Source organism: Dermochelys coriacea, chromosome 15 (genome assembly GCF_009764565.3).
Source record: "Dermochelys coriacea isolate rDerCor1 chromosome 15, rDerCor1.pri.v4, whole genome shotgun sequence".
Classification (NCBI taxonomy): domain Eukaryota; kingdom Metazoa; phylum Chordata; order Testudines; family Dermochelyidae; genus Dermochelys; species Dermochelys coriacea.
Genome location: NC_050082.1, coordinates 14,874,686 through 15,103,809, shown reverse-complemented (window position 1 = coordinate 15,103,809; position 229,124 = coordinate 14,874,686). Strand labels below are relative to the sequence as shown.

General features: G+C 41.9%; 2 protein-coding genes and 1 long non-coding RNA gene across 11 annotated transcripts; 1 reads left to right on the top strand and 2 right to left on the bottom strand.

The window, feature by feature from the left end:
• Positions 1-2,574: 2,574 nt before the first annotated feature.
• PPIL2 (peptidylprolyl isomerase like 2) lies at positions 2,575-120,637 on the top strand. 2 transcript variants are annotated; one of them, XM_043498467.1, is made up of 21 exons: positions 2,575-3,666; positions 5,664-5,713; positions 7,569-7,614; positions 8,240-8,302; positions 9,276-9,327; positions 31,351-31,402; positions 36,106-36,197; positions 38,486-38,575; positions 54,520-54,595; positions 55,633-55,793; positions 58,339-58,414; positions 63,096-63,202; positions 66,897-67,016; positions 77,407-77,496; positions 80,339-80,372; positions 95,225-95,342; positions 97,615-97,671; positions 116,423-116,495; positions 116,666-116,728; positions 117,249-117,388; positions 118,970-120,637. In XM_043498467.1, the coding sequence occupies exons 1-21, from the start codon at positions 3,635-3,637 to the stop codon at positions 119,061-119,063; spliced, it is 1,686 nt and encodes a 561-aa protein (XP_043354402.1). In that variant the 5' UTR covers positions 2,575-3,634; the 3' UTR covers positions 119,064-120,637. The 2 variants fall into 2 exon arrangements, with proteins under 2 accessions (XP_043354402.1, XP_038229017.1); XM_038373089.2 differs by lacking the exon at positions 66,897-67,016.
• A 15,220-nt stretch (positions 120,638-135,857) lies between these two features.
• On the bottom strand, positions 135,858-155,948 carry LOC119843837. Its single transcript, XR_006275903.1, has 3 exons — positions 155,510-155,948; positions 139,122-139,221; positions 135,858-137,731 (listed from the first exon to the last, which is right to left on the bottom strand). It is a non-coding gene; the product is annotated as an uncharacterized LOC119843837 (long non-coding RNA).
• A 19,244-nt stretch (positions 155,949-175,192) lies between these two features.
• Positions 175,193-224,147, bottom strand: YPEL1 (yippee like 1). Of its 8 annotated transcripts, none has more exons than XM_043498212.1 (6): positions 224,136-224,147; positions 210,146-210,415; positions 203,509-203,791; positions 180,737-180,780; positions 179,093-179,201; positions 175,193-177,608 (listed from the first exon to the last, which is right to left on the bottom strand). In XM_043498212.1, exons 3-6 carry the CDS (start codon positions 203,623-203,625, stop codon positions 177,519-177,521), a joined length of 360 nt encoding a protein of 119 aa, XP_043354147.1. In that variant the 5' UTR covers positions 203,626-203,791; positions 210,146-210,415; positions 224,136-224,147; the 3' UTR covers positions 175,193-177,518. The 8 variants fall into 8 exon arrangements, with proteins under 8 accessions (XP_043354147.1, XP_043354145.1, XP_043354146.1 ...); XM_043498210.1 differs by lacking the exons at positions 210,146-210,415; positions 224,136-224,147 and adding exons at positions 194,674-194,756; positions 210,896-211,364 and having other exon boundaries at positions 203,297-203,791; XM_043498211.1 differs by lacking the exon at positions 224,136-224,147 and adding an exon at positions 194,674-194,756 and having other exon boundaries at positions 203,297-203,791; positions 208,978-210,912.
• Positions 224,148-229,124: the final 4,977 nt, after the last annotated feature.

The following is a 229,124-nucleotide window of genomic DNA, read 5'->3' as shown; positions in this document are numbered from 1 at the left end:
TACACACTAGGGCGACAGCCATGTTAGAAATGCAAATACCTCACATAACTGCAAATTCAAAACGGAAAGCAGTTTATAGGCTAACTTTTGGGAGTGGGAGGAGGGGCGTCTGCTTAATTCTGAAGAGAAATTAATACTGAAAGCTGAATTCTAATTTACATTACTTTGAGTCAGGCTGGGCTTGGAATAGCTGTTATGGATTCTATAATTAGCATATTTTAAAAGTATCCCTTACTTTTGAAGTAATGATTTCTGTGGAATAGTGAAAAACCTGAACAGAGTTTGAGAGCTGCAATGTGAAAGCTTTGCTACAATGAAGGCTAACAAAGAAAACAGGAGTTCAGGGGTTATGATATGAGTGAGCTGGCTGTGGCCTTTGGACGTTTAAAAGCTCACTGGTGCTGTTTGCTGACTAGGTCAGACCTCAGCACAACCAACATTCCCATTGTTATTGCTGCTTGCTGTGTGCTCCATCATATCTCAGAGGCAAATCGCCTGGCGTCCAATTTTAAGCAGCCAGACACCAGGGCAATTAGAAGAGCACAGCTAGGTGTGCTGCACATCAGAGAGGCTTTGAAAACCAGTTTCATGACTGGCTGGACTACAGTGTGACAGTTGTGTGTGTTTCTCCTTGATGCAAACCCGCCCCCTTTATTGATTTTTAATTCCTTGTAAGCCAACCACCCTCCCCCCTTTGAAATAAAGTAACTATTGTTTTGAAACCATGCATTTTCTTTCTTAATTTAAAAAAAAAAAACAGACAAGGTAGCGCGGGTGGGATGGGGGAGGAGGGAAGGACAAGGCCTTCTGTTGCTTGGGCCATCCTCTGGAGTGGAGTGGCTTGGTGCCCAGAGCTTCCCCCCCTGCGTTCTTGGGCATCTAGGTGAAGCGGATATGGAACTTAGGGAGGAGGAAATGCGGTTATACAGTGGATACAGCGGGGGTCTGTGCTCTTGTTGGCTTTCCTGCAGCTCCAACGGATGCTTCATCATGCCCATTTGCTCCCCCAACAGATGCTTCATCATGTCCATTTGTTCCCCCATTAGCCTCAGCATCACGTCCTGCCTCTGCACTTCACGCTCACTTAACTTTTTCCTGGCCTCTGCCACTGAATGACTCCATGCATTAAAGTGTGCCCTATCGGTGTGGGAGGACTGCATGAGCTCGGCAAACATGTCAGCTTGAGTGCAATTTTTTCGCTTTCTAATCTGCGATAACCTCAGGGATGGAGATTATAGGGGGACCATAGAAACATTTGCACCTGGGGGGAGATAAAAAGGGAGAGTAAAATTTAAGATGATACATCTCTGAGAACAAAAGGGAGACTCTTTCACAGTGAATCAAGCAATTCACAGCAGACAGCACATGTGCTTTAGGTACAAGGTCACATTTAGCCTTTTATATTGAGCGCCTCCCGGTATGGTGACGCATCACAAACACATACCCACAGCTGTGCAACAGAATTCGGTTTCCAGGCAGCCATGGTAAGTCTTTTGGTACGCGGGGTTGGCTTCTTACGCCTTCCTAACATGTGGGAATGTTTTCAAATTGTGGCGCCTTCCTTTCCCAGAGCAAGAAATGGGTTGGGTTTCACATTTAAAGGGAGGGGCTGCAGTTTTCGGGTGGATGTGCAGCACATACCTCCTCCCACCCCTCCGCGTGGGTATTCTCTGGGATGATCCCTTTTAGCTAAGCACAAACAGCCCAGCATGACCAGGTCCTTTTACTGTTCCCTTTCAAAAATTCTCCTATTTCAACTAGGTGATGATGAATGATATCACTCTACTGAGGCTAACACAGAAAGATATAGACCGAATGTTGCTTGAATGTGACCAAAACCCAGGACCATTCGCTGCCATGCTTTGTGCTGCAATGATTCCAGAATACTTGCTACTGGCTTGGCATGGTAAAGTGTCCTACCGTAGAGGATGAAATAAGGCAGCTCTCTTCCGAAACACTCTGCAAAGGCTTTCAGAGTACCTCCAGGAGAGCTTCATGGAGATGTCCCTGGAGAATTCCCGCTCCATCCCCAGATGTGTGAACAGACTTTTCCAGTAGCTGTGCTGACTGTCAATGCATCCCAATTCTTCAGGGCAAATCAAACATTAAACACTATTGCTTTTAAACCCTGTACTTTAGTTACAAATGTGCACTCAACAGAGGTGCCTTCTCCAGCTTTAGGGTTGGGGATCCCGCCTTGGGAGGGTATTGGCTCCAGAGTGATGAAAAGGCCCTGGCTGCTAGGGAGAACGGATTCACCGGTTGCCTGCTGCGCATTCTTCTCTTCTTCTACAAAATCCTCCTCCCTGTTGCATGAGACTCCCCCCTTGCAGGTGTCCACAGACAGTGGTGAGGTAGCGGTAGGGTCCCCCCTAGAATGCCACGCAGCTGATCATGGAAGCAGCATGTCTGGGGCTCTGACCCGGAGCGACCGTTTGCCTCCTTTGTCTCTTGGTAGGCTTGCCTGAGCTCCTTAACTTTCACTTGGCACTGCTGTGTGTCCCTGTTGTAGCCTCTCTCCAACATGCCCTGTGAGATTTTGGCATACATATTTGCATTTCTTCTTTTTGATCAGAGTTCAGCCTGCACAGATGCTTCTCCCTGTACAAAGATCAGATCCAGTGTCTCAGTCCATGCTGGAGCTCGTTTGCGATTCTGGAGGGACTGCATGGTCACCTGTGCTGCTGAGTACTGCTGTGTTCGCCAGGCTTAGCAAACAGGAAATGAAATTCAAAAGTTCCCAGGGCTTTTCCTGTGTACCTGGCTAGTGCATCAGAGTTCAAAGTGCTGTCCAGAGCGGTCACATTGGAGCACTCTGGGATAGCTCCCAGAGGCCAATGCCGTGATTTGCGTCCATACTACCCCAGATTCGACCCAGTAAGGTCAATTTCAGCACTACTCCCCTCCTTGGGCAGGAGTACAGAAGTCGATTTTAAGAGCCCTTTAGGTCGACGGAAGGGGGTTGGTTGTGTGGACGCGATCATTTTTAAATCGACCTAACGCGGCTAAATTCGACCTAAGCCCGTGGCGTGGACCAGGGCTACCAGCTGTCATATTAATGGGATCGACAGCTGGGCAAAAGAGGCTTGCTGTTTTCACTCCGTTCCCCAGGGGTGTGGAGGCGACGCCTGTCTCGCTCTTCTCCGGGTTACGGCCTGTGCGGCGGGGCAGCCGCTCCGGGCTGAAGGAGAAAGATTTCCGAACTAAGTCCCAGCGCGGGAGGCTGGGCTGTGCGCACCTGCACTGCCTGCATCCTAGCTCCGGTCCCGTGCGCGCTGCGGCCCGGCCGCCCCTTCTCCCAGCACGGCAGACTCCCGCTAGGCCCGGCCCCACGCCCCTCCCGAGCAGCCCGGCCCCACGCCTCTCCCGAGCAGCCCGGCGACGCCGGGGCAGGGGCTAGAAGGAGCGGCCGGAACGGTAGTTGGGGCGCCCTGGTTCGGCGGGGGGGACCAGTTCAGCGGCGCACGCCGAGCTACCGGCAGTCGCTGTGGTGCTCGGGAGAGCCGGCTTGGCCCCTGAGGAGCCCGCCGGCCGGAGCTGGGCGGTCCCATCCCCCCCCCAGCTTGGGGTCCGTCCCCGCTGTGGGTAGGGGCCGCGTCTCCTGCGCCGGGGACGAGCGGGAGCCGCCGCCGCCATGGGGAAGAGGCAGCACCAGAAGGATAAGATGTGAGTGTGTGTGGGGGGGGGGGCCCTGCCGGGGGGTCCCGGCGGGGCTGGGCCCGCGGGCCGCCTGCTACGGCCGCCCCCGTGGAAGCCGCTCGGGGAGCGTGGCCGGGCCTGGTTTCCCCAACATCCCCCCCCCGCGAGCCCAGCCTGCTGCATCCCGGCGCTTCCCGCCCTGCGTTACAGGCGCTGGGTGCCCGCGCCGGCGCCCCTCGGCCCGGAAGAGCCTAAAGCCCTTCGCAAAGCCTGTGCGTGCAGCGCGGCCGCCTCTGGGGCCTGCGGAGCGGCGTCCTCTGAGCCAGTGGCCGACAGAGCCGCCGCCTTCCGCTCCCACCTCGGGGCTGCACGGGCAGAGCAGGCAGGGCCAGGGTCTAGGCCGGTGGTTTTCAACGCGTACAGTACTGGTGACCCTTTCCCATAGCACGCCCCAGAGCGTGACACCCCCCCTCTTATAAACTACAAACACTTTTTAAAATATATTTAACACCGTTATAAATGCTGGAGGCAAAGCGGGGTTTGGGGTGGAGGCTGACAGCTCATGACCCCCCACCTAATAAGCTCATGACCCCGTTCCCCGACTCCCAGTTTGAGAATCTCTGGCGTAGGCACAATCCAGTGAATGGGAGTGGCTCGGTGAAATAAGCTTCAGGTTTTAAGACACTTAGGCTTTGTCTACACTGGTGAGTGAAAGACAAAACTGTTGTTGCTCAGAGGTGTTAAAAAAACACACACCCTCCACAGAGAGGCAAAAGTTTTGTCGATGTTGGCAGGAGCGCTCTCCTGCCGACAGCGCTAACGCCGCTCGTTGTGGGTGGAAGTTTTTTGTCAGCAGGAGATCTCTCTCTTGCTGACAAACAGCCGCTACGCTGCGTGCCTTTTAGTGGCACAGCTGTAGTGGCACAGTCATGTTGCTAAAAGCTCTGTAGTGTGGAAATAGCCTTAGAGCTTGTCTACATGGGGACATTTGGGAAAGTTAATACAAATTAACTAAAGGTGTGAATTTGAAGTTACACCACTTAAATCCGCAAGTCAAAAGAACACCTTCATTTAGTCAGAATTAAAGTGGCCTTAATTTGGTTTAGTTTAGTTCACTTACAAAGTGAATAAAAATAAACTGAATTAAGGCCGCTTTAATTCTCGATAGCAGTCTCCACACAGGTATTTAAATGATTTAACTCAGTGGTTCTCAAACTTTTGTACTGGTGACCCCTTTCATATAGCAAGCCTCTGAATGCAATCCTCCTTATAAATTAAAAACTTTTTTATATATTTAACACCATTATAAATACTGGAGGCAAAGCAGGGTTTGGGGTGGAGGCTGAGCGACCCCCCCATGTAATAATAACTTGACCTCCAGTTTGAGAACCCTGGTTTAACTAATCCACTTCAAATTCACACCTTTTAGTTATTTTGGATTTTTTTGCTGTATCCCCCATATAGACAATCCTTTGCTCTCCCAGGTTCAGAAGCGGCTAGATAGGACAAAGAGCTTGTCTACTTTACAAGTACTGTGTGTAAGATCACAGCTTGGTTATGGGTTGGGATATCTGTATTACACAATTTAAAAAAAAATGAAGCAGCTGTATTAGGGAGCTGTGGGTCAGCCTTGGTCCTTTAGCTCCCAGGCTTAAAGCACAGTTCCCTGATGTGATTGTGGAATTATGTTTTCCCATCCATGGTGACAATAAAAAAATACCGTGTTTATAACATGGATGTCACTACCTCTGACAGGATATGGTGACAGCACACTATTGTTTTCTTATTATTGGGGTATTGCCCAAAGGCCCTCTTCTGCATATTAGGAAGACCAAGGTGTGACACCTAATATCAGAGTAGGTTAATATTGGGTGAAGGTGTGAAAAAGTCAGGTAACTAAGAATGTTTAACATCGCTTATTAATAGAACTTTTTAAGTTTGAAAAGTAATCAATTTCTGCCAAATATAGTTAGTGTTGTAGTGCGATATATTAAGCATTAACACGTCCCCTCTTTACTCTTTAGGTACATAACATGTGCAGAATACACACACTTTTATGGAGGAAAGAAATCAGGTAAACGGTTTAAAGTTGCTGTGTTTTCTTTCTACATTAATTCTTTTGACTGTTTCTATATTTTATGCATATGTTCACACTTCAGTGCTGATGTCTCCTTCCCCATACTTCCTTATTCTGCTCTCCTCAAAGTTGTGAATGACCTTCTCTTGGCTAACTCTCAAGGCCTACTTGCCGTGCTCTCCCCTTCTCCTTTCTGCTGCCTTTGATCTTGATGGCTGCTCTCTCCTTCATCATCTATCTTCTTTGCCTTTCTTGGTTGTATCCTCTCTTGGCTCTTGATTTACTTTTCCAACCATGCATTCAGTGCCTCTTTTTCTCTGTTTACTCTCTTCTTTTGTTGGAGTCTTTCAAGGTGCCATTCTAGCCCTCTTTCTTCTCCCTCTACGTCCTTTCCCCTGATTACCCCTTGTGTTTACTGTACATGAGTTTACTTATCACTTCTACATCAATGACTTTCAGATATCCTTCTCCACTCTGGGCTTGTATCCTTTTCCTCAGGCTTGCATTTCCCACTGTCGCTGTGAGGTGCCATCCTGGATAGTTCATTGCCATCTCAATCTCAGCATGGCCACTTCGGAGCTCCTCCAAAACCCGCTCCAGTTCCTGCCTTCTCAGTTGGGGTTAGCAACTCCATCATCCTTATAGTCCAGTGGTTCTCAAACTTTTGTACTGGTGACCCCTTTCACGTAGCAAGCCTCTGTGTGAGACCCCCATTTTAAATTAAAAACACTTCTTTACATATTTAACACCATTATAAATGCTGGAGGCAAAGTGGGGTTTGGGGTGAGGCTGACAGCTTGCGACCCCCCCATGTAATAACTTCATGGCCCCCTGAGGGGTCCCGACCCACAGTTTGAGAACCCCTGTTGTAGTCGCAGTGGGGTCCTGATACCTGTAGCCTGGGTGTTATATTTGACTCCATCCTCTTTCTCCCCTCACAGTCAGGCTTTGGCCAAATGCTGTCACCTTTTCTTCCACAGAATTTGAAAACCTCACCCTTTTCTCTCCCTATAACTAAATCGCTCATCCACATCCTGAGCATCTTCCACCTATACTTGTCATCTCCTTTCAGGTTTCTAATGCTAACCTTGTCCACAAATCCAAAATGATGTCGTTTCAACTATGTCATCCCCAGTTTCTCGTTTGAGTGTCTTTAGTAATATCACATTATGTTGTCCATCAAACGTAAACTCCCTGTCTTTGCCTTCAGGGCTGTGCGTTACATTTCTTACCTGGTCTCACCCATTCTTTCCCCCACCCTTTCCAAGCATCCAAGCCTCTGATGTCAGTATAGACCCCATTTGTTTTTTCCATAGGCATCTCTACCCCTTCTTTCAGACTTCCCTTCGTGCTTGGAGTGCCCTCCCCTAACTTATTTACATGGTACATTTGACAGCTCTTTGTGTATTGTCAGTTTCACTTTTCCCCTTTATAGTTGGTCAAATTCCCTTGTTGTCAGTGTGGTTTTAAAAAGAGAGAAGGAAGATATTTAAAAAAAAAAAAAAAAGGATAATGTGGTTGTAAAACCACAAAAATTGGGGGAGGGGGGCAACAGGCCAAGGAGTATCTCAACTACTTTAAAAGCTTACCTTTTCCTAAGTCTTCCAGTTTCATTTGTGGAGCAGACTTGAGGTTTGCACTGCACTGGTTTGTGAAGTTTTGATTTTTGTTACTGTTTCACAAGATTTAGACTATTTGTCTTTGTCAGGAGCAAATTACTACTTGACATATCAAAACCAGTAATTTCCAAATATATATCGCGTAGGATTAATCATAAGTATCAGAAATACTTTTACTGCCCAAAATACTCTGGATTTATTAAAGTTATTTTGCTTTTTGTTTTTGTAAATAGATATTCCACAAGCAAATTTTAGACGTTTATCTTTTGATCACTGCAGGTAAGATATAAAAAAAATATTTTTTGTCTTGAGTCCTTAACCAGATCATGTTTCTTGTAGTGGTAGATAGAGCCGACAGACATCAGAGAAAGTAACCATCATTCCTTAATGTAACACCAACAAAATTTCAGCAAGCATTGAAATGTATGTTTTGACTCCAAGAAGCCCAGTGTCTTACAGGTTATATGTAATAACTGCAAAGTTCAAAAGGAATATATAAACTGTAAAATTTGCAAAGAATTAACATGCAAAGTTCAAATAAGCTAATACTTATAAAATTCTAGACTTGATGCTCAAATTGTTCCCCTTCACTGTGTTTTATATCCTTGATCTGTCCTGCATCACGTAGAGCCAGCGATTAAGTTTCAAGGACCTTTCACATCTTAGTTCTTTGTGCTTAGAATTTATTTCTTGCTGATGAAACACAGATGCTAGAATGAAAGAAATCAAGATGCAGTATCAGTAAGTTCCACATAGTCAGATGTAAGTTGCAAGGCTCACTTTATCTTCACTGATGTAGACCTGCGCTTAGGGCTCAGATAGAAGCTAATGTTGTTTCTTAGTTCAGTATTGTGCCTTTCTAGGTGACTTTGATAAATCTGAAATAATGTGTACTTTTTCCTAGTTTATCTCTGCAACCATTCGAATATCCAGTTTGCACACCAGATGGAACAGTCTTTGATTTGCTGTAAGTCATTCACTTCCATTTTTATTTTGTTTGTTTTAGTTTTTGTATAGGCTAAGTGACTTGCTTAAGGTCGTGATTGGAATCTGTGTCAGAATTGGGATTAGAACTCACAAGTTCTTGTCTCTCCCTCTGTTGCTTAGATTTCCAGTCCAAGCCTGTCTTGCTTATCAAATGGTTCTGTTTCTCAAAATCATAGCTATATGTAGAAGGCTACAGCTGTAGCTGTAAATGCACAGTGTTTCTGTACTGGACCAGCGTGCTTTTAACTGTGCTTTTTGGCAGAGGTTATTGCATGATGGTCCATAGCCTTTTGTGTTCCTACCACTTTGATAGCATGGCAGGGGAACTTAGGTGCGGAGGAACTCAGAGATTTATAGTACATGAAAAATTGATCATGAAGCAGTACTTGGGGTAACTGTGCCTACTATGTGCATTGGGAAGAGAAGTCATATAAACACTAAAAATGCCTTCGTTTCCCTCTCAGCTCACTTACATTGGGTTTAATTTCTTCCTCTCTGGAGATGTACTCACCACTGTTAAACTGCAGCAAGCAGTCAGCGAAAACCAAGACCTGCAGATTAAAAAATGCCTTTGTCTTTCATTTTTAAAAGTCAGAAGGGGACATTGTTTGTTTTGTTTATCTAATAAGATGAACCATCCATAAATACAATGGGGGAAAATTCTGCTGTGGAGTTGCATCAGCTTTGCCCACTCATTTAGGGCAAATAACATTTTTGTAGGGTATGTAAAATATCACTTTTTGTCCTGGGAGGAGTGGGTGTGCTCATACTGTACTGCAGCTTTGCAAAAGGTTATCAGTGATAAAAGGCCAGTTGGTGCTGCTTGCCTCTTTTCAAATACTTCTGTAGTGGGCTTTCATAACCAGTTGGAGGATGATAAAACAGGTCCTTTAACAATGAATGTGGGTTCCTAATTCTGGTACAACTTCCTGTCTTATCTCCTTTCTTTTCAGGAGTATTGTTCCTTGGATAAAGAAGTTTGGGACCAACCCAATCACAGGGGAGGTAGGTAGTAATGGTTTTAGTAATAAAATACATGTTTTACTTGCTTGTAGCTCTTTCTTGATTTGTGAAGAGACACTTTTGTCTCTTAGTTCCATCAATGGGTTCTGTGGGCTTTTAAATTGCTATTTATAGGGCAAGTGTTGAAACTAAAATAAAGATTTACCAGGACATGTTTGTTTTAACCAAAAAATGGGAAATCTTTCTGACTGAATGCTAATATCCACATGCTCTCATGGTCCTAATGCTTTCCCTGTGGAATGTAGTCTGTGCCTGATCCATGCTTGGAGGGTAGGAGGGGGAGAGGCAAGCATGAAAAATTTGTAGTGTAGGAGGCTGACACTGGGATGTTTAGTTCTCTGGAACTTAAACCCTTGGTCTGAATCCTGCTTGTCTTATTCCTGCATTGCATCTCGAACTTTCAGTGAAACTATGTGCATGAGTAAATTGCCTTATTTCCACTATCACTAATGCCCTCAAGCCTGATTAGTCAAAGCAATAATTAGGCTTCTAGAAAAGGCTCTGATTGAATTAGAAGGTCTGCTTGTGAGAGGGAAGCAGAATGGAACTTTGGTTAATGGCTCTTTTCAGTCAAAAATGAGTGATCTTATCCTGTGCTAATAACTCCAAAGGTTTTGCTGCTCATAACGCCGTTAAATGTTATGGTAACAATATCCTTTTTAAATATCTTCTGTAAATTTTCAAATCTTTTCTTCCATCTCACTGTTTATAATAACCCCTTGGAAGATTAAAGCTTAAACTGCAATCTGCTTTGGTATTCTTTCCTTCATTCTAAATGTATGCTAGTCTGTTGTTGTAGGATTGCATATGAATGGTTTGTACAGCACTTTGAACACGTGAAGTACCATATGCTTGTGAAGCATTATTGTCAGTGTTATGCTGCTGCCATTGATTTTTTTTTTGTGTTCTTTTTAAAAAAACAACAACATTAAAATATTTATTTTGGGGAATAAAAGACAAATAGTTAAAGACGTTTTCAAACAGATATAAGCAAAACACAAACAGATCAGATTTCAGGCCTACTGATCACAACTGTTCCTTTAATTATGGTCTGTGAAGGAGTCTTTCCTTGCAATATGCTCTCTAGAGTAATTGCAGTTTGTTCTTTAAAAAGAAAAGGAGTACTTGTGGCACCTTAGAGACTAACAAATTTTCCTTTTCTTTTTGCGAATACAGACTAACACGGCTGCTACTCTGAAGTTTGTTCTTTGAGCACAAGATGGCAGTCATTATACAGAATTGTCACTAGACGGCTTTGATTTCAGTGTGCTGTGGGAAGAGATTGCTTTTTGAAATGTCTCCTGTGTCCTCTTTGATTACAGACTTCCCCAGCAGGCAGATGAGAAGAGATGCTTAAGTTGGATACAACATTCCAAACTCTAAACATGAGCAGGCTCTTCTAGAGTGAATATTCTCTTCAGTATTATGCAGGCTGGTAGCAATCCTGCAAGGGTGTTAGTGTTTTGGAGAAATGATCAAAGCTCTTCTTTTGGTCAGTAGGGAAAGAGGGAACGATGGCCTTTTCATCCACTTTGCCCAGCCTGTAAGCACTTACTACTCCATGGATCAGCTAAAGGCTTTTGGAACGTTGTTCAAAGCCGGATAGATCTATTGTTCCCAGATAGTCAGATTACCTTTAAGACACCTATACGTATTTAAAACCACGCAGAGCATTGTATTTAAAAGTGCTTTGTGCAAACACAAAACAAGAGGGAATAATAGAGACTACTAGCACTTAAGTATGGTCATATTGTCTCAGAAAAGCCCGTTTTCTTTTGATGCGTGGTGTGCAAGCCAGACCCAGGGAAGTTTCCCTGCCTTTCAGTAGAACATGAAGTGGTCTTGTAGCAAGGTTGTTCCATCTTACTATGTTAATTCAATAAGTCCTGTTCCATGGTGGACCATGGCCATCACTGGCCATAATGAACATGGTGTTCTGACATGCTGACTCTTGTCTCAGGAACAGGCCTGTGTTGTAATTTCAGCTGATGAAGACTGTACTTTAAAGAACTAATGAGGCCTGTGCAAAATGTTCTTGGTGATCTCTGAGAGCACTCAGTCTGTCTGTGAGCCGTGACTCAGGTTTCCAAACTTCTGAGGCTCAGATATGCCAACCTGACTGCCCTCCTACCTCTCCTTGGTAGTAATCCCCTTCCTCCCATAATCCCTCTCTATGGAGAACCCAACCTCTGAAGGTTGGCGGGGAAGAGAGAAATCCTGTCTGGAGGGCAGTATCCTCTGAAGGAAGAAGTTACATACACCACTGCAGGAAAAAAATGAAGACATTCCTGTTCCCTGATTGCTGAATCCATAGACAGGAGAAAGAAAGAAAAATGTCATTCCTTGTCATTGCACCTGTGGTGAGCCCAGCCTAGTATCAATGGGGTGAAGATTGGGACTGAAGAGAATTGGGAGACATTGAGTTTGGGTTTCCTGGAAGGGCATATCCTGTACTACGTGGAGGTGGATAGTTTTGGGAGGCAGGAGGAGGAAATCTGTGCTGGGGAGAGGATTTAAAGCCTCAAGTTTGTGCAGCCAGATCATAATTTTAGCGCTGCCTTCTTAATCCATCATTGTTTTGCCATGTTCTGTTCCTCATGCTATTTGCTTGGAGCTGAAGGCAGAAAGAAATTCTTCTGTGATGAGTTGGTGATTTATGCAGATATTTGCATCTCCAGGCTTATTTAAAGAAATAAATTAAGCAAGGTTAACTGCAACAGTGGTTTCATAATCCAGACAACAAAGTTATCTTGTGTGGACTTGCTGGAAGAAAATCTGGTCCAATGAGAAGGTGGTGACATGGCTCTGAATAAATCATTTTCCCTTTTTCTGTAGTGAAGTTTAAAAACAGTGCTGGAATCTTGTATAGTTTACTGTCCAGTTGTTATGGCTCACTACTAGCTAGGCATTTTAGAGGTGCTGGACAGCCACTTTTCATAGTGTTAGCTATAGGCACTAACTTTTTTTCTAGCTATCAAACTCTTAGGTACTTATATGACACCCTCCCCCCCCCCATCAACGTAGTATCTGAGCGCCTCACAGTCTTGATTGTATTTATCCCCACCACAGCCCTGTAAGGCAAGGCAGCGCAGGGCTGCTATTCCCATTTTACACATGGGTACTGAGGCAGAGGGAGACTAAGTGACATTCTAAAAGTCATGCAGGGAATATGTGGACAGTAGAGAATTGAACCTGGGTCTCCCAAGTCCCAGGCCAGCACACCAACCACTTCCTTCCTCTTCTGAAGGAACTTACAAATGTGCCATGGTCACAGTTATTTTTACATATGGTCTATAAAAGTATTTTTCTTTATACCCACCTCCCTTCCTCTGCTTCCTCATACTTTAATTCCTCCTTGTTTTTGAACATCCGTGGGAGGTACAGTGTGGATGCCAGTGTCCACACAGAAGAAACAAATCTGTATTGACCTTTCTGACTTCCTCTTTGGTTGCCCATGAGCTGCTCCAAAAGGTAATCTTATATTTCCTTACTTGGTATGTTGTGATCTAAAACACTGATGTTACTATGGTTATAATTTTGGAACCAGACTAAGCATCTCCTGCAGCTGAGCCACAACCTGTCGGGTGTTTCTGGTTGTCTTGCCTCCTGGCCTGCCTTCCCAGGACGCTTCCCCAAGCAATGTCTCTGCTGAAGTCCCAACTAACACAGAATAAGTAGAAAAACTATAGTAATCTCATTCCTTGTACTGAGATCAGCACTTTGACATCTTGGGCTCACAAAGAGTTGTGTGCTTGACAGGATGTTTTACGTAAATGGCATATGATCACACTGCCCAGCGTGCCCACTCAAGTCAGCCAGCTGGGATCTGATGTATCTATTTCTAAGGAATGAAGTTGTTCAGATTATATCTGGTCTGATGGAATGTCAAATATGAACAGATAATGGAGCTGGATTCAGCTAGAAATGTGTATATTGTGGCAAAGGAGTTTCAGGGGAGACAATTCTGAGTTGAGGAATATCTTAAAAATGGGATGAATTCATTTAACACAATTAAATAGTGCAAAGAAGAAAATGGGGGCACTTTTTCAATACTCCAGTTCACTAATATTCTGCCTTTTGTGAGGAGAGTGCACTACTGTGACCTGGGAGTTGGGTTCCTGCATCTCTACTAGAGACTTGCTCTGTGACTTTGGGCAAGTCACTTGCCTCTCCCATCTCACAAGTTTCTGAGATCTCTGTGCTTCATTATCTCCACTTTAGTTATGGGAAAACTAATACTTACCAATGTGGTGGTGGTGGTAAGTTTTAGAACACTTCACAGAAATGAATTAAGAGGTGATCTGCTGGGCACAGTAAAGCATCTAATTTATTTTTAAACAATGAAAATATTTTAATCTCTGGTATCTGTTTCCTGGGGCTGATCTAAGCACAAGTTTTTTGGTACTCCTTTATCTGTCCGCTTCTAAACTAGGGGGTCTCAGACTGGGGGTTGGGACCCCTCAGGGGGTCATGAAGTTATTACGTGGGGGGGTTGCGAGCTGTCAACCTCCACCCCAAATCCCGCTTTGCCTCCAGCATTTATAATGGTGTTAAATATATAAAAAAGTGTTTTTAATTTATAAGGGGGGGTCGCACTGAGAAGCTTGCTATGTGAAAGGTGTCACCAGTAAAAAAAAAAAAAAAAAAAAAAAAAATTGAGAGCCGTTGTTCTAAACCAATATAGATATGTGAATACAAAAATTGCATGGAGGCATTCCTTTGTCCGAGGAAGCCAAAATTCAAATCAACAATTACTAAGGATGATTACAAAAAAATAGCACAAGCATGTAAAGACAAAAATCGGAACAGCTAAAGCACAAGGGACATTAAGGCAATAAGAAGAGGTTCTATAAATACATTAGGAGGAAGAGAAAGATGAAGGGAAGTGTAGGGCCTCTACTTTGTGGGGAAGGAGAGCTGCCAAAACAGAGAGAGAACAGGTTAAAGAATATTAGATAACTTAGAAGTATTCATGTCATCAGGGCCTGATGAGATGCACTATAGAGTACTTATTTAACTGGAGCAATCTTGGAACATTAGCAATTATCTTTAAGAACTCATGGATGATGAGTGAAGTCCCAGGGGACTGAAAAAAGGTGAACATAATACCTATCAGTAAAAAGGGGAACAAAGAGGACTCTGGGAATTAGACCTGTCAGCCTAACTTTGACACCCAGAAAGAATCTGGAAAAATTATTAATCAGTTTGCAAGTACCTAAAGCAGTGGTTTTCAACCTCTCTATATTTATGGACCTCTAAAAAATTTCAAAAGGAGGTGCGGACCCCATTGGAAATCTTAGACATAATTTGTGGATCCTCAGAGGTCCATGGACTACAGGTTGAAAACCACTGTTATATGGCTATAACGGATCCTTTAGACAATGTCTCTGGACCCCCAGAAGTCTGCGGATCACAGGTTGAAAACCACTGACTAGAGGATAATAGTATCAGAGGGGTAGCCGTGTTAGTCTGGATCTGTAAAAGCGGCAGAGTCCTGTGGCACCTTATAGAGACTCATATTGAAGCATAAGCTTTCGTGGGTGAATACCCACTTCATCGGATGCATGTCACCCACGAAAGCTTATGCTTCAATATGTCTGTAGTCATAAGGTGCCACAGGACTCTTTACCACTTTTAGAGGATAATAGGGTTCTAAAAAATAGCCACGTGGATTTAAGAACAAATCATGCCAAACCAACCTAATTTCCTTTGAGAGTGTTACTGGTCTAGTTGGGGAGGGAGGGGGAGCAGTGAACATAAGAACAGTCATACTGGGTCAGACCAGAGGTCCATCTACCCAGTATTTTGGCTTCTGACAGTGGCTAATGCCAGGTGCCCCAGAGGGAATGAACAGAACAGGTAGAACATCAGTGATCCATTCCTGTTGCCCATTCCAGCTTCTAGCAAACAGAGGCTAGGGACACCATCCATGCCTATCCTGGCTAATAGCCATTGATGGATTTATCCTCCATGAATTTATCTAATTCTTTTTTTAACCCTGTTGTAGTCTTGGACTTCACAACATCCTCTGGCAAAGAGTTCCACAGGTGACTGTGTTTGTGTGAAGAAATACTTCCTTTGTTGTGTTAAACCTGCTGCATATTAATTCGTTTGGTGACCTCTAGTTCTTGTGTTATGAAAAGGAGTAAATAATACTTTCTATTTACTTTCTCCACACAGTCATGATTTTATAGACCTCTATCATAAACCCCTTGTCGTCTCTTTTCCAAGCCTGAAAAGTCCCAATCTTATAATCTCTCTCCTCAAAGGGAAGCTGTTCCATACCCCTAATCATTTTGTTGCTTTTTTCTGAACCTTTTATTCCAATATATCTTTTTGTGAGATGGGGCGACTACATCTGCACGCAGTATTCAACATGTTGGTGTGCCATGGGTTTATATAGTGACAATATGATATTTTCTGTTTTATCACTCCCTTTCTTAATGATAATGCCACTGCACATTGAGTGGATGTTTTCAGACACTAATCTACGATGACTCCAGATCTCTCTCTTGAGTGGTAACAGCTAATTTAGACTCCATCATTTTATATGTATAGCTGCGATTATGTTTTCCAGGGTGCATTACTTTGCATTTATCAACATTGAATTTCATCTGCCATTTAATTGCCCAGTCACTCAGTTTTGTGAGATCCCATTGTAGTTCTTCGCAGTCTGCTTTGGACTTAACTATCTTGAGTAGTTCAGTATCATCTGCAAATTTTGCCACCTCACTATTTAACCCTTTTTCCAGATCATTTATGAATATGTTGAATAGTACTGGTCCCAGTACAGACTCCCGGGGAACACTACTATTTAGCTCTCTCCATTCTGAAAGTGTGATATATCTTGATTATAGCAAGACTTTTGACACAGTACCATATGACAGTCCCACATTATTCTGGGATATATTAGCAGGAGTGTTGCAAGCAAGACACAAGAAGTAATTCTTCCGTTCTACTCTGCGCTGATTAGGCTTCAACTGGAGTATTGTGTCTAGTTCTGGGCGGCACATTTCAGGAAAGATGGCTTGTTAAGATATAGGCAAGCACATTTGAAGGCAAGTTAGCTGGCTGGGTTGTGCTCCGATCAGAGTGCCTATAGCCAAACTGTAACTCGACTTGCTAAAATGCAGCTAAAGATGTTAAACTGTGTAGGCATTCAGTCAGTGGTCCCCAAAATTTTCATATCGTGCTGCCCCTCCGCCTTTCTGCACGCTCCAGAAGCCGTGGTTGGGAGCAGGGCTGTGGCTCCCGGGGGATGTAGATAGGTGTAAGAGGGCTGAGGCTGGAGCCATGGCTGGGCTGGGAGCCTGGGGCCCATGGCTGGAGGTGGGGCCAGGAACCAGGGTTGCAGCCAGGTGCAGAGCAATAGCCAGGCTGGGAGCCTGCGGGCGGGGCTGGAGCAGGGCGGGGCCTGGCCTGGGACCCTGCTCTCCGCTCTCCCGAGGGTTGGCCCAGACCCTGCTGCAACCCTCAAATGTTCCTCTGCGGACCCCAGTTTGGGGACCACTGCATTAAGTGGAGGTTTTAGTCAAGTTAAGCTAGTTTGATTGAGCTAACTCAATTGAAATACCACCCTTGTTTCCCTACTTTAGACAAATCCTGATTCCTCAATTATTGCCCTGCCTCTTAAGAGCTCCATGAAGCAACACAAAGGATTCTGGGGCATACAGCTAAAGAGGAACAGTTGCAGGAGTTGAGTCACTGGAAGGGAAAAGGGTGGTTGACTGTGGGGTTGCCGAGGGGTAAAGGCTGAGAATGTGCCCCCCCCTCCCCCCCCCCCGCTTTGTAGGAAAATGACCTTTCTCATTCAAAATAAACTTCTTAGTTCTGTCTGCCCAAAGTCTCACGTAGCTTAAAAGGCTGGATGTTTTTAAGTCTCTCACTCTCTTGAGAGTATTTTACTTAAAATAAATAAGTGGGTTGAGGGATTGAAATGTCTCCAGTACATGGCTAATATTAACCTGAGAGACTCAGCATCCATACAAAAAATCCTGGGTATAGGGGTTCTCTAGGAAGACAGACGCTTACTTCCTCCCAGTGTGCCTGTCAGCTCTGCTCTCATAAAAGTGTATCGAGAAGGTGATTGTGGTAGGCTTCAATGCCCCATCTTAGAAGAGTGAGACTGCAGAGAGAGTGCAATTAGTGCCTCCTCAATCATAACACTGCTGGTGGGTCCAATTTTAAGTCTGTGAGTCTTGACAATGTACCTTTTAATCCATTGTTTTAAAGAAAAGCTGAACAATTTGCACATAGTAATGTGATGCCTGGCTGAGCAGGTGGTGTGCAGTCTTGGAGTTGGTGGGGGATGCCGTGGCTTTGTTACTTTCAGCACTTCAATTTCTTTGAAAATTGTACCATGGGCATGAATGAGATAAAAATTGTTCCCAGCAGAACCATCTCTGTTCATTTCCTGATGATGATCAATTGTTTTCAAAGCAGCATGAATTTCTGGTGAAACTAACACAAAAGTACTTTCCAAAGTACCTTTTAGCCTCTAATTAAAAAGTGAGTGTTGCAGCTGATTTAATTCATTTATATATTTAAAAAAACCCTCAGTCATATTTACTTCTTACAATGGCGGATTAGGTACTGGGTCCATGGGGCCCATGCCTGGGTCCCTGGCCAACTGGGGAGCCCTGAAAAATGGGCACCTCTGCACCCTGACGTGCTGCGCATGACGGCGCTCAGTCGGGGAGCAGGGGCTTGCCAGGCTCCACCTGCCCCGCCTGGCACTCCAGCCAGGCCGTGGGGCTTGCCCTGCTCCACCTGCCTGGTGGTAGATGGAGTGGGGCAAGCCCCCTTGCCCCAACCCCATTTCCCTTGCAGGAGCATCGGGGTGGGGGGACACACTGCAGGCGGAAGGGGTGGGTAAGGGTCCACACTTGCTCTGGCCCAGGGGCCTCACAAAACCCTAATCCGCCCCCGACTTCTTATACCCTCTACAAATTAGATCTTTGCCCATTATCAAGGGCTTAATAGTTCTTCCAATGCTAATGGATATTGTTTGTGTCTTGTTAGGTTATGTCTACACTACAGACCTTCCAGCGGCACCGCTGTGCCACGTATAAGGTTTCCTGTGTAGCTGGTCTTTGCTGACGGGAGAGAGCTCTCCTATCGGCATAATTAAACCACCTCCAACGAGCGGCAGTAGCATGTCTCCCACCAACATAGCACTGTCCACACTGGTACTTTTGTGAGTGAAACTTATGTCAGTCATGGGTGGGGTTTTTTTCCACCCCTCTCACCGACAAAGTAGACAAAGCCTTAGTTCTGGCTATTATGGAAACATATTTTGGGTTTTTTTGCTCAAGTAATTAAAATACAGTCCATCCCAGAGAAATAACTGTTGCACTAAATGTGAGAGGCTGGTTTGTCAGGTTAATTGAAACAATATGAAAAGGTTGACTTCATTGTCTGCAGATGTATTCATTGCACTCTGTTTAAAAAAAAAAAAAAACAACTTACTGTTTTAAAAAAAATAATATTTTTTGGCTGTTGAATAGGGGAAATCCTGCAGGAAAAAGATGCAAAGTTAGAACGAAGGTGAAACTTCCTTAAACAGCTCAATGTTTTTTAAAATCTGTTATTTGAGAACAGAAATTAGATCATAAATGATTTAGGCATTGACTCATATCATAGGGCTCTTGGTGCCTTCTTGTTTTACAGTATTATGATAAAAGAAACCACATGGTGTAAAAACTGTGAGGAGGGTGTATTGATGTATTGAAGGAATGCCTGCCAGATTTTCAGCAAATCTGTGACAGTTTTTACAACTCACTAGAAGCTAGATTCCACATTTGCCTTTCAAATCAACATTGGACCAAATCTTTCAGAAATGAGCTATGATAAATAAGCTGCATGGACCACATTAATATCTCTTTGAACTCGGTGTTGGACAATAATACAAGGATAATAACCAAAATTAAAGGGACATTCAACCTTTTTTAATAGGTTGGATGGTATGGATGTCTTGCCTGGGTCTGTGAAGATGACAAGTACCCTTGCTGGTTAAATGAAAGATGATTTTGCTTTTTCATCTTAGTCCGTGTGAGTGGTGTAATAAGGAAAATATTATCAGATGGAGAGCCTTTGAAACCTCTTGCACGAAGACTATCTCCAGATTAGTTTTCTGTTTCTGCAGTGCCAGGATCCCCTAATCATTAGGGAATATAATCACACTGATCAGATACTGTTCTTTAGCAAGATAAATTCAGCAGTGCTGCCCATTCCTCCCAGTATGGATCTTTTTTTGCTCAAAACCTGGAGCATAGGGCTTGAAATCCAAATGATCAAAAACGTCCCCTGACAGCCTGTGGGAGAGCAGGAACTTGCACTCGCAATGGAATACTTTCTCTATGGATACCTGAAAATGGATGATGATGATTTCTCAATAGTATAGTAGCTTCAGGTTTCATCTGTCTGAAGCCCAGCCAAAGGTATAATCCGAAATTCAGGTCTCCTCTGGAGGACGCTTTTCAAGGATCCATGCTGGTGAAGAGGATGGGGCATTTGTGGCCCTAGAATCCAAAATGAGTGGCTTTGTTTGTGACTTGTGCAACTTTCGATTGAGTCTTCAAATATTTTGCAGTTGTAAGTGTCACACTGTGTGTACCTTTTTACTTGTTTGGTAAACTTGCCAAGGAGGGTCTTTAGAAACTTGGCACAAGGGAGTTTCTTTGACTGTTTTAGTTCTAATACAAGATTCAGTGAAGAAAAATACACAGGTTCTCTGTGTGTAGAATAGCTTATTACAAAGTAGAGAACAATTACCTTTCATGAGGAAGCTGCGTTAGTGGAAGCTAGCCTAAAGAGACTTGGTTTGGGTATTATGTGGCCACACTGTGGCTTTCACATACTTCAGAAAAGTGAGAAAAGGAGAATGATCATAAGCATATCTGTTTGGCTACATGGTCTGTGTAGGATAGGAAAGAAGGTTCAAAATTATGTACTGGGACTGCTTAAAGATACTACCCAGTTCCTGTTGGGACACGATTGCCAAACTCTCTGATTTCTCTCAGTAACTCGCCTTTGGGTGTTTCCAGAAGCAGAGATGCTTTTGTAGATAAGAATAAGCCAGGGAGAATGCCTTCTGGTAACGCTGGTGACTGTATTCCCATGGCCTGTGTTTGCAGCAGTGTTTCAGGCGAGAGTGGTTGTTTTTTCTGTACTGAGCTGTGAATAGATCTCTCCAGATATGTTACAATTGAGAGGGTAAGAGGCCTCTGGCTCAAATATCTTGAGGATGAACCTGCAGGAACTTGTGCCTATTCTGTGTGCCAAGTTTCATATGAAGCCCTTTTCAGCAAGATAAACTATTTAATATGTAGTGCTTGGACCACATTTTCCTTATTGCCTCATTTGCTTCAGAAATTGTTGACTGAGATCTACTAATCTAAATGTTAATCTAAACATTAATTTTGTGGCAAAAGGCCCAGCTTTTGTTTTGCTAGCATGTCCATGCACATCTTTTTGGAAGAGTGTTGGGACCCTGCTATGTTCATTGAAACCACAGGTGGTCCCCACCAAAGCATGCTATCCCATTTTATTCTTAGTCCTTTTGTAATGCACACCATGTAGCACAGCTTCAGGGGAAACGAGAACTGAGCTGAAATGTGGCGCTGGAAAAGCATCAACAAGGATCATCATATACAAGGAAATCTTCAACTGTTAAGGAATTATTTTGGATGAATTAATCCTGCCTCTGGTTATCTTGATCCCTGAATATCTGATGTTTGTGGCATATAAAATACCAGGAAGAGACTAAACTGCCACAAAATGCCTTGAGACTTGAGTGTTAAAACAGAGCTAATAGAAATTGCTTAAAAATTTATACCAAATTTGAACATCTGTTTTTTAAAAAAAAAAAAAAAAATCCCAAAGGGTAAGGTACTGCAAGATTGACTGTTAAATATTTGTTATTTGTATTGTGTTAGTGTCTGGGGGACCCACATTGCTCTAGGTGCTGTACAAACACAAAATAAGACAGTTCCAGCTGTAGATGAGAAGATGGAGAAGTAATATCTTTTATTGGACCAACTTCTTTTGGTGAAAGAGCAAGCTTTTGAGCTACACAGAACTGCTCTTCAGGTTTGGGAAAGATAGTATGTTTATCACTATTTGTGATAGTATTAGAAATAGTGATTTGCAACTTCTCCTGGTTGAGCAAAGGTATTAAAAACTATAACAACTTTTTTGCACTGAATCCCTGTTAATCTTTCCTCATATATCATTCTCTTTACTTTTAAATAAACAAAAAAGATGTGACCTGCACACTTTGAATGGATGTGTTGAATACTGTGTCAGCCCCTTACCTTGGCTTCTGGGGAATTCACTGCTGCAGTTGAAGGCATAGTTTAAAAGATTTGTAGGTATTAACATGAAAGGGTTTGACTATTCCTTTCAGCATCCCGTTATTTACTCTTCTTAAAGTTGTGTCAAAAGATCACCTTTTTGTGTACAGTAAAACTATTATTTTATTTGGCTACTGCTCATATGTTTGCCAGGTACCCCACAGAAACATGTTCAGACATAGATCCTGCCCAGAGAACAATCTAAATTTGGCATGCCATAACGAGTTATGGTCATAAAGAAAATTAATGTAAGGAGCAGGAGGATAGAGGGAATGAAGGTGACAGTGATAAGATCACTTGGTTACCAGGGTTAGTGGGCTGTATCCTTATCTGGAAAATTGTCTTTATATATTTTAAAAAAAAAAATAGTTTTTTCTCTCCCTGCCCTGCTTCCTCCCCACTCTCACTTCTTGTAATGGACATGGATCAGTTACCTGTAGGTTGTTTTTCCTTTCTCTAGGTGTGTATATATTACAGGTGATGACACACCTGTAGCTTGCCTGAGTGTATCTATTTTAAAGAGTCATATTTGGTTCCTTGTGACGCAGCCAAAAGGTAAAACTCTGAAAAACACTTTATTATTTAAATTTACAATGAACAGGAGGCTAATTAAAAAAGCACATCGAGGTGCTGATTAAGCTGCTGTACCTTCCTGGTCCTCTGGATCTGGGGAATGACAGGTAGTTTTGCTATTCAGTAGACTAGCTCTGGACACGCACTCATAAATGTATCCTGTTATTCCTAATGCATTATTTCTCCTAGAGCAAATAAATATTTGCATTTAGATTTTACAGACTGAACAGATGGTCTTCCCACCCACCCCCACTTCTTGTTTTGGTGGAAGATGGGGTACATTAGATGCATTTTTGTGATTGTGACACTTGGAAGTCATGAAACGTTGTAGCCTTAGATAAGATTCAGTATGAGGCTCCCTACAGATCTTCTCTTGTCCAGACTTTACTAAAATTTGAGACTTATGGCTTTTCAGTACTGCTGTTTCTGTATTTTCCTTAAACTGTGTTGGATTTGGCTATGGTTACTTTGTGTCTGGGTTGATAGAAGATCTCTGACTGCATTAAAATTGCAGGTTTAATATTTTATATTGTACAGTAGAACCTCAGAGTTACAAACACCACAGTTGCGAACTGACCCAGTCCCACCTCATTTGGAACCTGAAGTATGCAATCCGGCAGCAGCAGAGACCAAAAAAAAAAGCAAATGCAGTACATTACTGTGTTAAATGTAAATTACTATAAATAAATAAAGGGAAAGCAGCATTTTTCTTCTGCGTAGTAAAGTTAGTGTCAGTTGTAAACTTTTGAAAGAAGAACCATAAAGTTTTGTTCAGAGTTACGAACATTTCAGAGTTACGAACAACCTCAATTCCCAAGGTGTTCGCAAGTCTGAAGTTCTACTGTACTGTTCATTCTCTTTCCATACATCTTTTATTAACATTCCCTTTGTTATGGCTGTGCTGTTGCCAGATTCTGCGAGTCAAGCTTATATCATCAAGCAAATCTCTGCAATCCTAAAGGCAGGACTCTGACTAATGTGGAGTGTCAGTTTTAATTAAATATTACTGTTGAGACTTGATGGCCTGAAGTGGCTAATGAAGATCCCCTTTTCACTTCCAAGCTACCAGCCCAAATCTGTATCTACTTTGTAGTGAATGAAAGTCATTATCAACTAAAAGCTGTTGTTTGACCTGTGGAATGAATTGATGGTATTGATATAGCTCTGAATGGACAATTGTCCATGTGATAAAATACTATCACGACTGGCAGTCATGCTAGGAGTCTCAGCAGAGTAGCTGTAGCTTGAATGGATCTGGAGACTGAACTATCTTCTCATCCTTAGACCAGGTACCTCCAAGGTAGCATTGAGGCATACTGGTCAATCTTAACTGGGGTTAGGCTTGCACCTCTATTTCCCACAGCGTATCTGTTGCGTGTACTCACTAAAGACTTTGTCTCCAAGGCTGTCAGTGTGGCACCTTTCACCAGTATTAAATTCACTTTAAAATGTTTAGTACTCAATATGCTTGCTGCTCTGCAATTAAAACTGAAACAGCCAAGCAACATCATCTGCATTTTTCTTGAATGTCCAGTGATTGGAAAAGTGGTGCGTTTGGTTCTCGAAGTTCAAAGATGGGAAACTAAGAACAATAGGTTTGTGATTTCTAAAAGAACATGAAGTGTAAGTATAGATGCAGGCAGAAATTCAGCAATGGGTACGTAAGGCACACATCCATTTTTATCTTTCGAACCTGCTTTTTTCCCCTATCTCTAGTATCCCATTTTGGTGGTTCTCAGCATACAGTAGGGCCAAAGTCTCTTCACTACTGCACCTTGTCCATTATGCTACAGGATTTGTCTGTGGCTGGTCAGTTCAGGGTCTGATGCTTCTGACTCTTCATTGACCTTGCCATCATAGTTGAATTTGCAGAGATTTTTATCCATGATGGCATCACTCCCTGTTCTTTTCCCTTCCTGCCATAGGCTATTAGGTAGAGCTTCTGATTACTAGGTGACTAACAATTTTTAACATTAACTCAGTTAAGGAATCTGGAAAGCTCTGTATTTAGTAAGTAAAACTCTTGCTGCTCCATGAGAGGTTGAAGAACAAAATGAGTCTGTTTTGATTGTTTTTCAGACTGGTATGTATCCAACAGAGTCAAAATCTGATTAGCAACAGGTCTTTAACAGGGGAATGAAGAACATGTTGACATGGACCAAAGGGATTCATAGTGTGTAACTAATTGATGTGCAGGGATTATAGGTTATATCTTCATGATTCACAAGCATCAGTGACAAAGGGTGATTTAATTTTAAACAATCAGCATGCTTCATCCAAAAGCTGCCCTTCCACATGGAAGGAATGGGTTGTGTCAGCTGACAGACTAGAGAAAACTCTGTGATGGGGCTTGTAAATGCTTGCTAGAAAGTAGGTCATGGCCAAAAGTAGCCTGACTGGCTTTGCTGGAAGCATGTCTCAAAAAGGGAGGGAATCTGCTGAGGGGAAAGCTCAAATAGTTTTTTCCAATCCTCATTTAACAACTGATATTGTATCTTAACCCTGCTTTCCAGTACTAGTACATAAAAGTATCCTTAAAAGAATACTAGCTTTTATTTCTGCCTGGGAAAATATTTATTGCATAAATTTAATCTTGGATGCGAGATTTGGTGATAAATTTAAAATTTCAAACAGATTGTGCCTTTTTATTAAAGTTTGCTTTTTCTTTCCTGAATTCTATTTTCATTGAAGAGTTACTGAGACTTGACAGTAATCTTTGAAGAATATTAGTTTTAGAAACATTTTTGCTTCTCCACCATATATTTTGCACTTCAGTTCTCTCTTGTGCTTTATTCCTGATAATATATGCATGAAAAACAAGTATTTTTCCCCCTTTTAAGAACTCATCTCCTCTTGTTACGGCTTCTCCATCTGAAGTCTAAGTCCTCTGCCTGTGGCATAATGATGATTTCCACAGCAACAAATAGTGCTATCGAAAATAGGAGGCTTTGACTTCTGGTGCTGAATAAGTATAACAGGAGCACATTTAACCCTTAGGACAGACTATACTGTTTTCAAATAAAATAAAGATTATGAGAATTAAAAATGCAGAAAATATGGTATGGGATCCAAATTATGTCTAAAAAGAATTTCCTTTCATAATTTTCAGTGTGACACATGCAGATCTTTAAAAAGCCAACATACTAGAAATACTGCCTTTCTGGCTGGACTTCCCCTACATAACTTTTCTTTGCTCAGAGTTGATAAACAGAGGACCTGATCCTGCAAACGCTTTCTCAGGCAAGAAACCCCATTTTAGGCAATGGGGACTATGCCTGCATTGGGCCCTTGTCCAGCAACCCGTAGAGCTTTCAGGCTTTGAGGTTTGAAAAGCCTGCTTTGTGTAACGAGCCTGGCCTTTGCTACATACAGAGGGAAAAGGAGATGATTAGTTAATAGACTTTTGAAAACAAAAAAAAACTGGTGTTTTGCCCACAACATAACCCCAGCCCTCCTATATATGTCTGTTTACAGCCTTGTCTCCTCCCCACCTTTTAAATCTAAACAGTACAAATGCCTCCTGTGGATAACAGGAAGCTGCCTCATGGCTCAGACAGCAGGAAACACTTGAGTGCAAAGTCATTGTCACCTGAGCCTGTGTGTGACGCCTCTTAGGGTACATCTACATTGCAATACAAACCCCTGGTACCAAGTTTCAGAGTCTGGGGCAATTAACTCAAAGCTCGCAGAGCTTGTGCTACGGGGTTGAGAATTGCAGTGTAGGTGCTCAGGCTGCACCCCGCAGTTCTGAGACCCTCACGGGAGGTTCAGGGCTTGGGCTCCAGCCCTAGCCTGCACATCTACACTGCTATGTTTTGCCCTGCAGCCCAAGCCCTGCGAGTCTGAGTCAGCTGACGTGGGCCAGCTGCCACTGTGCAGCTGGTCTTTTATTCCAGTGTAGGTCTACCCTTAAGGTACGTCTACACAGCATTTTGGAGTGAGCCTCTGAGCTTGGGTTGACAGACTTGGGCTAGTGGGGCTTGCACTAGCACTCTAACAATAGCTGTGTAGTCAGCACTTTGAAGTTGTAGTTTTGGACTGGAGCTTGGGTTCTGAAGCCTAAGGATGCGGATGGACTTCAGAGCCCGAGCTCCAGCCCAAGCAGCAACTTCAAAGTACTCTCTATTCAGCTATTTTTAGAGCATTAGCACAAGCCCTGCTAGGCTGAATTTGTCAACTGGGCTGGGAGGCTTGCTCCTGCTCAGTCCAGAATGCTGTGTAGACATAACCTCTGAAATGCCTGAGCTCCACTAGACCGGTCAGTGAAATGCCAAGCACACAGCTTTGTTCTGAAAAAAGAAAAGGAGGACTTTTGGCACCTTAGAGACTAACAAATGTATTTGAGCATAAGCTTTCGTGAGCTACAGCTCACTTGTTCTGAGTTTCTCATATTGCTGCATTGCACTGGTCCCACATTTTAAGGGATCATACACCACTTGTACATAGAGTACTTGGGGTGAAGGAGAGGCCAAGCACTATGTACACTTTAGACATAAAAAAAAAAGCTGATTTCTGTACTTTTGAGAAAGGTTAAACACTCTCTGTGCTAACAATGATTAACAGACCCTAAATGTTAATCCCAGTTGGTTCCTATATACTCAGACGCACCTGTCTGAACTCTTGTATTGCATTAGTTGAAAGAGAGTGAGAATTGTGCTTGTGAGTGGTGGGAAAGAGTTCTTTCACTGGTGCTAGAGCAGTGGTTCTCAACCTACTTATCATTGGGGGCTGCCTATGCGGCCCAGAATGTGTTACCTGGGCCACAGGTTGAGAACCACAGCACCCGCCCACAGACCCCTATGCCCAGCGCCTCCCACCCAGAGACCCCCACACAGAGTGGGGCCATTAGTGGAGCCCTGGGTCAGGGGTCGGACGGCAGCCCTGACCCTGGACTTGGGTGGGCAGCTTGGTGGCAACCCGGATCCTGATCCCATGGGGCTGGGTGGCAGCCTGGACCCCAGACCCTGACCCCGCAGGGCGGCCCCATGCTGGATCCATGTTGCAGACTCCATTTGCAGGGAGTGCGCAAATCCACTGGGTGTCTTGGCAAGCTAAGAGCACCTCTGGTCAACGGCCACTGGATGGGCAGACTCCTTCAGTATGCTATGAATAATGTCCTAGAGCATTTATGGCTAGCAAGGTGCTAAGAACCCTGGGATACTCCCCCAGAACCAACTATGCCTGATTCGTATCTGTAGTGCACTAAGGACTCGTCAGCACAGGTATGAGAATCCGATGAAGTGAGCTGTAGCTCACGAAAGCTTATGCTCTAATAAATTTGTTAGTCTCTAAGGTGCCACAAGTACTCCTTACTCCTTTTCTTTTTGCGAATACAGACTAACACGGCTGCTACTCTGAAAACAATGCGTTGTGGACACTCAAGCTTGGAAAGAGCAGGTTTGCAGGCATGGGTCGCTCACTCCCAGGTTTACTGTGTAATGTAAACATACCCTGTGTGTCCTTACACATACACACAAGTATAGGCGAGGTGGTAGCACTGCCTATTAAGGTTGCCCAAGACTTCCCATTACAAGACCCTTTTTTACAGTTGTTTATAACTTTCCCAAACTTTAATAATTTGGGTTGAAATGTTGCCTGCCTTGTATTTGCCTCAGGCTGAATTTTATTTTATAGGAGCTTCAGCCAAAATGGGCTCAGATGTATCCAAGAAATTAGGAGAAAATGTTGTTTTTGCCCCTATTTTAAAAAAAAAAATCTGGTTACTTTTTCTTTGGACAGCTGTACTGCCCCTAGGCTTTGGAGCAGGGACTTGACATTTGCCAGAGGGTGGCCTTTGTGTCAAGGATGTGCCTTTTGCCTTCCCAATGAAAAGCCACCCAAATCTGGCCAAGTTTTAAGCCTTTGCAAAATTGCAGTTTGAACATGCTCTGTAGAGACTCCATAGATTTTAGGGGCTGAATTTCCTGAAGATTCTGTCTGTGCTGCACATGCTCCAGCCCAGAATTGAGCCAGACTTCCTCTGAAATTTCTGGTCTGGGTTGCTGTAGGCTACATCGGGTGCTAGCATCTCAACTGGGAGCGGAGGCACTCTCTTCTATGCTCTGAGTGCCTCCCCTGCTGGGCCCAGGCAATGTGGAGGAGGAAGCTACCTGATTTGAATGCACAAGTGGTTAGAGCAGATTGGGGCAAGGAGTATGGGGGGCAGTCACTGCAACTGAAGGGTTGTGGGGGCCGGTAGGGGAAACCGAGACTGGGTGTTGGCATATGTGGAGACTGGGAATGATTGGGCAAGGAAACTAGGAGTAGGAGGGAGATGGGGGGAAGACTAGAAGCCATTAGATGGAGTGGGGAACTGAAATCAGATAAGGAATCTTGTAGGGAGGAGACTGGAACCGAGAACCAGTGAATAAGCAAACTTAATTCTGGCATTTTCTAACTTCTTCGAGAGCTTGACTTGCCCACTGTAACAATATTCTTTTAATGTAGTTTTTGTGTGTATGTATAACATGAGTGTGAATTAGCCTCTTCCTGATTCTGAGATTTCTTTGTAATGTAGCACATACTGATCAGCTGGCTATGTTCAGTCAGTCACATCTTTTTGTCTTTATATTACATTCACGTTACCTATGAATGCTATCTGTTGTGAGGTGTTGGCCCATATTATTTTTGGATGCTGACATTAGGCCTTGCAACTTGAGCCACCTTTATCAAGAAATAAATTGTTTACTGGCTGTCACCCAAAAGATGTGACCTGTGGCACAGTACTGTCTCCTGGGATACTGGATAGGAGCCTGAGACCATGATAGTGCTTCTAAGGACATAATACATCTTGACTAATAAAATAATGTGCTAAAACTTTTGCTAGTGCTGATCGACTCTAGCTGGAAGCAGAAAATGCAGTCGAGTACAACAGTTTGGATCCTAAATCATGGCTCGGGTCTCTGACTGAGACTGCCTCTGTTTGAGCTGCAGCTTCTTGCTTTGTTCACAGATGGTCTGCTCTCCTCTTTTGAGAGCTGAGGGAGACTGCATCTCTTTCTAGGTCTTCTTTAAACTGATCTTAATTGAGATTTTTCAATATTTCAAGAGGTGGTGTCTCTATAAAGGAGTGCATCCTTAGATTTAACATTTGGGCTATTTTGTTGAGAATGCATTTGTGGATATGTTTTGTGTTAATAAATATCGCTAGGCAGGACAAAGCCATCCAAACACATCAGTTTACATTGTCAGCTCTGCAGAACCCCCTCCATTTCCTCAATAATTTTTCTTTCCTAGTAAGAAATCCTACTTTAGATTGGACATGCAATGCTTTGCCATTACCATTACTATGCCTTCCTGCAGACGGTGTCTGTCTCGCCTGAGAACCACAACATAAGAACCACCATATTGGACTTGCATCCTCCAATTACTGGGCTGGAGACAATGCTAACAAACTAGCATGTTCATTCTATTTCTCCCACCTTTTTCCCCTTGTTCCTCTTCCTAGTAAACTAGGCAGATGGTTACCTTTGTGGTAGCTAATTAATGCTGCGACTTGACAAAACAATTTGAGAGGCAGCCTCGTATTTAAAAAAAGCCCAGCTGTCATAGAAGAATGAGCCAGCTGTCATATCTTATAGTGTTCTGATCAAGGAACATAAGTCTTGATTAGACACACAAAATGTGGTCATGTGACTTTTTATGTAACCACTATGTGCCATCAAAATTGAGCCAACAAGTCTTTGCACAAAGCTTATGCATATCTACAAACAGTAACGAGTAGAGACCTGTCTAGGGATACAAAGAGGAATATAGCTCTCTGCCTCCTTTATTTGTTGATTAATTGATTGTCTGAAAGCAGGACTAGTTGTCTTTTAAAAGGCCTTTGTTGTAGGAGCTCCTCGCAGGAAATCTGGCAGTGACTAAATTTTTCTGGCAGCCTGTAAGTTCCTCAGACTAGGCTTTTTTATTGTTGTTGTTTCTGAGGTCCTGACTCGGCTTACAAACCTGTGGTCCATCATGATACATTGTATTGGTAGGCTTGATACTGCGAGTTTCAGGAGGTGGCCATTTTAGTTTTACTTTCATTACCAATAGCCATTCTTACCTAAATTCTTAGGGTTGTAAGGGCCTGATCCTACGAGGTGCCCTCAGGCCATTGAAGTCAATGGTAGTTGAGGGTGCGCTGCACCTGAAAGAGGAAGGCACTCAGCTACAGGGTTGGGCGCTAAGGTCTGATGATCAAACACTTACTTCTGTCCTGTTGAAATAAATGGGGGTCTGTGCTGGAGGATCTCTATGCCCATGCAGAGCCCTGTTGATTTCAATAGGAATTTGCTGTTTCCTGCCTGCACAGATCAAATTGCAGGATCAGGGCCTGAGAGACTCCCTGTCAAAGCACTCTCTATTCAGGTGATAAAAAAGTAAACTTAATTTAATCAGTTCTAGTAGGCCAACTTAATCTTCCCCTTAACTCTAATTCTCAGTCGTAAAATCCATGGAACCCTTGCTACAGTATAAGCTGTATTAAAAATTCGTAACGATTAAAAGTATACATTTCCCAAGAGTTCACATCACCATTCTTCATTACTTCTGATGTTTTGCTAGTTAGAATGTGCGCTGACGTATAGTCTGTTAAAGCAAAAGATAAACGATAGTTACTTTAGTCAAATAATAATAAATGTAATTGCAAACATAGTTTGCTTGCTTTACGTCCTCCAGCAGAAATGCCTCTGAGTTGTCACTTTTAATCAACAAGAATAGCTTTCAATATAATGTATTTGCTGCAAGTTATTGCCTCTCATCTTTTCATGCTGACCCCCTTTTTAATGTGTGCTGAAGCAAAGTATAAATTGAATTATTTCCTCTCAGGTCTATTACATTTGTATTAGGACAATACTGTATCAAGCTACAAGTAATGTGTTTCCCTGTTCTCAAGTTCCCTAAATATGATTTCTGGGGATTGGCTCTATCCTCTTTCATTTCTAGAGTTACTGTGATGATATATCAGGTTGTTTATTATTGATGATGATGCAATCAGTGTAATAATAACAAGCTTCATTAATGCCATGGTATTATTTTATTTCTGAGGTCAGTGTTAGCAGTGATTAATTTTTCCATATTTTATTGTATCCCTTAGAAACTAGATGCCAAATCTCTTGTCAAACTAAACTTCGCTAAAAACAATGAAGGTGAGTTGGTGCATTCTTTATTTTTTCTGAACACTTTTACAAACCAGGATTATCTTACAGCTATAGGTTCATGTACTAAAATAACTTGTGTTACTTTCCATGTAGGATCATAATTTTATTTTTGAGCATGTCACTTATTGTTGGAATCAACATATTCTTCATTAAGGCCCCATTTCTGTCATCCTTACATTGAGTAGTTTCTATTTCTGAAAGTAATCCCATTTCGTTTTGTGACTGCTTGCCGAGTAAGGTACTACATGATGAGAGTAAATGTTTCTGGAAGGATGAAATTACATGGTGTGTTATCTTTAACCAATATCCATAACTACTGTAGCAAATTTACTACAGGAATCTGAGCCTGTGTCGTAACCCTTCACTCTGGCTTACTTTAGTATTCTGAGATAATGTGGAGTATAGAATAAAGTCTTCATTAATGTTGCAGTGTTATGTCACAGCAGAATTAGAAGCACATTAGCCTGGAAAAGATGTTAATTTTCCCATGCTACTTATTCTCCAGCTTCCCAATCAATTAAGTGGAATTGTCTCGGTTTTTTAAAAGACCAAGGGAAAGGGAGATGCTACCTTCGCTAAGGATATAGTAACATTGTGGGAAAGGGAGACCCTCATGTAGAAGTTGATGGAGCTCATTGCAAGTCCAGGGGGTGTTGTGACTCAGCAGACTTCTCTGATCGTCCATATCAGTCTTCCATGATTTGAACTCCATTTTGAAGACACTGGTAAAATTGGGGGCAAAATGCTCAATAAATCATTTGACAACTCAGGATAATTGTTTTCCGAGAAACTTGTTCATGGCGTCTTCTGAATAACAACCTGTTAGAGAAGAGCCTGTGGTTATGCTTCTGCTGGTTTAGAGACCAGTAAAATCAAGGATCAATCCAGGACCACCAATAATCTAAGGGATAAAATTATAGATTGATTAATAATACTTTGCATGTTATATGTTCTAATAACTTTGCAACCATTAATTTATGAAACCTCTGAAGCAGATGATCATAATCTCTTTCCTGAGGGGAAAATGTAGGTAAGAAGGGCTTTAGGCATTAGAGATGGGATTAGAATTTAGAAGTTTCTATCTCCTAAATCCTTAGCTAAATCCACTAGACCACACTGTCTGTCATAAGAGTTCTATGATTGGTAACACATTCCTTTAGTGTTCTGCATTCAAATGACAAATCTTAATGCCTTTACAACATTGTCATAATCGGTAAGACATCAACGAATTTATAAAGGTTTTAAAAAACGAATAGCAATTTTTCGGTGCACAACTTACTATAGCTCCAGCTCAGTACTTTCTGAAAATCAGGCGGCTTTTGGGGATCTCAAGTTGGACACGCCAAAATGGAGATCACGTTTGGAAATCCTGGCCATTATATGTTCAGCTCACGATTCAGGGCATTTAGTTATACAGCTACCGTTAACTCGAGTGGGATTAGCTCAACTAAAATTACATGCTTAGAGTATTAAGGAGTCATAATAGAGACCCTTAAGTATAAAGGAGCCATTTCATCATGAACTCTGATTTTTCTCCACTTACAACTTTTTGCAAAACAGTATCCTTTGGGCTGCAATATTTTATACTTAATCTCAACCCAAAGGTGAATTTTTAATTTAAATATTACAATAATTGCAGGCCAAAGAGTAAAGTGTGGGAGAAAAAAGGTGTGTTTTTAAAGGCGTTCTCACCATTTTTTGCTCTCCCACAGTTCAGTAAGATTGCTTTCAAAAAGCCATCCTTGAAATGAATACATTCCTCCAGGGGCAAAGTACATGAGACATGTTGGAACATAGTTTGTGTCTAAACCTAGTTATGAATATTGTAATTCTTTAACCTTTTTCAGATGAATTGGCTTGTACAGGCAAAGATTAGAACATTCTCAGAGGTCCAGGGTATATAATAATGTGCATCATACATCAGGAGTAGGGGTATAACTAAAAAGGCATAGGATTTAGGGTTAGGCTCTTCATCCTAGAATAATGAAGAAGAGCTCCCCTTCTAGTAGGTGTGTGTGTGTCTCTGTCTCTGGCTATCTGAGGTGGTCCATCATTGTCACTCAGCCTGATTGTAAGAAGTCAAGCATGCTGGAATGGGTCGGATATTGGAACCTGGTTAGCTCCACCCTCTGATTTTCCCCAGAAAAGGTTGGAGACAGGGACCCAGATTTTCAAAAAAGGACTGGTGATTTTGGGTGCTTCAGTGTTTGGGTGCCCAACCTCAGAGACCCTAAAGGGGCCTGATTTTCAGAGAGTGCACTTTGTGCCAACCAGGTCCCTTTATATGGTGTCTCAGGTAAATCACTAGTATCTCTTGAAAATTTTGTTTGGTGTGACTGTTGATAACTAAATCTTTTGGGGTAGGGGATGGTTGTTGGAGGGGGCGGGCAGTTTGGGGAGTGTTTCATTCTGAATGAGAGAGTGGTAAGAGCAAAGGGAAGTCTCTGATCTGTGTGTGGAAGGGGGAACATGAGGTTATGGGGCATGAAAGCTGGAGTTGGAACAGTATAGTAGAATTTCCTCACTTTTTAGAGTGTAAATTTGTAACTAAAGTAATGCCACTTCTTTTGGAGGAGGAATAAATTCTCGGCTTTAACAGTGTATTGGCTTTGGGGAATACTGCTAAGAGTTTACATGTGGCTTGGAGGTTCAGTAACCAGTTCTTAGAGCATGGGCCCTATTGCTGTGGACTGATTGCAATTTCACTCCTGACATTGCTGGTCAGGATGGAGAATTTGCTTATGGTAGCAGGAACTGAAACTAATAAATATGATGGGGTTGCTTCTCAGAACCAGTTATACTCAGAGGAAAAGAATCTTATCTACTGTGAAATGCTCTCTCGGCAGAGCAACTCATTGTACATGAACCACATCGTGAGCTGCCATGGGTGAGAGAGCCCTTGCCATCTGCAAGGGAAAGACTAGTCGCTTTCAGTTAACCCTTCTCTCCTGAGGTTGTGGGTGAACTGGCAAATGTATACTGAAGTGCAGGCCGCTAGCCAGACTGGTGCAATGGGTGGGTGGGGAGAAGCACCTGGCACTATTGTGGGATATATGTAGCTAGCTGTATCATTGCTGCAAAAGTGCCAGTGTCCGTGCTAGCAGGCTGAAGCACTTTGGGGCAGGGATCATGTTCTTGTTCTGTGTTAGCACAGTGCTAACATAGTGGGGTCCTGCTCCACAGCTGGGGTGCACAGGCACTAATACGTACAAATAATAACACAGGCGCGTTTATGGTAGCAGTGAACTTTCCAAACAGTCTTTTTTTTTTAAGAAGAGCCCATCGGGTGGTGCTAGATGAAGTAAAAGGCTACAATATAAAAGGAAGAGAATTGATCTTTATTTCTGTCTAACAGCAGGCATTTCTTAAAACATGGCTCATGGAATTTTAACACATGCCCAGGTGTCTGTTCTCTTTCGTATAGAAAGTCGGGTGAGGAGTGATTAAGGGAAAAGCCATGTAATGCTCTGTCTTTATCTGAGCATCTTCCATTCAGATCAAGATGGAGCACTATCTTCCTGGAGTGCTCCTCTGTATTAAAGATAAAGCAGCTGCAGTTTCCTTTATTTTAGGCAACGGGGGGCAGGCTTCAGGCTCTAGGTAGCTTGCTTGTGTGTCCCGCAGTGGGACAAAGTACTGCCGCCCCTGCCATAACACATCTTCTAAATTTGCCTCTGAAGCTTACACGTTCTCATAAAGTGGATAACTTTCCTTCAGTTTTGGGTAGATTAATAAATTGAAAAATCCCCAAAAATTCTTATCCTTGCTTTTACAAGTCTGAGATTGGAGCACTATCTCTGGGTGACTCTATTGGGTGAATATCTATAGGAGCTTCCCTGTCCTGTCTTGGTAGCGCTTTGAGCAATCTTTATTCAATTCTCCATGCTGTTTTTGATTGATCAGATTGTAATTAGTAGGAAAAGAATCAAATGAGCCAAAGCTGTTTCCGAATTCCCAATCTAGCAAACTGGTCAAGAATTAATAATAATCTTCTAATTGCTTTCTGCCAAATTTATCCATACATTTTCTTGATCCGTTGGCTTTCGTCACTATCTTTATGTAAGATGTGTTTAATATTTATGCTGACCCTCTTAGGAAAATTTACAGCTCAATTTGAGCTGAAGCCAGATTCTTTATTGAAAAGCGTGTGCTTAGGTTTAATGGAATTCTGTTTACTGAGATTGACTACGAAGTGCTTCCTTTTCTTACCAGCAGCACCTGCAAAGGACACCATCTCATCGGCACCTCTGCTGGATATAAACCAAGATATGTTCCTGAGAAGGATGCTGAAAACAGGGTGGTGGGGTTGAGTACAATTTCTCACTACCAAGAGTGTCTTGGTTATTACGATATTTATATTGTGATACTGAGTTGACACCAACCCCGTTATGTGACGTGCTATATTGCTGGCTACTGGATGGTAGACTTCAAAGACCCATTTTTTTCCTCTTGATTTGTAATACTTTTAGGTGTCATTCTACCTCACCCACCCCCAAGTACTACAAATAGAGAAACAAAGCATGAATTAAGAAGACCATAAATTGTACACTGAACATGAAAAACGCATTTGTTTTATAAAAAGAATGTAAATATTTGTCACAAAGACAACTAAAGCAACATTTCCATTTGTCTAAACAACCATAAGAAACTCATGCAGAATTTTTTTGTTTTTCTCCCCTCCTCCCCCACAGGTAAATACCACTGTCCAGTGCTCTTCACTGTCTTCACCAATAACTCCCATATAGTGGCTATCAAGACAACTGGAAATGTATTTGCTTATGAGGTAGGCTCGCCATTGCATTTCAGTGTTAATGGTTTACACTTGTAGCATCTTTCATTCAAGGCTCTCAAAGAGCTTTACAGAGGTGGGTAGGTGTTGTTGTCCCCATGTTGCAGACAGGGAAGCTGAGGCACATGGAAGTGAAGAGGCTTCCCTAAGGTCATGCAGCAAACTAGGAGCAGCATGGGGAATAGAATCCAGGTAATCCTAGTTCCCTGCTCTATGCCACGCTATCTCCATTAGGGTGGAATCGACCCCTGTGCCTAGGGCCAGCAAGAGGCCTATACACTACTGAAGTTCCACTTAAGTCTTCAAAATAGGTCTGAAATGGAGCTGAGTCCCTTGGCCTTTTCACAAGGATGAATTTCACCCCTTATGGACATTCCAAATTATTTAAGATGCATATTACTCAAATGACAGGCTTTAAAAGTAAGCTGCATATAGCTCAGCCCGAGAGAGAGTTGTAGGCCAGAATGTTTAACTCCTGATTCACTATCACATTCCTGATTCATTTTCAGTTGAATGAACAAACAACTCTTCTGTGAAGCCAACAACATTTCTTTCTAGTACATATCCATGCACAAAGGGCAGATTGCCTGCTTCTAATCTTTAGTAAGCAAGAATATTTTAACTGGAGTTGGAGAAAAATAGATAACTTATTAGTGGATATTTGAGAGCTTCACTTAAACTGCATTTCTCAACTTTGTATTCACGTTTTGTGAACGTTTGTGTGAACAAAGGTTTCTTCATACAAACCTCGCAATACAATCAGTTTCAAACCTTTGGGTGAGCGTATACACAGCTTGACTATCCAGTACTGTAATACCGTGGGTCTCAGCATTTCCAGACTACTGTACCCCTTTCAGGAGTCTGATATGTCTTGCGTACCCTGACTTTCACCTAACTTAAAAACTACTTGCTTACAAAATCAGACACAAAAAGTACAAGTGTCACAGCACACTAGTACTGAAAAATTCCTTACTTTCTCATTTTATCTGTATTAAATTTTAGTTTGTACTGACTTTGCTAGGCTTTTTATGTAGCCTGTTGTAAAACTAGGCAAATATCTAGATGAGTTCATGTATCCTCTAGAAGACCTCTGTGTACCCCCAGGGGTACATGTATCCCTGATTGAGAACCACTGTTGTAAGAAATACATGCAGTGAACATTTGTGAACAGTCCGCAGGCTGGAATTTGTTCACACAAAACAGACATCAAACTGTTTGAAATACTGAAATTTCAAATAAAAAAAAATCAGTTTGGACAATTGCAAACAAGAAAAGGGGCTAAATTCACAAAAAAAAACCCCACCCCAATATGTTCTCCCAATTCTAAATGGCATTGCACATTTTAAAGTCTCCAGTTAGGGGAACAGATGAGACTAGGTTCGAATACTTGCTATTCTCTTCTGGAAACGTGGATACTAGTTTGCTTTGATTACAAGTAAAAATGATTTAGCAGCCTAGTCCTTAGTAGATGCTTGCCAATATAGTAGAACTGCTACCCATTTTGCCACAATTTGCATATCCTGTTAAAGAGAAGCTCAGCTGAGCAGATGTGTAGGGAAAACTTGCACAGATTTGCTCACATTAGACATCACTCTGGCCAATGTAATTTATTCCTAGGTTATATAAACCGTAAATTAATTTCTAGACTTTTAAAGTAGCAGAAAAAATGTTACCTATTTTGGTTCTGGGTAGGAGGAGGCACTTGAGTGTGAGTACATCTGTTTCTTTCCTTGTAAGTAAAGCTGTGTCTTCCATGCTGTGATGTAGTGGTGAATCTGGTTTGATTATTTTATTTGTTCAGGAGTACAATGCATTTCTTTGATGTTGATTCCTACCATTCTGTAAACTGCTGACCATTTTATAAATCACTTTAATTGCACCTGTTAAATTAGAGATTAATATTGCTCCACACATAAAAATGTGATTCTGTGCATTTTAACTATAATCTAGAAAACAGATGACAGGATTTTCTTTTTGTGCTTTTCTTTAAATTCTTATGTGGAATTTGGTTTAAAAACATGTAGCAACAATGTATGTAGCTAGAGAGTCCTAAATAAAATATTTTTTAATTAGAGATTGTTGAGTCAAATGGTTAGGAAAGAAATACATATGTTCTCCAAAATTAATAAGGAGCCCAATGAAACAATGTGATCACCTATTGGAGGTGAATGTCTCTAATTTGTTTATGTCATCCTGTGTATTTTTAAAGGGTGCAAGATGTCTTGCATTTGCCTGGCAGATAATGTCAAATTTTAATTTCTTGTTTTCCACCTGGCTGTTAGGCAGTTGAGCAGCTGAACATAAAAACAAAAAGCTACAAGGATCTCCTGACAGATGAACCCTTTACTAGGCAGGACATCCTGACACTGCAGGTAAACCTATTCTATTCTATTCTATTCTATTCTATTTGTTTCTTGCCTCCTAATACACCCTCTTTTGGAATGGGTTGGGGAGTATTAGGCAGACTGGCCACTCCCTGTTGCATTGCTAATATAAAATGACAACTGATTACAGAAACAGTATTTTGTAGTGGGTAACAATCGCATCACTTTCATTTGTTCTCCAGATGGCAAGCCTAGATATTCCATATAATTTCACCAGAGCTGAAGTGGAACTCTAATCAGATTATTTTTCATTTCATATAGGGTTTGTCTTCACTACGGTGCTAAATCGGCACTTCTGCAATCGATCGGCTCAGTGGTGTCGATTTAGCGGGTCTGGTGAAGCCTCAATAAGTAGATGGGAGAGCGCTCTCCTGTCTACGTAATTAATCCACCTCAATGAGAGGCGGAAGGTATGTCTATGGGAGAGCGTCTCCTGCCAACATAACGCATTGTAGACACCACGTTAAGTCGATGTAAATTACTTCGCTCAGAAGGGGGCTTCACCCCTGAGCAATGTAACTTAGATTGACTTAAGCTGTACTGTAGACAAGGTGATAGTAGATTGTGATTAATTAATTAATTTAGCAGGGAAGCCCATTGTGGGTTGCTGAATTTTGTGGATTAATAATTTTGTGGAGTAAGCATACACATTGGGTAAAAAGAAAACCAATGAATCTGCATCGGAAACATACACTGTTCTTGTATTTTGACAAGTATACTTGTAATTATGTAACACATTACACTATACAAGTAAATGTATTGTACTGTGATGTAACCATAATTAAATGTTAGTTATGAGACCTGGCTATTAAATCTTTGCTTAAAAGTGGCATGAAACCGTTGGGTAATTATAAGAATTATCAGTTTTGCAGTTTAGCCAAGGGGGAATTAGCCAGCATCTCCTGTAATTGTTTATAATGTTAACTAGAAGGAGACACAGATGGCCAGAGACTTCTTTATGTCTAGCTAGCCAGTCAGATGGCCAATAATACATGAACCATGTTGTCATAAGAAATTAAAATAATCCACATATAAATTTTCAGCTATTTAAAAGACGAAAAACTGATTAAATTGATACTGTTTTATTTTAGGGGTGATTTTTAAAAATGAAAATCTGAGCAAAGTAGGTTTTTCAAAATGTCTGCATCTAGAAGAAAACTGGTTTCAGAGTAGCAGCCGTATTAGTCTGTATTCGCAAAAAAGAAAAGGAGCACTTGTGGCACCTAACAAATTTATTTGAGCATAAATTACTTTCGTGAGCTACAGCTTATGCTCAAATAAATTTGTTCGTCTCTAAAGTGCCACAAGTACTTCTTTTCTTTTTTTAGAAGAAAACTGGCAGCAATACAGAATTCTTCACCTGAACATGTTTTGCTTATGTCTTACTGTGTAAAATCTGTTTGTTTAAAAAAAAAAAAAAAAGTTGTAGTTATGTTCTAGGTAGAAATAAAATGTAAAACTTCAAAGATAATTAGTACATTTACAAAGGAAGTTAGAGGTCTTTATTTTCTCTGAATGTGAAATGCTACTAAGGTTGTTCGGTTTTTTTTAGTGAGTTTATTAGTACTGGAACCCATAATAAGAGACTGTAAAACTATAGTCCACTGTAATATAATCCGCTGTAATAGACACTTAGCTTACAAAGAAATTTACTGTAAAATGAGTTTAAATATTAGACCTTAAAATGATTTTATTGTTAAGCTTGCATTACAGCAAGATAGAAATTTGTTTTATACTGGTGGATCATGCCACAGGAGTCACCGACTAGTGCATATCTCTTATGAATGAGAGTATTGTCACCAATGGTAAGCTGATAAATGCAAATTTAAGCTGCAAATGTTCCTCAAATAAAGGTTTGTTCATGGGAAGAAGTGTGCTGTTTCCTCTTGTATTGCTGTGCTGAAAAGCATGTGTACAGTTGTCACCTCTCTACCCCCAGCCCCACCCTTCTGGCTCTATGACTGTTCAGGCTACTACAAAATTAAACATTTCAGCCCAGTGAATGCAAGGCCCACAACTTTCCTCAGATTCAAGTTTCAAAGTTTCTGAATCTAACTGCCAAGATGCTAATGGTTTTGCTTCAGTGATGAGACTCTAAGTGACTATTGTATTTGCACCCTCATTATGGAAAACCAAACAGTTTTGAATGAGTGATTAAAATCTGCAGTCATTTAAATAACTGTTAGGATTTTAACATGTTCCATAGGTACATATCTTAAATATATTAATAAAAACAACTGTAACTCAACTAAATTTACTGTATTTAAATGTTCCTTTCTAAATTCTCTTAGATGCATAAATCTTCCAAAAACTAGAATGACTGCTTGCAGGGGGTTATATGAAATTATTTGCATCTTACTTCTGCCTCTTCTGAGAAGTTGTATTTCTCTCTCAATCTGCAGCAGTCTATATATTAACACAAATGACTTAGGCTGTGTACCAATGACCAGTCAGTCGTATTTAGACCCCCCACCACCACCTATGTGGAGATAGTACCCATGTTGTTAAATTGCACTTTTGACACCACCCATGCATTCATCTAGGATGACTTGCATAGTATGTGTGTGGAATTGCTACTCTTAAGAAGTGCACTCATCCCAAACTCATGCTGACTAAACCTTTCTACTATACTATTGGGTGATGTAATCTATTTTATTTTCTCAAATCTATCTGGAAACCACTGAAATGCAGAGGAGAAATTTGGGTCAGTGGAATGCGGAATACATTTTGAGAAACCAGCACACAATCATTTTAAACACATTTTGCTTTTCTAACTCAACGTTTGTTCTGTTTTAAAAACTAAATTGTGTAGGCCATTACTCCCAAATTGTTCCTATTTTGTGGGGCGGGGGGGAATTGTCATTGGGATGAAAGTCAGTTTATGTATAGCAGCTTTCAGTGGCTGAAGGAGTTCGTTTTTAACATAAAATCAGTGCACATGCCAGCCCTATTTTAGTGAATGCAGTAAATTCTCATCTGCCTGGTTGGACTATGCAGCATGAACTACGTCTATCTGCTCAGGCATGCAGCAGACCACTGACTAAATTTATCTCTGTCTCACCACATTTGGTTCTGCAGCCTCAAAGTATAAGAGGTATTTTAAAAGTGAACAAAGACAAGGAATTAAAGGCTGTGGGAGAAAACAAGGAAAGCTAAGAGATTCACATTAAATGAGGAAATGAACCATTTGTGTCCTCCAACATACCAGCATAATGGGGTGCACTGAGGAAATAGCGTAGGGACACTTGTTGTGTGCAAGTGTTAGAGGATACAGAAGTGTGTCAAAGGGGTCAATTATCAAAGTAGTGCACAGAGACTTAGCTGTATAACTCTCATTCAGGTCAATGGGAGTAATGCAACTGAATCCCCATATGCTATACCTTGAAACTATACATTGCGTTACTTTTCATTCTTAGGCAGGAATTTCCAGGGGTTCTTGTCATGATCCTCATGTTTTTGCTTTTTAATGTGTGAATTCATTATTATTTCTTATGTACTGTTTCCTTTTGGTAAATAATTTAGAAGAAAGACCAAGGTCTTTGGCTTTCTTCCTTATAAATTCTGTGTCAAGATAACTCTGGGCAGTGAGTGACTTGACCCTTGCAAGCCCTGTCACTAGTTGGCTTTGTTTCTTAGCCAAAGACCATCACTGGGTTGCGTTTGCAGCTGGGACTCTGGCTTATGTACGTTGTCTCTTTGGAAAGCTTTCAACTATATATTTAAATCTTTAATTGTCACAGGTTTCTTTGCTTTCCTGACATGAATTGAATGTCCTTGTGTCTGAGAGAGCAAGAACTGAGAGCTGGATTGGTAGTTCTGACCCTGCTTGCTGGCAAAGCATCAGGCGTGGAGGAGGGGTTTCTATAAAAAGCATTCTTTACTTTGCAAATAGAATGGAACTGTATTTTTAGTAGCTCAGTTTATTGACAGAAAACAGACTATGGAAATGCTTCATCTAAATGTCCTAGGAAGCAGATGGGGGGACATGTATCACTGTAACTGATTTTGTAGTGAAATATAAATAGAGTTCAAGTGGAAAGCTAGATTAATGTGTGTTTATCAGGTATTTTCCAGATGTATGACCACATTTTTCCTTCCTGTTACATACAGCAGAATCCTACAGCTGCTGAGGAATTTTGTTAAAATAGCAAATGACTCCCAAATTAACCTGCCTTTAAAGTGTTTACCTCTTTTGAAGAAGGTGGAGGTGTGGTGTTTTTAATACTTGTTCTTTCTAGAATAGAATTACTTAGAGGTATAACAGAAAAATTGTAATTAGTCCCAATTACCAACACTAATAATGAGTTGTACAAATACTGATCAGACTTTTTTGTACAGCTTTGCTGATGAGCATCCGTTCAACTGACTGGATATGTTTATTGCTTTATACAGTCATACCTGGATTGCTTTTAGTAAAAAAGTGCAAAACTACACTTCTGATCTGGAACAGAAAGCAAACTCAAAATTTGAATTGTTAACAATGACAGTATCTTACATTTATATTGTACTTTTCTGTGTAAAGAACTTTATGCACTTGCATATACAAAAATTGCTTTAGCCACCACCATTTGGCTAGGACACTAGGTCTGATGTCTCCATTTCTGCAAAAGGTGTCATGGGTTCTTTTCTCTCTGTAAGTGATCAGGGCCCTGAGTTTTACATACCATCACAGAAGGCAGCATTTTTAAGTGTATTACTTGCCATAATGCCATTTTCAGGCAATGGTTCAGTACTGGTTCAGATGAAGGAGTGCCCTACTGGATCTCTCAGCACCACTTTCTAAACCACAAAAGACTTTCCTTGGGAGTGGGTCTTCCATTCAAATACCTGGCCCGATCCTGGATAGCCTGTGAGATCTCATGAGATCATAGTAGGAGAATGGTATTGGCTGCAAACAGCTACCATAGGATAATAGCAGCTAGATGGAATGCTCATCTTATGTCATCTAGTTGTATGATTGATCCTTTTTAACATTTCCCAATGGTTTGTTCAGTAGAATTTTAAAAGTCCACCCCTGCCGTTGAGAGACCATTCTTGAAAGCAAAGTATATTAGGCTGGGGAAACTTCTCCTGATATTCAGCCTAAATGTTTCTTTCCAAAATGTTGATCTCTTGTTTCTCCATAAATAATTAACTATTTCCACTTAACTGTTGGGGGTTTACACTCTGTTCAGATATTTGGTACTCTGTCATCTCTTAGCTGAACATCTCTCTCTTGCTCTCTCCCCTTTAATCTCTCCTCATCAGTCAGTAACCCAGATCATCATTGTAGCTCTTGTGTGAACTCCTTCCACTTTGTTAGTATCTTTCTGATACGTGGTGCTCAGAAATATACACAGTATTCCAGGTATAGTCGCACCAGAACCACAGAAAGAGTGACTGTTAGGTCCTTGCTCTAAATACACCTGACCTCAGTCTTTATACCCCCAAAATTACATTGTCCTTTTCCTGGCTGCCATATATCACTTCAAACACACGTATAATTTGCTGTCCTCTATCACCTGAGGACTACTTCATTCAAGTTTATCTCTCCTATAGATTACAGTTCAGATTGTTTTCCCCCAGCTGTATTAGTTTGTATCTCTTACAAACTGAATTTTGTTATTTTGCACATTTCTAATCTTTCTAGGTCTCTGCATTTTATCTGTCTTGATTGGAAGTCAACTTTCCCAATTTAACATTGTCTCCAGATTTCACTAACATGTTTCCCGTGTGACTGGGCAAGGCCAGATGGCTATAGAAAAGTAGTGGGAGATAGATATATTAGCTTCAGCTAAACAAATCCCTGGTACCAGGTTAAGTGAAATGGAAGCTGCTCCAGGTCAATTAAGACACCTGGGACCAATTAAGAACTTTCCAGAAGGCAGGGAAAATGCTATGTTGATTGGGACACCTGAAGCCAATCAGGGGCTGGCTGAAACTAGTTAAAAGCTTCCCAGTCAGTCAGGTGGGTGTGCATGTCAGGAGCTGTGGCAAGAAGTTGTGCTGTTGGAGAGGCTGAGTAGTACACACCACATCAGGCACAAGGAAAGAGGCCCTGAGGTAAGGGTGAAGTGGAGCTTGAGGAAGTGAGGGCTGCTGTGGGGAAGTAGCCCAGGGAATTGTACATGTCATGTTTCTAAAAGGTCAGCTATCATAGCTGATACTATTAAGGTCCCTGGGCTGGAGCCCGTAGTAGAGGGTGGGCCTGGACCTCCCCCCCCCCCCCGCCTTTGCCCCCTGTTTAATTACTGAGACTGGGAGACAACAGAGACTGTGCAAGGAAGGATAACTTCTCCTCACCTCCCTTGCTGGCTTATGATGAAAATGGCTCAGTAGACTGTGACCTTTGTCTCTAGAGAAAGAAGGGTTACGTGGAGGGTCACAGTGTGCCTCTGAGGCTAGTGAAATCTGCCAGGAAGCGTGGGACCCACGGAGGCAAGGACAGAGCTTTGTCACACCAGGTAACTAACAAAGATCTTAAATATTCCAGGACTTAATACTGATCCCTGATACTAATGATACAGACTTTCTTTGTAAATTGCGTCGATATCTTTGGATGAAACATAAGAGCTAGGTATTGGTGATATTTTTGATATCCCATAGGAGATCTCACCCACCCCTCATTGGATAAACTGCCGATGTTACACTTTTAGCTAATTTTCAATGTGTATGTCCCTTCCACAAAGCAATTTGAATTAATTTTTCAAGTAAGATTTTATGAGTGGATATTAAATCCCAACATATGCCCTGTACTGCATTCCCTTCAGACTTTAATTTTCAGATTCTGTCAAAGCAATCAAGTTTGGCTGGCAACATTGATTCTTTATGAACCCATGCTGGTTATTGTATATTAATTATAGGTTAAACCCAAATGTAACATTTTGCCTCTTTCTCTTTGAGTAGTTGTGAAGATCTGTGATAGAAAGCAGTGTACATGTTTCTACCAGCATGTGTTATATGGGACTGGGAAATCTGAGGCTCCTACCACAGCTCAGGGGCAGATGACCAGAAATCCAAAGAGTCAGATTTTTTTTGCCTTGAGAGGATAGGCTTACATTAACTCTGTGAAAAGTGCTGAGCTCTGTGGGCCTCCTGAAGGGGCTATATGAGGTACAGTGTATGTTAAGAGCTTCCTAGTGTGCAGCAGCAATGTACTTGCTGCAACAACCCCACACCCCCTTTAAGGTGGATGGTGTATCGTGTATTCAGGGGTGGTAAGCAAAGAGGAGGAGTCTGCATATTAGTGCTCAGGGACTCTCAAACCTTCACCACCCCTGTGCATCCATGCACACCCGAGCCCTAAAGTTTGCTGAGATACAGAAAAAATATTGCTGCTATGCACTGTAAAACCATATACAAGTTACTGTTGGCGTCCCAGCCTGCAGGGGATGGGTGTCCTGTGAGAGGAACTGTGCTGCCTCTCTAGGTTTTATTCAACAGCAATCCTTGTGGGTGATGAAGAAGCTGAGTTGACAATCTTGTCTCTTTCTTCTGGGCCAGGAGGGTGCTGCTTGTCACATGGGGCTGCCAAAAAAATTATTATAAAATGTGGTTGTGCAAGTCAAATGGTTCCAGAGCTGTAACTGGCTTAGTCCCCATAAATAACAGAGTGTTAGAAAGATGAATGGATTTAATCTCCAGTGCTTTGAACCACAAAAAATGATGGAATGATGTTTTCTCAGGAGAAATGACTAGAGAAGAAAAATCAGGGCATAAAACAGACAGTGGCAGATACATTTGCAGCCATTTAAAAATAAAGTATGTATGTATTGCTGTGTGTTTTTTTTTTAAAGTGTTGCTGTACAGCCTAATCAGCTGTAGACAAGATGTGCATCCTGACAAGCTGTTGAACACCATTGGTGTTTGTGAGAAGAAGCATAACTAATGAACAAAGTTGGAGGTAGCTGAGCTGTGTGCTAATTGATATTGTACTCTTGAGCTATTTCCCATTTGCTATTCTATTTGTCTAAAGGGCAAAGCAAACACTTTCTATAGACAGAGGCTCCTTGGCAATGAACGGGGTGCACAGTCATTGCGTACAATCGGAAGGGGCTGGATGCAGAGATGACGTGGTAGGGACACACCCTTCTATCTGAGCTTCCTGTGGTATGGGGTAGGGCATGGTTGGATAGGGCATGGCTGGATCCAAATGATCTACCTCTGTGTGAATCCTCTCACCATTAACCAGCATTGTGGAAGGCAGTGTAAGTGCCCATGGAGGTTAGTCCAGCTGCTATGCAGGAGGGTTCCTAACCAGGTTGGGTGCATTCACCCCAAAGGCAGTTTTCAAAGTGTACGTAACAAGTGAGAATTCTTGGGAGACTGATCTTATCCCATTAAAGTCATTAGCAAAACTCCCCATTAACTCTATGTCTTGAATTAGTATGTTTTTTTGTATGTTAGTATGTTTTTTTAATCTCTAAATTGCGTGATTCTATCTCTACCTAAAAGGACATATATAGTATTGCCAGCACCAAGTAGTCAAAAATCATGACTCAGGCCCCCAATTCATATCTTTTAAAATGGGTTGGGTTTTTTTGCCTTCTGGTTTTGACTCTCTAGGATGTACTTGGGTCACGTTTTTAAGCTTGTATTTCACAATCATGAGGGCTAGAAACTTTTAAAACAAAAAAACGATTCTCACTTAATGAAAGGTCTTCAAGAAATGCTTTAAGAAAAACATTAAATATCATGAGATTTGTGGCAAAATTGTGACAGCTGGCAACACTGTGAAATTCTTACCTGTTAGTAATTTGTTAAAGTTTAAATCAGAAAGAACCTCAGAATTTTAATTTACTATTTTTTAACATTTCACCTTGAATAATGAAGAGGCTAGTTAGTTTTGTTTTGTTTTTTATCCTTAGTTTCACTTCCAGGCTCTCCTGCATTAACACAAAGGGTATTTATGGTCACAACAGTTGAGAGGAATGTTTAAATAGAAAAGAAAAAAAGTTAATTGAAAATGATAAAATTAAATACTCCATTCAGATTGGGGTTTAAAAATAAAAAATATCATGCTAAAACTATTTAATGAACCATAAGTTCCAATTTCATTAGACTTGCTGTAGTTCAAAAAAGTGAACAGAAACAGGTTAGGCCTCTTTCTCTTAACCCAGCATTGCTAGCTACGAAAAAAGCAATTCCACATTTTTGTAGCTAGTAACAAAAGGCAAGTTTGTACAAAGAGGCAGGTATGTACAGCAATTACCCAGGAATCTTTAGCTCTTGGTCCTTCACCTTAATTGGAACGGGGCATCCCTATTGACTCCAGTCATTTTCTACAAAGGAGAGTCCATTCGTACAACTCTGGTGCCTTGAAACAAATGTCTTAATCTCTACATCTCAGTCTTCTCAACACTCATGTCTTGATTTGACTCCCTCTCATCTGATTCTCTGCACAATAACAGTTATTGGTGTAATGAGATGAACCTGACATGTTAAATATTTTATTAATAGTTGGACAGTTTCTTCCTGAAAGGGATATGTCCAAAGAATGTGTATTAATGTTTTTATTAGGATTTAAATAAGCACACATCAAAAAATGTCTATCTTGTGTTCTGGGCACCTTTTTCCTTTAGTATTTAAAAAAAAAAAAAAAGTTGTCCACATTATCTGCAGCACAAGTTAGGATTGGTCAGACCTATTTTGCCAAGTTTTTGGGGAGAGGTGTGCTCAGTAGAACCCTGCAGTATTCTGTACGTAAGTTAACATCTGTTGTTGTGCTCTTGCAGTCAATGTATGTCTCGTTCTAAATTGAACTCTTCCTAGTGAATCACAATGCTTAATTTTAGAGGGAGGAATCAGTTGACTTATTGCCCTAGATAACCTCACTGAGATGCCACTCTCAGATTTCAAGTTAAAGAACATTTCTTCAGTGACAGAAGGAAAATACATTTGTAATATGTATGCTGCTTAATTGGCCTGCCTATTCAATGTAAAGTGAAATTCCTGAGTTGCAGAAATGAGAATAGAAGGGTAATAGTATAAATCAAATCTTTAAAGGTTTTCTACTTGAATAAAATAGCCCACCTGAGTATAATGAAGAATAGCTCACAAGGCCTTGGGGTTTCTCATTTGTGTCATTCATGCTTAGAACTCCAAAGGACAGAGAGACAGAACAGCTGTGATCTCTAAGGAGATGAGGTTGCAGTTTGCTGTTTACCATATTCCATACTGTGATTCTTGATTCAGAGTAGCAGCCGTGTTAGTCTGTATTCGCAAAAAGAAAAGGAGTACTTGTGGCACCTTAGAGACTAACAAATTTATTAGAGCATAAGCTTTTGTGAGCTACAGCTCACTTCATCGGATGCATTTGGTGGAAAAAACAGAGGAGAGATTTATATACACACACACACAGAGAACATGAAACAATGGGTTTATCATACACACTGTAAGGAGAGTGATCACTTAAGATAAGCCATCACCAACAGCAGGGGGGGGGAAGGAGGAAAACCTTTCATGGTGACAAGCAGGTAGGCTAATTCCAGCAGTTAACAAGAATATCAGAGGAACAGTGGGGGGTGGGGTGGGAGGGAGAAATACCATGGGGAAATAAGAAAAGGAATACCCGTGGCACCTTAGAGACTAACTTTTTGCGAATACAGACTAACATGGCTGCTACTCTGAAACATGGGGAAATAGTTTTACTTTGTGTAATGACTCATCCATTCCCAGTCTCTATTCAAGCCTAAGTTAATTGTATCCAGTTTGCAAATTAATTCCAATTCAGCAGTCTCTCGTTGGAGTCTGTTTTTGAAGCTTTTTTGTTGAAGTATAGCCACTCTTAGGTCTGTGATCGAGTGACCAGAGAGATTGAAGTGTTCTCCAACTGGTTTTTGAATGTTATAATTCTTGACGTCTGATTTGTGTCCATTCATTCTTTTACGTAGAGACTGTCCAGTTTGGCCAATGTACATGGCAGAGGGGCATTGCTGGCACATGATGGCATATATCACATTGGTAGATGCGCAGGTGAACGAGCCTCTGATAGTGTGGCTGATGTGATTAGGCCCTATGATGGTATCCCCTGAATAGATATGTGGACAGAGTTGGCAACGGGCTTTGTTGCAAGGATAGGTTCCTGGGTTAGTGGTTCTGTTGTGTGGTGTGTGGTTGCTGGTGAGTATTTGCTTCAGATTGGGGGGCTGTCTGTAAGCAAGGACTGGTCTGTCTCCCAAGATCTGAGAGAGCGATGGCTCGTCCTTCAGGATAGGTTGTAGATCCTTGATGATGCGTTGGAGGGGTTTTAGTTGGGGGCTGAAGGTGATGGCTAGTGGCGTTCTGTTGTTTTCTTTGTTGGGCCTGTCCTGTAGTAGGTGACTTCTGGGTACTCTTCTGGCTCTGTCAATCTGTTTCTTCACTTCAGCAGGTGGGTACTGTAGTTGTAGGAATGCATGATAGAGATCTTGTAGGTGTTTGTCTCTGTCTGAGGGGTTGGAGCAAATGCGGTTATATCGTAGCGCTTGGCTGTAGACAATAGATCGAGTGGTATGATCTGGATGAAAGCTAGAGGCATGTAGGTAGGAATAGCGGTCAGTAGGTTTCCGATACAGGGTGGTGTTTATGTGACCATCGCTTATTAGCACCGTAGTGTCCAGGAAGTGGATCTCTTGTGTGGACTGGTCCAGTTGTTTCTGAGGCTACAGCCAAGCGCTACGATATAACCGCATTTGCTCCAACCCCTCAGACAGAGACAAACACCTACAAGATCTCTATCATGCATCCGATGAAGTGAGCTGTAGCTCACGAAAGCTTATGCTCTAATAAATTTGTTAGTCTCTAAGGTGCCACAAGTACTCCTTTTCTTTCTGATATTCTTGTTAACTGCTGGAATTAGCCTACCTGCTTGTCACCATGAAAGGTTTTCCTCCTTCCCCCCCCCTGCTGTTGGTGATGGCTTATCTTAAGTGATCACTCTCCTTACAGTGTGTATGATAAACCCATTGTTTCATGTTCTCTGTGTGTGTGTATATAAATCTCTCCTCTGTTTTTTCCACCAAATGCATCCGATGAAGTGAGCTGTAGCTCACGAAAGCTTATGCTCTAATAAATTTGTTAGTCTCTAAGGTGCCACAAGTACTCCTTTTCTTTTTGTGATTCTTGAGTTTACTATGAAGAGGTAGTTAAATGAGGTTTTGGAGAGCCAGGGGAAGTATATTGAGGGGTGGGTGGCTATAAAGGCTTCTTCCTTAGTTGCTCAGTGTCAGCGGTCACACTGTTTAAGCCAATAAGCAACTAAAAGTATTATGGCTGTGAAATGCTACCTTTTAAAGTTAGCTACCTGGAGGAGTCTGTGATATCCTGAATGCTTAAGACTTCGCTTTATGGAGGCCCTTAAGTAACTAGATATATAAATTTATTTAAATTATGTATAAAATATAAATAAATTTAATCATGAGGCTTTGTAAAGGAGAATATAATACATGTTACCAGATTAATCTTTATTGCAGGCCACTTTTTCTCCCTCCATCTCCCTGCTACAAAGAGAGCCTGTTCCGGGAGTATCTCTTACCCCTAAGCTTGAGCAGGAGTGGCAGAAATGTGACTTTCTGTAAAATCCTTATGTTCTCTATTAATATGATGATATATCTTCAGATCCCTGGAATGGGTAAATTGTCTTATTCTCTTCACCTGTAGAGCCCTGGCATGCTTATAGCTTTCTGTAAGTAAACGTTGTAGCCTGTGAGTAGCTAGAGGAATGCTTGAAAACAGGCAATCTGCATTTTCTGTTGGCAGTTGAAAGTTGTGCCTTTGCCACAGGCCTTTGCCTGGGCTTTTTTTTGTTTTGTTTTTCATTTATGCCTCACTTCCCTCTATGATGTGAATTTAGAGATCAGAAATTACCCCTGGATTTTTTTTTGAGCATGTTATACTTATTTTTTGTGCTGGAACAGTTTGTATATATACAAAAGTGAAGCAGCAAACCAGGATGGTTAAGAAATGCGCCGAGATTTCCTATTCCTGGAAATCAAAAGCTACATTCTCTTACACAAAAGCTCAAAGAAGAGAAACAATATCTAGCTTTTCAAAATCAAATACCTTGGTGAGGCTGCATCCTAGTTGCTGTTGTGGAACTGAAAAATCATGGGAAATGATTTGGCGGGGGGAAGGAGGGGAGAAGCAAGCAGGCGAGCCAGTGGGTTGTCATTAGGGTGCAGACTCATGCAGGCTGATTTCATAAATGTCTTTTGGTTTTACTGCCAGCAGTAAAATTAAAGATTTATTCACCAATGGAGGCATACAATTTCAGGGATGAATGAAAGGCATAATAGTATCATTTAATGAGAGATGAAGCCACAGCTCTGCTGTGTTAACCATTGACTTAGAAGAGATGGAATCTTGAGAACTTTCTAATTGAAAGTAACAATTTGAGTAGTTTTGTTATGTTTTTTTGAATAATTATACTATTCAAATTCATGCCAGTGTATTAGTCACTAACCTAGTATTCTGCAATATTATTTTTTTGAACGTTTGACTATTGTATTTTTATTAAGGTATTTTAGATTTTGTTTCCTCAAACAACCTTTACCACTTTACAACTCTCTGTATTTTCTGTAAGATGTAATTCCCTGGAATAATTAGATATCCTGATGTGATGTTGTGACCTCTTTGCTCGAAAGATGAGTTTACAAGGGCCAAGCCTTAGGGGGGAAATAATGATTATGAGGAAAGATTAAGGATTATTGAATGATACTAGTGTGAAATCTGCCTCTCCAGTAGGCATCCCCATGTCTTAACCACTTTAACTAAAGGTCAAACAAAATTGTACAGGAAGCCACATGGGCACACAGTTTAAAGATCCACATCTAGTAGGTCATTAGTTTTTTTGCTGGTTCTTTGAGTGGGTCACTTAATATAGTTTTCAGTGTGATACTTATTTGTTGTTTATTTAACATCATCTTGTAAATGAGGATTGCACCATACGAAACATCGGCTAAGAAACTGTCCCTGCCCACAAAAGCTTACAGTCTAATAGAGCATACTTGGTCTGAGGATATTTAGGTTTTGAAATGCTCTACAAACGTTGATTAAAGCTCACAGTCTTTGTGTGTGAGGTGTGTTTTTATTGGTACGGAAAGAGCTGAAGGGATTTGCCGCCGATCTTGCAGCAAGTGGCAGAAATAAGGCTAGCCCTCATGACTCCTGGTTCCCTTTTCTATCCACTAGTGTGACTACCCTTCTCTTGGATCGGCTACTTGCTGATGTGCTGGCAAAAACATGTGCAAGGTGACTTTTCGGATCAAATCCCAAAGGAAGACTGCAATCCTGCAATTCACTGCATCTTCTGCCAGAGTGCAGCAAATTACAGGCTTGTGACCCAATACATCTATGAAGTCAGTGGGAGTTTTGACAGAGTAAGGACCTCAGATTCAGCTCCTCATGTCCCTCAGAGTGAGCATTTTCTCCCTACTAGTATTAAATGGCTTAAAAATGAGTGTAGTGCTTCAGGGTTTTTTGTTTAGCTATACAGTTTATATCACTAAACTGACATACCCCTGAGAAATAACTTTATAATTTGTTTTTAAAATGTTATTAGTATGGAAATTAGACTTAATTGTTTTAAACATTAATGTCATTTTAATCATTTACCACCTTTCCATGCTTAGGAAGCTGTTTAAAAAATAGTGTCTGTGTGAAAGTGGTGACTCTCCCGCTCCCCTCCCCCCAACCATTCATTTAATACCTTGGCTACCTTTGAACCAGAGTATTCCATGATAAAAGATCTCTGTTCTTTCAGTTCCCTTATCTTTTATTTCTATTACTACCCTCAGTACTGAACTACCTTCATAGCTAAGTTGGTAGTACTCTTAAGTCACGAGTTCAAGTCCTAGAGGAAGATTTGATATTAAGAGATTTTGGACTATTAGACATATTCTTCTTCAAATGAGGCATTACATGGAGGGAGTCTCCTCCAATGTTTGGTGGTAGTTGTCCTGATGAAAATAAAAGGTCAGACGGCACTTTCCAAAAATGGGCAGGGATACTAATAATACTCTCTAGAAGTGGCCTCCTGCTCCCAGTCATGGATTTGCTGAATAACCGCAATCCTATTGTATGCTCTCAATAGACAGCTTCTGATATCTGACGCTATATGTATTGTAGAGCAAATAGCTCCTGTTTCTTGGTCTACATAATCACTGTGCTGCTATGATCAGACTCCCTGCTATTTTAAAAGAAGTCTGTGTTACATTGGGTATAAAAAGTGTTGTATTAAAGTGAATTTTTTCGAAGACTGTAGAAAAAATGTGTTGCGTGATCAATAGGATTCATGTGGATCTGAAGGCCTGCTGTATTAGCTCACGTTAAATGAACCTCAGTGCAAATGAATAGCACGTATTGCACCATATGGGCATTCAGTTATATTTCCTGTTTAAAATGTTAAATTTCTCATTTAAAAATGAAGGAATCATTTTTATTGTATTGTATTTATTTGCAGCGTTATCCTCCTTGGGTCAAATTTTTTAAAGGTATTTAGTTGCCTAAAGAAGTAAATAGGTGCCTGGGTATTTTTGAAAATACAGATACTTATCTGTATCTATAGGTGTCTAGATAACTTCAATAATCTGGTCCCTTGGTGCTGGACATTTTATTTGGCTAATACTCTGGAAAGCTAATCCCAGTTTAGAATCAGAATCTCAGAGGGTTTGCAAGCTGTGACCAGTTATCTGAACCCAGTCCATTCTTGAGCAACACTATGCTAGTAACTGGTTCTGTACTTACTAATTAACACAACACTAAATTTCAATCATATAACAAATATAACCAGGAATTTTTACTCTTTCAGATATTGCTATTTTAATAGCTGTTTTCTATATATATAGTTTACCTGAAATTTTGTCTGTATCTTGTTTAGTTCAGTCTTTTCCAGCCCATCATTTAATACACTCTTGCTGTTACCTGCTGTTTCGTTTCCATTGGGAAGATTTATACTTTTTTGTTTTTATTTTCAGGATCCAACTAATCTGGACAAATTTAATGTCTCCGACTTTTTCCATGTTAAAAACAACTTAAAGGTGACAGACCCAGGTAAGGATGAACTAAAGCTTGGCCGAAGAAACTCTAATCCTAATATACAAACCCGGAGAATAACTTGTGGAATGTCAAGTGATTTTTAAAAGAAAATGCTGGATGGTGGGATTATGAAATGTTATGCAATGGTGCCTAGAGGCCGCAGCTGAGATTGGGACCAGTAGTTCTAGACATTGTATAAACACACAGTAAGAGACAGTCCCCACCGTGCTTGTCATTAAATAGATCAGAGGTCCCCAAATTGTGGGGCACGCTCCCCGGGGGTGTGTGGCTGAGGCCTGGGCCAGCCCCACTGGGGGTGGGGAGGGAGCGCCACCCAGCTCCTCTCCCGACCCCGGCTACTGACCCCACACTTGAGACCTCTGCCTCTGCTCCCACGCCCAGCTTCGGCCTCCTTACCCCTGTTGTCCCCCTCCCCTCCCCTCACCAGCCAAATTCAGCTCTAAATATTTGTCAGAAAAATTAGGCATGCGAGGGCAGAACTCGGGTGTGACTTATATCACTTCAAAAAAAAAATGCTTCTGTACTGTAACACCATGTATCTTGGGAATTATGAGCCATAGATCTGTTTCATTCACTGAGGGGACAAAGGGCAGATTTTTTTGCATTATGTATCCAAAAATAGTGTCTGTCTTTAGTATTCCGTACAAATGGCTTAAATTGATTGATAAGAGTTTAGGTAGCTTCCAGTTGTTCTGAAGAGGGAAAGGATATAAAGTCAAGCCCTTTTCTAGTAGATGGTCAGTAAAGTATTTGTCTCACCATACTTGGATGTCACTTTTTTCACATTGTGTCTTAATGCTGACTCATTCATCATAATCACTTCTACAAAAGCAAAAATATGTGTCAGTTTCCATGAAAAAGATTTCTTCTTCTATAGAGAAACAAGGTGGGTGAGGTAATATCTTTCATTGGAGCAACTTCTGTTGGCTAGAGAGATACGTGTAGCCCTGTTAAGTTGAAGGGGAACAAAATGATTTTGAGATACAGAGCTTGCTTTTTAACTGAAACTGTGGTACAATACTATCTTATAGATGAAGAAAAAGCAAAATTGGATCCATCTTACTATCTGAAAAATACAAATTTAGAGACCCGAGAGACTTTACTGGAGCTGTATAAAGAATTCAAAGGAGATGATATTCTAGCAGCTACAATGAAGGCCCCGGAAAAGAGAAAAGTGGATAAGCTGAATGCAGTAAGTTGATTTATAGGTCGACACTGAGTACATTTCTGAAGAATGGTAAAAGGCATTTTTCAGTATAGTAGCCATATCGCCACCTGAACAGACACAGCTGTTTTCTGATGCATGGGACCTTACCATACATCAGAGGCAATGAGAGTGGTGTAGCTAAATTATACTGCAATTCTTTAGAAATGCAGTGATGTGTGTATGTCAATGCATTTCTTTTTGTAAAATATTTGTAAATGAGCCTAAAATATTTTTTAAATCAGGTGCGATAAGAGGTAGAGCTCTTTAAATTTAGGATGTGATTACTGTGGTGTGAGTTAGGTGATAAAGATTTTTCCTTCCAGCTTGTAATTTCTTGCTTTGAATTAATTTATCATTGGCAGAAGGAACACAGCTTAAGGGCAATGCAAGTGAATCATTCCTGGTGTGGGCATATATATAAATCACCAGAAGCAGCTTCAACATTTCTTCTTCACAGTATTTTTAATGGATTATTGTAAAAGGTTCCCTTATCAGGGGCATATTACTGTGTGTTCATGGTTGTCAAGAAATAATCTGTCTGCATATTGAATCCAAGATTGCTGAGTGTTATCCTCTCCCTAAAACAGTTCTCTGGGACATGTCACTGTGCTTAGATTACCCTTGTATGAACATTAGTTAGTAGGAGTGTGCCACGTGATTTAAAAACAAAACACAGGCAATTTAGACTGTTTATGAGCCTAGATATATATGAGAAGCTGCAAGGCTTAGATTTGGCTTGGTTTGTTTGTTCCTATTCAGGCAATTATACAGTTTTAAAAAACAAAATGTATTTACGGAAAAAGATAAAATGATATGGATGGTGAACTGTCCACATGTCACAGGATCAGATCGTCAGCTGGTATAATTGGCAAAGCTCCATTGGCTTCTGTGGGAGACAGTATAGCCTAAGGGGCAGAGCACACAGGAAACCTGGATTCAATACCGAGCACTGCCACTGATTTCACTGGGTGATCTTGGGCACGTTGCTTCATTTCCCTGCCTCTGTTTTTCTCTTTGTAAAATGAGGACATTATTATTTACCTCAATAAAATGCTTTGAGATCTACAGATGTGTGTATAAATATTTAAACAAGTTATATATTATTACTTATTTGGTCTTGTATTTGTGTTTTTAACTCAACTTAAGATCCATGAGTGGGGTTCCAATTTCTTTCAGAAAAGAAAACTGTGAACAAGGCTATAGATGTTAGGAGTCATATGACAATGTCTGCTCAAGTGTCACTCTGAGTGTTCCCAAAGCCCCTCCATATGTTTAGTAGGCTTTAATTTCACTTACCCAGGATGTTTTACAGAAGTCTTGCCAGCAATGCTCCCTTCATATCTCCAGCTGTGAATATAAAAATAATTTGTAATAAGAAAACCCTTGCCTGATGATGTGGAAGCAATAAGACCCTTGAGCTCAGTGTCTGGACAGCCTCAAGTAGAAATTCATCAGAGCAAATGTTATAGGTGACAGATGGAGAAATACCACCGCGTAGTGCTCCTCTTTCTGCTCCAGTTCTTATTTAAAAAAAAAAAAAAAGTCTGCTTTAAATAGGAAACATAGAAGACATTTGTGTACTTCTAGTAATTAAGTGGTAATATTTTAAGTAAGGAATTATAGAATCTAACCTTTTTTCCTTTTTATCATGATCAATATTACATAACCTAAAAATAAAAGTCAATATGAAATTTTATTGCAACAGTATCAGACACGCTTAAAACTGCAGCACTTGTGCATCTGCAGAAGAGGAACCAAGAAAGCCAATGTATGTTTTCCAAAGCGTTATTAAACCCTGCTGTCCCTTTTGGGGGTGGAGAATGTAGGCTGTGCCACGTAGTATAGCAACCTGCCAGATCTTATTATTTAGTTTAGCAACTGTTAGTTAAGAAAAGGAAAGCAATATATGTATTGTTCAACCGGATAGTTTCTTTTTCAAGATCTTTAGAGCCCAGCTTTGTAATACTACAAAGACACTGGAAATGTGGCAAATACTTTAGGAAACATTGCTCTGGTAACATTTAAAAAAACACAAATGTATCTAATTACTGTTTATAAGACAGTCTTCACCACAGTCTATCTGAATGCCTGGTGGGAATAAGAAGCTAAAACTGACAATTCATTCTAGTAGGGCACTTGGAAAAGTACTGGTATTTAAATCCATTGGAGAGCTTATGGGTAAAATATTGGCTCCACTGAAGACAATGAAAAAAAAATCCATTTTATCCATGAGGCCAGGAATTTACCCTATGTGTAGATGGACTTCTGATCTCCTTTTAACAATTAGTAGAACTGGAGTTGCTTTGACAGTAGCTGACTAATTGCTTCCATTATTCCCTACAGCTGTATTATTATTATTATTTATTAATTACTACTACTACTACTGCTATTATATAGATAGCTTGTTATTTGACTGTGTGTGTACGTACATCAAAATTAATTAGATGGATTTGAGGGCAGAGTGCAGGTGCATCTCTTTCCTTCCATTTTTGTAATGTTAACTCTGCTGAATTTTTAATCTTTTGTACAGGCTCACTATTCTACAGGGACAGTAAGTGCTTCCTTCACATCCACTGCCATGGCCCCAGAAACAACACATGAAGCAGGTACTGTAGATAACTATCATTAACAAAGTGTATTTTAATCAAATATACTGGTATAAAGCATGCTGACCTGTATACATACTTTTGAGAGGACTGCAAGAATGCATTGTTAACTAGTCAGTATATGATGTCTTAGAATAGTATTGTACATGTAACTATAGCCCTGGTTCCTTCCTTGAGTGCTTGCTCATGTCGATTCCATTCTAGGTGTGTGCGTGCCCACGCGCGCAGTCATCAGAGATTTTTGTCTTAGCGGTATCCATAGGGTCAGCCCTCTTGAGTGCTGCGCTTATGCGCTGATATATCAGGCGCCACTGGCCCTATGCCTTCTCAGCTCCTCCTTACTGCTCATGATGGTTGGTTGGAGCACCTCGTCTTGCATTGCAAGAGCCTTCGCTGTTCTTAACAGCTGTTATCTCCTTTGTATATATAGTTCCTAGGTACTTAGTTAGCCATTAGTTTAAATGTTAGTCTTAGTTAGTAGTTAGAATTCCAGCTGGGACTTCTCCCTGGAGCAGGGCATACCCCTTTCCCCAGGCTTCAAACCATGCTTGTCATGCAAGAGGCCGATACCTATTAGTGACCCCTGTGATAGCTGTTTGAAGTGCTTTGTGGAGTCCCATATAAAGGACAAGGGCAGGATCTGTAAGAACTTGCGCCCTAGAACCCAGAAGGAGCGGGGTATCCACTTGAGGGCCCTCCTCGTGGAGGCTGTGCTTCATCCTGCATCGGAGCCCTCCCATTTGGAATCCATTCCTGGCACATTGGCGCCGGTGCCTAAGAAGCGGCATAAGAAGAAGGGCTCCCCAGCACCAGAGAGGAAGGGGGCTTTGGGCAAAGGACCTGTGTCAGGCCACATGCTTGCCCCAGAGCTTCACGGCAGTACTGCTGCGCTCAGACCCCCTAGCCCAGCCAGGGATCCGCCTCTGACTCCTGGGAGCAGCAGGACATCCCAGCTCCTCCTAGGGCCTTCATTGCTTGAAGTGGCCACAGCGGCTAAAGACCCATTAAGCCAGCTGCCTCTGCGCCAAGTGCTGGACTTGGCTAAGGCCCCACCATCCAACGGCAAGCCAGTCATAAGACCACCCCATAGGGCAGTGGAGCATCCTCGGACCGCAGGCATAAGTCCCCATCACCATGGCTGAAGACCCCGTTCCCACAACCTCCGTTTCTGGCCAGAAGACCCAGGTCCCCAATGCTATGCTCTCCCCCCGTGAGGTATGAGACACCAGAGTCAAGGCACCGGTCTCCGTACCCTTGGTACCGGCAAGACCCCACCAGAGATCGCCATGGCGCAGGTCGCTATCGCCTGGACGATCTCCCAGGCGTCAAACCACCACCAGTGCGGGATTGCTCCCTATTGTGGCACTGGTCTCCATCTCCCTGGTACTGCTCGTAGGGCAGGAACTGATCCTCGCCCTCTTCTCACCAGTCACCAGTGAGGGTTAGTTGGCAAATTCAGGCTTCCACTGCTCCAGCCTGGTCACCAGAGGGGCAAGAGTCCAAGTCGGAGCAGGAGTTCAGTCCCTCGTCAAGAAAAGGTGAATCACTGCCGACCCCCAAGACCGACATGGCATATGCGGCAGCAGCGTGGCAGCATGGACAGTGGCCTGCTCAATGGCCATACTGGAATCTTTGGGGCCTGCCAATGATGCCGGTCCCGTACTCCACCATTCCTTCCTGGCTGCCTGGGACAAACCACCACCGGCACCGGAGTCGGAGCAGGGTGTGGAATCTGATGTGGGGGGGTAGCACAGCAGGCTCCTACGCCTAAGGAGCCATCCCTAGAGAGGGAAGGGGAACCTGCCCCTCCTGCTGCAGTGCAGTTGTCATCGTCGTCTCCACAGGAAGCAGTGGCAGGCCCCTCCCAAACTGGCAGTCCCACCCTCGACTTTAAGGAGCACCAGGCCCTCCTTAAAAGGGTGGCTACTGATTTAAACCTGGAGATTGAGGAGTTGGTGGAGGAGTCAGATGACCTTTTTAATGTCATATCCTCCACTACCCCTGCCCAGATTGCACTGCCTGTCCACCCAGGGGTTCTTATGATCGCAAAATTGCTGTGGCAGACCCCCTCTGCCATTCTGCCCACTTCTAAGAAGGCGGAAAAGTAGTATTATGTCCCTGCAAAGGGATTTGAATAGCTAAATACACACCCTCCAGCTGGGTCATTGGTTGTGTCCGCTGTTAATGAAAGGGACAGGCAGGGACAGGTGAGTGGCATGCCGAAAAACAAAGATGCCAAGAGACTGGACTTATTTGGCAGAAAGATTATTCTACAGCCTCCTGCAGTTTTGGGTGTCTAACCACCAGGTCCTGTTAGTCAGGTACAGTTTTAATCTGTGGGACTCCCTTAGTAAATTAAAGGAGGCTCTTCCACAGGACCGAGCCCAGGAGTTTGCCTATTCAGAGGAGAAAGGCAAAGGGATGGCAAAAGGTGCCCTCCAGATGGCCTGGAAGGCTACCGACTGGGCGGCCAGGGTTGTCACCTCTGCGGTGGTAATGAGGCGCAGCTCTTGGTTACAGTCCTCTGGGTTATCCCAGGAGATGCAGACCACACTACAGGACCTCCATTTGAAGGAGCAGGGCTCTTCTCCGAGCTTATGGATGCAAGGCTGCACGGCCTTAAAGACTCCTGTGCCACCCTCCACTCCCTGGGCCTTCATATTCTTCAGCATGCTAGGAAGCTGTTCCCTCCTCGTCCTCCGCCTCCTCCGTCCAGGTCCTGGAGGACTCCCCGGCTAAGCACTTATAGGAAAAAGGACAGAGACAAGGGTTTTAAACGACGATACCCTTTGTCTTCCCATTTGTCTGCTCAGCCCAACCATTCCAGGAACCAAGGAAGCCAGAAACAGGCATTTTGAGAATGCACTCGAGGATGGTGCCCCAGTCACAACCCAAGAACCACCTTCCTACTCTCTCCTCAATCACCTGCGCCCCTTCCAGTTGACCTGTTCACAGCTGACTTCAGACCATTGCGTGCTTGACATGTCTTCGGGCTACACCCTGCAGTTCTTGGCTGACCCACCCTCCCACCCCCCTTTCCCCATTCCTCTTCAGGGACCCTTCTCACAAGCAACTCCTCGCCCAGGAGGTAGACAACCTCAGAACGCAGGCAGTAGAGGAGGTCCCTCGAGAGATGAGGGTGAAAGGATTCTATTATTTCCTAATCCCGAAAGCGAAATGGGGCCTCAGACCCAACTTGGACCTGCGACGCCTCAACAAGCACCTCAAAAAGTTGAAGTTCTGCATGGTTTCCCTGCCCTCCATCATCTCCTCCCTGGATCCAGGAGACTAGTATGCTGTCCTTGACTTGAAGGATGCATATTTCCATGTCTCCATTTTCCCTGGACACAGACAATTCCTCCATTTTGTGTTCCTCCATTTCCAATTCATGGCACTGCCCTTCGGACTCTCATAACCCCCAAGAGTATTCACAAAGTGCATAGCACTCAGGAGGGTGCCACAGCCGACCCTATGGGTACACTAAGGCAAAAATCTCCGGTGACTGTGCACATGGGCACGCACACACCTAGAACGGAATGGACATGAGCAACACATTTTGAAGAACAATAGTTATGAAAAGGTAGGCAACTGTTTTTTTCCAGTGAGTTCATTCCAAAATAATGTAGCAATTGTGACTTTAGTTTTAGCTCTGAATGGTAAGTATGTAGATATTGAACTAAAATTAATGAGGTATTTCATATGCCTGTGGACCACAAAATGGGATGCACATGTATGCAAGTTAGCAATGAAACTTGATCTCCTCTCATGTAAAATGTTTACTGTCCTTTGGCTTAAAAACCTCTCGGTATTGGTTAATATTATATCTTGAAAAACTGCATGTTGTCTGGCAGCTTTTGGCTTATTGCTATTCAAGGTTATATTTCTTGCCAAAGATGCATTTTAAACAGTAATTCTTTCCTTTCGTTCTCTAGCTTAAACAAAAATGCACTGAATGTTTTAATTTCAGTGTTGATTAAGTGACTTGGCAATTAGTGTTTAAAATGCAAGATAGAGCTCTTACTCTTGGGACTAAAGATTTTAGACTATCAAGTACACTTAGTTAAAGCCTGAAGCCAGTACTCTAACTGCATATTTACCAAAGTAATTTTCTTTAGTTAGCGTGAATTCCTGAATCTTTCCCTGGTTTTATTTTTCTATGCTTTGGAGACAGATTTGAATATCTAGAAATATTGATAAAAATGGAGTTTCTTTGACACAAAGGAAATAAGTCTCTTGGAGTGAGCCTTTGGTTTGACTTTCCAGTAGTGACATGGCTCCATCAGTTCAGGTCCTCATATGTCAACAATTTGTGGTTGGCTGATGACTACCTGAATGGTTTCTAAGTTTGGCAAAAAGCGATTTGATTTCAAAATAATACCCATAATTAGTAGATATTACTGGAAAATTACAGTGTGTAATATTCAGAGTTACCTGACGCTTAACATACAGACCACATTGTTGGCTCTAGACAAGTTGTGGCTTTCTAGAATGAAAATAGTGTGGCGTAGGATGATTAATGTGAGAGTGCCATCTGATGATTTGTACATTACCATATGTGAGGGCCCTAAATCCATGGGGAGGATATTATCTAATAGGGATCTAGTGATTTGTTTGCAGATAGCTTCTAAAGGTTAATGAAGAAATTTCAAAAGTACTAATTTTTACCTTTGCTTTGAGGCAGCTGCCATTGAGGAGGACATTGTGCGATACCAGTATGTGAAAAAAAAAGGTTATGTACGACTGCACACTAATAAAGGAGACCTGAACTTGGAGTTGCACTGTGATATGGTACAGTATGCTACCTAGATTCAGTCTTGTAATGTAACTCTAGATTATGAATAGAACAGGGGTTGGAGCTCAGAATAGTGAAACAATGCAAGCAGTATATACTCAGTGATCTTTTAAAATGCGAAAGTCTAAGAGAATCTGAGACTCAAGAGGGTGAGAGTGGAAAGGAAAAGCAGTTCCTGATGGCATGAGCTGTGGAGGAGAAGGCTCTTGCATCGTTAGTGGCCCTGCAGAGTAACATGGGAGTAGAGATAGTCAGGGTCTTCAAAGTCAGCTAATGCAAGTCTAGGGAGAAAATAGAAAATAATTTAAAGTAAAATTAAAAACCAAACAGTAGAACAGAGGTTCTCAAACTCTTTCATAGCATGGACTGCATCTTAATAGAGAAATTATCTTACGGATATCTTCCTTCCTATTTGCAGTTGAACATGCCATCTCAACTTTAAGAAGGGAGGGGAGTCAAGAGACCTTGCTTATATTCTTGAGTCTGCTGACTTTGTCTGTGTGCTTTGGGCAAGACACTTAACCTCTTTGTGCCTTAACACTACCTGTTTGAAAAATGGTCATAATAATTATTGCCCATTTTTGTAAAGCACTTTGAGATCATCACATTAAAATGCCACATTAGTCCAAAGTATTGTTTCTATTATTAAATGTGATAAGCTGCACTAACGTAACATTGAAGTTGCATGGCTGAAATGATAAACCAAGAAATACAAAAGCGAAGGTTCCAATAGCCCTGGTAACTCAGCTGTGTTATACATCCTGTCTTTATAGAGAATAGAGTTTTATAGAAATGGTAAGATATTACGCTATACATTTAATCAGATAACTAGTAAGTATGTGCAAAATGGACTAGGTAACATTGCCGTGCATTTCCAAACTGTGATTTTAATTGTGCAATCTCTGCTTTGTGTGAATAGCTTTTCTAAAAGTTCTTCTTTTTAAAAGAAAAAAGGAGAGAGAAGCAAAAGGAAAAATTCTAGAGCTGTTCAGAGTGTGAATTTTATAAGCTAATAGCTGCATATCTTCTCTCCAGCTTCACCAGCTGTGCTTGCAGACTTCTTGCTAAGCAGCTGTTTGGCTTGTGGAGCTTTCAAGTTTCACCAGCAGAGCTCAAGTTCTTGGAGCCAATGAGAAGAGTGAACTTGGGCCAAAATTTGCCAGGCTTCTGTTGAGTATTATCTTACATCACAAATAGTGCCATTGGAATCAATAGATCTACACTCGATATAGGGCTTGACTCCACATGAATGAGTTGGCAAAATCTAGCCCATAGCTAGTTATGAATACATAGTGTATATATGTGTAAGTGTGAACCAGGAACATTAAGGAAGTGTCCTGCATTACATGGTCAGTGCATAACTTCCTAATGCTTTAATGTCAATCTTAAATTAATATTTGTGTATTACGGTAGTCCTTATAGGCCCTAACTGAGAGTTGGCACCATGTGCTAGGCATTGTACAAATATATGAGCCCCAGTTATGCAAAGACTTGCACACATGTTTAACTTTATACACTGTGGGAGTACCATTAGCTTCAATGGGACTACCGAGGCGTAGAGTTACGCACATTGTAGGACCATGACCATAATATGAGAGAGACTCTGCTCCAAAGAGCTTATATAATCTAAACAGACAGGATAGACAAAGCGGGGATGGGAAAGAGAGGTGCAGAGAGGAGAGCATGACTTGCTCAGGGTTACCCAGCAGATCAGTGGCAGAACTAGGAAGAGAACCCAGGTCTCCTAGACGAATGCCTGATTCAGTGGACTGTGCTACCATCTTCCTTTATACCAAGTGGAAGCACTTATCCTCAATAGAGACAATGCAGCTTTGCCAACCCCAGGCATTCAAAAATTTTGAGTCAGATTCCAAAATGTCATGTGATTTTATAAAATAACTTTGGGGATTTATTTACCTTTTGGTGTCTTAGTCTTTACAGTTCACATTTTCAGGCTTTTTTTTTAACCTATAACCAAGAGGGTAGAAATTCACTGTTTTAAAAAAATGAAAGTTGAGACAACCCTATATTTATCCTGATTCCAGGACCCAGGGTTATCAGAATCACAAATATAGCAAGACTCGTAGTAAAATTGGCAGAGTGTGACATCACTGAATATTTTCTGTACCAAGTTGCAAAACGTAGCTTTCTCCCCAACCCCAATCTTTCCTTAGCTCTGTTTTTTAAAACAAACAATATTGTCTCAACTGAAGGGATTACACTCAAACTTTTTTTTAAAAAATGTTAATTTTTAGGAAGACACCAAACTTTGAAAATTTCAGCCCAAATGGCATTTTGGAAAGTTCTGAGCCTGTGAATTAGGAGATTATAATGGGAAATATTTTTCAGGCTTACTCTAGAGGTTGCTTCTGGTAACCACTATAACTGTAGAATAGTGATATTTAGCCAGTGACTCAGAAGCTTCAGGCAGCTATTGTGGAGTCCAAAAATATGATCAGAGCTTCCATTTCATTGCCTAGCAGGCAGTGTGCAGGGCTGGAGGCGTGGAAGATGAGAATGGAACAAATACACCAAGCTCCGTTTATCCTCCTTTCTGCCGAACAGTAGTGGTGAGGAGTGAGAGATGCGTCACCATGATGTGGGGAAGCATCACAGCAGCATGTCACACCATGATTAATCTATGGGTCTGTCACCCTGTTCAATGACAAAGGTGACTTTCTTGCTCTTAAACATTGAATAGCAGTATGTAGTGACGAAAAGCAGATGATGTCCATACAGCAGTGTTTAGGGGAAGCAACAGAGTGAGCAGACTGTGTTGAATCATTTATTTTGTCATGTGTTATGAAACTGATTCCTATCTAATGCATGCTGAGTGAAGCCATTCCCATGTTGATCAATATGGTTCCTTAGAGCACTTGAGCAACCACTATGTCTCAGTCCTCAATAGTCTGTGTCTAGTTCCCTTTATAGCATTCCCCATATGGTGTCTATCATGTTTCTTTATTTTTCCATACATGTCCTTATGTATGTCCCTTTCAAGTCAGTGTGTTCTTATATGCATATTGCAAATGTGTACTGTTATGCACAGCCAAGCCTGATCAAACACTGGCCTCTGACCATCTGTTTCTTTTATTTCTTTGCGTTGATTAAATATGTGCAGATTAAGCAACCTTTTGGCAGCAGAGAGACACTAAGTAAAGCTATGCATGTATTAGTAAAATAGTAGTGAGCTGAATAGGAGACTGACTACTGCTCTGAGTACATAAAATATGTATGTATTACACACTAAAATACAAGGTAGAAACTATTTAAGGTTGCAAAGTCAAGCATTCAGAAGTTGGGAAATACCAAAATGAAGGTTTCTTGTGCTGCCTTAATTCATATGCATCATGATAGTCTTTAATTCTTCTTTGAGTGCTGGTCCCTGTGCATATTCCACATGTGGGGTACTCATGCACACCAGGCACCCGAGTCCAGAAATTCTTCAAAACAGTGTCTGTTGGCCACACTATGCACAGTAGCTTTCCTTGTGCTCCCAACTCAGGGTATAAGGGGTGGTACGGGTTGACGCCTCTCCCGTTCCTTCTTATCGTTGCTTGGCCTGAGTTGGAATCATGTCCACCTTCACTCCGTTGTATAACCTGCAAAAGAAAATATTTGTAAATAGTTATATATCTTAGCTTAGTAGTTAAAGCTTATAGTTACCATAGAGCATTTCTTTCCCCACAGCTGGGGAGCCCCTCACTGGCTCTGGGGCTATGTCTAGAGTCCTGGGATTCACGGATTGCATCTCCTACACTTGCTTCTTCTCTAGCTGTGATGAACATCAGCAGTGCCTGTACTGTTTGGGTGAGGGGCATATCTCTGCAAAGTGCAATATCTGTTGCTCTTTCCCACCCAGAACTTGAGACGCCTGTGAGCTTCACCGAAAGCACCTGGTGGAGAAGACTATGAGGCCGCTCTCTGATCTGGACCAGAGAGACGCCCCTGTACCTGGACCACAATTCATTAGCAGTGTCCCTGCAAGCATATGCCTTTGAGTGGAGCCTGCAACATCTAAACCCAAGGATTCTTTTTCTAGGGCTCCCCCAGAGAGTAGAGTGGACTCTCATGAAAGCAAGGACAGAACTCCCTTCAAGGACTGTCCATAGGAAACGCATTTCCTCCCTGAGCCTGTCCAGATCAGGTGAGGGACCCTAAGGGACCAGCTTTTCTGAAGACCAGGGGTCTGGGGCCCCCGGGGGGGCCGCGAGTAGGTTTCAGGGGGTCCACCAAGCAGGGCCAGTGTTAGATTCGCTGGAGCCCAGGACAGAAAGCCAAAGCCCCGTTGTGCAGAGCTGAAGCCCGGGGCCCTGAGCTCGGCCACCTGGGGCTGAAGTTAAAGCCAGAGCAACTTAGCTTTGAGGGTCCTGCTGTGACATGGGGCCCCAGGCAGTTGCCCTACTTGCTACCCCTAATGCCAGCCCTGGCTTTTATATGCAGAAAGCCAGTTGTGGCATAGGTGGGCCATGAAGTTTTTATAGCATATAGGGGAGCCTCAGAAAGAAAAAGGTTGAGAACCCCTGCCCTACACCTAGATCAGTGTCCTCCTTCAGTGAGCGTCCCACTTAGCACAGAGGATCAAAGTTGCTATAAAATACGTATTTATTATCTCTCTGTAGGTAATACTGCAACATTGAAATTTCATTTTAAAATAATCCAGTAGGCTAGAGTTGAACATTTCAAGGTAAAGGACTCTTGCTGAAACAGCACATCTGCTGTTCTCTTATCTCTGAGATCATAAGATTAGCTGGTGTTGGGGTTCTTCTGACAGACATGAAGTTTTTTAATTTAATTATTTTTGTGTCTTAAAACAATACAGTAATCCCATATACCAAAGTAGTGTGCAAGCTGCTAATCAGTAAGATTGATAGTGATGAGATTCTGCCTGGCAGCATAAAGCTAACCAAGAAATGTTTTTTGTATTGATCCAAGTGAGGGAAATCAATATTGCATTGTGATTGAAATAGTCACTTATGCTGTGATGGGCTACAGAAACAGAGCGTGCAATAGGATTCGAATCCAAAATTTCCTGTGTGCATCTGAGATCGCTTGTCAAGATCTCTGTAAACTTTACGTGGGTTCTAGAATGGCAAAGATGTTGTTTGACATATAACTTACTGAACTGAAGAAAAACAGTAAAAAAGATTTCTGGAGATAAGATGACTTTTCTGTTGATTTTAAATGCCTTAAATGAGCAGAGATGCAATACTGTTCTCTTTACAACATAAGAAGAAAAGGAGTACTTGTGGCACCTTAGAGACTAACAAATTTATTTGAGCATAAGCTTTCGTGAGCTACAGCTCATCGATCCGATGAAGTGAGCTGTAGCTCACGAAAGCTTATGTTCAAATAAATTTGTTAGTCTCTAAGGTGCCACAAGTACTCCTTTTCTTTTTGCGAATACAGACTAACACAGCTGCTACTCTGAAACCTTTACAACATAAGGGCATTCCTGTTGCTTATTCTGTCACTATTTTCCTCCCTGTCTTTTTCATTCAGATACAGCATGTTCCACTTTGTGGAGACATACTTAATCAGATGGCCACTTTTTTTGGGACATGTGCCAGGGAGCTGAATTAGTCTAGGGATACTGTATTTCCAATAAATGCTGCTTGACTGGAACATTAATTCTACTTAATGGAGATGCATTTGGCTACTGCACAGGATTTGCTAGTGTTTAACCAGGTGTTAAATTCTTAGCTTTGGTCTTACAATGTAAAAAATTGCTAAACAAAGATAATATGAATAAATAAAGATTAAATGCAGTGGATTTCAGTTTTATTCTTCTGTTTTTATTTAGTATAGGGTTTTTTCTTGTGGTTGCTTCTTTAGTCAAGACAATAGACCAACAACCAGGGTGTCCCATTTAAAATGGGTTCTATTGTATTGGTAATTATATCAATGCATGCATAATGTCTAGATTGTGGAATAGTCTTCCAAGGGAAGTAATAGAAGCCTCATCCCTGGAAATGTTTCAAATTAAATTGGAAAAAGAACTAGAAAAGCAGAATGGTGCAATGGATTGAGTCTGGGACTGAAAGCCAGGAGGCCCTGAGTGCTTGGTTCTGACATTGACTTGCTGCGTGACTTTGGCAAAGTCGCTTGGATCCAGATTTTTAAACAGTGATGTACTTTTTATCACTTCAGTTTGCAGCTGCACATAAATGTGTGTATAATTTTGAGCCTCAAATTATTTGTAATTTAGCTCTTTTTCTTTTAAATCTTCTATCCACTAGAGATGGACCATTTCGAAGATTAGATGCTCAGACACTTCTCATCCATTTCCAGTAGAAAAGAAGAGATTTGTTTTAAAATTTCTTTGACCTTGTTGCATGATCATGCTCTCCAATTCCTCTGGAATCTAATTTTTATTCTAGCTGATTTCAGTAACCATGATACCCATTTTCTGTGTCTCAGCTTCATCACTTTGTGCTTTCTGGTAAATGTCTTGTTGATGTCAGAGTATCCTGCCTAGCTTGTAATATTATTGCAATGGCTAAATAAAATGCTGCCCAAGGGGGCTATAAATGACTTATTTCTCATTTCTATACCTGTGTTGTTGTTAACCGATAAAACATCTTAGGGTAAAAGCAACTATAGCTTGCAGTTTTTAAGCTTTTTTAAAAAAAAAAAAAAAACCTGTCAGCCCTTAGGTATAAAAGCAATTAGAGGAAACGTTTGCTAGTAGGCTGTGTTGATTTCAGAAGTGGAATGTTCCCTCCAGAGTGCTATGTTGGCAGATAAATCAACCTGCCCTTCTTCGTGATGAGGGAATCTTGTAACTTTCCATAGTTCTTTGATAAACTGTATTTCCCAAATGGTTTCTTCCTCCTTTTGAAGTAAATTGGATGCTAATGTGTAAAATGCTTTGAACTTTGTTTATGAATATAGTATCCATGATTGGGGTTGGAGGAGGAGAATGATCTTCTCAACAAATATTAATGGAAAACTGTTCATTTAGCTACTTTCACTTGTTCTGTGCGTCACAATAGGGTTGCTGTTGCATGTTTGTGTTGCTTTGTTTTGCTCCTCCTAAATCTGGGACTGACAGGAATAGTGGAGGGGCTCTTCCCATCTCTGGGGGCCATAGCTGATCTCCCATTACTTCAAAGGGATTGTCCTTCTCTCCCTTTTTTAAAGGGAGGTATTTAATTCTATGCTGGGGCAAAGAGAGGCACTCAGTCCAATCCTTTTTTCCTCATGTACACATCCTGGTGGGATGATCTATTTGAGCTCTGGATTTCTGTTTCGGGTCTCCTAGTGTGCTTTGGTTTTCAGTGGTCACCTGTTGGAATTGTGAAAGAACTTTCCCATCCTGCAGATATGCATGTGCAGTCAGGATTTTTTGCCTTCCCGAAAGCACCTGGCAGGTTTCTGTTGGCTTAATCACTGTTTATATTTGTGTATGTTCTGTGCTTCAGTTTTGTGGGGCAAGTGTGCTAAGGTAGAAGGGGTCACCCAGTCTGGAGAACAGGGCTGAGACCTGCAATGGTGAGCATGTCAAAACTGTTCCCCTTCAATGTTGTGTTCTGCTTGAGGCATCCCTTGCTTGGGTCTTGAGTCCTCTGATGAGGACACAGTGATTTGGGGTAACTGGCTATTACCAGAGCCTTATGGCTTCAATTGGAAGTGAAGGCTAAGGTAGCTTCCCCTTCTAAGGTGGAGTCTGTATGGCCAGGTTTCAGAGTAGCAGCTGTGTTAGTCTGTATTCGCAAAAATAAATTTGTTAGTCTCTAAGGTGCCACAAGTACTCCTTTTCTTTCTGTATGGCCAGTGATTGGATTGCAGTATCGCCAGGAAACTACCTGAAGAGCTATTATGTTCTAAATCTTTTCACTTACTGACACTTGCTCAAATAGTTGAAGAAAGTTGTGGCTGACATTTAAACCATACCAAATGTGTGCTGTCTGATTTGCTGTCTCTGTCAGTATCAGTAACATTTTACAGAGCACACAGCACAGTGGAGTAGTATCTTAGAACTACTCAAGCTCCTAATGATCAAATGACTTGTGCATTTGTTTCTTTAACACAGCAAATAAAAGTTAGAACAGAAGGAAACACTGACTGTAATAGGAACAAATTCTCTGCTTCTGGAGAGCTAGTGAGTAAAACCGACAAACTAGGTTTGCGAATTAGATGCCCTGTTCACCTTAAATTGTGTTTACCTAAACTGATCAATCGCTGTTATACTCTCAAGTGACAAGCAAAACTGGGCTATGAATTGTTCTACAGATGCCTACCGTAAACTGTGCTTGATACTTAGTCATTTTAGATCATGTTCCTTAATGGTAGCACTTTGAAGAAATGTTTTTGAAAAGTGAAATTTAGCTGTCAACTGAAATTCTGATTTATTTAAAAAAAATGCTTTTAGCAAGTACTAAATAGCAAAGTAAAATAACAGGTTTTTTGTGTGATGAGAGAATGTTAGTTCTTCTGCTGTTGTTTTTAAAGAGCTACTGTAGCTGTAAGTAGCCAGATTAGGTAACTGCTTGATATAGTTTCATTACCTAAGGTGCTTTTTGTTTGTTTGAATCTCCATGTATCACTGTGAGCCTCGTGAAATGCTCTACTTCGGATGCCCTGTCTGATGTTTTCCCCTTGCATATGTCATCTCACCTCATTGGAACGTCACTGTTTTCATCATTTTAGCCAGTATGTTGACCTCAAGACATCTACCCACTGCGTGATTGGATTGATAAGATTTTGGTGAGATCACCATGTAATTTACGTGAACCGTAAGCCCTGCCTCATTCCTATTTAAAAAACAAAACATGGAGCTGTCATTCTTCTCGGTCGCCATAGCCCATCTGTTTATCAAGCACTAAATAGGATGAGAAGGCTTGCAGGCTGTGGTGAATAGATGTATTTAAAAACCCACCTATCCTGTAGGACATCCCATGGTGAGTTCCACGGAGTAACGCTGAGTTCCTGTCAGAGACAGTACTCCCTGCAACAGAGAGAGAGCATTAAGATTCAAGGGCTACACAGAGGAGCAGCTACAGTAAACATGTCTGATCTTCAGAGAGTGGTGGGGACAGTGGGAGGGAGAGCCCAGTTTAGACATTCCCAGTCACCCCATTATATTTCTTGTAAAGAAGTGATGCAGGAGAATGACCTTGGAGAAATACTGCACGGGCAGAAATGCCTTAACTAAATAAAACCTTCAAAAGCAAAACAAAATCTGCTTTGTATTTTAAAAAAAAAAAAACTATAAAAAAAATTGCAAGCTTAGTTTGAAGTCTGAAAAAATTATTTCACCAATTCATGCTTCTTAGTAGAGGGATTCTGGCATTGCAGCTTTCATCTTATCATTCCAATGTAAAGAATAGCATTTAATTCACAGAACCAACTTCTCATTATTTCAAATTGGACACAAATCATTAATGAGCACGTTTTGTGGCTGTGCAGTTCAATGCAGCCGCTACACTACAGCCAGAGCTTTAAGAAGACAAAAACAAATAACTGAAGTGGTGGAATTAGCAGTAAAAGAAATTTTACAGTTGTGTGAATGATGGCTTGTGACTGCTTAGTGTGGAATTTCTCTTTCAGATGCATGCAGATCCTGAAGAGATGGAACGTTTTGAAATTATTAGCTCTTCTCATAGTAAAGCCTTTTTGCTTGCAGTCATAGCAACAACTTAGAAGCCGCAGTTCTTTTCCCTTCTGCTTTATCTTGGCAACAGGGGCACAGCATGTTTCTAATCTATTTCTAATTGGCTACTTAACTGTCCAATAAGAATGACTTTTAAAAAGATAGCAACCCATTTTTGCTGATGAGAAAGGAAAGCTGCAAACTGAGAAAGTAACTTGGCTTGGTTAGTCTTATCCCTTAAGTTTCTGGGTCCAGTAAGACAGATGGGTTTTGCCTGGTTTACATCTATGCTTTTGCCAATGAGAAAAGTAAAATATGATCAGTCAGTATTTATAAGGTATTATGTTATTCAACTTTCTCTTTTAGTAGGACTTAAGATTTAAAAAAAAAAATTTCTTTTTTCTTCTTTTCTAGTATTTTCCCCTTGCTTGTAGTGTCACTGTCCATCTTTTGTCAGTGTTACATTTTTACATGCTCTTTCTTAGGAACAACCAGTTTTTCTCATGCTGAAATCCAGCCAGACCCTGTAGGTGGTGCAGTGACAGCAGTCAGTATGTGCTACTACAGCATCTAGTTTGCAGACACATAGGTAAGCTGAGACTAAACATGTTTTGAAAGAAATGAAATCTCCATTTCCACATCAGACACACGTGTTCCCTGCCAGCTAGCAAGGGAAGCAATCAGGTCAGTTTCTAGGGCAGTCAGCCTTCAAATCCTTTGGGATGGGAATCTAGATAAGAGATCAATGCTTGTTTTGGGAGGGAATTTTCAACACACTGGCAAATGCAAGCATCTCACAAAGTACCTATAAAATATACAGAGAGAGAGGTTAGTCTCTAGGGATGAGACTCATTTTACTGTAAGCAGGAAAGTTGCTAAAGATGCTGGTCAGAGTTTGGAAAAGAAGAGTATACCCTTCCCGAGGGTCAGGGAGAGCATGCAGATGGGCCACATGTTGACTCATTTTTGAGGTCTTAACACAATCTGAGTTGTTAGCCCTAGGAAATCCAGAGCGGGAAGAGCAGGGGCTTGGAGGAAGGGGTCGAATGGGGGCAGGGTGGGGGATGGGGATGGTTGCTGGAGCCAGCGCTGCATATGCAGAATGCAGCTGCCTAGGGCACTAGGAAATGTCGTGCCCCAAATTACGTGGTGGTCTATGCAGCTGCGTATTCTGCGTATGCCTAAGGACGGCCCTGGCTGGAGCTCTTGTTGCTGTTTAAAGTCTGATCCTGTTTCATCACAGGTGGGACTCGGGATTCAGCTGGAATCAGCAGAGGTGGCAATGTCTTTTGGTCACTCTCTCTGGCCTGGCCTGGTTAGGAAAGGATCAGGATGATGAAGGGCTTATGTGGTAGCCTGATGGTAAAGCTTGCTGTACTAACCAATTTGCCCCCGTCCCCAAAGACACTTTAAGGGTACCAAGACGGAGTGATGTGGGGAGTAGATCATCCGCTCATTATTTTTGCCCGCCAGTTAAGCCTAGTGTCTGACACGTCAATTTGGGTACACTGAGTTCTGGTTCTATATTTTTCTTATTTACCAAACATGATCTTAACACAGTCCTTGAGTTATATCAGTAAAACTTTTTTTTTTTTTTTTTTTTTGGACTAATTCAGGCTTTCCATCTCCCTTTTGTATCTTTTCCCATCAGTGTTTGTTGTTATAAAACAGTTATTAGTGACACTTTATGAACTTTCACTCACTTCTTACAATTAAATTCACAACTCGGGTACGTTTGTGGCCCAATTATCACCACAGGCTTCAAGCTGTGATTATCAGTAATTTTTGAAGAAACAAGTTAAGCAGTAGGGTCCGCCACATGATTGAAAGTAGTGTCTGCTAATGAAAACCTTTTATTGGTTCCTGTACAAAAAAGCCCACCATAAATGGTAACAGTAGTGTTGCTAAGATACTGTTTACCTGCGGAAGTGTATGTCTGTTGTATGATGCATGAAGTGCCATGGGAACCAGTTTGATAGTAATTATTTAAAGAAAACCTTGCAGTAAATGGTTCTTATATACTTGCTAGACTGCTTTTCAACAGCTGCACACACACACCTAGTTTCTGAGAACAGATATAATAACTGGAAACCCATTTAGAGAGATGGGTCACCACAGGTCCTGCTGTGAATAAAAAATTCATTAGCAGAAAAAGTATTTTTCATCTATATTTTATAGAGCATGTTTTTCAAAGTAAATACCTAATTTATGTAGCAAGTGTCTTAACATTCTGTGCATTGATTATTGGTTTAAAACAGTTTGGCACTAAATTCCATATTCCCTGTGGGGCTTCAACTTTCAGCTAATTTTATTTTCTTAAAAATTTAATTACAGGTAGCCTTATTCCCCCCAAGAGAACTAATTAACCGTCTCTCTCCAAAGAGTTTTTTGGCTCTCATGAGGAGTACTGCCTTAGGCTAAAAGCTGCCAATTCAATTTCTGATTCAGAAAGGATTTTTTTCTTTTTAAAAGTGCAAAAACCTCTGTGCTCATTTTGTCCTTACAGGCATTTTTCATGATCCATAGCTTCTCCATTCTTTATTCCAATATAGCACTCTCTATTATGGTATTTTCTGTTACACACAAATGATTCTTCCTTGGTCAAATTTTACAAGCATATTATTTTAAAGTGTGTGTATAACTTCAAAAAAGGCTTTAGATGTACTATAAACACTGAAACATACATAGACCTTCCTGTTTGAAATTATTGGTTATGTATGACATAAGCTGCCCTCAGGATGTTGCACAAATGTATGATTAAGTATCATTCTGTCATAAAACAGATATTTTAATCTAATAATAAGCTACACTGCAAGGCTGAGATCAGAGTTAGCATTAGATTGAATTAAGACTAGCTAGTTTGTCTTCCACTGTAGCTGGCTGCTTCATTTTCTATATGTTGGGTAGACTTAAGAGGAAATATAGTACAGCCTTGATTATCCTGATGTCATGAAGGACAAAGAATGCGTGGCTAATCATGGGAAATTTCGGTGTAATTAATAGACAATGTGGGACATGACCCTGTTTCAGGTAACAGGGAGTTTTAGACTATTGAGATTTAGATAACGGAGACTGTAGTGTAGCATAGTTTCTCTTTGAGAAAGGGATCGGAGAGATCATTTAATCTTTGCATGTTATATATATATATATATATATATATATATATATATATATATAGTTTATTTTATTTGTAGAATGTGCGAGCGTGCCTTATTTTTGTAATAATGTTTTACAAGTTTTATGTTCATGACTGAGGGCAGGTCTACGCTACAGCCTAAGTCGATATAACTTACTTTGCTCAGGGGTGTGAAAAAGCTCTCCTTCCCGCCAACATAGATTCTGCTTCTCACCGAGATGGAGTAATTATGCTGATGGGAGAACGTTTTCCCATAGCATAGCGCATCTTCACCAGATGCACTACAAAGACGCAGCTGCACCAATGTAGCACTGTAGTGTAGACTTGCCCTGAGTCTTGCCTCTGTCACTGCAGGAGTTCTCAGAGCAACATTACAGATGAGCCATATTGGTGTCATGTTAATGCTAAATGCATCAGTTTTATTCAGAAAGAGGTTTCAACTCTTGAAAGCTTATCTCTACTAATTTACAGAGTCTTGTGCTCATGCTGGGGGCTTATTATCACATGCAGAGCGCAATAAGAATATTTCTAAAGCCTATTACAGCTCAGCTTGTTTAAGACATTCTTCTATGAAATTGGATTCATATTATTTCCATAATTTACAACTGAGGGGGGGAAAGCATGTCCAGACTAAGACAGGCTGTTTCTCTACTTATCATGGATTCCTGGCACTGCAGAAAAGAGAAACTATGTTGATAAAGGAAAGACAAATATTTGGAGTATCAGAGGTCACCTGTGCTGTAGTCTTTTACTAAGTGGTGTTTGAATGCCATGATTGAGGATAAATATCTTTCATTCACACTGTAAAAGCAAAGGAGAAATATGCAATGTATTTAACATAACTAGCTAAGATTTACTTTTAGGTTGTGAAAATACGTCATCAATTTCTTTGAACAGACTAATATAAAACATAATGACTTTTGTGGTGCCAGTCCAGTTCTTAGTAGTCAGGTGCACAACACAACACTATCCTAAGTGGCATGATTGTATTCCCTTTTGTAATTGTTCAGCAAAGATGTCAAGGCCTGAATGAGCCTGAAGAATGAACCAGTCTTTCAAATCTGGAAGTAGTCCCATCAGAAAAAGGGTTGAGGCATGTTGCAGGGACTGGTTAGGGATAAATAGATGAATTTGGTCTCCAGCATTGTCCTCTCTATTGTCATTGACTTCACTGGGAAATGTTCTAAAAATAAAACAATACATAATGAGACAAATGTTCAGCATCCTTGCATGCCACTTAGGAGAACTGCGTTTGGCATATGGCTGTAAGAATGCCTCTCTCTGATGTACAATATGCTCTTCTACAGGGTTTTTTGTTGTTGTTGTAAACTAGTAGGAACTCTTAATCAGAGTCCTGGCTAATTAGTCCTTTATAACAGGCACAGACAAAATGCAATTATTTTTAACAATGTAATCATTGATTTTACTGTCTAAAGATATTGCTTCATTAAATACCTAATCTTTTTCAGACACCCAGAGCGTGTGAAAACTTCATCAAGCTATGCAAGAAGAACTATTATGATGGAACTATTTTTCACAGATCAATTCGTAATTTTGTGGTGAGTGTTGAACAAATACTACATAATGCATGATAGGTTTTGTCACCTTCATTCCCCCGAAATAGGAATTGAATATATTAATGTGTTAATTTAAAATTCTAGTTACTTCCTTGGAGCAAGTAGGTGTACGCTAGAGATGGTCATGAAAAATGTATTTTGGAAACAAGGATTATCCTCACGTAGTGAGGGCAAGATGTATAAATTTGATCACCTAGCAGCTGTCACTGAAGAGTACTGTCACTCAGAGCCTGATTCAAAGCCCGTTGAAATCCGATTGGCCAGACTCCCCTTGTCTTCAGCGAGCTTTGGATCTGGCCATTAGAGGCACTGAGCTCAAAACCCTGATCTGGGTGAGTAATATCTCAGCCCATTTAAATCCCATTCAGCTGACGCTTGGTTTACAAGATGCATATTTTTACATCCAGAGTATCTGAACATCATTTAGTGAGGTTCACAGCCCTAGCTGAAACAATCAGGGAGTCGGTTTCTGAGGGACTTCTGGGACCGATCTCTGTGGTTTTGTATGCAGGGGTTAGAGAAAACCAGCTAACTCTTGAAGGTTTGTTTGAGTGTTAATTGAACTCGAACCTCCAGGGGGAACGTGCCCCAAGGTGTGCTCTCTCTCCATACAAGTCATTGAAATCCACCTCCTTTCTTACCTCTTTGGTTGAGGACAGCTGTTGGAGAGGAAGTAAGGTATGCTGGCTTGGGAAGAGAGGGTTTCCCAACCAAAGACTCAGTCCTACAAGGTGCTGAGCACTCTGCTCCAGTCCATCAAATCACTGAAGTACATGCTTACAGTTAACCATATGAGTAGTCCCATTGACTTCTGTGTAACTTCTCTCATGATTAAAGTTAAGCACGTGCTTAAGTACTTTGGATTGGGGCCCAGAGTGCTCAGCAGTATATAGGATCAAACCCAAGTGAATAACCTCACCCTGTTTTTGTGAACTTCTATGAGCATGGGTCAAGTTTCATGAAGGTATCAAACCCTAATCTCACAGCAAAGGTTTTCAGAACCTGTTTATTTAAGACTCGTTTAGTGACCCATTCTGATATTCTGAAAAAAACATGTTTTACGATGTGAGATTTAATTTTGAAAATTAAAACAAAATTTTAGATTTGGTTACTAGCCATGCCAAGTAAATAGTTCACCTGCTGCATTTTTAGTTTTGAATGAATAATTGTTTCAAATGTTACCCTTGTGACGCCTCATTACTATGCCAGCTCCTTAAAATGCATGGAAAGATGCTAGCATTGATTTGTATAGGTCTTAAAATCAAACCATTATAATGATGCTACTCCCACTCAAACAGCTTAAGGCAGTTTCTTTCAACCTTTCCAGACTACTGTGCCCCTTTCAGGAGTCTAATTTGTCTTGCATAGCCCCAAGTTTCATCTCACTTAAAAACTACTTGCTTATAGCACACTATTACTGAAAAAATGCTTATTTTTTCATTTTTACCATATATTTATAAATAAATAAATTGGAATTTAAATATTGTACATACATTTCCATATATAATATATAGAGCAGTATAAAGAAGTCATTGTCTGTGTGAAATTTTATTTTGTACTGACTTCACCAGTGCTTTTTATTTAGCCTGTTGTGAAACTAGGCAAATATCTAGATGAGTTGATGTATCCCCTGGAAGACCACTGCGTATCCCCAGGGATATGCATACCCTTTGTTGAGAACCACTGGCTAAGGGCATTGCAGATGTTCCCTTAAATGGAACAAAATACTGTAACTAGTTTTGCAACACAGGGCTTGCTGGATCAGCAGGCAGCGATCGATCCAGTGCGGGTCGATTTATCGCATCTCGTATAGTATAGACGTGATAAATCGACTGCTGAGTGCTCTCCCATCGACTCCGGTACTCCACCAGAATGAGGAGCGCAAGCGGAGTGGACGGGAGAGCATCGGCTGTCGACTTACCGCAGTGAAGACACCACGGGTAAGTAGATCGAAGTATGTTGACTTCAGCTATGCTATTCATGTAGCTGAAGTTGCGTATCTTAGATCGACCCAGTGCGGTAGTTGTAGACAAGCCCTTACTTTCCAAAGCCCACTGAAGTCAATGAGAGTCTTTCCAGTGACTTCAGTGACCTTTAGATTGGGTCCTGTGATCCTAAAAAAAGAAAGTGACTTCTCCATTTGGCAGCACTGTGTTCCTAGGTTTATGTTTGATATCAAAATTAAAATGGTGCTTTTTTGTGCTTTTGCTATGATTTTAGCTAACTTGCACGCTCCCTCTGCTGACTTCGGAGCAATAAAATCCAAAATATTGTTTTTGGATAGGTCCTACATAAACAATGGATATCTTGGTTGGTTGGCTTCATTTTGGGATTTTTCTTGCAACTCATAAAACGAATATAGTGCCAGAAAGATGGAAGCAAGTGTGGAAAGCTCTTTTTTCTTGCTGGAGCTTTGATTGCAAAACTAAACACTTTTCAAACTTTAAATGCAGGGCATCATCGACTGGGTAACTTAGGTCACAGCAAGTGATGGAAAAGATATTTTTCCATTAACCTGTATAAGACACAGTTCATTTATTTTTCCTTGTTTGTCCACAGGAGTCCTATTATTATTATAAACCTGTCACTCTGCTAGATGATTTTCCAGGAGCATACGACAACCAACTGATTAAAAGGAGCCCCAAACTAGTTTAAGAGTTTTCTGTTTACTAGCTTGTCAACACAACACCATTTAGAAGTAAGAAAGGTTGAGCAGAATTTCTCTTTTGTGAAAATATTTTATTTCTCATCTCTAATAAATATTAGGCATATTTTACTATAGTATACTATAGGATATAGTTTTGTTTTGTTTTTAATTCTGCAGATCCAAGGAGGTGATCCTACTGGAACAGGAACAGGTAAGTGTGTGTAAATACAAAGTGCTGCATAAAGCCATGTGTTACTGGCTGGTTTGTATTGAGAGAATTTCCATGAGTCTTGTTCACAGTTCAGTGTGCTGGGATTGTGTTATAAGAAGGAAAAAATATGGACTAAAGGAAGATTCTCTCTTTATTCCATATTAATGAAAGGTTAGAGACCTGTTGAGGCCTAGTTAGTGGCCAGATACTGTTCATTCCCCCCCAGAATTAATCCCCTTGTTAGGTGCAGGTCTCTTCCCTTTTTGTTTCTAACTTCTAGGGATTACTTTGTTACTACTTTTTCCTGGCTGTTCTTCTTTCCTAGCCTCTGTGATCTAGATACAATGGTGATAGCCGCTGTAGAGATGCAAAAAGGTTAGAATAGACATATATGAGAGGTTTCAGAGTAGCAGCCGTGTTAGTCTGTATTCGCAAAAAGAAAAGGAGTTAAAATAAATAAATAAATAATAAAATAAAAGCAAATTTAACAAATGTTAATCTCTAAGGTGCCACAAGTAGTCCTTTTCTTTTTACATACGAGAGTTGCTCCTAGTACTGCAGTGAAGGCTCCTCAGGGCATTGACCATCCTGTTCTGTATAAGGTACATTATGAGCTTCCCTGCTGCTGTAAATTGGCTCGCCACACACCAGTACAACTCAGTTTTGCTTGCTCACTACCAAATGTCAGCCAGCCTCCACAGCTGCTTGTCAGGCAGGCCCCAGGATTCTGTTCTACTGCTAAATTATATGACTCTCTCTCTCACACACACTCGCACACACTCTCTCACACACACACACACACACACACACACACACACACACACACACTATTCCTGTGCTCACACAATCTATTCATCCAAAGGGATGTCTATGTAATTGTTAAATATTATAGTATGTATTATTTTCTTATCAATTCAGATATATTTGGAATGGCCAAGACTCTACCCCTAATGAGCATAAAGGGCTAAAATTAATGAGAGATTATGCAACTGCTGGATCGGAGTGGTTAGAGATTCTGTCTTCAGTGCTGAAGCCCATTGAAAAGATCTGTTACTTACTATACGTTTTGTTACTCTTGGACTGTCCAGTGAAATATGGTCTGATGCCATTAGAAGATGACTATCGGTTTGAAGGTATCTAAAGGCATAATTAGGAACATCTTAAAAAAGAGAAGTGAAAGAAGTGCTAGGGGACTAGAGGTACTTGAATGGGTTAGTGGTGTACCCCAGTAGCCTTTCACTTCTATAGGCAGGAGTTCAGATCTTGTTGTGGAATTAAAATGAACTTGGTGGTGTCATTCTAAGCTCCATTTGTGCAAATCATAAAACTACAATGAAATACAGCACAATTAACAATCTGTAGAAAAGAGGGCCAAAGCTGGCAAAGCAGTTATGTTGAAGGTTAGGAAAGAGTTGCAATTTTGAATGAAAGTTAAAAATGTAATGCAAATAAAGCTGGGGGGGAAATCATAATGTGTATCCTTTCATTTTAAAAGAGAGTTTGATAGAAGGATGGAATCCCAAACCAGAAAGAACAGTCTCTGATTTTTTTTCATCCTGTTTTCTTCTATTTACTTCATTTTTAATTGGATCTGAATCTACTATAGACCTGGGGGTCCTGCCTGAGTTTATAAAGCCTGTAGCAGCTCTCGTAAGACTGTCAGTTTACACCCAAATGTCTCTGACAGTGCCAGCAGCTCTTCAAAAAGTTGCTGCAGTTCAGGAGAATCCAGACATTGCAGAAATCAATTTTTCAAATAAAGAAGCAACAAGACTCACTTTCATCAGACCTAAGTTTTTTAAAGACCTTAACTTGGTTCCAATCAGAAATAAACATATTTGAAATACTTGATGTGACAAGAGATGTTAGAAGTGCTAGGCTCCTACAGGACTCTTAAGCCTGTTTTGTGTGTGATATTCATTAATATTACACAATTTAATCAACTGTGGGGAGAATCTTCAAGATTTGTTCTTGATTAGCTAACAACTTCTGCACAGCTGAGTGGTACAACTGCAACAGGTTTTAGTTTCACAAAGCAATTTTTTGTCTGCTTAATTCAGTCAGTATTTGCTATTGTCATCTAATTGTTACTTTTGATCTTTTTATACCTCATTAAGCACTAATCATCTTTGATCATACTTACTATTTTTGACGTACATAGGATGAGCAAATAGTTACAACTATTATATTTCTGTTTCTGACAGTGCATACGCATGCAGCCTTTCAAAAAAACAAGATTGAGATCATCTTGCTGAATCTTGTCTTTGTTTCTGAGATGAATATATTGAGTGATGCAAAAACAAAGACATTTATTTAAAACAAAAAAAAAAAGTTGGGGTGGGGGAACCTCTCTAGGCTTCCTCCCTGTCTATAATTATTTTGGCACATCATAAAGCAAATGAACAAGAAGTATAAAATAACTGTATAGATACTCTGAGGGCAGCAAGTTTAAATGCTATAATCAAAATATTCTAAACTCGCTCTCATTTGCAATTGATTAAACTGCAGGTTTTTTTCCCCTGTTTCTTTCAAACGTGAAGCCATTGTATGCGGAGGGCCTGGGTTGTTGAACACGGCAGCAGTCCTGAACTTCCCTTGTTTTGTTAGCTGCTTAAAAATAACAGATTTAACATGAAATACAGCTCTATTCTGCTCACAAAGTGGCTTAATTCTGTTCTCTGAGTAGCTCTGAAAAAGGCCAGGATTATGTTTCAAACCAAAGCCTTATTTAAAGGTTCAGAATAAATAATATTATGATTTCTGAGTCCTACTATAAGTCATATACCACAGAATGACTAAAGAAGTATTTGTTAGAAAGTTAAGTGTGAAGTTGAACTTTAGGGTCTATGGGCAGGACCTGTTGGTATCAACATAGAAGGGCTACAATCCTGACATGGCACAATCTCCTGTAGCACTATTGTACTACTGCACTCTGTTTTTTCTGTAAGAATCATGGATAGCTCTTGTTTCGAAGAGAAGTACTGTTTGAATAGTGCTAAAATACTAGAATTTAAGTAGAAATAAAAGAGATGATCAAAATTGCTAGGACAGCAGAACTATTTTGAGGAAGTTCTATGGTCTGTCTTGTACTGGACGTCAGACTCATAGACAAATGATTACAATGGTCCTTTCCTGGCCTTGGAATCTATTTTAAAAAAACCTAGACAAGGTTTTAATCCATAAATCGGAGCTTTTATATATTTCATTTCAGGGCAGTGAAACTATAATATTTTACAAATAAAATTTAATCTGTATCTTAGAACTTTTTATTAAACACAAAGGCTGCGTAGGGCACCAAAATGTCTCAGGGTCTACACAGAGAAAAGGAATAGCCCGAAACTCTTTGAATAGACCTGATGTTCTGATGCCTTTGGCAGTTCTTAAATTCATCATTGTCTCTTCTAATTGCTGATGTGAAATGAATTAGATTTATTTCTTCATTTTATAATGTACTACATCACTGAAAGGCTTTTACCTCCATCCCTCTGTCATCCACACCCTCTAGTTGCCCTTTAATTCTTGTACCTTCACGAGGACCTGCGATAACTCTCCGGCCTGAGTCTACAAAGCCACTCCTTGGTTTTGATTCTGATCTTGCATTGATTTTACATTATTCCATTGGGAAGAAGACTCTAGCCCCCCCGCCCCCTTACCTTAAGCAGAGTTTTGACCTCATAAAGGGAGAAGTGCCAGAGACTCCATGAAGTCCACTTAGAACTTGGCTATTGCTATTGAGATTTTATGTAGAAGGTGCTTAGATACTACAATGATGCATGGCTGTTTAAACTCTAAAATAGATTTAATTGGAGGTACTCCTGAGATCAGAACTGGGGCCTGTTGAGTTTTCTGGCAAGGTCTGTAGAGAGCAGTGGTTTGACTCTGGAGACTGAGCATGCTTGTAGACCAGGGGTGGGCAAACTTTTTGGCCCGAGGGCCACATCTGGGTATGGAAATTGTATGGCGGGCCAAGAATGCTCACGAAATTGGGGGTTGGGGTGCGGGAGAGAGTGAGGGTGAGGACTCCGGCTTGGGGTGAAGGCTCTGGAGTCGGGCCAGAAATGAGGAGTTCAGGGTGCGGGAGAGGACTCTGGGCTGGAGCAGGGGGTTGCAGTGCAGGGGGTAGTGAACAGCTGGGGATGGGGGCTCTGGGGTGAGGCTGGGGATGAGGGGTTGGGGGTGCAGGAGGGTGCTCCAGGCTGGGACTGAGGGGTTCAGAAGGCAGGAGGGGGATCAGGGTTGGGGCACGGGGTTGGGGGGCAGGAAGGGGTCAGGGGTGCAGCCTCTGCGCAGTGCTTACCTCAAGCAGCTTCCAGAAGCAGTGGCATGTCCCCCCTCTGGTTCCTACATAGAGGTGTGGCTCTGAACGCTGCCCTGTCCTCAGGCACCACCCCTGCAGCTCCCATTGGTTGTGGTTCCTGTACAGTGGGAGCTGCGGGGGCGGCATTTGGGGTAGGGGCAGCATGCTGAGCCACAGCGGGGACATGCCACTGCTTCTGGGAGTGGCACAAAGCGGGGCAAGTCCCCAACCCCGCTCCCCAGCTGGAGCTGGGCAAGTCCTGGACAGATGCATCTCCTAAAGCTAAAATAACAATATTTTCTAATGATTTCATCACTAGAAAAGGAGCAGGGATTGGAAAAACATCAATTTCCCTAGAAACTTAATGCTCTTGCAAGGTATATTTGAAAGTAATTTGCTGGCTTACATGATATCAGGAATATATCCATGATATCAGGAAAATAAATTTGTTAGTCTCTAAGGTGCCACAAGTACTCCTTTTCTTTTTTGCGAATACAGACTGACATGGCTGCTACTCTGAAACATGATATCAGTTGTTCTATAAAAAATAAATCGTATATAAGATTATGAAAGTATTTTTTTTTCTCCATTACTAATGGAAAGGGTTTGATCTTGGACTACAGGGAGACTCCAGACCTTGTGAGTTTGTCTCTTTGAACAACCTGTGCTGTTTCTGGGTACAGCCCTTAATATGAAGACTTCAGACTAAAAGAACCTCAAAAGAGACTTTTGTTTTAACTAGAATCCTACCGTTTAAATTCTTCAGTGGAAGAGGCATTAAACCTATGTGTAATATATATAATCCATACATAGTTATAATTATACATAATTATATAGCTAAAGAAAGTTTTGTTTCATAAATGTAAAAAATAAAATAAGTCAAGCTAGTAGCAGTGTTACTCTCTGTAAATTTTCATAGATCTTTAAAATTAGACTAGCTCTATCTGGCAGGCAGGCTGACAGTTTTTGAATGTAGTACTGTTGTCTCTCTCTATTGCTGTCGAGTCTCTTGTTAATGCTTCATTAATGAAGCTGCTGTAATTTGAGTAATAAATTTAAATGGCCAGTGATCTGTGCTGGGAAACAGTTCACCTCACAGGAAACTACAGCACTAAGGAACAAGAAAGATTAAATATAACATGGAATGAAGGGTTCTCAGTGGCTCATCTATGTGCAGCCACAGTAGTTAGATAAACATTTACTTGAAGGTTTAATACCTGTTTAGCAGGCCGAGCTAATTTCCATAAGCCTTGCATTTAATGTTTCAGGAACACAGTTGGGAAAGATTTTATTTCCTTTCCCAAAGCTGCAATAAATATTTTTTTTTTTAACAAAATAAGCACCCAAAAGGCAACATTCAAAACAATTAGCTGAGTCATGGCCATTCTTTCTCATGATTAATTATTTGAAAATGAATTTCACATTCATGATCTATCTGTTCCTGCTGTTCATAATAACAAACTGGCTAAACGTTGTGAATAATTCTCTTAGTATTTAGAATGTTGCCAGTTCCTGTTCAAATGGAACAGCTGTTGTGTATTCCCAATGTTCTGAATACAAAAGGAAAAAGTGTGCATGGACAAAAACAGGTTTAATGTCCCATCCACTTTGATGAAGGAAAAGGAAAGAGACTATACACGTCTCTTTTAAAGTAGAACTAGAATGTTACAGTGGTGCTACTTGTAGCTGATCAGGAAATTTAAGTAGCTAGATTCTCTTGTGCTCCAGCCCCTTCATGCTGCTGGCCGCAAATGCCCATCAGAGAATCCACCTGACAGATGGGAATTCTGTGGTATAAATGGTATAAAACCAGCAGATCCAACTCCTGCGCCAACCATCACCACCCCCAAAGTAGGGACCAGGGTCAGAATAGAGCTCAGCTCTGCTTTGCCAGTCCTCTACTGGCATAAGGTCCTTTAGGGACTAACTCTACAGTGGCCCCTGGTCCTGCATTGCATAGAGCTTGGCATAGGGGAGAATGAAGCCCCAGTAATATATTTATCGAGTAATATATTTCTCTCTGATAGCAACATCTCTGAAAATCAGGCCTATAGCATGCAGGTTCTAACCTCTGTGCCCCATGTATGAAAGGAGGCAGAGCTTTACCTCTCCTCATGGGGTGAAGGGAAGATTTAATCTTTGCAAAATGCTTTGTGAGTCAAGTGTCTTGGATGGAAAGCTCTATACAAGTGTCGTGTTATCATGTGCCTTGTTCTTCTGAGTGACAGGAAGAAAGCTATAGAAAGTAAGCCATCATTTTTATGAATTGGAGCTCTCCCACTTCTTCTTTCAGTGCTTTGCAATTTTTGTGCTCCCCTCAAATTATTAATTCTAAAATCATAACTGTCATGAGCAATTCCCAGCCCACACTTTTTTTTTTTTTTTGAGTATTATAGTTTCTGAAACCTTGCATGCATGTGAGGTGCATCTCTTCAGTTTGTGGCAAAGGGCTTATACAATAAGATGGATTTACAAAGCATTTGTATGTTTGAAAAATAACTTATTGGGGAGGAAGCAAAACCTTCCTGTCCAACAGAGAACAAGTTATTTCAGTTTGGCTGGAAGTATGTTTTGTCTTTATCCTCCCACATGTGCATTGTCTCTCTAGATGTCAATTTGTATCTCTTCACTTTTTCACCAGTGTCACAAGTTGTGGCCATGATCTTGAATAGCTAACCGATGCTACAGCTGCTGTTCTGAACAAATATTGAAATGATAAAAGCAGTAAAATTTACCCATCTGAGCTGTGTCATTTACAGTTTCATCTCTTTCTTTCTGTCAGGAGTAGATAAAAATCATGCAGTTGCAAAGATGAAAAGAAATTGCCTCTTCTCTTAAAAAATACAAATGCTTTGTAAATTAATCTTATCAACCTGTTGTATAAGCCCTTTTTCCAATCTTAAAAAATAGAAGAGGCAAGTTCTTTTCACCTTTTCAATTGCATGATTTTTATTAAAATCTTGGGCATGTGGATCCCACCTACCCTAATTTTGAATTTTAGGGAAAGTTTCAACCCTCTAGATGGGTTACAGTATCTGCTGATTTTTATAAAGTTGTGAAAAAATTATTTGTGGCTCCTGAAGGCTTCAGAGGAAGGTCAGCATTTTGTAGAAGCCCATCCCAAATAAAATCTCCAGCTTTGTGGCTGTAAGTGACAGATCTGGTCAGGGTCAGGTTATGTAAATTAGCTCCCCATCTGCCATTCTCTTAACACCTGATCTGCCAAGTAGTCATATCCATGTGGAGTTCTGTCTGCTCCCACATGGAGTCCCATTAACTTTAGTTCAACTGTCTCTGAGGCCTGGTCTATACTACAGTGTTATGTTGATCCTATTGGGATCCGGGAAGTGGCAGTGTTACGCTGATGCAAGGCAGCTTATATCAACCTAGCTCTGTAAACATCTACACTAAAATGTTGCTCCTGCCAATGTAACTTGCCTGCTACACCAACTAAATAACTCCACCTCCATGAGAGATGTAGCGCTTAGATCGACGTAGTTAGGTCAATGCACTGTCAATGTAGACACTCTGTTACGTATGTCAACTTTAGTGGCCTCCAGGAGGTGTCCCACGATGCCCCATCACAACCATTCTGGTCACCGCTTTGAACTCCGCTGCCCACCAGCCAGGCATACAGGTATACGCCCTGCCCCGTTAAAGCCTTGCAGATTTTGAAATTCCATTTCCTATTTGCTCAGCGTGGAGAGGTCACCTAGCAACTACCCAGCTAACCAGGCCAGCTTCACGCTGCAGACATGCTCCTGCCTAGAGTGCACAGGAGGTGGTAGATGGCTTGGGTCTATGGGGGAGAAGAGGCTGTGCAGGCAAAGCTCCGGTCGAGCCTAGAAACATGGATATCTACAACCAGATCTTTTGGACATGAAGGAGAAGGGCTACAAGAAGGCTGTGCCGCGTGAAAGCCAAAGAGCTGCGGCAGGCATAGCAGAAGGCCAGGGAGGCTAAGTTGCTCTGGTGTGGAGCCACAGACATGCCATTTTTACAAAGAGCTGCACGCCATCCTTGGTGGAGACTCCACCACCACTCCTAAGAGCCCTGTGGCTACTTCAGGGGAGCCTGAATCACAGGCCTCTGCCATGAACAGTAACGAGGAAGAGGAGTGTGCGGGACAGGCGACTGGGAGATCCAATAGCACAGCAAGCCAGGACCTGTTTTTGACTTCTGCACAGTCCAGCCAGTCCTTGCAGTCAGTCCAGCACAGGCGAGCCTGATGCAGGGAATGGAACCTCTGAGAAGTATGTAGTTTGCTTTGATATTGCGGGGATGCATGTACTTACGTTAAAGGAGGTAGTGAAACTACCAAGAGAGGTAGAATTACTATTTGCTTTGCACTCCCCCATACAGTGTAGGCACAAGGGCCCTGCGGAACAGTTTATGTGCACCGAGATGTCCCGTGAATCCTCCATAGAGATCTTGAGGAAACTTTCCTGGGTAGTCTGGAATCCTCTACTGAAGTTTTTTGGGTGGAGCTGCCTTATTTCTCCCGTACTTTCCCATGCCACTCAACAATTACTAGCAGCATATAACCCTGGTCTACAGCTTCCGTTACCCTCAGGACTATCGCCTGTGGAAAACAATGCCAGTGTTCAGTTCAGTTGCCCTATCTGCATATGCTCGTGCAAGTTTGCACACAGCCATCGCCACTCACTTCTCTAGTGCAGCTCTCATTTAGGTGTTAAAATGCTGGAGGGCTGGGGCAAGTGTGCCACACATATCCAGGAATGTGGCCTTGCACATCTGAAAGTTCTGCAGCCACTGTTCATCCTCCCAAACGTGAATGACAATGCAATCCCGCCACTCAATGGTTTGTTTCTCAGGCCCAGAGCCAGCACTCCACCATCTGCAGCTGCTCTGTGAGTGCCGCCAACAACCTTGAATTGTTTCTTTCTATGTCACGGCCAGGGGAGAGGCGCCTATCCCACTGCCCCAGGCCTGGAGCTTCCACGGTGGGGAGCGGTGCCTCTCCCCTCCAGCCCAGGTGCTGGTGCTCCCACGTGCTCCTGCGGGGAGAGAGACCTGGGGGGAACACTCTCTCCCTGCTGTAGCCATGGGGCAGCCTGCACCCCAAACCCCTCATCCCGAATCCCACCCCAGAGCCAGTACCCCAGCCGGAGTTCTCACCCCGCTGCACTCCAACCTTCTGCCCCAGCCCTGAGCCCCCTCCTACACTCTGAACCCCTTGGGCCCACCCAAGGTGTCACACATCACCTCCATATTGGTGCACATAACAAAATCCATTCCGCACATGCATGGGAAAAATTAGACCGAACACTGTTTGTGGGGCTTTTGAAAGGAGGGGTGAAATATTATGGGATGCAGATAAAATTATGGAATGGAGAAAACTGCATTATGGTATGTTGAAATCATGTTCCCAGTCACCCCTGCACAACTCGTTTGCCCCCTTGAAGCATTGCAAACATTTCCCCAAAACACCCTGTGCTAGATGGTGGCAAGTTGCACAGTGGGATAGCTACCTATGGTGCACCGCTCTCTGCAGCGATGCAAATGCTGCTAGTGAGGACATGCTCTGCTGACACAAGGAGCATAGTGTGGACATGCAAAAGCGATTTAATTATTGCAGTGGCTGTATGTCAATGTAACTTAGGTTAACTTAATTTTGTAGTGTGGACTTGTCCTGAGACTGCTTCTGTAGCCCCTTTCATATGTCGTGGAAAAATTAACCACACGTGTTTGGATCAGAACAAAGCCTGACGTCCATTTATTCAAGCATGTGCATACAGGGAGAGTCAGCCAAAGCTGCTCTGGCATATACAGGAGTTTATTTTGCTGAAAACCACAATTTGTTAAACCCACTTTCTTTAACAGTATTTTCCTTATTTGGCATATAGTGCAACTTTCAACAGTAGCTTTGCCTTATTTGGAGTTTAGCAAAAACAAGCTTTTCCTGTTATTGACCGGTGTTTTCTTTGCGGTTAATGGTTTTTTCTAACTTCTAGCGGTTATGGTTACATTTTTTAAGCTGTGCTGTTTGCAATCGCCCCTTAATGGAATTTTCCACACTCTTTTATTAATCTTCATATACACAGTTAGCTTGACCAAAGTTTTAGTCCTACTTGGGAAGTTTAGGCCTACTTGGGTCCACTAAATTTTTCCTCCACACATGTAAGGATCTCAAGAATATTTGCAAACACTTATACACCACAGTTCCCCTGTGGGGGAGCAGATGTTTGTTAGCATCATTTTACATATGAGTAAACTGAGAGGAAGTATGGTCTAGTGCAGGGGTGGGCAAACTTTTTGGCTTGAGGGCCATATCTGGGAATAGAAATTGTATGGTGGGCCATGAATGCCCACAAAATGGGGGTTGGGGTGCGGGATGGGGTGCAGGCGCTGGGGTGGGGCCAGAAATGAGGAGTTCAGGGTGCGGTTGGGGGCTCCAGGCTGGGGTGGGGGGAGAGCTCCACGTGGAGATGCATAGGAGCCTGAGTGGGGCGATGCCATGGCTTCCAGGAGCTGTGTGGTGCGGCCCCTGACCCAGCGCCCCGGCTGGAGTGGGGCCATGCCGCGGCTTCCGGGAGCCGCATGGTGCGGTCCCCAACCCTGTACCCCGGATGGAGTGCCAGAGCGGGGCCTAGACTTCCAGCATGACCCTGGTCAGGTCACTTAGTCTCTCTGTACCTCACATTTCCACTTGTAAAATGGAGGGGATATCACTGCCCTACTTCCCAGTGGTTCTGAGAATAAATGTATTAAAGATTGTGAGATACTCAGACCCAGCAGTAATGGGGGTTATATGAGCACCTTAGATAGATGGGTGCAAAGAGTTTGAATGACTTTCTGAAGGTCATACAATGAGCCAATAACAGAGTTAGGCAGAGAAACAGAATCTCAGTTCTCAGTCCCTTTTCTCTAACCATTAGATACATGCTTCCAATCCATGTACATATATAGTATTGATGTGGAAGGCCCTGAAAATGATTTTAAATAGTCTTCAGAGAGAGACACTCTGGCTTTCAGTAAGAACGTTTTATTTTTCATCATTTTAGCTGCCTGTCTCTGCCATTGCTTCAGGCAGGTACTTGGAATGATCCCAGAGGTTAACGAGTTTGCCATGGAGTGCATCTTTGCTGTTTTTAAATTAAGTAGAATAGCTTTTGTTTCATTTTTGGTTTTTTTTATGGTTTCCTATAACATATTGCTGCCTAGGTCTCCTCAGCATCCCCACCTCTACTGACTGGCCTATACGCAAGGCTTCTGCAGGCACTCGGAGTATGTGTTCTGTGTAGAATTTCCAGCCTCAAGAGTTTTAGTGCTGTATAGATTCTGTCCTTTCCCAAAGCTCTTAGGCAGACAAAATGAGCTTTTGAAACAGCTCTGTCATGGACGGATGCAGGGAGGCACTGAACTGAATATTGAAACGATTTACTAAAATATTAGCTTTTCAGATAGTTAAAATAAACTGAAATTAGCTATTGTGTACATAAGATTTCTAGACCTGTGCTTGTGAACTTGAATGAAATTTTAAGAAAATAAATATCATGAAACACAAAGATCATGGCTCATTGCTCCTGTCAGTATGCTGTTCATACTGTTTGCTTGTTGGGCCAGGGAGAACAGTCTGTCATGCACAATTTTCCTCTCTCCTTCAAGTTGCTCCTCTGACCAGTAAGTCCCCAGGCTTTGTTATTCACTCTGTGACACCAGCTTGACAGTGGTGTAACTCCAGTGCCATACAACAGTGTCAGAATGGTGTAACAGTCAGGAATTGGGCCCTCCACTTTTATGCTCTATCCCAGTTGGATCCATTTGTATACACGTTTCTGAACATTTCTAGGAAGCAGTTGCCCCTCTGTTTTGAGATGTGTGCCAATATACATGTTTGGCAGTTAATTAGGAATTTCTTCAAAGAGACTCTTTGAAGTGAAATGTAGTTTCCAAAGGGAAATTGAAATGAAACTTGTTACTCATATACAAATGGATCCAATTTGGGTGGAGCATAAATATGGAGGGCTTGCTTCCTGACTCCATGTACACCAGTTTGATGCTATTGTAAGGCAGTGGAGTGAGTTACACCAGCTTGACAACAGTGTTACAGAAACAGGCTTGGGAACTGCAAGTTTAGTTGGCCAATGAAAGAAGCAGCGCAAAGGAAAGATGGGGCAATTATGATTGGTGGGGAGACTATCTCCTTAGCCCAACAAGCTAGCAGTAGCCAGAGCATACTGACAGTGGAATTCTCATATGTATGGTCTTTTTGCCAGCAGTTGTAGATTTTCAGGGCCTTGCAGTTCGTGTTTGGATCAGAAATTGATGATACGAAGTCAGAGTATTTTCTTCATGTAATTTGTTTATTTACAAATGTAGGAGCACTGTTTTCTGAAGCAGGGCTGATGATGAATGGCACAAGTCTAACCACTTTTGGTGGAAATCTTGGGCCCGCACTTCTGCCCTGTTGTCTCTTTCAGGGACACACACAGACCAACGAGCCAAAACTGTCTGCTTGTAGCTTAATACACAGCCTCTCTCCAGCTTCTTCTGACTCATTCCAACTGCTTAAACATACATGTAAGCAGCCACTAGCTTCTGCTGTGGAATGACTGTCTAGGAGAGCATGGGCAGTTATCCTCACAGTACCCCCTGGAGGTAACCTGCTTGTATCCATTTTTTCGTGTGTGTGTGTGTGTCTCTGTCTGTCTGTCTGTCTGTCTGTCTGACAGACATCCTTAATGACAGGCAAGTATAATATATAAGTAGACAACTCCTTTTAGAAAAGATTACTCCCATTTTTTAAAAACACAGGAGGTAAATACTATACACACTTATGGATTCTCCATACCTTGTTATATTTCAGCTGCCAAACCATTCTCACCATTCCTTCCTTCTGCACATCTCCGCCCCAAAATAGAGCGGAAAAGGAGAATTACTAGCAAAGTACAGTACTGGCTTCTAGGCAGGATATGTTACGATTATTAAGTTGACTACATCTGATTTACTCTAGAGTAATTGTTTCTCAAAGGAATTGCCAGACAAAGTCACACGGAGGTGTAGCTGATCTTAAAATATTCAGTAGCCAAATATCAAGGATGTAATCAGTAACTCTTTACTCCTGATTACAGGAACTCCCCACGGTGTTAGAAGAGCCTCTCTTCGCCCCCTCTTGTCAAATTGCAGAGCTGGCAGTATTCAACTTTATTAACAGGTCTTTTGAGCAAGATTAATTGGGTCCTTAAGCGGTTCAGTTTCTCCTGAGATTTCACATTTGTTTAGCTCCACATGCATCTGCATTTACAGCTGTCTACCTGCAATGTTTGATTATTAGACAATATTGTGAAGTCAGTATGAATAGGTTTCCCCAGAGTATCTTTCTTGATACATATTTGCCATTTTCTTTACTGGGCTTTAGATAGCAGCCTCTTTCCCTCCTTCTCCAGCGGGTACTCTTTCTGTCCAGTTGTATCATAAAATTTCTTTCCTGTGTACATGTGCAAATAGCCATTGAGTATTGCAGATGCTGCTTTGCTAGCGATATGGTTACTCCAGAGAGTTCACAAGCCTGTTCTGCAGATGAGCCAGCCTGCTTCCCTAGTCTGATCTTTTGTGTTTGCATTCTTTCTAATCCTGTGGTAAGGTGAAATATTCTTCACAGTTTGTCAGACAGGATTATGGAGTTGACTGTAAAACTATGGAAATGACTCATCTCAGCATTTTTTTTTTCTTCTTAGGAGTGATCTGGGATGAAAGTGAAAATGTCACATCTGTTATAAATGATGTGGAAATGACAGCCCGGCAGAGAGATCTGCAGTCTCGCAGACTCCTTTTCTATTTGCTGCTGTTGAAAAGAAATAAGTCTTAGATAGCCAGATCCCCAGCTGATGCAAATCTACACAGCTCCCTTGACTTCAGTGGAGCTACATCTGTTTACAGCAGCCAAGGATCTGGTCCAGAATGTCTAAATTACTGTGTCAATTTGGATGAAGTATATCCCCTTACACTGAGCCAGGTTGCTTAGTTAGGAGTTGAACTGCTGAGTTTTTAGTATAGTATTGGGCTCTATACCATATACTTTATTGATCCTATGAAAGTGTATTTAATGCTGTAGTAAATAATTTCCAAACCTCTCAGCAGCAACAGAGTATCCAGAGTGCAATTAAATTGGTAATTTTCTGCTCGTTGCCTTTGTTTTTGTCAGGAAAACACCTTTCAGGATTTAATGTCACACAAAGAAGGTTGTGGTTTGATGGGCCAGCAGTAAAAAATTGCATCCCTGAGAACCCTGGGTGAACAGAATATATAATACAGCCAATAAACAATCTTATCAGTCACACTTGATGAGAGCAGTGTGGGGGCAGTTGGTTGTGTTGATCATTCCAAAATTTGATTTCATGGGGACATTCAGGCATCAAAAGTGGTAGTGGGAAAGGGAATGAAAATGTGTACAAAGGAGTCAGGAGCCCCATAAACCTGAGCACAATGGCAGCACCACCAAATAAGTATGAGTGCTGGGAGCAATTTGAAGGGTAATCGGAATCTAATGAGGAGCAAACATCAGGGTTGTTTGTTTTGTTTTTGTTTTTAGGAGGAGAGTCCTATTGGGGAAAACCTTTTAAAGATGAGTTCAAGCCAAATCTGTCCCACACTGGACGTGGTATTCTTAGCATGGCCAATTCAGGACCCAACAGCAACAAATCACAATTGTAAGTGGTCACTTGCTATTTTATACGGGGTTTTCTTATAGAGTTAAGAAAATAAATGGAATTCTATGAACTACTTATGGTGCACCAGAATGAAATGCTCTCCCAGGTACTTCGTATTGATACCACCAAAGTGGAAGACCCATTTTAAACACTAAGATGAGAGCAACTTGAAGCATGCCATGAAGATCTGTAGTTCCTTTGTGGTTTTGGTATCATCAGTAGAGTTCCCTGTTTCGTAATTTGTCGTTTTGGTTCATTTTCTCTGGCTCTTCAGAGAAAAGAGGTTGTTCCTACTGTGGAACTTTTAAAAAGACATTCTCTTATGGCTCAATCCTGCAAGATGCTGAGCACTATAGCACCTTCACTTAGACATGTGATTAACTTTAAATACATGAGTAATAGTCCCATTGTCTTTAATAAGATTACTCATGTACTTAAAGCTAAGTACTTGCTTAAGTAGTTTGCTGCACTGGGACCAAAGTGCTGGGCACCTTATAGGATCAAGCCCTTAGAGCCTATCTTGAAGCTGAGCATTATTGCCAGATCACTGATGCTAAATCAACTAGTGGATAGTGGAGTTTTCTTTAAATAAGATATTTCAGCTACCCAGGAAACAGATTATAGGAAATTATTTGGAACAACTCACAAGAGCTACTGTTCATACTCTGTGATTTACTGCTATTGTGTCCCAACATCTACTTTCATGTGTGCCTATATTTTTCCTTGGCACTGTAAATTTACACAAAGTTCCTTTTATACCAGGAAGTCCTTGAGACTCTCCAGCTGCTTGCTTTTATAAGACTTCAGAGACAATGTTTAGAATTTTCTGAGAACTGTTGCTAACTTAGAAGCTGTATGAATGGTGCACCTATACAAGTGATAGTCACACTGATGTAGAACGAGGTAGGTAGATAGGTTTAGTGTACAAAGTTACAACATATCATTTTTATAAGCACCTGGTCCTGACAAGGACTTTAGTAAAACTCAGTCTTCATCCCAGGAATTTGGTTAATTCCCTGTTTGGTTTGTTTTAGCTGTCCTAATGAATGATGAGCTTTCAGTATTTTATAAGGCCCATGTTAGCTCTCAAGTATTTTTGGTATACTGTTATCTGATTGACTTCTGCTGGTCTAATTATTGTACAACTGAGAATAAGATGATAGAGAGGATGCATAAAGAAGATTAAATTTAATGCGCATCCCTGGAGAGACTCATGCATTAACCCAGGGATTTCCATGGGGTTAACCACATCTTAATAGAGAAATTACCTTGCAGATGTCATCCCCTCCCATTTACAATCGCATAATTTCTGTGAGGCAACTACAGCACTTGCATACATGGAAAAGTGCTATTAGGAAAATGTTTTATTTTTGGCTGTCTATAACGCTATGTAACCCATGAAAACAAGGAGAGAGCCAGCATTATGTGCTAGCCAACTCTCCAGGGACCATCAGTGTCCACAAACCCATGCTATGGGACCCTCTGCATTATATACAGTTGTGGTTGGAGCTTCCAAAGAAATGTTAAGCCATTCAAAAGAGTTTGAGTGATTGAGCTTACTTTGCAAACGATATCTTAGACCCTACATTTAAGTTTTGCAAAACTTTAAACAAAACGTAATAGCAACAATATTTTTCTGAGTTTTGTTATTTCAGTGAAACACTGTTTAATTTAAATATTCTTCTGCAGTGTTTGCAACTTAAACATTGCATTACTGAGCCAATAAGAGAGATGGATTGTAAACAGGCCAATCTAGCTTCACTTTACCTGTAAAAAAATAAATATCATAAATGGTGAAAATTTAAATCTATTTTGAAAATTGGTACTGACATAGGGAGACACCGTGTTAAAGTTCTTTGCCAGGTACAGAATCCTGATCCTTATAAATGTAATCTAATTCAGGAGCAGGAGCCATAAGGACTTGCTGGACTACAATGGCGTTCTTAAAATCTGAATGCTCACAGAAGAGGATGTTCAGCTTAGTCAAAGGCATTTGCATAAGTTATTCATTAAAATGGTAAATAGGGCCGTGTGTGAGAAACTGGAATAAAAGTATCAAAACATGAGGAGTAAAGAACTGGCTGTTGTCAGGTACAGTCCACAAAAAGTAAAATATGGTAAGAGTCATTCATTGTACTCCCCACAGAAAGGAGATGGTTAAAGTCTCATCATAGTGGGTTGCCATGTACATTTTTTTAAACATAGTTGGCTTTTAAAATATTGTTGAATCTTAGGGTCATATTCTGAGTGTCATGTTCGTGTCTCCCTTCAGCTTTATCACATTTCGCTCCTGCACATACCTGGACAAGAAGCACACCATTTTTGGAAGGTAAGAGAAGGAATAGAACTACATCATGCATATAGTATGTCCTGTGTACTTTCAAGGTCTGGAGATGAGTCTGGTAACTTTTACACTTGATTTGAAGCAAAATCCTGATTTAAGAGCAAATTTTGTCCTCATCTCTGCAGGCCTCAATTGACAAATATTCCTCTTACTTTCCATGCTCATTAGCTGATTTCCTGCACATTTCTCTGGGTCTGACACGTGGAAATAGCCTTTTAATGTCTAATTTTGTGGATGTCTCTTCTCCTTTCACTTATTTTGTGGCAGAGCACACTCCTCTTGCCCCTGAGTAGGTCGTGGGTATTCTAGCACCACCACCAGTCGGGCATTCCCTTTGCCATCATTTTTCTCCCTGTCCACTCTTTCATCATCATCATCAGTAACCTAATTATTGTGAGATTTTCTGTTTATGGGCCTCCAGGAATGGTCAAGAATGGAACAATCAGCACTCTCGCTCTCTTTTTTTTTAAATATTTACACACTCATCACTGTGACACAAGAGATTACCTGTTCAACACTCTGCCTTCATCACTTCAGGGACTGCCAACCAATAGATCAGTCATGACCCAGTGTTTTTTATGCGGTGGCATAGAACACTGAGCTATTGCATAGGGCCAGCTCTTCTGAGCACCGTTTATTTTGCATCTTAATGTCATTACTGTGACAGATATGGCAATTTCCTGCAACATCCTTGGGAGACCATATAAATTAAGTTTAAGTAATCTTTGGGATCCATTGTATTAAGTGAATGATTTATCTGTCATTGTGGGTTGGGGTTGTGTGTAACCTCTTGGGGGGGGGGGGGGGGAGATGTGACAGATGTGAGACCTGGGGTTTCAAAGGTCTTTAGAGAACAATATGCCAGACAAGAATGGACTTTTGGAACAAAAAGTGCTAAGTGGTTTTCCTAGGAACTATGTAGGGAGAGCTTTTCCTGGCTGCAAATTCCCCACCTCCAGTTATGCAAAAACCCAGCCTTTCAAAGCTATACCCAAAAAAGTGGACCTTTGTCTGCTGATCACCTGTTACATGAGGCCAAGATCAAAGACTGAAGTGGTATAAAGGCAGGATTGCATGGTTGTTCTGGTTCTGAATCTGAGACAATTATGAACTTGTAACCATGGGGAAAACCCAATTGTGGATTTTCAAGGACTGACACCTACCAGAGCCCGAAGTTGGAGTTGGAGTAATCTCTGGTAAGCTTATTAGCATGTGTAGATTTTTATTGTTTTAATATGTTTTTAATGCTTTCACCATAAGAATAAATGTGCTTGTTTATGAAGAGCTGTGTGCTAACTTATAAGTTTGGGCCATTATGCTGTGTGTAGCCTCTAGGAAGAGAGCAAAGTACACACCTATCCTGGAAGGCAGGGAATTGTGTGGCCTGGACAAACCCTGGTCAGGAGGGAGAGACACGTGGGTATCTACCCAAGAGAGATGATGGCTGAGGAGCTGGGAGCCTAGGGAGGGTGCCCTTGAGAGAGTTGCAAGGGAGAATACAGGTGCAGTTGCCCTGAAGTGCAACAATTACCATTGTGGTACAATGGTAAAAATATTAACCCAGTGAGTATCAACATGGGGAACTCCAAGGACCATTCTCTGTTGTGAGTAGAATGGTGTTCCCATGGTTTTACTCCACTCAAAACCCCAAATATTGCAAAGGCCAAGGAATATAATGCAGATCGGTAAAGAAAGTGCAGCATATAGTTGTTTCCATCGCTGCAGGTGCAAGCACTGATAATAGATGGTGCTAAATTATGTAAAGCTGTTCTAATGAACATGTCAGTGTGGTGGTAGATACGTTCAGTTTTATCAGAATATTTCATTGATCGTTCCTTAGAATCCTATGCTTTTTCTTTTCTTTTTTCTTTTTATTGCAACTTCTTTTATTGACTTTTGATTTTTACTCAATTTGAAAAACTGCTTAAAATAAATCACTCAGTGTGATTAGATGTTATACAGTAGAGCTATTTAGTATCTCTGATATATTATTTTCCACTGGGCTTCCCAGTGTAGCCCATTGTAAGTTTTCAGGCAGGGATTGGTTTCATGGTGTGTGTTCTGTAGAGCCAAGCATATTGTTGGCATTTAGCACAATAGTAATTTCTGACTGTTAACGTTCCCAATATCGACACTGCAATAACTGCACTCCCTGAGTTACTCTTCTTCTGCCAAGGTATCCCATTTGCCTTGCTAGTGGCTCCTCCAGGTACAAGTTAAAGCTCCCGTATCATTTTGTGAAAGAAAAGTGGATAACTTTAGTGTCCTGGCCAGCGTTCTATCTCACTTAAACAAGTTCTAATGTTAAAAGCTGTGAGTGAACATATTCCTATAGAACTGCACTGCCTGTACCTAAGGGCTTGTCTTCGCTGCCAAGTTAACTTCATTTGTAACTCGAGTATTGTCTCTGGAATCTGAAGTCCCTTTTTTAGTGGATTCTAAATCAGATTGTGCTATGTAGATTTCTGGCTTCAACATGAATTTGAGGATTATTTCTTTTTGGACAATATAAGAACATCACTATATGCTGAGAGCCAAATTCTGCACTCAGCTGTTCCCTCCTTCATGCAACTTCTGTTTTTGCCAGTAGGGTTGCATGTATGTAGTTAAGGGTAGAATTTTGCCTCATATACATAATTGTTGTAAGAATTTCTAAGTAAGCTTATCTCGTTCCGAAGAAGAACAGGAAAAGGAAAAAAGTATTATTTTAATAGCAAAGGAGGAAAGTAACATTGGGAAGTTCCTCCTCTTGAGAAACTGGTTTAATTCATGTCACTACAGCTTGGAAATCAAAGCCTTGCTTAGTAGCAGATATTAAGAACTTGAGCCTTTAGACCAGTGGTGGGCAACCTGCGGGCCGAATGCAGCCATTGGGGTAATCTGATTGCAGGCCGCAAGACGTTTTTCTAACATTGACTATCCACAGGCACAGCCCCCTGCAGCTCCCAGTGGCCGCAGTTTGCTGTTCCCGGCCAATGCGGGAAGCCCACAACTGCTTTAGACTGAGGATCTTTTGTAAAATACTTTGGCCAGGGCAATGAGGATCTGAAGGGATGGTACATGTGACTTTGTGCAATGTGGCGTCTTTGAGGTCGATGGAGAATGTTAGTGTTGTAAGACTGCTGGGGAATCCTGTAGTGACAGTGTTTCTCACTCACCAGCAACAATGACAATAAATGTTACTGAAGGCCCATTAGCTAAAGGAGCAGGTAACCTGGGTATGAAAATGGAGCAAAAATAAAGAGAGTGAAGAGGAGACAGTGCTTTCAAATGAAGGTGTATTATAGGCTGTGTGGATTTCCTGCCACAGTGGAGTTGCCTAGATTAATTCAATAATTACCCTCTCCAGTGATGATTGGCAATGAACTGCCTGACCTTAAAAATGCTGTAATTAACTTGAAAATTAACTAATGGCTTTTGTTGACTTCTAACTGCTTGGTAAGACATTTAATTGAAAAACCCAAATTGGTGTAAACCATTTGGTATTTACTATCTCTGCTCAGTGTGGGGCAGGAGTTTTCTTCTGGATGAGAAGCATTTTAGGAAGGCCCTCTACATGGGGACATTCCTCTGAGTCCCTTTTTATATCATTACCCTAGCTCAGGGGTTCTCGCAACATAATTTTTGGTAGCCTCAGAGGACAGCAGCCAACTCTTGTTGGTGGCCGCTGTGAGAACTTTTCCTAAAATAGTTTGTTTAACTTTAGGCAAAACGAATAAATATGCACATATATAGATGTCCATATCATTGTAATTTATTTATATTGGGGTTTTTGCAGACTCGATAATAACAATAATGTACAGTTATCGCTGTTCTTTACTGGACCTAGACAGAATAGAAACAAAAATAAGGTGCTTTGCATGTTTTGATTTTTTTAGATTGCTAGTTAGTAAGTCTGCTACTGTGAAAAGTAATATTTGTATATTTGTTTAATATCACTTTTCACAGAAGACTTACTCAGCCCTGGCATGTTGGGGGACAAATTAAGCCTTGGATGAGGAGGTGAGTAAGGAGCCAGGGGGGCCAGGACCAATGGGGGTCTGGAGGAGGCAGCAGGGGTCGAGGTGATGGCAGGGGGTGAGTCCAGGGTTGGCGCCCAAAACCCTGTGGCTGGGGGACAGAGCCTGCTGCCGCATGACCAGAGCCTGCTGCCCACCCCCCAGGGCGGAAGCCTGAAGCCCAAGCCACACCACTCCTGGGAAAGTGGTGTGTTTGTGGCTCCAGAAAGGGGTAGGGACCAACCCCTGCAGGCAGCCCCAGAGGAGGAGCCGCTGCTTTGCCAGTACCCCCAAATCACAGCCCAGGAGTCTGTGGCCGCAAGAAAAGCCGCTGGTGGCCCCATGCCACATTTGAGAAATGCTTCCTAGCTGGCATGCAAAGATACCTCCCTCTCCCCCTCCTCTTGCATTCAGAGTTCTGCTCTCACAGATTTGCATGAGCAGCAGTGACATTACTTCTGGAAGAACAGCTTAAGCTCACTGTGCTCTCTGTATTGATAATTTTTATGTATGGGGCATGTTGTTGCGTCTTGTGAGCAGCTAGTCAGGAGCCAGCAATCTTTGAATCGTTATGATGGTTCTACTTCTGAGTTTGGAGGTTTCTTCAGCTCACACTTGATTTCAGAATTCATGGACAGGACAGCATTGGAGACCTTGACCTTGCTTACTGAAGGTCAAACTATATGTTTGGATGCACAATGAGTGCTCCCGACAAAGGAAATATGATCAGGGTCACCGTAGACTTGCTCCTATTTTTTTTTCCCCAATCACATTTCCCATCTATGAGTGTAAGTGCTATGCTGCATTATAGTATCTTTTCTTGTGTATAGGGCAGTTGGCTAAAATCTGTTGGCTGGAGCAATCAAAAGTAATTGTATTATTTCAGAATTGATTGACTGTTGTGTGATAGCTATGGCAATTTCTTGGGATACCCTGGACAAACCTTATTGAATTAAGTTTAAGTGTCTTTGGAGCCCATTGTATTAAAAATGCAAAGTTTTTGTATTATGGTGGGGTTATATGTAACTGCTTTTGCGGGGAGACGTGGCCAATGTAAACCTTGGGGAGTGTTATGAACTTCAAAGCATTATTTTAAACAATGGGCCAGATAAATAAAGTTAAGTGAAGTTCCTAGGAAATACTTTGGGAGGAGAATGCAAGTTACCACCTCTAGTTATGCAAAGACCCAGCCTTTTGAAGCTCCTCCCTGAGGAGTAGGGGACCATTGTCCGGCTGATTATCAATTCATGATCTCTGCAGATCAAAGATCCAAACCGTATAAAGGAGTGACTCTCATATTCATGGTGCTTGTTCTGAACAAACAACTGTTATGAACCTTTCAGAGTAGCAGTCGTGTTAGTCTGTATTCGCAAAAAGAAAAAGAGTACTTGTGGCACCTTAGAGACTAACAAATTTGAGCATAAGCTTTCGTGAGCTACTGAATGTGTCTGATTAAGTGAGCTGTAGCTCACGAAAGCTTATGCTCAAATAAATTTGTTAGTCTCTAAGGTGCCACAAGTACTCCTTTTCTTTTTGTTATGAACCTGTGACTACAGCAAAACCCTTTGATAGGGTTTGAAGGATTGATTCCTACCAGAGCCCTCATTGAAGTTGGGGTAAGCTTATTAGCATGTGTGCAGTTTCTTTGTTATTTTAATGTTTTCTATGTAATACGTTAACTTTAAGAATGAATGTGCTTGCTTAGGCAAAGCTGTGTGGGACCTTAAAACTGTGGGCAATTACACTGTTTATAGCCTCTGAGAAGAAAGGCAAAGCAGGCCTGCATAGGCAGTCTGATTTGCTGGGAAACTAACTCAGTGTAGGCAGAAAACTGGGCAACATGAAAACTCCCCAGTCAGGAGGGAGAGAGATGCGTGTGTCTGCCCAAGAGAGGGAACTGCTGGGAGTGTGAGTGGGTGCCCTTGGTGGACCATAGAGGGGGAGTACAGGTGCAGTTGCCCTGAACTGTGCCACTGTATCTAAACATTAGGGTATATTGCTGAAGAATAATATATCCTATTTGTTACCGTTTTATAACTAATCACATCATTTGTAGTTGAAATCAAAGCCCATTAAGGAGCAAAGCTCTTCACGGCTAAGTTATCTAAGGTTCAAATCCTGCCCCCCTTCACCTCAGGAGGACTCCAGGAACAGAGAAATTTTGCAGAGTAGGGAAGGGAGCAGGATGTGGTGAATCTATGTAGGGGGCCCAAACCTACTGTGCACTGCAGGGCCAACTCTGCATGCAGCAGGCCTGGGGGCAGAGGAAAACAGAGAAGTGGGTCCAGTGAATTAGCATCTGTCACTCTACTGGCAGTTTGTCTAGGTCAGGTGTTACTGCATCATCAGGGCTTCACTGTCTGGGCTTCTAAATTAAGTCCTTGAATGGACTGAGCTGTTTTGATCTCACTTGTGTTAACAGCCTCAAAAGTCTACTCAGTGTCAGCAGACACACCCACACGAGATCCATCTAATATATACTGCTATACACAAACACACAAGATCTGTCTAATACACACACTGCCTAGATATATAAAAATAGATGTACTTTGTTTTTATAAACATGAACTTAAGGGGGAAATTATTTTCCTCAAATAAAAATGTTTCATCCTGGTATATGTTTTTGTTTCTCATTAAAAATTCCAGACATATTCCAGCATTGTCTTCTGAGCAGCAAAGTGTAGCATTTTGGACCTGTGCCATCCACAGCACTGCATGAGGTTTAATTCATATAATTCAGCGAAACAAAAGAAGTGAGAAAACTCTACAGTAGACAGATGTGTGAATGCCAATGAAGGTACTAAGTCATATTAGAAAAGAGAAATAAATTCACTTGCTGATTTTTTTTTATTATTTTTTTAACAGAGGACTTGCATGTGATATTTGGAAGCCCATTTCTTAGGGTTTTTGAAGCTTATGGGGTTTTCTTTTAGGGACAGCACTAAATAATGTAGCAATGAAGCTGGTAGTTTGAGGCTCGCTAAATGAAATCTGCTTATCTGGTAGGTTGGCATATGTAAATTAGCAAAGCTTGGTCTATGTGCTTCACGTTGGTTCATGTAGTAATGATTTGGCTCATGGTTATTAATTGTGGTTACAGTAAAAGTTTTGACTGATTTGAATACTACAAAGTGTCATGTAAAGTTGACTGCATTTAGGATGCTTGGCTGTCCCATTTAAAACCAACCCAAAAAAGAAGGTGGATTTTTAAATAAAACCTATAGCAGTGATTCTCAAACTTTTATACTGGTGACCCTTTTCACATAGCAAGCCTCTGAGTGCAACCCCCCTTATAAATTAAAAACATTTTTTTATATATTTTATACCATTATAAATGCTGGATGCAAAGCAGGGTTTGGGGTGCAGGCTGACAGCTTGCAAACCCCCATATAATAACCTTGTGCCCCCCTGAGGGGTCCCAACCCCCAGTTCGAGAACCCCTGCCTGACCTATAGCTTGCAGAGGTGTAAAAATTTCCAATGCCAGAGTCAGTCTAGTCTTCAAGAAAATAGAAGTGTCCATCTTGAAGGAATTAAGGGTGCATTTCTTCTGTGTTAATGTGGTAACTGAAGCAAACCTAAACATTCCTGTCTGACTTTCTATACTCAGATTTAACATAGTATTTATCTTCCCCCCTGGAAAATAAAAACAAACTGTTGTAGACTTTTTTTTTTCCTTTTTGCTGAGGTAAATAGGTACTTACCCTGAGAAATGAGCATCCTCATGTGTATGTTGGAAATATAGAGAAAATTTTATGCATTTTAAGCATTTATTAGTTGTCCTAATATAAATGTGTACAATGACTTGAAGGCATCTTCATTTCTGTTATAGGGTATCCTTTGAACAGATCTGTTTTCATGAGTGTCATAGAAGCTGACTAGGTCAGTTCAGGACAAATCATGAATAACACCCTATAATTTAAGTTAGAGTTACCTTTAAGGGCCAGAGTGGGTGGAAAACATTAAACCTATTTTCACCTTGACCACTTCCACTGCTCTGCCACCTTCTCAATTTAGCATAACTGATGTTGAATGTGGAACGATCAATTGCCATTTGTATAGTGTACTTATGACTTTAAAGGGTAAGACAGGATGTTGGTCTGAATTTGTGGCATTTGTTTTTTATTGTAATGCAACTGTTGTACAAAGATTCCTGTACAGAGTTTCAGGGATTTATTCTTGAAACAGATTTTAATTTAATATCCAATACTGCCTCTGTTGGAGGGTTGCATCCTACCCTGGCATTCTTGTGATCTTTTCCATATATAGCTTCGATGAGTTTGTTCCTTTGCGAGAGATGCAATTTATGCGCAAGATTTGTGTAGTAGAACAGGCAAAACTAAAAATAACAACAAAAAACCCTACAGTTACTTTTCTAGCATGTTTGTTTCTATATACATGAAATAATTGCTTCAATAAGCATCAGTGTATTGATTAGGCGTATTGAATCTTTCATAAAAAGAAAAGGAGTACTTGTGGCACCTTAGAGACTAACAAATTTATTTGAGCATAAGCTTTCATGAGCTACAGCTCACTTCATCGGATACACATGAAAGCTTATGCTCAAATAAATTTGTTATTCTCTAAGGTGCCACAAGTACTCCTTTTCTTTTTGCGAATACAGACTAACACGGCTGCTACTCTGAAACCTGAATCTTTCATGTTGATGTTAGAATTACAACTTTATGAGGTTTGACAATTACAGCATATAATTAGGCTTGGCAGAATTGGATTTTTTTATTATAATTTTGACAGATAATAGTGTTCATTTTTAAGCATTTTTTTTTCCTATTATTGATTTAAATTTTCACAGTTGCGGGAAATTATGGAGTGGTCAGACAATAATTATTCTATGACAGTAGACCTTCAGATTCAGAGTTAAATCTTTATAACCATTAAAACACACAATTGTGAATATCGCACATCAAAATATGTAAAGTAAATATAGTTAAATCAAGATAAGTTCTTAAGCACAGTTTTTCTTTCTTTGCCTATCTGTAAATTTAGATCATCAAAGGAAATATTTTTTTTATGGATTTGTGTGTACGGTGAAATCGATGTTTACCATCATTTACCAATAAAGATCTAATCCATCCAAGGCTTAAAGTCTATGAGTCAATGAACCTATATATAATGAAGGCTACATTGCACAAGCAGTGCGTTTTCTGTATCCTTCTTTATTACAGGCATTCATTTATTCGGTTAGGCAAATAAGGGGAGAGTCAACAAAATCCCTTGAAATATCATCTTTTGAAGTTCAGTTGGAATATTTAACCCTCTGCAACCAGCTGTTGAGCCATTAGGGTCTGGCTATGCTGCAATAAAAGACCCATGGCACAGCTGTGGCTAGCCCGGTCAGCTGACTTGGGTTTGGGCTGCTGGGCTATAAAATTGCAATGTAGACGTTTGGGCTCAAGCTTGAGCCCAGGCTCTGAGATCTCTCAAGGAGGAAAGGTCTCATCTACACTACTATTTTTAGCCTCACAGTATGAGCATTGAAAGCTCGGGTCAGCTGATTCAGGTTGCGGAACTGGGTTCAATGGGTTTTTTATCGCAGTGTAGACATACCCCCAGTGTTCTGATTCACGTGAAATTCACAATTTCTACCCAGTATGGCGTGACCCATGCTCTTAGATCTTCCCTTAGGATTGTAATACTTTTTACTGAGAAAAATGCAGAATTATTTGCACATTTTTTCCAAAATCCATTAATGCTTTCTGCCTGGGAGATGCCCTCCTTACCAGTGCATCCACGGGGGACCAGGCACCTTGTGTCTCTTAGTCTGCCTATCTGTTCTGCTCATTTCCCTGCCTCTTACTGATGTGGAGTGTGGAACCCTGCCCCATTCTCCATGGGGTTACTAGGGAGAGGGAAAAGCTGAAGGTTTCAGGCATTGGAAGCTAGTTGATTAGCAAGGCAGTGTTTGAAGAAGCTGGGATTGAATAGCCCCTTCCCCTCTTCCCCATGAAAATTCAAGGTCTTGCCTGTAGTAGGACAAAGCTGATGTCTAGAGTCCTGCATGGATACACAAAGGTGTATCTGCATCCAACCCGCAATCCTCAAAAATTATCTGCGGAACACCTGAGCCCAATGGGGAGAGCCACATGGGGAGCTTGCGTGGAGTCGTGGACCCTCCACCTGCCCTTGGCTGGGCAGGGAGCCTGTGGGGTGGGGACGCTGCTGGGGGCTGCTCTCAACCTCTCCCCCACATCGCAGGCAAGTGGAGGGTCTGCTGCGGCTCCGCTGTTGGGCTCCATGCTGGCCTGGCCGGGGCGAGGGAGGAGACCTGTGGAGCTGCCCAGGGGCTGCTCCAGCCCCCCACACAGGGCAGGTGGAGGGTCCACCATTGCTCCCCACAGCTGCCTGCCTGGCTCTTACTATGGTGGGCCGCAGCTCCAAGCCGCCCCCCGGCCGGAGCCAGGTCGGGGAGAGCTGCACTGGCAGCTGTGGGGAGCCGTGGCAGACCTTCCACCTGCCCTGTGCTGGGGGCCCTAGCAGCCCCTGGTCCTCCCTTTCCCTCTTCCCCCCCCCCCCCCCCCGCCGTAGCCTGGCCATAGTAAGAGCCAGGTGGGGAGCTGCAGCAGACTCTCATCCAAGCAGCCCCCTGCCCAGTGTCCCTGCCCCCCAGGCTCCTTGCCCAGGGGAGGTGGAGGATCCGTGCCAAGGTTTCTCACAGCTGCCCGCCCACTCTTATTCTCAGAGCCCTGCACAGATACAAAATTTGTATCCACATCTGCGCTGCTATCCACAGAAATGGTCTACGGATATCTGCATCCACAGAAGTGAAGAGCCACAGTGCTGAACCCAGTAGTTTTTAATAGATAACAATGTAACTCCATATCCATATTTGCGAAAAGGCTGGGGAGATTAATACAACTTCATTTCTATAAATGTCAAAATCATCACCGTGGGAATGTTAATCAGTGAAGGGCAGAAGTCTGTTGACTTCACTGGAGCAATCGCGGTTTACACCAGCTGAGAATCTGCAACTTGGTTCATAAGGAAAAATTCATCCAACTCCTCCTCTCCCTTGGTCAGTCACATTCACTGTCACTAGGAACCAGTTGTAAATTGTCTCAAGGAATATTTTCAACACACCTCTGAACAACATACTAACCCACAGAGACCTTCCTACCAAGACTACAAAAACAAGGATTCTGGGTGGACTCCTCTTGAAGGTCGAAACAACAGACTGGACTTCTACATAGAGTGCTTCCGCCAACGTGCACTGGCTAAAATTGTGGAAAAGCAGCATCACTTGCCCCATAACCTCAGCCATGCAGAACACAATGCCATCCACAGCCTCAGAAACAACTCTGACATCATAATCAAAAAGGCTGACAAAGGAGGTGCTGTCATCATCGTGAATAGGTCAGAATATGAACAAGAGGCTGCTAGGCAGCTCTCCAACACCACTTTCTACAAGCCATTACCCTCTGATCCCACTGAGGGTTACCAAAAGAAACTAGACCATCTGCTCAAGAAGCTCCCTGAAAAAGCACAAGAACAAATCCGCACAGACACACCCCTAGAACCCCGACCAGGGGTATTCTGTCTGCTACCCAAGATCTATAAACCTGGAAATCCTGGACGCTCCATCATCTCAGGCATTGGCACCCTGACAGCAGGATTGTCTGGCTATGTAGACTCCCTCCTCAGGCCCTATGCTACCAGCACTCCCAGCTATCTTAGAGACATCACTGACTTCCTGTTTGTACAGTCCATCAGTGATCTTCCTGAAAACACCATCCTAGCCACTATGGATGTAGAAGCCCTCGACACCAACATTCCACACAAAGATGGACTACAGGCCATCAGGAACAGTATCCTCGATAATATCACAGCAAACCTGCTGGCTGAACTTTGTGACTTTGTCCTCACCCATAACTATTTCACATTTGGGGACAATGTATACCTTCAAATCAGCGGCACTGCTATGGATACCCGCATGGCCCCACAGTATGCCAACATTTTTCTGGCTCACTTAGAACAACGCTTCCTCAGCTCTCGTCCCCTAATGCCCCTACTCGTGCTACATTGATGACATCTTCATCATCTGGACCCATGGAAAAGAAGCCCGTGAGGAATTCCACCATGATTTCAACAATTTCCATCCCACCATCAACCTCAGCCTGGACCAGTCCACACAAGAGATCCACTTTCTGGACACTACGGTGCTAATAAGCGATGGTCACATAAACACCATCCTGTAACGGAAACCTACCGACCACTGTGCTTACTTACATGCCTCTAGCTTTCATCGAGACCACACCACACGATCCATTGACTACAGCAAAGCTCTACAATACAACTGCATTTGCTCCAACCTCTCAGACAGAGACAAACACTTACAAGATCTCTATCATGCATTCCTACAACTACAATACCCACCTGCTGAAGTGAAGAAACAGATTGACAGAGCCAGAAGAGTACCCAGAAGTTCCCTACTACAGGACAGGCCCAACAAAGAAAATAACAGAACGCCACTAGCCATCACCTTCAGCCCCCAACTAAAACCTCTCCAACGTATCATCAAGGATCTACAACCTATCCTGAAGGACGACCCATCACTCTCACAGATCTTGGGAGACAAGCCAGTCCTTGCTTACAGACAGCCCCCCAAGCTGAAGCAAATACTCACCAGCAACCACACAACAAAACCACTAACCCAGGAACCTATCCTTGCATCAAAGCCCGTTGCCAACTGCCAACATATCTATTCAGGGGACACCATCATAGGGCATAATCACATCAGCCACACTATCAGAGGCTCGTTCATCTGCGCATCTACCAATGTGATATATGCCATCATGTGCCAGCAATGCCCCTCTGCCATGTATATTGGCCAGTCCCTAAGTAAAAGAATAAATGGACACACATCAGATGTCAAGAATTTTATAACATTCAAAAACCAGTAGGAGAACACTTCAATCTCTTTGGTCACTCGATTACAGACCTAAAAGTGAAAAGAAAAGGAGTACTTGTGGCACCTTAGAGACTAACAAATTTATTAGAGCATAAGCTTTCGTGAGCTACAGCTCACTTCATCGGTTGCATCCGATGAAGTGAGCTGTAGCTCACGAAAGCTTATGCTCTAATAAATTTGTTAGTCTCTAAGGTGCCACAAGTACTCCTTTTCTTTTTGCGAATACAGACTAACACGGCTGCTACTCTGAAACCTGAGACCTAAAAGTGGCAATTCTTCAACAAAAAAACTTCAAAAACAGACTCCAAAGAGAGACTGTTGAATTGCAATTAATTTGCAAACTGGGTACAATTTAACTTAGGCTTGAATAAAGACTGGGAGTGGATGTGTCATTACATAAAGTAAAACTATTTCCCCATGTTTATTCCCCCTCTCCCCCCGCCTCCACTGTTCCTCAGACGTTCTTGTCAACAGCTGGAAATGGCCCACCTTGATTATCACTACAAAAGGTTTCCCCTCCCCCCCCCCCCCCGCTGGTAATTGTTCACCTTACATGATCACTCTTGTTACAGTGTGTATGGTAATACCCATTGTTTCATGTTCTCTGTATATATAAATCTCCCCACTGTATTTTCCACCGAACGCATCCGATGAAGTGAGCTGTAGCTCACGAAAGCTTATGCTCAAATAAATTTGTTAGTCTCTAAGATGCCACAAGTACTCCTTTTCCTTTTGCGAATACAGACTAACACGGCTGCTGCTCTGAAACCTGTCAAATAGAGACTAATGTCCTCATTACTGAATGCAATTCCAATGAAAGTTCTGCCAAAGTGCTGGAATGCCAGTCAGTCTGAAACTAAGTGTCAGCAAGAAAGAGTAAAAGCAATAGGAAAAACCCCTAACATAGGCACTAGGTTGACTGAGCAAAAGTCTCTGAGTGCATTTTAAACAAAAATGTATTGATAATGATAAACTAAGACCTGGCTCATATGCCTCCTTTGACTGACCCAAAAAGACATTCTTATAAACCGAGAGCTTTATGCCTTAAACGGTAAGGTCTTGCGGGCACTGACTGTGTACATCACCTAGCACAATGGTGCCTGGTTCCTCTAGGTGCTACACAGTACAAACGATTGCTCGGGCCTTTCAGATTTCAGCAGTCAGGCCTCTCTTCTCCCGACCCAATGGCAACTTGTAGATTCGTTTTTGCTTCTAGGATCAAAGGAAGATTTTTTTGGTATTCCCTAACCCAAAGGAGGCTTCAGAAGGTTCATTGATCCAGTCCTCCTTGTCCATTTCAAAGTTTTTCCCTTTATACTGCACTGTTTAGTCTTTCAGCTTTCATCTCTCTCGTGCACCAACACCATCAGTACTGGAGCTCCTAGTTAATTAGTGGTCTCTCCACTGCCTCTGTGGTAGCATTCTTGCATGTTGTTTTCTAGCTACACAATCATATGAGACTGAGGATACAGTTCAAGGGTCTAGTCAAAGTAAATTCTTACTACTGAATGTAGTGCTTATTATTTTAAGTACTCACAGTAATGAGTACTTTTATTATTGGTATTATGCTAACATCCGGAGACCCAAACCAAAATCAGGGCCTCATTGTTCAAACACTGTACAAACACAAAATAATAGACTGTCCCTGCCCTCAAGGCCAGGTAAACTTCATTATTTCAAGTCAGACTTTAACAATACTAGTTAATAACAAAGATGGTAGCAGATTTCAAAATATTGTAGGTTCTACATAAGGATGAGTGCTAATGGGCACCTTTGTAATACATTTAATAATTTTTGGGGCAACACAGTGATGGATTTCAGAAAAAGAACAAAACCCTTGAGGCTATTTGGATTCTGGAGTACAATCTCTCACCATCCCGCCCCACCCCCCCAGTGAGAAGTATGTAAAAATAGATCAGATATGGGGACTAAACTAGTTGCATTAGAAATGGCGCTCAGACTTTGAAAAAGTACTGGCAACAGAAAACTTCTAATTTTTCATTCATCTTGTCAAAAGATGAAGGTCCATAAATACCAGCAAAGTATATTAATATTGTAGGATGTCTAGCCTTGGGGTACGGTAATATTTCATTGAGATTTCCAGTGCTCAGCTATCGGGCTGCTTCTAAATTATCATGAAAACACAAGAAGATAATGAATGGAACTATTGGTTAGAAAATCCTCCTGTATCAAATCCTAAGTTTGGTTCAGGGGCAATTAAAAATACAGAGAACATATCTTTAGAGTTTGGTTTAATTTTCAGCATTATAAGTGAATATGTGATATCAGCCAGGAGGAGGAGATGAAAATTGGGTATCTGCTATAAAATCTCAAAAGTGTGTGCAGGGTTTTGGAAGCTCTGTGGAACTCTGGGAAGATTTCCCCTGTGTGCTACCTAGAGTTTCAAAAAAAAAACCCGAGACTTCTCTAGCTTGCATAAATATTTCTTGTTTAACAGCCATGTGAAGCTGGGATCTAACTGTAAAATGTAGAGAAGACCCTTGAGGATTGAAACGGAGAGGTTTTGTAAAGCAGTGCAGCAGCAGCAACAATATTAATAATTGTAGCAAGATTGTGCTGCACAAATATTTAGAAATTATTTTAGCTTGGATCATTTTGTCATTTTCTGTGTCTGGCTGGGTCTGACTTTTTTTTGTCCTTTTGTACCTGGTCTAGCCACAGTTTTTGTATCAGTTTAACTGTAAGTTAGGGATGTGATTACTTTTATTTGTTTTGTTTTATATTTATACCAACAGTAGTGTGAATGCAGTTATAACAATATAAAGTTGCTTTATACCAGGATAACTTATTTCACTTTCTATATGGGACTAAAAAAGCTATAGTGCTATAAGCACATTTATACTGATATAACTGGGTCCACACTAGGGGGGCTGTCCTGCTTTGCCTCCACCAGTATAGCCAAAGTGTTAGTGTTTGTGTGTAGACAAGGCCTTACATAAGGAAAAAACATTTGCTCGTCAGAATCCCCATAGTACAAACAAAGTTAGTTTTGGTCAATTGCATTTTATTCATTTAACCCTTACAAGAAGTGTATGAACAATGTAAGTACTAGGCTGCCAGCTTGCTATACAGTTGTTTCATCACCAAACAGTATTTCAACCATTTTAATTGCCCTAACAGGTAGCGATTTCTTTGAAAAACAGTGTGATAATATCTGCATCAAGAAAATTCTGTTGCTGTCCCAAATGACTTCAAGTCTTGTTAGAACTGGTTAGAGCTGAATATCTGTCAAAGATCTGCAAGGACACAGAAATTACATTAGAAACATGTAATATGTCATCCTGCATGAATATTAATACATTAAAGTACTTTTTAATACTACTTACTTATTGATTGATTGATTGCATTCTCATCAAAAGGGGTTAAGCTAATGCCTGGTGTGTTAGAGGTTGTAACTGAGAATCCATGATATGGAAAAAAGAGAATTATATAGGGAGATGTGGTTTTGCCGGTATTATATGGTGATTTTCGTTAGTGACCTGAAATCTCATTTTGCCTTCTTGAGCACAGAATTCATGCAAAGTATACAAGAATTTGGACTTACTTCATAAAGCTGCCTTAAATCTATAAAATGGTTCAGTTTTCTGAGTGACAGTTCCTTAAAAAATTCCATCCCTGAGAAAACCAGAACTGCTATCAGATATTTTTTACAGAAGCCCTCTCATATTTTTGATTGAGGCTTTTTTAATTAGCCTGAAGCAAAGAACAAAAACAAGTAAATTATTTTTTACCTAGGCAGTTTTTTTCCTTATTTATTGTTGCTGTTTTCACATGGATGACAAATTTGTGATGATGATGATGGTGTGTGTGTGTCCAAATGCCTTGTTACCAGAAATGTTCCCTCTGTCCACATGGAGTGGTAGCTAGACCAACTTTTTCCTTCCATGAGCAAACACATCAGCACAAAAGGAAGTCTATAACATTTAAAGCTAAACAGCCATAAGAGTTCTGAGTGAAGCAGCCATAGGCATTGTACATACAGTATACTGATCCAGTGCCCACTGAGGTCAAAGGAAGGATTCTTAGCTAAGCACAATACAAAGAATACTTTTTAATGTTTGTGTGATGTTATTTTTCTAACAGCTTGTGTGATTTAAAGTGACCTCCAAAATTGCACCTTTAAAGTTAGCAAGTACTCCCAGTTATCCGAGCAGGGAACACTAGTACTGAAATGGGCCCCAGATTTTTATATATGGACTGAAAAAGAGAGACTGCTAGAACTCTGCTCCACAGCTCAGCTTGACATTGTAAAAGCTTCAGCATGACCCTGCCTGATCTGGTGGTGTTTTCATGCAGGAACTGTAATTTAAAGGAACACAATAGAGCATTAGATTTGGAGGGAACACTCCAATCAGTGTGAAATGTTCTGGTTTTCATTATAACATTGCTCCTAGTACATTGTTAAGATGTTCTTGTGCCTATATGGTATAATTCCAAAAGAGCATCTCTTAAATGGAGTCATGCCATCTTTTTTTAGAGCTTTTCAGATTTTAGAATGACAGTGAAACTTTTCTTAAACAGGTTTTTCTTTCTGCAAAAGCGTTTGTACCTATATTGGTCTGTTACTTTATTACCTGCGTTTGAGACAGAGTTAATTTGGATCTATTGTCTGTACTAAGTGCTTTTGGGGGGGGGGGGGGGGGGGCAGATTTCCCCCAAGCGGAAGAGTTGAGATTAATTCTATGTAGGTCTCCCAGCTGTTCCTCATTGAAGATACCTCCATGCATTAAGACTCCCTCCATTCTACTCTAGTCCTATGTTATCACACTTCTGAATATCGTTTTAACAACAACATTGCTGATTCTAGAGGACTTTATGGTAGAATCCGAAGTCAGGTCATTTTCACAGTGACCCACATTTTAATTCATACTGATCCAGCATTTGGCCTTCACAAATTGAAGTCTTTTTTTATTCTGATCAGATATCGTTAAGTCTGACTTGTTAAATGTGTGCACACCATGTACTTCACCACAGTGAAAGATCAGCACTTAAGTCAGACAGCCATAAATTGGGTACTGAGAAAATATAGCTACAGTTGGAGTTTGATTTCATCCTTGCAGTGTCTGGCCTCTTTCCAGCACTGAGTGAAAGTTTAGTACAGGTGATCTGACACTGCTAAAATTCATCAGCAAAAGGCTTCTGGGTGCATAGGGCAACTAACTCCTTCCTTTTCATCAAAGCCTCCTGATGACTGAATTCGGATTATTTTACATCTTGCACTTTGGCCCCAATCCAGAAAAACACTTAAGCACATGTTTAACTTTTAGCACATGATCAGTTCCATTGAATTCAACAGGAATACTTATGTGTTTGAAGCCAAGTGTGTAGTTATGTCCCTTGCTGGATGGGGCCTTTATTATTTGTGATTTATAAAGATCCAGGGCTAATTGTTAGAGTGAAAATGCTTAATAATGCTAGAAGTAATTATCTTGCTTCTAGCAAAACCAGTTTGCTGCGGTGGGTTATAATTTGTGACAAACCAGTATTAATTCCTTTGTTCCTAACTGCTATTTTAGGGGGTTGTCACAATGCGACCTCAAATGACTCGCCAGTGTGTTGATTTTATCTCCTTCCTTTAAGAATGTTCATCTTGGTTTTAAAACCTTTGCTTTTGCCCACATGGCCATGTTTGGGACACTCATTGTCTGGGTTTCTATACATCTGCTAAGCGCATGTAGCATGGATTTGTCTCTTTTCAAGATGAGGGGAAACATCTGCCGCATCACCCTCCAGAATGAGTGGTTAATGTTCCATCGGTACAGCTGGAAATTAAGTCCTTTCTTCTGTTTTAGAGTGGTTGGTGGTTTTGAGGCTCTGACAGCTATGGAGAATGTGGACAGCGATCCAAAAACAGATCGTCCCAAGGTACTACTTAAACTTAAACCAAAAGGGTTACCAAACAAAGGAAGCGCGTTTATGTCCCCTGAATGCAATGAAGCCTGTTACAGCTTATTTTTAAAAGTTACCTTCAGGAAAATGAAACCTACCCAATTAGCAGTTTCTGGTACTTTTTAATTTTAATTTTCTGTTTCCAGGAGGAAATACGAATTAAATCAATAACTGTTTTTGTTGATCCGTATGAAGAGGCAGATGCTCAGGTGAGGAGGGAATCATCTGTTTGATAGGTTTGCAAAGAAATATTTAATTCTAAACTGTAGCCCCGTCCACTTCTCTGGGAATTCATACTTGTCCCATGTTGCATGCCTTTCTTGTCTTCCCCTAGGGTGCTTACACCTATGTTTACAAACAAAGACTGAACAGCTGCAATTTGAGGCTATCTCATTTGCTAGAAACATGCTAGTGTTGGAGTGGATAGTAGTTTGGAGAGTAAAGCGGCGTAAGGTTCATAATACACCAGACTTTTAAAGGCTTCCCCATGTCCTCCAGAGTTACCTCTGCCTTCCCAATGGTAGTTGCCTATCACTTGCAATGGAGCAATGGCCATAGACCATTCATTTCTAGTGGCCCCCTCGAGGCACTGTTAGCCAAGCATGAACTGTAAGTCATGGCAGCGATAGTATTTTATAGTGCTTTGCAACTCAAAGAGCTTTGGACGCGATCACCTTTTCTTTGAACTAATTTCTTGTAACATACTCTAATAATACTCATTTTTCTCAGATCTCTGCAGAGAGAGAGAAGGCCCGACAAGAGGAGGAAACAGCCAAAACCAAAACTAAGGCTGTCCTGCCAAAGAAAGAGAGCCAGGCTCCCAAAACTTACCGGCAGGGCATTGGGAAGTATATTAATATGGCTGCAACGTAAGTCCCTTGCACAACTGTGCTTTGTTCAGTGTTTGTGCTCTCTTGCACTGGGAATCCCCTTTCCGCTATGGCACTAGCGCTACCGAGTCCTGTGGCTCAGTATTGTATGGGACACAGAGTCACATACCAGCTGTTTGTTTGATGTGAATGGACTTTGCTAGGGACATTCATGTACCAATCACAACAGTCAGTGTCTGGCCCTATTGTTTTAAGGATAAAAAGCTAACTTTTTTTTTTTTTAAAGGCTCAATGTAAAAGCCACAGCTGATCATTAACAGCGTGTGTGTGTGTGTGTGTGTGGTTACAAACACTTTTATAATCTTTGTTGAGGAGCCTGTCCATCACTTCCTGGACAGAACCTGAATTCAGTCTTCTGTGTTTCCCCTTCTGCAACTGTTACTAAGAACTCCTAAAGCAGCATTTCGCTGCACACACCTTGTACTGTTGATAGTTTAGCTTTCCAAGGGTGAGCACCAAACCCTGGCCCAGCTTTTCAACTATTTTGGAAAACTAAAAGGAATTTGTGCCGCTACATTTTGAACAGGCTTCTACCAAATCCTCCCACAAATGTGGCTGTCACATTGTGGTGTCCGCAAAGGCATGTATTTGTATGTATGGACCTTGGCTGCTGATGAGCCTGTACATCTGTGCAGCTGGGAGATTTTGGTGCCCATTCAGTTGAAAATGTGTCATGTAATTTTAGCCAGCACATGTACATTGTTAATCATTTGGGTCTTTTAAAAGTTTAGCTACAAGTGTTGCTGTTCACCTCTATTTTAAAATTGTGCTGAAATTCAGTTGAACTTAAAATTGCTTTCCTGCTCCACCGTGGTTACTATGGAAAATGTAGGAAAGTTTGCAAGATTAATAGTCTATACTGAGTGGGCCAACTGGTTCCCTGAGGTTTTTTCCCAATGTCTTTCATCCCTGCAGTCTTCTGTGTAACATGTGTGACACTGGTCTCCAATGAAACCTTTGGTGGTTTCAGTCTGATCCCTATTGGCCACCTCATGGGACCTGGCAATCAAGTAAATTTCTGCATGATTCATAGGCTCTGCTCAAGAGATGCCAGGAATCACAGCAACATGGGCTGCTGTTGGTCTGGATCAAGATGCATTTGGCAGCACCAGGAGGAGTGGGAAATGTCACACAGCCCCATATTCCTTGCATTGTGCCCTACTAACTGCAAATCCTTTTGCTTTTAAAAACACTAAGCACTCCATAGGAAGGCTCATGCTTTTGGATTTGCCTGTGTTCCTATGTGCTGGGCTTGAACCAAAGCCATAGATTCAAACCTCCCCCCCCATCCCTTCCACATTTCGGGAGTGTCCAAAATGCAAACCTGGAACCATTTCCAAAATTTTACGTGGCCCCTCTCTCTTTAATTAGCTAGACCAAAACCCTGCATCTTCAACACCCCTGCAAACCCCATCTCAGTGCTGCAGCCAAAGTGTCTCTGTAATTTGTATGTGAAAGGCTAGCTCCATTCTATATCACACTTGGAAGGGAAAGGAATCCAGCTGCTTTTAGCCAGCTAACATTAGCAATCACTGATATTTGTTTTCATTTTGGCTGCAGAAAACGAACAGCAGATGATGATGGGCCTTCAACCAGTGCAGCTGTGAAGAAAGAGAAAAGGAGCACAGGCTTTGGGGACTTCAGTTCCTGGTAGCAGAGTGGAGAGCCTGTCACTGGAGCAGTACAGCAAAAAAAAAGCCTCCCACCAACCCCAAGGGGCCTGAAAGGCAGGCTGTCCTGGGGAGGGAAAGCGCTGGCCCACCCTTCTAGTGGGGAAGAAAATCACTGCTTTGTAAAAGCTTCTTAATGCGGCTTTGTTCTCTAGAGAGCTACATTCCTCCAACTGCATCTTTCTTGAAGCCCTGGGTTATGGTGGATTTTACAGCCGTGGAGTGGGCACCCCCCCCTACTCTTTCAGACTGTTGATTATCTAGGGCCTCTTTGTCTTCTTCGCTGCTCAGCAGATTAAGCAGAACCATCTCCATCGGGACAGGAGCTCAGGGAACAGGCGTGGTGGTGAGCGAGCTCCTTTTTCAGGGAATCGCTTCCAGATGAGTCAGGTCCATGCCAGCTGAGTGAATTGGGGGAATCAGTGATGACGCTGTACCCTACCTTTAGTCTTCCCCCCAAGCTCTTTGCTGGAACCCTGGGGTGCCACTTATTGTCCTCTCTCCACCTCCCTTCCTTTTTTGAGCCCCTGTGCAGCCACCCTTATTCTGCCCAAGGACCGCCTCTGGAGCCTATCCAGACTGCTTGTTAATGGGTTGAGAGGTTGCTGGCAATCAGCATAAATCCCTGGGCCTGAACAAGCTGTCTGCAGCCAACCAAACCCTGCCACAGCCTGGGAAACAGCTGATCAGGACTGGCAGCCTAATCCAGAGCCTCCACTTGGCACTGCTGAGCAGTTAGGCTACCACGTTGGCCCATTTATTGTTCTGTCTTGGTAGCCAGCTTTGCTCATAACCACTAAATCACCTGTGTCACCATCAGTGCCACTCTGACTAAAGGCCAGAAGGTATCAGTTCAGAATCCTGTCTTTATCTTGTGTAGCTTCCATTTGGAACAAGTGACCAGTAAGAAGCAGCATTGTAGATTTAGTTTTTAAACCTGTCCTTGTCATTGCAGAATAACAGGACTGAGTTCTGCTCTCATAGGAGAGAGAGAGTGCCCTGCTTTCATTAACTGCATGTAACAGTCCCAGAAATCACATCCATCTGATACCTCCTTTTTACAATATCCAACTAGAGAGAGACCTCATTAGGATAATGTGATATCAAAGGGCATGCACACCCTGTATCTATTCACCTCAGCTGCTTAAATCCCTTCCAGAATCAGCCCCAAATATATTAATTACCCAGAGTAGCCAGGCACACACAAATTAAGATGTTTCCAAACTTAAGAATTTAGAAAGAAGTGACTTGTATCAGCCCATAGCATTTAACCTTCTTAACCTCCTAATATTCTTCACCCTCTGTTTGTTAACATCCTCGTGGCCCAAAGAGGTACTGGTCTTACAGAACAATTCTTTCCCACTGCTCCTCCCATACATTTTGAATCAGCAGGAATCCCCTCCTTACTCCATCTCAGAAGCTGAGTACTGCTTTTGCAATCAGATTTGTAAATAACACATTTCTATTAACAGTGTCTTGTTTTAAAAGAACTCTGCATTTATACAAAATTGAACTTTTGGTGAAATATTTTCATTAAAAGCTTTTATTTCCTTTTGAACACTTGCCGTTGTGACTGGTCTTATTCAAATATTTTTCTAGGACTATGGCATTACAAAGTACAAGGAAATGATTCATCCATACTTTAGCAGATCTATCTATAAAGATCTTTGGACTCTTTTGGATATGATTATGACTTTCTGTTTCTGTAAATTATAGGAAGTTCAAACTAGCTTGAAAAGAATAGGGATTTTTTTGTTTTAAAATAGTTTGCAGTGTATAAATTTGAACAGAATAAGCATGTGTCCAAATCTTGGCATAGGAAACATTGTGGCATTTCCCTGAAACTGACTTTCTTTGTGTATTACTGAAATTTCTAGCTCCTTTTCCTGGCAAATCTTTGCTGAGCTCTCTTGTTTAATAACTGTTGTAATATACACATGGTTGCAAAGCTCACAAATCTTGTACCACCTGGTTTCCCTGCGTACTTTCCAGTACCATTACAGGCTGTCGTTTTTATACATTTTGCGAGAGTTCACCATAGCCGTGTCTTTTTAAACTCCTCAACACTGCAAAAGATAAACGCAAAAATAGGAGGATAACAATTTGCCTGCCAACAGCCAATCTAATTCTCAGTCTTCACCCAAGACACTTCAGTCACAGCGAGCACCACTTATGCATTAGAGTTAAACTTCAGTTTAAAAAAAGAAGTACTTGTGGCACCTTAGAGACTAACAAATTTATTTGAGCATAAGCTTTCGTGAGCTACAGCTCACTTCATCGGGTGCATTCGGTGGAAAATACAGTCAACTTCAGTTTGCAACACAGTGACACTATCTATTCAGGGGACACCATCATAGGGCCTGATCACATCAGCCACACTATCAGAGGCTCGTTCACTTGAGCATCTACCAATGTGATATATGCCATCATGTGCCAGCAATGCCCCTCTGCCATGTACATTGGTCAAACTGGACAGTCTCTACAAAAGAATAAATGGAACAAAATCAGACGTATGAAATTGTAACATTCAAAAACCAGTCAGAGAACACTTCAGTCTCTCTGGTCACTCGATTACAGACCTGAGGGTGACTATTCTTCAACAAAAAAAACTTCAAAAACAGACTCCAATGAGAGACTGTTGACTTGGAATTAATTTGCAAACTGGATACAATTAACTTAGGCTTGAATAGAGACTGGGAGTGGATGGGTCATTACACAAAGTAAAACTTTCTCCATGTTATTCTCCCCCCCACCCCACCCCCCCGTTCCTCAGATGTTCTTGTCAACTGCTGGAAATGGCCCACCTTGATTATCACAACAAAAGGTTTTCTTCCTCTTCCCCCCGCCCCCCTTGCTGGTAATAGCTCATCTTAAGTGATCACTCTCCTTACAGTGTGTATGATAACACCCATTGTTTCATGTTTTCTGTTTATATAAATCTCCCCACTGTATTTTCTACTGAATGCATCCGATGAAGTGAGCTGTAGCTCACGAAAGCTTATGCTCAAATAAATTTGTTAGTCTCTAAGGTGCCACAAGTACTTTTTCTTTTTGCGAATACAGAGTAACATGGCTGCTACCCTGAAACCTGAGATAACACTGTATCTCTCTGGTGCTTTGTATTGACACACTTGCAATCCTAGAGAGAGAGTTCTGGGCTTGGTGTATGATTTCACTGTAGCACTGTGTTAACAGCTCATTCAGCAACTTGCCTAAATAGCCTACACCATCGAGTGGCAAAGTGAAGTACCTAACCAATACCATAAACAATAGTTCAGTGAGACGACAGCTTACAAATCAGAGGTATGAAGCAATGGGATTAATTAATAAGTAAAAAGTGATTTTATTAAATACAGAAAGTAGGATTTAAGTGGTTCCAAGTAGTAACAGACCGAAGAAAGTGAATTACCAAGCAAAATAAAACAAAACCCGCAAGTCTATGTTTAATAAAACTGAATACAGACAGAACCTCACCAGTTCCAGTAAGCTTCCTTTTACAGACTAATCTCCTTTTAGTCTGAGTCCACCAATCACTCACACCCCCTGTAGCAATGGGATTGGTAGGCATGTACCACTCTCCTCTGTCATATTGCATGCAAACAACATTAAGGGGGGCTGGGGAATCTGAGCTCTCCACTTCTGTTTGTGGTTTGAAATCAGCCTAGCGCAGTAGTGACTGAGGTCTTAGCTGTAGGGGAAAGTTGCACTGGTTTAACTTAAACCAGCTCTAAAAACATATAAATAGGTGCAAGCCACTTACTTTGGTGGGCAAGTAGCTTCCTCTACTTTAAACCTATTCCCAGTTGACGTAAGCTAAACTGCTGAAAGCCACTTTCAAACCCCTGTGTGAATAGAATGGGTTCAAATTCACACTGGTACAACTAGCCTGAGTGGTGGTCCTAGCCAATAGTTCTGTGGCCTAAAATGAATTTCAGAGTCTCCCTTCTGAACAAAAGCCACCATCCCAGTTAAGAGAAATGAACACTTTGCCAAGAGAGCAGCTATCAGGCCAAATAATGAATAGGCCTCTGACACCAAGCAATCTTCCCCACCCATAAAGGTGACACATGCATACACCCCTGGGTTGAGGTTAGGGTGAGAAGAACTTTGCATTGCCGGTGCCTGGACTGCCCTCGCTTTGTGGTTAAACAGAGGGAGTCGCACTCCAGCGCTGGCAGGCCCACATCTTTTGCCAGTGCTAAATTCACCGTAAAAATGTCTGAGTGAAACACACACAGACCTAAGGCAATTCAGAGCACAATGGCCATCCCTTCCATTCCCTTCCGCCTGACAGCTCTAGGCACTGCCTGCTTGAACATGGTGTTGCTACTGAACTTTTGACAAAGGAGAGAGTTAAGCTTCTGCATGTCCGGTCTTCGATGGGGGTGCAATCCTGCAGTTACTGCACACTCACAAGTCAATGGGGGTGACCTTTGCTGCAGATCAAGACCAGAAATCACTGAATCTAGGAAAAAGTAGAGAGGGGAAGTGCCCAAGATATGCCACAAAGAAATAATGTTTTGATGTCCCCAGAGCCCCGGTGGCACAAATCAGGGGTGATGGGTGTAGAAAACATTCCTGCCTAGAGGTAGGAGCAATTTTGAACACCTCAGTGCCTTTGGATGCTTATTTCTCTGATGCTCTCAAACATGGAACTATGGTGGTCAAAGTGCTGTTTTTCAGGTGTGATGGGTTTAATTCTTCTCTGTGTCCTTCCTTCCCAATTCTCTGCCAGCCTTAAAATCAATACAAAGCCATCTGTCGCCTTGGCGTTATTTGTGAGGTATCTGTTGACTTGGGCTGACAGGCAGATCAGTCAGGCCTGGCTGGCAAGAAGTTGGGCTCTTCTCACTCTTTCTCACACACACTATTCCTTTGTCTAGTCGATGCTCCCACAGCATCTTACCCTTGGCATAGAGCAGCTTTGTTCAAAGCCAGGGCTGCTGCGTGAGCAGACTAACAGGGCCCACACAAAAACTTAAGAGGTGTTCCACCTGTCCTGTTGCAGCAGCTTTCATCTGCTATTCTCCCTTTCTTTTGTGGGGCGTGGCCGTCCCCCAGCCTGGGCCTCCTGCTCCCAGACACAGCCTTAGGAGCCAGGCTGCCATGGCCTCCAGCATGGGGCAGGAGAAGCACTTCGGCTCCTGCAGCACTTTGCTCTCACAATTATCTTAACAAAAAAGAGCACCTGCCAGCTGCTTCTTTAATCAGCTAACAGGCAGCCCAGCACACTCCCTGCAGGGAGGGAGCCAGGACGTTTCTAAACCCCTTTCTAGTGCTTATGAAAAGCATCAGGCCGCGTTGGGTTCTGTGGGCCCTGCCAGTGCACCTCAAGCCTGACCTGCAGCATCTCCCTGTAGCAGGGCGGGTAGACAGGGGCATGGGCAGCGCCACCTTCAGTTATACTGAAAGAAATGCCACACACAAACCTAAAGGCATGCTGGGGTGCCCCCCCCTTCCCATTAGCTCTGCCACTCCCGCCCCCCCACACACACACCTCGGTCTCTATGATGGTCCTTTTGTGAGTGGAGCCAGGGTGCCATGCATGCAAATCCTGTGTTAGTTTTGTGCCACGAATGGTAGGGACTGGGCTGAGCACGCTAAACTCATTTCACTTGTGACCCTATTCTCCCCTGCGAGGGCAGAGCGCTGGTTGTGAGACACTTGTATAAGAACGCTGTGAGCCAGTCTTTTACTGTTTGTGGCCTGGAACAAGAGCCTTGTAACAGCTCAGAGGTTAGCGGTTGCAGGCACCTACCTTATGATCTCCTGCCTTGTACTGTGATGTGGATTTCCTTTGAAAAACAATGGTCAGCAGCCCTTCAGTGGCTATAAAATCCACTCCCCCCACGTGCTTTTAAATAATTGGTTTTACAGCCCCAGCCAGGCTGCTCTCAGCATGGCACCGCAAGCTCCAGCCTTTGGGGTTAAGTGAAGCGCAATTTCCACTGCAAAAAAGAAGAGGAAGACTTGTGGCACCTTAGAGACTAACACATTTATTTGAGCATAAGCTTTCGTGAGCTACAGCTGTAGCTCACGAAAGCTTATGCTTAAATAAATGTGTTAGTCTCTAAGGTGCCACAAGTACTCCTTTTCTTTTTGCGAATACAGACTAACACGGCTGCTACTCTGAAACCTGTCATAATTCCCACTGCAGTGACTCACCTGTTTGCCTGGAAGGCTGGCTGGAGGCACAGGCACAGGCAGAGGTAGTGTCACTGCACCCAGGAGACCATGTTAAGCTTTTTGCCCTTTGTCAGGGGGAAAGAGGCTTCTACTTATACCCCCAGTTCCCCTCAGCAGACAGTGCCCACACGCCAAGCTTGTAGCTTAGGCTGCTAGCACAAGGGCTTGGAGGAGCTGGGGTGAATTAATGCTGTTTTCTGCCTTCAGCATTGTAGGCTTAAGGACAGCAAGGTAGCGGCTACAGCTAGAAATATTTATGGCAGCTGCAGCTGGCTTGGTTCTGTACAGATTTACTTGGAGGAAAGAACAGCCTTTGGTTTGAGGTGGCAGCATTTCCGTTTAGTATCTACTAGCCACATGGCACTGGAATAGGACAGAGCCCTGGGCCCTCGCTCAGTGTTTATTCACGGTACAGTAGGGCAGAGGTACTGGAACTAGGGGGTACTGCTGCACCCCCTGGCTTGTAATGGGGTCCCTCATATACAGAGTTTACAGGTGGGTTCAGTGGCTCTCAGCATCCCCACTACACAGATTGTTCCAACCCCCCGCCCTTGCCAGAGGAGCTGTGCATGTTTAACAGAGGGGGGTATTTGCCTCTTTGTGCTGCTTGCCCTGCAGGCCCAAGAGCAGAGAAGCTGGTACTGGCAGACCTTGTTTGAAACTGCCTCTAGTGACTGAGCAAACACTGTGTGCACGCGCGTCCGTCCGTCCCACCCACTACATTATATAGGGATCTTTGCCCTAACTACTGTGAAAACCAGAATTGCCAGCACTCAGCCACCTAAGCCACCTGCTGCTGATTGTTGACGCTGATACAGCCAACTCCCTTGCTAATTCTGCGGCTAGAGCACTCACCTTTAGCTGTGCAACAAGCCCACTCTGCTTGCCCTGCACTACATGGTCATCATCCCCACACTGTTGAACTGAACAGGAGGTCAGAACTACCCTCTCTTTAAAAACAAAACCTCATAGCTGAACCAGTCCTGTTTCTATAGATATAAAATCCGATTGGATGCAGCATTGTATGCTGTGGAGTCATAGTTTGCATGTAATTTACATATCATTCAGTTCCCTGCTGTTTAGCAAACTGCAGCTCAGGAGCCGTTTATGGATCATTTTCCTTGTGCAGTTTAGAATTGACAATTGCAGCAGAATTATCTCAGTCCAGCCAGTTCTGCTTTATGGCTGAGCTGAGCCTAGAACTTTGTACTGTAGATTTCTTAGCTCCCCTCTTCTCCCCAATACTTGCAAAGTTAAGAGCAGCCAAGATTCCTAACCAAATGTGTTTCATATGAATTGTCAGGGTGTTTTTCAAACTGGGGCTCTCACAGTCTACTCATTCAGCCACACAACAGCAGAATGGGATTGAGATAAGCAGAAACCACCTACAGGCTAGAGCTGTGTATGAAGCCAGAGCCAAAGCATCTAGCTCAGGGACAGCAAAGCAGGAGCAGCCAGCAGGGAAGTTTGGAACTGGATCCAAAACCTTCCTCAGGTTCAATCTTTGGTCCAAGTCTCTCTTGGCTACAGATCAAATGAAGGAACTAATACAACAATTGAACCAGGTCCTTCTGGTTCCAAACACTTTACCAGCCGTTCTGAAAACACTACCCCCAAAACGTTTATCCAGCTAGATCTGTCAGAAGGTGAAAGCAGCCTAACGGCCATCTTGCTTACTTAACTTGTAATCGAGAAAGGTTCTAAGGTTCCAACCTGTGTCCGAGTTACCAACGAGAGCAAAGCTGCGTCCGTTTTGCCTTTCCAGCCCCTTGTATCTTCCAGCTCTTGTTGCCTTAAACAGTGGCTGTGAGATGCTGAGTCACAATTTGTTCAAATACAGTTCACACACAGGAAAGAAAAAGGTGAAACTAGTCAAATGAATCGGTTTGTGTATCAGTTGTTTGTCCCAAATAGGAGTAGCCCGTGGTACTGCCAGGTAGGCACTATCAGCAGGGAGGACTGGAATAGTTCTCCAGCTCTGTGAATACATATTGTCTGATTTGCAGGGGGTGCTGAGCAACCTCGGCTTCCCATGAAGTCAAGGGGAGCAGCAGGCATGCAGCACCATTGAAAGTCAAGCTGACAAGGCCTTATTCACAGCCAGCCTAAGCAGGTCAGACCCAGCAGAAGTCATCCACCACTGGGAAGTCTATTACAAAATACCCTTTCTGGGAAAGCCCCACGCTGTCTGGAATGAAAGAGACGTGGACAGGAAACCTCATTTCAGGAAGCAGGTTTAAAAAAAAAATACGAAACACCGAGGTTCAACATTGTTCCTTGGGGGAGTCAAATAAACTGTAAATACTGCCAGCCCCAGGAAGGAGAGTCCACCCCCTTCCCTGGGCAACACTGGGTTATGGCGCTGGGCCAGAGGCCAGGGGACTTTCTCACTTCCTTTCTCTTTCTTCGGAAAGAGAATTTCTTATCGTGACCGTCTGGGGGAATTTAACCACCCTGTGTTGCAACTGCAAGGAGGAGCCTGGAAGCCAAGATTTGTATCTGCAACAGCTTTGACCTCCCCTCCCAAAAGAAAGCTCTCACTAGCCAAAAAACAAAGGCAGCCCTTTAACAAACATGCAGGACCTGCACACCACTCCAGTGATAACAGAATCATAGACTATCAGGATTGAAAGGGACCTCAGGAGGTCATCTAGTCCAACCCCCTGCTCAAAGCAGGACCAATCCCCAATTTTTGCCCCAGATCCCTAAATGGCCCCTCAAGGATTGAACTCACACCCTTGGGTTTAGCAGGCCAATGCTCAAACCACACCTTCTGCTCTGAAGTTACTGCATGCCAGCTGCCAGCCCCACAGGCTGGATAGTGCTATACCTTGCTTCTGAAGTTGGGATCTCTTGACCCAAAACATTTTGGATCGGTCTGTTTAAGGGGATTAAGCCCTCTGTAAATATATAACAATTCTCTGAGCCCTTGTTCCTTTTTGCGACTATGCTGAAGTCTGTGTCATCAGAGGAGTCCTGCTGCAGTTGAAATTGGACTGGGGAGGCAGAAGCCACATATTTTAGAAAGGGAAACCCAAGGTAGTGTGACCTTTTTGAGTTTATTGTAGAACTGGGATGATCAAAGTGCAGCACCAAGGGTACTGAAGCCACCAGTGTCATAACAGGCAATGGGTTTCTACCCACTGTCTAGTTGCAGTGTGAGAACAAAGCTGGTCAGATGCAGGTTTGTATTGCTGGTGAAATAAACAAGCTGTTTTTGCTCATCAAACATAAACTAAGAGCAGGGCTGTGAGACTTAAGAATCATACACAGAGGTGCATCACTTAGACATGGAGGGCCGCATTGGCAGCTTGCACCTAACTTTGGGGGCCCCTGAAATGTAGAGATTTATATAGCCACGCCAGATCTAGAGCACCCACTTTACAGCAAACTCACCCAATGGGTACTTACTGCAGTTGAGGCGGTTCTTGTGGTTAAGGCACTGGGCTGGCAGTCAGGAGGTCCACACTCCATTTCTGGCTCTGCCATTGACATAATATGGGACCTTGGGCTCATTTCTGAGGCCCAGCTGTCAGATGGGGCCAAGGATACATTCCCTCTGCGCAGGGGTATTGAGAGCATTAGTATTTAATTACGATGAGACCTGCAAGCTATAGCTGGGCAAATGACTTATTTTGACTAGGTATGTGAGTGGTGTTCAGGGCTTTAAGGTCCCCCTTGTTCAGAAAGAAAACCCCAGTATGTCCAGTCCCCTGTTCGTCCCTGGGCCTGGCCAGACTGGATTTGGTCAAAGCAGACAGAGGAAGTGCTTCAGGAAGCACAGCTCAGCTTCTTGTCAGCTTTGCGGCTAGGCCCTTTGCTACTGCTATTGTATTGTTCTTGCCAGCCGTGAAGCGGCTGCAGGCTATTTTGTAGCCAGTGCATAAGGCTTTCAGGGTGCGGGGGGAAGCCCACTGCAGTCTGCACAGGGACTGAGTGTTTCCTCAGACTGGCGTTTAAGCAACATCCTGTGAGCTGAGCAAGAAGGCTAAGGCCTCTGTTGCTTTTCAGCCGCCCACACTCCTGGGGTTGCGGCAGCCACGTGAACATGCAGCTGGCTTGAATCACTGCCACTGGAGGTCCATGAGGACATCCAGCTGCAGCAATCTTAAAAGGCCTGGCCTCATGCAATAGTGCAGTTCCATGGTTAAGTATTCACTGGTCAGAAAATGCAAAGGAAGCCTGAAGGGCTGTGTTAGCTCTCCTCTCACTGTGCAAATACATCACAGGACAGTCGATCAGATTAGCTGGTCAAGCTCTACGATCTTCCCCACGGAAGTTATTTAGGTTACAAAGCCAAGCACTGACCACTACGAAATGCCAGGTATATGGCAGCTTGGGGAACTTTAATCCTGCTTCCTTGTGCAGCCAATCAGTGCGCTGAGTGAGGTGGGGGGCCTGAGGAAAAGTAGGATGAGAGTCATGGAATTAAAGATTGTATCATAATGCATAGGCACAAAGGGGCCAAATACAGCTGTGGGTAACTGTCAGTCTAGCAATTCTTCACTTTCCAGTGTGTGACTGGTTCCTAAAGAACTATTTTAACGTAGGATATTGCCTACAATTATTTTTGTAAAGGAAAATATATATAAAAATGTAACATCCTTCTCCCTCCCTGCCACTCATGACCCATCAACAGAGTTTGAATGCTGACCTTCAGCAAAGACTGCTGTCAGTCGAGCTATAGGTTGCAACAGGAGAAGGCTGTTGTCCCAGTTCGCAGGATGGGCCATGCGCTGGGTCATCCAGGGGGAGCTTGGCCTCTTGACTCTCCCACTGTACAGGAGGGAGATTTTGACCCACGGGATACCCCAAAGGGAGTGGTGTTGGGGTATGTGCTGGGTCTAGATGGTATGATCCAGGGGTGAGGGTGATGCCTGGTGCAGGGAGCCGTGGAGATGCTGCTGTGAGGACCTGGGTCTCTAGAATGCTTATTTGCCTTATTATTTGGGCAGATGGCAACCTTTTCCTGAGGAACACCAACTTTTACATCTCAGATAAGCCTGAATGGAATTTTAAGAGCGAAAGAAAAGGCACTTCTCTCACCTCAGAGATCTGCTGCAACAAACGGAAGTGTAACAAATAGAAAAAAAAAAAAACAGCCCTAGAACCCTTCGTCATGGAACACACTGGGCAGCCCAACTATTAGAGTTGCTACCAGCTCCCCCCCTAATCTTTTCTACTCCCTTCTTAAGCTGTGATCACATAACTAAGGACTGTGGCATAATTCATTCATGGAAGGGGACAGAGTTAAGGTTGTGGAAGGGGATCTGCCTGCTTCTATGGTCCCTCTGTGCTGTTGTGGCAGCATACGAGTCCCAGATCTGGCTGGGGAGAATGTCTCCAATGTGGGGACGGAGTAAGGCCCACACAGCAATAGGCAACTCAGTGATGGTTCTGATGATTCACAGACACAGATGATGGTTCTGGGCAGCATTGCCAGCCACAGGCAACTCGGCTTAAGATGTTAAACGAGGGACTGTTTTAGCCCGTGGACACACCTGGAATCAGAATGACACAGAGGTGACTTACAGCTACCATTTCCTTCTCCCTCTTGGCTAGGAGTTCTGTGCATGCCAAAATCTGGGTCTTCATGTTCACTTTTCCTGGCTCATATGTATGCTTGAAAGGGTTAGATTGTTATCAGTAGGTGTCAGAAAATGTCATTACACAAACACGCATAAAAAAAATATTTCCATCATTCACCAAAATGTACTAGGCAAAGTAAGAAAAATACTGCTTGAAAGTTTGATTTAAGGAGACTTACGTTATATATTTTGACATGTGATGTTGACAATTTGTGTTTTAATGGTTACAAGGCTTTCACTGTGACTCTCAATGTCTACTTTCATTAAATAATTACTGTGACTCCAGCCTATTATTTTGCAACTGAACATTTAAATAGCTACAAATCTAAAAAAAAAAAATGCTTACAAATAATACATTGATATTACCTGCCAACATTATAAATAAAAATCAAATTCTGCCAAGCCTACTTATGGGCATCTAATTGTACAACCTTAATATTGTGTTTGAGTTTTTTGCATTTAATTTCCTTACTTTGTTTTTTAACAGGAAGAAAATAAGAGAAAAATAATAGTTCCCAGGTCTACCAGTTGGCCAAAAGTCAATGAGTGCCGGCTACAATTGCTAGTCAAGGTGCAACTAAGGCTGCATGTTGCAAGTCTTGGTTTATGCATGTAGCAACCTCCCTTACCTTCTCCAGAGCTACACCTAGCAGAGTGTAAATAGGCACGTTCCCTATCCCACCTGCACTCTAACAAGCTCCAGCTCCAGCTCTTGTCCTGGCTTTGGAGTTAACAAGCCTTTGGAACTTGGCAGCACATCTGTACATGGACACCACATCACACACAGCCTTAGGCATGTCCTCATGTCTCACCCCAGTGGCTGAAGGGTTGTTGCTCAAACCCTCCAGAGTCAAAACACATGGAAAGTTCAAGCCAGGAAGGTGAAACACTCTGCAAGGCAGAAACTTGGGAAGACAGGAAATTGGGACGGAACCTGTTTTGCAGCCTCCACTACATTGGCTGCATCTGCAGGGACAATAAGTAGCATGTGCATCTACCTCGGACTATCCACTCATTGATCTCAGGACAAGTATCTCTTAGAAAGACAAGTATCTCTGTCCCCATTTGCACCACAGGGAAGGCAAGGATCAGTGATTTGCCCAAGCTCACATGGCAAGTCTATGGCAGAGTCAGGAAGAGAACCCAGGCCTCCTGACTCCCAAAGCTCTCCTATGCCCACTGAATCCTGCTGCCCTGTTGGGAAGGGCCCTGAGACTGCACTGGAGGGAAGAAGAGGCTGCGTGAACAATGGTACCTCAGGCTATGCAAATGGGCAAGAACAGTGGCACCTTCCTGTATGCGCTGGAGATCATTACTGGTGCAGAAATCCCACCCCAAGGGGATCCTCTAAACAACAGGCTGTCCTGTAAACAAGCAGGCAGTGCCCCTCCTTCGCCGGGCATGGACGGTTCCACCCATTGACTGCATACATCATATCATCTCTTGCCGTAGTTGCAGCAGCTCTCCCCAGGAGGAGCTCTGGTGCAAACAGGCCCACCATGCGTGAGCCACCTTGCTGGGAACTGGCTGTCCTCACTGGGCCCAGCCCGCCATCTAAGTGTCAGGTTTCCATTGGAGACGGGGCAAAGCCCCCTCATTTCAAAGGCAGACTCTACTTTCACCACAAATGCTGTAACATTACCCTAGCTGGGGTTTTGTCTGGGATACCACACATGGCTAAGGGCAGGGATCATACACCTGCGAATCCCGCAGGATGATAGAGGGGATCATCCAGCCTAGAACAGCTCAACAGGGGAAGGGGAAGTCAGACTGAAAATATTTAAATGCTGATTGAAGAGCGTCTGTTCCAAACCCCAGAGGTTTTTTTGTCTGAGCTCCCTAGTCTGTCCCCTGTAATCACAGGTCAGCACTGTGGGAGCGGACTTTGAAAGCACAGAAGGATCAAAGTCATTTCCTGCCCCCCCAAAAAGTGATTTCAACCCTAACAAAAGAGACAAAGGCTGCCTTTGTCCGGCTCCTTTGCCTCACCACCATTTCATAGGGGGCTCCGGGGCTAGTTGCAGGAGATTAGTGAGTGATGTTTGCTAAGTTGGACCAAACCGCTGTGAGCCAGAAGAGCCCAGGCGTGGAGGGGAGAGCTGGAAATAGTGAGCAACGGAGGACTAGAGTTGTACATTCTCCCCCACCTTTGTCTTAAATATCAGCGTCACCTCCACTCTTAGCTTCTTATTAATCCACACAGATTGTGGCCTTTTATTTTTAACTCTTATGCCTGCACTCTGCTTGCCCACAGGCTGGAAACCACCTGTTCAGCTCAGCTCCTCCAGCAAGGAGCCTGTTACAACAGCAGAGAGAGAGAAAAAGCTCCTTAAAGGTATAAGACCGCCCCATGCCTCAATTGCCCTTTGATATTCCCCACCCACCCCTGCCAGTCTTTCCTCTCATATAATTCCTCCTGAAATGCCAAGTAGCTGCCTTCCTGCCTTGCAGTGCTGCTGCAGTCAGACGAGACAGGGCCTATGGAAGTTTACATGGTTTGTAGATGGGCTGCCCAGCCATGGGCCATGTGTCTCTACCATCGTGACTCAACGCTGCAGTGTCCTCAGCGAAGGTGCCCCAGAGAGCATTGCTGGGGTGGCAGCCAGCCCACTGTACCACCTAGTGGTCCCAGCTACACTGAGCGGGTGTAGGATGCCCTAAGCTTCAGAGGGAGGCAATGCTGCTTTTATAGCTTTGGCTCCATCCCATCCCCAGGTTCATTTAAAAACAAAGCCACCAAAGATGAGACACCAGGTTGGACCACCTCCCATTCAGCCATGCAGAGCCCCAGTGAAATCTGCTCATGAAACCAGGGACCCCATATGAGCCAATGATCTTGGTGTGAAAGACTCCTTATCCCATTACCAGCCCCCTGGACCAGGCTGTCTTCCTAAAATGTTAGTTCGTTCCAAAACTATCCGACTGGCTTGGACTACAGTCTCCCCTGCCTCCTCTTGCTGCCCTTCTAAGTGCAGCCCTGACCATCCCCGTGCAGCCTAATGCAGGGCTCACCACAAAGGGTTAATTAGCTTCCCTGCCCCTCCAAGTCATCATGTTAAGGGCCTCATAATATGAGCTATTGTCGTCATCTGGTTTAGACTCAGATTCCTGTTCAGTGCTGTATGTGGCTCTTAATCAAGCCCAGCTCTGACTCACCCTCCGCTGAGCTCAGAAGCTGCTGCCTTAGTGACTTCATCCTCTTGAAATAGAAAGCTGGGAAGGGAACAGCCTCCCCCCTCTACTTTGTACCCATATAAACACACAGACACACGCACACACTCCCAGATCCCAGCCCCTGTTGCCAGGGGACTATCAGAGCCTAAAGCCAGTAACTGAGCTTTGGTCTTGCTCTCCCCAGAGACACACGAGTGATGGCAGCCCCCATTTAAAAGTTGAAAAAAAATCCCAAACACTCACGCTGCCTGGCCTGATGAAAAGGGGTCAATTCTGCAACTGACATGGCCCAGCTTTTTGATTTGCCCTCACCTCCTTTTCTCACTCTCTCCTGCCCTTGCATGTCTCTTTCCCTGTGTTCCATAAATAACGGAGAGATTCCCCCAGGTGCCCAAATTTGATTCTGGAGTTTAGGGCTGGTTCCATCGGGGGCGGGGCTGTTCAGAGCATCACAGAGAACGATCAAAATCCCCATAGTGCAACCCCAATGTGCCACAGATTCCCATGGACCTAGTATGGTAACTGAACTATAGACATGCCTCCTGCCAGGCTATAGTAATGACTTTGGGAGAAAATTGCACCTCTTTCCCCTGCATAATTTGCTAACCAGAGCTCCTCTGAAGCTGGTGTCATGGGCTTACAATGTCAAAATTTTAACACCTTGGGAGAAAGAGCAGACAAGATAAAAGCCTCCACTCTCAAGCAAACAGGTATAACAAGACACCACGTATCTGACAGTGCTGATGAAATACTAACAGCTACAGCACATCACAGAAAATATCTGACGGCAGCATACCATGTGCCATCTGCTGCATATTCACCTGAGTAATGAAAAACCTTCAATTCCCATTAAACTACTAAGATGGTGACTGCCAAATAGAATAGCTAGTGACAAATAAAACAAGAGGGTAACAAATAGAGTTAGCTTAACTATTATTTATACAAAGCTTCCTGCATTTGGAGGCAAGGTGTGACAAGGACTACGATCAAGTGCAGTGTTCATTTAGGATGTAATCCATCTGCAAGCTGGGGACTAGCTCCTGCATTGGCAAAGGGACAGATGCCATATCTAATAGGTGTTTTCCATCTCTCACTACTGTGGTCCACATTGTATTTTCCACTGCATGCATCCGATGAAGTGAGCTGTAGCTCACGAAAACTTATGCTCAAATAAATTTGTTAGTCTCTAAGGTGCCACAAGTCCTCCTTTTCTCATTGTGATCTTTGTTACACTAGTGGAAATCCAGAGCCATTCCATGGAAATCCCTGGAATTACACTGCTGTAACAGAGATCAGAATATTCATAGATTTTAAAACCAGAAGAGACCATTACATCATCTAGTCTGCCTTCCTGTATGTCGCAGGCCATTTGATTTCATCCAGTTCCCCTGTATTGAGTGCAATAACTTGTGTGGGACTAAAGCACGTCTTCTGGAAAGGCATCCAGTCTAAATATGAAGCTGTTAAGAGACAGAGAATTCACCACTTCCCTCGGGACAGTATTTCCAGTAAACTGAACCAATTATTCTACACTACCTGACAGGCGGACCAGAAGGCACCTCCATTTGAGTCGCCCGGTTGAACCTGTGTTTTTCCAGGTCTTCTCATTCTTATCAGTGTTTTAGCCAAGTTGTCCTTCAGTTTCTGCAGGGATAGTGCTTCAGCCAGCCCCCTCCCTTATTCCTGTTCACCCCTTTAAATGGGAGTTGGGGCTGAGAATAACTAAGGATGTACATCAGCCTTTGGATTATTGTACTTGAAAGGTATTGTATCATGGATTGACGTTTGGCTCGGTTGTGGTTTTGTTGAGCAAGAGGCTAGTGACTTTCCCATTAAGGATTTGGGGGAGGTTTTTAAGGGACAAAGTCAATGGGAGTTGCGTGCCTAAGTCTTCTTTATGCCCTTCAAAATCTCCCCCTCAAATATTAATTTACCTGGGAGGAAACTAAATAAGTGTTGCCTGCAATCTCTAGCCACACAATGAGTGTTCATTGAAAAATGTGCAAGGGCTCTATTTGCCTTAACTAAAGCAGAAGTTTAGAGTGTGTCTTTACGCTTGGAAGCTAGGCAGCTTGTGACTGGAGGCATCACCAACGTGCTTTTCTGCTAAGGAAGAGCAAACAGATTCTTCCAGCCTGCACAACTTATTTTTTTAGATTGAGGGAATCAAGACAGAACAAAAGTAAAGCCTCTGTGAGACAGCACAGTGGGTATTTCTCTTTTGACAGCTGCACCAGCTCTGCCTCACAAAATGGCTGCTGATAGGTAACTCACTACATACAACACAGGGTCAGTTACCCATAGGTAGGGGCATTAGTGCAGGAAGTAAATTTATGGTGCCTCCTCCTCTGTGTGGAGCCGTAGGCATAGTTCCAAGCTACCATAAAAAGGGGGCCTGGCTACCAGACTGGCCAGCTCACCCCAACCCCAAATGGGTCATGGTCTCCTGGCTGCGGGTTGGGGTGCAGGCCCTAAGCCACTAGCCACATTAGCCAGGGGTACATGCTGTCTATTCTCTACTGTGCCTTATGGTTACTCACCCAGAATTCCCCTTTCCTACCTTGGCAGGGTAACAAGAGCAAACGCTCCTTTTCCAATGGCTTACTCCTGACAGGAAGGGCAGGTTTTCACCCTCACTTGAATGAGGAAGGTAATTAGTAAATCTAGCCTGTAAAAGCCAGGACACCATGGAACTAAATTAGTTAGCAAAGACGACACATTTTAATGAATAACCATTGTATCAGAGAGGAGGAAATGATCTTTTCTGGCTCTAATAGCAGAAGATCCAAAAGGTATTGGCCTGGCTCGTGGAGGGTTGCGCTAATGAAGGAGTCACACTGCTACAAATCTGGGCCTTGAAGGACAACTTCGAGGGGCTGAGATTAAAGAGGGCAGCCTCTTCATCATGGGAATGGACAGGCAACATTCTGCCTTTCATCTTCTTTTTGCAGCTAAGTTTACCAGGATATTTAACAGCCCTTTCCTTTGAAACCCATGGTCTATCTAGGCACCTGAGCTGGCTATCCATGGAGCTATGAAAGACTCATTACATGGGACATTGAGGAAACAGTAGAATAACTGAAATCATGGCCAACCTTGCCTCGCTCAGAAAGAGGTCCCACCAGCTGACGTGGTGCAGAGCACAAAAAAGTCACCAGAGCCACCTAAAGCCACCGGCTATATGGCAAAGCCCTGGGGATACCAGGAGAGCAACAACATTCTTCTGCACTGCATCAACCACAGGGACTAGGCCCATGTCTGGTGCCATTGGGGTCAGAAGGACCCCAAGGCTGAAGACTATGTCAACGATCAATGGACAAACACTTTCCACTGAAGTCAATGAGAGAGCGCTGATCAGTTCTCCAACTGGTGTCCCTCTTCCCAGCAGCACTCCTCGGGTATAAACTTCATCCTGGGGCTAATCTCACCTGGGTGTTGGGACATGTTCCCATCCTCCAGCCTCCTTATTTCTCTTCTGTCTCCCTTTGCTAGCACAGGGAACTTGTCTTTGGGCAGCCAGCCTGCTGCAGTCTGCACTGGGGGAAGGGCTTTCCGAGCATTGGCGGTCGTCTTGCCAGCCGGCCTGCTCCTGACGCTTAGGTTTTGGGGAAGGGCTCCTTGAACTAAGGCGCACAGCTCTGGGGGACAGGCTTCCAGAATGCACTTGTGTCCTGTCCAGCCAACCTCCTTCTGCAGCCCATGGTCTGGGGAAAGAGAGGGAGTCTTCTGTCCACGTGACTTCTTCCTCCGAGAACAGAGGTTCCCACACTTCTTTGGCTGAGCCTCCCTTCAGAGATTCACGTCCCATGCATGCCCCTCTCGTGGGAGCTGGCCAGTGGCGGATTTGCCACCCCAAGCCCAGAAATAATTACTGCCCCCCCTCCCCAGCTCAGCTCCGCCTCCTCCCCTGAGCGCGCTGCCGGGTCTTGCTTCTCCCTGCAAGTGCTTGTGCACGAAACAGCTTCGCGAAGGAGGGGGGATGGGGGGGGAAACGCGGCGCGCTCAGGAGAGGAGGCAGGGCCGGGGTGGGGATTTGGGGAAGGGGACCAATGGGGCAGGGAGGGGGTGGGGAAGGGGTGGAGTTGGGCGGGGTCAGGGCAGAGGGCACGGACTGGCACTGGGAGGGGGGGGAAGCAGCCTCTGGCTGCTGTTATAAATTTGCCACCCCCTGCAAATTTGTCGGCCTAGGCGTCAATACGCCGCTGGAGCTGGCCATGCGGGGGAGGAATACCTGGTAGCCATGGGGAGCATTTCTCACCCTGTGACAGTTGAGAAAGCCTTTTCCTCCTTGCGGCTGTTAGTGGTCTGGGCTGCCGGGATCCACCTCCTGCTCCCCGCCCTGGGGCAGGGAACGGGCTGTGCTGGTGGGGGGGCCAGGAGGGGAGTGGAAGGCTGCACTCCAGGACTACTGGCCCCCCCCCCGCTGGACACAGCCCCTGACCCCAGCCCTTCAGCCCAGCTCCATCAATGTGCCCTGCACAGGCTCTGTCCAGAAGGGGATGTGGACAGGGCTCGGTGGCTGCAATGAAGGGCCGGGGTCAGAAGGATGCTCTGGCTAACCAGGGGGTCAGTACTCCAAAGCTGCAGCTCGCAGACCCAGCGTCCATGCTGGCCTGCCCAGCAGAGGGGAACTGCTAGTCATCAGCTGTAGCACTGGGGGACTGGAATGGGCTGGGAGGTCCTTACGCCCCCACTAAGCTTGTCACCCAGGGGTCTGCGCTTCCCACTTTGGGAGCTTCTGTCCTAGAGCCATGGCACATCTGAGCAGCCTCCTCGCCAGCCATTCTTCAAGGCTGTCCCGGGAGCATTGGGATGCCGCATTCAAACCTACAGGCCATGGTGCACAGCCCACAGAGACATGGTGGCATGGGAATGAGTCAGTCTGACGTTAGCCTCTCCGTTTCACGGATAGAGCCAGGGAAAATCAAACCAGACAGGCCAAAGGGGAGGGAGAGACCAGGCTGGCTGAGGGGAGAACAGTTTGCATAGCAGGGAACTTGTTTCAGATTCCACATGTTCCTTTCTCAGCATCTCTTAGAAGCTTCCACTGCAGCTAGTTCCTCTAAAAGCCAGCAAACACTCGCTTTTCCTTACCTCTTGGATCAACAAGGGGCTCAAGCTGAAGCAGGTTTGCTGAGGCACACTGGGTGTTTTGACGTCTCCTCAGCTTTGAGGCCAAGGGCAGGAGATGGGGCTGCAAAAAGGACAAATCCGGACATGAGCTAGTGCAAAGCGGTTTGTTGCCTGGGGCAAGGAGTGGGAGTTTTGTGAGCAGTCTCTGGAGCAGCAGCAGCTTCTCAGCACTGGGGGTTGGTGGAACACTAGCGAGCGCTGACTGGCGACTTTGTTCCCTCCTTGAGCTTGCCGGCTGCTGTGTAAAGGTCAGCCTAGATGGGCAAAGCAAGCTTTGTGAGCAGACTTGCTTTTAGCTAATTTACTTGTTTGTCCAGGTTTTTCTCTTTGCTTTTATTTATTTTTTGGGGGCAGTTTAAAAACAAAAACCTTCAAACCAGCAAAAAAATCCCAGACTACAAGCTGCACTCTTTCCCATGGTCACCCTCTCCCTGGCCCATCCTGGGATGGGCGCTGCCTTTTCCACCATGTCCCTTGCCTGGCAACTCCATCTACAACAAACAGCAGTGTTCTGGGTACCGGTAACATGCTATGGAAACTCTGATTCCTAGATCACTGCTGTAACCTGGCCCAGGGCAGCTGTGTCTAAGAGTGACTTCATGATCAGACAGCAGTTCACACAGGCCGCCGAACAAAGTGAGTGATGTCAGTTTGCATCCTTCTGGGAGCAAATGTCCATATTAGCCACAGGAACACTTTACCGAGGGTCAGTGATGGAGAATCCCCCACAACCATTTTTAGATCAAGACTGGACATTTTTCTAAAAGCTCTGCTCTGGGAATTACGTGGGGAAGTTCTCTGGCCTGTGTTTATACAGGAGGTCAGACTAAGTGATCACAATGGTCCCTTCTGGCCCTGGAATCTATCAATATTAAAATAAAACACCACATACCACCATCGACCTTTGCTGCCAGTCTCCAATGGAAGTAGCAGGGACAAAAAACCTAACTTGTGTCAAGACTGAGCTGATAAATATATGGAGGCGATAGTATGATGAGGTTGCCTATGATGGCACATGGCCCATTTTCAACTGCTAGCAGCAAAAATACCTCCAATAGCTGGAGATGGGGCACAGGGCTGGAGGGGAGGCGGCGTTTGGAAGGGCTCTGAGTTAGGACAGAGAATTCTTTCCCCACGTGTCTGGCTGGTGGGTCTTGCCCACGTGTTCAGAGTCTAACTGATTGATTGCCATATTTGATGTCAGGAAGGAATTCTCCTGCAGGTCAGATTGGCAGACACCCTGGGAGGTTTTGCCTTCCTCTGCAGCGTGGGGCACAGGTTACTTGCTGGTTTGAACTAGAATAAATGGTGGATTCTCTGTAACTTGGAAGTGTTTAAATCATGATTTAAGGCCTTCAGTGACTGGGCCAGAGGTTACGGGTCTGTTGCAGAAGTGGGTGGGTGAGGTTCTGTGATTGATTTTCTTTTCACCCCTCACTTTTCCCAGTGGAAAAAGGGAAATTAACTCTCTCTCTCTCTCTCTCTCTCTCTCGTTTTTTTTTTTTGGACTGGAAAATGTTAAGAGAAAGCCTTTTACATTAAGTAGGAGTGGGTTGGACACTCCAGAACACTCTCACAAGAAATATTCCAACAAAGAAAGTTTGTTGTTTCGATTTTTTTCTTGGAACGAAGAAATAAAAAGAAAACAGGGAAAGAAAAGAATTATGAAAAATTTCAAATGACAAACCTTTAATTGTCCTTTGGACATTTTTGGCAAAAATGGAATTTCTAGTTTTTCTACTAGCCCTAAGTCTGGCCCAGAACATTTATTGGGTTCCCAATTCTTCCTTCTCCTAGTACTGTGGGGTGTTGCTCCACATGCTATTAAACAGCCAGTGTGACACACCCCACTGTTGGGCAAGGTCACCCCTATCCACCACAACTCACCTCTGAAAGGTGTTGGGATCCTTCAGATAGGGTTTGTGAAGTGCTTTGAGATCCTTGCAGAACACAGGCCATGGAAATGATCAGAAAGAAGCTATTACCACCGGAGGACTCCAGCTCCCCAAGGTAGATTAGACCCTGAGAGAAAGGCCAGTACTAGAGATCATGGACGCACAGATAACTCTAATCGCTGTCCATTATTCCAGCAACTACCAAACAGAATTGCTCCTTTTGGGTTAAAATCCATTCACCTCCCAGCATCAGCTCATTAAACATTTGTTGGGGAGGGATACTCCAAGCTCTTATCTCTTAAGATCAGCTGTATTAGGAGCTTCTATACCCAAGTTGCTTCTCCCCTAAGCTTCTCAGGAGCTTTCTGTCCTTGCTCACATGCTGCTCGTCCAGGACTCTGTTAAACAGGATTTATCCAATAGCACAAGCCTGGTTGAAGTGAGCCACAGTGGTAGAATAGCAGCGCATTAAGGGTGAAATTCCCCCAAGAACCAGCACAAAGCCATTCGCCTCTGCACTGATAGTGTAAGTAGTGCATAGAGACTGTACTGGCCCAATGCACTAGGGTCAGTTTCACCCTAAAAGGATGACTTGCATACAGTCGGCTGCATGCCCCACACAATAACAGCTTCAGTCTTATAGTCGTGCTCCGTATCGTCCTCCGTATCCAGGACCCTACCTGCCACTGAACAGCACTCAAAGTTCCTACAACTCAGCCCAAGTTCAGCTACTGTGGTTGAGAACAATTTTCAGACGGATTAATTTGCGGCGGTGCAGGAGGAAAGGGAGGACACTGTAGCTTTTTGTGAACATCAAGCTTTTTATTTAATACATTTTTTAACCACAGATCTCAGTTAAGCTTTTAATGGATGGGTTCCTGGCCAAAGGCAGTTGCAAATTGATTGCAGCCGAAATGGCAAGTGAAGACAAATATAGTGCAGGCTGCCTACAGGGAGAATCCACAGAGGAAACTGCACAGACTATTTCTGGTGCATTGTCTCTGCTGCTCACAGTATTTCAAATTTTGGTTTCTCCTTAAAACTATTTTTCTGTGAGACATAGGGAAAGTCACTCCTCTGCGGAAGGAGATGAGCGTTCTGCTCTGCAGGGAATTCTAGTCCAAATGGTTGTGGTCATTTGTTTAAGACCCTGGGCCTGTTAGCTGCCTGAGAAACTAGAAGTTCATTGGCAAGAGGTTTGGCTGGAGAGCCCTGACAAGGCAGAGTGATCCTGGGATCTGACCCAAGGTTGATATGGTTGGGAGGGAAACACTAAATAGAACTACCGAGTCTGTATATTTATCCAAACCGATTCCGTTAGCCTGTGAGCACAAATAGCTTGGACTAGAATGTAAACTTTGTTTGTCAGTTTCTGATAGACATCACACAGGAAACATATTGAGCCAGGTTCCTATTCCACATGCACCTGGGGGAACACTGCTGATTTAAACTGTGTTAGTCCAGAGTGGCACAACTATAAAGGAGACCAGGCCCTAACGCACTCTGTATTGAGGAAGTCTTTGGAGCGCATTAATTCAACAATATCCCACATCACCAACCATATGGAGCTACTGTAGCAGCAGATGGCCTGCAGTAGTGCCATCCCCCAGAAGTAGAGCTCTGTAGGCACAACCATGGGGTCATTTTAAATCCCCCTTTGCCCTGAAACTTAAGTGAGGAAGAGTTTGGAATGTTGCGTGGGTTTGTGACTGTTTCCAAACTCAATGAGACTCTCACAGCTGCACAGAAATATGAACAGATACTAAAAGCTCTTCTGCATTTTTATCCTTTTATATCTATAGTTGTGGAATTCATAACGGAGTCACCGTGATTTGATAAAAAGATTGTGGTCTTTGAGTACCTTCAAATGCTGAATTGACTGTGCTCAACCTCAAACTGGTTCTTCTAGTCACTCTCCCCCAAAACACACTTAATTGTGTTTGGGTTGAAATAAAAAAACCTAATATTTTACTCTTAGAGCTTGTGACCAGTGGTGCCTGGGGGCAGCCCTCACTGGAAATGCCAAGGTCAGGACAGGCTGCAAAGTCCCAACCACAGCTTGGATGGGTCATTCAGTCCTTTGTTTAGAGCTTCAGTTTATAGCAAAGCTCCTCCAGAGGTGAGACGCAAGACTGAAGACCAGATGGAGGAGCTGCAGCTGCCTTTTATAGTCTTTTGCCATGCGGCCTGCGATCCCTTTGTTTCAAACACAAGCTGCTCAGCACATGGCTTGGAAGCCTTTTCTGTCCATAGGCATGCCTCTGCATGCCTTGCTGAGTTATAAGGTGTATCTGCCTTCTCTCGATAGGTCAGTTGTATAGCTGATGGTCCTTAATGGGTTATCAAGCAGCTAGTCAGAGCTGATGGCAAACTGTCTGGGGGTGTCACCTAAAAGCATAGCACACATTTTGTAATACAGACACATATCTATAACCCAAAATACAAAAGGTGATACATGAGATCATCAGATTTGGCAAATCATAACAGTTTTGCAGATATTCTATTTGGCATATCTGACAACTCATTGCAATTTTACAATATTAATATTCATAATATCCTCAAGTGTCCCTAGATTCCATACAGCGTCACAGAGCTCTTTTCGGAAAAAAATCTCAAAGCACTTTACCAGAGGGAGTTTTTGTCTCAATTTTACACATGGAAAGATGGAGGCAATGAGGAATATAGTCAACATTTTGAAGAGGATCCACTGATTTTCAGTGTCTAACCAGACACCCCTTAAGCCTTGTATTCAGTAGCACTGGGACCCTGCAACTCCTCCTGAAGTCAATGGGAGCTACGAGTGCTCAGCACTCCACAAAACCTGCATCAAGTTGGGCACCCAAAAATCAGTGTCCACTTTTTAAAATTCAGGCTTTAGTGACCTGTCCAGGGTAACACATGAAGTCAGGGAAGAAGCCAGTAGTCCCAAATCAGTCCTCTGGTTCTAGTATTCACTTATAGTTTGATCTAGAGCAGAGATTCTCAGCCTGGGGGATCACACACAGGTGTTGGAGGGAGGAAATCACCATCACAGTCCTTTCCGTGTTGTATGTGGGAGGAAAGTTCCAATATGTGAAAAGGGGGGTGCAGTATGGAGAAGGCCGAGAACCAGGTACCACTGCTGAGGTTATATGATTGCAAAAAACAAAAACAACCCACTGTTCTACCTCCCATGCTATTTACTATAGTCTGAGTTACTAGATTCCGAATTTAAACACCCAGCATTTGGGGGTGGGTGTCATTCAATTAACCCTCTCACTACCATAGATTCCAAGGCCAGCAGGGTCCATTGTGATCATCTAGTCTGACCTCCTGTAGAACACCAGCCAAAGAACTTCCCCAAAATAATTCCTTACAGTGTATGTTTTAGAAAAACATCCAATCTTGGTTTTTAAAATAGTCAGTGATGGACAAAGACACTTGGTAAATTGTTCCAATGGTTAATTATTGTCACTTTTAAAAATGCACACCTTATTCCAGTCTGAATTTGTCTAGCTTTGACTTCCAGCCATTGGATCATGGTATACCTTTCTTTTCTACAATGAACAGCCCATAATTAAATATTTGTTCCCCATGTAGGTACCTATAGATTGTGATCAAGTCACCCCTTAACCTTCTCTTTGTTTAGCTAAATAGATTGATCTTCTTTGAATCTAAGGCATGTTTTCTAAGCCTTTAATTATTCTCATCACTCTTCTCTGAACCCTCTCCAATTTATCAACAGCCTTCTTGAATTGTGGGCACCAGAACTAGACACCGTATTCCAGCAGTGGTCACACCAGGACCAGATATGGAGGTAAAATAACCTCTCTACTCCTACTCAAAATAACCTACTCTACTCCTAACTATCCCAGGATCTTATTAGCCCTTTTGGCCCTAGTGTCACACGAGGAGCTTGTGTTCGGCTGTTTATCACCACAACCCCCAAGTAAAAGAGGATTGCTGAATGGGACAGTATGTACGTTTATACATTGTCTAGCACAAGGGGGCCCAGGTCCATGGCTAGGATTCCCAGGCACTATGTTAATACAAGTAATAGGCTGGTCTGGAGCTATGTAAATATTCATGTGCTCTCAACTAAGAAGCTAATGCTTTTTAAAATGGCGAAGTCTGCCTTGTAAGCTGGGGCTGGGCTGAGGTTCCATGGGAGATTTGCACAATGTCACACATGCTAGAAAAGCTGTACCCAACCCCAGCTTCACACGGCTGTCAGAGAAGCAGGAGGCAGTAGACTCTGAGCTGACTCAGGCAGCGTCTGGCTCTCTTCAGCTCCCTGCCTGCTTCAGCTGCATTAAGCAAAGTGCGTGCATTCATGCAGGACAGACCCACTGTGTGTGTCAGTAAGTAACTGTGTCATGTTTAAATAACACAGCTCCTAGTTACACTGGCTGCCCCCTGGAAGGAAGTAAAGCAAGTGTGGGAGGGAAGGAACTAGGTCAGAAAAACACACTGAAAAATGTGACAGGACACTTAGGATACTCTGAAGGTAGCAAGAACATTTCCTTGGCTGGAGTTTGATTTACCAACCGTCTCTGCAGCTTGATTTCTAGAAAAGAAAAAGCCACATGCAATGTGCATGCCTGCTCTTTTTATATGTCCCAGTGTGGACATTCCAGTTCATTTAGATGAGGCTAGCTTTGGAGCGTGCCTATACCTACTTACTCAACTTTGCTTTGGCGTAGGTTAAAAATTCAGCCCCCAAATGCTTCATGCAACATGCACATGGTTAGACCCCACTGTACTTTCAGAGAGGGAAAGCAGGGCAGTATCTGAGGTGCAGTGGAGTTTCTCTCGGGGAGTCCAGGGCAAAACTGGCTCAACCACTGTGCGGCAAACAGCGGGTGGAGAAGAAATTATGTTGATTTGAAAACTCAAGATGTGGTCATGGAATAAACATTAATGGAAATTGAATGATGGGGCATATTATGAGACAAAAGACCAAAAAGGACACACACCGCTGGGTGCACAGAGGCAGAGGATTGGAGTCCTAGATAGAAGCTCCATCCAGACAGCTTGTTCAGAACTGAGGGCGGGGGTGGGAGTCTTGAATTTGAACGATCTGCAGTTGGCTCCTAGAGCGAGGGGCAGAAAGTCTGTGGGTTGCATCCTGTGAGGAGAGGAAGCACTGCTGGGCTCTTAGGAGCTGAGGCTGCCCTGATTAGGGGTAAGAAGGAGGAAGGTTACCGAGTGCTATCATTTGGTTTGTGTCATGTATACTGGGGTTCAATGGGGGGTTTAGTGTTTTGTCAAATCCAGGGGTTGGAGGCAGCATCACTGGGGGTTTGACGAGATCTGCAAGGTCCCAGAAGAGACGGGTTGTGACATATCCTCTAGCTCAATAGTTCTCAACCTGCAGCTCGCAGGCTGCTTGCAGGCCAATGAGCAGACAGCTACAGCCCATGTGACACTCTCGGGGCTATACAGGTAGTATTGGATGCGGCCCACAATGGTAAATAGGTTGAGAACCACTGCAGTAGGGCTGCAAGATGTAGTCATCACTGCACGAAGCTGCTTTAAATAATCAGCCCTAAGACGCTTACTACAATTGTTCCAAAGCAGGCAGGCGGGGGAGGAGCTTTTATTTAAATGACCTTGGACTAAGCAGTTCTTGGCTTTGTTTCCAATTTGCCCCAACATCTGGCTTTTTTACAGCTGGGTTTGCAGAGTGTTCTCCCAGGGTACATCTAGACGGCAATGTAAACTCATAGTGGGACTCAAGGCAGCTGACCCGGGTTAGAGAACCCTGGGCTGTAGCGTCTACACTTTGTTTTAAGCCTCACTTAAGACTTTTCTAACCCAGGCTCGAACCTAGGGCTCTGGCATCCACACTGTAGTGCACAGACCTGATTCAAAGTAGGCATATCCCAGAGTCCCTAATGCCCCCTCCCGAAACATGGCCGCTCTAGCCCTAGGACCATGGTGCACTGTGGGAAAACTTAACTGCCCGCCTTGCATGTTACCAGAAAGCAGCCTGCTTTGCAGAAGGCTTGATCAATTCACTGTCCATTGCAAACCCAGGAGGCTCTCTGACAGTCTGCATGCAGATCAATGATCAGAAGATAATGGGTTAATGCTGACCTGAGCTACTGCCATTTGCCAAGGTGGGGAGGTGCTTCTATTTTCAGTGGAGCGGGTTGCAGATTGTTGGGATAGAGAGGACTAAGGAAGCTGTCCCACAGGATTGTGGGATACTTCCAGCTGACTTCTGGGACCCAAGTCAAGCAGGGCTGGGTCTACACTGCAAAGCAATAGGGCTTGGACCCTGGGTGCTGATCTTGGAGCCTCCAGCCCTGCAGGGACCTGGGTCCGAGTTTTGGGTTAGCACAATAGCAGTGTAGGTGCCGGGGGGCGGGGGTTAAGATTGAGCACAGTCTTATGTTACCGTATAGACATATCCTCAGTTTGGTCTAGGACAGGGGTTGCAAATGTGTCCTTTGAGAGGTGGGATGGGGCAGGAAACATGAATTACACAACTGAGAAAGACTCTGCATGTTCCAGTCTTTGGAGGCTAGGGGGTCAGAGAATCCTCAGCATTGTAGTTTGCACTGCCTGAAATCACGATGGGTTGGACAGGTCAGCTAGGCTCCATACAGAGGCTGACATAGCTGTGGTCTTTGCTACACTGACTAACTCATTAGGGAAACAAGGACAAGAGTAGAAAAGCCAAGGAAAGGCTACAAACCGGGCGGTTTCTCCTACACTTTAGCAGCAGATTTTCCCTTCTGTACACAATCTACCATACCCATCGCTGTAGGTATCAGCAGTTTAGTGAGTCAGTGTAAATCCAGACCTAGCACCTCATCCTCTACTGCCTGACACCCGTTGGAGTCATTTTCACTTGTGCCAGGCGAATAGACAGTGTTACCTTTCTGATCTGGTAACATTTTTCGCAAACGTAAGTCACCCTGGAATCTCTGACAAGGAGGATGGGGTTAAATTAGGTTTACAGCAACACTGTAGTATGTCTACACTGCAAGGAGAGCAGCATGCGAAGCCATACCCGAGTGACAGACATGCCAAACCCGCAGAAAAAAAAAATGCAAAAACTGGGCTTGTTTTTGGCTTGTACCTTCTTTTTTTTTTTATTGGCTCCCGGCAAGCAGGGGCACGTGTGGGGGAAAGAGAGTCATGGGTGCACACTGGGCCCACCACAGTCCCAGACTGAATGCCGGGGTAGGGTGGGGTGTGGAAATCTAGTCACATAGAGGGTTGGGGTTCTTAGGGATTGGCTTGTTTTGAAATGGGGTTAGCTCGATTTTTGGCTTATTGTGAAAGTCGGGGTGCTTATTTACCGCGTGAAAGTTGGCAACTGTGCTGAGCGAGCTTTGATCGAGTTAGCTCCAAGGGCAATCGCAGTCCAGGCATGGTAGCATGCCTTGCAGCACTGGCTAGCTGCTTGAGTGCATACAGAGGGTCCTGCTGCAATTTCATTGCTGCTAGTACCTATGCTAGCTAAGTCAATGCTAGCTTGGACCTGGCTACACATGGTGCAGTCACACATCTGAGTGTAGCTCAGACATGCCCTCTAGCAAAAAGATAGGCCTTTTGTTTTCTCCTGAATGCACTATAAGCCTGAAGTGTGTTAGGCTTGGGGGCTAACCACAGTTTGCGCTGCCTCCAGCTCCTGCTTGCCTGAGACAGCTCCATCATTCTCAGGGGCTGCAGATATTGCAGACAACGTTGGTACCAGGAGAGAGGTGGGTCTGATACAACTAACTGCTGGAATTCTTAGTGGCACCAGCTCTATGCCGGCTAAAGCAATTACACACACTCATCTTCATCTCCTCCTGCTCTGCATGGCTTTCTGGTCATCTGCATTCATGGAGCTTAACCTGCATTTTTCTGTGCTTTTACAGCCACCTTTGTCAGGGAGAGCAAGGCCTGAATGACAATCAGAGCCATGCAAAGGCTCAAGGAAAAAGTTAATTAACTTTTATGGCTCTGATTGTTTCAGAGGGAACATTTCTGCAGTGAAGGGAACTGGAGGGTCACATTTTAAGACACAGATGCCCCTGCCCCATTAAGGTAAACAGCATGCTTATTCACTAAGAATTTATAGGGTGTTTAGATGCCATTGGTCCCTAGCGAAGATTGGCAGACACAGAGCATTAGTCAAGATCCAGACAGCACCACACACCAGTATGAAAGAGGGAATTGATTTAAAAGCTAGTACATGGGGAGTCCAACTTTCCCTGCTTTGTATGGCTCCTTCTCTGCCTTTGGTTCAGTTCATTTTTCCATCTCACTTTTATTCTTCACCATTTGCCCTGTTCCTTGCTAGCTGTTGCCAACTTGTGGCTGACCCTTAGGCAGTCAGCACAGACTAACAGCCAAGTTCCTAGTGGACAGTGCTCCCAGATACGGGGGAGTTGGGGCAGGGGGGAAGTGGATGTTATTTCAACCAGCCCCTGCCTACGGAAGAGTGGAATTATTTTACACTTCTGTTGGAACCCCCATGAAGTGCCCCCAGAAAAAGGGATTACACTGGATTGATGAGACTACTAACACTGATATTACCAGCAAGTCAGTTTAGACCTTGGCTTCTTTTCCCAGTCCTGCCACGGGGGACTCTCCCTCTCCACACCCCCATCACATGAGAGGAGTGACCAAGATGGTATGTCCAGAGTCTTCGTGGCAGCCCCAGAAGTTGCTTGAGTGAGAAGCCCAAGCTGCTTCTGCCTGGAGAAGAAAAGGAAAAACTTGGGCTCTGAGCCGAGTTGCTTCTGCAATGACTGCAGGCGTTTCGGCAACACCTCTCTGCTCAGAGATGCTCTGCACCACCTGAGTTCATAGTGACAAGGGCCAGTCCCCACTCACAACCTGCAAAGATCTGTAGTGCGCTCTCAAGCAAACGGCCACAGCTTTTCTAGTGCACAAGGCACATTCTCTTGCCGGGTTCTTTAACCCCTGAATTAATAGCAATGCCTTTGCAGAAGCTTGAGAACAGCTTTCTTTTCCCTTTTAAGTTTGTTCTTTTCTGAGCAGCAGACACAGGTTTGCTTCTCAGCCCTGTGGTTTCCATGCCATAAAAAAAAAAAAATAAAAAAAAAATCTAAGATGGCTCCTTAGTTTTCTTGCCTTTTTTGTGCATCACCAGCCTCTCCCTTAAAGAGATATTAGCCCCAAAACAAACCAAAGGTTAAAGGTGGACATTTGGGACAGGGCAGTTCTCACTGCTGATTCCTGCAGGGAAGTCACTAATGGTTCATCAGTCCAGGTTTCGTGAGCCTCAAGATATGCTGCAAGATATTAAGTTCAGCCAGGACTTGGTTGGAGTGGCCACTTTCCACAGGGCCTTTCCATTCTTTTAGGGCTTGAGTCAGCATCCATTGAAGCCGATGGAAAAGCTCCCATTGAGTTCACTGGGCACTGGATCAGGCTGTAATGGTGTAGGCCAATATTCCGTAACTCCGATGTGCAGGTGGCATTGAGGAGTGGAGGTGGCGCATGCTGCGTAGGCAAATCCCTGGGCTATCCTGAATGTCAATCAACTTACTGCATCACATCTCTCCCGGCCCTTCCCTAATAGTGACTGAAATACAAGAGATGGTCTTGAAAGTGCCATGCTTTGTACCCCATGACTACCTTTGCTGGGTGATCTCCAAAGAATGCACTTTCTCCGATGGATACTGCCTTAAGGGGCCCATTATTTTAAATAGTGAATCTGGTCACTTTTCTTTAATGTTGTCCCAGAGGAGGGTTTTGGCAGCTGGGAACAGAGGTCAGATTGGGAGCGCTTGTCAGTGCAATGGGGTGTGACGCTATTCAGCCTCCCGCCTCCATCCTGTCTTCTGGCTCTTCACATCAGTTATGACTTGCTCCCTGCCTTTAGCGACTATGGGATCCAGCTCTCTCTCTCTCTTTCTCCCCACTTCACCCAGATTTCATACCTCCCTAACGAGATGCTGGATGCAACACAGTCGGGGGTACAGGTGATGCCTGTACTACATTGTACTGTAGCCATCTGCACCACACATGCTTCTGCTTCCGTGGTGCAGGTCTTTCTAAACATAGGTGAGGTAGGTATTGAGCATTCCAGACTAAGAGAATGGCAGCAGCCAAAGGAAGACGCATTTCTAGCCTGCTGTAAATAAAACTGCAAGTAGACTATTATTATTTCAGGGCACTTGAAATGCTGTGTGCATTTCCAGCACTCAGACAAGAAGCTAATGAGCTCTACAACCCCTTCCAGGCTGTCCCCAGGTTAACAAAAAGGGAGAAGACTTGGGAATGCAGTAAAGTGATTAAATTCCAGCTGAATCTCCAACTCTGAGAAACCCAGCAGGGTCATCTGGGCCAGATTGGAAACTCCACACAGTGCGAGAGAGGAAGTTTGAAACCCTTTGAACCAACAGCCTACATCTGGTACATAATTCAATTATGAGTATATTTCATGTCTAAGAAGAGCCAAGCTTATTTTTCAACACCACTGGTGACATACTAGAAAACAAAGTTGGTTCCATGATTACTGCATGCCTGCCAGGTGAGTGGTCAAACTGGAGACCTTATTGCAAATCTTTTGAATGGCATATTGCAGAATCTTCAAATACCATTAGTCTAGGAAGAGCTTAAGGACAACTGCTCCTATGCTCAGAACTCCCACATGGATACAAAGATTCTCTCACTCATCACCACACTACTTGGAGGTTATGATAGCCACTCCAGTGCAAAGTTTTGAACTATTACGTGTCCCTTGCATTAGCTAGTGAGAGGAAGGAAGGCCGAGTGGTTAGGGCACTAGCCTAATATCTTTGAGACCTAGGGTCAAAGCCCTGCTCTGCCACAGCTTTCTTGGGCAGGTCTTAATCTCTCCACGCCTCAGCTCCCCATCTGTAAAATGTGGATACTAGAACTGCCCAACCTCACAGGGGGGTTCTGAGGCTAAATACATCAGAGATCTAGAGGGGCTTGGACACCACAGTACTGGAGGTCTAGCTAAGACAGGCAGGCAGTGAACACAAAGCTGTATGAAAAAGGAATAGCTTATTTTAAGAAAACCCTACATTTAACATCTGTTTCTCAGAGTTGAGACTTTACATTTCTGCACTCTTGTCACTCCCTTTCAACTGCCTTGGGACGCCTTTGCCTGCTTCAGCCTTCATGCCCCCTTCCATGTAGAAAAGTCACACTGGAAACAGACTGGAGTTTTGGTCGGAGGCCCAGCTCTCATTAACAACAGTGATGAAAACTTGTCCCTTCCACCCAGAGAAGTCGGTCCAATCAATGATATTACTTCACCCACCTTGGATCTCATATCCTTGGACCAACACAGCTAGAGCCCCACAGCGAACAATGACATTGACAGACATTCCAGCCAAATTCAATCACAACCCATCAGAGCAATGTTGGCACAGCCTCCTCCTCACTCGAGCAGAGGAAGGCCTCAAAGAGAAATGAATCAAATGCACACTGGTGGGGGAATCATTCCCTCTTCAACCCAAGGACTATGCTTTGTGCACAGCACTGAAGTCAGTAGGGGGCTTCAAGACAAGAACCACTTCCTCCCGCAGCATCCTTTCCTTCACCCCTCCACTCCCTTCATTCTCTCCTGTTCTAGCAGCACCATTTAAAAATGACAGTGCCTGGACCTGGGGAGACCTTTCCCTGAGTTCTGCCTTTGGATAGGCTTTTGTTATTAAGCTGGTTACTCCATTTCCCTTCTCTACAGGGGACAAAGATTAATCGGAAAATGTTGCAGCTCCTTGGCTCCATCCCCTGGAAGAGAGGCAAGAATCTAGTGAAGAGGCAGAACTCCGATTAACCTCCGTGAAACCATCACTTCACTCTCTGGAGACAGACCAGGAGCCCAGCAAAACGCAATTTCCTAGGTCTGTTGTGAGCTGTCACAGAGGCTTTCTTGATCCCTGAGAGAAAAAGGAGAGAGAGAGAGAGAGAGAGAGAGAGAGAGAGAATAGGAAATCAAAGGGATTTCATGAAGTCAGACCAGGAGAGCACTATTCCAGCAGCGCTTTCAGGTCAGGCTAGCCAGGAATTAACATACAGTTCTTTCAGAGGCTTCACTTACTCTTCCCAGTCACAAGGGGTGGTTTGCTTCCCATTTCTTCAGCTACTTTTCTAGCTTTTTTCCCCCTCACATGCTCTTAGCCTGAGCTCTAAACAGCCTAAGAGCAGAGGCCAGGCATCTGATTCACTAAGACAGATGGAGCCTGATTTTCAGAGGGGCTGAGCATTCAGAGCTCCCCTTGGCTTCAGCTGGAGTTACATTAAAGAAAAGTGACCAGATTCACTATTTAAAATAATGGGCCCCTTAAGGCAGTATCCATCGGAGAAAGTGCATTCTTTGGAGATCACCCAGCAAACAAACAAAGACCGAGGCCCAAAGTTCACAGTGGAAAAAAAAACTGACAAAGTCACTAGGTGGTTGCAGTGCTGTGCCATTGCTGGGGGGAAATATTTTGAAGGAGGCTGTGTGTACATTAGGGCTTATTACTAATATTGCTGGGTAGGTGCAGGACAAGCTGCCTTCCTTCAGACAACCCTACCAGTGTAACCCAGTCTCCCACCTGTACCATCCCTGCTATTCTAAGCTCTTGGCCTTTGCCGGTGAGAGCACCAGCCATGCTGTCCAGGTCTCAAACACTACACAAGTATTCTCCATCTGGAGATTATTTACCACCAAACCTACTTCAGTCAAAACAGACTAGACACAAATCTTCTTTGACAGTAGCCTAGTGGATTGCGGGGAGAAGAAGAAGTAGACATGATGTATCTTGATTTTAGTATGTCATGTGGGACTGTGTCAAAAGCCATTCTCATAAGCAAATTAGGGAAAATACGGCCTAGATTAAATTACTATAAAAAGTGGATGCACAACTGGTTGAAAAACCATATTCAGAGAGTAGTTATCAATGGTTCACTGTCAACCTGGGAGGACCTATCTAGTGGGGTCTCTCAGGGGTCAGTCTTGGACCTGGGACTAGTCAATATTGTAATTAATGACTTGGACAATGAAGTGGAGAGTGCACTTATAACATTTGCAGAGGACACTGAGATGGGAGGTGTATGTTGCATGAACTTTGGAGGACAGGGTTAGAATTAAATGACCTTGATAAATTGGAGAATTGGTCTGAAATCAACAAGATGAAATTCAATAAAAGATAAGTGCAAAGTACTTCACGTAGGAAGGGGAAAAAAAATCAAATGCACAACTACAAAAATGGGGAATAACTGGCTAGGGGGTAGTACTGCGGAGAAGGATCTGGGGGTTATAGTGGATCACAAATTGAATGAGTCTAAGATGTGATGTAGTTTCAGAAAAGGCTAATATTCTAGGGTGTATTCACTGGAGTGTCATAAGCAAGCACAGGAGTGAGTCCTGAGCTGGAGCATGGTGTCCAGTTCTAGGCACCAGGCTTTAGGAAAGATGTGGACAAACTGGAGAAAGTCCAGAGGAGAGCAACAAAACGATAACAGGTTAGAAAACTGGGTATGTTTAGTCTTTAGAAAAGAAGACTGAGGGGGTACCTGAAAAACAGTCTTTAAATATGTGAAGGGCTGTTATAAAGAGGGTGGTGATCAAGTGTTCTCCACTGAAGGGAGGACAAGTAGTAATGGGCACAAATTGCAGCAAGGGAGTTTTAGGTTCGACAACAGGAAAAACTTTCTATCTATAAAAAGACAGTTAAGCTCTGGAATAGGTTACCAAGGCAGGTTGGGGAATCCCTGACATTGGAGGTTTTTAAGAACAGGTTGGACAAAACACCTGTCAGGGATGGTCTAGGGATACTTGGTCCTACCACAGTGGAGGGAAAATCCCCTCCAGCCTCCAAGTGCCGTTTACATCCCCCACAGTGAGCATCGCTGAGCTTTCATACTTTTCCAATTTAAAGAGTCAGGGAAAGCAATGGAAACAAAGGGTATCCGCCCGCCCCCATTCCCTGTTTGTCAAAGGACTTTTTGCTGCCTCCATAGAGTTTGGCTAGACCAGATGCAGATAAGCAGATCGCCTGAGGGAAGACAGGGAGGGAGGAAGCCACACAAACATTTGAGGTATGTTCTGTACAGGGAAAAATCCACACACTCCCCAGGTCACAAGGGGACAATGGCAGCCTGGGGTACATCACCTGCAGTTCCACCTCCAAAGTACCATGGGGAACTTCACTGGGTCCTGCATGTGCCAGTCAAGGAATGGTGAGACTTAGACTTGCTGCCCAAAATTCTAGTCAGAGGCGAGGGGCATAACTGTTATTGCTGATATTATTGCATGGCACATCAGCACATAAACCAGCCTAATTCTCACCAGAAATTCAGAGCTTTACTAATTCTGTACACTGTGGCTACAAGGGTGGAAAGAAATGCAAAGCCAGCATTCATAAACTAAAGAGAGAGCATGCAATAACTCAGCCTACGTTTACAGACTCCTCACACCCAAGTTACATAGTCATCCATGGAGGGGCCTGCCAGGCTATATAGCCTTTAGTCCTCCAACCCTACCTGCTTATGTCTTCATATGGGGTCTTCTTATTCCTCTCTGGCATCGCGGATGGCTGGACTGCTCTTCTCACTGACTTTTTAGTCAAATTGCTTCTATTTTCTAATCTTGAAGACAAGCATTAAAAATAAAGCTGCAAACACTTTGCGCAGCTCAATCCACTCCTGAGCGGCAGTTAGGGTTAAGCCAGTGTGTTCCTTGACCTGCCAAGTTTTAAAATCCAACCCGGGTAACTTAAGCACAGTCTTGCAGGGAGTCAGCCTGCAGTTTACTTAGCTGGTTAGATTCCTCCTCCTCCAACAGAACTAGTTGAAGTGCAGCTGAAAGGACACAGGTGCTATCACTCCAGTTAATGAATGATTGCTTGAGCTAATGCACCTGCACTCAGATCACCTCACTCACATTGGACTGAATAGAGATGCTCACAGGTATAAGGTTATTTATAAGTATGGGCCTTTGGAGGATTCTGTGGGTATTTAGGTGACTGACTACTTAAATACCTTTAAGGATCTAGCCAAAGTGATTTAATCAAAGTCAACATAGTAGTAGCTGTGTCGGTCCCAGGATATTAGAGAGACAAGGTGGGTGAGGTCATATCTTTTATTGGACCAACTTGCAAACTGCATTTTGCTGTGATGCTGCAAGTACCTTTCCCAGACCTGAAGAAGAGTGGTGTGTGGCTCGAGAGCTTCTCTCTCTCACCAACAGAAGTTGGTCCAATAATAGATATTACCTCACCCACCTGGTCTCTCTCATCAAAGTCACACACAGAACCTGCAGTAGAGCTAGGAATTGAACCAAATCTGCTGAGTCCCAATGCAGTTAGGTGCCTGAATCCCCAGACCATCCTTCCTGTCTTATGTGACTTCTCTAAACTCTGTCATGCAGCACGGCCAGGTCTATGATAAATGGGGCATCACAGGACAGAAGTGGTAGCATTACCATGACCAAAAGCATTTTTGCTGGCCATGTATAACAAAGTAACCAGGATTAGTCAACACAAGCTGCTGCTGAACTTTTTTTCCATTCCCTTTTAAGACCAGAGATTCATTGTTCCAGGACTCAGAAATAGCGACAGCATAAATGGATGCCCAGCTCATGTGGGATTCCAGCTCTGCAGTGTGGTTTGGAGTCGCCTCCTGTTTTATGTTGTTATTAAGAACAAACCACAAAGCAGCATTTGGTATCTTAGTACAGTTTATTTCCTCATTTTCTTTGTTGTTTTCTGTGTCTCACTGTTTTTTTCCCCGGAGTCACCAAGGCAGAAAGCGACAGGTGTGAACAGCAAGACAGACAGAGAGGAGACACGACAGTGTTCTACACATAGGACACGCTTTGGGGAAATTCACTATGTGGAAATTCACTCCATTAACTAGGAGTTGCCTTTTTCTTGTCTCTCTCTATTGTTTTAATTCCCTTAAAGCTATTGAGGGAGCCTCATCCTACCCCCATCCTCAACTACCCTCCAAATTCAAGATCTGAGCAGCTCAGCACTGCTTTAGTAGCAGAAAAGGAGAGGCATTCCTATCTAAGGTATTCATATAACCTCCGTTACTGTAGTATTTGAGCACCAGTCACAATCTTTAGCATATGCATCATCACAACACATCTGGGAGGTAGGACAGTACAATTATCCCCATTTTACAGATGGGGAACTGAGTCACAGCCAGGCTAAGTGATTTTCCCAAGTCACAGAAGGAAGTCTGTAGCAGAGCAGGGAATTAAACCCATGTCTCCTAAATCCAGGCCTGCACCCAAGCCACTTTGGACCACTCATTTAATACTTTGGATCAGTTGGTCAGTGCCCTCTTAAAAATCCCAAACCTAGAAACTCCATTAGTATGCTGAGAGGTACTGGTGACTGCATGGCTCACAACCCTCACTGAGACGGAGGGGTGCATTCACACCCAGCAATTAACAGAACTATAAGGATAAATTAATCGCAAGCTCCTGCCTATGACAAAAGGGTAATGTAAACCCACATAGGAGTTTTGTGGGCTATGTGGGCGGAGGGATTTGCTGAATATTGTTTTGGATAAGAGTGAGTATGTGAAAAAAGGCAGAGGACCAGCAAGCCACAGACAGTCTGAAAGCATGGTGTCTGGCACTGGAAGAAGCCTAGGGAGAGGATTTTGCGTCAAGAGGGCAGGCTAAAATGAGTGCCCTTGGTGCTACAAGCAAAAGAAGCTCTTTCGTGAAATTTGATTGCTTCTGTGTTCAGAGACACAGGACTTTGTACATTATTTGTAAATCATCTGTCACCTATTTCTGATCCTCATGGGGACAAACCTACTAGACCTTAAGTTTTTGGCTAGCCACTCTGGTCAAAAAGGGGGGCGGCGTGGGAGAACACCATTCTCCTAGCGAGTAATGAGAGCACAAGGTGCCAACCATGAATAATTTATAATCCAAAGCTGACCAGAGACAAACAAAATGGTTCAGGGGGCCCCAATCTAGGAGTTCAGTGTTGGAAGTTTGAATGATAAGGGGTGGGGATGTGAAGGAGGCAAAAAGGGATGGGAGAGTGCCCTGGAAATGGGAAGGCTTTCCCAGCCATAGGATGCAGTGGGAATAAAAGGCAGGAGGAATAGATAAAAAGGAGCAACAAGGAGGAGGGGGGGAAAAAAAAAAGTCAAACAATAACTTTCAAAAATGCCAGACTAAAAGCCCAGAGGAGTCCTGCTGATCTATTCAAGATGTGAGATCATTCTAAAGAGGATTTAACATTCACATGGAACAGAGGGTTTTGCAATATTTACTAACACGCTATCATCCACTCCAGGCTGCAAATGTCCTGTTCTCACACTGTCTATTGCATGATGTGATTAACAGAGCAGTCCCCAGTCCCCACAGAGGGAGCAGAGAGAACACTTTGCTTCCATACATCGACATCTGATGCCAATTTAGCTGGAAGTGCAGAACATATGCTGCTGCTACTACTAATGAACTTACTTGCACTGCACGAGGGGAGAACCCTGTCCCCACCGCCAAAAAACTCTCCCAAATACAGTCAGATGCCATGCTCAAGACCTTGGAATCTCTTACGAAGAACATTCTAAAAAACAGAACAAAACATTCTGTGTTTATCATCTTCCTCAAAAGTGTACTGTGAAAACTGCGAGAGCCCAGATCATCAACTGTCCTGCTGCCAGATTCTAACCTTAGCTGAGATCCAGGGAGAGAAGCCTGGAGGCTCAGTTACACTGCAACACACAGGAGGCATGAATGAGAAGTTGCCAGCCCTTAGGGACCTAGCCTTTTTCTCCACGGGAGATTTAAGTACATAACACCCATTGAACTCCACTGCACCAGTGAAATGAGAGTCCACTCCAGGTAGCTCCTAGGGTGACCAGATATCCTGATTTTATAGGGAGAGTCCTGATTTTGGGTTTTTTTTCTTATATAGGCTCCTATTACCTCCCACCCCCGTCCTGATTTTTCACACTTGCTATCTGGTCACCCTAGTAGCTCCAGACTATATTCCCAGGGCTCAGCTTGAGTCGCTGGGCTGGAAGTTGGTAATCGCTGTGGAATCCTTCTGCTCTAGCTAAAAAGCAGCAATAGCTCTGCTCTCCAGCTATACTCCAGCACCATAGATGGAGTAGCTTCTAAGGCCCATGTGTCCCAGCTCTACGTGGATGGGTGTGCATATGAAGGCGATAGCTGCAATTGGTCTAACTGTGTAGAGAGGATTCTCCCCTTCCTGTCCTGCCCCCAAAAGGGTATTTGCACAGCCACGAGTGCACAAGGATCGCCCATGGAATTAGCCTCCATGGCATGTGGGATTGTACATCTACCACAATAGTTCCTGGAATACTCCCCCCACCCCCCAGGTACTACTGCAGGGGGTGCAAGAAGGAAGCTAGGGTTTGTTCCTTAATGTTTAAATTACTGGAACATCAGCTGTAGGCAAGACACCAGACTTCCTTTGTATGACTCAACTAACACCGCCTGGCCTGTAGCCTTACATGAAGTCAACCACCCAGCCACCCTGTGATTTTACAGGCTCAGAGATCCACCCTGTCTTTTTGCAGCTCATAGTAATACACATGGCAGAGAAGATCCAGGCATGTTTGTTATTCACACAGGATAATGGTGAAGTATTTTTTCGTAATTGTATTTAAAACCCCCTCATTCTTTATGAGGGTGATCACTTAACAGTCTGTCCCTCTGGACAGTTATTTTGCATCACATCATCACTTCATGGAAACTAGTGTTCTGAACCATTCGTATGTTTCTGGGCACAAACGGATACCAACCCAGCCACAACTGGTTGGTGCGATGTTCACCCTTTGAATTTGGAGTTGGAAAGAACTATTTTAAAACCTGCTAGCTTAACTCGGCCTACACTGCCACAATTCGCCTTGCTCCCTGTCAGCCTCAAGCAGCTGCCCAGCATTCTCTCCAAACTCCACCTAAGTTTGGATCATGCCTATTTCACCTGGGTCCCAGTTTTATTACCACCCCTTGCCCCGCCCCGATATATCTCATTGTTACAAAAGTACCTCAGTGAAACATGCCCTCAACAGCCCCTCACCTCAAGGCCCACTTTACCAAGTCTTCAAGCCAGTAAGATGATCCCCTCAAAACCTGGAAAGGTGGAAGTTCTGTTTGTAATGAGCCCTCAGAACCTTGCAACAGAAGTGGCTTTCCTTATTGATTTACTGCCTCTAATGCACGCACTAGTTTGTTATGCTAGGGTTGCTGAAGTGCAGGGCTTTTATCACTGCTTTGATCTGAGAACAGAGGATACTGAAACAAGGACTGAATAACAATTCAGTTGGGATCCAGACAGCAGAGGAAACCTAGCTGCAGCAGTGAATCAGTGTTCAACCACTGATGCAGTACAGCTGATTGGAGCTGGCTGGCTGCTGTGGTGAGCCAGTTTGGGGGTCGGGGGAGATCAAGGTGTCAGGAGTAGGAGCAAGAAGTCAGTGGGGAAGGGCAGAGAATCACAAGACTGTGGGGTGGCTAGGATGGAACGAAACTTCTGGTGAACATTTCACCTTAGTTTATCTTTGTACTAAAGCGTATGTTTGGAGATCTGAAGAAATACTCACTGTATAAGGAATTATATGGATTTTGTAAACAAGTAGAAAGAAAGGGAAGGTCAAATTTGAGCAATCCCAACCTTGCCGGTATCCATTCAAAATGTGCCCCTTGCCTGACAGTTATGCAACTCAGCCTGAGATCTGCCCTGCATATTATTGTTACATACTGGAAGCTACTGAGATAATTGACAGCAGCAAGGCTCATGGTGGAGTTCAGGCTGAAGGATTTTCTTCCTCTCTGTGCTGTTGTGTTGAAATCATACAGCCCAACAGCATGGTAGCTACTTATAATTGTGCGCTCATCATAGCACTTCCTGCTATGCAGCAAGTTAGGGGTTTGGACCACTCATAAGTCAGGGGAGCTTGGAAAATAATACAGTCTCTCTTCAACCAGAGCCCAGAGCCAGTCTAAAAATAATCCAGGGACATGGGGAGCCCTCCAGAGAATCCATAGCAGGAGAAGATTTAACAAATCGTTGACTCACTTGCTTACATACGACATTTGACATTGCAACATAATTAATCTAGGAGTTTAACATTTATCTAATGCTTTTTATCTCAGGGATCCCATTACTTTTACATATACAACACACTGATAAGCAATCTATACACACTGGCCATGTCCCCCAGTACTGAAAAGCAGTCCTCTCTGAGGTCAAATAGAGCACAGCAACATAATTTAGCAGTTAAGGAATACCATGTCCCATTGAAACTGTACAGAGAAATCTGGGGAGGCAGAGATAATTATCCGAGTTGAAATTTGGCCAGACTTAAGAAAAGAGTCACATGATCTTTAATGGTCCTAAGTATTCAGGACATCTGTTTTAAATCTCACTCGAAATAGATCAGCAACTACCGTTTCATTTGTATTTAGAAATATAGAGTTAAGAGCTGATCTACATTAAGTTAGGAGATTGTGTTATAACACAATCCTGCACAGAGGGGGTTACAATGAAGTTTGGGTGTTCTTGTGAGATGGCATTGGACTAAGTTGTAGCCCTGGATCCTGGTGCACTAACATTTTGGTCACTTCTACACAGGATAGAATTCACCAGTGTTATACTACAATCTTCTGACACAGTAATTGTAGTGTACATGGACTCTTTCAGAAATCCGCGGGTTTCAGAGCATCAGCCGTGTTAGTCGGTATTTGCAAAAAGAACAGGATGACTTGTGGCACCTTAGAGACTAACAAATTTATTTGAGCATAAGCTCAAAGAAAATAACAGAACGCCACTAGCCATCACCTTCAGCCCCCAACTAAAACCTCTCCAACGCATCATCAAGGATCTACAACCTATCCTGAAGGATAACCCATCACTCTCACAGATCTTGGGAAACAGGCCAGTGCTTGCTTACAGACAGCCCCCCAACCTGAAGTAAATACTCTCCAGCAACCACACACCACACAACAGAACCACTAACCCAGGAACATATCCTTGCAACAAAGCCCGTTGCCAACTACTAACTAAAGAAACATGCCCTCTCCTCTCTTTGATCCAGAGTGCTGCAAAAGGCCTGACCACAGAAAAGAGTCTTGCATCATACCAAGTTCCAGGGCTGACCAGCTGACACAGTCAACAAGTGCCAGAGTCAAGGATACTCCATCAAAGTCATCCTTCCTCCAGAGTTCAGATCTTACAGCTGTTATAGCAGAAGTGCCTTGGCTAATCTTACACATTGAAGTAAATAGGAAGCCAGTGCAACATCTGGAACACGGGTGTAATGGCTTGCCCCAGTGACTGAGGAACAACCATATGGGAAAGTGATAGAACATGGATTTTAAAGACCATCAGTGTGATCAAGCCTGGATTTGAGAAACCCAGGAGGCAGGTTATTAAATGGAAGTGATTTGTGTAATGAACCACTATATTTTGGGGGGTGGGGGTGGGGGGGGGAGGAAATTTGCCACCATGACAGATTTCGGGAGGAGGGAGATGAAAAGAAATCCAGTTCCTAAGTGAGCTAAATTGTGCTCAGCACCTGCATGTAGCAAACTTTGGGGGTTTGGCAGAGCCAGGCTCAGATGATACCTGAAAAAAGTGACTTCTTAGGGAAGGAGTGAAAATTTCTCATTGGTGGCCCCACCTGGGGCACTTTGTGCTTCAACTGTGCTTCAGGGCACCACAACTTTGAAAGCTCTCTCTGAGCTTAGATTGAGAACAAGGGCTGCCTTTGGACTAATGGGAGGGGAGATAGGAACAGAGCACACTATAGATGTATGTCATTTCCAGGGGGTGGAGGGCCGTTGTTTTGACACTACAGTAGGATCTCACTTTGTTTGATTATGGCACGACAGTACAACACTCACTATATAAATGATGGGCCTGAAAGTTTGCAGTAAGATTTTAATGACACGTCAGCCACAGATCTGTTGTAGCTGTGCGAGCACATTGCTACATACGAGGCAGGAATTCCGGTGATAAAGACAACATTGGGCCCCCGGTGCTTGGGGCTGGCTGTGCTCAGCTCTGCCATGGATGTGAAGTGTTTCTTATCCAGTGGGGGCAGAGTGCAGATAGCGCATCACTCTCAATCACCTACAATCATCCAGCTAATGAACCACCATTAAATTCTGGTCTCAAGTATCCATGAATTCTGTCCATGGTGTGAAGGAGGATGATCCAGGAACAGCAAGGAAGTGGAATGTTGCAGACCTTGGATTATTAGAGACAATGTCAAAATCCGTGAGGAGAAAGCTAGCTGAAGCAGATAGAAACACAAGCAGATTTCTAGTCATACCAATTATACCGCCTAGTTAAGCAGACTGTCACATCCAATCAGAACACAAAACCACTAATACATATTTGCCTGCCAGTGAAAGACAGTTGATTAATTCAGGACTATAAAGAGATTAAGTTGTGTACATGTAGAAGTGTCCCCAGCCCCAAAAGGCAGATGTTAGGAGAGTTGTGACTATCAGGCATGCCAGGTTCAGCCACTGTAACAACAGTCAAGTTGATCTGAAGCAAACATTGCCTAATTTTCCCGTGTGAGACTGTGTCAGCATAGTTACCAGGATATGTGAGCAGTGGGCTACACCCTTCAATGCAGGGTATACACAAAATACACACCAGACTTGGTCTTGCGTTTAAAACAACCGTGATATATCACTGTCTGGGTTTTTGTGTGTATTTAAAATTGACGTAAGCTTTTTTTAGACAGTTGTGGATTTGGTCTTGCAAAACACCCCACAGCACTGAACGTCTATATATGGTAACATTCAATAGCCCGTCCTGACTTCTGGAATTTGCTCCCACCAGAATTACATCTAATCCCCAGCCTGGCCATATGCAGAGGGTGCTGTGAATGCACCTCTTTGACCAGGACTTCTGCCAGGTGTCAGCTCCACCACCCCTACCCTCCAGTGCATTTAGCAAGGTTTGCTCTCTATCTACCCCTCTCGGTGCTTAAATACTTTTGAAAGTCTGACCCTATGTCACTTAAGAGCTTCTGGAAATATTACCCATCATATAATATGAGCAACAAAAATGAATAAAGGTCTGGAAAACATGACCTATCAGGGAAGATTGAAAAAAAAAAATTGGGTTTGTTTAATCTGAAGAAGAGAAGCCTGTGGGGGGGGGTCATAAACAATTTTCAAGTATGTAAAAGGTTGCTATAAAGAAGAATGTGATAAGTTGACAAGAAGCAATGGGTTTAAACTGCAGTAAGGGAGATTTAGGTTAGACATTAGGAAAAAACTTCCAAATTGTAACGATAGTTAAGCACTGGAACAAATTACCTAGGGAGTGGAATCTCCATCACTGGAGGTTTTTAACAGGTTAGACAAACACCTGTCAGGGATGATCTGCAGAATACTTAGTCCTGCCTCAGTGCAGGGGACTGGACTATATGACTTATTAAGGTTGCTTCCATATACATATATGGTCTACAACTATGATTCTACAGATTTAAAAAAAAAAAAGAGGGCAGAGTTAATTCTTTTGCAATGAATGGAAACAATGCAATGGCCACTGCCACAATAAATACTCATTTCAGCTGGGGAAAGTACAGTGCACAAGATGTGCACATGACAGATTTTTCCGAGAGGGAAAGAAGTTAATTTGTTTACAAAGCAGAATGGTTTTGTGCACATATATCTGTGGTCCATTCTACAGGTACAACCATCCACTCAGATTGTGAATAAGGAGCAGTCGCCAGACTATCTCGAGAAAAAAAGGTGAGAGAGTGAATAAGGGTTTGAGTGCGCTCTGGCAGATGCATTCCTGCCATGGATCAAAAGTCTTGGGACACATGACCAAGGGGCCTTCTATTGCAAGACAGAAAGAAGCAGCTGGCTATGCCATACCTGCTATCTAATTCCCTAAGCCCCTTTTGCATGTGCCTAATTATATACAGGGTAATAGCCGTCTTGGGCCCAAATTTTGTTGAATTCATACTAGTGCACAGTGGGCACAAAATGCTCATCATTCTCATTTGGGAGTGTTTTATACCCATTTTGCCCTGGTGCAAATGATTGCATAAAGTGTCAGGTGATAATTAATGGGGCTCCTTGAACTCAATGGGACTACGCATGTGTGTCAAGTCAAGCAGCTGTTTGAGAGCTGGCATGACTGAAGTGTTAGCTAGTGAATGGCAAATAGTTAGATGGGAACAGTGATTATTTTGCTCCCCTTAGGCCACAGCCCGTAGGGGTGATTGCTGAGCAGTGAGGGATGCCAAAACACTCCCAACAGTAAATTTTATGGGAGTCTGGAGAAATACTGTAGCACTTTTCCTAAACCATAGTGTGTGCTGAAGTAGGGAAGGAGGCTGAGAACTACTGGGAAGTAATGGGGTTTTGAGCTGGTCCAGAACTCCTAAACAACATTCCAGTCTCTATTCAGGCAGGGGATGTGTCATTTTTCTAATCTGAAGCTAGGAATATGGCTGGCTGTAGGGGGAAGCAGGATTAATAATATGGACACTTTCACCTCTCAGCCTGCAGATGAACAAGAGAGTGGGGGACCTGTCTTAGAGACTTAACACGGTCCAATTATTCTTCCCACTAATGCTCATCACACTGAACAAATTCCTTTGTCGCACAACGGGGTTTAGAGTCCATAACACACCAACTCCTGAAATCCAGCTGGTGTTCTGAGACTGCCGTCTAGCGTGCGGATTGTTCCAGGGTCACTACATTCACAGCATGCCCCTCACACTGCAGCACCCCTACCCTAAGTTTCCCCTTCTCAGAGCTGTTCAGTAAACTCTGCTCCATTCTTCTGCCCACCCTCTGGGAACGGACTCAAAGGGACTATTCTGAGTCTGGCTATGTCTGTTTCCAACCTAAATGTATGTTGTATGATCAACATACCTTTATTACAGTTTTGATCACAGCCCACCTTCCATAATAGGATGCAGGGGAGAGGTGATCAGTTGTATATGTTCACACACCAAGAGAAGTACAGACCAGAATAAAATCACTAACTAAATACTACTACTACTTAGATGATTGAGATCTTGCGTATACAGCACACTTGAGACTTTAAGAGCAGGAAAACTCTGTTTATCAGAGGGAAGTACAAAAATCCTGAACAAAAGGTTGTCAGATTCTGAGGAGCAAGTCATATTATGGATAGAATCAGCATGTTTACATGCAACACAACACAGAAAAGGGAATATCAACATAAACTGGGCATGCTGCCAAAAGAGTGGTAGCTCTTCTGAAAAATAGCTAATTTCTCCATCTTGGTTGAATATCAAGAATGCTCAACGAGAGAGTGACAGATGGGTGGAGGGAGTGAAGACGCTTACTTGGGTCTTGTTAGAGAGATTTCTCCAGTTAGGAGATCAGATCAGACCATACCACTATTTTCCCTATGCTTGATGATGGTGAAGTGCCACTAGCACACTGGTTCCCAAACTGTGTTCTGAAGCACTTGTGCTCCACACAGCACTTGCTGGTGATCAGTAGAGTCCTGGCCAGTCACATGGTTCTGGTTCTTTCCGAGTCCAGCCATTGTATTCATAGGCGCCAACTTCTTCTGATGCTCAACCGCCCCCCCCCCAAGCCTGTCACATTACCGCTCCTTCCCCCACCTCCCAGCGCTTGCTACAGCTGTTTGTTGGCAGCAAGCACTGGGAGGGAGGGAGGAGCGGAGACGTAGTGTGCTGGGAGGTGGTGAAGTGAGGTGAGGTGAGGTGGGGAGCTTGGCTGCCAGTGAGTGCAGAGCACCCATTAATTTTTCCCCATGGGTTCTCCAGCCCCGGAGCACCCATAGAATCAGCACCTATGATTGTATTGCATTAAAAGTTTCTAAACATATTTATTAATATTACTGTCCAAGCAATTGCTTTAGTTGTCATAGGGATGTTATTTGATTGACAGTGGAAAAGGAGATGGTCTGCTCAGTCATGAGTGGGAGACAAGCTTGTTCAGTCTCAGTGAAGTAAGGCAATCCACAAGCCAGTCTTTAACAAAGGGTGATCCACGTTATGGAAAACTGAGAACCCTGCACTAAGGGATTCTGATTTTTGCCAGGCTTGTGTGAAAGGAGAGTTATTTAAAGGGACGATCCCAAGGGTAAGCAGATGAATCAGCTTTTCCAATACCACAGGAATAGCTAATATACAGAGAAGTATGGAATTGTCAGCAAGAGCTAAAAGTGAACTTGAGCTTCTGTTCTGTGACTCGGATTACAATTTAGGAGACTTCCTTGAACCCAAGAATGTATCGTTTGCAACCCTGCTGGCTCTGGCATATGATTTATATTCAGAGTGAGAATGGTGGAGAACTTTAGAGTCTGGCTCCTCTCCAGTATACTAAAACACACAAAATACTTCAGAATCAAGAGACAGTAACAGCACAAATGAGCAAATATAAATCCAAATAATAAGAAACAGGTCAAATGCATAAAAAGAAATGTTGCTTAAAATATCATGACTAGCAGAAGATCCTAAGAACTTTACATTTTTGCTTTTAAAACATTTCATAATTCTGAAGACTAGTAATGCACTGCAAGTAAAGAGGCTGAGTTGGAAGAAAAGGACAGGGAAAAAGAAACCCACGTTTAAGCCTGGCTCTGACATCAATTCCCTATGTGATCATGGGAAAGCCACTTATCTGTCTAAGTTTCCCCATGTGGAAATTGGAAATGGTAATCATTAATTTCTATCTTATAAAGAAAAGGAGTACTTGTGGCACCTTAGAGACTAACAAATTTATTTGAGCATAAGCTTTCGTGAGCTACAGCTCACTTCATCGGATGCATTCCACGGAATGCATCCGATGAAGTGAGCTGTAGCTCACGAAAGCTTATGCTCAAATAAATTTGTTAGTCTCTAAGGTGCCACAAGTACTCCTTTTCTTTTTTGCGAATACAGACTAACACCGCTGCTACTCTGAAACCTATCTTATAAAGGACATTCTGAAGATTGTCAAAGTTTTAAGGTCAAGTGATATACATGCTATGTATTACTATTTATACATACCCTTCAAGGCAGAGCTATAGAAATCTCTAACCTAGATGCCATCTGGCCCAAGACTGAAGTTAAGTAGTAACATTTATCTATAGAAAATTTAGATTTAATGCTCAGAAGCCAGAATGTCCACAGCAATAGCACATTATTTCATGCAATCTTGACATGAAAAGAAGAACATATATTACCTATTTCCCACAATTATTAGTCTGTACTTAAGTCAAATTTTTGACTACTCTAGTTTGTTACTTAACTTAACCACAGACTAACCTGATTCTATGTCTGTAGAAGCATCCCAGAGCCTAATCTGCCTTCACTGTGCTCAGCCTTCGAGTCCCAACCAGTGACATCGCCAAAAATGAATGAGCAAATAACCTTAAGTGGGACAGTCTTTACAAGAGAAGTAGTAGTTAATATCACATTGTTCAAGAGATGCTCCACAGCCAAAGAATTACACTGCTCAGGGCCAATGAATCCATAGCTGTCTTGCTCACCAAAGACAGGTATTTGTGTCAGTTGCAGATATAGTTGCACAGCCTGTGGAACAGCTGAGTAAGATTGGGAAATCAACAGATTAAGGCAAAAAACGGTAAACACAGTTGGACAAGATTAGCCTTTGAGAAGGGCTTTGACTGGGTTAACTGCTTAAGCTGTAGTCACTACTGACACCCCATTTAGAATAATCAGACATCTGTAAATAGAGACCTTGTCATATTTTACCATAGGGTAGCCTCATGACTGAGATTTTTAGTGTGTAAAGACAAGGGCTTTCCACCAAGTGACAAATGCAGGGGTTCATTTCTTAAGATGAACAGTTTGCATTCTCATAAAAGTTAGTGAAAGGTGATTGAGTTCCCTACCCTCTAATGGCTGTCCAGCTATAAGTCAAATATCCTATGTGCACTTTTCAAAGGAGAATAGAGAACAACATTCCAGTTCTCTTGGTGATGTTGATCTGATTGCCAAAGTGTACTATAGCACATTGTTGAGCATATAATGGCTGGTGTAGCTGCCTGTATAAAGTCATTGCACTATCAATATGTAAATGTGTTATTACTGTGAGGTGCCTGGAGTATGAAAAGTCCGATATTTGCTCCAAATTCTCTTCCAAATGGACCTTTCCATCATTTGGCAACATGTAGGTAGCTCAGATTCTCTCTATTTTGCCAAAATTAGTATACATTCTATCAACTTTTATCATAAAATTCTGTTGCACCCATACAAATAGTGAAAGTATCGAAGTTTCAAACATTAATGGCATTTCTAAACTAAACTAGTTTCTCAAAACACAAAGATACTTTTTCTCATTGGGGACTGAATCCAGGAAAAAAGTTATAAAGAAGCTGTTTGAATTATTCTAAATTATATATGCAGCAGTGAAATAGTTTTTCCATTATGAGATCAAACAGAATTTTACTCAAATGTAAAGAATCCCACACCCTTCTGTGAGACAGAATGAGAGATTCTTGGAGAGGTGCAGAGTGAACCTGAACTGAATTCATGGCAAGTAGACATTACTCATTCTTGTGCAGTTCAAAAGGGGTTATATCCTGATCCAATGTTGTAGTATTCAGCTATCACTGTATTTTCAAAGTTGGCAAAGCTACATACGGAGAAAAAACATCTATGTAAGAGGTCCTGGCCTCTAGCCTCAGCAAGGACATATCACTTCCTTTCCTCCACCCAAAGGAGGATGCACAAACTGGAACAATTGAAGGATGGCTGACAGCTTTGTATTCAGTAATATGCACTATGCAAGATGATACTACAGGTTACATAGCGTCATGGAGTTTAAAGCCAGAAGGGACCATCCGATCATCTAATCTGACCTCTTGTATATCACAAGCCACAAGCAACAATTTACAATGCTAAGGAACTAGAACGAGTGAGTTCAACTGTATATTTTAGCGTATTTCAAATGTAGGCAGTTTTCCAGAAAGGATGATATTTTAAATCCTTCACATTCAAAATATTTGTATCTAGCACCATTGGTGTGCATCTCCCCTAGTAATGAAAAACAAAACAAAAAACACCACATACCAGAACAAAACGAAACAAACATAAAGCCCATTCTTCATAAGCCTTGAAGAACTGATAGCTTTCTTGAACCATCCACACTTCACATTCTAGGAAGCATATTTTCCAATTCCATTCATACCTTGTATAGATAAGACTCAGTCAATACATGAAGGGAGAACCCATTTAGAACACACAAAAGAATGGACAACTGTTCAAAACAGTTGATGCATTTTTAAAAATTTAACTAGTTTAATCAACTGGTTGATTAAAGGAATTTTAAGAAATTTTTTTTACTGACTGCAGGTAGGGCTCTGCAATAGGACAGCCCTGCCTTGCGCGCCCTCATGTCAGACCCTGCCATGACAGGTGCACCTGCCTTAGTTTCCCCTTGGTCCAAACATAAAAAGCAGTCTCTCCCCATGTCCAATTCTAAAGCTTGCCTCTAGGCATGATTTATTCATTCCTCTGCCTGCTCAATAGTCCACAGAACCCTTGTGATAAAACCATTCTCCTAAAATTCTGAGTAAAAAAGGCTCTAAATGGACCCTTTTCCATTCTCCCACCTGCAGTGTCACTTACAGCTCATCTTTTGGAGAATCATTAACCCAGCAGTCCCCAGATTCTTTCTGCCCTTGTCGCAGGCCTCCACTCTCCAGGCCATTGCTGGAAAGCTCCCAGAGTCGCTTTGTCCTTGTGACACTTTTCCCGTAGCCCCAAGTCAGGTTTCCCAAAAGAAAACTTCCCACAGTGTACCACTTACCCAGGCCTCCCTGCCTGTGATTCCTTCCCCTGCTTTGGGAAGGGCCTCTTGTTCTGGGCTCCCGTTCCCATAGTCCTCCACTCAGGCCTGCTGCAAGGAGACTTCCCGCAGCGTTCACTCATTCAGGCCTTCCTGCCTGTTGAGTCATATGCAGCTCCTAGGATTCACCCTCCAGCTCCCCCGTCTTGTTTCAGGCTTGGCAGTTTCTAACCAGGTGGGGTCTTCCCCTTGTTCCTAGAGGCTTCTGCACAAGCTCTCCTGTAAATCAAGACTGGGGAACCCCAGCTGAGAAGTCCTCATCAAAAATGTTCTTTACCTTTTGTTCTTCACAATGTCTTTCTACACTCGATCTCTGCAGATCCTGTTTATCCCTTTCCTCTTCAGCCAGCTCTCTCCTTCTCTTCTCTGTGTTTCTGCCCCTTTCCTGACTGAGTCTTTATATAGCCAGGTGCCTTCTTTTAATCCCAATTTGAAGGCAGCTAATCAATCACAGATGCACTGGACCCTGCTTCCTCTGAAAGAGGCCAGTAGTTACCCTAATCCAGAATCATCCTCAAAAGGTATTTAACATACCTAAATACCTTTGAGGATCTGGACCTCTGCGACAGGCTCATTTTGATGAATACATACTACTTATTTCAATTAAGGTGTTGATTTTAACCAATAAAGCCTCAAATGGGTGGGGTCCTGGTTTCTATATTTGCTTTTGTGGTAGCCATTGAGATGATGGAGCTAACCAGGGTCAGTTTAAATTATGAGGGGATAAGAAGCTGGACACTTTCTGTTGGTGTCCTCAGATAATTAGTCTGTTTTCCTTAACAGTTTGCCAAAACCTAAACATCAGCTGACCTCCAGATCACGCTGCAGGTCCTATTTAAACTCCTAAAATTTTCCTGTGAAGGAGAAATAGGGGTTTGATGAGTGTCAGATTATAATCTACATCTACACATCTAGATTATAATCTACATATGGCATTCTAATCAACTATTAAAATAACCTCTGAATACTTCTTCCATAGAACCTATAAACAATGACTGATGGGAAACTCTGAATGATGTTTGGGATCAAACTCCTATAAATCCCTAAGAAGCTCAGACACTGCCAGGGCTTATTCTCAAAAGAGAAGCCAGGAACTATCTAGGCACTGGTATAGCCCCTTTACCATAGAATAAGAGTGCCTCAGATATGTTAATTGAATTTATGCTGACAGCACCCCGTGAAGTCTCATTTTATAGAAGAGAAACAGATACTGAAAGAGTGACTTACCCAAATTACAAAGGCAGCCTGTGGATAAACCAGGAGCTGAAGCCAGATCACCTGAGTTCTAAATGAATTCCTTTCATCACAAGACCACATCTTCCTCTCCAATTGTGTGGTCAAAACTTTCTCTTTGTCAAACAATTTTTCTGCTGGAGCTCCTGAAAAAGTAAACCACCACCATCTCAGGCACCCCAGAAGAGATGGTGGAGGGTGTCCTGCCAGCACCTGTGGAGGTCTAGGGAATGAGATTAGCAGTTAATGGGATTAATGCTGCAGAGTCCTTCATTACTAGGAGATGCAGCATACTTTCCAAGTTCCTTGTACATACATGCTATCAGATTTATACTTTCCACAAAGTCTATGATGGTATAAGCCCTCAAATGGAGAAGTCTGAGTTGCATTTCACAGAACTCCATCATACCTGTTACTGACTCAAAGTTGAGTTTTTGTGTAATGTATATATAAAAAAAGTGACTCCACTCCAATGATTAAGTGCAGAGACATGTGAACTCCTTCAGAGGTGTTTTCAGCTGCTGTCTAAATTAATGGTTACTATTTAAAAACTTTTCTGATTAAAGAAGAATCACAAAAGCTCCTCCTGACCAAAGAAGAAATACAGAAGAAAGTGTCTGTGTTTACTGTGCCTCCCTGAAATTCATGACTGCTGTGTCAGGCTGGCCAAATTTAGTAAATAAAATAAAGAGGCATCATCCAATCTGTTTAGATCCCCAAATTATCTTCCTTCAAAAAGAAGGCAAATCCTATGCAGAATCTTTTAAAAATAAGTTTGTTATGCTTTTAGCTTATGAAAGCGCATTAAGCACTCTCCACTGTTGAGAGCAAGAGGTTTGAGACCCACTGACTAGGGACATATCCTAACTTATCTTCAGAAAATATATTTTTATGAAGAAAAAGCAAACGTTTAGCTTGACGTTATAACTAAAATATGTATTCACATAGCGTAACACGATTCCCATGACCACAAATGGCACAAAGTTAAAAAGTAACTCAACAAAACCATTAAAACTTTTATTGTGATACCTCAGATACAATATAGTGAAACAACAAATGATATACAGTATTGCTAGGACAAAACAGCAAAGCAGCCATGTCATCTGTAAAAGAAAGCATTTTAAAGTGTTTAAGAAACAATATGAGGCACAACTCAGTTGCCATTTATGACTCATGCTTTAGGCCTTAAATGATTTATAACAGTCCTTTTCAAAATTACCTCTGAAATTCCTGTTCCTTTACAATAGATACTGCTGATTGACTTACACTAGTGCTAAATGAAGTACAATACAATATCCTACAAGTTTAACAATAATTTGACGGCTTCCTTCCACTCTTGTCCCATCATCATACAACTGGGATGTTAAAATTTGTCTCTCTTTGTGGCACTCTGGTACCTCAATCTAGATACAGGTCTTGCAATCTGACTGTATGATCCTCTTATCTGGAAAAAAAAATCTGAGAGCAAAATATATAAAGGAAAATGTTCAAGTCCATTGGAAATGGTACCGAGCACCCTACTTTAGCACAAACGTAGTTTATATTAGGGAGCAATATGGATACGTTACTATTTCCATAATCAAAGGGTTAATTGCTTCTGTTTGTTTCTTTGAGGTATCGTTCACTTGAAATAAAATTAATTTCAATTCATGTCTTCCACAAGCTGCTATAAGATTAGATGCATGAAAATTAAGCCAGTTACAGAGAGGTTGCCAATTATTTTTAAACTTGCCAAATATTTTAGTTTGCAATAGGGCATCAGGACTTTATTAGTACCCTGTAACAGTACTAATGTAACAATTCAAACTACATCACTATATAGTTTATAGATAATGAAAAAGTTCACGTATTCCAGCCGCACTGAACAACATGCAGAAACTAGTCAGAAGAGGTTATGGATCCTTAGGAGGGCAATGAAATACTGTATATTAAAATGGCAACACAGTGAAAGAAAGAAATAAAATCCAAAACAGCAAAAGTGGTAAGGCTGATGTGTCAGTAAGCCCTCCCTAATTCTGTCAGACAGTTTACAGGAAATGTTGCAACTTAACATTTTGTAAATGACAGTATTGCCTTTCATTGGTTAAAAAGGTGTCCATAGTTATAAACCAAGGAAAGAATATTGGCATTTGAAGCAGACTCTCAATATTGTAACACCAGTGTTAAAGCACTATTTAGGGCCTAGACAATGAAGAATGTGTCACCAGATTCCAAAATCATGTCAAATTATGATGCTTAATTATTTTTGGACAGCCATTGCTTTTATGGGTTCAAAAGAAAAATCCTTTCAATACATGTATATTTTTCGCTAGCATATTCTTATGTATCCCAATGAACATTCTTTCCAAGAAGCCAGCTCGTAGTTGGTTCATTTGGTCCAAGAAAGAGCTAGCATGAAACAAGAGTTCACAAAAGCTTTTTGTTACAGTTTCTAAAAAAAAAAATACAAAATAAATGTTAAGACCAACAATAAAAATAACCAGTACAAGTAACAAAAGTGCTCAAGTGGGAGAGGAAGTAAACTTGCCCAGAATGAACACACAAAACCTTTAAATATAATCTTAATATATTAAAAAAAAAAAAGGTTAGAGGGAAAATGCTTTGTAGAATTCTCTTCAAGTAAGTTTTTCTTTTTAATGTACTGCTGGAAGGTTCAGTGACCAGACTGACCTCTTCACATCAACCAGCAGCCATTAATATCTGGAACCAACTTTCACCAAAACCATTAGGCGTAATTCTCCACATCTTTACAATGGGAGAATTATTTCAAAGAATTACTGCTCAAGTCAAGCAATAAGAAAAAAAGGTTCACATACTCCCAGATATCATAGCAAGCATAAAGAATTATTACACAGTAGTGTGCAGTAGGAATTTTGTATTAGTTATAGCTCCTTCTCTACTCCGTCTTGCCCCCCCCCCAAGACTAATAAGAATATTGCTTTATTTGGTTCTCTTAAAAGCCATAACATTATACATAACTCACATCAACTCCTTATGCCAGTAGTTGAAGTTTTAGGTGCTAAGCACTTAATGAAATCCCAACCTTTGGCATCAAGGGTAATTAAGGTTTTGGTGAAAATGTCCAGTTTGAAATACAAATAAATAATGCACTGAAAAAAGAGGTTGAGCATCTAAATAAGAATCTTTTCTAGTTAGAAAAAAAAAAGCTCATTGATAGGAAACATCCAAATCCACTATTTAAAATATTACTACAGATTGTTCTCTCTTGTAAAAAGAAAACATTAACCTTAAATTTGTACTCATTTTTATAGTGAAGGGTCGTGGTGTTTTTTCCTTCAACTCAGTGTAATTCTTCTTGAGTCTGTAGCCAGACAAAGAAAATATAAATTTTCTATAGACATCTCCATGGGTGTTATATTTAGGCTTTGAAGCCAACACAAACCCCTTGTTGATGGCTGTTTTGGTGCTTTCATTGTTGGCAATGGACATTATACTAGAGGAAAATTGAAAAATAGCCCAAACAAAACAGAATTCCAGGTTCTTTCAGATTGAACAGATGGCAGCACCAGATGACCATCTTGTGCCAATGACATTCAGATAAAGGGGACTCCTGGGTCCAATCTAATTCTTGATTATGGAGGAGCAGTATAAGCCACCCCACAAAATCCATATTGAACTCAGTTGCACTAGACCAGTTCTTTGGACTTAAGCCCAAGGGTTTTTACTGTTTCTACTTTTTAAAATTTAACTTCTGTAGGTTCATTATCACAGCTCCTGATGGACAGCTTCTGTATCGCTCCTAGTCATTGGCATGCTTGTAAATGAATGATGTCTGGTAATAAAGTGCAGTAGAGCTTTGAAAGCCTGTCAGAGATTTACCCAAAATGTAACAGCAGCAGCAATGGCACACATTGCAAACTTACAAATGCCATATTAAAATAGTTATTAAAAGGAAACTAACCTCTATTCTATTGTAAGGCTTTCATATTGTTCATTCCATCATAGTACTTATGTAGTGTTAATGAAAAAGATGCTGCCAACCATTTTGTCCTCAAGCATTAAGGGAGCTAAGTACAAAAGGTCCTCCACAAATACTTTTCATTTGATAACAAAATTAGCAATGAATAAAAGACACAAGATTAATTTTTTTAAATTTCTCTGAAAGTGCATGCACAAAACCCAATAGTAAATTTTGTGGCTACACATCTACAGAAGGCTTTCATTACTAAGTCACTCCAGTTAAGAAGCAGCTGGAAAAAAAAAAACAAAAAACAGAAAGGATGCAAGCTTTATATAAATTTTATTATGAAAATGTCTTTGGGGATGATTTATCCAGCAAACCAACAAACCCCTTTTTATTTTTTTAATTGTAAAAATTATCTTGCTATTCTATGAAGAAATGAAGTCAACTTCACACTTTCCTGCCCATCCACCAACCCCCTCTCTTCTGGAGGTACTGTTATAACTTCCATCTCATAAGCCCTGGCCTCTTGTCGCACAAAAAATAACTATATTTTTGTTAAAGTGTAGCAAAAGCAGAATATTTCAATGAATTTTCTTAATAACAACCTCTTTGTCCAGTGCATTAGACTACACAGCTACATGGAACCAGCCATAAAACTTCACAGATGCACAAGTCCCTGTTACTGTTAAAAGGTGCAGTACCAAAAACTTGTTTACACTGACTAATTTTTTATAAATACAAGATGCATATATTTTTGTGCCCTTTGATCTTGCAGGCTGTAATTTTATCTACTTCTCCCTTCAAGACAAGTTTGCTGGATAAGTAATGCAATTATGTTGATTAAATATATTCTACAGTATCACTGCCTTAGTATCCTTGTAAATTAGTTGCACTAAAAATATTGAACCATTAACGTATTCTTTTTTTGCAAAACTTAAGATCTACTAAATTGAGTCAGTGCAACCGAAAGATTTCTAAATGAGCACTGTATCTTTAATTTACTTGCCTGCAAGATGTACACAGATTATGGTACTCCCAAATTTTAAAAAGCAATTAATGAATACTCTAATACTGCATCCCTTTTACTGCCAGAGATATCAGAAATTGCTACATATAAAAAGACATCCCCAGCCCATACATTCTTCAGGACTATTCATATCAGTCTTCTGCTAGATTTGGTGTAGGTGTTTAGGCAAGAAGCATGCACAGCCAAGGTAGCATTATAGGCATAGGTCAAATAAAGATGTTAACCAGTAAAATTAATTTGCAGTTAGTGAACTATTTCTCTAGAACTTGAGAGTTTAGAAAAAGGTCATCCAAAATGTTCCAAAACAACTGTTCACACAAGAATACGTATACAAAAAGGGAATTTACACAAGGAGAAAAAGGCAAACATGGCCTGAAATAGCCACATGAACTACACTATTCATTTGTGAGGTTGCAAAGTTCAGTGATATTCTCAGAGACACCTCAGCCAAAATCCTCCTTTCATTTGCATTAGTCTGTATAAAGCATGTTCCACAGAATATTGTCCAAACAGAGTGAAAAATGCTTTTAATTTACTCCCAACCATTGTCTTTGATCATATGGGCAAGTTCAATGATAAATTTTCCTTCTTTGTATTTCTGACTGCTCTCAAAAGCATGTTCCTAGAAACAAGAAAATAAAAATATTTAAAATACTGGAGTTAGAGTTAGTTTTTCACATTATTTCATTACCAATTTTGACATGCAAATAAAAATGAATAGATAATTAACATCTGTAACATCTATTAAGGCTTTCTGGTGATATTTTATTTGTATGGATGTTTTCTCTTTCCTACTTGAAATATCTAATTTTTAGTGCACATGGCGTCCTTTACATAAAATCCACACTAAAATGTTAATATAGAATTGCACGTGCCTATGCATAAAACTATAATTCAACATTTATATCACATACATGTATCTGTTTACCTAGGTATTACTATGACCTCCATCAGTACATCTTGAGCAGCTCTCCAGGTACATTAGACATTTAACATGACTGTCATTTCTATAGAATGCCAGGATTACCACGTTGGTACTTTATTTCAGAGTCAAGATTGCGTGTGTGGGTGTCTGTTCTTTTACATATTGTCAACTACAGGTCTGCTAAGGCCAATCTTTCCTCAAACTACCCCTGGGATTGCTGGATTCAGACTGTGATTTTTGCCATTTTTTTTGTATTTTGTTAAGCCACAGCTTAATTGTAGGTGATTTCCTAGCAGCAACTTAAAATTTTGGACAGGTGTTGTTTTTCATTACTTTAAAGAGTGTGGAGTGTGTTTATGAGAATATCTTAGGTTCTTCTGAGTTCCAAACCAGTCTTGCATGGTAAGAGAAGGAATGACAGAAACCAAAGTTAGTATCTGGAATAAAACCTTCTAATGTAGCTGTTTGGTTTCCTTCATTCCATTACTGGACAAAGAAAACAGTCCTTTTACAACCTCAGCTCTAGATATTCATTATTCCTATGAGAGGGAACACATGCAGCTGTTTTCCAGAAGATTCTGAAATTCAGCTGAACCGAGTACATCCTACAAGTGGAAATATGCAAAGGTCACCTCAAAGAAGAATTTAACATTTTTACAGTGCGAAAACTGTAGCATGTTAGCAGTCTGATTACTTTTCAGCCACAAAATTGAGTTAATTATTGTGATTATTTGTAGCATAGAGTACAATATACTCGCCATTTATCATTGTAATTATCTGGCATTTTAAGAAAACAAAGAAAATAAAGAAATCTGAAAACTTGACATCCAAAGTTTTAATACCAAAATGTGCGTGGCACTTAAATTCCAAGATAATAGGCACTATAGAAAAAAAAAACCCACACTACTATAATGGGGCCTACAGCTTACATTGGCTTTATTATTCTCAAAATGTAAGACATTGAACCTTCTATAACATTCAAGTAATATAGTTTGGCTTGTATTACACAACTAGTTATAAATGCAGTATTTTTTTTCTGCTGGATGTGGATGTAATGGATTAAGAGTCACTCATTCTAAACAATAATGAATGGTGCCTCAGTAGATTAAGGACAACTACTGTGGATTGCTTCATATATGAATGTTTGATCAAGAAATACAATTATTATATACATTACTTACATATTTCCATCCAAGAGTGGTTTTACAGTTTTCACAATAGATATCTGCTACAGCATGTAAACCTGTCAAAAGAACTCTCTCCTCTGCTGGACCACAGCCCACATTTACCCTGTAACAAAGAACTGAAATAATAGTATCTTAAACCACAAGACAGATGTTGCTTTTTGTTTGACAACATCCTACTTTCTTCCTGGAGATGAAATCTGAGACCAAGTCTCCAAGATATATATGCCACTATTTTTAGTAAAACATTTGTGAAATTAAGTTTTAGGGTTATACTTAAAGAGTCAAGAGGAAAAAAGTATAATCATTTTGTTTTTCATTTTCTACCATGAAATGGTGTCTTTTGTAGCATGAGTTAACTACCACCCATGTCATCAAGTAACATAAAATAAAGCACGATAAATGAGAAACTCTTTAACAGTACTTAAAACAATATATTAATAAAAGTGACAGATGGCTTATAACTTAGGCCTTGCCTATGCTGGGAATTAGCTGCTTTCAAACAGGGGTAAGCTCCACCAGTGCCAATTACAGCTTTCCTTTTCTACGTTAGGGATTTGTAACAATGCGACTACATTAATGTAGGAAAGGCTTTAGCAATATTTCTATGCTATACACCATAGGTTAAAATACAATAATCACTGACAGTGAATATTAAAAAACAATGGAATGCCTCTTGCATATCTAGCTATGGCGTACTGCTCCAAAAGGAAACTTTCCCAATTAAAAACATATGCCTAAAAGACTAGCCAAATAGTCATTCTAGGAAAATCAGGCAACATCTGGTTAAACCTGTTATACTACCCAGATCTGTAGTACTCTTGACTATGCCTGGCATCTCAATTCTACATGAAGCAACTACAGATAAAAGAACAAAGATATCTGTAAAAGGTAGAGTCATCTTTCAATCTTCACCGTAATTACCTCATCTATAAAAATAAAACAGACACATCTGACTTGCATTCTACTTATGAATTGCTCTGAGCAATTCAGCTAGTTAAAAATAGAGATGCAATCCAATGACAGCATATTACAAAATCAAAATTAGTTCACGATCTATAAAAGCAAGGTAACCAGCATGTATGTAGGACTGCAGTGTTAAGGGGCTACTGCAAACATTGGACCCTCTTGAGATAAGTCTGGCTTCTTGCTTCTGACAAATCTGCAATTTTCAAGGCCAATATTCAAGCATCCCAAAGGTTAACCTGAAAAAATAATGGCTTTGCTTTGGGCTATAGTGATGATGTCCACCAGAGTAAAGTTACAGTAACATAATTTATTTGAATGTCAAACTTTACATGGTTTTCTGGAATAAAACAGTTTAGTGTCACTTGTCTCAATTCAGTTAGAATCAGATGCAGTTGAAAGTTTTATTTCAAATTAAGAGTTAAATGTGACTAATGATAGGATTTCCTAAATAACTGTAAGGAAGACTCAGACTACATTCTCCTGAGAAAGGCCAGTTATTCCAGTCACACTTATCAACAGGGATTTCCAGTATAAGGCCGTAGTCCATTAAGAACAGAATTTGAAAGAGCAGATGAAAGTGTGACTGTTACTAATGTTGAGTATTTTGCCCATTTGAGGAACATACTTTCTATGAAGTATCATCTTTTGGTATGTAATTATAGTCATACTTACACAGAATTAAAGAGGTAGGCTCTTCCCTGGCTTCCCTGAAAAGACTGTAAGAAAGAGAAAAATATAATCTTTAAAATAAAACAGTTTCAGAAGTGATGTATTATAAATCATAAAATAATATAGTGTTGCCTTTAAAGACATTAAAGTTTATACAGAAATTACTTTTATTGCATGACAACTTTTAACCACATCTGTATGGAATATGAAAATGAAATATTTTGTACCAGCAAGGAACAAGAAAACAAATAAAAAAGCTTTACCATAAAGGCCTCAGTTTGAAAACACAATTTTTTCTCCAAAACTTCACATTTTCCATTTTACATTTTTTTAAAATTGAAAGGGTTGCATAATGTATTGGCTAGACATCCCCTTAAATGTCCATAACATGTATTTAACCAAGTTCCATGGAGTGGGCCAAATTACAATTTTTGTTAGGGTCCATAGACTGGCCTATGTTAGGGCCATATGCTACACTTGACCCAAAGGAAATGTCTCACTGATGTCAATGCGAGTTTCCCATCAAAAGTGTAGAATATGACCCTTAAACGGAAGGTAGAAAAGTCCAGGAGAAGCAGGTTTCCTTCCCCAACTATTCCTGGGTAGGGACTGTCAGAGGCTGAGAAATTTATCAGGCTAATCTCCATGTTATTCCCCAAACATGCCTGTCACAGAAGAAATTCCTTCATAAAAACTATGTTAAGAAGATGTTAAGATTGCATGGTTAAGCACTCAAAAGTCTAAAATTATCAGAATTAAGGTTGCACGCACAACCCTTAACTTTGTCGCCTTGTGCATATGCATTACAATTCAGTCTTTCGTTATGCAGTTACATGCCATTTCTCAATCATCATCATGCGATTTTGCAGTTTTTTCTACAGCCTTTTAAAGTACCTTTCACACGATGGGCAGTGAACAAGGTGCATCACACACACACACACACACACACACACACCCTTCATTGCTTCCCTTTGATATATAAAGTAGTAGACTACACTGTACATTTGTATATCTGTTTGTAGGGAAAAACATATACAACACTATTTGATTAGTGTTAGTCTGTATTCGCAAAAAGAAAAGGAGTACTTGTGGCACTTTAGAGACTAACAAATTTATTAGAGCATAAGCTTTCGTGAGCTACAGCTCACTTCATCGGATGCATCCGATGAAGTGAGCTGTAGCTCACGAAAGCTTATGCTCTAATAAATTTGTTAGTCTCTAAAGTGCCACAAGTACTCCTTTTCTTTTTGCGAACACTATTTGAGAAACAGTATAAAATCCTACAAAGACTGTAGACACACTAAGAGGCATGCAAACTTAACAGGTTTTTGGATGTAATATATATTAGATATACCTTTATGGTCAGGTCACCTACTACTGAAATGCAGCCACACTGGTCAAAGAATGAGACAGAGTTTAACAGCAAAAGCAATGCTATTGCTCTGTTTAGATAAGGAACTGAAGAATATCATATCCAAGTGAAAGTATAGAGGGAATTTAGAATTGAGAATGTAATTATCCAGGTTGGATGTTGTTATCCCCAATGTCTTGACCAAATTTCCTTTTCTTGGGAAAAGGGCAAAAATGATTACTGTACTCAGGATCTTGATTTTAAATCTCATAAAAAACAGTACTTCCAAAAGTAGAGTGCACACATCCCTCTTACACTATTGTGGGGCATCTATTCAGCACTCATTCTGTATCACCAGCACAGCTTTCTGGATACTCTGTTTTCTTGGGGTCTAGCCAAAAAACAACCAACTCACCTCACCACTTTTTATTTCAAATGCAGGCAATAATTCTTTTGACTTTGCTCTTATAAACCCATAGCACATCATACATACCAAATCCACCCCCACCCACTAACTTCAACAAAATTCCATATACAATTCCTATCCCTATCCCCCCAAGGAGGAGGAGAGAAAAAGAAGGAAAGAACCACAGGACAGATGCTATTCAGATCACTTATTGCACTTTGGGATAGTGCTCAGATACTACAGTGCTAATGCACTATAAAAACTTGAATAGAATAGACCCAACACTATGTAGTTCACAAGATTACAGCCCAAGATGGTATGGCTACAATAATAATTCCCCCCCCCCCCCAACAACAGAAAAAGCATTCTCATGATAGGTTTTACCTGAAAACTTGAGTACTTTTTATTATTCCTTGAAAACTGTTTTATGGCAACCCATCATTCAGTGTGTTCAATGAAAGTATTCAAAATGCTCAGATGGAAATGCATTTTTCCACTTTTTAAAACGGCTAAATCAATTACTTTATCAGGTTTTATGGGCCATCTTGAGAAATATGGATAGAGATAAATATTGTAATAGTAGAGATTTCATTAGTTATTAAAGCAAGTTGGATATTTTTGTTAAATTATCCTCATTTTCCCTTACATATATTACTTCAAAAGAAAATGAATCATAATCATGCAGAAAAGGCAGTGCAATTTGTTTGCGATTAAGGGAGGGATTTTTAAGAATAGTCAGCACTGACTTAACTTTGCTCTGACTGAATCAATGGTAAAACTCCCACTGAACAGAGTGAGAGCAGAATTAGGTCAGAGTGCATTTGAAAAATCCCACTGTAAATATTTTCTTTGAAAGACTACGTTCATGTAGATTATTCATAACACCACTGAAAGGATTTCCTGTTACACAGGATCTTTTCACAGAAATTTGCAGTACAGATTTTTTACTTTTTATAATTATAGGCATCATAGACACAATGTTTCCCAGGCCCTCCCCCAACCCTAATAACTCATGGCATTTCCTGCATCATTAAGGCTTAACACAGAGAGTTTGTCATGAAAGATCTAAATTATGTGCAGTGACATTGAGACTTTTTCCATACAAATTGTTAAGCACTTGATCTAAAGTTGTCACCTATATATACTGTGAAAGAGCAGAAGCCAATGACTAAGTCAACGTAGTATATGTATGTTCTTACACATAGTCTGAAGATGACACAAAGCATTGATACTAGTATCAGCTTTGAAATAATCATGTCTCATACATCCCATTAAAATACAGTTAGCAAAGTAGGATGTCAGTCAAAGGAAAAGGTAAATGTGAATTATACCATTTTGACTAGGAATGGCCAGTGATTTGGGATGCAATTGTGGCCACCTAGCAATATGAAAGGAGAAATCTGCCACTTTGGAACACTATGGACAGTAGGCCTGTTTATACCTGCTCCCATGGTTGCAGGGACAGATTACAGAGCACATTAGAGAGGCAAGGATGAGAAGCCATGTCAGAAAGCAATCCAAACTGAAGTAGATGTAAAACTAATCACCACAAAATACTGAAAGGAAATTAGATTTTAAAAATACTGTTTTTTAATATAAGGTGACTTTGGTAACAAAGGTTTGCTTACAAAACAAAAATCCTCTTATCCTTAGCAACTTTTTGCCATTTATTTAGATTTATACTATCAATCAAAAGGAGCACCAAAGCAACTCCTTTTAAAAACATACACTACATACAAGCAATAAAAAGGCTCATTTTATCCCAGAACACGAATACCAAAGATATGGAAAGAAAGATGAGCTCTCCAACAACAAAAAACATCTGAATACCCTCCCACTAGCCAGCATCACAGATCTCATCACCCCTCATGACAGAGGGAGAGAGGATGGGCCTTAGAGCACACAGTGAAGGTTAGCAAACTCAAGCCATTACATACCATGGAGAGGAGTGTTCCAAAAAGGTCTGGGGGCCTAACAGAGAGCTCTCCCTCTTTTGAACCAATTGGATTCCAATTTACTAGGTACCTCTGCTGACCACACCTACAGCAATATAGAAACAGAGAGGGGTTGTCTCTTTGTAATGGGGCATGATGATCCCAGGCCTTTTAAGTTAAAACCAATACCTTACAACCCAGAAACAAAAAATACTTAGTGAAGATAAAAGAGTATAATGTATTCACAAAAGGAAACAATACTTAAGAAATGGTTGCCAAATACTGTACCACCCTATTTAAAGTGCATTGCAGTACTAAGTCCTAAGGTGACAAAAAACATGGACAATAGTGGCAAGATCCACATCCAAAAGAAACAGTCATAAGCCCGGCTGTAAGTAGATTTAAAAAAATAATTACCTGGCTATTGCTGCTGTTTGATCTTCTAATAGCAGCTGCAAGTCTAACCCCAAGTCAACCCACAGCAGTCACAAACCCTAAGTCTGAGGAGGAAGACTAAATCACACCATGCAAAATAGTATTTTTAAAATTACCATGAAAACATTTAAGAGCTAAGTACATTTAAAAAAAAATTCTCATATTAAAAAGGGAAAGCATTGCATGCATTTTCCCTCATTTTAAAAATTGCAGTTGTGCTTACAATTTTGTGATTTAGAACTGTGTGGAAAGTTCAACAAGAAATGCACAATGGATAATAATTCATTAAAAGGGTAGTTTGGTCTCTGAAAATTAGTTATTTTCCCTGCTAGCCCATAGTTGCCACTGTACTTTGACATACATAAGTACCACCTCAAGACACTGGAATGATTTTTAGTCGTATTGATGCAGCACTGGTACTAAGATGCTCTACCTCTGTACTTAGCTTCACAGTGAAATGGACTAGAACAGGTTGTGTGTGATTTGAGTAATTTTGACAACACCTCCTCCCATTCCTGGCTGTCTCTTCAGCATTCATGCGTTTTAATATCCCTACCCTTCAAAAATGACCCTTGACTTCAGTAAGGACAGTCTCATCTCCGATCAGTAAACTTCTTGAATCATGTATACAACTGTTGCTTCTACTTCTCTACTGGATTCTCTTTCCATTTAGCCTTCATTCTTTATGCTTCATCAAAACTGTCCTCACCAAGGCCTCCAATGACTCATCATAGACACATTTTAGGGCCTTTTCTCCAACCTCCTTGATCTTTTCCCCTTCTTTAACAGATTGTCTCATTCCCTCATCAACTCTGACCCTCCCTGGTTCTTTTCTTCCCTCCAACAAACCCTTCATTGTCTTTCAGTGGTCCCTCCTCCTTCCATCTCCATCATTGTTTCTCAAGGCTCTATCTTTGGTCTCTCTTTTCCTTGTAACCTAATAGCAGAACTTCTATTATCACCATTTTAGTCTGTTTATGAAAATCTACCTCTTAATTATCACCTACTGTATTTCTGACACAGGATGCTGTATTGCTGTGTCACAGCTTAAGCTCGATATGGTGAAAATTAAGCTCTGCATCTTTCCTCTCAGAAACTTTATTCTTCCTCTCTTCACGCTGCTCCCTCTACCTTGCACTCATTCCCGTACCAGTCATCCCACACGTCATTCAAATCTCTCTTTAAAAAAAAAACAACTCATTTCTTTTGTGAAGCCCACAAACATTAATCCAGAATGGTAAAACATAAATGGGTTTCTAGCTAGCCCCATCTTCCAGATCTTCTAGTACATTTATACTGGATATGTCTAGGCTATATTTCTCAGGGGATGACCATGTCCCCTTCCTCCTAGATATGAGGGTAAGGCACAACTGACAGCAGAAGGGTGGATGGCAGCATAGCCATATTGACCATGCTGAGGGCAGGCATCCCCAGAGATGCTCCCCAAAGTTTAATGAGTGTTCTGGTGTTGGGACCCTATTACCACAGAGATCCTTAGACTCTTTAGTTTGAAGTAGTCTCTACTCTTCATTATCCAAAAACCCTTTGTGTGGTAGTGGTAACTCAGAAGTTCTCACCATTCTTCTACAGGAGGAGAGCATCTAGGCAATCTCCAAATGTGGGTTTCATAAATTCTGCTAATTTATCCTATATACCAATCATGTGTCAGTCATTTTAAGGCTAAATTTCATTAAGACTTTAGAAAGAAAGGTACAACTTAAGAAGATAGGTATTATTGCATCGAAGTCAAATAAATAGATTAACACTTGTATTTAAAGAATCCATTTATTGATAATATCTAGCATTTACATAGTGCATTACAGCTTCAATACAGCATGCAAACAGTATGTAATTAAATCTCACAATACCATGTTTGGCAGGTAAGACATTATTATATGGGTGAGGAAAGAGATCTCATTACTTACCCAAGCCACACAAAAAGACAATGACAAAGCTGAGATTGGAACACATCAATTACTAACTTCTAGTTCCATGGCAAATTAACTAAACTATGTCATCTTTTCCATGAACAGATTTTGCTGAAATTATTTTAAAAAAATAACTAATCTAGATTTAAACTGAAGGGGTGAAACAAGCAATTTCATATAAATGTTCAGGAAATTTTACCTATTCAGGAACTCACTTTTAAAGTTCCTGCTCTTCTCTTTCCTCCTTATAGCAGAGAAGTTCAGACAACTGAGATAAGCAGTTGCCAACCTCTTCATCCTATAATAGCTGTCTTTCTGTCATCACCCTCAACCTGACTGCAATCAGGCCTTTTCCCCAGATGATGTAGCAGCTTTCTTGAGATCAAAACATGGCAACATTATGAACTACCATATATTTAAGAAATATTTTGCTGCAAAACTGTAAGCCCCATCAAAGTGCTTGGATATATTTTGAAAGCAGAGTTCCAGAAAATGAAGTTTACTTACCTACAACTGGAGTTCATTGAAAAGGACTCTGCATATTCCCACTCATTGGATGTGCCAGCACATGCAGCTCTGACAGTGAAATTTTCTCACAACAATGCTTATGGGAGCACTTGTGCCCCTCCCTACTCTCCCCTCTCCCTGTAAATTGTGACGGCAAGATTATAAAAGGGGTATGTGGCACTCCTGGTTGCTTTTGTTCCTTCCACTCTTTTCTCAGGCCTAGGATTTCATTAGGACTATGAGGAAGAAGGGAAGACTGGGTGGGAGCATGAATTTGAAAATTTTTCCATCTTGAAAAATTCTGATTACAGGTAAGTACCCTTAATTCCGTCTCTCTTTTGTTTACTGCCACTCGTGGGATAGTTTGATAAGCAGTACCTTATGTAAAGAAGGTAGAGCTCAGAGTCCTGACTGAGTAAGGTTTGAATTATTGCTCTAGCAAACTGAGGGCCTGATTTGGACACTAGGTCTAGGGAGTAATGTTTTGTAAATGTACATATAGAGCTCCAAGTTGCAGCTCTACAGACTTCTAAAATAGGAAAAATGTCTAAAGTAGGCCTGTCAAGCAATCAAAAAATTAATTATGCTGTTAAACAATATTTATTTAGATATTTTTGGATGTTTTCTACATTTTCAAATATAGTGATTTCAATAACAGAATACAAAGTGTACAGTGCTCACTTTATTTTTGATTACAAATATTTGAACTGTAAAAATAGAAATAGTATTTCAGTTCACCAATACAAGTACTATAGTGCAATCTCTTTATCATGAAAGTTGAACTTACAAACGTAGAATTATGTACAAAAATAACTGTATTCAAAAATAAAACAATGTAAAACTTTAGACCCTACAAGTCCACTCAGCCCTACTTCTTGTTCAGCCAATCACTCAGACAAACAAGTTTGTTTGCATGGCACTGTTGTAACTGGTGTCACAAGATATTTACATGACAGATGCGCTAAATATTCATTTGTCCCTTCAAGCTTCAGCCACCATTCCAGAGGACATGCGTCCATGCTGATGACAGGTTTTGCTCAATAACAATCCAAAGCCGTGTGTTCTGATGCATGTTCATTTTCATCATCTGGGTCAGATGCCACCAGCAGAAGGTTGATTTTCTGTTTTGGTGGTTGGGTTCTGTAGTTTCCGCACTGGAGTGCTGCTCTTTTAAGGCTTCTGAAAGCATGCTCTACACCTCATCCCTCTCAGATTTTGGAAGGGACTTCAGATTCTAACACCTGGGATTGAGTGATGTAGCTATCTTTAGAAATCACACATTGGTACCTTCTTTGCGTTTTGTCAAATCTACAGTGAAAGTATTCTTAAAACGAACAACATGTGCTGGGTCATCATCTCAGACTGCTGTAACATGAAATATATGGCAGACTGTGGGTAAAACAGGGCAGGAGACGTACAATTCTCTCCCAAGGAGTTCAGTCACAAATTTAATTAATCATCAGTGTGGAAGCATGTCTTCTGGAATGGTGACCAAAGCATGAAGGGGCATACAAATGTTTAGCATATCTGGCACGCAAATACCTTGCAATGCTGGCTACAAAAGTGCCATGCAAATGCTTGTTCTCACTTTCAGGTGACACTGTAAATAAGAAGCAGGCAGTATTATCTCCCGTAAATATAAACATACTTGTTTGTGTTAGCAATTGGCTGAACAAGAAATAGGACTGAGTGGACTTGTAAGCTCTAAAGTTTTGCATTTTGTTTTTGAGTGCAGCTATGTAACCAAAAAATAAAATAAAAATCTACATTTGTAAATTGCACTTTCACAATAAAGAGATTGCACTACAGTACTTGTATGAAGTGAACTGAAAAAATACCATTTCTTTTATCATTTTTACGGTGCAAATATTTATATTATTTTTATTACAAAGTGAGCACTGTACACTTTATATTCTGTGTTGTAACTGAAATCAATATATTTGAAAATGTAGAAAAACATCCAAAAATATTTAATACATTTCAATTGATATTCTATTGTTTAACTGTGCAATAAAAAAGGCAATTAATCATGATTCTTTTTTTTGAGTCAATCGCATGAGTTAACTGTGATTAATTGACAGCCCAAGTCTAAAGACATGCTGTGGAGTTGCCATTGATTTAACAGAGCATGACTTAACCCCTACAAGTTGTGGAATAAATGCTACTTTATGGCTTTCCTCCATGGCAGTGGTTCTCAAAACCGGTCCGCCACTTGTTCAGGGAAAGTCCCATGGCGGGCTGGGCTGCTTTGTTTACCTGCCACGTCCGCAGGTTCGGCCGATCGTGGCTCCCATTGGCCGTGGTTCATCGCTCCAGGCCAATGGGGGCTGCGGGAAGGGCAGCCTGCAGGTCCCTCAGCCTGCGCCCCTTTCTGCAGCCCCCTTGGCCTGGAGCAGCAAACTGTGGCCAGAGGGAGCCGCGATCGGCCGAACCTGCAGAAGCGGCAGGTAAACAAACTGGCCCGCCCCGCCAGGGGGCTTTCCCTGCACAAGCGGTGGACTGGCTTTGAGAACCACTGCTCTATGGACCGTCTAACTCATCTAGAGAATGTCTGTGCAGTGACTGTGTCCCTATTATGGTTGACTGCATATGAAATAAAGAGATTAGGAGACTTGCAACATTCCTTGGTTGTTAGGATAGTGAGTGAGCCAAATCTCCTTTAACATTCAAAGTATGCAGCTTTGACTCACCCATAAGAGCATACATATTGACAAGTCCTTTAATAAATTTCTTTACTGTATCATGCACAAAGACTTGACTTATCTACCAATGCATAGTGTGCAGCAATAGCTGCTAGGTAGATTTTTCAAAGAGGATATAGACATTTCTAATAGCTTTAACTGAAGTATTAAAGAATAGATTGAACTGGTACAAATGGTGGATCTATAAACATAACATTTGCCCACTTTACAAGACCTACTCCATTTGAGATCATAGCACTTTTGAGTTGACTGTTTTGTACAATCAATCAATATTTGCTGCACTTCTAATAGGCAAGATTTCTTAAAATTACATCCAGATACCCCCACACAGTGAAGAGCTTGTCTATCACTGCTTTCTTTAATGACCAGTCATTCAGTTCTATTATATCCCTGCTATCAGGATCTTGGGTATGGGTAGAGGCTGGGATCTGAGTTGCAGGGGATTCAATGTAGTTCAGTCTTGAGGGTCAAGACCAGAAGCAGCAGCCCATACTAGTGTCATGCCAGAGGATCAGGTCACAGTGAAGGTCAATGAGCTGCATCGGAGTGGAGCCAAATTAATCAACCAAGGTAGGGTCAGTGGAACAGAGGCCAGGAGAGGTGTCAGGAGGAGAATGGGGTCTAGGAAAACGAACTGGGACCAGGAGCAAGGCAAGGTATCAGGAGCAGGGCAGCAGGGTCCGCCTTCAGCAGCAAGCTGGGGATCTGTCTAACTGCACAGACAGCCTCCAGGTGATTTCCCTAGGCTTTAAATACAGTAGAACCTCAGAGTTACGGACACCTTGGGAATGAAGGTTGTTCGTCACTCTAAGCAAGTCATTATGGGATACTCCTCAGGGTAGACTGCTCAGAGCGGGACTCACAGCTGTGCCTGCAAACCTTAGCATCTTTGCCTCCTACCCGATTGTGGCTGCCCAGCAAGTGGGGATGGGGACAGGCAGCTGGTTCTAGCCCCCTGGCTGCAAGGGTGATGAGTGAGGCACTCTGGGGCACTGCAGCGTCAGTGGTTGCACAGTGCAGGCTATAGCTCTTTAAAAATGAGCCACTCCTCTAAAGCGCAGCATACAGGCAGGAGCTCAAGCTCTGGCTCCAGCACATCACACTCCAGGCCAGGTTCCAGTAGCAGCTCCCACCCCAGCACTGGCAGCTTCCTTGCAGCATCAACAGCTGGGCTGGGGAAGCTTATTTCCCAGACTCGGACTGAGCTTGCAAGCTTATCCCCTTCCCAGTGCAGGAAAATGGCACAGACCCAAGTGCTGCTCCTGCTCAGGGGCTCACAGCTGTGCTTATGAACCTCAGCATCGTCACCTCCTACCTGTAAGTGACTGCCCCACGAGTGGCAAGTAGAGGTTGGGGGTGAGGACAGGCAGCTCAGATGTGCCTACCTTTAAGATGCAATACACATACAGTACAGTACTTGCTGGGTTTTGGGTTTTTTTTGTCTCTGCTGCTGCCTGATTGCCATGTGTCCAGTTGACCAGTCAGTCCGTAATTCTGGTGTTCGCATCTTAGAGGTTCTACTGTAGCGTGAATGGGTTAAAAAACGTATTCATAAATGATCTGGAAAAAGGGGTAAAACAGTAAGGGGGCAAAATCTGCAGATGGTACAAAACTACACAGCAGCAGTCAAAAAAGCAAACAATGTTGGGAATCATTAAGAAAGAGGTAGATAATAAGACAGAAAATATCATATTGCATCTATATAAATCCATGGTATGCCCACATCTCGAATACTACATGTAGATGTGGTTGCCCCATCTCAGAAGAGATATATTGCAATTGAAAAAGGTTCAGAAAAGGGCAACAAAAATGATGAGAGATTATTAAGACTGGGACTTTTCGTCTTGGAAAAAAGAGATGACTAAGGTGGGATATGATAGATGACTGGTATGGAGAAAGTAAATAAGGAAGTGTTATTTATGCCGTCTCATAACACAAGAACTAAGGGGTCACTAAATGAAATGAATAGGCAGCAGGTTTAAAATCAAACAATAGGATGTATTTTTCATTCAACGCACAGTCACCCTGTGAAACTTCTTGCCAAGACTATAAGAGGGTTCAAAAAAGAACAAGGTAAGTTCATGGATGATAGATCCATCAATGGCTATTAGCCAGGATGGGCAGGGATGGTGTCCCTAGCCTCTGTTTGCCAGAAGTTGGGAGTGGATGTCAGGGGATAGATCACTTGATGATTATCTGTTCTGTTCATTCCCTCTGGGGCACCTGATATTGGCCACTGTTGGAAGACAGGATACTGGGCTAGATGGACCTTTGGTCTGACCCAGTATGGCTGTTCTTATGTAATCAGGGAATTCAGTAGGGACCAGTTCATCATGGTCTCCATGGGTAGGACACCCAGCAGTGCTTGAGCACACAAGGGGCTCAGACCATTGTTTACCACTTCACCGGGGCTGTCAAGTGGCAATGCGGACCCAGGGTCCAGACCTATGGATCCTCACACTTGTTCAGTTGGTCCACCAGGCCGTTGTCTCCGGCACAGCTAGGAAGGGTCAATCTCTCCCCGTTTGTTCATGTAACATATTGCCGTTATATTGTCTATGAAGATGTGCATTGCCTTATTTTGGATCTGAGGTTGAAAAGATTTGAGGGCACAATAGATTGCTTTTAACTCAAAAGATATTTATATGCAGTAACTTTTCTTGAGAATTCCAATGGCTGGCTACAGCTGTTAATCTGTTGAAATGTGCAGCTATCCCTGGGTGGAGGCATCTGAGGCAATTTTCTAACGGGGATGGCGGGTTTAAAGCTATCCCTCTTAGACTGTTGCAACACCAAGTCTACCATGTCATGTCAAGAACAGAAATATCTGTTATGGGATGGTCAATCATGTATATACGTTGTCTGTGTTTGGTCTGTAATTTAATGCTGCGTTTGGTCTGTAATTTAATGTTGAAGACTTCTCATCCTGAGCTGAGAGTAAGAAGTTATCATAAGTGACTGAAGCCATAAGGCCCATGAGAACTGTAAAAAAATATGATACCCAAAGACAGATCCTGAGGTCCTTCTTCTTGCGGGTTGGGAGACATCTAATGATCTTGCATCTTTAGTTTTCCATCTGTTTTATTACTAAACAAGCCATCACCATTAGAAGGGTGATGGACAAGAGGCGCACCTCTTGAAATCAGGTCTTTTAGCTATCATATCCGACCATGGATCTGGGGAGTGGAACCAAAGATATGAACTAAAATATTAAACTTTTAGAAACAAACAAGAAATAGACTAACTAACCTTAACACCAGAATTAACACCTAAGAATATTAAACCATGGCATTGGCTCTCTCTTAGAGAGAAGATCTAGATCTGATGGATCTAGTCAGGTTTATGGCCTGCTGCTGCTGCTGCTGCTGTAGGAAAGAACTGAGGCAGCTGGGGTACCAAGCCCTCTTTTATAGCCTCACACTAAGAATATTCAGGACCTGAAAGGTAAAGTGTGGGAGGGGCACACAATATTCCAACCATTGCTACGAGACGGCTCCGTCATCAGAGCTGCACCTCCCAGCACATACCATGAGTGGGAATATGCAGAGGACACTCAGCACTGAAACTACAGATAAATTACAACTTTAGCAATTAGTGTGTGCGCTCACAGTTAGTAATTTCATTATGCATAACACCATTCATTTTATTCTCCATTGTGTTATCTTTTTTCATGTTTCTATTTCAAATATAGAACACTTTTACAGACTGGGAAGCTGAGGTGGAGGGAACTGAAGTAACTTGCCCAGGGAGAGAGAAATGACACTTCAGTGGCAGAAGTGAATCTATAACTTTAAATGACTAATCTCCAGCATTAATCAGTATATAAACCTCACTCTGTGGAGGATATTGTATCAGTACACTGTAAACATAGTCCGTAATGCTTGTTCAGCACTTTCAAGATGTTAAGTACCATACACGTGCTATTATAAACAACTACAGTACCTCCTGTTCAGAATGGTCATGTTGGCATGTTCAGCTTCTGATTTATTCAGAAAAGATGGATTACAAGTGGCAGGAATAGATGGGAGCAAAGATTCATGATAAAGTGTGCAATCAATTATGAGATAGCATTCAAAATCCTGCCTAAGAAGTCAGCTATTTACTTTGCAGCTGGGAAACTGTTTTTACTTAAACATTACTGAAGGTTACAGTACAAAATGTATTGCAACACTGCTTTCCGACAGTCCTAGACAATGACAACCAAATTTATAAATTGGAGTACTTTCAAAGGAGATTGTGGAATACCTGTTATTGTAGATTTTTAAGAGCAGGTTAGATAAACATCTATCCTGGATGGTCCAAGTGTACTTGGTCCTGCCTCAGTGCAGGGGGGTGATCTCTTAAGGTCCCTTCCAAGCCTTCTATGATTCTATACTTCCAAAGCTTTTTCATGTTTTGTAGAAAGTCAAGAAGAGCACATTTCCACACACAGTAACTCCATTTAGTTCCCTCTCTCTTCCTGTTTCATAGTATTTGGAAGGCCTAAGATATGTCCATTAAAAACAAATGTTCAAATCAATAGTAAGATTTTTAAAATATATTTAGTAAGCCTACTACAGTCTAATATAACTGCTTGTTGTAGCCATGTCATACAACCGGTAAGTACTGCACTACATAGTCAGTACGTTATAAAGCAGTTCTAAATGTTTTCACTCTTTAAGAAGGGTAGGTACATACCTGCAAGTGAAGCTCTTTGAATGCAGAATTAGGTATGAGATGCACTCCTAAGTCACATAACCTCTGTTGTAGCATCAGGTTAACTATTTTTGCCCAGGAGAAAAGGAAATTGCAGTTAAGCAAACAATTTTATGTACACCCCCTCAAGGCAGACCAAGTGGCTTTATCCTGATGCAAAAAGCATATCAAGCTAGTTATTGCTCCACAGACAACACACACTAGATTAGGTCATGTGACTAGAGAGTTTGGCTGCATAGAAAATGGGGGAATGACAAATGCCGACGACATCCTACCAAGGACTACTGCAGGCATTATGAACAATTCTGAAGTTTGACAGAGGAAGTCATAAAACATAGTGGCACTATCTGATAAGAGTGTACTACTGTTAGTTATTCGTACGTACATGTTCCTCATTTGTTATGCAGAATTGTAAAGAACAGGCAGGTAAGAAATGCAAAATTTTAATCTATCACATTATTTTAGGTGGTGATCCACTAAACCAGACAGAGTCAATGTTCTGATACAACACAATCCAGAGAAAAAGCATGTGTTGCAAGAAATGAAACTTGATAATTCAGTGGGTGGTACTCTTCCCTTTGAGTCAGCACTGGACCAATAACTGACTGATCCTGGAAGCAGTATCTTCTGGATAAGCTGTAAAACAGAGGTCTTTATCACTTTTGGATATTAAAGATTCCTTGGCACTTCACAGAAATAGTGACAACTACTCAGAGGATTAAGAGTATTAAAAGTCTATAAATCAAGTTGTTTGAGTTATGAGGGAAAATGAAAATGTGTCATACTGGTTAATTTATTCTCTTATAAAGATTAGTTGCTAGTACTCTCTAGATATAACTCTTTCTTCATACTATATCGAGGCAAGTGGAGATAGCTCTGTTCTAGCAGCTTTTCAGGGCAGATTCACCATAGGACTTCATACCAAATGGATATACTCCAAAGTTTAATGATTGCTTAATAGAACAGTAGATGGAATTACACTGAGAACTAAAAAAGTCTAATGAAAAGTTGAATTTGCAAAAATGACTTTTAGAAGAGGTCCACCCTTAAAAACTATCAGTGTACACAGGATTGGCAGAAAGTATTTCTAGAAGTAGGCAAACTGACAGGCAAGACAAAATTATCTTCTTAGGCTAAAACAGGTTGGGGTCTTCAGAATTAGCTATGACAACTCTCCCTCGAACCCTCAAAAAAAAATCCTTGAAGAAATAAACCAAAAAGATTGATTTGGGGATTTAAAGTCATGCCTCTGACAAACAGCGGTCTCCCTTTCCCCACAAAAAAGTGCATCAAGGGAGAAGACTCCAGTTTAGAATGTTTTGAATGAGCCCTTTATGGATTTTTTTTCAGTAGGTGCAGAGGTCTTTTCAGCCAACAAGGTGACCAATTATCTTTTAGAATATTCCTTATACCATAAAGGAAGGGGACAGATAAACTTCCTGGCTTGGAACATTCTAAAATGTCACATTTACTTTGTAATAGTAGAATTGGGAAAATTCTCCTCCCACCCCCACCAGCCAAAATGCAAAGGATGAAGAAAGCAGCCTTTTTAAATAACTTGGGATAAAACTGTTTTCCTGACATCCAGTTTATGCCAAGACTTCTCCTTCTCATGAACCATAGTAGGGTAGAAGTATTAATTCCTTGGAAGAACTGAATTCTGTATTCACATTGGGATAAAGTCCAGGGGCCCTATTTTCCCAACACAAGATGCAAGTAACTTCCACTGAAGTAAATTAAATGTGTACTGATTCCTGGAAATGTACATATCACTGTCTTGTCGTGTCTTATGCAACAATGATGTTCAACCAACTGCAAGAGAAAAGCATACCTGAGCAAAAAGAGAATCATAAAGGGCAGTTTGGATAGTCAGAAGATAAAGTAAAACTGAGCTGATTAGCGCAAATTGATACAATTAGGAGGATTAAAAACAAAAATTAAGCTTCCAAGAAGACTACTCAAAAAAGCTTTTGAAGGCTTTTATACTTAGTCTTTCAGCAACGCTTCACATGGGGATCTTTGCTTAACTTTGCTGGTCTTGAACAGAAAAGGAAAACACTCAACCAGTAGACCTTAGCAGAACCAGTATTGAGGCCCCATTTGAATCATGTAAAATTATCAGCTTGATAATTGATCTGACAGCAATCAGGCTTGTCTTTATGGCAGAAAAACAAAATCTCCAAATCTTAGTACACTCTGACATTGCAGATGATTTTTTAGAAACAAAGCTATTGTCTATTATGTAATCAGAATAATCTTGCTTTTTCCCCCGCCACTGTCTCTCTTTCAACAACCATGCAATCATCTTGAGAAAGATTAGCTTCTGATTAATTACCAGGTCTACCATGACTAGATTTCATCCGTCAGTCATCCTGAACAGATTTACTAAAAAAAAAAAAAAAAAAGTCCTATTTTCCCTGAAATCCCCATCTTTAAGCAAGTGGAAATCTATTGTTACCCTTAGTTCCTTCTTCCTGGATGAATGAAAAAGCATACAGAAGTTGACATGACCTTTTCAGTGATAACTTGTCCTTAAGAAACTCATCACATTTTCATTTGAATCAAACAAGTCTACCTAAGGTTTCTCCTACAGAATAACTATCTGATTTAATAGTCGTCTATTGGGACATTTCCTTTACATTATAGTCCACCTCCTTAACCAGTCTGCTACTACATTGGTCTTCTTTTACATGTGTACTGCCCTTATGGATGAATTTTATTGCTGCCTATTTAAATTAGAAAACTTGCCACCTTCAGTAGACAAATGCTCTAAGGCCCAGAACCTCAAAGCTATTTAGGGTCCTAACTCCCATTGATTTCAACAGAAATTAGGAGTCTAAATACCTTGATGATCTAGGGCCAAATACTTCCTACTGGACAATACATCCAGTATCATATGTGAATGGATATTATCATTATAGGTTTTTGTTTTTTTAAACCATAATGGATGGTCATAAAAATGACCATGAATTATTGATTTTGTTTCAAGGAAATAGGCACTTGCTATCTTCTGGACATCTCTTTCAATGAGCTTCCTCACCCTATAGGAATGCACTGGTTGAGCTAATGATCCTTGCTTTGATCTACAACAGGAGAACTCTTCAGAATACTCCCCTTTTGCCTCCAAGAGAGCACACAGACGATCTGTTCTACAACAGCTACGGTTTATGAAAGGTCCAAGGAATTATCTATAGCCCCATAATGATCACTCTCAGAAGCCTTATGAAAGGCCAAATTGAGGCTCTAGGAGACTGACTGGTCTTGTAGATTCCATCCCCTCTCCGAAATGTATCAAATATTCCAAGCTAAAAGTATGGGTTAGGGTTATGGAGCTTTTTTTTTTCCCAAATTCAGAACAAATACTGGAGCTGTTTTCTATGATCTTTGCTTAGGGGACCAATAAGTCTCTGCTACGATTATGGACCGATAGAGATGAGGGAGACCGACTGTAGGATGACTGGAGGGGTGTTAATGGGCCACTTCACCTTGAACAGGCCCTTGAAATATGTGCTACTTATGCTAAACAATCTGTTCCACCTTACATTTAGGAGTGACAGTCTGGGTATGTTTCCGAGACCTAAAGAAGAGCTGTTTAAGATCGAATGTTTGTCTTTCACCAACCAAAATTGAACCAATAAAAGATATTACCTCATCCACCTTGTCTCTCAAATTTTCATCAGGAATTTTTACCTCTTTGTGCTTCTAGTGAGCCTTCCACTTTTGTTTGTGCACGTGTGAAATCCAAATCACATGTGAAATTCCAAAAAGTATGACCCCACAGAATTTCTTATTCTTGTGCCCTCCATCAGCAAAGATTTTAAAGTGTTTTACAAGGGTGGGAAAAGAAACTGGAGATCCAGGAACTTCATTCTTGGAGTATTAATCATTACAAAACATTAACGTAAGCTTTTACATCCAATATCTGTTAGTCTGATGTATTTAATTCACTGTGCAAGTTAATCCGATAGCTCAGCTCTTACAGCTACAGATTGAAAGCCAAGGACAGCCCAATTAGTCTCGTCTTCCTACTGAAGTGGTTAGAAGAGTGCGTGAAAACCTTTAGTCACTTCTGTTCTCCAGGTAGCTTATGGTAATTTGTTTGCCACACTGGCTGACAGGAAGATCTGAGCTAGGTGTATGGTTTAATTACTCCATTTTATGATGGTGAGACACGCTTACCTACATTTCATCTAGGTTTTCACCAAAGTTCTGCCTACTATAATCTTAGCTCATGCTAGAAGCCATTTTGTGTGGGCATCAATTTTTCAAAGCCACACTAATAAGAAAGTTCCTCAATAAAGCTTTCTACAAAGCATCTTTGCTCTCAGTTACCTTTCCTCAATTGTCTGCAAAATGGCATTTGGGTACTGATCTCCAAATTTAGTTTAAAATCACCAGACAAGGTGAGAAGGGTTGTAATTAATCTTGTGGAAGCCACTGAAGTTTAAAAATCTACAGCTGAAGCTTAAAGTTTTGAAAGACCTCTCTGTTCTGTCAGTCTAGCCTTTTGGAAGATCAACCCTGGAGAAGATCAGCATGTCTTTGACCGAAAAAGTCAGTCATATCTACGTTACTAGAATGTGGTCTAACTTGTTTTTAGATTTCTTTAGCTTTGCAGAGATTGTCCTTGTTTGTGTGTGTTTCCAACACCCACAGTATAGCGAAAGGACTCATTACTGTAGGAAGGGAAAGTGTTTAGGTCTTTTAGCTTTTCTATCACAGTAGGGCTGAATTTAAAAACAAACAACCGCCACCACCACTACAACCACCACCAAACACGGCATTCTAACACCTTAGGGTAGGGATCCCTAGTTGTTTCATAGCATGGACCACCTTCTCTCCCATTTTGTATGAAGAAGCATAACTGTGGAAGCTATAAAAATTGATCACCCATGAAAGAGTAATAGGAAATTAAATATAGCACTCTTTAATCTATTTGATTTTTTAAAAAGGACAAGACATTTCAAAATCTCCTCTCACAAGTATTTCTCTCTGCTGGAAACAAGAGCCACCAGCACCACATAGCAGTTTAGAAAGTACTGCGTTTTGATTATCAAGTCTCGCTTGCCCTGTTTTCACTGAGGAAGCCTTGGAAAACTAGCGAACTGGAGTAGGATTGCGTAGCCCTCAACAGAAGCACCAGGGAGACATTTTCTTTAAAATTAAAAATAAGTCTCAAAAGAAAAAGAAAAAAAAAAAAGTTCAGCAATTTATCTTCTCCCCACCACCAATTTCCTTGTTTCAGTCTCTTGAAGCATCATAATACCATGACTTCTAGTACTTAAGAAAGAACAGAAATTCACAACCAGAAAATTTCAAACACCAAAAAAAAAAAAAAAAAAAAAACCAGCAGGGGAGGGTTTACAAGGTTTCATTTACAGTCTTTTTTTTTTAATACATCCTAAGACAGCACAAATATGCTTCCCATGGATCACCTTTAAAATATGTTCTCAGAAAAGAAATGTTAGAGTAGACAGTATAAGGGTTAAACTATTATTCCTTCTAACCTGAACAGTCTAACATCTCTTATGTTATATCCACAACTGAGTAGTATTCATAAAATGATAGCTTACATTTAGTTTTCTATGAATGAGGAAGTGACAGTTTTAATGGTTGGTCTCTAAGTCATGCACTCTTTTCTTAGGATTTCAATCAAAGTATTATTCTTCAAGACAATTCATAATCTGCAGTACAGCATATTTATTTATTGCAATTCTATACAATCAAGGTCAAATATTTTTCTTCAGATGGCAAATGTATACCAACAGCCTCTGGAGTACAGTGTCACCGCTGTTACCTTTTATTATTTAAAATAACTTTTTGTTTAAAATATCTTCACTGTTGCCACACATACCAGATATATTCATGTTCCCATTATTTTAATGAATACAAGTTTTAAGAGAGCACTACGTTGGAGAGGAGGGACGGTTTGCAAGAATGACAGAAGAAAATTCAGAATTACAACTATCAGTTATGTTTGGGTATAATTCTAAATACAGTGCCTAAATATATAATTCAAGTATGTTAATGGTCTGTTTTAAGATAGCATCGAAGGTTGAAAATTCTAACAGTACAATTACAGGGTTTGTTTGTTTATTTTTTTTAAAAAGTTAGTAGTGAACTCTTCATTTTCCCAGTGGGTGCACTGGTGTGTTGTAGAGGCTTACAGGTAGGTTACAAGATTTCACATTAGGAATTAATACTCTGTGCTGAAAGAAACCCCCCACCCCAAACGTAGAAGCATTCACATAACATTATATTTGTCTATGCACTCTTACAAAGTCTCTCTCACACATTCTGAGCTTTAAATAATTGAACATTTTCCCTTTCATTTGCCTTTATTGCCCAGGTCCCAACTATAGCAGTACAGTAGGTCAGAAAGCAGCAAAGACTCAAGTACATTTTTATTTACAAGCAAAAATACACCTCATATTTAATGCATTTCTAGATCTGACACACAACATTTATCAGCAGATTATGACAACATAAAGGCAGAAAAAACTCAGAGTTCAGGGAATGTTGGCCATAGATGTGATTTTGCTGACTTGCCAATCTGCAAACATTTAAAAGTTTGGTAGCTTGTTTTATGAGAAAACTTCACTGGACAATAAGAAACCAGTATTAAACAAGAGACTTTATAGTATATATCTGAATCCTTCCTGACTGGAAGACATTGCTTAGGCTAAATTTATTTGAACACACAGGACTTAGATCTTTTATTTAAAAAAAAAAAAAAAAAAAAAATCTCCATATGCTCAATAACCCCTCTTCAAAGTTTTAAGGTCTAAGGTTTTTAATCCTTTCTAGACAATTTAAAGTTGTAGTACGAACCTATGATCCAACTGGAGCATATATTCAAAAGATATTCTTATCATCAAGACCTCTTTCAAAACCTTTATACATATCTGCCTGTCTGGGAATTATGGTAAACCTAAATTAAATAAACCCAAACTAAAGAGCTTGTTGTATCACATTTAGATTACCCTAGAAAAGTCTACTGGATGAGAAGTTAGATACCAGCCACATGTGGTGGATCTCATTTTTTTCTTCAAAGTTCAGTGTTCTAGCTTTCTTTCTGAACTTTGCTGGTAAAGTTTGCCATATTCCTCCTCCATTTGTTTAGTATGAAATACGATTCCCAGTAACTCCATAGGTCTGGAAAACATTCCCCCTCTCAGTTATTCAAATCTAACCTTCTACTTACTTACAGTGTGTGTTGAACAATGAAGTCATGTCTCCTTCTTGAAATTTATAGTGGAGTGTTGCTGAAGAAAAGGTGATTCTTACCTTAATATTTTTCTTTGTGATTAAAAGAAATTTGAGTCACATTTCTGCCTGCATTTTCCTACAGTTTTTTTTAAAGCAATATTTATGACTACTAGAACTAAAGAGCTTGTATGTTTTCTGAATTTAATAAACTTATGCTTTTGACAGCACTTTGTATATAGTCAGTTTCAATGTTTTGCATTTGATCAGTCACACTTCCTGCTTTGTGCATTAGCACAGCACATCACTCACCCTTTCTTTTGTTTTGGTTTGGTTTGTTTTTTTTTTTGGGGGGGGGGGAAGGGGAAGAACAGGAGGAAGGGAAGAGAAGAACAGGCCTGCAAGAGGATATCTACAAGCAATATTGCAGCAAAACTGCTGATATTTGTGTTTGGAGCCAGAAGTGTCTTCTCCTCCCAGGAGATGTACATGGAGATGACGAGCACAAAAGGTTGAGGTGGAAGTTAAGGGGTGTGTGGCCCAAGGAACCTCCTTCACTCCCCAGGCCTCTGCACAGGACTAGAGAACAATGAAGGTACTTAAAAGTAGTGGCTTCTTTACTTCCTGGGATTCCTCAAGGAAGCAGCTTTACTTCAATGCTGCTAAAGATACCAGCAGGCAGGAGCAACAAAGGGTGAAGGCAGTGAACAGAGAAGATGAAAATAAATAAGGGATGGCCCCAAGAAAGCTGTTCTCTGGCTCAACCACTCTACCTGTTGAAGAGACACTATCAGCAGAGAAAGTCCCATCCTTTCCTCCCATCCCCAACACACACTCCCATTAAAAAAAAAAAAAACAAAACCCCAAAGTTTTAAAATTGAATTGCATTTTTTCCTTAGAAAATATTTACAGGGTGCTCCATCAGAAACCTAATTTGACTTAAAGCACCAACTGTCACTTTATATTTTTCCCTGAGTATTAAATTTTACTACACGATTATGGAGTCTTAGTTTCTTTCAACAATTGATATAAAAGGACAGGGCTAGATCATTTCAAAATCTTCAGAATTTCTTTATGAAATTTAAACTTGAGACTGCTTGAACATTCCTCAGAGTAATCAGTTTTTTAAGTTCCACAAATTAACTAGATGGTATATAATAATGAGAGAGAAGGAAGCGTATAGATAATGTAGTGATGGACTCCATGTTGATCCACTGGATTGTGTAATACCAGCTAATTTTGTGACCTCTACTAGATGAATCTTTTGAATCAATTTAACCAAAATAATTTCCCAATCCTGAGCTCTGTACTTCCCTCAGACAGTTTCCTTCCTTAGCAAACTCATCACATCTAGTCCTGGTCTGATAAAGACCAGGCACATCTCAAAAGTAGCACCTACCTGTTATTCGTGGGGGGTTATGAAGATGGGGCTTTACACAAAGTTTCCAGAAAACATCCATTCCTCAGTATAATGCACCTATGACCCAAGAATGGAGCTCTTGGGAAGATACTTTGAAGTATGCATCAGATTTATACCACTTATGTATTGGAAGTACTGACAACAATTTTGGTTAAAAAACCCCACATGAAGTCTCTAAACAAATCACTTGCCTTGGAAATCAATTCATCATGATTGGCTAGGTGGGCTCTGCAGTGGATACAGCTGTAGGTTCGGTGACAGTTTGGCAGGTAAGCCTGGAACGTTTTTGATTTTGTCATTTTTACCATCTCTGCTGGTGGCTCCTCACTCAGCTCAGGGCTGGCACTTGAAGAATTACAACTTTGCTGAACTTGCTGACAAAAAAAACACTGGAAAATGCAAGCAAAAGCCGTTGTTGTTCTGGAGTGTGTGTGGCACTTTCCACACAGATGCCACAAGAGAAACAGTCACAACCTGCAAGTAAACAGAGAAAACAACTTTTACAAAGCCAGGAATACAGTACATTCAACTATTCTCTTGGATTTCAGAACTTTAACCTCCCTCCATCTCGCCTTCAAAAAACTCCACAACCCACTAACACAATGGACATCTTTATTTAGCAGCCTCAGCAGAAAGGCAAAGTATTAAAAGGAATGGAGACTGAACTAGCTTTTCAACAACTTTGGTAGACACTAAAATAAGAAGTGGAAATAGTGTGGGAAACCTGCACTTGCTAAACTCATAAACCCATGCTAAACTCCAGAATACACAGGCAGTGGGGAGTTGTGTCTATTTTTCAATTTCCAGGACATTTCACAAACACTGGACTTGAAGTCAAATGTGATACATACACACAATAAAATCTTGACCAAAACTTTGCACTATTTTGAAATCAGACTATTTCCCAGCTATAAAATTTGAGATTTTTAGACCAGTCTCCTGTCCACCCTGACTAATCAGTTCTTTCAGTTATTTTCCCCCCCCCCTTACTCTACGAAAATAATCTTAAATATCCAACAAATTTCAGTAGTGGAAAACAGATTCTACAACCTACACATAAATATTAAGAATTCTGTTTTCTCTGTTCAAAATGCTGTACACATTCTTGATCCTCAGATCTCCTTAGAGGAAATAACATATTACATACACTGTGACATTTTATATAAATATACAAAAAATGAAGGCTACACTTTTCTATCATCTTCTACCTTGAAAGTCAAATTTGCACCTGCACGCTACAGATCTGTTTACTAAAACATTACTTAATAGATTACGTGACTCAAAGCAACTGAACAATCCAAGCATGAAGACTACTACAGTAATTTAGTGATACTGTACAAAAGATCACCTATTATGCCACCAATCATTATGCAGCTGGTATGGTGGATCAATAACAGAAGTATTGAAATAAAAGTGCCAATGTAATAGTTCACTATATTTCAGGTCTTTTCTATTGGCTTTATGAAAAGTGAGAATAAAAAGCACAGGTACGGTTTACTAGCTAGATAATATGAATTAAAGAAAAAAAAAAAAGTCTACTCTTTCCTGTTAATAACAAAGCAGTAGCCCACGTATAGCTGGTAACTAAAATTGATTTGTTCATCTGGATTGATGAACCAAAAAAACCCAAACAAAAAAAGTTTAATGCTGCTATATGGAAGAAATAATCAACCACCACCTAAAACTCAAAACTATTTTTGTATAGGTCTAAATGAAATGTGGTTTGACAAAACAATGAAACAAAAGACATCAAGCATAAATCATGTATGACCACCATGACAATGTGCTTTCCATTTAAAGCCACCCACCCTTACATAACTTTGCATTTTATTTTCCAACTGCTTTATTCAACGGTTGGAAAAGAGGCACCACCTGAAGTATTAACACTTCAAAATGCAGAAAGGTGATTTACTTCTCATATTGCCACAGAATGTAAGTTTAGCTATGAGTTTACACTCCTGAATTACATGGATTCCACTGATTGCTTTGAGGAAACAATTTAAGTAAATCATCACAAATCAGACTGTCTTGAGAAACAACCATATGAAGATATAATGCCTGCTTCAGGAGGCATAAAGACCACATGCATCAGCTGTTTTTGAATTTTTACCTCAAGCTAAAAAAAGGATGGGTGCATATTTTATAAAATTAAAGAACTTCAGAGAATTCTATTTGTATAATACATAATTTACCGTAAGGAAACAGTCCTCAACTAAAACTTAGAGGGATGTCTACATTAAAAAAAATAAGTAATGCGAACATGTTGCCAATAAGGGCATGTCCTCTCGTTCATAACAAGGCCTACCTGCTTTCCCCAAGAGTTTTTAAGGGTGGGCAGGAGTGGAGAAAGATGAAGTTTGAAGAATGGAAAGGATCTGGCAGGTAACTAATTTCACAGTTTTTGAATGTTCACCTAATATGCACGGATTTTTAGAGTGAACACGCATCCAGAGCCCAAGATGGTACATCTGAAATAAATCTAGACAAATAAGACACATGGATAAACACCAATATTGTAGACCTAACCCCAATGTAAAATGTTTTACTATAAACCTATTAAGTTGTCACACATTTTTATATTTCCTTTCCCCATCTTTGCCAGTGACAAGAATGTGTGTCAAAAAATTCTTTATTGTAGGCTGCCACTCCTGTCAGTTTCAATACAGGATGAATTACAATGCACATCACTGTGGCATCATTATATTCTCTTGGCATAGCCATCGTGAAATATCATTGCATTTTAAGATCTCAGGATAGTATTAGAAGTACATTTTTGAAAACTACTATGGATAAATGCAATGTATATGCAAAGAAAGAAACCACCCCTCAAAAATCCATCAGGGCTTGAAAAATCCACTACCCAGATAGCGGGGAGAGGACCAAGCCAATGTCTGCAGATTTGGTAACCTGCAAATGGAGGGCAGGGGAGCTTCTGCTCTCTCATTTCTCTATGCCCTTTTAAGAAATGCTGAAAGTTGTCCATATCCCTGCGCCCTCAGATTTGGAGACTTTAGACCTAATCCAAAACCACTGTCTGGGCTTTGTATCAGGTCCCAAATCTCCAAGACTAAACAGGATCTTAATTTCTAAAGTAAAAAATACACACAGAAATTGTAGGGCTTTGGATCAGGCCTCTTAGGATGATGACTGAAGAACCAGTGAAATAATGACATTACAAGAGGTAATCGAGTGAAAGTTAACCAATTTAAAATATCCCTTCTACTCTAAAGTCAGATTGTTTAAAACTCTAGTTTGAGTTTCATGCCTTTTTCCAAATGATGGAAACTTGAGTAAAGGAAGTCTTTTGTTAAAGACTTGACATTTTTACCCCTTCAGTTAAAAAGTGTTGACCTCAAACATTCCCAAGACCTCCCAGAGCTCCTTTGGCAAAACCATATTCTCCTCATCTCCAAGAAGACAGACCCCACAGGTTTTTTTGCACATCATAAAGCGGTCTTTCCTATGTTGCTTCAAAAAAAAAAAAAAAAAGGGGGGGGGGGGGAGGGGCAAGCTTCCAAACCTGGACTAAGTCAATGCAATTTTCTCTCCCTAAGCCTGCAGATAAAAAGTGCCAGAAAAAAAAGCACTACTGCCCATAACTGTGCTAAGAAGTAAAAAACCAAAACATGTCTAGGGTCAGTTTCCAGAGCTGCTTCCCACAGGGCTCTGAACTGCAGTGATTGTCAAGAACCATGACAATTGCATATTATTGTTACTTAGACCACAGATGTCTAGCCAAGACCATGACCCACAGGTTGCCCTGAAAATCTGAATTTACACAGAATTCTGAAGTCAAAAAATTAGAAGTTTTACACAGATTCCAAATTGTGCAATTCAAGATACCAGCCTCTATGTGCCCTTCCCTTTAGCAATATGAGTTTAGGGAAGGAATAGCAGGAACTTCTGATGGTAAGGCTTGCCACTTGCAGGCCTCTGAGAAGCATGAGCTGCAGCAATGCATTTTCAGTTACTGGACAGCAGCGATGTCATCAGATCTGCACTTTCAGTCTCTTCTGACTGGCTGTTTGCCTTCTCCTCCTTCCAACTCCTCCCTCACTATCTGTCCGTTAACAGCCTTATTTCCCCTGCCATCCTTCTTTCTCTCTCCATAACACCACACTCTCCTCCTCTTCATATCCACCCTCAAGAGTGTTGTTGATCCATTTCCCTCATCCATTCTCCCTCACTCTAACACATAAAAGTAGCAAAGGCACGTAAACTATCATGATATAGCCTGAACCTCCTCCCTCCCCCCAACAATTTATCTGGTCTTGTGGCTTTTAGGCTATATGCCCTTCCAGGCAGGAACCGTCTTCTTGAATGTTAGTACAATTCATGACCTAGTGCTCCCCACATCCTGACTGGGGCCTTAGGGCACTCATTCAATATGTGATTAGTAAAGAATACCATTTGCTCCTGATTTATTTTGGTTTTCCTCATTAAAAAAATTATACACAGCTCAGAACTTCAGTGTTAGGTGGAATTAATTTTTTTTAAATTGGCAGATTCCTTTTATAAGATGTGTCATAAAAGAACTTTACCAACTCAAGCTCCTTTAACTGTTGTCCAAAAGGGAACCAAATATTACGTTACAGGCTTACTATCTGTATCCCTGAAGGCATTAGCTGACTGACTTAGAAAGTTCTGAATTTTACTATCACTAGTTTTCAAAATATAAATCATGTTGGGAAAAGATGGAGAGTTAAATAATAACTCTCAGAGCAAAGCCTTTTACTTGCTAGTTAAAATAGAAATTGTTTCTCTGATGCCAAGATGCAGGAACCACAAGACTTCAGTGTATTTTTTCCCTGTTGAAATAACAACACACTATTTCACTGCTGTCAAAAAGCCACTGAATAATAACGAGAAAATATAAAATTGTATCCATGACACATTATGAAAATTAGAAAAAACAGCCCCCAGTCCCCAAAAAAAGCACATAATCCAAGAACATATCGGAGTACTTAACATCTTTTCTTGATTGGAAAGCAAGAGATTACAGAATAACCACAAGCATAATACATGAAAGTAAGTCTGCAAATATGTACAGTCTAACCATCTTTTAAACTATGGCATATATGACTCAGGAAGTACTAGCCTTAAAGATACTCCAAAACTTAGTTGCTTATTCTAGGTTACTAATAATTATATTTATAAAATTCATCAGGATCAAAGATGTTCAGCATTTTACCTTCCTCCTTGCAGTATCAAAAATTACAACTCTTAGATACCATGCATAAACTAGCTTGGTGTTGAGCACATGCAAACACCATGACAAAAAATCTATCAGTCAAACAAACAATCTCAACAGTATCCAAACTTACTTTAAATGTCTACTTATGGGTTAATATCTCAACTATGCACAATCATCTGGCTACAGAAATAAGAGAGCCAGTTGCAAAAGGGTTCAGAGTTAAGAAGAATGATTCTTACTATTCAAAAGCATTAAAAACAAAATAAATTTCAGTATTAGAGTGCACGTTGGAGGGTGTGGTGTAGGAGATGGAGCTTCAGAAACTAACATATTAAAGATAATTCTCAGTTTCACCTTGGTACATTGCTTCTTGATCCTTCCATTATTGGAGGCTGACAACGTTTACAATTCTTAAAACATGCTAACTATCTGAACAAAGAAATTTAGCATTTAAATCTGAACTTACAATTCATAGATTTCATCAAGTAATTTCAGTTCTGCTGCCATTTGGCAGCATGACATCACTGGATGGGATGTCCAAATTTGGTAGCCAAGTATCAGCCAATCCTAATGAAATGGGCAGTCCCCAACCATGCTCCCGGATGTGTAAACAAACAATGAGAGGAAGCATGTTAAAGCAGATGCAGTCTAAGGACAGTACTATTATCTACCAGGTAACCGACATTAGTACTGGAATTTCAGATCCATGTAACTGAACATTTTAGTCAATCTTGTTTCAGAAGGGTAGCACCTGACCTGTAGCTAGCTATTCAAAGCTTTTAACATTTAATAAACATGCCATCTTCGTAACATTTCTCATTGTCATTCCTAACAGCTTATTTTTTGGAGAGGTTACCTTAGAGAGTTGTGTGTAGACCACTGACTCCTCTTTCATGCTTTAAAAAAAAGAGACTTATCAAACCTATTCCTTATTTGAAATGTATTTAAGTTTGGCACCTAACTCAGCAACAAGGCAAATACAGACTAAAATTCCCAGTCCTTAAGAAATTCATAGCTAAGTCAGATATAATAAGTCAAGCAAAATATATCAGTTTCTTGACAACTTAGTAGTTAGTTCAGTTGAATGACTGTCTAGGCAGTTTTCCCACCACTCTTAGTAAGCTCAATTCAAGACTCACACCAGGAATTGTAATGACAAAAATAAAATAAAGTAGAAAATAGTTAACTCAAGGCTCCTGACTATTTAAGGGGCCTCTCTTCTAATCCATTCAACACAAAAATGCGGGAAGGGGGAAAATTAACGTTTTGTCTGGCACCAACAAGCCCGACAGCGTTTTTTGTTTTAAATGCACAATCTGCGATTCGAGTACACTTCCTTTTTAAAAAAGGAACGCAGGAAAGTCAATTTAACCAGATACGTTTTCATGTTTTCAGCTCAAGCAAAACACACTGCAATACATCGTATCGACAATTATTAAATCTCATTCCTGATTTTTAGTAGCCAGTGTACAGATAAATTAAAATAAACACAATTAAGCTGAAAGTTAGCTCCACAGATCGATCTTGCTTTCCCCCCTGGAAAGTTTTAAATAGTAAGCGATTATTCTTCTGTTCCCATTTCAAGCTCGTTTTGCAAATGAGTTTTCAGCCTCAGTATCAGCGCGCAAAGTTACCTGTGCAAAAATGGTGCTGCTTTTCGTTTGCAACAGTATCTACGAGGCTTACAGGACAATGTAACTTTTCATAAAAGCCGCAGCAGCGAAGAAGGGAACAGAGACCAAGTCCCTTCAGCCCGCCCGCGCCTCAGCCCTGGGCACGGTTGTGCAGCAGCAGCTGGGGGAGGGGGAGATTTCACAGGGCTTTGCATGCAAGGTGGGGGGGGATCCTGATCCGTCAGGGCTCTGCGATCCGGCCAAGCGACCTCCGGCCCCAGCCGCCCCGGCCTGCCCCACAGGACCTTGGGAAGGGCTCGCAGCGTCCCCACTGTTTACAAACAAAGCCCCGCGGCTGGCAGGCGCCCGCCCGCGGGGAACGGCCGAGTTAGCCCGCTCCAGCCGGGGAGGCGAAGGGATCGGGAATCCGCCCGGCTGGGAAGGGGCTAGCCGCCCTCTGGACCCGCAGCGCCGTCTGGTCTGGTCTGCTACCCCCGCAGCAAGGCAAAGCCTCACAATCCGCCCGGTAACACGGCGGCTGCAGCCGGTCGGGCAGCTCTGCCGTCACTTCCAGGCGCTATAAATAGAGCCCGAGCCCGCCGGGCCAAGCCAGGAAAGTTGCCTCCGCTTCCCGCCTCGCCAAAAGCCGCCGCCGGGTCCTCGAGGCGCGGGGAGGCAACGCCACGGCTGGCTACGGACTGGGGCGGCGGTGGAGGGTCCCTCGGCTTGGGGGAGCGGTGGCCGGGTTCGCTGCGCGGGCTGGGTACTCACCGGCGGCTCCGCGGCCCGGGCCGGACCCCCGCGGGCTCCGCGCAGCGGTGGCCCCCTTCCCTCCCTCCGCGGGGGGGCTGCGGGAAGGAGCAGCCTCCGTCGCTGGGGCCAGGGGAGGGTCGAGGGTCAGTGGCCCCTCATGCCTCGCTGAGGGGGCGGCTCTGCGTGCGCCAGGGGGGTCCGTCCCGCTCCCCAGGCTCAGGGGCGTCTTCCCCGCGGCGGCGGCGCCGAGGGTCATCAGGGGAGCCGGGGGCCGGGCCCGAGTCTCCCCGCCTCGGGGCTGAGAGGTGGCCGAGGCATCCCGCGCCGCTAGGCTCCTTTGTTTTGTTTTCCTCTCACTGAGCCTCGCTGCCGGGCTGCTGCCGTTAAACCGTCTCCGCAGAACGGGGGCTGCGGCCAATCAGAACGCGTGTGCCGGGAGGGGGAAGAGCGTGAGAGCCAGCGCGCTCCACCAGTCAGCCCCCGGGGAAGCGCGCGACGCCAAATCCCCCTTCTGCCTCCTCTTTTGGGGCGGGCGGAAAGAGCGCGAGACAAGGGAGCGCGTGGTCGAGCCGTTTGCGTCCTTCGTTCCCTACGTGCAAAGAAGTGGAACGCTGTGGGTGTCCAATGGGAATGGCGGCCTCGCGCCAGAGCGAGGCTGCGGCGCGCGGGCTGGCTCGGGAGACGGGGATTATAAATAATAGGCGGCGCGTGCGGGGTTCTCCGGCGACCGCGAGCCCTGCCCGGGGACTCCGCCTCGCTACACTGTGTCCACCTCAGCCCGCGTCGCTGTGCGGCTGCGCCCTGTGTCACCTCATTCATGGAGCGGCGGCAGAGCCACGCTGCAGCCGCAAGCGCTGCCCGCCGCCGCCGGAGCCGGGCTGGGACTCGGGGCAGACAGAGCCTAGGGCCCCGGGCCATTGCCACGGAGGGCGGGCTTGGCCCAGGCTCAAGGAGAACGTAACCGCCGCAAACCCCCGTCCGCCCAGGGAGATCCCGCAGAGGGCCAGTGGTAGCAGGCTCGGCTCGGCGGAGGGACGACGGCGACCAGGACCCATGACCGCAGCCCACGGCAGCCCGACAGTGAAATCCGCGCTCTCCGGGGCACGAGGGAGAAGGGGGATAAATGAAAGGGAGAGAACACAAGAGCCGCCCACCAGGGCCCCCTGCCACGCAGCGACTCCTCAATGGGGAGCCTCTCGCCGACTCCCTACAATACTAATTATTTCCACAAACCCCCAAAATACACCCCCCCCCTAACACTTGTTCAAACCTCCAGATTCAATAAGATGAGGAGTAGGTTGGGGATAAGACTACGGCGGAGCCCCTTGAACTTCTTGGGACAGACGCATTCTGCCACCGCTAGTGCCAAGAAAAGGGGCTCTTAGCCCCCTTCGTTTCTCCTCTCCCTTGGTGCCTGCCGTGGCCTGACCCCTGACTCATCGTTTCTGGGGACAGCTCCACCTCACTCCAGCTAACACCCTGCACGGTTTCTGCAGGAAGGATTTTTTTTAATCTTTCCTTTTCCTGTCTGTTTTTGTTTCTGATTAGTATATACTATTGTTTAAAGGAGACAAAGGACAACAATTACATTTCAATAGACATCTCGAGATAAGAAAAAGGCAAGATAATCAGTAGTCCAAATTCTCATTCTAAAGTGGCCACAATAATTATGATGCTAATTACAACACTTTGCATAGAGGAAAAATGGGTGGGAACAGAGAAGTTTGTTTTGACACAGGAAAGAAAAAGCAGCAATGACTTATGGTTGATTTTTTTTTTTTTTTTCCAAAGCTGTCTGAGGGATTCAGATACACATCTTCCATTAATTTTAATGGAAGATTTGTCTAAAATGCCCTGTGCTGTTTTGAAAGTTTAAACCTATTGCTGTATAATAAGCTATACAAAGTTCCTACATCCTCCTTTGTTGTTTCTCTGCTCTTTGGGGATTCTTATTTCCCTCACCCATTGTCTAGGAAGAGATGAGGTGAATTACTGGGAGAGAGGAGCGTATAGCTGTTTAGTACTTTAGAGAAATTCTTCCTTAGGAAGTGTCTTGCAGAAGATCCAAGATAAGTAGAATGGGTCAAGCTTATATTTTCTGGAAAATTACTTTTAGCTGTAGTTCAGTGCCAGTGAACAAGTGACTGTGGTTGACTCATCAGTGACAGTTTTATTTCTGAAAAGCAATCATTCATTACCTGGTTAAAAATAAAGATTATGTAAATCTGAGGTGGCCAGAGTCTATTAACTTCTAGAGCAGTCGGGTCTAGCGGACAGGGCAGTGGACTGGAACTTCAGGAGACCTAGATTCTATTTTCCTGGCTCTGCCACTGCCCTGATGCCTGATCATGGGCAGATCACTTTTTGCTTCTCTGTGCCTTAGTATCTCCAACTGTAAAAATGGGGATGGTGATGTCCCTCCTCTTTGTAAATTGCTTTGAGATCTAGGGCTGGAAAGTGCTCTAAAAGAGTTAGGTATGATTTTTATCATTATTTAATTTTGCCTTTGATCTTCTTTTTCAAGAGACAAAATAAATATCAAGGCTGGTTTGCTTTGGTTCTGCACTCTTAACTCCTCAGGCCAGCAGGAGCTGGGAGGCATGTTCTCAGAGTAGGAGGACCACTTCACGTAACCAGCTAAGGCTGACCAGAATCCCTCATTCTGCCATTTATGGCTTTAACCCCGAGTCCCAATCTATGTTACATAGATACTTCACAATAGTAGTTGCCCCCTCACCTCATTTATTCCTAACCAATACCGACTCATTTGTTTCTTAGGACCTCCTACTGCACATCTTTAATTCTTACTGACTTCAGTGGGAGGTAAGGGGGGCAGTAGAGTTTACTAATTAGAATAATATAATTCACTGTTACAGTTGCCCTTGAGATGATGGGTTGTAATCAATAAATCATGTGTGCATTGTGGTTAGTCATAGTTCTACATTTCAATATCCAGAAAACTACAGTGTGCATTTTTCCTGTTGTATATTTCCACCTCCTGTGTATATTTCCACCTCCTCAGTGCTGATTTAAGTGTTATTCTCAGCTAGTTGTAAGTACAAGGAAAAAATCAAATTTCCATGATAAAAAGTTAATGCAATGAGAAAAACAGTAGGAAACAGCCCTTTGTAAACATTTATGGGGCCTCTACAATAGATTTTTTTTGCCAAACATTTCCTATTCTTGATATAGTAATTTCAGCTCCATCATTGGTAGCAATGGTGCAAATGTTTAGCGTTGACAGAGGCACAGATGGTTAATTTTTATTTAAGCGTCTTGATGTCTATCCTCTGCCACAGTGCCGCAAACCAAGCACCCTAATCCTGTTGTCAGAGGAATCAAATAAGAGAGGAGAAAGTAACAAAAAAGAGGGGATAAGAGTGGTATATAAAACAATGAATGAGACAAAGAAGATAATTTCGGTCTGTCTCTTTAATAAGAACAAGAGGACAGCTGATTAACTTAAAGGCAGAAAATTTAAGAGATAAAAAGGAAATACTTTTTTACACAATGCATAATTAACCCAGAGAACTCATGGCCTCTAGATACCATTAGCTAGAATGTAGCAGGATTGTTTTTAATGGAGATTTTTTTATATATATAAATTTATTTTTTTTTGAATGGACATTATATATGGAGAATAAAAATCATAAGGTATAAATCCCGATGCTTCAGGTCTAACTGAAACAGTAGAAAGAAATTTCCTCCCAGGGGATGGTTATTGTAAATTGTCGTGTTTCTTGCACTTTACTCTGACATATCTGATACTGGCCACTGTCAGCCAGATAGATGTCATAGATTTTCTGGTTGTCATAGTAACCACAGGATACTGGATGAGCTGGATCATTGCTCTAATAGGGTATGGCTGATCTATGTTCCATCCACTCAAACTCAATTGCCACTCTCAACTATCCAAAACCAACTGCCATGGAAAGTTTATATTCCAACATTTGCCCAAAACATCCTGTTGAGTGAAAAAATATCCCTATGTGTACTCCATATGTGCACATTACTCAGCAGTGACCTCTCTGCCTGTTAATACTACTAAACACTTATGTTGTGCTTTATCTATTCAAAGCACTCTACCAGTCTTGAGTCATTAATCCTTAAAACACTTCTCTGTGAGATAAGAATTTTGCAGATTGGGAAACCAAGGCAGAGACATCAAGTGACTTGTCCAAGATTACACAGCAAGTAAGTACAACACTGATCAATAGTTCTGAAGCAAGTCCCATCCAGCCCTCATCTTGGAGAATATGGTTCTGATGCTAGGTATTGAGGGTTGGTTTGTCAAGTTCCATCAGGAGGCTGAAGACACACACCTCAGAAAAAATACCAATTGCAATGAATCTTTCTCTCTTTTGTCTCCATCTCTTCATGTAATTGTTGTGATCTGGATGGGAGAACAATTAGTTCACACAGGACTTCATCCTATGCTCAGTGAAAGGAGCAGCCAAGCTCCATTGACTTTGACAGTACAGGATCATGGGCCATAATTTAAGGATAAGGCACATTTCACACATGCTTGAGTCAGAACGATAATCTTGCACTTACATAGTACCTTTCATTGACAACAAGTACACAGTGTCCCAATTTTGCATCTCATTTGAAATATGGCATCTCCAACATTACATCATCTCCCCTCCTAACATCCAGCTGATGCATGTTTCCAATACTGACTCACAGGGACGAATAACACCTACTGAATCACCACCAACTCCGGAGCCCTTTTTATATAGCATAAAGAAGCAAAAGAGGGCACAAGCCCAATTTCTTCCCTTTGCGGGTCACCTTTAAAGTTCCTTTGTATCCCTACTCCCCACCATGCACTCATTTTAAGTCCAACTCCTCTTTACTGGTGTCCAAAAATACTTACTAGCTTCGGCCCTGCTTAATATGAGACATTTACCATGACCACAGCTTGAGGTTGTTGGAATTCATTGGAAGATGGGTGCATTGCACACTGCCCAAGGATTAGAAAATATCAATGGCTCTCCTTATGAGTGACAATATGATGGGGAGAAATATATGTCTGTCATCCAGTGAGGACAGCACACAGTCCTGAAGGCAGAACAATGTCTCCATTATTTTAACGCAGGCCCTGTTTCCAGTTGAAAAAAATCTAAATGACAAGAACACTAAGGGTTCCTTTATTTTTGCTGTTTGTTTCCCTGGTAACAAGACATCCTTCCCTGGTGGATAGCCATCCATTCCCCTTTGTTTTAAGATGTGAACAGGTCAAGGATGCACTCAGTTTTTTCCTTCAATGGTAAGTTAAGGCTTATACGAATGGACCTGCATTTCTGTACTGATACATTACTTGGTTGAAAATACTGTGGATTTTCTAATGAGACTTTGGCAATGGACAGGAAATAATCTGAATAAATGGAAAACAGGGAAGAGACCAAACTCTAAGTAGTATTAATTTCTATACTAGTTAGCCTATGAGTGCTTTAGGGCAAGGTCTGTCTCTCACTATGTTTTTGTATAGTGCCTAGCAAAATGGGACCCTGATCTTGAGTGGAGACAGTAGGTGCTACTGCCAAAAAACAAAAATAATAAACTCGTGGTAATGCTCTAGTTATACCACAGCCACATATTATCTTTGCTATGATAATACTCAGTGTTTTAATGACATATTGATTTCTAGAGTGCGGCAGCTCCTGCCTCTATATTTATTATGGACTCTGCATTGTGAGAGAACTTGTTAAAGGTAAGTTTAGAGAAGGAGGGTCTCTTATTTTTACTGGGCTCTCATCAACGCGGTAGGATGTGGTTTACAGCCTTGAAATTCAGTGGTTGCAGGACTTGGAGAGATGCCATGCAGTCATTACACTGCAGTGCTCATAACGCTTTAGAAGTAGCACTGGTTTGTGATTTATAGCCAAAAGCATAGAAAGTCCTTCTATAAACAAGAATAATAATAAATAGAATGTGGTGAGGAGGAGGGATGTAAAGGAACTTTAAAGATGGCCTACAAGGAGAAGAGAATTGGGCTTGTACCCTCTGTTGCTTCTTTATGATATATGAAGGCGGCTCAGAAATATTAGGATTTTTAAAAGTTTTTTTTTTTTAACTTTACAAATATAAAATTTTGTCTACCCTGTTTTGGGTAGAGGACTCTTTGAAGGACCAAAGAATTGGAGTAAGAGCTTTCTTAGCCCACTGTTGAAAAAGGAGGGAGAGTTTGTTTGAAAATTTAACAAAAAGAACTTTTCTCCAAACGTTAGTCCATCATTAGTGTTAAATAGGTGTTAACAAAAACAAAGCATCTGCCTAAAAAATCCCATGCTCACTTGCTCAGATTTATGATGCCATAATTTCACTAGTTCATATTGTTCATGGAGTATTTCAACAAAAATAGAGTCCCTTGAGAAGCAATATGAGGGGAGTCAGTGCACAACAAGCCACGTGCATAGTGTTTGTTTCTAAAGTGGGTGTGAGGAACCAAACCAATTGGTTCTTCACAGTGGCAGTGGTCATGGAGGGAAGAAAGTTAATGAGTTATCAAACTGTTTATTATATCACAAAGAGAAAACGGCTTTGTACATTAATTGTAAATCTGTTTATTCTCCCTTGAAGTGGATAAATGAAAAAAATGAATTGAAATGTCATTTCTCACATTTTATTCAGGTGAAAAAGTGTGTAAAGTAATGTTAAGGGTGACTCAGATGATCAACATTTTAGCATGTTAGATAGCAATGATTTTTTAACGTTCTTCCTCAGCTTGGTGGATCAGAAAGAAATCTTAAAATGCACTGTATAATACTGAATGAAGACTTTACATACCCCAACACACACAATGGTGCCATTACATATGGGAATACGACCAGAACATAATCCAACATTATTAAATGTCATTCTAATTTGTCCTGAAAATATGATGGGTTCTCACAGCTATCCTGACATGGGGTAGTGAAATATTTGCAGAGAAATCCATTTGCTGGCTATAAAACTGCAAATGAATGTTGTAAGGTGACTTTTAAATGGGCACACATACACATCTGCCCTTACACCCACACTATGTATACTAAAAGGCTGCTGAATGTTGACTGAATATTTTGCTCGTCATTGCAATGAAGTGACTCTCTGGTAACTTTACTTTTCTCTCTGTCTGAGGCTATGAAAGTACCAAGAACATATTTTAAACTGTACTTTCTTGATATTCAAATTGACAAATACATGGAAACGTAAAATAATTTTGGCAAGGGAAAATGTCCCACCTAATGCAAAGAAGTTCACCAGAGTTAACCAGCCCTGTACACAGAACTGTGTTGACAGCTTAAAGGCTTGTTAGCTATAATTTTTCCATACATCAACTAATTTGGCTCTTGAATTTGTTTTTGTAGCACTTACCAAATGTCTAGTTTAACTAGAAAAATCTAGATGATGCACTGACTGATAATGGTAACAACTTATTAGAGCTGAATGTTTATTATATACAATGGGATATGACAGCTTCCTGCACTATCTTTGGGAGACCTTGGTGAATCAAATTTAAGTATCTTTGGGGTCCATTGTATTAAATGAATTGTTTATATATTATTGTGGGCTAGCATTGTATGTAACCTCCAAGGGGTGGGGGAGAAAGAGATGTGACAGATGTGAGATCTGGGGGGTTCAAAGGACTATATTGAACAACATGCCAGCTAAGAATGGACTTTTGGAACAAAAAGTGTTAAGTGGCTTTCATGGGAAATATCTAGGGGGTGATGATGAATGAAAACCTAGCCTTTTGAAGCTACAGCCTGAGGAATGACCCTTTGTCTGCTGATCACAAGGCTAAGATCAGAGACCCAAGCTGTATAAAGGAAATATATGTTCTGAATATGAGATAGTTGTGAACTAAAAATCCATTTGTGGGTTTTGAAGGACTGACATTTACCAGAGCTCATGGTTGGAGGTGGAGTGACCTCTAGTAAGATTTTTAACATACACGCAGGTTCTTTAAATGTTTTAATATGTTTTCTCTATAATGCTTTCATCTTAAGAATAGATGTGCTTGCTTATTAAGAACAAGGTGCTAACTTTTAACTATGGGATATTTATGCTATTCATAGCCTCTGGAGAGAAAGCAAAGCAAAAGACAAAGGTGTTTGCCTTTTAAGTGATCTGGCTTTCTGAGGATATCACAGTGTAAGCAAGGAAGGCCCCTGGTGAAGAGGGAATCAGACAGTAGTCTCTGCCTAAAACAGTAATGGCTGAAGCTACAGGAATCAAGATTGCCCTTGAAGAATCACAGAGGAGGAATCCAGGTGCAGTTACCCTGAACTGTGACACATACTGAAGTTGCCTTTCTGTAAAAAACAAAACAAAAACAAAACCTTTATATCCGCAATAATTGTCTCCCTGTGTCTTTTTGATCTAAATACATTAATGAGGGGGTACTATCATTAGGACAGGTGACAGCCTTAGTTCCTAGAGTTCATCTGTGAGATGTGGGCACTTGCCTCTTAATATCTGATCTTTGAAAGAATGAGATAAATGGATCCATAAAGATCTAAGTGTCCTCAAAACCCGGGACAGATGCAGAAGCCACAAGCAGCTGGCTGAGCAGAAGTGGGAAGCCCTGCAGTTGATCATTTTTCTGCCCTCCCTGTTGGTTGACATTGGCACGCCAGTCATTCTTTCAAGGGACACAGGAATAATTCAGACATTACTTACGAAAGAAAGCTATCAGCAACTGTTTTCCTAGAAGAGACGCTATGACAGGACTCAGCTTGTGTCATATGTATACCATAACCTTGTATGATTATAACCCATGTGTACTGTAGGATTCACTTTCATAGAAGACAAAAAGCTAGGATAAAAATGTTAAGACATATAAAGGAAAAGGCCTAAAGTTAAAAAGTTTAAATGTTCTAATACACTTCAGAATGCTAGCAAATAAGATACAGGAACAAAAATAGTTGTCAAAGCAATAAATTAAGAGTTGACAAGCTTTTCAATCTTAATTGGCATTATAGATTTAGAATGAGATCTAGTCTGAACATAGAACTCCGGAGTTCCTGACTCCCAGTCCTAATCTTGACTATCCTTGAGCAAATCACTCACATTCTCTGCCTGGATTTCCCCCTCCATAAAATAATAAAAATATTTATCTACCAAATACAGGACTGTTGTGAAGATTAGTTAGGGTTGTTTTTTTAAAGCATATTAAACATGGACAGCATCATATAAGTGCTAAGTATTTTTAACGCATTTTCTGTGGTCTTAATTTCAGAATTCAGCATTTGGAAGTAAATATTTTAATTGTGAATGTAGGTTAGTACAACATTGGAATTGGAGCAAATGTGTGTTTAAAATAGAGGTCCTCTCTCATAAAGAAAGGAGGTGGACTAACTAAAAGGTACAGATTTGGTTAATCTGTCAGAGCTAGAGCCCAAGTCTTGCAGTTCAGGGAATTTCCCTTGCAATGGTTGTGTGCCCTCACACCTGGAGGAGTAGCTGACTTCATGCAGATCTTGAGGATATTGTTCCCAGCTGCAGTGTTGCTTTGAAGCCCTGGGAGTGGCTGTGTAACTTCAGAATGAGGAAGGAGATTTTTTCTGTAACCCTATGATGAGCTAACCCTGACACTGCAAGGATCAGAACTCCCTTCACCATGACAAGAATGGACAAAATCTCACCAGTTTTCCAATTATTCCCTTATAGAGTGTAATTTCACTGTACAGAAGAGCATGTGGACCTCAATATAGTGTGCAAATAACTGAGTGACAACATGCAATTAACTAGAGCAACAACACATGCACACTAATTGGGCCATAGCACGACCATGATATTTAATGAACATAAACAGATTATAGCATGCACTGTATTAAAAATAATGTATTTAGTATTATTAAAGCAGAAACCAAGCACTTTAGTTCAAAAGGAAAACGAAAAAAACCCCCGCATATACAATAGACACATGCACATTATATAATCCATATTACACTATATAGGGACTTGCTCTTCTCTTTCTCCAGCTACAGCCAGACCCTGCCCATTGTTAGCCTGCCATTGCTTGCTAAAAGAGTTAGGCTTGCAGTTTGAGAGACATGGAACAAAACTGATATTCATTTTCTGATAACGTGTCTTGTATAAACATGCCTCAAGTATATGTGCACAGGTAGATATCTGGTATACATAGCAACAGGCTAAACGCAGGGGGGGAGTCAAGTTTTGTTCAATAGTTATTCAAAAAGAGGTGTGTTTCTTGGTCATTTTAAAACCTAGAACAAAAACTTGTAACCTTTCTCTACATCCTGTCCTGGCCAGGAGGAAGCATTGAAGTATTTTACGTGAAACTCATATTGTAAGAGTTGAATGTTTTCAACTTCCTGCCTTTATGTCTGAGCAAATAGACCTCCAAAGTTAAAGGATTGGAGAGACAAGTTAATGGAGATGAAAATGAAACCTTGGAGAGACTGGGTTGCCTCCCCTGGGTCAAACATATCTTTTAAATCAGAGAAGCCATGCTAGTTTTTAAAAGAATTGTTATGCTGTCTCTATTGACGTAATTATGAAACATGCACAAGGTCCTCTTTGGCTGCATAAACATTAAAGGTTAAATTTGGAAGGACACTAATTTTTAAGTACATTTATTTTCCTTTAGTCCACCTACCCCACGGGCAGTATTTATTTTAAATAAAATGTGTTTACATTGTTTCTAATTGAATAATATTAGGAACAAACAGTATTGGAAAGATAAAGCCACCCTCAGAGAAGCTGTTTAGCTATTCTTTTTCCTAAGAGTGTTACCAGTTATGCAGTAAGATTACATGTAAAAAGAGAATGAATATATTCCCAGCTCAGCAAAAAGTGTACAAGCTGTGACTGGTCTGTTCCTAAATTCACCAATACTTTCATGCTGGCTACTGCTACTGAGAATTTAATAAGGGGAAAAGAAAAAAAACAGCAGCTATTTGGCTAGCCATCAAAAAATGTCTTACTAGACATGCCTACACATGGTGTAGTACACCAGTCAAAAGCTCATCCACCACCTGTAGGCATCAAAAGCAGATTTGGCTTTTTAAACCAATCAATGAGTGACGAGCTGCCATGAATGTCCAACAGGTCATGTGGCTTTCTCATCAGGAAGGTAGTTTATTTACTTCATGCAGCTAGCTTATGCATGAGTTTCCTTAGCAAAGCTGTAGACAACTTCTATACTAGGAAAAAGAGATGAGAGGTATTTTTTACAAAAAGAGAAAGCTAATACAGCATAGGATTTTACAAAATATTCGCTAGTGCAGACAAGGTAGTTTTATCATTGATGGTAAACATTTTAGTTTTACCTTGATGGGTTCACTTTGACCAGTTACATCAAGATAAAACTACAATGTGCCCTGTCTATGCTAGGATTTTACGTGTTAATCTTCTTGTTAAAAATAATAATAGTAATGATAATCATTTTCCCCCTTGGTGTGGCATGGCCAGAGAAGGTGCTAGCACGTGGAACGTTTTGCCAGTTCCTCATTCCCTGTCCTTCTTTTGGCAGGAACAGACAGAAATAAGACCTATGTACAATTACTCTGAGTTAAGTAGGATTTAAGCCAACTTCTAGATGGGAAAACAAACACACACAAGCACTCTGTAGCAGTATAGACACTGAATGGTAGAAATGTGACTTGACACTCAGGCAGTCCACAAATGGCAGGTTTTGTAAATTACATTTTGTCATCTGAAGGGTCCACAGCAACTCCTCTCTGTTCCAGTGCCCTGAGATATTCCTCTGACTTTTTACACTGACAATAATTTCTGTTGACTGTTGTCCTCTGAGAATGCTACCAGATTCTTTATTGTTCTCTTTCATATATACTGATCCACCTGATTCTAAGACTGATCAAACCTTCCTAATTATCAGTCCTTTTTTTTTTTCTTCTCTCCTCCTCTTTCCCTTCTGCTTCCTAATTTGACCACTCAGCCTACTTTTAACTTGTTGAGCAGAGCAGAACCCAAAACCCAGTTAAACACAGAAGGCTATGAAAGAAGCATCACTGGATTGCAGCTTTGTGATCTGATTATCTGAGAAGTTTTCATTTGTAGGATAGTGTGATTTATATACAGAAGTTGGAGGAAAAATGGATTTCCAAATGTAAGAAGATATTTCCTCTATTTCTTTGTCCTTGGTGCTTTAGCCTATACTTTGGCTCAGGTAGGCTTGGGAATGTGACCTAATAAATGGGGAGAAACTAGTGATCAGTGCAAAACTCCTATCCCTTTTGAGGATGCCAGAGAGCGAGAGAGAGAGAGAGAGAGGTGCAGTAGTAAAAATGTTTCATCAATGAAGCACACCTCTAGCAAGGTGCGTACAGCATTATTCTGGCTCCATCTTGTGGCTGAATCTGTAATCTCTTTTCAGTACTAGGTCTGATCCTTACGTTCTTATTATAGGTTTCAGAGTAGCAGCTGTGTTAGTCTGTATTTGCAAAAAAGAAAAGGAGTACTTGTGGCACCTTAGAGACTAACAAATTTATTTGAGCATAAGCTTTCGTGAGCTCACTTCATCGGATGCAACCAATTTTTTGCATTTTTCTTATTATAGTCCCTATAGACATTAGTAATATTAAATAAATAAAAATTCTTGCTTTAAAAAAATGGCATGAATTTTTATTGGTAATGAGGGGATGACGACACTGGCAAAAGACAAACCTAGTGCAAATCGCCCACACACCACGATTAATTTTACCTCAGTCACATCACACCCCGGCCATTGCTGTACAAACTAAGATGAGCATAGTGTAGGGAAACAGTCAAAGGCAGATCTGTCAATGTATCTTAATCCCAACCTGCAAAAACCCCAGTGTTCCAATCTGGGGTTTGATATCACCAATGAATTGATCCTAAGGTATCTGCTTTAACACCAAGAAAATTGTCACACACTGTCAAAACCTGAACAATGATCTAGGGTTGATTTTGGTAATGCTTATTTGTTTCTCTAAAAACAAAATTCTGGGAAGTTATAGAACAGGTATAAATCATGCTGAAGAGTATCAAGATTCACAGAATAAAAAAAACCCCACCAACATGCATTGCTACCCTTTCAGCTGTAGAACTCTCCCTCCCAGACACACCCTGAGAAGTACTGTCACCAGCCGTCCCATTCCAAAGCTCCACAAACCAAAACATGATCTCATCCTGGAAAGGAAGAAGTCACTGCAAATTTGCAGAAATCACACAAGAGAGCCCATATCTTGGATTCTATGACAGCCTGGCTCAGGCAGACCTATACATATTTCCCCATATATGTGGGTCCACATTTGGAACATAACACAGCCACTGTGCATACACATTTTTGCAATTTTTTAAAATGAAAGTAGTCATATGATTAAATATTGCTAAAGCTAAAGCAAAAATGTCTGAACGTATAGAACACAATAATACTTTACACTTAAATACCGCTTCCACCCAAGAATCTCAAAGCATTTCACAAGGAGTTGTCATCGTTATCCCCATTGTTTTACAGATGAGGAAGCTGATGCCCTGAACTTGCTCAACAACCCACTAGTCACGGGTAGAGCCAGGAATAGAACCCAGGTCTCCTAACTGCCATTCCCCAGCTTGAATCATGCTCTCTCCCAAAAAAAAATACAGTAGTTGGTAGAATCTAGAACTTGTACATCTAGAACTGCTATCTCACCCTTCTAATCATATTTTCTTCACCTCCTCATTTTGTCAATGTACTTGCCTGTGAGAGATTCCCAGATTCAAAGTTAGGATGACCAGATAGCATGTGTGAAAAATCAGGACAGGGGATGGGGGATAATAGGAGCCCATATAAAAAAAAGGCCCCAAATATTGGGACTGTCCCTATAAAATCAGGACATCTGGTCACCCTAGTCAAAGTTAGCTCTGCATCTTTATTCACTTTCTAGGAGTTCTTTAAACGTTTGCCCCAACTTTCACATTGCTGTTAGATATAGGAATTTTTCTTCCCTCTGATCTCCAACTCTCTCTTTGCCCCTGTCCCAAGACTTTTAATTCCTTTTCCCTAGTTCAAATAGTCTCCCCAGGCCTGAGTTTAGCCTCTTTGATTCACATATATTTAGGAATAAGGTGAAAAGATCATTTAGCTCTGCAGTTAATTTTTGGCTACGTGCCAAATCTCATGCTCGGCCCCAGATGTGATTGCATCATGTGAATTTGCAAGGTTTGAAGAATGCGTGGGGTGCTGTACTCAGGGACTGTTGGAATTGCTAAGACCCATTTAAGTTCTTAGCGATTGTGATTGGGGCAAGGAAAGGGGGCACATAGTGAAACTAATCCAAACCTAACAAAGATTTAAGTTTGGGATAATTCTTATTTCTTTCTAGCTTGGCTACTCCTACTTCATATGTGCAAAGTGAACTCAGTCTGCTTCCTAAACTCAGTACAATCATGTAAACAAATCTTTCTCCTGAAATTTCAATATGGCATCCTTCACTTCCTGCACTAAATTGTTGTGGTGGCATTCCAGAGATGAGCTCTCGTTTATAGAACATTTTTCAAAACCCTTTGGGAGCTATTTGCATGAAAGGTGCTATAAAAAATATAAGTGATTTTTGTTAATTAGCTTAATTCAGCCATTTTACTGTTTAAATAAATTGCATTCATTGTAACTTTTCACCAGCAGATGGCATTGTAACAGGCTACAACCTACACTAAGATGAATTCTCCTAATAGTTCTGACATCATTGAAATATACTAGAGATTTGTTGATCACAGCCATAGGCCACACAGTATTTTCCTTCCTTTGACAGGTGTATTCAGATTTTTGGGGGGAGGTTAAATAAAAGCCTTCATATGCTTAGCTGGTCCAATCTGGGTTCTTTTGCCCTTTGAGGGCTGCATGAATCTGTTGATGAAAAATATCATCTACAGGCAAAATTAACTAACAGCAAGTGCTACATGAAGCACCTCTCAGTCTTCATACATTTTCTTGATTTCTTTTTATAGTGCATGTGAAATTTAGTGCTTGTGAAAGGTGGTAGATGGACAGTCCTGGAAGAATGAAAATCCTCTTAGCCACAGAACAGCTAAAGTATAAGCAGAGGCAGTGTCAGCTTCTCCATTGTACTCAACTCCTGGAAGGACTACTTATACAGATGGGAGTATATTATTTGTATTTCACTAGTACCCAATTGCCTCACACTGGGATCAGAGCCCCATTGTCTCTAGACACTGTACATACAATAAAATATAGTCTCTGTCCCCAAAAGCTTACAGTATACACAGACAAAAGACAAAGGGGGTGTGAGAGAGAAGGGAGAAGGATGCAACACAATAAGAGTGATCAGCATGATGAGTGGCCACTATCATGTTAGTTCCACATTAAAAAGATGATATTTAATTACATAGTGGGAGATCAGATGCAGAAAAGGAAAAGAGGGGAGATGAGTTAATAGAACAATGGGCACAGGAAAAAGAAGGGCAACATAGAATTGGAAGGGATGACAAGATAGATGGAATGGGTAGAGGTCTGCAAGAATGAAGTTGCAGCAAAGAAAGTGTGAGGAAGGGTGGGAGAAAACAACCAATGAGGAAGGAAGAAAATATGTTAGGAATCAAAACATAAAGGGAGAAAATAATTCAGTCTCCCAACCCATTCAGTCCCTGGCCCTCTGCCAAGACTGCTAACCAGATTGCCAATGAGCAATGCTGATTTTGATGTAGGATTAGCAGAATTGGATTTTTTTTTTATGATTTTGATGGATATCAATGTTTATTTTTAAGCATTTTTTTATTTTTTTCAATGTACATTTTCCACAGTTGCATGAAATTTTGGGAGTTATTCCCCATTTTAATTGATTTATATTTTAACAGTTGCAGGATATTATGGGGGTGCTAGACAATTATTTAATGACAGCCTTTATGAAGCATTCAAACATCATTTTTCTTACTTTGCCTATCTCTAAATATTTATTATCGATGTAAATATTTTTTTTGTTGGTTTGTGGGTGTCTAGCAAAATCAATGTTTATTGACACTCATAAAAATTGAATCCTTCCTAGCCTACATATATATGGTCATTTGTCCATGTGAACTAAAATGAACCCACCATATTCACTCTACCTTGGCCACTGACTAGCTACCATGTAGAAACAAATTTTGCTCACTACAGCTCTAGGCTTACTTGACGTGATGACACAGAAGCGAAAGGGTCTAGAATAGATCCTATTACCTACCTTCTGAGACATTCAGTTGCCCTGTTTCTGAGGAAACTCCAGTTCCCATACAAACTCCTTTTGCTTCAGGCCTCTGAAAAAGAGCTGTGGGAGGTAGAAAAGCAAACTGGAATCAAGGATCTTCATCATCGTCTTGCTAAGATGAAGGACTGCTTCTCTCTTCATGTAGCAACACTACATCATCTTAGACACATAAGCTGAGAGGCCCTTAGTATAGCTGCAATGGGCTCTCAGGATGTTTTCAGGAAAGGTTCTTCCATTTTGGAACCTGCTTCCTTCCTTGGTCCAACACAGAGACCAAGACTGTTGTCCTTAGAGGCACACTGCAAGACTTATTTTCCCAGGCTTTTGAGACAGGAAAGGGTTATGGAGAGCACAACTGGGTTCAAGGGGTGCAAGATATTTATTACACCTGATAAGCTATTGGAGGGGAATATCATTTATTTTTATTTTATTTGACAGATCTATTGTTCTTAGGACACATGCCCAGAACACTGAAGGGGGGGAACTTGGGGAAAAAAAAAGGGGGGGGGCCAAACATGAGAAAAATCTAATTAAACAAACACTATTTTGAGCGCAAGTACAGGTAGCAAGTAGGTGCAAAGTACTTTCACCGAAACCAAATCATGCTCATTTTCACTGTGAAAATTACTAGCTATTCGAGTGATTCATAGGTTTAAGTAAAAAACTACATACATGCCAAATTTCAGTTAACAGAAAAATGTCATCATGAATCCATCCTTGGAGGAAGCAAATGCCAAGGCAATACTTGAATGTTTTGAATAAGGTACCTTAGAGGCTGAAATGGACACCACTCGTTAATTGATTGCTGCTATCTTTCTTCAAGGAAGTGTATGACAATTTGCAGATATGAATATTTATACAAGTGCTACAAACTTCATTGCTGTTGCCTGGTCTAGCCAGTCTAGCCTAAATTGAAAACTACGGTGGGAGGAGGGGCTGCCTCCAAGGGAATTTGTGGGTAGTAAGTCAAGACTTAAGAAAAATCCCACTTTGATTGGGATTGCTTCTGGTCAAACAGGGTGCAATTTTCCCCATCAAAACAAAAACCAATGGGAGGTAGCTGCATGGGCACGGAGGTGAAGACCGTCAAGCCACTACTAGCAAGTGTCTATGTCAGGTTTTAAGGACTGCATATTTTGAACAGTACAGCCTCCGCTCTGGGTCTCATGAATCCATGGTGAAGAGAATTTGCTTCCGTTTGGAAGGTCAATGTGCTCCCTATATATGCACACATGGAGATCCCAGGTCCAGGTAGCTTTGGGTGGGATGCAGTTTATCCTCCCCCCCTCACTGTGGATAATCTACAGACAATTCAGCCTAGCCTAATACCATATTTAAGATATTCCATAGCTTCCTCAAGGCAATCCTGCCTCATCAAAACACCAGGCTCAGAAACTTAGAATTAATTAATTATTAGTACTGTGGTAGTGCTGAAAGGCTGCTATTGTAGTAGGCCTTATAAACATACAGAAGGCAGTCTCCGCCCCAAAGAGCTTAAAATCTTCTTTAGGCTTATGCTAGTTCTTAATGCAGTTTTTTTCTTTTGATCTTGACCTTAGACACCTCTCTGCATGTCCCACCTTTCTTCCTGCTACCATATCTCTAGCAGTAGCCAGACCTTCCACTGGCTGGGTTCCCTTGTGGGTACATAATAACATCCCTTTAGAGGATACAAGGAAAATAGCACTGCTATATTTGAACTAAAATGGAGTGTTTTATTTTTCTGAATTCTTTACACAGGTCATCCCCTTTCTCTTTTCTGCTGATCCCTCAACTGTGTAGAAAACTAACAATACCCTGCTGCAGCTGCCAGGTTCCAAGGACAATATGCTACCACAGCAACAGATTGTTAACCACAGCCTCCATCCATAAACTACATTAAAGTATATTCTCTTTCTATACAGAAAGCTGGAGATAAATAATAAAGAAGTACAATTGCTACATCGATGAACAGTTTGACATTAGTGTTGATGTGTTGCATCGTCATCTAGCAAATTATGTTACAAAATTACTGGCTATAGAAGTGATTGTTTTCAGTGTGATGACTGCCTGGAATCTATTACTGGCACTGGACT

Coding starts and splice junctions, on each gene's coding strand:
- PPIL2 (XM_043498467.1), top strand. CDS start 3,635: ATGGGGAAGAGGCAGCACCAGAAGGATAAGAT. Junction 31,403..36,105: donor CTTCGCTAAAAACAATGAAG/GTGAGTTGGTGC, acceptor CCTCCCCCACAG/GTAAATACCACTGTCCAGTG. Junction 116,496..116,665: donor CAAAAACAGATCGTCCCAAG/GTACTACTTAAA, acceptor TTCTGTTTCCAG/GAGGAAATACGAATTAAATC.
- YPEL1 (XM_043498210.1), bottom strand. CDS start 203,357: ATGGATGTTTTCTGGAAACTTTGTGTAAAGCCCCATCTTCATAACCCC. Junction 194,757..203,296: donor TAACCCCCCACGAATAACAG/GTAGGTGCTACT, acceptor GGGCAAAAATAG/TTAACCTGATGCTACAACAG. Junction 177,609..179,092: donor CCACTCTTGGATGGAAATAT/GTAAGTAATGTA, acceptor TCTTGTTTCTAG/GAACATGCTTTTGAGAGCAG.